The sequence below is a fragment of the Anomaloglossus baeobatrachus genome, chromosome 9 (assembly GCF_048569485.1).
Source record: "Anomaloglossus baeobatrachus isolate aAnoBae1 chromosome 9, aAnoBae1.hap1, whole genome shotgun sequence".
Lineage (NCBI taxonomy): Eukaryota > Metazoa > Chordata > Amphibia > Anura > Aromobatidae > Anomaloglossus > Anomaloglossus baeobatrachus.
Genome location: NC_134361.1, coordinates 27,852,675 through 28,102,436, shown reverse-complemented (window position 1 = coordinate 28,102,436; position 249,762 = coordinate 27,852,675). Strand labels below are relative to the sequence as shown.

General features: G+C 47.5%; 7 protein-coding genes and 1 pseudogene across 16 annotated transcripts; 4 read left to right on the top strand and 4 right to left on the bottom strand.

The window, feature by feature from the left end:
* Positions 1–12,351: 12,351 nt before the first annotated feature.
* On the top strand, positions 12,352–16,711 carry LOC142250354 (uncharacterized). Its single transcript, XM_075322505.1, has 4 exons — positions 12,352–12,446; positions 13,651–14,166; positions 16,096–16,179; positions 16,580–16,711. The coding sequence occupies exons 1-3, from the start codon at positions 12,398–12,400 to the stop codon at positions 16,164–16,166; spliced, it is 636 nt and encodes a 211-aa protein (XP_075178620.1). The 5' UTR covers positions 12,352–12,397; the 3' UTR covers positions 16,167–16,179; positions 16,580–16,711.
* A 5,435-nt stretch (positions 16,712–22,146) lies between these two features.
* On the bottom strand, positions 22,147–109,204 carry VWA7 (von Willebrand factor A domain containing 7). 7 transcript variants are annotated; one of them, XM_075323445.1, is made up of 18 exons: positions 108,335–108,457; positions 105,206–105,369; positions 101,154–101,401; positions 92,155–92,436; positions 91,279–91,375; positions 90,901–91,023; positions 88,574–88,769; positions 88,313–88,482; positions 88,117–88,229; positions 87,913–88,029; positions 87,169–87,357; positions 86,860–86,992; positions 86,650–86,778; positions 84,993–85,085; positions 84,602–84,861; positions 84,391–84,521; positions 82,504–82,681; positions 77,446–81,554 (listed from the first exon to the last, which is right to left on the bottom strand). In XM_075323445.1, the coding sequence occupies exons 3-18, from the start codon at positions 101,361–101,363 to the stop codon at positions 81,117–81,119; spliced, it is 2,859 nt and encodes a 952-aa protein (XP_075179560.1). In that variant the 5' UTR covers positions 101,364–101,401; positions 105,206–105,369; positions 108,335–108,457; the 3' UTR covers positions 77,446–81,116. The 7 variants fall into 7 exon arrangements, with proteins under 7 accessions (XP_075179563.1, XP_075179566.1, XP_075179560.1 ...); XM_075323448.1 differs by lacking the exons at positions 77,446–81,554; positions 105,206–105,369 and adding an exon at positions 22,147–22,512 and having other exon boundaries at positions 108,335–108,458; XM_075323451.1 differs by lacking the exons at positions 77,446–81,554; positions 105,206–105,369 and adding an exon at positions 66,628–66,867.
* LOC142250353 (uncharacterized) lies at positions 68,519–76,473 on the top strand. The gene is made up of 4 exons (XM_075322504.1): positions 68,519–68,613; positions 69,653–70,171; positions 75,209–75,292; positions 76,294–76,473. Exons 1-3 carry the CDS (start codon positions 68,565–68,567, stop codon positions 75,277–75,279), a joined length of 639 nt encoding a protein of 212 aa, XP_075178619.1. The 5' UTR covers positions 68,519–68,564; the 3' UTR covers positions 75,280–75,292; positions 76,294–76,473.
* A 9,833-nt stretch (positions 109,205–119,037) lies between the features above and the next one.
* VARS1 (valyl-tRNA synthetase 1) lies at positions 119,038–160,839 on the bottom strand. Of its 2 annotated transcripts, none has more exons than XM_075323442.1 (30): positions 160,757–160,839; positions 149,452–149,788; positions 149,223–149,366; positions 148,376–148,490; positions 147,247–147,407; positions 146,984–147,169; positions 146,773–146,900; positions 146,393–146,557; positions 146,227–146,308; positions 146,017–146,136; positions 145,468–145,576; positions 145,299–145,387; positions 145,132–145,222; positions 144,921–145,045; positions 144,716–144,819; positions 143,194–143,352; positions 142,923–143,013; positions 142,682–142,787; positions 142,287–142,357; positions 141,088–141,213; positions 140,792–140,896; positions 140,633–140,701; positions 140,429–140,507; positions 139,219–139,346; positions 138,136–138,291; positions 137,845–138,051; positions 131,333–131,444; positions 121,277–121,452; positions 120,970–121,119; positions 119,038–119,267 (listed from the first exon to the last, which is right to left on the bottom strand). In XM_075323442.1, exons 2-30 carry the CDS (start codon positions 149,764–149,766, stop codon positions 119,199–119,201), a joined length of 3,738 nt encoding a protein of 1,245 aa, XP_075179557.1. In that variant the 5' UTR covers positions 149,767–149,788; positions 160,757–160,839; the 3' UTR covers positions 119,038–119,198. The 2 variants fall into 2 exon arrangements, with proteins under 2 accessions (XP_075179557.1, XP_075179558.1); XM_075323443.1 differs by having other exon boundaries at positions 146,984–147,166.
* A 15,596-nt stretch (positions 160,840–176,435) lies between these two features.
* Positions 176,436–201,441, top strand: LOC142250352 (fucolectin-like). Its single transcript, XM_075322503.1, has 7 exons — positions 176,436–176,491; positions 183,070–183,102; positions 188,739–189,024; positions 189,189–189,337; positions 193,424–193,506; positions 193,585–193,648; positions 201,361–201,441. The coding sequence occupies exons 1-7, from the start codon at positions 176,440–176,442 to the stop codon at positions 201,408–201,410; spliced, it is 717 nt and encodes a 238-aa protein (XP_075178618.1). The 5' UTR covers positions 176,436–176,439; the 3' UTR covers positions 201,411–201,441.
* A 290-nt stretch (positions 201,442–201,731) lies between these two features.
* Positions 201,732–206,003, bottom strand: LSM2 (LSM2 homolog, U6 small nuclear RNA and mRNA degradation associated). The gene is made up of 5 exons (XM_075322502.1): positions 205,892–206,003; positions 205,352–205,419; positions 204,013–204,043; positions 203,218–203,277; positions 201,732–202,418 (listed from the first exon to the last, which is right to left on the bottom strand). The coding sequence occupies exons 1-5, from the start codon at positions 205,892–205,894 to the stop codon at positions 202,293–202,295; spliced, it is 288 nt and encodes a 95-aa protein (XP_075178617.1). The 5' UTR covers positions 205,895–206,003; the 3' UTR covers positions 201,732–202,292.
* A 4,604-nt stretch (positions 206,004–210,607) lies between these two features.
* On the bottom strand, positions 210,608–237,208 carry LOC142250983 (uncharacterized). Of its 3 annotated transcripts, none has more exons than XM_075323440.1 (3): positions 237,091–237,208; positions 234,298–234,360; positions 210,608–217,100 (listed from the first exon to the last, which is right to left on the bottom strand). In XM_075323440.1, the coding sequence occupies exon 3, from the start codon at positions 217,083–217,085 to the stop codon at positions 213,462–213,464; it is 3,624 nt and encodes a 1,207-aa protein (XP_075179555.1). In that variant the 5' UTR covers positions 217,086–217,100; positions 234,298–234,360; positions 237,091–237,208; the 3' UTR covers positions 210,608–213,461. The 3 variants fall into 3 exon arrangements, with proteins under 3 accessions (XP_075179555.1, XP_075179554.1, XP_075179556.1); XM_075323439.1 differs by having other exon boundaries at positions 237,105–237,208; XM_075323441.1 differs by lacking the exon at positions 237,091–237,208 and adding an exon at positions 234,580–234,891.
* Positions 237,209–237,411: 203 nt separating this feature from the next.
* On the top strand, positions 237,412–240,701 carry LOC142250350 (heat shock 70 kDa protein-like; annotated as a pseudogene).
* Positions 240,702–249,762: the final 9,061 nt, after the last annotated feature.

Below are 249,762 nucleotides of genomic sequence, written 5' to 3'. Positions count from 1 at the left end.
GACTTCCCCTTAACAGAGCGACATGGCCCCCGGTCTGGAGGCGCTCGTGCCACCAACAACCCGAGCCCGGACCTCGAGTGGCTCGGCCCGAGCAGCGGAGAAGCGGCTGGGCCCCTCTCAGGGCGGTACAGATATATTGTACATCAGAGCTTTATGACACCTGTTAGGCGGAGAACTATTGGTAGATCCCAAGATTCCAGATGCCCGAGATGTGATTCTTTGGCAGTGGACTTCTGGCATATGATATGGGAATGCCCAATTATTGAATCATGTTGGAGGGATATAGTTACTCTTCTAACCACAATTCTAAATGTTAATATTGTAATAAACACTAAGCTATGCCTGTTTGGTTTCTTAGATGAAGAGGAGTCGCCGCTATATTCCAGTATCTTCTTAAAGGAGACACACTTTATTGCGAGAAAGTTGGTTGCCATCAATGGGTGGATAGACGGCCTCTGAGCTGCTCCATGTGAATTACCCTCATGAATACAATACTGTCTTTTGAACGCTTTATTTACAAAAAGAGAAAATGCCCGGCCAAATGTAATAGGATATGGAATCCACGGATTAAATCTCAACAGATAGGGTTCTTATTAGAGCGTCTATAAAAGACATGATTGAAATATGATAAAGTTATTGTAATTGTAATGTAGACCATGTCTTTTTTTCTCCTCAGTGAGGCAATGTTATTGACATGTTTGATAAACTATTGTGAAATTTATGTTTTGTATATTAGATGACTTGCTTTGTATTAATTTTTCAATAAAACGAGTTAAAAAAGAAGAAAAAGAAGAGGGCCCAATACTGATCCCTGTGGTATGACACTGTTAACTGTGACCCAGTCAGAGTGTGTTCCATTAATAATCACCCTGTTTCCTATCACTGAACCAGTTCTGAACCCAGTTATACATATTTTTCCCTATTCCCATTATTTTATTTTATGTATCCACCTTTGTTTGGCACCATATCAAATGCCTTTGAAAAATCCATATAGACAGCATCCACTGCACTTCCCTGGTCCAGTCTGTAACTTATCTCCTCATAGAAGCTGATCAGATTAGTTTGACAAGACCGATCTCTTGTAAAACCATGTTGATACTGGGTCATGAGGATATTCTTCTTTAGATACTCCAGGATAGCATCTCTTAGGAAAACATCCAGGATTTTACCCACAGTAGAGGTGTCACAATTGTCTATCTTTGAAGACTAGTGACAGATTCAGGACTAGAGTCACTCATTATCATCTTATGCTCTATATTTAAAGGTAGTTTCATTTCCTTTGGGACCTAAGGAGTTAATGTCAGTTTTGTTGCCAGCAGCTCATTTCAGCTGCAGCTTGTTTGCATCCATGGTCCTTTAGGTATACGTAGTAGTGTTTTCCCAACAGTCCCTGCTGAAGGTACAAATCCATTCTACTCTGTCCGCCTTGGTGGATGGTCCTGTGAAGAAGTGTTGCAGAAGCCAACTTTATCCTTTCTTGTCGCTGTTTTCCCCTATTTATCTTACCTTTACTTGTGTAATATTAGTGCAGCAGTGGGGCTAGCGTCTCTCACCTGCCAACTCACTAGTCAGGGCATCTATAGGGTTTCTCAGGGTCTCAGGTTCCTGCTCGACGACAGTAGAGGAGACTGTATAGGTCCTGGCTAGGAGAGTAGGGACAGCTGCAGGTGAGGATAGGAGGTGTCCCACCTACCCCTTTCACTAGCGCTAGGGCCCACAGTTGTTACTGTGTCCCCCGTGTTCCCCCTTACTTGTATTGTTTATTTTATTTTTGTCATGTGTCAGACACCCATCACGGCAGCATGACAAGAGGTTAAATTTACCAGTCTATAATTTCCAGCCTCAGATTTTGTCCCCTTTTTGAATATTGGCACCACATTCGCTATGTGCCGGTCCTGGGGTACAGTTCCTGTTATTATGGAGTCTGTTAAGATTAAAAATAATGGTCTGTCTATCAACATACTTAATTCCTGCAGTACTTGGGTATGTATGCGATCCGGGCCGGGGATTTATCTACTTTAGTGATTTTGAGGCGGCGTTGTACGTCCTGCAGGGTTAAGCCGGTGACATTTAATGGAGAATTTCTGGTCTCGTGATCTTGTCATCTGTCATGAGATTTTCTTGTATAAATATTGTAGAGAAAAAGGAGTTTAGTAGATTGGCCTTTCCTTCATCCTCTTCCACCATTTTACCCAGACTATTTTTGACGGCGGGGCCAACTCTATCGTTTTTGAGTTTCTTACTGTTTATGTAGTTGAATAATTTTGGGTTATTTTTTACTTTCTCTGGTTGTCAATGATATAGCTATAGATACAAGTATATCTAATAGCGTTATATTTAATCCCTTTACAAACAAGTTAATGAAGCTCAAGCTATGTTATTCTTGGCAAGACATTTATATGCAAACATTTACTGTAAAGTTAAGGAAATAAATATCACAAAAAACAAAAACTCAATGAAGCTTGAAAGCACACAACGATAGAGCTGATGATTAGTGATCTAATTCAGAATTCAAAATGATTGTGAATAATAAAGTGGCAATAATTACAACAGAATAAATAGAAAATTCAACCAAAAATCTCATATATAAAGCTGAATGTATGTATGGATGAGTGTGTGTGTGTGTGTGTGTGTGTGTGTGTGCGTGTATGGTGTGTCTGTGTATGCATGCATGTGTGTGTGTGTATGTATGTATGTATGGTGTGTCTGTGTATGTATGTACAGTTAGGTCCAGAAATATTTGGACAGTGACACAAGTTTTGTTATTTTAGCTGTTTACAAAAACATGTTCAGAAATACAATTATATATATAAAATGGGCTGAAAGTGCACACTCCCAGCTGCAATATGAGAGTTTTCACATCCAAATCGGAGAAAGGGTTTAGGAATCATAGCTCTGTAATGCATAGCCTCCTCTTTTTCAAGGGACCAAAAGTAATTGGACAAGGGACTCTAAGGGCTGCAATTAACTCTGAAGGCGTCTCCCTCGTTAACCTGTAATCAATGAAGTAGTTAAAAGGTCTTGGGTTGATTACAGGTGTGTGGTTTTGCATTTGGAAGCTGTTGCTGTGACCAGACAACATGCGGTCTAAGGAACTCTCAATTGAGGTGAAGCAGAACATCCTGAGACTGAAAAAAAAATAAAAAATCCATCAGAGAGATAGCAGACATGCTTGGAGTAGCAAAATCAACAGTCGGGTACATTCTGAGAAAAAAGGAATTGACTGGTGAGCTTGGGAACTCAAAAAGGCCTGGGCGTCCACGGATGACAACAGTGGTGGATGATCGCCGCATACTTTCTTTGGTGAAGAAGAACCCGTTCACAACATTAACTGAAGTCCAGAACACTCTCAGTGAAGTAGGTGTATCTGTCTCTAAGTCATCAGTAAAGAGAAGACTCCATGACAGTAAATACAAAGGGTTCACATCTAGATGCAAACCATTCATCAATTCCAAAAATAGACAGGCCAGAGTTAAATTTGCTGAAAAACACCTCATGAAGCCAGCTCAGTTCTGGAAAAGTATTCTATGGACAGATGAGACCAAGATCAACCTGTACCAGAATGATGGGAAGAAAAAAGTTTGGAGAAGAAAGGGAATGGCACATGATCCAAGGCACACCACATCCTCTGTAAAACATGGTGGAGGCAACGTGATGGCATGGGCATGCATGGCTTTCAATAGCACTGGGTCACTTGTGTTTATTGATGACATAACAGCAGACAAGAGTAGCCGGATGAATTCTGAAGTGTACCGGGATATACTTTCAGCCCAGATTCAGCCCAATGCCGCAAAGTTGATCGGACGGCGCTTCATAGTACAGATGGACAATGACCCCAAGCATACGGCCAAAGCTACCCAGGAGTTCATGAGTGCAAAAAAGTGGAACATTCTGCAATGGCCAAGTCAATCACCAGATCTTAACCCAATTGAGCATGCATTTCACTTGCTCAAATCCAGACTTAAGACAGAAAGACCCACAAACAAGCAAGACCTGAAGGCTGCGGCTGTAAAGGCCTGGCAAAGCATTAAGAAGGAGGAAACCCAGTGTTTGTTGATGTCCATGGGTTCCAGACTTAAGGCAGTGATTGCCTCCAAAGGATTCGCAACAAAATATTGAAAATAAAAAATTTTTTTTTGGGTTTGGTTTATTTGTCCAATTACTTTTGACCTCCTAAAATGTGGAGTGTTTGTAAAGAAATGTGTACAATTCCTACAATTTCTATCAGATATTTTTATTCAAACCTTCAAATTAAACGTTACAATCTGCACTTGAATTCTGTTATAGAGGTTTCATTTCAAATCCAATGTGGTGGCATGCAGAGCCCAACTCGCGAAAATTGTGTCACTGTCCAAATATTTCTGGACCTAACTGTATGTATGGTGTGTCTGTGTATGCATGCATGCATGTGTGTGTGTGTGTGTATGTATGTATGGTGTGTCTGTGTATGCATGCATGTGTGTGTGTGTGTATGTATGGTGTGTGTGTGTGTGTGTGTATGTATGTATGGTGTGTGTGTGTGTGTATGATGTGTCTGTGTATGTATGTATGGTGTGTGTGTGTATGTATGGTGTGTGTGTGTGTGTATGTATGGTGTGTGTGTGTGTATGTATGGTGTGTGTGTGTATGTATGTATGGTGTGTGTGTATGTATGGTGTGTATGTATGTATGTATGGTGTGTGTATGTGTGTATGTATGGTGTGTGTGTGTGTGTGTGTGTGTGTATGTTGTGTCTGTGTATGTATGTATGGTGTGTGTGTATGTATGGTGTGTGTGTGTGTGTATGTATGGTGTGTGTGTGTATGTATGTATGTATGGTGTGTCTATGTATGCATGCGTGTGTGTGTGTGTGTGTGTGTGTGTATGGTGTGTGTGTGTGTGTGTGTGTATGTGTGTGTGTGTGTGTGTGTGTATGGTGTGTGTATGTATGGTGTGTGTGTGTGTGTGTGTGTGTGTGTATGGTGTGTGTATGTATGGTGTGTGTGTGTGTGTGTGTATGTATGTATGGTGTGTCTATGTATGCATGCGTGTGTGTGTGTGTGTGTGTGTGTGTATGGTGTGTGTATGTATGGTGTGTGTGTGTGTGTGTGTATGGTGTGTGTATGTATGGTGTGTGTGTGTGTGTGTATGGTGTGTGTATGTATGGTGTGTGTGTGTGTGTATGTATGTATGGTGTGTCTATGTATGCATGCATGTGTGTGTCTGTGTATGCATGCATGTGTGTGTGTGTGTAACATAAAAAAATGTCCATTATATAAAGTAAAAAAAAAACAAAACATAAAGTATGAATCAATATATTCTAAAAAAAAAAAAAAAAAAAAGATTTTTGATTTAAAGCAGTGTTTCCGCTGAATATAAGATGTGTTCTAGGGTATCGTCTATGCCTTTGTTAAAGCCATCGACCCTCTTTGCTGTGACTATTCCACTGATTCACCACCTTTTAGTCTCAAAACAGAGGGAGAGCAGCTTCTCTTTTGAGTGGATTTTTTGCATTTCCCATTTATATTAAAGATTATGATTAGAAAAACATAACATTTTTATTTTATTTTTATCATCTGTTTTTATGTTCAAAGGATGGAGCAAAACTTTTGAGTGGTGTTGGGGAGCGATCGACTCTTGACCGGTTTTGCTCCAATGTGTATAACAGTCCTGATTGAGAACACTGAAGACTCAGGAAATTAGGAAATATCCATATTGTGATCATTTGTAATATAGTTTCTCAAATTTGGAGCATTTTTGATATGACCCTTTCATAACATCCTATCTTGATCCATAAAAGTGGGAAGTGGCCGCCACCGAGGAGGAACCTACAGTGAGGAGGAAGGACTCTGAGCACCAGGTATAAAGGGAAGGACCGAAAACCAAGAAGTCATTGTCACATCCGGACATCGAGGTAATACATTACTAGTCACTGTATATTTCATAGATGCCATCCATCATTGTCATTGTGTAGTGCTTGTGATACTTTCCTCTTTTTCTTTTCTTGCCTTTGTCAATATTTGCTAATATTAATCCAGAATTTGATTATTCAGTTTTAGGTATTGAACCCCTTTAAAGGGAGTTTCCTAAGACAAAGGATCATGTATATCAATAGGTGACGCTACAAAGAACTGATTGCTGGGGCTGTTTCTGTATTCCCCACAGTCTGTAGTATGGAGAGCCAGGGCCACAGCATTAAAGGGACACTGTGAAAGACCATCTTTAATAATGGGCACTAAGAAATTCTGAATGCTTTTTATTTTTCTGCCCGCATATCCAAAAAAAAAAAGATTACACCGCAGAATGAATTATAGGAATGTTTCGGCTATTGTACCCTCCATCAGGCTGAATAGGGTCTCACTGCATTCCTCTGTATCCACTGCATGTTGTACCAATGGGTTTATTTTCCTATGGGAAATAGTGATCTCTAGACTGCCCAGTGATCCCATCCTCCGTATACTGGTACAAGTGGATTTTATGCATTTTTCTTGTCTCACATATTCCACACATACTCTATTCAATCCTGATGAAGGGTACAACACCCGAAACGTTGATATATTTCATTCTCTGATGTAATCTATTTTTGGATATGAGGGTGGAAAAATAAAAAGCATTCATAAAAATATACCAATTTTTAGGCCTATTATTGGTGTGCTATTCCAATATATAATAATTTTCTGATTGTGAGTGATACTGTCTGCTTAGTGGTGTATCTAATCCTATATGTCATGATAGGATGATAGGATTAAGTACACCATGTACAGACAATATCACACAAAACAGGCACAGACCCACAGACAGTATCACATACTGCACTAATGTATTAGATACAACAGCTCAAAGGCTTAGATACACAACCTAACAGACAATATCACAGATGATGGAATTAAGTTCATGGCTCAATTCACAATGACTGACATGATCATATATGGTATTCCATGTTAGGTAGCATCACACATGATAGGCTTAGGTACGTAGCTCAGCTGACAGTATCACATATGATAGGATTACATACACAGTTCAGCAGACTGATACTGTGAAATTATTTAATATCATATACTCACATGTAACGTGCCATGGAATAAATGGCACTATAATAATAATAATAATAATAATAAAAAATAATAATATGTGATACAGTCTGCTGAGCTCTGTACCTAAGCCTATCATGTGTGATACTTATCTAACATGCAATGTATTAAATTTTAACTGTCTAATATGCAATGTACCTAATCCTTTTAGACAAAATACTGTTTGTGGAGCTTTTTTTATTCTTATTATACTTGATATTATCTGAGCTGGGTAAATAGACTTATAATGTATGCGAATGTCTGCCAATAGGTGTATCTAATCCTATTACATCTGATACCATCCATTGAGCTGGGCATCTAAGCCTTTCTTATCTGTGTTTCTGTTCATTTAGTTAAGCTGGGTTTACACGCTGCAACATCGCAAAGGACATCGCTGTAACGTCACCGGTTTGGTGACGCAATAGCGACCTCCCTAAGTCTCTGCTAAGTCGCTGGTGAGCGTTCAACCCGGCAAACCTGGCCAACAACTTACCAGCGATCCGGACCTGCAGAGCGACCTAGCTGGTTGTTGGGGACGTTGATAAGCAGCCTTTTGAAAGGGAAGTTGCTAACAAAGTCGCTGAAAAGGATTCACACACTGAAACTTCATGCTGCACAGCGGGAAACAAAGGACCTAGGAATGGTCCTGAACGACGTGTAGTGATCAACAACTTCCAGCAACTTCACAGCAGGGGCCAGGTCGCTGATAGGATTCACACACTGCAACATCGCAAACAACATCGCTATTGCGTCACAAAACCGGTGACGTTACAGCGATGTCGTTTGAGATGTTGCAGTGTGTAAACCCAGCTTTACTTATATGATCTTATCATTTGTGGCACTGTTTTCTGAGCAGTCATTGTATCTAAGCCCCATAATTGGTACTAAACAGCACCTCCCCCCATCATTTTTGGGTCCATCACTGTTGTTGGTTCCATCAGACATGTGGTTCATTGGGTGATTTCTAGTAATCAGTGACACATTGAGTGCTGTATTATCTGATAGTGACGCCCTATTAACCACAGGAAGCAACCGAACAATCACTGTGGCTGCACTAAACCCTACTCCAACTGTTTCTTAGAAGTGCTGCAGATATTCGAGGAATCTCCTCCGTAGCGTGTCTACACTATGACCAGCTCTTAACTTGCTACAGAAACTCACGATTTCTTCCTCCTACTTACACAAGCCTAGGGTTGGTCACAGAGGTAATCACTCCTCCATAATGTGTCGCCAGGGAATGGGGTACTCGGTCCCAGGCAGTGTATACAATTGGGGATGTCACTGTGGTGGCCGTTGCCCGGTCCCGTGCCCTGGATGCTTCTTATAAAGGGAGTATTTACAGGGGAGATAAGAGTTAATGTTCATGTGACGCCACCTGCGGGTTGCGGTTATAATTGTGGAACCGCCGCTGCTGATGTGGGTACTCCCAGGGCTGGTGGTACTGGTGTTAGTGGCAGCTGTGGTGGTAGGCCATCCGCAGGTAGGGCTGAGCCTGGGAGATGTATGGTGAAGGAATAATGGAGACCACACCGGGGTTGTAGTTAACAGTCTCTACTCACTCCGGACCCTTGGACGGCTGGTTCAGGTCCCTGTATTTCCAGTGCCAGCTTGATGACTCGGTTGCTCTGTCCCCAACACTCCAATTATTGTGAGACTCTGAAGCCTGAAACTTTGGGGGTCCCCCGGCTGTCATACAGCGGTCTGTCCATTCAGCTGGTAGTGTGTACCCTGTGGGGAGGTAAGTGTCCGAACCCTGATCCTTGTTTTACTGCTGAGGCCCCCGGATCTGTAGGTCAGTGAGGCCCATGGAGGTGCCCTCACCGTGCAGGTAATTGCCAGGCCGTCTGAAACTGTCGCCTGACCTAGGGTCTTGTGCCCTGTGTGTGCCCAGGTTCCAGTGGTGCTCTCTCGTACCGTCCCTGGCAACTTCTCTCTTTCTGTTCCAGAGGTACTCATTTGCTGCGACCCTGGCAACCTTGCTCCCATGCCCCCGGGTCACCGTTACACAGACCCAGCTCGAGGCACGTCTGCTCTCTTCACTACATTCTTACAGACTCCTGTTCTGCCTGTGCCCTCCCACCAGGCTGGCTAGTTCCTGGACTGGCTCCACCCTCTAAGTGACCAATCCCTTATCTGACTAACCCATTAGCCCTGGTGTGGAGTGGGGAACTAGGGTTTTGGTGTGTGTTGGTTTTGCTGGCACTGGTGTTCCAGGTCCCAGGGGGTAGGTCCTGCATCCCCGGGAGGATGCAGTTCCTTGTAGTGCGCTGATGGTCTCAGGGGCACTACACACAGCGCAGCTCCATCAACTATATAGTGCCACAGCCGAGTACAGCACATCAGACCCCTATTGATTCAAATAGGGGACAGCTATGCAGATCTTCTGGCAAGAACTGAGAATAGCTGATCGAGGAGGGCGGCGGATGTTGAACCTCCAAAGATCAGCTACTGATGACCTATCCTAAGAATAGTCCATCAATGTACAAGTCCTGGGCAACCCATTTAAACCAGAATATCCTTTGCCCAGTCTCATATAAGACAACAAACACTTAAATCCTAAAGGCCACGTCTCACTAAGCAACATCGCTAACAACATTGCTGCTGAGGCACGACTTTTGTGACGCAACAGCGATCTTGCTAGCGATATCGCTGTGTGTGACATCCAGCAACAACCTGGCCCCTGCTGTGAGGTCGCCGGTTGTTGCTGAATGTCCTGGACCATTTTTTGGTCGTCGCTCTCCCGCTGTGAAGCATACATCGCTGTGTGTGACAGCAAGAGAGCAACAAACTGAATGTGCAGGGAGCTGGCTTCTGTGGACGCTGGTAACCACGGTAAACATCGGGTAACCAAGCGAAGTGCTTTGCTTGGTTACCCAATATTTACCTTGGTTACCAGCGTCCGCCGCTCTCAGGCTGCCAGTGCCGGCTCCCTGCTCCCTGCACACGTAGCCAGAGTACACATCGGGTAAATAAGCAAAGCGGTTTGCTTATTAACCCGATGTGTACTCTGGCTACGGGTGCAGGGAGCCAGCGCTAAGCAGTGTGCGCTGGTAACCAAGGTAACTATCGGGTAACCAAGCGAAGCATTTTGCTTGGTTACCCAATATTTACCTTAGTTACCAAGCGCAGCATCGCTTCCACGCGTCGCTGGTGGCTGGGGGCTGGTCACTGGTTGCTGGTGAGATCTGCCTGCTCCAGCGATCCCTGCCAGGTCAGGTCGCTGGTGGGATCGCTGGAGCGTCGCTTAGTGTGACGGTACCTTAAGTCTCGAGGCTGCTAGAGTGGAGCATGACTACACAACTTTCCCTAGCCTCTTAAGCACCCACAAACACACTGAATTATCTTATCACAATGATACAATGAAAATAGTATGCAGCAGTACTCAATGTCAAGAAGCAGCTGCAAAAGCAATCAATATTTCAGTGTGTATAAAAAGAGAGATAAAATCCTGTAATCCCAACATATTGTTACCCCTCTATAAATCACTTTGAAGGCCACATCTAGAACATGGGATCCAGTTTTGGGCTCCACATTTTAAAAAAGATATTCAGAAGTTAGAGTCAGTTCAAAGGGTACAACTAGATTATTACAAGGAATGGATGCCTTCCATATGATGAGGGGTTGGAAAAGTTGGTCTTGTTTAGCTTAGAAAACAGACATCTCAGAAGAGACTGAACGGATTCACGTTAAAGCATCTAACATTTCTCCTCTCGGCTCAGCCCAGAACCACTTCTTTAGGTCCTGTTCGCACTAGAAAGTGAAATTTTCTTAAGAAAATTCAGGACCCTCTGAAAGATTACCGCAACTACGCAGCAAACCGCTCCCGAAATCCGCATACAGCTTTACCGACGTTTGCTGAGGATTTGCTGCAGTATGTCCCTGCATTATTTTGAGAGCACATGGAGATGCTCACCTGTCCCCGCTCCTGCTGTTCGTGGTGCTGAAGTCTCCCGCGATGCTGTGTCCCATGCGGCTGTCTCCGGCGCTCTGCTACTTACGGGTCGGCTGTGTAGTGCATAACTGCATATGCACGAGCCGGCCAGGAAGCAGGAGACCAGCGTCCGGTGGCAGATCAGCGGTGACTTCAGTCAGCTGATGTGCAGTGACAGCTGGAGTCACCGCTGATCCCGCGCGGCTCACTTCACTTGCGGCCTGACCCTCAAAGTGAGCAGTCGTGGTCTATGGCGCTCGCTGTGAGTGTCAGGTGCAGCAGAGCTGGAAGCGTCGTGAGACCTCATGTGGATTACGCCGGACCTGTAGGGCTATTATTGGTGGGGTTAATAAAGTGGTGAAAGAGGGGGCTTTTTTGTATTTTATTTCAAATAAAGGATTTTTGGGGTCTTTGTGTTTATTTACTTTTACTTACAGTTTAGTGATGAGAGGGTGTCTCATAGATGCTGCCATCACTAATCTAGGACTTAATGGCAGCTATGGGCTGCTGCCATTAACTCCTTATTACTCCGATTGCCACCGCATCAGGGCAACGGGAAGAGCCGGAAAAAGTCCCGGGACTGTCGCATCTAATGGATGTGGCAATTCTGGGTGGCAGCAGGCTGATATTTTTAGGCTGGGGGGCTCCCCAGCCTGAGAATACCAACCCCCAGCTATGAGGCTTTATCCTGGCTGGTTATCAAAATTGGGGGGACCGCACGCTGTTTTTTTTTAAATTATTTATTTCTTTTACTGTACGCTGTGATTGGTTGCAGTGAGACAGCTGTCACTCAGCGTGGGGGTGTGTCTGCCTGCAACCAATCACAGCCACCGGTGAGCAGGGAAGGTGTGAATATGTTATGAGCCTAATGAGCGGTGGCTCTGGAAGGTGAAAGAGCTGCCTCGGGAGCAGTGTGACAGCCGCCCGGTCATCGATGAGTATGAAGCACTTGTTCCTACCCCTTTGCACCAAATTCTGTTCCCCATAAACTTTATATGGGTAGCAGCATCTGGCCAGATACTGGGGATCAATCCTCCGCCGACCCAGAGCCAGCGGGAGATTGATCTGCCAGCCCTCCAAAATGCAGTTACCTGCGGAAATTAAGTGACATGCACATTAATTCCGCAGCAGAAACTCCGCAGCAAAACCCGCAGGGACAAAAAAAACGCAGTGTGCACAGAATTTTTATCCCCATAGGTTTTACTGGAGAAGGACTGCAGAAATGTTATAAACATTTTCTAGAGCATTCCTTCAGCGAAATCCGCGGCAATTCCACGGTAAAATCCGCAGCATGTGCACAGGGCTTTCAGTTGGCTTTCTTGGTCCTCGCCACACTGAGAGTCTGAATACTTCTCCTTTTATTTCAGCAAGAAATTTTGGACCAGATCACGGGATTAACTCAGACGAAGGCTAAAGAATGGACTGTGCAAAGAAAACCTTGATGTTCCTCGCTCTCTGCGCACTTGGTAAGAGAACAGTAAAATAGATGATGAAACAAAAAGCTATCAATGAGAAAGAGGAAGGCCAACAACTACCTCTAGTGATTAGTTGATCACAAAGGGATTTTTTTTATCATTAATGAGAACCACTTTAATGATATGTACAACCTTCCATCAATAGCCTTGACGTTTGCTGCTGGGATCGGAGAAAATTTTGATCTCAGCAGTTAATATCATGAGTGTCTCTCGTGTTAGAGAGACTTGTGTCAACTCTGGGACTAGATATTTACATTGATCTGTGCTTTTAAATGTTTTGCATTCTGTTGGTGCAGCAAGGGTTAATGACATTTTCTTTGCTAGTAGCTCTTGGTTAGTTCACCTGAGGTGCAGCTGGTTTGTGACCACTCCCATCTCCTTTAAATAGTCACATGAGCCATCACCTGATGATGGTAATAGATTCTCATTCTGTTTCTGACCACCATGGAGGAAGGGAGGAAGGGAGGAAGGGAGGGAAGGGAGGGAAGAAAGGGAAGGAAGGGAAGGGAAGGAAGGGAAGGAACGGAAGAAAGGGAAGGAAGGAAGGGAAGGAAGGAAGGGATGGTGAGAGGGGGCGATAGTGAGAGGAAGGGTGGGAGGGAGGAAGGAAGGAAGGTCTTTTGGAGTTGCTTGTGTTTCTATGGAGCTTAGCTGTTGCAGTGATACATTTTGGAGCCTAGTTGGCTGCAGCTTTGGTGTCTGGCTGCAGCAGTGAAGTTTGTTTGTGCATCCTTTATTCTATGTTTCCCTGTTTGTCCTCCTTCCTATATGTTGTTACAGTAGTGGTGATGTCTACCATACTCACCAGCCTTGTCACTATCCAGGGTGAGTGGAGAGGGACAGTAAGGGACTAGGCTTCTGACGGCAACGAGGGGAAGGGCTTGTATTGGGATGTTAGAGGAGCTCAGGGACCAGACACCGGTTAGTGTGAGGACGTCTCCCACTCCCTATTATCAGGGTCCTTCTTTCCTTTAACATTTCTGTTAATACCTGTGTATTTCGCTGTATGCCAGTCGTTGGTCCGTGCGCATCTGTCATGCCAGTTCGAGTGTGATAGTTACCCTGTTTCTATTTATTTCCACATGGAGGTCCATTATTGTTACAGACCTAATGTTGTATGATTGAGGTTCTTCAAGTGAAATCTGTTTTATTTAGTTCTTCTTTCTCAACTCAAATTATTTCTATTCTATCGCAGTTGGAGCTGGAAAATCGGAGCTGGTCGAGAACAATCTAGAAATTGTGATTTCTGTCCCGTCATCACACATCGGAGAAACAGAGATTTTGTCAACACCTTTCACTCTCTCAAGCAGTATAAAAGTCTCCATTGTAGTAGCGAAGAACCAAACCACATGCAGCGGTTCCACTGATCCAAGCTGCATGAATTCAATCATGGAGCCAAGAGTCGATCTGTCTGCAAAGAATGGAAAAGATTTTACCTATTCCATGTCTATTAACAGGCCATATACATTTGACATAAATGTTGCTGAAAAAATTCAAGTCACATCTCAGTTAATGAGTGGAAGTAGTGACAGTGACAGATTCACAGTCGTTCTGAACATTATGCATAATTCAGCCACCACAACAATGGGCTCATTCAGCTCAAGAAGAGAATCGCCAACAACATATAGATTTAGGGGTGTATTTCGGACAACTGTTAGCGACACCAACCCAGGCAATAATAACGGACAAGGAAACGGACAATCCACCCTAAGTGAGTACTTCGTAAAAATAATATATATATATATATATATATATATATATATATATATATATATACAGTGGAACCTTGGATTACGAGCATAATTGGTTCCGGGAGTGAGCTCTTAAACCAAGTTACTCTTACATCAAAGCACATTTTTCCATAGGAAATAATTGAAACACAGACAATTCGTTCCACAACCCAAAAATATTTGCTGTATTTATACAAAATTATTACAGTAATACAAAATAATGTCCTGTATTCATATAAAGTATACAGTATAAGCAGTGCTGTACTGGTTAGCAGAAAGAGAGTACAATACCGTATACACAAATGAAAATTGATAGACATGCTGTATAGTATATACTGTACAGTGGTATACTGTATACAGTACATATGTACAGAAAGTTACTTCTAGTGCGGGTTAGAGCGTGGTGAAAGGACAGAACCGGAAGTGTACACGGTGAGTATTTGCTCTTATAGCAAAGCATTGCTCTTAAACCAAGTTACAAATTTGTAAAAAGCTTTGCTTCTCTTGCAAAACACTCTCAAACCAAGTTACTCTTAAACCAAGGTTCCACTGTGTATATATATATATATATATATATATATATACTGTATATATAGACACACAAATAATCACACGAAATATAACAGTATACAGTATGTAACAAAGGAAAAACGGATGGTTATATTACCTTCGGTCCCTAACCATGTTGTCGAGGGCTTTGATATTGATGAGCTATCCTTAAGCGGGCTTTACAGGCAACGACATCACTAACGAGATGTTGTTGGGGTCACGGAATTCGTGATGCACATCCAGCCTCGTTAGCGACGTCGTTGCGTGTGAAACGCAGGAACAACCTGTTAACGATCAAAATTACTTACCAAATCGTTGATTGTTGTCCAGTCATTCCTGTCCCGATTATCGTTGCTGCTGCAGGTACGATGTTGTTCGTCGTTCCTGTCATCGCTATGTGTGACACCACAGGAACGAGGAACGACATCGTACCTGCGGCCGCCACCAATGAGGAAGGAAGGAGGTGGGCGGGATGTTCCGGCCGCTCATCTCCGCCCCTCCAATTCTATTGGGCGGCCGCTTAGTGACGTCGCTGTGACGCCGAATGAACCGCCCCCTTAGAAAGGAGGCGGTTCGCTGGCCACAGCGACTTCGCTAGGCAGGTAAGTATAGTGTGACGGGTCCTAGCAATGTTGTGCGCCGCAGGCAGCGATTTGCCCGTGACGCACAACCGACGGGGGCGGGTGCTTTCACCAAAGCACCCTTTAGAGCCCGCTTTAGAGTAGGGCATCAATATAAGATAAGGTAGATTGGAAGACCTTACACCATCAGTGCTCAGTGGTTACCAAGTCCCAAGATGACAAGAACAGGAGTATGGAGCAGGAACAGCGCTCTGCAGTGGCCATTCATTGCTACTGCAGCTCAGATACTATTGAAGTGAATAAGAGCTGAGCTGCACATATCAATATTGGCCACTGCACAGTGTATGGAGCTGTGTTTTTCCTGCCATCATGGGATATTGTAAGAATTGATCACTTACGGGTGGTAGGTGATCCTAAGGATAAGCCATCAATATCAAATTCCCAAACAACCCCTTTAAAAGGGTTTTCCTGGATCACAATATGGATGGCTTATCCTTAGAGTAAGCCATCCATCACATATGTTGGGATCTGAAATCCAGTGAGCTTTGCATCCTCTCATTGTTTATCAAGCATGGCTCCTTAAATTTCCTAGTGGCAGTGTGTGGTATTACATCTCAGTCCTATTGACTGTATAGAACTGGGCCTCATTTAACTTGTAATTCCAGGCACAGATATGCTAACGGAATTAATGGGCACCACCCAAAATACAAAAAAGCTCATCATATATATAATGACTACATGAACGACAAGGAACTGAGTATTGTTTTTATTTCCTTCCAGGCTCTGGTCCGATGAGCGCTCTCATAGTCCTGGCTCTGCTTCCAGTTTTACTTCTTAAGGTTCACGAGTGACTTATGGAAATAAGTAAGTTCTAAGAAATAGAAAATTCTAAAATACCTACATGTCCTGTTTCCACCTCTTCTCGATCCTGAGAAGTCCGGAGCTCAGATGTGAGCAGAGTACACATGGCTTATAGGAAGGAGGATTCTCAGGAGCCTAAAGAGACAATGCTGAGATCCATAGAAAACTTTTGAGAAGGTTACATCATTTATTATTTGGCGGCCTTATTTTATTATTTTATTATAGTCATGCTCTCATTAGTGTAAAGATGTCTGCAAACATTTATTATATGAGATTTGGATGTATTTAACTGCTATGTAGAATGTACTAATAAAAGGAAAGTATTTTGCACACAAATCATCAGTAATAAAGTCTAATATTTTTTTTTTGTTTTTGCAACAATAATGTATTTCTCTCTTTGCAGATTTCCTTCAAAAAAATTATTAAAACTCCTATGATGCATGAAACACTTGAAAGAAGTTAACGGCAAAGGATTAGGAGAATCAGTGATTAAATATTTTACGTATAGGATGAAAACTTTATTTTTCTATGTGTGTATATATACCAATATCATTAATAAAGTCAGATCTAGTTTGTGTAAATGTGTAGTTAGTGAATATGTCCAGGTTTCATAGCATTATACAAAAACAACTACATTTATACCCATAACTTAGATATATCCTCTGTCTGATGCTCGTTGTCCTACAAATAACATTTATGACCTATCCATAGGATAGATGATAGAAGCCCAGTGATCCTGAGTATGTAAGGGAAATGGTCAGTCATGAAGGGCTAGTGAGCATGTGCAGACAGTGAATGGAGCACTTGTGACCATGTACAAGACACTCCTGCAGACAGTGAATGGAGCGCTAATGAGCATGTGCGACCACACTCCTGCAGACAGTGAATGGAGTGCTAGTGAGCATGTGCGACCACACTCCTGTAGATAGTGAATGGAGCGCTAGTGAGCATGTGCGACCACACTCCTGTGGACAGTGAAAGGAGCGCTAGTGAGCATGTGCGACCACACTCCTGTAGACAGTGAAAGGAGCACTAGTGAGCATGTGCGACCACACTCCTGTAGACAGTGAAAGGACCACTAGTGAGCATGTGCGACCACACTCCTGTAGACAGTGAAAGGAGCACTAGTGAGCATGTGCGACCACACTCCTGTAGACAGTGAATAGAGCGCTAGTGAGCATGTGCGACCACACTCCTGCAGACAGTGAATAGAGCGCTAGTGAGCATGTGCGACCACATTCCTACAGATAGTGAAAGGAGCATGGGTCACACTTGCTCATTACTGCTCCACTTGCACAGGAGCGTTGTTCTTGTAATTGGGTGAGATTCCAGAGATCGGACCCATAATAATTATATCTTTATTTCCTCTCTTGTGGATAAGTAATATATACGAGGGGCTGCTGATAAGTCTTTGGCTTTAGCCAGAAAGAAACGACATAGGATAATGAAACTTTACACTTATGCCACATACTCTCCACTGATGTCACCACACTTCTTACATCGGTATTCCAAGTTCTGTAAGCCTAGCAAAAAAAGGATTTTGGTTGTACCTTAAACCAGGCATCCGTAGCAACCATGGCAACAGAAATGGTGTGAAATTTGGGACCTTGAGGTGTTTCTTCAGGTTTGGGAACAGATGATAGTCGTAGGGAGCTAGATTTGGTGAATAAAGTGGGTGGTCAACAAGCTGGAAGCCCGGCTCTGCCAGTTTTGCCGTGGTCGCTTGTGCAGTGTGAGTGGAGGCGTTGTCTTGCAGGAACAAGATTCCTTTGGACAGCTTGCTACAGCTTTTGACCTTCAGAGCTGCCTTCAATTGATCTAAAAGTTCAATGTAATATCTTGAATTGATGGTGGAACCCTTTTGAAGGTTGTCCACTAGCAACACGCCTTCCTTATCCCAGAACACAGATGCCATCACTTTAGTGGCTGATTTTTGCACCCTGAACTTTGGATGAGGAGAACCACTGTGCCTCCACTCTTTTGACTGCTCCTTGTTTTCAGGGTCATACAAATAAATCAAGGTCTCATCCATAGTGATCAGTCGATCCAGGAAGATGTTATCAGTCCAGAAACGTTGACAAATGGACCGGGAAGTTTTCACTCGCATGCTTCTCTGTTTTGTTATCAAACATTTAGGGACCCGTTTGTAGATCGCTTCCTCATGCCAAATGTTCATGGATAATGTGGCGCTCCTGAGGGTCCAGTCGCCACAGAGGTTTTGCACCTCAGCCAGAAGTGTGGTATCCCATTCCCGGGTAAGGAGGAGGCCACAGGTCGTTGCCCAGACATACACTCTTACTTTAGCTACATTCCATCAGGCCGTGGCTAGGGCCAGTTGCACCTGAGGGAAAGCACAGTCCCGAAGCCAGTCTGGAGGTGGGGTTAGTTAGTGGGAGCAGACTGTAGAACATGAGAGAGACAGGGAGAAGGAAGTAGACGTGGAGGAGAGCGATCCTGGGGTCCAGAGCTGGAGCAGCTCGTTCTAGGACCAGGAAGGAGAAGTAGAAGGAGTCTTACAGCCGTAGGAAGTGAGCAATCCACCGATGGGATCACATCCACAGCCGGCATACCGGTGTGGGTTTGTGGAGGGACTTGGCCGCAACGGGGAACCACTCCCTAGACTAGTGCAGAACAACCAGGTTCAGCTAACAAACTGGAGGATGAGGTTATTTCAAGTGCCAAAGCCACTACTGCACACGAATCCGCTGGAAGGTGACCACATAGGAGCAAGGGACAAGGCAGGAAAGCTACCCAGAAAAGGGATACGCGGACACCGGCTCAGGGCACTGTGTGTGAGGCGCGGTGGAGGCAGGAGAGGCAGGAAGATGACCAGTGAAGGACTACAGAAGGGTGTATCGGTTTCTGCCTCCGAACTATCCGGGGATCGGCTGGGGACCATCACAGCGGGACTCCGCACACCAAGGGCAGCATCTGACGGGATAACCTGGAACTGCCAACTGTGAGTAAAGAACTTGTGACTGCACCCCGCTGTGTTGGCCAATTATTTCCTGCATCTTCAGCCCTGCACCCCGAGGTTACATCCCAACACCATAGACAATAACCGTTACAGCTGCCCTGGGGCTAAGCTCTACCCGTGGAGAGCTGAACCACCGTTGCTGCATCATCACAGACCCCAGGGAGAACTGAAAGGCAGCAGCGGCCCATATCTTGCCGCACACCACGTGTGGCGTCATGACTTATCCCCTGTAAATATCCCCCATTTAAACAACACCGCCAGGGTCACAGAGTCGGGCCCTGCTGATGTGACCTCCCTACAGAACAGGCTCGGTTCTGAGTGCCCCACAGCCCTGGTAGGCGTGTCAGTAACACACAACACAGACACGTTCACGGGAAATCCCCATGACGTCTGCTATTGTTTTAGCTGAAATTCGTGGATTCTCCAGTATGAGGTTGTGCACAGCATCGACGATCTCCGGAACAACAACCACTCTCGGTCGTCCAGGACGTTCCTCATCATTGGTGCTGAAGGGGCCAGTTTTAAATTTGGCAACCCAGTTCTTAGCTGTGGAATATGAAGGGCATTCATCCCCCAATGTCTGCGACATATCACCATGAATATGACTCGCCCACCACAGGGCCTTAGGTGACTCGGTGTCGGGCCGGACTAGTCCGGGGTAGTCAGCGGTGGCAGGGCCCGATTCCGTGACCCTGGTGGAGTCAATTAATGTGGCGGTAATATTGGGGAGGATGATAGTGTTAAAGTTTATATAAGATTCGTGACGCCACCTGTGGTAATTTGCAGCTATGAAGCCGCAGCTGCTGGAAGGGACCTCCGGGGCTGATATTATGGCAGCTAAGGTGTTTCTTGCTCTCCACAGGTAGAGCAGATACCCCGGGGCGACCTTTGGTGCTTGGTAAAGTCTATGGTGTTTGTGGACGAGGTGCAGAATGAATTAGACGATACAGGGCTTGCAGTTTAGGTCTTTTACTCACTGTTTCAGTCGCTGCAGACAACTGGTTGCCCACGGCATGCTGGGTTCCACTGTCCAGTGCCTCCGCCGATCCCGGGTAATTCAGAGGTCAATCCCGGTGCACCCCTCCTGTGTCTCTTTCCTAACTGAATAGGATAACTGAAGTGAGCACTAATATATATATTCTGAGTGCAAGCCAAAAAAATACATACTATATAAGGATAAGGCTGCACATCAAACTTAGATAATGGTATAATGCCTCAAGCATATGGAAAAATATTGAAAAATACAATGAAAAATGCTACTTGCTAACTTGAACATGTGAATAATGAATTGCATACCTGCCATGAATATTAGGAAAAAGGAGATATTTAGCAATCGCATTGATCAATGTAACTGAGCCCCAAAACCTCGTCAAGGTATATCTCTATATTGGGGTCCCTAGCTCTGTGACCCTAACTGTGTATCATCTCATTGCAATTAAAAACTGCTGTGGGTGGAGAGGGGTAGCCAAGGACTGTCTTATATAGGAGATGGAAAAAACATGGCCGAAAGGGGCGGAGCTGTGTTCACATTCAGAAAAAAAAAAAAACTACATCTTTCCTAACTGTCTTCTCAGCCTCGACTCTATTAGTTGAACTGGTCTCAGCCTCCACCACAGGACCTGGACAAGGGGCTTGCCTCACTGGTTTCTTGCCCTCTTCCCAGGGGGGCTGTGACAGGTTGTGGCCCTGGGCGCTTGCAACCACCCCGGGCCTTCGGTGTTACTTTATGAGGAAATGTCTTTCTTCCCTCTGTCTGGGGACTGTCCCCGAATGCAGCCAGATCCCTCCACCTGATCTTCCTGTGGAACAGGCCACGAGCCAATATGCCCTTCCGTGGCCCTGGAATCCTTTCTTTCCTTTCTTTACGTGTCACCTGGGCCTAACTAGACCCCAGGATCTCCACCAGGAACGTTTTTCTGTCACTTTCTCCTGAGGTAACTACCTCCTCTCACACTCTCCTCTTCACTTCTCTGCTCCTCCTGACAGACTGACTGAACTTGAACTTCCTGGTTCCCTTTCTACTAACACTTTCTGACTCCTCCCACACACCCACTGACTAGGACCCACACTATTTGGACCAGAAATGGTGAAGTACTCACTGGACCGAGCACCGATGGGGTACAGAGCCCTAGTTCAGGAAGATGCTTCAGGCTCACCTGATGACCATCAAGGACCTTACCGACGTTAGTGTCTGGGGCACAGCAGCAGAGAGGGAACCTGGGAACAGGGACAGAGGTCCGACCCAAGAGAGGTTCAAGCTGCCTGCGGTATGGGCCAGTGCGGAGACAACAGAAGGGGATCCCAAAAACGCTCCAAGCCACGGGGACCCACCACTTACAGCCGGGTGCATGGAGGTAAAGCTCATCAGTTCACTACACCGGCACTGGAACAAAGGGAGTACCGGATTGGTAAAGACCAGCACCAGCCAGGTTGCAGCCACTCCAAACCAGTGAGTAAAGCACAAGTTAAACTGCAGCCCCTGTGTTGTCTGAATTCTTCCTACACATCTGCACTTATACACTACAACCTCCATCATCCTCCCCTGGGGTCGAGCTCTACTTGCTGAGAGCCATCACACCTAAGCTGCCCAATACCACCCGTCCCAGCAGTGAGAGACTTTGCAGTGGCGGCTTCCCCCATATAGTCGCATACCGCAAGTGGCGTCACAAGAAACACTTTATTTTTATTTTTCTCTTGTACAAATTCCCCTTTTAAGCAACTCCCAGGGTCATGGAACCGGGCAACGGCCACCCAGTGAACTATCCCAGTATTATACAGCCCGGGACCAAGTACCCCAAAGCCCTGGGGTGCGTCACTTTCCTAGGAACTCCCTATGTTTACCTGATCCTTGCTGAGTAGATTTTAGTTATTGTATTTTACCTTTTGCCGTGATAAAAAAAATTCTCTAATAAAACATTTTCTAGGTTTGGTGTGATTTAATTATTTATGAGTCATGTTTATGGCTCTGACTACTATAAACCCTAAGTTCTCTCATTTTTAAATATTCTATTTTTGGGGTGTAGGCCATATATATAGTTAGTATAGTGCCAGTTTTTGTCCAAGTTTGTTCTATAGTAATACTGGAGATAAGCGTCATACATGCAGCCAGGGCGCCGCTGATCTCCACCGGAACCGTATGGATCAGGTCCTCCAGTAGGCAGCTCTCAGGTAGAGGATGATTGTAGGGTCTTCATCATGATGTATAGGACACCCACACTCGTTTTTCCTCCGATGATCACAGTCTCCTGCCGTTTCTTTTGACGTCACACGATGTTTGCATATATCGTATTAATACTCTTGTATGGTTTTCGAGAAGGATCCCGGATGATCTCCAGCTCCACGTAAGAAACTTCCGTGACCTGGAAAAATTAGGACAAAAAGATTTCATAAATATCAGTATGTGATTCCCTGTGTGTCCAGCAGGGGGCGATACTCACTGTCTCTAGATCAGGATTACTCAGGTTGGGGCCAAGATTCGAAGTGGTCAGATCTGTCTCCATCTCTACAAAGAAAAGTCAGGGTTCACAAGCGAAAAATCCCCAGAGTCTATCTGTTCCAATATTGTGATACTTTGCTCTTGGAAACAGTCAGCAGTTTGGCTCCCAACGTGACATGTGACTGTCACTTGTGCTCCTAACCGGGACCCGTAGAATTCAGAACGTATCCTAACCAGAGACGACAAAGTGTAACGCAAGACATAGGCTGAGGAAGTAAGTCAACCCCTCAGAATTTCATCTGCGGAATATTTCACTCTTACCCTTGCGATGTTCACAGGGAGTGGATTTTTTTCTAAAAAAAAAACCAAAACGTATAAAATGTTTCAATATCAAAAAATATTTTCTATTAACTCCTTTCAGCACCTCTGATTGGTTGCCATAGGCAACGAAGGACATTGTTAGTATAAGAAGCTTATGTGTGAGGTAATATGATTTCAGTGGAGAGATGGATAGAGACAGAGGGAGAGAGATACAGAGACAGAGACAGACACCGTCAGAGAAAGAGACAGGGCTCGGTTCCACTTGCGTTTTGCACGGGCGAGCACACTCTGATAAAACATCAGATTGCTCTCACTGTAGTGCAAAACTAATGGGCTGCATCTGTCATGACCTGGACTAGCCAGGTAGTCACAGGTAGGTAGAAGAAAGAAAAATCCAGCTTCCGGAGTAGTAGTAAAACTGATGCAATTTTATTAGAGGACGTAAAAATTAATGTGATGACAAAAATAGGGAGCCCATATGCGGCGTAAGGCTACGCGTTTCGAACGCTGCCTGCGTTCTTTGTCAAGCCTGAGTGAACATGTCTTGCTCACAAGCATTTAAACTCACTCCTACCAATGGGAGCAGTGTGTTTAATCAGAAAGCACATGTGCCAGCATGGGGTTGATAACATACAAAACAACAATACAAAAATTCAACAATAAGTGAACAGGTTTTTTTATATATATATACAGAAAAGATTTTTGATATTAAAATTCCACATAAAAAAAAGAAAAAAAACAAAACACTATCATCCGAAATGTACATGTGAACATTATCTACCAAGATTTAATAATGAAACATGACTGTTCTGTGCCCACTTAAAGGCAATGGAAGGTGCATAGTTGTGAGAGGTTGTGAGAGTCTTACCTTCGTTTTTCCTATAGGTGGGGCAGACAGGACCAGAGCACTCCAGAGTGAAACATGCACACGCTGAGATGAAACAATGGTGGTTTATTTTCTCCAAAGGTTAGGACATGCAGAGTGCAGTAATCTAAGTACTTGGCATTGTTTCTCCAGCGATGCTTGCCTCTGAAGCTACTACGTGGTCAGAAGACTTTGCTCCTAGTAACTCCAATCCAATATGGGATGTTGTTCTCACAAACTCTGCTTTGGAAATGAACATCCCAGGATGTGATGCAAGAGGGTCATCAGACACTCCCATGGGCTGGACAAAAGAAACAGAGGAGCCGAAAGGTCTGACCAGTAGATGGCAGCAGAGACAAGCATGAAAAACATTAAATAACAGTTTTAACTAAGACAAATAGAAACAGCACACTCCCCGTCTGAAATTCACTTTGGGGATTTCACTATTAAGTCCATAATACAACCTGAAAGGAAAGGCATGTTAAATGCAAAAACAAGCTCAATTGAGTCCAAAACAAGAAGGATGGCTCAAAGTTCAGGTCCGGTAGCGTTCATCCCGTAGGGACGCTCTCTATGGGCAACAGCAGAACAAGTTCGTGGATTGGCCTTGCAAAGGTCTTCGTCTCACCTTTCCTGATGACCTTTAGCTCCACCTTCCGAACATTGCCGTCATGACTAGGCAGTATCCTAGTAATTAGTCCCATAGGCCAGTCAGTCCTTTCTGTGGTCTGATCTTTCATGAGGACTAGGTCTCCTTCCTTGAGGTTCGGCTTGGGATCTCGCCACTTCTTTCTTCCTTGAAGAATGGTGAGGTATTCCTTCCGCCATCGGTTCCAGAAGTAGTCAGCCAAGTATTGAACCCGTTTCCAGTGTTTTTGATAAGTGTTCGCGTGGGTGAATTCTCCGCTGGGCATTACCACGTTGTCAGTTTTTTGGGTAATGAGAATAGTAGGAGTTAATATGGTTGGTGTTTCTGGATCCATGGTCACCGGCACAAGAGGTCTTGAATTGATATTGGCTGAGACTTCAGCTAAAAGAGTGACTAGAGTCTCATGTGTGAGTCTTGAGGAATTGACGTCCATTAGCATGGAGTTCAAGATGCTGCGTGAAATCCCGATCATCCTCTCCCAGGAGCCTCCCATGTGAGAACTGTGAGGGGGATTGAAGATCCAGGTGCAACCTTTCTCTGCCAGCTGATCTTGGATAGGCTTGGTGTCGATGTTCAGTTCTCTACATGCACCGACGAAGTTGCTTCCACGGTCAGACCTCAGCTGTTTCACTGGTCCTCTGATGGCAAGGAACCTTCTCAAGGCGTTGATTAGGCTGGAGGCATCCATGGACTCTAACACCTCAATGTGAACGGCTCGAACACTCATGCAGGTGAATAACACAGCCCACCGCTTGCTGTTTGCTTGGCCTCCGCGAGTTCTGCGTGTGGACACCATCCATGGTCCGAAAGCGTCTAGGCCCACGTAGGTGAAAGGTGGCTCTGTAGAAAGTCTGTCTGTAGGCAAGTCAGCCATTTGCTGGTACAGTTGTTTTCCTCTCGCTTTATGACAGTGCACACAATCGTGTAGTATTTGTGCTACACGTCTCTTCATTCCAACAATCCAGAGGCCTGCAGACCGTAAAGCACCTTCTGTAATTTGCCTGCCTTGGTGTTCAGTCTTTTCATGGTGGTGTCGGATCAGCAAGACTGTAACATGGTGTTTGTTGGGAATGATGAGAGGATTTTGTTCTGCAACTCCAAGATGAGCCTGGTTCAAACGACCGCCAACTCTCAGTAAGCCGAAACTGTCGATGACTGGGTTTAAATTGGCGAGAGGACTTCTTAATGGAATCTGCTGTTTGTTGTATAAACACTTCCATTCTATGGCGAATTCACTCTGTTGGAGGTGGCGTATTATGAGGGACTCGCTATGGGAGATGTCCTCAGCAGAAAGGGCTTTGTGGCAGACATGCCAGCGATGACAGTCTTTGTTTTTAAGGTCAGTACGACAGCATCTGGCGATATGCACTAACCTAGCGACAGTCCTGACGAGCCTCATCCAGCTGGAGAAACGTTCAAAACGTTGGCAACCGAGGTTGGAAGTTTTTTCTGCACTGGTGGCCAGGGTATTGACTTCAGCTCGGACATCCGGATCGTTGTCTGGATCTAGGATGCTGAAGGCTTCCTGGACACCTTCTTCTGACTGTCTCAGCAGGAACTCTGGACCTGTAAGCCAAGAAGAGTTAGCAAAAGAACTTATAGACATAGGTCTAGTTGCGTGATCTGCTGGATTCAGTTCGGTTGGTACAGGTTCTGCTAGGTTGTTGCAGACTTCCTTGTCCATAAAGGCGACGCTGTGTTCTCTCATTTCAGGCTTGCTGTTCATGGAACGCTGAAGAGAGTTAAATCTGGTCTGAGCTTGAGCTCGGTTGTTTGGGAGTCTTACCCTGGTAGATCGGAAGGGTAATGGAGAGACCCAATGGTTGGTTTTGTCTTTAGAAAACTCACAGTCCATTATTCCGATGAATTCTCTGTCCTCTACTGACAAGGCTACTTTATCGTCGTCCTTGGTTGTGAGAAAGACTGATCTTCCCAAGTTGTCGATATGCAGAGAAGAAGCGATGTCAGGTAGCTGTATTGTGTCTGGAGACTTCTCTTTCACTCCATAGTGATGAGGACATGGCTTTAAGCAGGTTGTGTGCCCATCTCCATGCACATAAGTCTTGAAGGAATCAATTTCTGATCGATCAACGCACACATTTCCTATGACTACCCATCCCAAGTCCAGTCTCTGGGCGTATGGTGCATAGTCAGGCCCATTACACTGCTTTCGCACCTTGTGTACCCTTAGATTGTCTCTGCCGAGCAGGAGTAGAATCTCTGCGTTATTGTCCAGAGGTGGGATAACACTAGCGAGGTGTCTTAGGTGTGGTTGATGGAATGCAGCTTCTGGGGTAGGAATTTCATTCCTGTGGCTGGGTATTTGGTCACATTCAACGAGCGTTGGTAGAGGTATTTCAGTCTTCCCATTGATAGGAGAAGCAATGAATCCCTGGGCTCTTCTGCCGCTAGTCTCTATGCGACCCGAGCAGGTGTTCAAGGTGTAGGGTTCTGATGGTCCATTAATTCCGAAGGCTTCAAAGAATTTGGTTCCTGCTAGGGACCGGTTGCTTTGGTCGTCTATGATGGCATACACCTTGATTGCCTTTTCTGGATGTCCCTCGGGATAAACCTTGATGAGGCATATTCGGGCACAACATTGCTGTGTTTGGCCCTCTCCACATACCTCTGAGCATGAGCAGGAGACGGCTGTGGTGGTGTCAGTCTGATTCTTGGGCTCCCCGCCATGACTTGGAGTGGGAGCGGTGGTGACTGCAGCCAGTGTGTCTCTAGCTAGCTGGGTTGGGTGCATGGCTGAAACGTGTTTTTCACTATGACACTCCTCACACTTGACGATGGATTTACAGTCCTTGGCCATGTGCTCAAGTGATGCGCAGCATTTGAAGCAGATCCCAAGCTCTGTGAGGACTTTCTTGCGCTCCTGTAGGGTTTTGGATCTAAACCCTCTGCACTTGTTCAGTGAATGCGTTTTTTTATGGATGGGACATTCTTGATTGAAAGACTTATCTCGTGATGAGATGGTGTTCTGTTTATCTGTGCATGCTGCAGGTGATGGTAGCTCAGTCTTCCTGACACTCACAGTGTTCTTAATGTCTCTGCGTTTGTGTATGGCACCTTCATACCTTGATGATGATGTTGCGGCTGCCGAAGTGTTGAACTCTAGGAAGTCGAGGCTGGGGTCGTTCCTCATCTGGGCCTGCTCATCGATGAACTTGCAGAACTGAATAAATGGGGGAAAGGTGACGTCATGCATTCTTTTGTACCTTGAGACTGACGTTGCCCATTTCTCCTGCAGACTGTATGGCAGCTTCACCACGATTGGGTTCACTCCATGGGCTGTATCCAGGTAGCACAGCCCAGACAGACGAGGATCTCTTTTGGCGAGCTCCAGCTCCATGAGCAGATCACTTAGGTCTTGAAGCTTGTGGACTTCTTTAAGGTTGATCTTTGGGATGTCCTGCAGTCTCTTGAATAGGGCTTTCTCTATTGCTTCTGCGCTGCCAAAGGTGCGTTCCAGTCTCTGCCATGCAGCAGCGAGACCTGCTTCTGCTTGTCCCACATAGACTGTTCTGAGGCTCTTGATACGGTTTGTAGAGCCTGGGCCCAACCACTTGATCAGGAGGTTGAGCTCCTGTTCTGCAGTGAAGTTGAGATTGGCGATGGCTGCCTTGAAAGTTGCTTTCCAGGCCCTGTAGCTCTCTGCACGATCATCGAATTTCGTGAGACTAGTGTTGATTAGCTCTCTGCTCACCATGAACCTGGCAAACTCAGACATATCTGATTTCTCACCACTTGTTGCCACGACGACTCGTGATGCCCCTGGGGCGTATGGGCTGCCTGGCGTGAATGGATGAGATGTTCCCGGGTAAAATGACGTTGCTGCAGGGTTGAGCTGTGGTTTAGCCTCTGTAGATTCTGATGACCGCTGCTTGAGCTGTGGAAGTGGGTCAGGAAACACTTGGTTGCCATCTTGCCGTGGTGACTGTGTTTGAGAGGGCACCTCTTGGTGACTGTTATTAATTTGCTCGGGTGCTTTAGGTAGCACTGGCACTGGTAGAGGTAAGTTGGAGGTTTCGGTGTTGTCGGCTTGGACGGTACTGCAAACCGGGGTTGCTACAGGTAACTGATTCAGTACATAGTCTCTTGTGCGATCAACTGGATTGTCTGCTTCCAGTGGTGGCGAGTCATCTGGATCAGGACCTTGGATCAATGCTTGCTCAAGTAGTCTCACTTTAGCTAGCGCAACTTCCTCTTCCACCTGTGACCGAAGAATCTTTATCCGAGCCTCCGCTTCTGCCCTTTTGGCTTCCGCTTTAGCAGCTTCTGCTTTTGCATGGGCTTCTGCTTTAGCAGCTTCTGCTTTTGCAAGGGCTTCTGCTTCTGCCCTTTTGGCTTCTGCTTTAGCAGCTTCTGCTTTTGCAAGGGCTTCTGCTTCTGTCCTTTTGGCTTCTTCCTCTATTTCTCTTTCTGTGAAGGAACGTCTCACCTTGGATTCCTCTGCTCTTATGCGGGCCTCTAGTATCCTGTCGCTCAGGGCTGAGCTTCTTGAGGATGATGACCCGGATGACCGAAAGGAACGTCTAGATGAGGTTGATCGGTGTGATCTGGTTTCTTGCTGGTGAGAGATACGGTGTTCGGCCTTGTCTATGGCATCTTGCACCTTGGCATCTCTTTCCTTGTCTACCTCTTCTGCCTTGCTCAGGTCTGAAAGAGCTTCATCAATTTTAGAGTCTTTTAGAAAGGTAATGTACCTTGTTGACAGTCTCTTGCATCTTTCATGAGCTGTGTTCAGCCGTTGCAGAGCGGCTTGTAAGCATGTGGCATCACCTGATGAGGATTCAAGTCTTGACATGTAATAGGTGACTCGTTCCCACTGTTCCTCCAGGTGTTCACATAGCTCATCTTTCATAGTGTGATAGTTTTCAGTGGCCTTTATCGTGGGTTTGGAAGAGCGCTTCAAGTTAAAAGAGTATCCCGGCACACTATTACTCCCAAAAGACAAAAATCATGCAACTGTTCATAATGCAAAAAAATTCCTTTATTTTTATTATTATTCGCTGCAAACAATGAATAGATGGTTCGTCCAAATGAGTCGACGTTTCGGCTTTAGGCCTTCGTCAGACTGGACTTTATCTGAACACGAACAAAAACACAAATCAATCTCATATATACATAATTAACAGCATGACGAACAATATCCAACACCATGTTACAATGTTAACATACGAATAACCTCATGGTGGAGTAGAGACAAATTATATCATATTATAGTACAATATTGTGTTCGGGGGATACAGTCACCCTCTATTGAAATAATATAATACATTTAGAACACATACTTCATAGTGGTATAGATATGCTCTGTATACTATGGGAAATCACTAGATTAGTGCTCATGTGAAAGTGGTAAATTATGAATGGAAGACCGACCAAAGAAAGGAAAAGAGGGAAGAAAAGAAGCAAGAGACCGAGGTGGAAGATCAAAAAAGAAAATATATTGAAAACCCTGGAAGGACTATGAGGGAAATAAGGTTAGGAAAGCCCCCAGAAAAAAAAGGGGGGGGGGTTTGTGGTGGTCCGGTTGTGATCGAGGGGGGGTCCCATGTGTCACTCACCAGTATGGATATGTCAATATGCAGTCATATCAGGGCGTTAGCAAAACAATACATAGCAAGGAGACTACGTCAATAGTGACATGAACTGTAACAAAGAAAAATGTATAAGGCAAGAATCATATTAACATGAATTTAATACATGGATGGTAAGTGTCTATTTGGTACCTGTCATCAAAATAGTATGTTCGTGCTGATAATCTACGTTAGCCTTGGATATCCCAAGTACATGTGTCATGTGCTATATACAAGACGTTGTCTCCCCGACGGATGGGTAACTGGATCTTGTACCTCAATGACAAGAGAACCTCATAAACATAGATGCAAGACGTCATGTAAAAAATGAATCAATATTATCTTGTACGGGTATAATGAATTAAAGACAGAGGGATGACACACCTGTAATAACGTAAAGGACGATACTGGTTTTTGCTGAGGTGCAGAACAATATATGGTATGTGTGGATTCTAAGATAAAATGAAACCAAACACATAGTTCCGTATTCAGTATTACAAAGTGTTATAACATAATGTTAGTAGTAAGTAAGGATTATTAGGTATATTACCTATGGTCAGGCCGACTATTATGAAAAATCACCGGAGAAACCGGAAGTGCCAAGGGCCGTAACCTTAGGGTCATATAAAAGAGATGTTAAAGAGGGTGCAGGAGAACATTCCATATAACAACTGAAGGAGAGGGAACCCCATATGGAGAGAATAAACGGAAATTACCTGTTCCTATATCCCAAGCGGTAAACGAGTGTTGCTACTCAAAAGAGAAAGGCAGATGGCATGTGTATAATATCGCCGGTTGAACCGGAATCGCCAGTGGCCGTTACCTTAAGATCATAAAAAGAGGGAATAAGGAAAAAAAACAGGCAGTACATAGGAGTCATAGATAACAGAAGGAGAAGGAGAAGGAGGTCGGCTACCATTACTTACTGCGCTAATGCTAGACGTGCGGTCTGTGAGTGAGCGGTTCTGCACTGGGGATTGTTCCAGCGTGCAGGCATTATAAAGGAAGTGTGGGTGTGTGCTAGTATAGCAACATCCTGTCTGGGGAACACAGGAGATCCGGCCGGTGGAGCGCACGCTGCGCGCATGCGCGCACAGCACGTCTCCCCGGCCCGGCCCTCTGTCAGTGCGTCATATTGGCAAGTCACTTCCTGGTAGTGGAATACAAGAGGTCGGGCCGGTGGAACGCATGCGCGGTGTGCGTTCCACTGGCCCGACCTCTTGTATTCCACTACCAGGAAGTGACTTGCCAATATGACGCACTGACAGAGGGCCGGGCCGGGGAGACGTGCTGTGCGCGCATGCGCGCAGCGTGCGCTCCACCGGCCGGATCTCCTGTGTTCCACAGACAGGATGTTGCTATACTAGCACACACCCACACTTCCTTTATAATGCCTGCACGCTGGAACAATCCCCAGTGCAGAACCGCTCACTCACAGACCGCACGTCTAGCATTAGCGCAGTAAGTAATGGTAGCCGACCTCCTTCTCCTTCTGTTATCTATGACTCCTATGTACTGCCTGTTTTTTTTCCTTATTCCCTCTTTTTATGATCTTAAGGTAACGGCCACTGGCGATTCCGGTTCAACCGGCGATATTATACACATGCCATCTGCCTTTCTCTTTTGAGTAGCAACACTCGTTTACCGCTTGGGATATAGGAACAGGTAATTTCCGTTTATTCTCTCCATATGGGGTTCCCTCTCCTTCAGTTGTTATATGGAATGTTCTCCTGCACCCTCTTTAACATCTCTTTTATATGACCCTAAGGTTACGGCCCTTGGCACTTCCGGTTTCTCCGGTGATTTTTCATAATAGTCGGCCTGACCATAGGTAATATACCTAATAATCCTTACTTACTACTAACATTATGTTATAACACTTTGTAATACTGAATACGGAACTATGTGTTTGGTTTCATTTTATCTTAGAATCCACACATACCATATATTGTTCTGCACCTCAGCAAAAACCAGTATCGTCCTTTACGTTATTACAGGTGTGTCATCCCTCTGTCTTTAATTCATTATACCCGTACAAGATAATATTGATTCATTTTTTACATGACGTCTTGCATCTATGTTTATGAGGTTCTCTTGTCATTGAGGTACAAGATCCAGTTACCCATCCGTCGGGGAGACAACGTCTTGTATATAGCACATGACACATGTACTTGGGATATCCAAGGCTAACGTAGATTATCAGCACGAACATACTATTTTGATGACAGGTACCAAATAGACACTTACCATCCATGTATTAAATTCATGTTAATATGATTCTTGCCTTATACATTTTTCTTTGTTACAGTTCATGTCACTATTGACGTAGTCTCCTTGCTATGTATTGTTTTGCTAACGCCCTGATATGACTGCATATTGACATATCCATACTGGTGAGTGACACATGGGACCCCCCCTCGATCACAACCGGACCACCACAAACCCCCCCTCCTCCCCCCCCCTTTTTTTTCTGGGGGCTTTCCTAACCTTATTTCCCTCATAGTCCTTCCAGGGTTTTCAATATATTTTCTTTTTTGATCTTCCACCTCGGTCTCTTGCTTCTTTTCTTCCCTCTTTTCCTTTCTTTGGTCGGTCTTCCATTCATAATTTACCACTTTCGCATGAGCACTAATCTAGTGATTTCCCATAGTATACAGAGCATATCTATACCACTATGAAGTATGTGTTCTAAATGTATTATATTATTTCAATAGAGGGTGACTGTATCCCCCGAACACAATATTGTACTATAATATGATATAATTTGTCTCTACTCCACCATGAGGTTATTCGTATGTTAACATTGTAACATGGTGTTGGATATTGTTCGTCATGCTGTTAATTATGTATATATGAGATTGATTTGTGTTTTTGTTCGTGTTCAGATAAAGTCCAGTCTGACGAAGGCCTAAAGCCGAAACGTCGACTCATTTGGACGAACCATCTATTCATTGTTTGCAGCGAATAATAATAAAAATAAAGGAATTTTTTTGCATTATGAACAGTTGCATGATTTTTGTCTTTTGGGAGTAATAGTGTGCCGGGATACTCTTTTAACTTGATTACTAATTTTCCCTGAGCACCTATATATCGGTGACGCAGAGCTTCTCTCCAATTGGAAGAGCGCTTCGGTCGGACAACTTGGTCTGCTGATAGCGTGGGCTCTGCCTCCTGGGCTTCATAATGGACAGTATCAGATTGTATTTGCTCTGTTTCAGCAGTGGGGAACTGTCCAAGGTCTTTTTCGGCCATTTTGATTTAAGGTGTACTGTCTCTTTAAGAAATTTGACTTTTGAATAGGGGTCCAAAAATCGTTGTGCAGCTCTGCAAGGACTCCCTGATGAGATTCCCAAGGTGTCTTCAGTAAAACTTGGGGTTCGCAGTGCAGCGATGTGCAGTAATGGGGTATAATGTACTGCAAGTCTATAGAAGTGGTATAGCAGGAGAGAAACAGCAGGTGCATAAACTGTCCCTTTACAATGCAAGCAGAGGTGACACAGGACGTGGCAGATGGGAGAGCTTCCCCTTAGGCTTGTCCAGGCATGCACTGTGCAGGCAGACTAGTGCACAAGGCTTGTTGCTAGGCAGATTACAGGGGAAGTTACAGGGCTCTTAGGGATCTGTAGCCGGGGTATTAAGCTCTTAAGCAGTCTTCTGACTGTTCTGTCCCCACTTAAAGGCGATGGAAGGTGCGTAGTTGTGAGAGGTTGTGAGAATCTTACCTTCGTTTTTCCTATAGGTGGGGCAGACAGGACCTTGAGCGCTCCAGAGTGAAACATGCACATGCTGAGATGAAACAATGGTGGTTTATTTTCTCCAAAGCTTAGGACATGCAGAGTGCAGTAATCCAAGTACTTGGCATTGTAATTCTCAGTGATGCTTGCCTCTGAAGCTACTACATGGTCAGAAGACTTTGCTCCTAGTAGCTCCAATCCAATATGGGATGTTGTTCTCACAAACTCTGCTTTGGAAATGAACACACCAGGATGTGATGCAAGAGGGTCATCAGACACTCCCATGGGCTGGACAAAAGAAACAGAGGAGCCGAAAGGTCTGACCAGTAGATGGCAGCAGAGACAAGCATGAAAAACATTAAATAACAGTTTTAACTAAGACAAATAGAAACAGCACAATGACATCTCGTCTCAGATGAAGACCATTGGGTATTCTAGTTCCCAAATGAAATATCCAAAAAGCCTCACGTGTGAGAACCTGATGTTGGATATCACCACCACGAGGAGAGATTTTAACTTTTTCTAAACCAAAAACACGCAGGGAGTCAGTATTGCAATTGTGATGTGAAATAAAATGTCTGGATGCCGATGAGAGATTTCTGGCTGGAATAACGGTGCCCTTAGAATTATAAATATCCCGGATATGTTCATTAAGGCTCTGTGCGCACTGGGAAGTGGAATTTTCTTGAGAAAATTCCGCATGCCCTCAAAGATTACCGCACCCGCGGTAAAAAACCGCGGGAAACCGCACCCGAAAACCGCATGCGGTTTGCCGCGGTTTGCTGCGGTTTTACCGCGGTATTATTCGCGGTATTGCCGCGGTTTTGCCGCGTGCGGGTTGGGATGTGCTTTATTGCATTCAATGCAATAAAGCACATTGAAGAAAAAAAAAAAAAAAAAAAAAAAGTCATTTAATTCTGAGAGTAGATAGACAGAAGAATAGATAGAGGGATAGATAGATAGACAGAGGGATAGATAGATAGAGAGATAGATGACAGATCGCTGCATTTCCCACGGTCGGCAGTGAGTTCACATTACCGGCCGTGGGAAATGACCGGTAATTACCTCTGCTGCTTTCATTCAGCCTGTGTCTGTGACAGTCGCGGCTGGATGGAAGCAGCGCTGGACGTCGGACCTGGATTACGCCGGAGCTTTGGTGCGGGAGGGGTTAATAAAATGGTGAACGAGGCTTGTTTGTTTTATTTAAAATAAAGGATTTTTCGGTGTCTGTGTTTTTTTCACTTTACTTACGGGTTGATCATGTCAGCTGTCACATAGACGCTGCCATGATCAAGCCTGGGGTTAATGGCGGTGGTCCCCCATCACCATTAACCCCTTGTATTACCTTGCCACCACTGCTACACGGTGGCAAGAAGAGCCGAGGACACGCCGGTATTGTCGCATATTGCATGCGACAGTGCCGGGGCAGCTGCGGCTGATATTCTCGGCTGCCGGAGGGGGAGTGAGGCGGGGGACATTACCCTGCCCCTCTCCCTCCCCAGCCTGAGAATACCGGGCCGCTGCTGTGTGCTTACCTCGGCTGGAAGGTGAATATGCAGCGGAGCCCACGTTCTTTTTTTCCTATATTTCCGTTTTCTTTCTATGTGTGTTCTATGTGTTCTGTGTCTATGTGATCTATGTCTGTGATGTCTGTGTCTGTGATGTGTGTGTGTTTACTCTGCACGGCTTCCTCTTCCTGTAATGACATCACTTCCCTGCAAAACCGCAAGCAAGTGATGCACATTACCGGAGGTAAACCGCAAAATACCGCAGGGAATAACGCAGGAAAACGCAGTGAACCGCACAGAATTTGCTGCCTGCGTTATTCCCTGCGGGATTTCTTGATTAACATTGAGTCAATGGAGTAAAATCCCGCAGCGCTGTGCGGAAAAGAAGTGACATGCACTTGTTTTTGCTGCGGGATTCCCGCAGCAAAACATGCAGCTGTCAAATTCCGCCCAGTGCGCACAGGATTTTTTTTCTCCATAGGATTTGCTGGTGATTCACTGCAGAGATGTTATGAACATTTTCTGCAGCGAAACATGCAGCAAATCCGCGGCAAAATCCGCGAAAAATCCGGTAAGTGCGCACATAGCCTTAAACGCACCTTGAGTTTTCTCACTGTACAACCAATATAAAGTAGGTTGCAGCTGGTGCACTTAATGCAATAAACCACATTGGTGGTATTACAATTAATGTACCTCGAAATGGAATATGTGACAGTCTCACCAGTATTTGAAAATGAGCTACAAGGTAAGGCAAATTCACATGTGCGGCAGCGTGAGGTGCCGCACCTAAAATATCCCTTGTGTTCAAGCCAGGTGGAAACAGGTTTATTTTTTACAAAAAAACTAGGTGAAAGAATGTTGCCCAGTGAAGGTGCTTTTTTAGCAACCACATTGCAACCAGATTGCAGTATGGTTGCAAGAACAGGGTCTTCATTTAAAACGGGTAAATACCGTTTAATAATATTTTTGATGTGATTAAATTGTGTGCTGTATTGTAAAGATAGCACTGTTTTGTTATGCAATTTCATATTATTCTTATTGTTTTTACATTCAGAGTTTTTATTTGAAAAATCTATCAATTGATCACGTTTTTTATTTTCTACTATCTTGCGTGCTCTCTGAAGTGTCCAGGTCTGCCATAGTCTACAACAGGTGTCTGGGTTGGAGCCCAGTCACCTCTGGCTAGGAGGCAGACGGTGGTGGCCGCCTGCAGGAGCTGGGATTACAGCTGGTGGAATCGTAAGGACCGGGGATGGGTGGTGGCCCACCGGTACCGAACCGGGGAACCGATTGGAAACCGGAGCACCAGGAGGGGTACTCAGACCCAGTACGAGGCCCAGAAACAACTGGGCTGAGTCAAATCAACTGATTGCGGACTGGACTTTAGGCCCTTTCCCACCTAAGACCCAACTGAAGACAACAGCCCAACCATAAGGGTAGAAAGCCACCGCCCAGGCATAGAGACCCGACGGGCCAGCGTCTGCGGGCAAAAAGGGCTTTCCCGGCACACACCAGGCTGGGGAGCGGACTACTATTGCTCAGGCATAGGAGTCATCATTTCTACACAAGTGAGGTGCAGGAGAAAGGCGGAAACCTACAACCAACCTACAAAAAGGGAAAAGCGCAGCCGGCTGCGGGCACCGTCCACCATCTTGTTTGGTTTACCAGAGACTCCAGTGTGTTTGTAATAGTGAGTACAACAGTGCCTTCGGGCCGCGCACCGCACCGACACGCCAGCACCATCCATCCCCCCGCCTCAGCACATCCCTCGGGCTCCGGGGACCATCATCCCCCCTACCCACGGAGGGGTCAACACCAAGCTGCGCAACGCTGTCCTCGGGAGCCTAGTTAACGGCAGCAGTGGTGTCCATCCATTCACCACAACCCGTGGGTGGCATCACGAACTCAAATCCCCTACAAACAACTGTGGCTCCGGCCGTGGACCTCCCCACAGAAGTCCCTATGTGTAGCGCCAAACAGCCCCTTTCAGAGCGACGTGACCCCCGGGTCCGTGAGGAGCTCGCGCCACCCACCGATGAGCACGGATCCGAGCGGCTCGGCAGCCGACCGAGCCCCGGGGCGGTACACATCGACTCTTCTGGCGTCACAAACAGGATTGAACCCATCCACTTACCTGTGGAAGTGCGCCTTGAAGTTCTTGTCAGCGGCATCCCGCTGAAAAATTTCAGAATCTGCCATCTTGTCACTATCCTGTGGCGCGAAGTTTCCCGCCCAAGCCGTCTTCTCCAAGCAAAAGGGCGTGAAAGTAAAGCCCCGCCCCCTGAGAACAGAGCAGTGCAGAAAGAAAGCAGACTGCCCCGAAAAGAGCAAGGGGGGCGGGTAAAGATTCTGCCTCATGTGACCGAAGGGATAAAGGGCAGGGACTCCAGGACTCTGCCACCCGTTGTGTTCCTGGACCCTGACAGTGCAGCATGTCCGCCCCGTCAGGCAAGCCAGAATTCCCGGAGCCCGCGCCTGGAACAGCGGCGTGGGTGAAGCCCGGACGGCCCTGATGTGTTGTCGCTTGCAAGCCCAGGTGCGGTTCCTAATAGAACGATGGGTGGCCGAGATGGAGGAGATAGCCGTGGCCGTGCGGGTGCGAGAAGTGGAGGCACATTTTGGAGAGTGGGTAAGCGACCCACGCCCCTATGTCTCCGAGGGACCGGCCGCTGCGGCTGAGGGACCCAGTCTGCCCCTGCCCTCCATGTTGCTTCCCTCACCGCCTGTGCCGGTTGCCGCTGCTCCCCCGCTCGGTCCGCTGCCCCCGACATCGGCAGCGGATTCCGTCCCGTCCACCTGTGAGGACCCACCTGGAGAAGCAGCCCGCGGACGACCGCTTGTTCGGCCCGCACCGATCCCGCTTCCCTGGAAGCTTGATTCCCGGAGGGTGCCCCCTCCTGATGTGATCCCGCTGGTCCCGGAAGTGACTGCGCCCAAGCTGCCCAAGGCCCCGGCAGTCCGCCCTGCCAAGATGGAGGTGGAACCCTGCCAGAAGGAGGCCCGGCGGGCAGCGCTGGCTGTTTCTAGATCCCAGGCCTCGGCTGAGGCGTCGCGGTTTGACGCTGCAAGGCAGCACAGCAGGCCATGACACAGCGAGGTTCCCCAGCTCAGAAGGTGCCGGTCGTAGCCGGCACAGGGGAACTCCGGCTGGGCCCAACACCTGCGCAGAGGGAGCAAGAAGACGCTCCGTACTGGGAGCGGCAGCAAAACCCGTTGGGCTGGGAGATCGCGGCCCGTGAGAGGCAGAAGGCGGAGGTGCTGGCCTGGACCATCAAGGAGCAGGAGAACCTCCGCACCGGCACCTACCGGGTACGGGGCCCGAAGTACGAGGGGCAGGTACGCCAGTTTGACCCCCGCCGTGGATGGGGGTTCATTTTTGAGCCCGGCCTGGAGGCCGAGATCATTGTCTCCAGGAGGGATGTCAGCCCCCACCTCCCAGTAGGTCACTCGGACCGTGACCTGGTGCCCGGTGAGCTGGTCACGTACACCCGGCATTGCGGGGAGAGGGGCTGGTTTGCAGTGTTCCCAGGCGGCCCTAGTCCCCTCCCCCACCGTACAGCTCTGAAGTTACAGTGGAGGAGGCATACGAAGATGAAAGTTAAAGGCAGCGGATCCCGGCTGCCAAGTTGAAAAGTCCCCGTTGGGACCCTACTGCCCGTCCCCGTTGGGACTTTGTTTTTGCCCCTTTTAATACGGACAAGGCCGAGAACTCGGGGTCAACACCAAGCTGCGCAACACCGTCCCCGGGAGCCTAGCCAACGGCAGCAGTGGTGTCCATCCAGTCACCACAACCCGTGGGTGGTGTCATGAACTCAACCACCGTGTCTTTGTAGAAAAGATGAACGGATGGACTCTAGATGGCTGGTTCCCAATGTGAAGCATGGAGGAGGAGGTGTGATGGTGTGGGGGTGCTTTGCTGGTGACACTGTTGGGGATTTATTCAAAATTTAAGGCATACTGAACCAGCATGGCTACCACAGAATCTTGCAGTGGCATGCTATTGCATCTGGTTTGCGTTTAGTTGGACCATCATTTATTTTTCAACAGGACAATGACCCCAAACACACCTCCAGGCTGTGTAAGGGCTATTTGATTAAGAAGGAGAGCGATGGGATGCTACGCCAGATGACCTCGCCTCCACAGTCACCAGACCTGAACCCAATCGAGATGGTTTGGGGTGAGCTGGACCGCAGAGTGAAGGCAAAAGGGCCAACAAGTGCTAAGCATCTCTGGGAACTCCTTCAAGACTGTTGGAAAACCATTTCCGGTGACTACCTCTGGAAGCTCATCAAGAGATGCCAAGAGTGTGCAAAGCAGTAATCAAAGCAAAAGGGGGCTACTTTGAAGAACCTAGAATATAAGACATATTTTCAGTTGTTTCACACTTTTTTTGTATTTCATTCCACATGTTTTATTTCATAGTTTTGATGCCTTCAATGTGAATCTACAATTTTTAGAGTCATAAAGAAAACTTTGAATGAGAAGGTGTGTCCAAACCTTTGGTCTGTACTGTATATATCTATATACACAGGATGGTCCAAAAGTAGGTGGACAGTATGTGTAATAGGGTTATCAAACATGGTGTAAAGTGAAACTGACTCAGTTGCCCTTAGCAACCAATCAGATTCCACCTTTCATTTTCCAAAAAGTCTGTGAAGAATGAAAGGTGGAATCTGATTGGTTGCTAAGGGCAACTGAGTCAGTTTCACTTTACATCCTGTTTGATAACCCTATTACACATACTGTCCACCTACTTTTGGACCACCCCGTATATATCTATATACACACACACTATATTTATGCATTTTACTGTTAATGAAAAATCAGAAGTTTGTAACAAAATAAAGTAAAATTCGCCATTTCTTAAGACTTAAGGGCTTGGTTTTTTGGGAAGGGAAACATTTAAATTTGTATCTAACGTACGGTATAAAAAAAATTAATTATTATTTTCCTTGAAGTTTTTACGGATGCAGTGATACCAAATGTTTGGTTTTTTTTATTTACGTTCTTTATTTTTAACCAAGAAAAATAAGTGATTTAAAATCGTATTTTTTTTTCGTTTTTTTAATTTTACTTTTTTTTTTCTGTCCTTAACCTATAGTTACTTCTCCTGTATACCGCAATATGTAGGTAGAATTGACGTTTCGAAGTCAGGCTTCAAAGGCAGACCAAGATGGCAGCAGCGGAAGCCTCTCACCAGCCATAGGAGACCATCGGCTACCTGTGAGTGTGTACACTGGCAACCAGTGCACTCAAATGCCGCTATTAGTGATTGACAGCAGCGATTAAAGGGTTAAACCGCACTAATTGTGCAAGGCTGTATCTGCCTGGTTTGGAAGTAAGTCAGCTCCTTATACTCCTTACTCCCATCTACAAGATCCTTTCCCAATATATAGTAGGTGTAGTAATAATAATATTAGCAAATACCTCCAATTAGAAATGTAGTATAGTTCTCCTAATATAGCCATGTCACTTACCTCATGTGCAGGACATTGTAGTAGCTTAGGTATCCATGGTTATGACCATGAGCAACTAACTGTCACTATATGAGTGGTTTAAGCATGGATACCTAAGGTCCTGCAATGCCCTGCACATGAGGTAAGAGACATGGCTATATCAGGAGGACTATGAGCAACAACAAATTGTTGTATCCATGGATACCTAAGCTACTACAATGTCCTGCACATGAGGTAAGTGACATAGCTAATCAGGAGAACTATACTACATTTCTAATTGGAGGTATTCGCAATTATTATTATTATTATTATTATTATTATTATTATTATTACACCTACTAGATATAGGGATAGGATCTTGGAGATGGAAATAACCCCTTTAACAAATATGTCAAAGGTCATTAGGAGATTAAAGGGGGACTCCAGCCAATGATACGGTTCCTCATAAAACTGGCTGTGTACATGAAACTGTAATAAGCTGCCCCTAGTGGTGGTTACATTTTCTTTCATTCTTGCAGAGAGCTCATTTACATACTTTTTTTTTCTCCCATAGGGCATTGCACGAAAACTCCATACTCATCTGGTCTCCTTAAGGAGAGACGGTCAGAAAAGGTCAGAAATGGGCTGGAAAACTGTTAAAAAACTGTTTAAGGGGTTGTTCACCTCTTTGAGCATACTTTTTATTATGTTATTTGGAGCTAAAAGATATTTTTGTAGTTTGGTTTCATTAAAATTGTTTGTGTTTTGCTCTTTTTTTTATCCCTGCACATTTAACTTTAGCGGGCTCTGTGATCATAGATTGTCTGAGAGTAAAGAGTCACAATCTCGCTCATTAGACGTCACAGTGAGCTCACTGGCAGATTCTCAGTTAACTCCTTCTGTGCAGTCTGCAATAGACAGTGCAGCACTTTGGCTATAGAAGTCAAGCTGTACTTCAGCCTTATTGAGGACATCCCCTACCTGCCTCGTTTCCTTATACAGATGCCCGATGTGACCGATGTCACGATGATGAGGATGAGCAGTAGGATCGCCGCAGTCGCGATGGTCAGCAGGACTCTGGTGGACACCGCCGAGGGAGGGGACGACGTCTCTTCTTATATGTGAGCAAAGAGAAAAATGTATTAAGAAATGGAATAACTGTATTTAGAGGGGCTATGGGGGGACAGATGAGCACAAGTCTCTTATGTGTCATGTTTTTCCTTTAAAGGGCCAGAGGCACAGTCATATTTCCATACTGTTGTAAACACTTTGCATATTAATTCATTGTAACTTCACTCTTTGCTTTTCCCATTTGATATTGTGCCTTAGCTGTTACATTGAACCGTATTAGCCAAATAAACATCTGTTTAAGTTACCACTGAGTCATCCTTCTCTGTGCTGTTGTATCCTCGTAACCTTCTTATGCATGTGCCCTCCCTTTAATCTGGCCCTGTATAGAGAACATTAATAAGGACCCAATTTTGTTTGCCAGCATTAGAATTAGAAGAGTTTACTGAGGAATCGAGAAAAAAAAATTGTGCAACCAGGAAATCCCGAGCTGATTACAGGACTTGTGGCTGTTAATGTTACTGTATTATCGACGAATGCTTCTGATAACAGATATTATCTCGGTTACTATACACAGTGCAACAAGGAAAAAAAAACTTGTTTTAAATGATTGTTTTATACTGTTTGTTCACTGAAATATTACCAGCTTCTTCGCTTGTTAGCGCACACTGTTTTTTTCCCCAGTTTCCTACTTGGTTCCTGTAGCTTCTGACCCGTGTATTAAAGAATCTTGTAATTATAGAATACAACATTCGACTTCCACCTTGGCACAAGAACAAGGAGTCAACATCCCATATCCCACATGGTGTGAACCAACTGATTATGAATTCTCTCAGTATGTTATGAATACCTCTTTGTTCATTGTTTATTTTGGCTTTATTATCTTGTTAACACACTGCGGAATACACATCTTAAGGGTACTTTACATGCTGCGACATCGCTAGCAATCTCATTAGCGATGTGAAATTCTAGATCGCAAGTGCGATCTTTCGAGGTCGCACATAGGTCATTTTACGCATGTGCAATCTAAAAAGATCGCACTTGCGCTCTAGAATTTCACATCGCTAACGAGATCGCTAGCGATGTCGCAGCATGTAAAGTACCCTTTAGACTCATGTTATGAAGCTTCTTTGCGATTGTCTCTAGGCCTACCCTCACAATGGTATTACTTAAAAAAATATTTTCAACTTCGATCTTCAGGAGCACACTGCACCCTTGCCTCCTGGCTTCCTTCCTCTCAGGGGTGGTGTGCTCCTGATGACTGACAATTTGGAGCAGTGACATGGCAATACCGCCGGTCCAAACTGTATGCTTTTTGACGCACCTAGAAGGGACAGTTTTGCCTCTGCGGCATTGGTGGAGAGCAGTGAAGCTGGACAGATCGCCGAGTCTTGTCAGCGGCAGAGCTGCATTTGTACACTGTGTAGGAAAGAGCTTGTAAGCACTGCTCTCCTTGCCTAGAAGACCGTAGGTAATGAGCAGTAAACTACAAGATTAAAAATCCCTCAGTTCTTGAGAACAGAGAGGATTTTTAATAAGAGGTAAATGGTAAACTTGCTTATTTTTCAAGCACTGTGCAATTTTACCCAATAAAGAGGTTAGGACAAGCTCTTTACTACCTGTATGTTGGTAATCGAATTTCTCTAATGAGCTGGAATGTGCAGGGACTGGGGGACTCAAACAATCACACATCAGGATTAAACTATACCAGGGCATTCGCTCCCTCTATCATAGCTTACAAGAGACACATATCAATAACGAAAGGCTTTCAACACTTAATAAAGCCTGGTTAAGTCATAGTGACCATTCTGTGGGCTTGACTTACTTGCTTCTAAGACAGACAGGAAGGAAGAATAGATGTCTTCATTGCAAACTTTTAAGACCGGAATACATACTCATTGCATTGTATGTTCCACCCCTGTATAAAAGTTCAGTATTGAGGGAAGTTATGTCCTTTGTTAATATTCTACCGGTCTTATTGATTTTAATGATGGGGGACTTAAATAATGTTATTAATTCATCATTGAGTAGATGGGGATCCGAGGCCTTGCCTTGATTGGGAGGGAAAGAATAATTTAGCATTTAAATTTGGGGAACTTCTGAGGGAACTCTCGTTGAATTGTATTGCCCCAGCGCTAGCAGCCATGGCATCAGAAATGGTGTGACATTTGATACCCTTGAGCTGTTTCTTCAGGTTTGGAAACAGTTGGTAGTCGGAGGGAGCTAGATCTGGTGAATATTGTGGGTGGTCACCAGCTGGAAGCCCAGCTCTGCTAGCTTTGCCATGGTCTCTTGTGCAGTGTGAGTGGAGGCATTGTCTCGTAAGAACAAGATTCCTTTGGACAGCTTGCCGCACATTTTAGCCTTCAGAGCTGCCTTCAATTGGTCTAAAAGTTCAATGTAATACCTTGCAATGATGGTGGAACCCTTTTAAAGGTAGTCCACTACCAGCATGCCCTCCTTATCCCAGAACACAGACGCCATCACCCTAGTGGCTGTTTTTTGCGCCCTGAACTTCTTTGGATGAGGAGAACCGCTGTGCCTCCACTCTTTTGACTGTTCCTTGTCATACAAATAAATCCAGGTCTTATCCATAGTGACCAGTCGATCCAGGAAGTTTTTATCAGTCCGGAAACACTGACAAATGGACCTGGAAGTTTTCACTCGCATTCTTCTCTGATCTGTTGTCAAACATTTGGGGACCCACTTTGCAGATCTCTTCCTCATATCCAAATGTTCATGGATAATGACACAAACACATTCACGGGAAATCCCCATGATGTCTGCTATTGATTTAGCTGAAATCCGTGAATTCTCCAGTATGAGGTTGTGCACAGTATCGACGATCTCCGGAACAGCAACCCCTCTCGGACCCTGCACTGTCCCTTATCTCAGAGGTAGGTTTGATGGTATCCAGGTTTGAGCCCTCACTGGGACCCGAACTCCTGTCCGGGCCCTGATCTTTCTCCCCCTCTCCCACATCCTTGGGCCCAGCCAGAAAACACAAAGACAAAACCGCATAAAAAGACACAGACAAGGGAGAATGGAAACTCATACACACAGCACTCAAACACACAGGAGAGATAATATGTGTACAGGGGACTAACAAAAAAGGGGAGGAAGTAATGTGCAACCGGGGAACGCTCACACCACTTAGAAGCATAGCACAAATCACCATATACAGGAGAAACACCTAGATCGGGATCACTAAAGCTATCATTGGCACATACAGGGAGAAAGGTGTGCTCAATATAGAGAGGAGACAGCTGCACAGCGCAATCAGCAACCTGAGCTCTTAGGTCCTGCTCTCCAGTCTGCTGAAGACCAGTGAACCTGAACCAGCCGACACCCGGCTCTGGCTGGACACTCCACAAGCTTCAGGTTGCTTGTCAGACTCTGCAGTGTGAACAGAGTCTGATGCCACCGTGCCAGCAGGTGTGTGCAGAAACCGGACATCACATGACAGCCATAGTCACTATTGACATCAGCATCTAAGGGGTTAAGCGGCCATGGCCGGTGTCAACACAGATCATGTCTGATGAAGCTGGTTGTAAAGTATAGTGTACAGCAGACCGCTGCTGCATTTTCACCCATGGGGGGATGCCATTCAATTATAGCTCAGGCCAATAAAAAGACGTATTGGTGGTCACTAAGGGGTTAAATCAGAAGTTTATTCCAGGAGTATTTATAACAGTATTTAATGAGGTTTTTGGTGCAGATTTATCTCCAAAATCACATAGAATAAACATTAAATTCCATATCCAAAAATTAAAAGTAAAAAATATTATAGCATTTTTAGATGTTGCATCAGAGAGGAAAGAGTTTCACTGCTGAATAATTGAATGTAGATGAGTCGCCTGGCCACAGCGGTCGCCCCAGGGACACCGCTCCACCTCCAGGGACGCTACAGGGACTTCTCCTTTTGATCTTCTGGTGACAGGTCTGTCATGTTGATTACATCTGGGTCGTGACGCCACTCTTGGTTTGCGGTTGGGGTTATGGGTGACCGCCACTGCAGTTCTAACGAGCGTCTGGGGCTGATGGAATCTGCAGTCGGATGGTGTGGCCTCCCGAGAGTGAGGCCGGCCCCAGGGGCTCGGGTGTATGTGTGTAGAACAACAGGTCGCAGAATAACTCAGTCTCAGTCCAAAGTGTCTTGCAACTGGTTTTTACTCACTTTCAGATGCTTCAAGTGGTACCCGGGCGATACTGAGATACACCAAGAGAGAACCAGGTATCCTTCAGGCTGGTCTAAGGGTAACCGTTAGCTCGCCTTCCTAGCACTTCTTGTTTCGGCTAACTCCTGACTTGAAGTACCGTGGGATTCATCCAGGGAAGTCGCTACTGTCTTTTCTCACCTTTTTGGCCCGTTTCCTGGCAGCGTGGACCAAGGAAGATGGCTCCAGGCTTCATTCTCCTTATGGGCCCCCTCGATGCTGCGGATGCTCGGACTCTAGTTGATTGGTGTGGAACGTGTTGTTCCCCTCACCAGCCGGTTTAGCAGACCAAGTAAATGGATATCCACTCTAGGGACCTGTTCCCCGTGCGTGCCTAGCCACCAGAGGTCTCCGTACACGACCAACTGACTTCTTCAGCGTCTTTCTGTCCAACTGGCTGGTGACCGTTCTCCCCCACCAACGGCCACTACACGTGCAGGGTCTGACTGGCGTGTCCGCTCTCCTGCGTCTCCACTTCAGACTGGCTACCTCCAGCTCCTTTTCCTGACTGCCACTGCAACCTAACTTCCAGCCTCTCTACCGCACCCCTTGATTGGATGCCCAATTCTGGTTCTGTCCAGGGGTCCCCTCAAAGGTGTGGGAGACTTGGTTGCTATGTGTCTGTGCGTACACACCTTATTCCAGCCTTCAGGATTACCTGTCTGCGCTCACCCAGCATGGGTGCAGTACTCAGTGGAGCCTGACCAGGTCAGGGGCGCCACATAAGGATAGAAGAAAATCCTCAATTAAAAAAATAACCTTTATAATAATATTAAAAGGGAAGCTACATGATATTTCCTAGAAACACACAACACAAATCAATCTAATCGTAGTAATTCCACAAATATAAGGAGCAGGTCTAGAGGAGGGGTCCCGCAGGTGGGTAAAGCTCCAGCATATGTAGGCCACCAAAGTGGTCTTCGGTTGCATAAAGTGACCAACAATTCAAACTGAATGTCAGAAATCAGTGTAGGACATTGTTTTAAGCTCTCGTTTTCCTGTGGAAACAATACGTTGGCAAACAGAACTTATCGGTTAAACATAAGTGTAATTTGTATTGATAAGACCTGGACCGTCCTTGGTATAAACTTGTGAAGGACCAAGGTTTTTTTTTTACATCAGTTTTGCAGTTAAGACTTTCTTCAAGAAGTAATCCCCAACAAAGGGTGAAAAGATGATATTTAGGCTGGACGCCTTCATGTTACTGGTCCTCTGTGCACTCAGTAAGGAAAGACTGGAGACTGGAGAATGACTGGAGCAAGGGTTTGGACATCAATATGATTGCAGGTTAAATTTAGAGTGATTGAAGTTAGATTAATAGAGCTTTAAAGACTTAGGTTATTATTTGTCCTGCTACAAGTGTGGCGCCCCTGAGGCTTCAGTCGCCACAGGGTACTGCATCTCACTTAAGGTGCAGTACTCATCCCGGGTAAGGAAGGGTTAACCACTAGTGTTTATCAGATCAATAGAGCTTTACAGACTAAGGTTATTATTTGTCTTGCTACAAGTGTGGCGTCCCTGAGGCTTCAGTTGCCGCAGGGTACTGCATCTTACTTAAGGTGCAGTACTCATCCCGAGTAAGGAAGGGTTAACCACTAGTGTTTATCACTTACACAACACACACAGCTCAGGTGCTTTCCCCACTGGAACTGGGCTAGAAGTGGTCACCATTGCAATGGGACTTCCCCGGCACTAGTGAGTCATCAGGAAGGTGGGGGCAGCATGAGGTATGTTAGAGAACACACAAACTTTTACCTGAGAATAGTCTGGGACGCTGAACAACACAGTCACTGAGGAGAGTGCTTTAGAGCTTCCTCAGTTAGGACCGGCCTGACTGGAAGAAGCAGGAGACGACCGGTGGAGTTGGTGAGACACAGGAGCAACATGGTAGCTGGAGGTAGAGCTCAACAGCTCCCTCAGCACCAGCGCAGACAGGGTGCAGAGCCCTAGGGTATCACACACTCCTTGTTACACCATCAGAATCTGCAGGGAAGGGGGATTTCTGGTCCCATTGCCCACCACAAAGGCCCCAGGACACAGCAGCATAAAGAGTCAGGAGTGAAAACCACGGTCGGGCCCACATTTGATTCGTGCTGCCTGCGAACGGGATGGGAACTTAATCACCAAATGCAGGGGTCCCCAAGTAGCTTCACGCCACGGGGATCCACACTAAAGTGCACAAGGAAGTAAGGTCTCACACTCTCACACTCCACAACACCGGTGGTGGCCTCTGAATCATCCGGGATCGGCTGGGGCCCATCACGGCAGAAACCGACACTCCAAGGGTGACAATTGGACTGTGAGTAAAAGATCTATAACTGCACCCACCGTGCCAGCCCATCATTGCCGGCACTGTCGGCAAGCGTTCCAGCGCCAACGGCCACTACTACTGCCGTCATCCTCCTTGGGGCCTAGCTCCACCTGTGGGGAGCCGAACCATTCGAGCTGCGACACCATCCGCCCCAGAGGACCGCACCCGCAGCGACGGCTAATCCCTGGCCGCACACCCCAGGTGGCATCACAAGACAACTACTACTCCCATCATCTTCAACCCCAATATCGCCTACATCCTACATCTTCATTCCTTCTCCTTTTTGTGGACACCTCGGGGCCACGAAACCGGGCAGGGCCAGCTTTGACATCCCAACCCCGACATCACCGGCCCAGCGACGAGCAACCCCATACACCCCGGCCCTGTGGGGTGCTCCACTTACACTAATTACATTTGTGTGTGTAAAAATGGCTTGTCACATCATCAGAGTTCACAGAATTTTGTGATGCCTGACATTGTTGCGTGACAAATATATATACAGATGTGCCTCCATGTGACATGAGCCAAAAGCAGAAAGATGGCCGGTACTTTCCTTAAAAGCTCAAGGAAATAGTTTCTATGTTATTGTATCCCAGGTGAAAGTACTGATAACATAAGTCATTAGAGAGGCTACAAGTTTTTACAAGCTTCCAGCATTTACAATTTATTTATGCGACTAGGTGGCGTCGTGATATATTACTACATGCCATGCATTATTCCCACTGACAGGCTTGAAAAGGAGCCGTCCGAAAAGGGCACTGTTATCGGAAACAGCAGTGTCACGAGGCTAAGGGGTGGCAGCGCTGAGGTCCTGGGTTCAAATCACACCAAGGACAACATCTGCAAGGAGTTTGTATCTTCTCCCCATGTTTGCGTGGGTTTCTTCCGGGTTCTCTAGTTTCCTCCAACACCCCAAAGACCATACTGATAGGGAATGGGGACAGTGTTGCTCATGTATGTAAAGCGCTGTGGAATTAATGGCGCTATGCCATATAAGTGAATAAATATTATTATTATTATATCCCTAGCCTATGGGATACCCCTAAAAGTGGGGATGTGTGAGTCTCCTTCCTGAACAGCGCATATCTGGTACCCTCTCAGTAGGGGGGGGGGGCGAGACAGGAGTGAGATTAAATCCACAAGAATAGACAGACAGGGAAAACCAAAACACTGTCACACACAACTCACAAACAGAGGTATCAGAGAATAAGAGATAAGGAGGAAAGCAAGAGCAGGGAGGAAACAACAAGACAACAGGTAAATTCCACAACTACTCCAGGCAAAAACCAACTCTTTCCAGATAGTCTGGGACACCACAACACTCAAACCAATACAGTATAAAGGAAAAATGTGTCCGTAGTTCCAAATGTGCTGCAAATTTCTTCTTGCAAGAAGAATTTTGCAGCACAGTTGGGACTACGAACAATTTTTTTTCCATTCTACATAATTTTGGCAGTAGCCAACTGCCTGGCCTGGTGTCCCGGTGTATTTTGGTATACGGGTGAGCAAGGACTTTTTTCTATTTTCCTATTCAACACAGTATAACCTATAGCTGGCATGGGTAGAAGATTTCCTCCAGCTTTAATATGAGAGGAGCAGATGTGATTGGCTTCCCCACCACATGTGATCAAAGGAGCCTAACAAGCAGACTAGCAGAGGTTAAACAAGTAAGTCCAAGTAGAAGACAAACCACCATCCGTCAAATAGAAATTCATTAAAACATTACATAGATTTATTCCAATGGTTAAAAATAGAAAAAAAGGTTAATACCAACATGGTAGCAAGTGCCTAGGTCTGCACGTTTCAAGCAACTTGTGTTGCTTGAAAAAAAAATTCAAAAAAATTCAAAATTCAAAAAAAATTCAATAAAATATTTTACCCCAAAACCATATTGACAGGTTCTGTTAATAAAAGTTTGATCTTCACAAAGGTCCCAGCACCGTTATTTTGACGAAGAGCGCCCCAAATCCTCTGCATAGATCTAGATCTTCTAAGATCTAGAAGTTCTAGAAGATCTAGATCTTCTAAGTTGTGTCCTAAGATTGTAGGTTCAGGATAGACGTTGGTGGTAAATGTTGTGACCACCGATAATTGCAAGAGTAAATTGGCAGTGGGGCTCGGAAAAGGGCTGTGGGGCTAGGAGACGGTGCTCTGCTGTGGTGCTGCTCTAGATTCTAGATATTTGCAAGGATCCCAAATTTACGTTATGTTGAAACCGAGTCGGTTAAACCCTGTTATTTCCTCTGAGTTTGGTAACTCGCTACATCCCTTTCCAGAATCCGACACCCTCTTGGCCAATTTCTTGTTTTCAGCTTCTAAACCAGTTTTGCAAGTCTATTCATGTTCAGCTCCACCATATACAGTAGTGTAAAAAAGTGTTTGCCCCCTGCTTGATTTGTTATTCTTCTGCATGTTTGTCACACTGAAATGTGTCAGATCACCAAACAAATGTAAATATTTGATGAAGATAACACAAGAAAGCACAAAATACAGTTTATAAATGAAGGTCTTTATTATAAAGGGAAAAAAAAATACAAACCTACAGGACCCTGTGTGAAAAAGTGATTGACCCCCCCCCCCCCCTTAAAACATAAATTATCCGTGGTTTATCACATCTTAGGGAAGCAGAGTTAAATTTCCCTAGCCACACCCAGGCCTGATTACTGCCACAACTGTTCCCTGTTCTCAATCAAACAATCACTTAAATAGGACCTGCCTGACAAAGTGAGGTAGGCCAAAAGATCCCCAAAAAACTAGACATCATGCTGGGATCCAAAGAAATTCAGAAACAAATGAGACACAAAGTAACTGAGATCTATCAGTCTGGAAAATGTTATAAAGCCATTTCTAAACCTTTGGGAATCCAGCGAACCATAGTGAGAGCCATTATTCACAAATGGTGAAAAATTGGAACAGTGGTGAACTTTCCCAGGCCAACCAAAATTACCCTAAGAGCGCAGCGATGACTCATCAAAGAGGTCACAAAAGACCCCATAACAACATCCAAAGAACTGCAGGCCTCACTTGCCTCAGTTAAGATCAGTGTTCATGACTCGTGGCCCGATTTCTTTCTACATGCGAACTCAGGCTCACCACAGCCAAATTCTACCCATATTTGGGGGATCCTTCTAGTTATCCATACACCAATTACGGGCCACATATTTTCCTGCAGCTACCACAGCTTCTGAAACAAATATGCCATATAGCAGAGAACAATAATATTCACTCACATGCTACCTATTTACTGTGGAGATAGCTTACGCGTCCATTCGACCTAGCCATTGATACATGACCAAGAGACCACCTTCACTTTACCACCCCCTAATGACTTAAGCCCGCTTTACACGCTACAATATATCTTACGATGTGTCGGCGGGGTCACGTCGTAAGTGACGCACATCCGGCATTGTAAGGTACATTGCAGTGTGTGACAGGTACGTGCGATTGTGATTGAACGTTAAAACGTTCATCGCATGCACGTCGTTGAATCCTGACGAATTGCACGTCGGGTTGTTCAATGTTCCCAAGGCAGCACACATCGCAGTGTGTGACACCTCGGGAACATTGAACAGATCTTACCTGCGTCTCGCGGCTCCCGCCGGCAATGTGGAAGGAAAGAGGTGGGCGGGATGTTTACGTCCCGCTCATCTCCGCCCCTCCGCTTCTATTGGCCGGCTGCCGCGTGACGTCGATGTGACGCCGAACGTCCCTCCCACTTCAGGAAGTGGACGTTCGCCGCTCACATCGAGGTCGTATGGACGGATAAGTACGTGTGACGGGGGTTAATCATCTGTGCGGCACATTCAACAAATTGAACGTGCCGCACATACGATGGGGGCGGTTACGATCGCATACAATATCGTATGCAGAATCGTAACGTGTAAAGCAGGCTTTACACTCCATCATCTGTTTTTGGATGGACCATTAAGTTTCTTTGGACTTCGTCCAGCTTCCAACCTCTCTTTATCTATTCCTTAGGTATATATTCAAGGTTTAACATTTACCTCCTGTGGAGAATATAATTGTACACGTACCTCTATAGACCGATTGTCCTTGAGAAAGACCCCTTAAGGGTTGACACGTTGGACATTTTTCTTTGTTATATATACCTGACCAATAATTAACTAGAGTTGCCGATCAGACTATTTTCTTTTTCATTACTGGTGTGCCGAAGCTATTCCATTTTCTAGTGTTCATGACTCCACCATAAGGAAGAGACTGGGCAAAAATGGCCGCATGGCAGAGTTCCAGGACGAACACCACTGTTGAGTAAAAAGAACACAAAGGCTTGTCTCCATTTTTGCCAGAAAACGTTTGGGAGAATACTCTGTGGAGAGACGGGATAAAAGATGAACATTTTGGAAGGTGTATGTCCGATTACATCTGGCGTAGAAGTAACACAGCATTTCAGAAAAAGAATATCATACCAACAGTAAATCATGGTGGTGGTAGTGTGATGGTCTGGAGCTGTTTTACTGCTTCAGAACCTGGAGACATGCTGTGGTAAAAAAATCCGGAAGGAGAATCTCCGGCAATCTGTCACTTGGGTTATGCAGCAGGACAATGATCCAAAACACACTAGCAAGTCCACCTCTGAATGCCTTAAGAAATGCAAAATTATGGCTCTGGAGTGGCCTAGTCAAAGTCCTGACCTTCTATCGATGGAGATGCTGTGGCCGTGACCTTTAAAATGTGTTTTGTGCTCTGAAAACCTCCAACGTGGCTGAATTAAAACAATTATGCAAAGATGAGTGGGCCAAAATTCATCAAGAACGTTGTTGGAGACTCATTGCCAGTTATCGCAAACGCTTGATTGCAGTTGTTGCTGCTAAGGGCGGCCCGACCAGTTATTAGGTTTAGGGGCAATCACTTTTTCTCACAGGGCCCTGTAGGATTGGATTTCTTTTTGCCTTAATAATAAAGACCTTCATTTATAAATAGCATTTTGTGTTAACTTTGTCTAATATTTAAATTTCTTTGATGATCTAAAAAATGTAAATATTACAAATAAGTGATCAGTGGGGGTCTTACCTCTTGGACCCACATCTGCAAAATGTGAATTTTTATCCCCAATAGGGAACTTGTATTTCTGTTACAAAATGGCACGGCAGGTGGGACGCCCGACCACTTCTCCATTCGTTCTCTATGGAGCTGCCGGTTAAAGCCGAGCAGTGGACCCAGCACCATAGGGATGAATGGGGTGGTGGTCTAGCATGAGCCCTGCTCCATTCTAAAACACATAAAAGTGCCCCGTTCTGCCTATTGGTGCAGGTCCCAGCGGTCAGAGCCCCACCGATCAACAAGTTATCACTAATCCAATGGACATGCCCTTTAAATCGTAAATACAATATGCCGGAAGCCAACTAAAACACAAATTATTATAATTATTATACTGGACCTACATGTAAATAACACCTTCCATTTATTAATTATAACCGCCAACAAAAGGTGTGTTCCAGCCATGGTGTGCATTGTACGTGTATAATTGTTATATAGCGCCAATGCACTTACTTTAGATATCGTTTGTCACTTTGGATATTTGGTATTGCATAAAAGTTGGGCAACAAGGAAGTCACGAGAAACAATTACCTAAATTCCTCATTATTAATTAACCCTTATTATCTACCAAGCACTGACTTTCTTATGTTCCATCAAAAACTATTCTGCTGCTCACGTATCTAATCTTAGAATTTGTGAGGCTGAGCTGTGTATCTAAGTCTATCGTGCTTGATTCTGTCTAATTAGCTGGTGTATCTAAAGCCCGCTACACACGCTTCAATATATCTCACAATCCGTCGTTGGGGTCAAGTTGTAAGTGACGCACATCCGGCATCGTTTGTGAGGTATCTGCGTGTGACATCTACTTGCGATCAGGATTGAACGCAAAACCGTTGATCGCAAACACATCGTATCTTTCTCTAGATTTGAGCGTTTTGTTGCACGAACCTAGTGAATTGTAACGTGTGACATCCCTCATACGATTTCGGTGTCTGATGCTATGTGCGCAGGTGTGCGCTCTGCACCGCAGCTTAAAAAAGGTCCGCTTCAGAGCGCAGCTGAAAAGCTGCGTTCTGAAGCGCCTCACAATGTCTGTCATTCACTAATCTCTGTCAGTCGGTCACTATCTCTGTCCCTCACTCTCTGTCCATGTCAGTCTATCCCCCTCTCTCATATACTCACCGATCCTCGATCCCCGGAACTGCACAGCGTTCACACTGCTCCGGCGGCTTTTACTGTTTTGAAAAAGCCGGCCGCCCATTAAACAATCTCGTATTCCCTGCTTTCCCCGCCCACCGGCGCCTATGATTGGTTACAGTGAGACACGCCCCCACGCTGAGTGACAGGTGTCACACTGCACCCAATCACAGCAGCCGGTGGGCGTGTCTATACTGTGTAGTGAAATAAATAATTAAATAATTAAAAAAAACGGCGTGCGGTCCCCCCCAATTTTAAAACCAGCCAGATAAAGCCATACGGCTGAAGGCTGGTATTCTCAGGATGGGGAGCTCCACGTTATGGGGAGCCCCCCAGCCTAACAATATCAGCCAACAGCCGCCCAGAATTGCCGCATACATTATATGCGACAGTTCTGGGACTGTACCCGGCTCTTCCCGATTTGCCCTGGTGCGTTGGCAAATCGGGGTAATAAGGAGTTATTGGCAGCCCATAGCTGCCACTAAATCCTAGATTAATCATGTCAGGCGTCTATGAGACACCCTCCATGATTAATCTGTAAATTACAGTAAATAAACACACACCCGAAAAATCCTTTATTAGAAATAAAAAACACAAACATATACCCTGGTTCACCACTTTAATCAGCCCCAAAAAGCCCTCCATGTCCGGCGTAATCCAGGATGCTCCAGCGTCGCTTCCAGCGCTGCTGCATGGAGGTGACCGGAGCTGCAGAAGACACCGCCACTCCGGTCACCTCCACGCAGGTAATGAAGACAGCCGCGCGATCAGCTGCTGTCACTGAGGTTACCCGCTGTCACTGGATACAGCGGTGGCCGCGGGTAACCTCAGTGACAGCTCAGCTGATCGCGCTACTCACCGCCGCTCTTATCACCTCCACGCAGCAACTGAGGTGAGTAGCGCGATCAGCTGAGCTGTCACTGAGGTTACCCGCGGCCACCGCTGGATCCAGTGACAGCGGGTAACCTCAGTGACAGCAGCTGATCGCGCAGCTGTCTTCATTACCTGCGTGGAGGTGACCGGAGCGGCTGTGTCTTTTGCAGCTCCGGTCACCTCCATGCAGCAGCGCTGGAAGGGACGCTGGAGCATCCTGGATTACGCCGGACATGGAGGGCCTTTTGGGGCTGATTAAAGTGGTGAACCAGGGTATATGTTTGTGTTTTTTATTTCTAATAAAGGATTTTTTCGGGTGTGTGTGTTTATTTACTGTAATTTACAGATTAATCATGGAGGGTGTCTCATAGACGCCTGACATGATTAATCTAGGATTTAGTGGCAGCTATGGGCTGCCAATAACTCCTTATTACCCCGATTTGCCAACGCACCAGGGCAAATCGGGAAGAGCCGGGTACAGTCCCAGAACTGTCGCATATAATGTATGCGGCAATTCTGGGCGGCTGTTGGCTGATATTGTTAGGCTGGGGGGCTCCCCATAATGTGGAGCTCCCCATCCTGAGAATACCAGCCTTCAGCCGTATGGCTTTATCTGGCTGGTTTTAAAATTGGGGGGAACCGCACGCCGTTTTTTTAAATTATTTAATTATTTATTTCACTACACAGTATAGACACGCCCACCGGCTGCTGTGATTGGGTGCAGTGTGACACCTGTCACTCAGAGTGGGGGCGTGTCTCACTGTAACCATTCATAGGCGCCGGTGGGCGGGGAAAGCAGGGAATACGAAAATGTTTAATGGGCGGCCGGCTTTTTCAAAACAGTAAAAGCCGCCGGAGCAGTGTGAACGCTGTGCAGCGCCGGGGATCGGGGGTCGGTGAGTATGAGAGAGAGGGCTGCTAACTTCAGTAATTTAGGAGATTAGCGGTCACCGGTGAGTCCTTCACAGGTGACCGCTAATCAGGACGCGACACAGACAGAGCCGCAGCATGACCGTGAAGTCGGGTGAAGTTCACCCGAGTTCATTCTGACAGTGCGGCTCTGTCTGTGTCTGCTGTCATCTGCCATTCAGCTCTGCTACATGGCTGTCTGTGTCTGCTGTTAGCGACCATGTAGCAGAGCTGAATGGCAGATGACATAGTAAAAACGCATCCCTACACATTACACACGCTTGGCAAGTCAATAAATAAAAAAAAAAAAAAGGTGCCCAATGCATACGTCACAGATCACATGATCTAAAGGATCGCACACAAAATTGACCAATTTAACATAGACTACTAACGCTCGTGTGACAGCAAATGAACGACCAACGTGCAATCTCATAAGATCCCGTATGCAACCTGGGCGTGTCACATCGCAAATGCGATTGTACAACTAATTGCAACGTGTAAAGTGGGCTTAATCCTTTATATGTCATATGTGACACTGCGTCTGCTAGCTCCTGTATCTAATCCTATGATTTGTGATTCTGCTTGCGATAGTGGGTGCATAGAGGTGTATCTAATCCTATAATATGTGATATTATCTGCTGAGATGCATATCTAAGAATAGCATGTATGATTCCGTCAAATAGCTGATGTATCTTAGCCTACATGTTACACTGTCTGCTGAGCTTCCGTATCTAATCCTATGATTTGTGATGCTGTTTCTTTCATCATTTGCAATACTGGTTGCTGAGATGTACATCTAATCCTATCATGTAATATTGGCTTTTGAGCTACTACGGTATATGTATGTAATCCTATCATATGTAATACTGGCTGCTGTAATGTGTGTCTACTAGATGTTGAATGTGTATCTAATCTTTTCATATGTGATATGGTCTGCTGAGCCATGTATCTAATCCCTTCATATGTGATACTCTATGCTGAGCTGTGTATCTTATCCTTTCATATGTGATACTAGCTGCTGGGATGTGTAGCTAAGCTTATCATAAATGATCATCTACCTATAAACCCTGTTATTTCCTGTCACTCAATTGCATGCCTAACGTGCCTAAAAAAGGTATTTTTTGTCGGTGTGGGGTGCTAATCCTTTGCTTATTTTAGGTGAGTATAATTAATAAAAGTGAAGTTAATTGCATGTTGATATACTATAACAATAATTACAAGAACTTAATGTAGTGTGGAAAGTTTTTGTTTTAGTTGCCTGATGGCAAATTGTATTTATAAATCAGGTCTAGGTAGTGGAGAGGCCTGGTTGCCACCCCCATTGCGGTTCCTCTTTGACGCTGGTCAGGAAAAGACTATAATTGAGTCTCACTCATCCACCCCTGAAGGGGGTGATATGGTCTGCTGAGCCATGTATCTAATCCCTTCATATGTGATACTCCATGCTCAGCTGTGTATCTTATCCTGTCAAGGGAGGAATTTGGGTAAAGACTGCTAATGGAGTCTTCATACAGGGATATCAGAGACGGTGCCATATTAGCAGTATATCAGTGCCGATATATCAATGTATCAGACAATGAACACACAGACATGCTCTCTCTTTCAGCCAGCATCATATCATCAACTGACTCGTGTATTCAATAGATCCAGTTATACAGTAAGCATGAATAACCTTGAAGCTAAACAGGGAGTGCTTCACTCCCCAATTTCTCACAGCACATTGCCTGCCTCCCGTACATTCCTTCTGTGTGAACATTACTGATAACACTTTTGCAGCTTCACATTCTGGCTTCATTATCTTTGGTTAACTCCTTCATGGCTATACAACTTTTATAGATCTGTGCAATTGCTATATAGACAGACAGATTATTATGCAACTACATCTAGATTTTGATTATTTACATACACAGATATTCTTATTACGTTTAAACAAACATACTACAGCTCAGACCACCTTCACAATCCTTTCATATGTGATACTAGCTGCTGGGATGTGTAGCTAAGCTCATCATAAATGATTATCTACCTATACACCATGTATTTTCCTGTCACAAAATTGGATGCCTAACTGGTCTAAAAAAGGTATTTTTATCGGTGTGGGGGGCTCATCCTTTGCTTATTTTAGGTGAGTATAATTAATAAAAATGACGTTAATTGCATGTTGATATACTATAACAATCATTACAATAACAATGTAGTGTGGAAACCTTTTGTTTTAGTTGCCTTCTGACAAATTGTATTTATAAATCAGGTCTAGGTAGTGGAGAGACCTGATTGCCACCCCCATTGCGGTTCCTCTTTGACGCTGGTCAGGAAAAGACTATACTTGAGTCTCACTCATCCACCCCTGAAGGGCAGGCAGGTCTTTCTCAGAGCTAAGATTCAGAGCCAAATAAAACATTTACTTAGTGCACGGTTACATAACATAAAAAAAGTTCATTAAGTAAAATAAAAAAACAGATATAAAGTGTGAATCAATCTATTCTAAAAGAAAAAAAGAGTTTTGATTCAATGTAGCGATCTAGCTGAATATGTGTTCTTAAAAATCGTCTATGCCTTTTTTTAAGCCATCGACCCTCTTTGTTGTGACTATTCCACCAATTCAGCAAAAATTTTGCGACTCTTGACCGGTTTTGCACCAATATGTGTAACAGTCCTGATTAAGAACACTGAAGACTCAGGAAATTAGGAAATATCCATATTGTGATCATTTGTAATATAGTTGCTGTAATATTGGTGCCTTTTTGATATGACCCTTTCATAACATCCTATCTTGATCCATAAAACTGGGGAGGGGCAGACACCGAGGAGGAACCTACAGTGAGGAGGAAGGACTCTGAGCACCAGGTATAAAGGGAAGGACCGAAAACCAAGAAGTCATTGTCACATCCGGACATCAAGGTAATACATTACTAGTCACTGTATATTTCATAGATGCCATCCATCATTTTCATTGTCTAGTGCTTGTGATATTTTCCTCTTTTTTTTTTTTTGCCTGTTTCAATATTTGTTAATATTAATTCACAATTTGATTATTTAGTTTTAGGTATTGAACCCCTTTAAAGGGACGCTCCTAAGACAGAGGATCATGTATATTCATAGGTGACTTTATAAAGGACTGATTGCTGGGGCTGTTTCCGTCATCCCCACAGTCTGTAGTATGGAGAGCCAGGGCAACAGCATTAAAGGGATATTATAAAAGACAATTGCTAAAGTAGCTATTCCTATATTCCTAAAATATGACAATATTTTAATAAATGCTGCATAGATAAGAGTGATATACAATATATCTTACGCTTCCAGCCTTTATATATATATATATATATATATATATATATATATAAATAGATCTATATCTATATATATATATATATATATATATATATATATATATATATATATATATATAGATATAGATATATATATATATATATATATATATAGTATATTCAGTATATTCTCTTTTGCTCTGTGGTTATTTTAGTAATTTTATCAAATATTAACCCTAGAACGCATACCTGGGGCCTCGCAGGCCTGCTAGGTCATTTGTTTTCTATGGTAGATTGAATTGCTTGCGCGTTCTAGGGTTAATATTATGCAATTTAGTGTAACATAATGTGCTAAACCAATGTATCTAAGCCAGCGAGGTGTGATACTGTCTACTGAGCTGTGTGTGTATGTATGTATGTGTGTGTGTGTGTGTGTGTGTGTTCGCTAAAGGAATCCGCACCGTTGCGTCACGAAATTTTGCACAGACGCCTCATGTACCTCAGGGAACGTCGTAGGCTATGTTTTGATGGGAAAATTTAGCCTCGCGCTTTACAGTTACTCTAAAAAAAACTGCCTCCATTAAAGTCTATGGAACTGGGAGCTACAGGTCATTAATAGGAGCTGTGATTGGTTGCTATAGGCAATGAAGGACATTGTTAGTATAAGAAGCTTATGTGTGAGGTAATATGATTTCTGTGGATAGATGGATAGAGAGACACACTGAGACAGACAGGAAAAGAGACAGACAGGGAAAGAGACAGAAAAACACAGACAGAGACAGACAAAGAGACAGACAGAGGCATAAAGGGAAAGAGACAGACAGGGAAAGACAGATAGAGAGAGATAAACAGGACAGACAGAGAGATAGAGAAACAGACAGACAGGGAAAGAGACAGACAGACACAGAGACAGACAGACAGAGATAGAGACAGAGAGACTTATACAGAGACAGACAGACAAAGAGATAGACAGACAGAGACAGACACATAGATAGACAGACAGACAGGGAAAGAGACAGACAGAGAAAGAGAGACAGATAGACAAAGAGATACAGAGACAGACAGGGAAAGAGACAGACAGAGAGAGACAGACAGACAGGGAAAGAGACAGACAGATAGAGACAGACAGATACTATCCCGGGCAAAGCCGGGTACTACAGCTAGTATATATATATATATATATATATATATGTACTGTGTATATATAACACAGCTCTCTATCTATCTATATATATATATATATATATATATATATATATATACTGTATGTGTTAAAAGAAATAAAAAAAATAAATATATATATATATATATACATACAAAAAATAGCAGAATTAAATATAACAACGTTTCGATTATTGTACCCTTCATCAGGCATTCATAAAAATATCCAATTTGTTGTGCCCATTATTGGTGTGCTATTCCATTATGTAATAAGTTTACGATTCTGTGTGATATTGTCTGCTTAGTGATCTATCTAGTCCTATAATATGTCATGATAAGATAGGATGATAGGATTAGATACACCATGTAGTAGACAATATCACACAAGACAGGCATAGCTCCACAGAAATGATCAAATATTGCACTACTGTATTAGATACAACAGCTCAGAAGCTTATATCAAAGCTGAAAGAATTAGATACACAACTTAGCAAACAGTATCACATATGATAGTATTGAGTTCACAGCCCAGTACACAGTATCTTACATGATCAGGTTAGATATATTCCATGTTAGGTAGTATCGCACATGATAGGCTTAGGTAAGTAGCGTAGCAGACAGTATCCCATATGATTGCATTAGATACACAGTTCAGCAGACTGATACTGTGGAATTATTTAATATTATCATATGTGATAGGCTTAGGTACAGAGCTCAGCAGACTATCATAATAAGTGCTATTATCTAACATGCAATTTATCTAATTTTAACTGTCTAATATGCAACGTACCTAATCCTATTACACAAGATATTGTTTGCAGAGCCTTTTTTATTCTTCTTATACATAATGTGTTCCACTCAGAGGGGTAAATAGACTTATAAAGTGTGCAAATATCTGCTGAGCTGTGTATCTAATCCTATTACATCTGATAATATCCCTTGAGCTGGGTATCTAAGCCTTTCATATCTTCTTTTCTGATACAATCTGCTTAAGACCTCCTTCACACGTCCGTGTCTCCGGTACGTGTTTGGTCCGTTTCCTCACGTACCGGAGACACGGGCACACGTAGACCCATTAAAATCAATGGGTCTGCGCTCACGTGCGTATTATGCCATGGACCGTGCGTATGTGTGGAGCATACGTGTGCACGTGTGCTCCACACGTAGACATGTCCGTTTTTCTCCGGCATCACGGGTGTCACACAGAACCCAAATGGGTCACACGGAACGCAAAAGGACCACACGGATGTGTTCCGTGTGACACGCACCGGAGAAAACACATGTGTCTGCGAGAAAAAAAAAAAACTTTCCTCACCTTCTCCAGCCCTGCTGTCTCAGCCGCTGCTGTCAATTGCTTCTGACCGCCACTCATTATGCTCATTACATATTCACTTCACTGCGGCCGGAAGCAGCAGCAGCGGGGAGTCGGCAGGACCGAAAACCGAAGATCACCACCACGGACAGCGACGCCAGGAACAGGTGAGTAGAAAGTTCTCATTCTTCGCAGATAACACACGGAGAACACACGTGTGCCATAAACACGGCTCACGGAGGGCAAAACGCAACTTTAACACGTCGGTGAAAAACGTGCGTGATTTTCACGGACGTGTGAAAGAGGCCTAATGGTGTATCTAATCCTATCATTTGTGGTACCGTCAGCTGAGCAAACATTGCATCAATTTTTCGATCCATCACTGTTGTTGGCTCCATCAGACGTGGTTAGTTTCTAGGTTGGGTGCTTTCTAGTAATCACTGACACATTGAGTGCTGTATTATCTGATAGTGACGCCCTATTAACCACAGGAAGGAAGAAAGCAACCGAACAATCACTGTGGATGCACTAAACCCTACTCCAACTGTTTCTTAGAAGTGCTGCAGATATTCGAGGAATCTCCTGCGTGAGGCACAGGACACTAGGGTGACCCTTCTCTCTGATGCGATGTCCGGTGGTTAAAACTTTGGAACCAAAAAAGATAATTGCTCAAAGAGAAGTACAAGGCCCAGCAGGTTCTTACATAAAATGGGCTCAATCTCACAGAATGGTAGACGGCCTCTAAGGCCTCGTACACACGTTGAGTATTTGGTGATTTTTTTACCTCAGTATTTGTATGCCAAAACCAGGAGTGAGGGAAAATTTTCTGAAATGGTGACCGGGTTTCTATTATAATTTTTGTCTTAAAAATTCTGAGGTAAAAACCTCACCAAATACTCTTTAACATTGATGGTCTATCCTTAGGCAGGCTTTGCACGTTGCGACATCGCAAGCCGATGCTGCGATGTCGCACGCGATAGTCCCCGCCCCCGTCGCAGGTACAATATCTTGTGAAAGCTGGCGTAGCGAAAATTATCGCTACGGCAGCTTCACATGCACTCACCTGTCCTGCGAATGTCGCTCTGGCCGGCGACCCGCCTCCTTATTAAGGGGGCGGGTCGTGCAGCGTCACTGCGACGTCACACGGCAGGCGGCCAATAGGAGCGGAGGGGCGGAGATGAGCAGGATGTAAACATCCCGCCCACCTCCTTCCTTCCGCATAACTTACGGAAGCCGCGGTGACGCCGGTAGGAGATGTTCCTCGCTCCTGCGACTTCACACACAGCGATGTGTGCTGCCGCAGGAGCGAGGAACAACATCGGACCGTCGCATCAGCGTAATTATGGATTACGCCGACGCTGCACCGATGATACGATTACGACGCTTTTGCGCTCGTTCATCGTATCACCTAGGCTTTACACACTGCGATGTCGCATGCGATGCCGGATGTGCTTCACTTTCAATTTGACCCCACCGACATCGCACCTGCGATGTCGTAGTGTGCAAAGCCCGCCTTAGGGCGGCTTTGCACACTACGACATCGCAGGTACGATGTCGGTGGGGTCAAATCGAAAGTGACGCACATCCGGCGTCACTTGCGATGTCGTAGTGTGTAAATCCTAGGTGATACGATGAACGAGCGCAAAAGCGTCGTTATCGTATCATCGGTGCAGGCTCCGACATTTCCATAATGCCGGTGCCGCAACAGGTACGATGTAGTTCCTCGTTCCTGCGGCAGCACACATCGCTGTGTGTGAAGCCGCAGGAGCGAGGAACATCTCCTACCTGCCGCCGCCGGCTATATGGAAGGAAGGAGGTGGGCGAGATGTTTACATCCTGCTCATCTCCGCCCCTCCGCCGCTATTGGCCGCCTGCCGTGTGACGTCGCTATGACGCCGCACGACCCGCCCCCTTAGGAAGGAGGCGGGTCGCCGGCCAGAGCGACGATCGCAGGGCAGGTGAGTGCATGTGAAGCTGGCGTAGCGATAATGTTCGCTACGCCAGCTATCACAAGATATCGTACCTGCGACGGGGGCGGGGACTATCGCGTGCGACATCGCAGTATCGGCTTGCGATGTTGCAACGTGCAAAGCCCGCCTTAGGATAGGTCATCAATGTCTGATCGGCCAAGGGGCCGACACCCAGCTGTTTCCGGTGATGGTAGTGGCATTGTTCTGTCTAAATGTGATTTAACAAAGCAGCAAAGCATTTGCAGGAATATGAAATGGTCTCTACTAATCCCACTGGTTACGCACCGGTTGTGGGACTGGTTGTTAGCGGTGTGTTTGGTCGATGGGCTGTTGGTTGTTTCATGGGGATTTCCATTTCCAATCATACTGGAGCAAAGGGGCACCTTGCTGTTATGTCGTAGCAGACGTCCCGCACAACCAGTTTCTCTTTGGCACAACTTTTCAACTTTCTTAGGCTACTTTCACACATCCGGTTTGAGCACTGCGGCTCAATCCGGCTGTGAAAACTATGCAACGGATGCGGCGAAAACACCGCATCCTTTGCATAAGTTTTTACATGCGGCCCGTCCGTTTTTTTCCGGTTGCGGCATGCTACTGAGCATGCGCAGTGGAAAAAAACGCATGCGGCGAGCGGATGCGTTTTTTTCCGCATCGCGCCGCATCCGGCCTCCATAGGTATGCATTGAAAAATGCGCCGCAGCGGCCGGATGCGGCGCGATGCGGTGTTTTTTGCCGGAGCAAAAAACATTGCAGGGAACGTTCGATCCGGCCGTGGCATCGGCTAAATCTGCCGCATCATGCGGCAAAAACCGGACCGAACGCAAGCCCCTGCGGCACAATACGGCACTAATGTAAGTCTATGCAAAAAAACCCGCAACCGGCGTTACAAAAGCCGGTTGCGGTTTTTCTGCAGAACGCCGTCTTGTGCCGCAGAGCAAAAATCCGGATGTGTGAAAGTAGCCTTATCCACACATTTAGGAGGGGCTCCAGAATCTGAGTTTTAGGCCATAACTTCGGTATATCTTACAGGACGGCTTTGGCTAAGGAATCCCTTATTAGGGCAGCTCGGAAACAAAGGAGATAGAGTGTTAGGACACAGGTAACTTTACAGTTTCAGACATAATAATTTGTGGAGGTTTACTCTTCATTAACAGTATGATCACTCCTGGTTACAACTCTCCTCGCCTGGACCTTTGCTTTTCAGTTACTTCAGGTTGCAGACACGCGCCATTCTCCTGGCCACTGAGCCTCTCATGGTCTCTGCGGGGGTCAGTTTCTCCTCACCCTTCCTCACTTCTCCATCTATCCATATCACACCATGGAAACTCTCTACACTATATGCCTAGCTCTTATCTTGCTACAGGAACTGGTAATTTCTTCCTCCTCTACTTACACACAGCTAGGGTTGGTAGCAGAGGTGATCTCTCCTCTGTAACACACCATATTCAAAAGTGTCCTTTACCTATTTACACGTTGTGACCTATATCAGGTAGGTAGCTCCTACCTGCCCTGCTTGTCCCCTGTAAGTGACACTGAAAGGCGTGAAACCATCCCCCAAATAACTTTAAGGGCCCTGTCACACGTAGCGACGCACTAACGATCCCACCAGCGATCCGACCTGGCAGGGATTGTTGGTGCGTCGCTACATGGTCGCTGGTGAGCTGCCAATCAGGCAGATCTCACCAGCGACCAGCCACCAGCGACTCGTGTAATGATGCTGCGCTTGGTAACCAGGGTAAATATCGGGTAACTAAGCAAAGCGCTTTGATTGGTTACCCTATATTTACCCTGGTTACCAGCGTACACCGCTTACAGGCTGCCAGCGCTGGCTACGTGTGGAGGGAGCTAGCGCTTGCAGCCTGTAAGTGGTGTACGCTGGTAACCAGGGTAAATATCGGGTAACCAAGCAATGCGCTTTGCTTAGTTACCCGATATTTACCCTGGCTACTAGCGTACGCTGCTTACACAGAGTCGGTGCTTGTTGGTCTCCCGCAGTCAAACACACCGATACGTGCTGCCCTGCGGGAGCCCGACAACCAAAAAATGAACCAGAACATTGTGTAACGATCAGCGATTTCACAGCAGGGGCCAGGTCGCTGCTTAGTGTCACACACAGCGAGATCGCTGATGAGGTCACTGGTATGTCACAAAACCTGTGACTTAGCAGCGATCTCGCTATGTGAGAAGTACCCCTAAGAGTTTGTTTGGGACCTTTACATTGATAGTCTATGCTTAGGATACATCATCCATATCTTAGGGGTGGAACAGCTGGCACTCCAATTGATTAGTTGTTTTTGGAGCCAGTGTAAGCCGGAAAGTGCTCAGTTGGGGAGGTGCACAGCCCAGCACTATCAACAGTATAGTGCCACAGCCAGGTACATCACATATGCCCTCTGTTGTTTCAAATAGGGGACAGCTATGCAAAACTTTCGGCCAGGACCAGGAATAGCTGATCGAAGAGGGCACCAGGTGTTGAACGGTGGGGGTGAACACTAGCTGTGTCCCCAAGTTGCCTGCTCCTGACCTAATGTATATGGATGAAGTGCATGCGTGAAAGAATTGACACCAGACAAAGAGTCGGATGTGAATCTCTCCTTGATCAGAGAATGGCACGGCTTCAACTCCCTTTATTTTAACAAAGCACCAACTTATATAGACAAGGAAAACGGGCGTGCTTAGCTCTACAGTGGGCATACTCGGATGTGTTCATTGGTGGTGGGTTGCTCAGTGGGTCGGTCCATGGGTTGATCTGTGGGTCAGTCAGTGGGTTGGTCCATGGGTCGGTCAGTGGGTTGGTCCTTTTCTCCCATCTGGACATTCCTTGAAGGGAGTGATGAAACAGGAAGCGGCAGCCATCTTAGATCTGTGTCACGTGGTGATGTATCTGAACAGACTTATGTAAGGAGAAACAATTTTATCAGACATTTTCCCACAATCCCCTACACTTCTCAAGGTTAATTAAGTCTTTGATCCAATGGTAGTTCTTAACAGAACCTCCACCGATCAGCTACTGATGACCTATCCTAAGAATAGGTCATCAATGTCCAAATCCTGGACAACCCGTTTAAACCAGAATAACCTCTGTCCAGTCTCATACAAGAGACACTTAACCCCTAAGTTCGAGGCTGCTAGGGTGTGTCATGAATACACAACTTTTTCTAGCCTCTTAATTACCCACAGACACATTGAATACACTTCAGACAATGATACAATGAAAATAGTATGCAACAGTACTCAATGTCAAGCAGCAGCTGCAAAAGCAAACAACATTTTAGGGTGTATAAAAAGAGAGATAAAATCCTGTAATCCCAACATATTGGTACTCCTCTATAAATCACTTTGAAGGCCACAACTAAAACATGGGATCCACTTTTGGGCTCCACATTTTAAAAAAGATATTCAGAAGTTAGAGTCAGTTCAAAGACGGGCAACTAAATGATTACAAGGAATGGAGGCCTCCTCGTATGATGAGGGATTGGAAAAGTTGGTCTTGTTTAGGTTAGAAAAAAAGGTATCTCAGAAGAGACTGAATGGACACACATTAAAGGACCTAACATTTTTCCTCTTGGATCAGCCCTGAAACACTTCTTTCATTTGGCTTTCTTGGTCTTTTCGTCAACTACCGGCATACTGTATATCCAACCACTTTTGACTCTGGCCTAACCTTACTTATAAGGTCACTTTGGACCCTTCCAGTGCATGTTAAAGGGACCCTGTCACCAAATATGGCCCCTATAAGCTGCGGCCACCATCAGTGGGCTCTTGTATGCAGCATTCTAACATCTTTGTCCTCCTTCTTCTGAAGCTAGTGTGGATGACGCGTTCTACGTCATCCACAGTAGCAGGCATTGTGATCCTGCGCAGGCGCACTCTCCTGAGCAGGGCAGATCAAAGTATTGTAGTGTCCCTGCGCAGGACCTCAATGCTGGCTACTGTGGATGACGAAGAATACGTCATCCACACTAGCTTCAGAAGAAGGAGAACAAAGATGTCCGAAAGAGGAGGCGCAGGACCCGGAGAACGGAGACGCCTATTCGACCCGTCTGCTCTGCACCGACCGTTTAGGTAAGTATTATAAAGTGATTTTTACGTTCTACACAGCGGCCTGGGCTCTTATATTCAGCATGTTAGAATACTGTATATAAGAGCCCACTGGTGGTGGCCACAGTTTATGAAGGCCAAATTTGGTGACAGGTTCCCTTTTCCTGCAAAATAGATGATGGGACCTCAGTACCCGCAGATTATTTGGCATCTACTGTATATTAAGGAGTTTGAGCCTGAAATTTTAGCCTGGTCTACCCGCGATAAGCAAAACAAATGTCAACACCTCTCTACTGAGCTGTAACTACACACGACCTGCGGAGAGCTGGGGAAAGCTTTCTCAAAAAAAGCAGAAATTGTTTTCATGTTCCGGACACCCCCTTTAGAAAATAAAAAAGGAAAAGCTAGAATAGTTTTAACCTTCTTTAAGACTTTTTTAGGACATCATTTTAAAAAATGGGCCAAATGTAGAGTCTGAATGCTTCTCCTTTCATTTCAGCAAGAAACTTTGAACTAGATCACGGGATTAACTCAAACAAAGGCTAAAGAATGGACTGTGCAAAGAAAACCTTGATGTTCCTCGCTCTTTGTGCACTTGGTAAGAGAACAATGTAATGGATGATAAAACAATGAGATAAAGGAATATCAACAACTACCCATGATGATCAGTTGATCACAGAGGTATCTTTTTTATCATTAATGAGAACCACTTTAATGATATGTACAACCTTCGTGGCACTTTGAAGTAATGCTACATCAATAGCCTTGACGATTACTGCGGGGATCAGAGAAAATTCCGATCACAACATGTCTCGTGCTTGAGACTTATGACAACTCTTGGTCCGGAGCTTCACATTGATCTGTAATTTTAAATGTTTTGATTTCTGTTAGTGCAGTAAGGGTTATTGACATTTGACTTGCTAGTAGCTCATGGTTAGTTCACCTCAGGTGCAGCCCATTTGTGACTACTCACATCTCCTTTAAATAGTCACATGAGCCATCACCTGAGACCGGTAATAGAATCTCATTCTGTTTCTAATCATTATGGAGTGAGGAAGTTCTCTTAGAGCTGCTGGTGTTATGCTACTAGAGCTTAGCTGTTGCAGTGTTACATTTTGGAGCCTAGTTGGCTGCAGCCTTGGTGTCTGGCTGCAGCAGTGAAGTTTGTTTGTATACCCTTTGGTGCTCTTTCTCCTGTGTGTTGATCCGTAGTGGTAACGTCTAGCGTACTCACCGGTCCTGTCACTACCCAGGGAAAGTGGAGGGACAGTAAGGGACTAGGCACGTGATGGCAATGAGGGAAAGGAGTCATTTAGGGCCGTTAGAAGAGCTCAGGTACTCAGGATAGTGTGAGGAGGTTGCCCATCCCCGACCCCCTATCATCATGGTTCACTTTTCCTTTAACATCCCCATAGATACCAGTGTATTTCACCCTACACCGAACCATGCGCATCTGTCACGCCATGTGTCGGACTTTCCCCAGTTCAAGTGTGACAGTTACCCTGTTTTTATTTATTCCCACATACAGGTCCATTATTAATATAGAGACCTAATGTTGTATGATTGAGGTTCTTCAAGTGAAATTTGTTTTATATAGTTCTTCTTTCTCAACTTAAATTATTTCTATTCTATCACAGTTGGAGCTGGAAAATCAGAGCTGGTTCAGAACAATCTAGAAATTTTGATTTCTGTCCCGTCATCACACATCGGAGAAACAGAGATTTTGACAGGGTCTACAGCTATCTCAAGCAGTATAAGGTGTACCATTGTAGTAGCGAAGAACCAAACCACATGCATCAATTCCACCGATCCAAGCTGCATCAACTCAATCATGGAGCCAAGTGTCGATTTTTCTGCAAATGATGGAAAAAACTTTACCTATTTCATGAATATTAATAGGGCATATCAATTTGACATAAATGTTGCCGCAAAAGTTGGCGTCACACCCCGGTTAATAACCAGCGGAGGTGGTGACAGTGACAGATTCACAGTCGTTCTTAACATTATGTATAATTCGGCCACCACAACAATGGGCTCATTGAACTCAGGAAAAGTATCACCAACATTATTTAGATTTCGGGCTTTATTTCGGACAACTGTTAGCGACACCAACACAGGCAATAATAACGGACAAGGAAATGGACAATCCACCTTAAGTGAGTACTTGGTAAAAAAGAAATATATATATATATATACTAGAAGGTGGCCCGATTCTACGCATCGGGTATTCTAGAATTTACATATTGTGTAGTTCATGTATGATTTTTGTTTTATATATATATATATATGTGTATATATATATATATATATATATATATATATATATATATATGTTGTTGTGTGTAGTTACCAAGTGTTTGTGTAGGGGCTGTACATGTTCTGGGTGTTGTCTGGGTGTGACGGGGGGTGAGAGCGGTGTTGTATGTGTGTTGCGTGTGTTGCGTTGTTTGTGGAGCGCTGTGTGTCTGTAGCGTTGTGTGTGTGTTGCGCGGTTTGTGTGTGTGTGGTGTGTTTTGGGGGGAGGTATGTTTTGTGCAATGTGTGTGTTGTGCGGTATGTGCGTATATTTGTGTGTGCCGCGGTGTTTGTGTGTTGGGTGCTGTGTGTGCGCAGCGTTGTCTGTGTGTGTGGGTGTCTGTGTAGGGCAGTTGTTTGTGGTTCCCAGTGTGTGTGTGATGTGTGGTGTGTGGTGTGTTGTGCAGTGCGCGCGCGCGTGTGTGTGTGTGTGTGTGTGTGTGTGTTTTGGGGGGAGGTGCGCACTCCCAAACGTGCTCCATCCCCCATGCAGCGCACTCCCCATCGTGCTCCATCCCCAATGCAGCGCACTCCCCATCGTGCTCCATCCCCTATGCTGCGCACCCCCCATCGTGCTCCATCTCCCATGCTGCGCACTCCCAAACGTGCTCCATCCGCCATGCTGCGCACTCCCAAACGTGCTCCATCCGCCATGCTGCGCACTCCCAAACGTGCTCCATCCGCCATACTCCGCACTCCCCATCGTGCTCCATCCCCCATGCAGCGCACTCCCCATCGTGCTCCATCCCCTATGCTGCGCACCCCCTATCGTGCTCCATCTCCCATGCTGCGCACTCCCAAACGTGCTCCACCCGCCATGCTGCGCACTCCCAAACGTGCTCCATCCCCCCATGCTGTGAACTCCCCATCGTGCTCCATCCCCGATGCTGCGCACCCCCCCATCATGCTCCATCCCCGATGCTGCGCACCCCCCATCGTGCTCCATCCCCCATGCTGCACCAGCATCAGCCTCTCTGCCCCCAGCATCAGCTTCTCTGCCCCCAGCATCAGCCTCTCTCCTCCCAGCATCAGCCTCTCTCCTCCCAGCATCAGCCTCTCTCATCCTAGCATGAGCCTCTCTCCTCCCAGCATCAGCCTCTCCTCTCTGTCCCCAGCATCAGCCTCTCTCCTCCCAGCCTTCCCCAGCATCAGCCTCTCTCCTCCCAGCCTCCCTCCTCCCACCCTCCCCCAGCATCAGCCTCCCTCTACCAGCCTCCCCCAGCATCAGCTTCTCTTCTCTCAGCCTACCTCTCCCAGCCTCCCTCCTCCCAGCCTCCCTCAGCATCAGCCTCCCTCTCCCAGCCTCCCCAAGCATCAGCCTCCACCAGCATCAGACTCTCTCCTTCCAGCCTCCCCCAGCATCAGCCTCCGCCAGCATCAGCCTCTTTCCTTCCAGCCTCCTCCAGCATCAGCCTCCCTCTCCCAGCCTTCCCCAGGTTCAGCCTCTCTCCTCCCAGCCTCCGTCCTCCCAGCCTTCCCTAGCATTAGCTTTCCCCTCCCAGCCTCCCTCAGCATCAGCCTTCCCCAGCATCAGCCTCTCTCCTCCCAGCCTCAGCCTCTCTCCTTCCAGCCTCCCCCAGCATCAGCCTCTCTCCTTCCAGCTTCCCTCAGCATCAGCCTCCCCTTCCCAGCCTTCCCGAGGATCAGCCTCTCTCCTCCCAGCCTCCTTCCTCCCAGCCTCCCTCAGCATCAGCCTTCCGCTCCCAGTCTCCCCCAGCATCAGCCTCCCCAAGCATCAGCCTCCACCAGCATCAGCCTCTCTCCTTCCAGCCTCCCCCAGCATCAGCCTCCCCTTCCCAGCCTTCCCTAGGTTCAGCCTCTCTCCTCCCAGCCTCCTTCCTCCCAGCCTCCTTCCTCCCAGCCTCCCCCTCCCAGCCTCCCTCAGCATCAGCCTTCCGCTCCCAGTCTCCCCCAGCATCAGCCTCCCCAAGCATCAGCCTCCACCAGCATCAGCCTCTTTCCTTCCAGCCTCCCCCAGCATCAGCCTCACTCCTTCCAGCCTCCATCAGCATCAGCCTCCCGTTCCCAGCCTTCCCCAGGATCAGCCTCTCTCCTCCCAGCCTCCTTCCTCCCAGCCTCCCTCAGCATCAGCCTTCCCCTCCCAGTCTCCCCCAGCATCAGCCTCCCCAAGCATCAGCCTCCACCAGCATTAGCCTCTCTCCTTCCAGCCTCCCCCAGCATCAGCCTCCCCAAGCATCAGCCTCCACCAGCATCAGCCTCCCTCGTCCCAGCCTCCCCCAGCATCAGCCTCCCCCTCCCAGCCTCCCCCATCATCAGCCTCTCTCCTCCCAGCCTTCCCCATGATCAGCCTCTCTGCTCCCAGCCTCCTCCAGCACGCCGTGCTCCTCTGCCGACACTCACACATCCGATCGCATCCACTCACACACACCCGATCGCATCCACTCACACACACCCGATCGCATCCACTCACACACACCCGATCGCATCCACTCACACACACCCGATCGCATCCACTCACACACACAGACACTGACGATATCGCACATACGCGCTGATACTCACAACATCCGGACATACCACATGCCTCTGGCCATGTGATCCTCCGTCAGGTCCTGGAAGATCACAACAGCACAGTATCGAGGCCGAGAAGCAAGGGATATCGCCGGATGCTGTGAGTGTGTGGATGCGATGTGTGTGCGAGGTGTGTGTGAGGTGTGTGAGGTGTTTGTGAGAGTGAGTGCGATCTGATGTGTGTGTGTATGCGTGTGTGTGTGCTGTTATGTTTGTGCGTGTGGAAGTCCCGCCGCTGCAGGACCTTTATTTACTGGTAACTATGCAAGCATGGTTACCAGCGCAACACGTCCCCCGCTCGCACGGGAGCCAACACCAGCATACGGCGGCGGCGTACGCTGATGTGGGCTCCCGTTGGTGAGGGGGGAAAGGGGGGGGGGAGGAGTACAGTACTCACCTGGGATTCGTGGCTCCGTGACCGTGTCAGTTCAGCAATGCGGGGGGGGGGGGGGCGAGAGCTAACGTCTATTGCGTGAGGGGGCGGGGCGTGGCGTGGGTGAGTTGCCAATGCCTGCAGGGTGCCGGGGCGAGAGGCCAATCTGTGGGGGGGGGCAGAGCCTGGGCGAGCGGCTGGCCAATCCGTGTGGGGGCGCAGCCGGGGCGAGAGGCCAATCCGTGTGGGGGGGCGGGGCCATGGCGAACCCAGCGGCCAATCAGCTTTGTGTCACCGTAAGGACATGTCACGGTGACACAATTTTGGAGCATGACAGACAGACAGACAGAATAAGGCAATTATATATATAGATATATATATATATACACAAATAATCATACAAATATGACAATATACAGTATGTACTAAAGGAAGAAGAACAGACGATTATATTACTTGTAGAACCTAAACGTGTTGTTGAGGGCTTTATAATTGATGACCTATCCTTAGGGGTACTTTGCACGCTGCGACATCACTAGCCGATGCTAGCAATGCCGAGCGCGATGGTTCCCGCCCCCGTCGCAGATGCGATATCCTGTGATAGCTGCCGTAGCGAACATTATCGCTACGGCAGCTTCACACGCACATACCTGCCCTGCGACGTCGCTCTGGCCGGCGATCTGCCTACTTCCTAAGGGGGCAGGTCGTGCGGTGTCACAGCGACGTCACACGGCAAGCGGCCAATAGAAGCGGAGGGGCGGAGATGAGCGGGACGTAAACATCCCGCCCACCTCCTTTCTTCCGCATAGCCGGTGGAGGCAGGTAAGGAGATGTTCCTCGCTTCTGCGGCTTCACACACAGCGATGTGTGCTGCCGCAGGAACGAGGAACAACATCGTAACGCATATTGGTGCGATATTATGAAAATGACCGACGCTACACAGATCACCGATTTACGACGCTTTTGCGATCGTTATCGGTGCATCTAGGCTTTACACGTTGCGACATCGTTACCGGCGCCAGATGTGCGTCACTTTCGATTTGACCCCGACGATATAGCAGGTGTGATGTCGCAACGTGCAAAGTACCCCTTAGAGTAGGACATCAATATCAGATAAGGTAGAGTAGAAGACCTGACACCATCAGCGACCGGTGTTTACCAAGCCCCACGATGGCCAGAAGGACAGAAGTATGGAGCTGGAACAGCACAGTGTAGTGGCCATTCATTGCTACTGCAGCTCAGTTACTGTTGAAGTGAATTAGAGCTGAGCTGCAAATATCGAGAACAGTCACTACACAGTGTATGGAGCTGTGTTTTTCCTGCTATCCTGGGACATTATAACCATTGATTATATACGGGTAGTAGCCCGAGCAATCCTAAGCATAGGCTATCAATATCAAATTCCCAAACAATCCCTTTAAAGGGGTTTTCCTGGATCACAATATGGCTTATCCTTAGAGTAAGCTATCCATTACATATGTTGGGATCTGAAATCCAGTGGGCTTTGCATCCTCTCATTGCTTACCAAGCACAACTCCTTAAATTTCCTAGTGGCAGTGTCTGGTATTACATCTCAGTCCTATTGACTGTATAGAACTGGGCCCCATTTAAGGCCGGTGTCCCACTTACGATTACCGCGCGTATATCTCGCACGAGTTTCACGGTGCATCACCTGTCACGGACTCACACGCTGCTCACAGGAGCGGGTCGGCTGCATAGAGATGCAAGCAACCGACCCGCTCCTGTGAGCAGAGTGTGAGTCCGTGACAGGTGATGCTCCTTGAAACTCGCGCGAGATATACGCGCGGTAATCGCAAGTGGGACACCGGCCTACCTTGCAATACCAGGCACAGATATTTTAATAGAATTAATGGGCACCACCCAAAATACAAAAAAGCCCATCATATACTGTATATATTGACCATATCAACGTCAAGGAACTGAAACCGAGTGTAACTTCCATTGTAAGGAGTATTGTTTTATTTCCTTCCAGGCTCTGGTCCGATGATCGCTCTCATAGTCCTGGCTCTGCTTCCAGTTTTACTTCTTAAGGTTCACGAGTGACTTATGGAAATAAGTAAGTTCTAAGAAATAAAAATTCAAAAATACCCACGTGTCCTGTTTCCACCTCTTCTCAAAGTCTGGAGCTCAGATGTGAACAGAGTATACCCAGTCTATAGGAAGGGGAATTCTCAGGAGCCTAAAGAGACAATGCTCAGAACCATAGAAACCTTTTGAGAAGGTTGAGAAGGTGACACCACTTTTAATTTGGGGGCCTTACTTCTTATAGTCATTTTCTCTTTAGTGAATGTTCTTTAGGTCATAAATAACTTTTTTGAAGAGATTGTCCAATAAAGACAGTGGGGGACAGTGACGATCACATCTGTAAAGCCCTGTGGAATTAATAGCGCTGTATAAGTGAGTAAAATAAATAATATAAACAGCAGCCTTCAGTATACGCAAAGATGTCTGCAAACATTTAGGCTATGTTCACACTAGAAAAATGATTTTTCTTAAGAAATTTCTTAAGAAATTTCTTAAGAGTGCACCTGTGTTAAAAAACGCACCAAAAACGCACCTGCGTTTTTGCCGCGTTTTCGGTGCGTTTTCGGTGCGTTTTTGGTGCGTTTTTACCGCTGGTTGCTCCCTGCGTTATTGTGCCAATTATATATGGCAAAAAACGCAGTTAGCTGCAGAAAAGAAGTGACATGCTCATTCTTTTTCTTAAGAAAATCTACTGAAAGAATTTTCTTAAGAAAAAAACGCAGTGTGCGCACAGCTAATTTTTTTTGCCATAGGTTTTGCTGGGGAATGTCTGCAGAAAGGTTACAAGAATTTCTCAAGAAATTTCTGCAGCAAAAACGGACCAAAAACGGACCAAAAACGCAGGTGAAAAACGCAGTGTGTGAACATAGCCTAAATATGAAATTTGAATGTATTACTGCTGTATAGAATGTACTTATAAAATGAAAGTATTTTGCGCACAAATTGGCAACAATAAAGTCTATTTTTTCATATTTTTTTCTTCTTGATTTTTTGTTTTGATTTTACAACAATAATGTATTTCTCTTTTTGCAGATTATTTTCAAGCAAATTTCTAAACCTCCTATGATGCGTGAAACATTTGAAAGAAGCGAACAGCAAAAGATTAGGAGAGTGATTAAATATTTTATGTATAGGATGAAAACTTATTTTTCTACATCTGTGTGTGTGTGTATATATTGGTATATTAATAAAGTCAGATCTGGTTTGTCTAAATGTGTAGTTAGTGATTATGTCCAGGTTTCATCGCATTATAGAAAAATAACTACATTTATACCCATAATTTAGATATATCACTTGTCTGATGCTAGTTGTCCTACAAATAACATTTATGACTTATCCATAGGATGGATGATAGATATATAATTGCTGGGGGATTCGGCTCCTGAAACCCAGTGATCCTGAGTATGTCAGGGAAATGGCCGAAGTCATGGAGCGCTAGTGAGCATGTGAGACCACACTCCTGCAGACAGTGAATGGAGCGCTAGTGAGCATGTGCGACCACACTCCTGCAGACAGTGAATGGAGCGCTAGTGAGCATGTGCGACCACACTCCTGCAGACAGTGAATGGAGCAGTGGTCACACATGCTCATTACTACTCCATTCACACAGGAGAGCTGCTCTTGTAATTGGGTGAAATCCCAGAAAACTGACTAATAACAGTTATATATTTATCACTCATCCTGTGGATAAGTAATATATATTCCTTATGGAAGAACTAATTTAATATCCATCATTGAGCACCATCTTAAAGTTTCTATACAGATATAATTTACAGAAAATCTAGTACTGCCACTAGTTACATTCTGTATTATACGCCAGAGCTGCACTCACTATTCTGCTGGTGGAGTCACTATATTCATAAATTACATTACTTATCCTGTATTAAACTCCAGAGCTGCACTCACTATTCTGCTGATGCAGTTACTGTACATACATTATATTACTGATCCTGAGTCACATGCTGTATTATACTTCAGAGCTGCATTCACAATTCTGCAGATAGTTTTGAAAAGTGGTGTAAAAAGAAGTTTTAGGAAGAATAAGAAAGAAAGAAAGAAAGAAGAGAGAAAGAAAGAAGCTGTATGAGAGCAGCTCCATTCACTCCAAACTGTGCACAAATCTGAATGCTACTGATGGCGGGTACTGATGCAAAAAACGGAGAGAGAGGCTGATAATATTTGGGTTTCTTAACATTTTTATTACAAATACTGCTGCTGTGAAAAATGCAGTGACAATTACATATATAACAGAATAGCTGCAGGTTATGTCCCAATAAATAGAATATGTTCACCTGAAGACAAACCCACGGACTACCGCAAACCACGAAATATCACGTAGAAGCTACAAAAACATTCAAAAAGTCACAACAGAAATGATCATAGGTTATCACAGGTTTCCATTTGAGTTGGTGGATATTAATTAGCAGGATCCGGCCACTAGACGGGAATCATGAGAACCAAATCCTGCGTCATCGATGAGGAGTGTCACACAGGCCGGCTAACCAAAAAATGAGCCACAGGAGCCATCGGGTGGGAGACGGTTCACAGGGCTCCTCCTGTCCAGCTACAGATAACTGACGCGGCTGATGAACCGGTTTTGGGGAATTGATTCGCGTCCACTCTAGTTTCCATCCTTGAACATTGTGGGTCATTAAAAATATGGTCTCATGGTGGCCTTGTGGGGGGGGGCATGTACCTTAGGTGCTACGTGCCGGGAGAGGTGGGCTCTAAGTAGTAGGGTATTTAGGTAAAAGGCTAGGGAGGCCAATTGAATCTTTGCCTCAATTTCTCGTGCTTCTTATCTCCGACCCTTAGCGTGAAAAGCCATCTTGGGTTTTGTGAAACAAGGCCTACGCAACGCACTAGTTAAAAACTTTAGTGGTCATCCAGATAATTAAAGTCCTGCCTGGGAACATCTTCGAGGAATAATGCCCACTTTTACCCAAATCCCAACTGTTTTAACCAAGAATAGCCCCAAATATGCCAGGATTATATGCGAAAAATCAGGACATTTCCAGCAAATTCTGTACTGTTAGTAGCTATGCAAGAATTCAAGGTTGTCAAATAATTGGCACCTCAGATAGGTTTTAGAGCCTATCTCCTGGTGGTCTAGTGGTGTTTGTAGTGGCTGGTGGGCCAGGGGCCATTGTATTATCCGACAGCCCAACGGACAGTGATCTCCAATGCTGCAGGGGCCACTATTTGTCATTATAGTAGCTGTACTTTATCAGTTTTTTAACTTCTCGGTTTTGTAATATTTCTATCTTGGCAAGTGAAATCTAATAAGGGCCCGATATTATGTACAACTTGAATTACTGTATATATTAAGAACTTAAAAATGGAGGTCCTTGACTCATGTCAGCACATAACTAAAGGGGTTTTCTAGTTTTATGTATATAAATCTTTCTAATTTCCCCATATACTTGAAGGCCAGATTTAAGAAACCTGTCTAAATGAGAATCTGTATGTGTTGCCCCTAGCAACCAATCATGGCGCAGCTCTCATTTTACCAGGACTCTTTATAAAATGAAAGCTGAGCTCTCATTGGTGCTATGGGCAAAAGTGAAAGTTTCCTGTCTAAATGAGAATCTGTATGTGTTGCCTCTAGCAACCAATCATGGCGCAGCTCTCATTTTACCAGGACTCTTTATAAAATGAAAGCTGAGCTCTCATTGGTGCTATGGGCAAAAGTGAAAGTTTCCTGTCTAAATGAGAATCTGTATGTGTTGCCTCTAGCAACCAATCATGGCGCAGCTCTCATTTTACCAGGACTCTTTATAAAATGAAAGCTGAGCTCTCATTGGTGCTATGGGCAAAGCTGAAAGTTTCCTGAATAAATGAGAATTTGTATGTGTTGCCCCTAGCAACCAAACATAGCGCAGCTCTTATTTTACCAGGATTCTTTATAAAATGAAAGCTGAGCTCTGATTGGTGTTATGGGCAAAACTGAAAGTTTATCATTCAGACAGTATTGCTCAATCTGCCCTGAGTAATTCAATTCATTCCCAGTTTCGAGAACTTGTTTTCTGCCAGAGAATGAAAACATACCTGTATTTCTTACAGTTTCTGCTTCTTAAAAATGGCCATGAATTGAAACACCAATTAATTTAAAGGTGTTTCCCCACGAACAAAGATAATTTTAATCAATAGATCTTGGAATGATAATAATTTCCACAATTGGAGGGGTTTTAAAAAAATTGTTCCTGTGCTGAGATTGTCTGTATACTCTCTTTTATGTCCTCTCCTGCCCAGTAGCTGTGGTATGATCAGACCATGTCCCTGTACGGTCAGACACGGCCATTACACAGTACACAGCAGGGACACATATATAAGATTATCTCAGCACAGCAACATTTTTTTAATCACATCCAATTGTGGAATTTATTATTTTTACAAGATCTATTGATTAAAATCAACTTTGTGAAAAAAAGTCTTTTAAGGAATATTACAAAACTAAATTTCATGGTTCAAACATAAAAATATCACAATATCCATAAAAAATCTGTGCCAATGACATCTACCTCACTGTCCACACACAGAAATCCTAAACATCTGACATCTCCTAATGACTTGTACACATTTCACGTTTTCTTTTATTTGCCGAGCAATGAAACATAGCCGAACTCCTAACTGTACAAAACAGGAGGTGCTGTTGTCACCCATCGGGATTTGAGTCGTCCTCCTCTGCCTCTGGGAAACAAGGGTGATGACCAATATGGCTGCTGGTACAGCTCTTTAAGGGGTTGTCAACCCTCAAAATAAAGCCAGCAACGCAGCTATGTATGTATGTATGTGTATATTATAATAATTATATATATATATATATATATATATATATATATATATATATTTATATATATTAATTAATATATTAATACATATTAATTAACATATTAATATATATTAATTATATATATATATATATATATATATATATATATCAGTGATTCAGGGCTGTCCACTTCTTTGACTACCTATCACACTCCTCACAAGTGCTGATGTCATCGATGTTTGTCCATTCTAGACAAGGGTGGGCTCAGACTACCAATAAATACTCTAAACAGTTGGCGGCCATTTTAAGACCACCATAAAGGAGTTATCTTTTTTTTTATTTACTTAAATAAATGTTTTTTGGGCTAAAAATCATTTTTGCAATTGGGTTTCGTAACAATTTTTGCCTTCAATTGCCTGTGTGTTGCACTGTCTATTGCCGACTGCAGAAGGAGTTAACTGAGAATCACATAGGGAGTTTGTAACTTTTCATGTCTTTTTCGGAGCTCCTCTCTGATGATTTAGGACCACAGACCACATCAAGATTGAACGTGCAGAGAGACAAAAGAGCATTTAAAAGACAAACGGTGCAAAATTTTTGGACTACCCCCTAACTATGGATTCATCATGGCAAAGGGGGGACAAGAGAAAGACCCCTGATCTTATCCATCACATGTAAAATTTTATCCCTGTACTGGAGAGTCACCGTCACCTTATTTTTTTACCATTTTGACTAACTTCATATTATATTATATTTTTTTCGGCGTTTGAGCTTCATTTTTGTAGAATCTCCTGCACAAATATGAAAATGTGAAAATTCTTCCTACTTGGATCCACCACCAGAGGGCAGTGTATACACAGTAAGCGGTGAGCTCCCCCTAGTGGTGGCTGCAGTCAACAAGAAGTTTATATATAAACACTCTACGCAGGGGATTTGGACTTGTGCATCATGAGACATAGAAGGAAATTAATCCGTAGAGAATTTTGGCCGAATTTAGCCCAAAATTCCTGTGCTCTCTTCCTATCATTTGTGCCTTTCATACCAAGTGGCAAGAATTTTTTTTCTGCCTTCATTTTCCAGTTTGTTAACATGATTCCTTTTTGCAGTCCTCTGGGCTGTTGTAATTGGCATTTCTTTTCTTTTGAAAGTAACATATCCCCAATCCTACGGCAAGAATCAGCAGGAGCGGTATGAACAGTAAATAATGGGCTTTATGTCCGGCCTGCACGGAGGTGACCGGGGCAGAAAGCGAGCAGCTCCACACCGCCCCCTTGTGATTGGTAAGCAATAGTTCAGCGTGGAAGTGGCAGCAGTCCGACGTGTATTCGACACCATCATTTCCTGCATCCGAATAAAGGGCGGCGGTACCGGAACCATTCACAACGTGGACGGAATGAATCCCATTAATGTCTGTGACTAGAAGAATGGCGATCCAGTGATGATCCTTGCAGTGACTGGGAGCCAAGGGGCAAGACTGGAGATATGACGGCTGAGGGAGAACAGGAGGAGGCGCTGTAGAGGTCTGCAGGGAAGAAAACACAAAATAGGAGCACACATATACAATATGGCAGTAAAGTTCTGCCACCGGGAGCAGCTAAGCACCATAAACAGTTCATACGCCGACTATCCTGCAAGCTGATGTGTAAAAAAAAAAAAATATATATATATATATATATATATATATATATATATATATATATATATATATATTGCTCCCATAGCACCACCTATGGGCCAAATCAAGAATCTGCACCTTTAGTTTTCATTATCTCAGTCTGCCATTTTCCTGAAGTTCTTAGATTACGTATCTCGCCGCCAGTAGACAATACATATATAGATGAAAGAGGTAAGAGTCCCGGTGCACCACCTACTCCGCGTGTTACTACACGTTCAGCTACTTGAGCCCTGCTGAGCCATGGAGGGGATCATGGTGCAGACTTGCGGTGAAGACCAAGATAAATCCAAAGGAGAAAGAAAGTCGCACTCCAGATGATCACCATATCACTCCGTCTTTATTGCAGGGGAAACATGAGGGTACAAGCGGTGGGGAGGGTGAGACAAGCCATACAACGCCGGACGACGACGTGCCGTTTCGCTAGAACTTAGCTTCCACGGGTCCAGTGCCAACATATATAGATGATATCACAAGGTCGAAACATAACCACAATTAGGGTTCATAATAAAACTCCAGGGTTCGGCTGAACTGAACCTAGATTACCAGGGCAGAGTGATCGCCGCACATGTCTGGTACTTTAAATCAACTCCATTGGAATAAATGAGGATGAGCTGCAGTACCATCCAAAACCTGAGAGCAGGGGTGGAGCTGTTTTAGGAAAAAGGTAGACATGTTTTTCGAATCCTTTAAGAGCCCCGTTCAGGACAAACTAAAAATATGTATTTGTATGAACCTTGTATTGGACTGAGAAGGCTTCTTAGTATACGCCACATCTGGTAGAGCAGGAATCACCTACCTCATTGTCCCCAATGACTATCAATGAGAGGTGGGAGAAGCAGGGAGGTTGGAGGAGGCCACCACCGCCGCACACGTCAGCCTTCATCATCACTGTTATTACGGTATTCTGCTTTGTGTTGTCCGGAGTTCTGATCTCCATCATCCTTACTTCTGTTTTTCCAGACCCCATCTGTACCCTGTCAGGAGAGGTGCAGAGGTTAGCGGCCACGTAGAACAGTCACAAACGGGTGTTTGAGGGGTCAAAGACTTAAAAAACGTAAGAAAATTTAATACAGAGCCGGACTAAATTTAAAGTTGATCTGTCATTACGTTTCACAATACAAACTGCATACATTGTTAAATAGACCGGATCAGGCTAGTGTACTTACTGAGAAAATCAATGTCAGAAAGGCTGCTAAATCCTTTATGAAAGTTTAAACTCAATCTCCATCTACCTGACTAACATCTCCTCAGTGTCCCCCCTCTCTACTTCCAAATCTCTTCCGACCTAACCTAAATAAAAACTTCTGTGTCCTTCCTCTCTGCTGCTAAATCCCCTCCCACCAAACGCGAATAACTCCTCAGTGTCCCTCCTCTCTGCTGCTCCAACTCCTCAGTGTCCCTCCTCTCTGCTGCTCTATCTCCTCAGTGTCCCTCCTCTCTGCTGCTCTAACTCCTCAGTGTCCCTCCTCTCTGCTGCTCTCACTCCTCAGTGTCCCTCCTCTCTGCTGCTCTAACTTCTCAGTGTCCCTCCTCTCTGCTGCTCTAACTTCTCAGTGTCCCTCCTCTCTGCTGCTCTAACTTCTCAGTGTCCCTCCTCTCTGCTGCTCCAACTCCTCAGTGTCCCTCCTCTCTGCTGCTCCAACTCCTCAGTGTCCCTCCTCTCTGCTGCTCTGTCTCCTCAGTGTCCCTCATCTCTGCTGCTCTAACTCCTCAGTGTCCCTCCTCTCTGCTGCTCCAACTCCTCAGTGTCCCTCCTCTCTGCTGCTCTATCTCCTCAGTGTCCCTCCTCTCTGCTGCTCTAACTCCTCAGTGTCCCTCCTCTCTGCTGCTCTCACTCCTCAGTGTCCCTCCTCTCTGCTGCTCTAACTCCTCAGTGTCCCTCCTCTCTGCTGCTCCAACTCCTCAGTGTCCCTCCTCTCTGCTGCTCCAACTCCTCAGTGTCCCTCCTCTCTGCTGCTCTAACTCCTCAGTGTCCCTCCTCTCTGCTGCTCCAACTCCTCAGTGTCCCTCCTCTCTGCTGCTCTAACTCCTCAGTGTCCCTCCTCTCTGCTGCTCTATCTCCTCAGTGTCCCTCCTCTCTGCTGCTCTAACTCCTCAGTGTCCCTCCTCTCTGCTGCTCTAACTCCTCAGTGTCCCTCCTCTCTGCTGCTCCAACTCCTCAGTGTCCCTCCTCTCTGCTGCTCTATCTCCTCAGTGTCCCTCCTCTCTGCTGCTCTAACTCCTCAGTGTCCCTCCTCTCTGCTGCTCTCACTCCTCAGTGTCCCTCCTCTCTGCTGCTAAATCTCCACCCACCTCACCTGAATGACAACTTCTCAGTGTCCCTCCTCTCTGTGGCTTCATCTCCAACAAACTAACCTGAATGACAACTCCTCAGTGTCCCTCCTCCTTGATGCTATTGAAATTCTCACATTCCTCAGTACAAGCTGCAGAAAAATGAAAGAATACAACAGATTGTTTGAGGGAGGGCCCTGTGTGGTACAGGGAGCCACTTTCTATTCAGTTTATTATTGAAGGTTCCTTCTAAATGTAGGGCCTGTGCAGAGCAGAGAATCACATTAACAAGTTTGTTGCTGTTCTCATGATGTTTGGTGCAAAAATACTGTGTTAATCGAAGAGAGGTCATGGACTGCCATATACAGGATGTCCGGACTAGGGTATTATTCGGAACGCTCCACCCGCTCACCTGAATGTAGGAGAGTCCTTGTTGACATCATTACTCATGGTGATGGAATAGCAGTGAGCTTCTCCAAAATTGGTGATCTTCATTGAAATCGGATGAGAGGTTCCTGGTGTCACAAGTGAATTACTGGACACCTGGAAGACACGAGACAGCTCCGTTAAGAATGACCTTTTGGTGTCTGTATTCAAGAGTAACACGAAATCAACCAATGTACCTCAACAATGCACTCGGCTGCACTCAGTTGCTGTGGTGCCTCCCGTTTCAGCTCGAGTCCTCTTCCATCCTGACCTCTCACACCAACACTAAATTCCCCGACGGGGATCTCATTAATTTTGGCTATGAAGAGTCCGCCCTGATTGGCCATCTCTAGCTCGGCTGTCTGCGTCTTCCCATTGCGTGCTGTCAAGCTGACGAGGCTCAGGTTGGCCGACTCTGGAAGGCCAACAGCATCAACCACCAGGATGGCGGGGACACCTGAGGAAAGTAGAGGGAAATCATAGAGGCCTTCCTCGTCCAATATCCCGTTGTGGAGCCATGGCTTCATGTATGAACACAAAGAGGTTCTAGGAGACGACACCTGGTTAGCACCCTGCGCCATCACCTACCTGCCACCGGCTGGTTGTTGAGTTGGTAGAGACCAGGATGAGACCCATTTACAGGAACCCCAAAGTAATAGAGGAAATCAACAGAGCTCCGACCTAACGAATAAAGAAGAAAAAAAATATGTGTGGTTTTCAGTAGCTACTGGTTTTATTAACCCCTTCCTGACCTGCCGATTTTCCTTTTTTTGTATCTTAATTTCTTCTCTTCCCTTCTCCCAAGAGTCATAACTTTTTCTTATTACTCTGTCCACATATCCATATGAGGGTTTTTCTTTTGTGATGAGTTTTAGCTGAGAATGATTCCAGTATTCTACCACTGCTGGAAAATGGGGAAAAAAATCCAATATGGTGAAATTGCACAAAAAAAAGCAATTCCAGTTTTTTATTTGTTTTTACAGCGTTCATCGTGCTATAAAAATGAGCTAGGAACTTGATTCTACAAGTTGGTACGATCATGGCGATACCAAACCTACAGTATATAGTATAAACTATTGAGGGGCAGATATGATGTTTTGATCGCCTCTTATAACATTTTTTGTGGTCTTGCAGGAACGAAAAAAAACACGATTCTGGCTATTTGATTTTTTTTCTGATTGGGTTTAAAAAAAAAATAAAATAAATAAATAAAAAGTTATAAGAGATATATATATATATATATATGATCCACAATGAAGAGATGAAAGGTCGCACTCCAAAGGTCGAATAAAATATTTTTCTTTTTATTCCACGATCACATCAGGGGTACAGGTAGTGAGGGAGGATGAGGGTGTGCCACGTCGGACACGTCCGACGTGGCACACCCTCATCCTCCCTCACTACCTGTACCCCTGATGTGATCGTGGAATAAAAAGAAAAATATTTTATTCGACCTTTGGAGTGCGACCTTTCATCTCTTCATTGTGGATCTTGTATCGCCTTTGCTTTGGGACACGCACCCAGGTCTCCACCTGCCTGAAAGCACAGCTTTGTCAGCCATACAGGGATCAGCGGTGCCCGGTATCCTCCACTCAGCTTTATATATATATATATATATATATATATATATATATATATATATATATATATATATATCTCATAACTTTTTATTTATTTATTTTATTTTTTTTAAACCCAATCAGAAATAAAAATATATATATTTTATTTTTTTGTTTTGTTTAATTTTTAATGAGGGCTATTCAAATTTGTAATTTTTTTTTTTCATTTTTATTCTATTCTTTAGTTTTCTTCTGAAGTTTAAACTCTCGATCATCCTTAAGCCAATACTACGGTAAGTACTGCAATACCACAATACCGTAGTATATAGTGAGAAAGACATTCTCCTATGAACTCTATCCATAGGCTGGGCATCACTGGAGGACCAACATAATGGCACCGGGTCCAAAACAACCCATTGGTTCCCCGCAATTGTGATGCGAGGAGTCCAGTGGAAGTCGGCGCTGCAGTCACAGGCAGATGCTGGCTATATATTACAGTGAGCATCTTCCTAGCATGATGCAGGCTCAGCTCCTGAGCCAGCTCCATACACGTATTATTTTGTCTTGTGTTAGGAAGGGGTTAAAGAGATCCAGCTGGTTAGGGAGACTTACTTATAGGCAATGCTTCAAAGGGGAACTCAGCTCTCCTCCAGAAGGCTTACTTATATACTATATAGGTTGCTCACCTTGTACGTGAACACTGTAGGGTTCGACAGTTTTCATATAAATTGTCCAGTTCCCCACCAGCAGAGGATCAGACAGGAGCACTCGGGTAAATCTGCCATAAGTCTGGCGGCGGCCATTTTGCTTTCGGCCTAGTTAGGAGTGAGATAGAAATGTCAACACTTGACATATCGATAATTGTCTGACATCACAGCACCAGGACGCTCCATTACCTGTCGGATCGTGGACGCGGAATTCCCTGACGTCGCCGTTTATGTAAATCGTGACGTTGTGCAGAAACTCATCCACCAAAAACACATGGTGAGCTATGCCTCCCTCCGAGGTCTGCACATGTAGTAGAGTGACCTGCAGTGGAAAAGACTCACCATTACACGCAAGCTCACAAATTTCCAAGGACAATCCGAAATCTATTTAAAGGGGTTGTCCAACTTTTGTTGCATTCAAAATTTTGCACCTTTTCCCTTCTATAACCTGAGCACCGATCCTACAGCGATGTGGAACAAATCTCAGTCTTTACTCACCACATCAAAATACGCCGAATCAGTTATAACTTTTGCAACTTCCGAAATGTCTTGGTTGTTGGTGAAGATGATCTGACCTCCAGAAACGGAGGCCAGATCGGCGTAGAGGTCAAATCTGTTTGGATGCAAAACCTCCCGCCGACTCCTTGAACTCAAGCGGGAAGGATCCTCTGTTATCAGGAAAGACACCTAGAGACAGTGGATAGCGCATTATTATTGGTCAAGATATGGTAAAACATGGCGGCTTTCTTCCAAAAACAGCACCACGTGCCCACCGGTTGTAAGAAGAATGGGGGTTTAGGGTTAGCCGATCCATAAGACATTTCCGGTGGATAGATTATAAGTCTCATTCATATGAAAATCCCTTTAAACCAGTCGTTCAGGGGTTGGATTCTGTAAAAAGAAAGTCATACTCGCCTACAGGAAGCCGTTCTGTGGTCTGTTGTGGCACCAGAAAGGATGACAACCAATCAACCAGCCTGCTGCGGCTTGTGATGGGCTGCAGCGGGTCAGGTCTGGTGACTTAAACCATACATCATCCAAAAAACATCCAATGATGTATGGTTCAAGTCAGCTGACCACTGCAGCCGATCACAAACTGCAGCGGTCCTATGACTGGTTGAACGGTGCAGTCGTTGCTTCCAGTTATTTTAGCCCCCAGGTAAAAAGCACCTTTGGACGAGACAATCTCTTTCAGGCGCAAAGTAAAGAAGTTTTCCAACTGTCTCAACATCTAACACTCACCTTCATCTTCCTCTCTTGGATTAAGGCCTCCACAGTACTTTGGAGATGTGCATCCTTGGAGGAAGCGTCGGTGAAGACAAAGATTTCGGACAGTGGAGGAGTGTTGATCAGAGCTAGCTGAAGAGAAGGGGAGAACAGTGATGAAAAATGGCCAAAAATGATAGACAGATGTTGAGAGATGGGGTGAAGGTCACGTACACCTACCTGCAGAGCCGATAAACACATCTCTGGTTCATCTCCACCACCGAGAGCATGGAGACTATCGAGGACCTTCAAAAATTCATCAGGGTCACTTGTCTTATAGACGGGACCGAAGCCTAAGGAGAAAAATGGCCATGATTGTCTAGATAACACTGCCCATGACATGAACGGATGAGATTGGAAGGAGTGAGGAACGTACTTGGGTCATTGAAGGGCACCAAGATGTAGTAGTCTGGTGCCAATAGAGTCCTGTGCTGCCTCTGGATAATGCTCCGTGACTGCAGACGGGCTGATGTGATCTCCTCTCCCATACTGCCGGTGGTGTCCAGGACAAAGCTCAGAGCCGGGAAGGCAGACACGCCCAGAAGTCTAAAGCAGAGAGACGTGTATATATGGATGACTGTAGGATCACATAATCCTTTATCTCTAAGAACATAAGTGCGGTTCACGCGCCGCTCACCTCAGCACGTCTCGATCGGACACATCTGTTCGCAACTCGCTCAAAAATTTAATTGTCGCCTTTAGAGCCAATATAGCTGCTTTTTCATGCAGAAAATGGTGGGGGGAAAATATGGCCGTAGCCGTGTCCTTGTTGATCCCTCCTCGGGCACTACGTTCTCTACTGTCATCAAATGGACCTCCGTGACTGCACTTTCCTAATGTACAGAGATAAGGGATGGATGAATGACAGTCAAAAAATCAAATATTACATATATTTAACCCTCATATAAATCCAAGGCTTTTTTAACCCCTTTTCTTGCCTTACAATTTGCTAAGTTCTCATTATACATACACAAGAGGGACGTTTAAGCCACTGACAGCGCCCAGGCTTACTTTTAGGCGGAATTTACAGAAACACCATCATTTCTCTGGCTAGGGACGGACCAAATTTGCAGGATTACATAGCAAAACGTTTGACAGTTCTGACAAATTTTGGACTATGCATGTGCATGAGTCTCAATGTATTCCTATAGACCGCTACAAAAAGTCTGTGTGCCGAGGCTTTGTGTACATCATTGGTATGGATCACTTACATGTGGACATAGCTTGCTATGGGCAAATACTGTAGTTTCCATGCTCTAATATTGTTACTATTACAAAAACTGACTAGTATCTCCAACAGGAACAAAACAAGTGTGAACAGTTGCAAGCTGCTTTGACTACACAAAATACACCAAAAGAATACAGCAGCACTCTGTACGCGCTAAGATACATGGAAATGAAGAGTATATGAAATTTAAACAGCATTAATGTTATATGGAATATACTTATAAAAATGAAAGGTACTTGGCACATCAATTAGCAAATTCATGTGAGCCCATTACCGCGGCAAGGTGACCTTTTCTTTTAGTATATTGTTGGAGGTATTGACTGCCACATTCTCTGTCTGTGTTTTCCTCCCATCAGCCTCATGGTGTTTTTAATTAGTACTGGATCTTATCTGTTCATAAATTTGTGGACTAGTTAGGGTCTCATCAAAGTAAAGTCACCTTGCCATGGTTGATGGGCTCAAATGAATTGGCCAATTTATGCACTAAGTACCTTCATTTTTCCAATTATATTCCATATACGTAGCATTAATGCTGTTTAATGTTCATATATTCTGTGTTTGCATGTATCTTAGCCCTTACAGAGTGCTGCTGTATTCTTTTGTTGTATTATTATTATTTTAGACTTCCATTGATTCCATGGTGCTGTACATGAGAAGGTGGTTATATACAAGATACAGATATAAATGACAGTACACTAACAATGACAGACTGGTGTTGAGGGTCCTGCCCTTGCAGGCTTAGAGTGTACAGGCTTTTACATTCTCTATTAAATGTGAAACTACAAATACAGTATATACACAGGGGCGGACCATGTGGCTGTTATGGCGCGCTCAGACCTTCACTCGTACTTGCCAACTTTTGGAAAAGGTGTGCTACAGTAAATTATTTGCACAGCACACTTAAAAGGTCAAATCCTTTCCCCGTATCTCTTCATCTGAATGTACGTCTGGAAGTCGGGACTCCATCTGAAGTTTCCTGGTATAACCTGGAGGTTTTGCAAGGTATGTAATGGCACCCGGGACATTTGTTAACTCTTCCAGGTCTCCGTTTTTGTTTTTTTCCGGGAACCTCCTGGATGTCCCGAGAGAATTGTCCAATATAACTTTGCTAATGTTTTGATAGGCGGAAACAAAAAGCGCAAAATAGGGTCTTATCTGTGAGGTACGGTAAACTTACAATTTAGGTTTTGCTCACTTGTGAGGAGGGGTTGTGTCAGACACAACCACTGGGAAAAACCTCGGATAATCAGCTGCTGGAGCCCCCGTTTTGAGGATACTTTGTGATGGCCGGTAGGAGTGGAAAGGTTTAATTGGTACGCTGCTGTGCAATAAAGATGAGGGCGTTTCGGAGTTACCCTCCTTCATCAGGATCATCACCTGGTGATGACCCTGATGAAGGAGGGCAACTCCGAAACGCATAGAATAAAGTCACATATTGAAGATAAAGCACTCATCTTTTTTGCACAGCAGGGCGGCAATTAACCCTTTCCACTTCTATTTGCTAATGGTTGGCAAGATCTCTTTTGGTCTTAATTGTAAAATCTGCTCCTGCCGTGGCCCATTTTTGTCTTTACTACGTAGCCCATTTTTTCTGTCCTCTGGAAGCTTTTCTTCTTCTTACAGGAAAATACGGTGACTCAAAGTCAGCATATGGCAGCACTCATGTGCTACTATGGGCAGCTGACAAAGAGAATGTATTACATAGATATCAATACTCCTCATTTCATGCTACGCACCTCGAGGCTTCACGGGTGACACCCCATAGTATCCAGACGTCAGGAGATGTCGCTTTTGAATGGCAGCTGCAATGTTATTCTGACAAGAGGCATCAGCGCAGTCTGTACAGGTCTGTTCAGAGACTGAGGGTTGGAGAGAAGAGGGAAGAGTCACAGGTTAGTGGGAGTGAAGACCGGGATCATATTCTTAAAAACAAGGAATTGGCAATGGTCAATATAAAGTAGGCTCAGAATAGATTGACAGTCACAAATATATAAACAGAAGAGGAGATACTTTTTAGAGATGGAAACCTCAGAGGAATAAATGAGTCTTACCAAAGCAGAGATATAGGAAGAGACAGAGACAGCATTGCAGAGACTGCAGAAGTCTAACATTACCTTCAGCTATGGAGTCAATGTCTTTTCCAGGCACGCCGAGATTAGGATGGACGTTGGTGTTCCCCAGTTCTACCCAGTTAGTATGGCTGTAAAAATCCTACGGGGACAAGTGCGAAAAGATCAGTCCATGCCGCTTCTAGGTCCATACCAATCCCACGCATGTGTGACCACCACTCCTTTCAGAACGGACTAGGCAGAGGCCCCGTTCTCAAGATCGTGGAGGAAGGGGGGGGGGCACAGGTGATCAGACCCTCGGAGAACATTAATTTATCCCCTATCCTATTGGTAGGCGATAACGTTTCATATTGCTCCAAGCGCTTTAAGCTTCTGGACTCTAAGGTAAGCCATTGGCTGTTAACGCTTTAGATGCTGCAACTGCTAGAGGCATCTAAGGGCTGAATCATCCAAGATCTGCAGGATATCAACTGTAGGCTGCAACATGTAATAAATATAGTTTTTTTGCCCATTTGTGCTCATAGTAAATTTATGCCGACAATGGACCAGTGTGGAATTGAACTTTACTACAGAGTTATGTAAAAACTAAACAAAGATAAAAAAAATTTGGCAATACACACATGTACCAAAACTATTTTCTAACCTGTTTTTCTTTTCTTTTTTTGCTTTTCTTTTTTTTATATTTTTTTTTTGTTCATATCAGGTCACAGGATATGAAGATTAGGCCTAGTGACCATGGCCCTGCCCACCCCAGAACTTTGGGGTACGGTTTACATAATCCCGGCCCCCTTTTGACCAGTGACACCTCAAATTTGCCAGGACTGTAACTCGGAAATTAGGACAGATGGCAAGTATCATAAATATAATAAATGACATGAAAAATAAATGAAAAAAAAAAATCCTCATCTGACTGGGCCTCACCTGCAGTGAATGTAATATCTGACCGAGTATCTCTCGTGCGCCTTCATATTCTTTGGCCCTCATGTTCCTCAGCAGGTCCTCACGGGCTCGTAGCAGAAGGCTATTTCCTTGCCTCACCCTCTCAGAATCAAAGTGCATGATGGGATCATTGCGGGTGCCATTAAGAAAGTCCATATTGGCATTGGCACTAACGATCTGCTTCAAGGCGGCTCGAAAGGGACGCAAGGACATTTCCTCTCCATAATACGCTCCCAATATGGCATCCGCTGTCAGTGTCTTGTCCTGTCCAAGCAAAATAAACATTAAAAGTGTAGAAACATTATAGAAACAGTGTATGGAAGTATTATTTAAAAGCACTATATGGCGACATGTGGTCACTGTAGGGTAAGATTATCCAAGGATTGCATGTCGGTATTGTTTTTAGACAGTATGGTCTTATTATTTCATCAATATACAATAGCATTCTTTAGATCATGATTGTATTATTTAGGCACTGTATAGCAGTATTATTGCTTAATTTTTTTTATTAATTTTGACACTGACTTTATTACTTGGTACACTTTGGTATTATTTATGGCAGTATTATTGGGCATATTGCTTGGCGGTATGATTTACAAGCTATATGGCAGTGTTATTCGGGCACTGCATGGAAGTATTATTTAAGATCTATATAGCTATATTATTTGATAACTGTTTGGCAGTATTTATCACCAGCATTGCAAAATTATTCAGACACTGTATGGCAATATTATTTGTGACCTGTATGGCAGTAATATTTGGACACTGTTTGATAGTACTGTTTATGTGCCGTATGGCAGTAATGTTTCTGCACTGTATTGCAGTTTTATTTGAACACTGCCAATATTATTTATGCTCTGTGTGCATTACTATTTTGACACTGTATAGCAGTATTACTTGGATACTTTTTGGCAGTATTATTCGGCCACTGTTTATTAGTTATTATTTACAAGCTGTACTGTATGTATTATTTGGGCACTGTATGGAAAGATTACGTAGGGGCTGTTTAGCTTTGTTTTGGGGCACTGTTTAATAGTATTATTCAGTCACAGTATGGCATTATTATTTATAAGCTGTATAGCAGCATTATTTGGGCACTCTATGGACTCTTTACATACTGTATATGTGTAATAAGTTGGTATATTTTTTACACTATATACAAGGCTAGTATTTGGTCACTGGTGGTATTATTTATGAGCTGATAGTATGAAGGCTACTTTACACACTGCGATATCGGTCCCGATATCGCTAGTGTGGGTACCCGCCCCCATCTGTTGCGCGACACGGGCATATCGCTGCCTGTGCCGCACAACATTGCCCAGAGCCGTCACACATACTTACCTGTCCGGCGACGTCGCTGTGACCGGCGAACCGCCTCCTTTCTAAGGGGGCGGTCCGTGCGGCGTCACAGCGACGTCACTGAAACGTCACTGAACCGCTGCCCAATAGCAGCGGAGGGGAGGAGATGAGCGGGACGTAACATCCCGCCCACCTCCTTCCTTCCTCATAGCGGCCGGGAGGCAGGTAGGGAGAGCTTCCTCGCTCCTGCGGCGTCACACGCAGCGATGTGTGCTGCCGCAGGAACGAGGAACAACTTCGTTACTGCTGCAGTAACGATAATTGAGAATGGACCCCCATGTCGCCGATTAGCGATTTTGCACGGTTTTGCAACGATGCAAAATCGCTTATCGGTGTCACACGCAACGGCATCGCTAATGCGGCCGGATGTGCGTCACAAAATCCGTGACCTCAACGACTCCGCATTAGCGATGTCGCAGCGTGTAAAGCCCGCTTTATTCAGGCACTATTTGGCAGTATGTCAGTATTAATTGGGCGCTGTTTGGGGGAATTATTTAGCCACATGATGCAGGAGACCATAATGTAACTCTGCGATATTTTCACAGTATTATAACGAATATAAACTCATTCTGGAACTATTATGCTGTTCCTGGCATCTGCACAATACAGGACCATGGATAACGGCAGATCTAATAGGGCTTGTCAGGGGGGTAGTTTGCAGTGAGTCAGCACCGATGTTCCTTGGCCCCAGTCACAAAGAAGAGTCAGTGTCCTGAAGCAGAACATGACATCAATGGTGGCCTCAGCAGGAGGTAAGGATGTGACTAGGTCATCTCCTCATTATTTCTTCATGCACCTGCTCCCTTCATCGTCTGTCAATCCCCCTTCAATCCCCGATGACCATTTTCCTATTATTAATGAGCTGAATAGTCCAGAACTAATAGGGCAAGTAAAAGACGGCGGCAATGTGATCTCATTTAGGGCCACAGAGATGTTTTGAAAGCGAAGCTGCTGTTCTGCACAGATATTAGATGTAGCAGAGCTGAACTTGTCATTTCATGCTGTGGGAGTTGATTGGCAACTCTCTGAGGATTATTACATCTATTATAAGGGAGTATATGCTGTATATATCATAAATATCATAAAAAGTTCTACAACTTTCTAATATACTTTTCTTATTTGTTTAATTTTTTCAAGCAATCTGCTTGCGATTAATGAATAGAAACATAATTATCATCATCATTATGTACATCTAGAAGCTGGAAAAAGTGTTTGATCATGGGTAGACCTAAAAGATCATGACGGCCTCAGGGCAATTAAGCAGAGGATTTGGAGCTTTGTATCAGAAAGATTGAACAATATGCAGAGATATGTAGCACTGTGGAGTTATAGTCCCCTTGAAATTCTGGTCCCAATGGCCCAGACATGTAACTATAGAAGCAGGGTTGGTGTCAGTACCTGCCGAACCCAGGTTAGTGCCGGGACCCATGGCGCATGGGGGCTTCAATTTGCAACATCTACCTTATGTTCAGAGGGTGGCGCACACTACATGTATGGAGCCAGCTCAGGGGCTGTCCTATGCCTCCAGCACCTAAATCTAACCCCTGTGACCGAGCTTGGAGTTTAACTTCTTGGATGCCGCTGTAGGGGGGTCAAGACTACGCCACCCCCTGTAGAAGTAGCCAAAACACCCAAGGTTTATTGCAATGTACTAATGTACTCTATTGTGTGTGTATTTTGTAAATGGCCACCAGCTGGCAATGTGGTTCAGTGACGGCTGCCCTGACCTGGTTAGGTAGAATAAGGGTTTAGAGGAGGAGATATACATATATATATATAGATAGATAGATAGATAGATAGATAGATATAGGACAGGATATAGAAGGAGGCTAGGGGAGTCCCCAGGAGGAGATAGCAAGAGGAGGCCAAACTATTATACCGATTAACGATCCTAAGGGTCAGCCCTTTGATCCCGGACACGCGGGGTCCTGCTCTTTAGAGGACTGTATAACTGCGTCCCCAGAAGCGAGGTTTAGTTCGGTCAGTCGGGGTGGCGTCCGTTCTTTCCTGGATAAAGAAAACCCAAAGAAATTCCCTGCGGGACCGAAGGTCAGTGGGCTTGTAACTGAGAAGGGTAGGTCCTGACTAAAGCACGAACAGAGGAGTTCTGTCGTACGTAGCCTTTCCAAAGCGCAAGCTAATCCCTGTGGGTGGGACGGATAGGTTTAAGGACTATTTGAATCGGTTTGTGCAGTGTGATATCAGACAGGAGAATCAGGGGCCTATTGGTGTCCAATGGAGCCCAGGTGCCAGGAAAGCAGTCGGCCGTTAAATATTTTGTGGAAGTAGAATCTGGAGGGAACCCCGTCGGGACCAGAAGCGGTGTCCATGTCATGCGAATAGAAGATGTCTCTGTGTTGAAGTTCAGTAAAGATCCACTGTTAAAGGAACTATACCAGTGTCTGCTTTATTGATTCAGAGAACGTATGGACTGTGGCAAATGCATCCTTGCACTGGGGTGGCGACCTGGAGGCAAGGGTTTACCGAGCGGCTGCGCTGCGTTTGGGTATCCCCTGCACACAACTACCACTGCCTACCCCGTCCCCCTCACACCGCTGTCAATCTTGGCAGCGGCATTTAAGAGGCTAGAAATGGGGGAAGGTGCCTCTTCCCACACCCATTGCCCATGGCATCTGGGGAGCCTAATAAAGGTCATATTTGTACATCAATGTCTGGGATTTATATATCAGTAATTTATAAAATACAATAGTACAGTATTACAGCGTATTGTACAAGTGACCAAAGGTTTAAATCCGATAAGGGGAAATAAAAATATATAACAAAAAAGGAAAAAAAATATATATATATTTTTTTAATATAAAAGTTTATATCATTGCACTTTTCCCAGAAAGGAAAAAAAGAAAAAAAAAAAAGAAAATGTAGTAGTACCACAACTGTCCAAACTAACAACAAATTATAATATTTTATGCAGAAACATTAAAAAAAAAAAAAAGTATAGAGATTGCAAAGTCACTCCCCTCAAAAAATAAAATCTTATAAGAAGAGATCAGAAAATTATATGGATCTCAAAATTGCAATGGTAATGTATGATAACAAAATGACCCTGACGCGGCTCTATCGACCGAAAAAAAAAAAAAAAAATTCTAGCTCATGGAGGATAATGAGGAAAAAACAAAAGGGAAGAGGGGCCCCAATGGGACTCGGTCACCTAGGGGCCCCATACACCTGCAACCGGCCCTGTATAGGGGGAGTAGAGGAGAAGTTGCACCCAGACACTAGTGAATTCGGGGTACTCTAGCGCCCCTATGAAACTTTGGAAGACCCCAGTATTACAAACACCCCATAGGGGCTTCTGTTACAGATGTTGTATTTGTGCACAAGAACCAAGGGTCTCAAGTTACGTCTAAGTCTGCCCCACTGAAAAATGTCACTATTACTGGTGACAATATCAGAAACACGAAGGAACAACTGTCTTTATTGCCCATACCAACCAATCACAGCGCAGCTTTCATTTTGTATTCTACGGCTCAAACATGAAAACTATGCTCTGATTGGTTGCTATGGGCAACAGACAGTTTCTCCTTTATGAAAACCAGAGCTAGGCCTTATGGCCGCTGCCTCTATGGAAAAGTCACACTATATCGGAGCGTTGCTATTTAAGCAATTCCCCAGTGTATTGTAAAGTGTATACACAGCAGACGCAGCGGCCGCACAGCTCAGCATTATGCAATAACATGTAATGATGGCAGCCACGCTCTGCATGTAGGACACATGACAGGATGCGGAGAGGACACAGCTCAGCCCGCGGTCACATGAGCCTGACATACAAAACCTCATGGACCACAGAGGTCCTCTTCTTAGAAAGACAGGGAGGAAGAGTACATGACCCTCAGCAAATATAGAAATTCGAAGACTCACAGAAAATGGCGCTGTCTGATCTATGGAAGGACAATATACACTAATATGCATAGGAAATATACACAATATGGACAACGCAATGTCATGTCCAGTACAAACCTGTACTAGGGCCTGTCACTTATCTGGATCCCTTCTACAGGATGGAAGAACTTTTGCGGTCTTCCATACTCCAGGGCATGCAAGGGTGACCTATTGTGAAGGCTCATCTTGCTCATTGCCCCCATATTCTTCTCCCCAATCATATTAACAGATAAACCCCAGTAAATTAGAGAACATAAAGTTTGCACCTAATGAAACCGGGAAACATCCACCAAGTTTCAAAGGTGCACCGACGGGGCCGAAAAGGTGCCCCGACGGGGCCGAAAAAGGTGCCCCGACGGGGCCGAAAAAGGTGCCCCGACGGGGCCGAAAAAGGTGCCCCGACGGGGCCGAAAAAGGTGCACCGACGGGGCCGAAATGAGCCGTATGCACAAGATTTCCAGAAGCTGGTAATGAGGCCGGCTTAGGGAAATCATGTTATCATGCCCACAGGGCTGTAATAACATGGAAAGACGGCCAACTACTCTCGGAAAACACCGCCCGTGCGACTAGTCAAGGCCCTAATTAGCATAAGAATAGCAAAGTTTATAAGTCGTTTTTAAAAAAATTCATATTAGTGAATAGCCTTATACAGGGCTGGTTAGGGAGGGAATTTGGGCATACAGAGATCAATGCTGTTGGGTTGGAGGCAGGGCCGCTGTCAGGGCATGGTAACCATGATTGGTGTATGGGGCCCGGTGAAGAGGGGGCCCGGTCAGGCCAGAGTAATTGCTTAGCTTTATGAAGCTCCGGGCCCCAGTCGCAGCCGCAGGAGAGGGATCTATCAGTGTTGCTTCAGCCACTGCACACGATTAAGGTGCATGCAAAGCATTTTCTAGGGCATAGCATGTAAATTAGCCATGGTCAAGGTGAAGTGGAGCAGTCATCCCACAGCCCAGCATGATGAGGTGGTGAGGACGCAGCATCCAGCAGGGAAAGGTAAGCGCTCCGTGAGCTGAAGATAGGTGGGGGGACCACTGACCCCAGCCCCTGCCTTGATTCACCTAGATGTGCGTTGGAGGGCGCACATCCAGCTGAAATGCATTGCGGCTCAGAGAGGACACTGAACGACGTGAGGGCCAGGGAGGGTGAGTAAAATGTTTGTTTTTTTTATTTTTGGAGCAGACAAATATACAAGGAGAGGCCCAGGGAAGGTACATATATACAAGTAGTGGGGCATATAGAGCAGGAAAGAGATAAAACCAGAATGGGGACATATATACCAGAGTGGGCCAAGGAGGGAGATATAGATACACACCAGGAGGGGCCCAGGATGGGGACATATGTGCTGGAAAGGGGACATATAAACCAGGATGGGAACATATATACCAGGAAGAGGACATATATTCCAGAAAGGGGACATATGTACCAGAATGTGCCCAGGAGGGGGATAGACATACCAGGAGGTGCCCAGGATGGGACATATATACCAGGATAGGGATAAATAAACCAGGATGGGGACCTATATACCATAGGAGGGTTCGAGGATGGGGACATAAATACCAGGAGGAGGACATATGCTAGGAAGGGGACAATAAACAAGGATGGGGACATCCTGCAGCGGTCACCCCAGGGACTTCACTCCACCTTCGGGGACGTCACAGGGTCTCCAATTCTTGGTACTTCTGGCAACAGGTATGTCAGGTTTATTTATATGGGAGTCGTGACGCCACTCACGGTTTGTGGTCAGGGTTATGGATGACCACCGCTGCTGGTTTAACAAGCTTCTGGGGCTGATGGGGTCAGCAGCTGGATGTTGTGGCCTCCCGTGAGTGAGGCAGGCCCCAGGGGCTCGGGTTTGTGGAACAACAGGTCCCAGAATAACTCAGTCTCAGTCCAAGATGTCTTTCAGCTGTTCTTTACTCACTTTTAGATGTTTCTGTGAGGTAACCCGGGCAATGCTGAGATAAACCAGGTGAAACCAGATATCCTTAAGGCTGGTCTAAGGGTAACCATTAACTCGCCTTCCTAGCACTTCTTGTTTCGGATAACCCCTGACTCGGAGTACCGTGGGATTCATCCAGGGAAGTCGCTACTGCCTTTTCTCCCCTTTTTGGCCCATTTGCCAGCAGCATGGACCAAGGTGGATAGCTCAGGCTCGATCCCCCTCATGGGCCCCCTCGTTGCTGCTGAGGCTCGGACTCTAGTTGGTTGGTGAGGGACTTGTGGTTCCCCTCATCGGCATGTTTAGCAGATCAGTAAATGGACGTCTACTCTAGGGACCTGTTCCTCGTGCGTGCCTAGTTACCTGGAGTCCCCGTACTCGACCAGCTGACTTCCTCAGCATCTTTCTGACTGACTTGCTGGTAACTGTTCTCCCCCGCTAACGGCTACTTCACATGCAGGGTCTGACTAGCGCACGTCCTTCTCTCTTGCCACCTTTTGCGCTTCTCTCCCGCTACCAGACTGGCTAGCTCCTCCTACTTTCCTGACCTAGCTTCCAGTCCCTCCCCTACACCTCTAGACGAGATGTGGAGGAACGCCCCCTCTTGGGTCTGCCCAAGGGTCCCCTCTAAGGTGTGGGAGACCTGGTTGCTATGTGTCTGTGCGTACACACCCTATTCCAGCCTTTGGATTACCTGAATGTACTGACCCAGGAGGGGTGCAGTACTCAGTTGCGCCACACATACATACCAGGAAGGGCCCAGAATGGGGACATATATACCAGGATGGGGACATGTATACCAGGAGGATATTATACAGAGGGGCATTGTGTGGAGGTATATTATACTGAGGGACAGTGTGTGTGGGAGGATATTATACATAGAGGAAAAGTGAGATATTATGGAGAGGGTCGGTGTAGAGGGTGTATTATGGACAGGGGCGGTGTAGGGGGTGTATTGTTAATTTTCTGAGGGAAATATTTCATTATAAATATATATATGAGATACACAAGTTTTAAGCTCTTCCAAGAATGGTGATGAGACTGTGGAAGGAGGGATGGAGGCGGAGCTGGGGTTGAGGCTCAAGGGGGCCCAAAGATTTTGCCAGTATGGGGTCCTGAATTTCCATGGTGGCCGCCCTGGTTTGGAGGGCATGGGGGACCTGAGAGGTTCCCTTTGAAGGATATGTAAGGTACTTTGGCTATACCTGTATGTCTGCCGGGGTTACGGCTATAACTCTCAGCATGCTCTTACAGCGGTAGAGATCTGGACAAGGGGAAGAGACAGCGCAGCCAAGAGCTACTGCCAATTACAAAGTGCTTTATATCAGCTCCTAAAATGCACTGCTTAGTCATGGACCTTGGAAAGACGCCTGTGCCTCCATCTTGTCTGATTTGGGATCTGTGTATAGGAAACCAATATCCCCTCTGTAGCTGCCAAACCTATAATGAACTACAACAAGCCGTATTGTGATTCATTGGAGTTTATCCAGGGGCGGACATTCTATATGCACAGGGTCCCAACACTAATAAAGTATGGGGCCCTCTAGGGTTTATATCCTCTAATACCTAAAAATCAGGTAAAAAAGAAATTCCTATTCAGGCATATATTTTTGTCCATAGGGGGCAGTATAATAGTAGTTGCGATATTTTGAGCTGTATTCAACAATGTACCGCTATGCACTACAACTCCCAGCATGACATGAGCTACAACTTTACAAGAGCCGAGCCGCAATCCGCACTTCATGTAAAATCTACATAGGCCAATCTGAAGCCTCCTCACCTCAAAGTCTTCCCAGCGAAGAGGGGGTCTGGTGGGATGCTTGTTGTCCAGTAGAATTTGTAGGGTGATATTGAGCACGGCTTCTTCCGTCAGATCCTGATGAGTGAAAGATCCCCAAGTGAAGGACAGGAACTTAGACCAGAAATTTGGGAAGAAGGCAAGGCCACCTGGTATGGCCAGGCTCCAGAGGAACAGAAAGGGGAGGAGCATGGGGAAGGAGATGGTTATGGTTCCTTCATTGAGAGCACCTGCATGGATTAAGATGGTCTATATATTAGTATACACTTATATAATAATCCAGGAAAGAGAATCTGTCAGTAAGATCAAATCCATCCCTCCCTTTCCTCAAATCAAACACATGGACATGCAATTCCTTGATATTTAAATCCATTGACACCTTTAAATCTTCTATCTGTTGCTGCATTTTCAAAACATCAGTATTTTAATTCATATCTGAATGAAATGTTAAGTGCTTTGGCTGTGATGGAGCACTGAAGGAGCCACTCCCTCCTGAGGCCATTTCCACAACCAGAGACATCAGGAACCTGACAAAGAACTTAAACAGTGGGCTGCAAATCAAGCTAAAGAGACTGGCGTGGGTGGGAATACAATCTTGGCAGGCAGAGGCTCGTTACGTGCTCTGTTGAACCCATAGCACTGAGGCTATGTCCGCACGTTGCGTCGGTGTACCTGCAGTTTATTCTGCACGTTTTCCTTCCCTTGGTTTTTGACCAAATGGCTTTTGACCATTTTTTAGCGCTAAAAACGCATGCGTTTTTACCGCGTTTTTGGTGCGTTTTTAGCGCTTTTTACCTGCGTTTTCACCTGCGTTTCTGCAGATGCGTTTTTGAGATCAAGACACTGAGAAATAAAGTTGAATTAGTCAAAAAGAATGAAAAAAGAGAAAAAAAGTATAAAATTAACTTTTAATAAAATTATATGGTAAATTATCAATTTTAATGTAATAATAGTGGTTATGCACATTTTAACAGAAAAATAGCTAAAGTTTATTATTTTTTTACATTTAAATTTTCGGTTATTGTGTGTGTGTAAAGGAACATTAGAACCCATTACTTTTTGGCCAGAAAAGCATGCGTTTTTGGAGCCAAAAACGCAGTTGAAAAGCAGGTAAAAAGCATGTAAAACGCAGGAATTGTGATTTTGGTTGCTTTTTGCCATTTCTCATTGACTCCAATGTTAAGGAAACGCTGCAGAAATGGCAAAAACAACTGACATGCTGCTTCTTTTTCAGCATGGTTTTTGACCACAAATATGCAAATTAAACGCTGCAGAAAAAAAAGCAAAGTGCAGACAGGATTTCTGCTTTTCCCATAGACTTTGCTGGAAAACAAAAATGCATGCCTTTTTGCCCAAAAACGCTGCTGCCAAAAACGCTGCAGAAACGCGGTAAAAAACGCAACGTGTGAACATAGCCTTAGGCTAGTTTCACATATCCGGCTTTTCGCCGGTTTGACGGATGCGGCGCATGTCAGTACAGTGTGATACAGTACAATGACAGCGCCGCAACTTCCGGGTCACATGCTCCGGTCACATGACAGCATGTAACCGGCGATTGTTGCGCTGCCAGTGTACTGTAAACACTGTACGGGAGCGCGCCGGATCCTTCAAAACGGCGAAAAGCCGGATATGTGAAACCGGCCTAAGTGCACACATCAGTTTTTTGCCATCAGACACAATCCGGCGAAAAATCTGATCAGTTGCATCAGCTTTTCCCATCAGTTCCTTCAGTTTTTTGACAGATGCGTTGTGATACTGAGCATGTGCAGTTAAAAAAAACGGATCCGGCGGCCGTAATCCGGTTTTTGCCGTATTACGCCGCATCCGGCGTCCATAGGCTTGCATTATAAAACACGCTGTACGCTTTTGTCTCGCCGGAGACAAAAAACGTTCACTTCGACAATCCATCCGGCCGCCGGATAAGCACATTTTGCCGGATCCGGCGAAATCCAGAGGGAACGCAATGCCATCCGGCGCTAATAGAAGTCTATGTGGAAAAAAACGTATCCAGCGTCAACAGACACCGGATGCGTTTTTTCATGTTTCTGCCGGATTGCGCCTGATGGCCAAAAACTGATGTGTGTACGCAGCCTTAAAGGGAATCTGCCACCAGGTTTTTACCATCTAATATGAGAGCAACATACTGTAGGGGCAAAGACCCCGATTCCAGTGGTGTGTCACTTACTGGGCTGCTTAGTGTAGTTTTCATAAAATCACTACTTAATCAGCAGTAGATTATCATTACAGGACTACTTGGCATGCTGCATGTAGTCCAGCATATGCATGAACTCTCTACAAAGGTGCAGTCACACTTGTGCATATCTTGCACGAGTCTTGCATTACATCACCCATCATGGCCTGATGCTCTCCGGACAGGAGCGTCTTGGCTGCATAGAAATACATGCAGATGACCCGCTCTTGTAAGCAGAGTCTGCGGCATGGCGGGTGATGCAATCTGATACTTGCGCAACATATGCACAAGTGTGACTGCACCCTAACTGCTAGATCTGCAGCAGAGAAAACATTGATTTGATCAAAATGACAGCACACAGCTCAGTAAGTGACACATCTCTGGAATCAGGGTCTCTGTCTCTACATTATGCTGCTCTCAGATGGGAGAGCATAAACCTTGTGACAGAGTCCCTTCAACCTTCGTCAGGCTGCATAATTTTGCCAAAATTTCTCGACCCCTTATCTCTGAAGGGGGTGGAGATATTTTATTGAAATTTGGCCAATATATTCTGGACCAAAACTGCTGAGATTTCACGAAATTTCAGCCCTCTACGGCTTTTCGAGAAAAAAAAAATTATTGCAATTTTAAAATGGAATAGTTACAATTGTACCTATTCAGCCGGACGAAGGCTAAGAACGCAATTGCATATGTATTTAAAAAAGCTAATTTCTTGGGAATGCAGCAACAGATAGCAGATTTAAAGGTGTCGATGGATCTAGTTATCCAACCATATATACGGTATGTAGTTTGGGGTGATTTATTTTACTGATATATTTTCTTTACATTGTTAATGTTCTTTATGTTTTATCATCCCACCATTTTTGAGATCTCCGCTTGCTGCCAGTAATTGGACACGTTTCGGTTTACACTTGGTCTGAATACACTACTTTAAGGTTCTCATACATTTTGGGGGAATGTGCGGATCACATGGATCCCAAGCGATCTGTGGGCGCTCTAGAAGCAAATGTTCAATTTCTCTGCAGCGCCTCCACAGGTGAAATAAAGCGTTACACAGATGTCATTGAAATCAATGGGATATCTGTGTAAAGTACAAACATACCTGGTCCTGGATGGGAATATCCCATTTAATATCCCAGTACAGGAATTGAATATGGCTTTATGTATAATATGTCGATATTATAGGACACGTGGTGGCAAGATGAACCTTTTCTCCAGTGTCTCCATGTTTCTCAATGTGCCTCCATATTAACGGCATTTTGTTGAATTTGGAGCTAACGTGGCACTTTCACATCTCATTAGGAATGCCAAGCATCTTTTGTCACCTATCTACCTCCCCCCTCCTCAAACTGCTAATATATACCCTACACCCTTCCCCGCCACTGAATAACTGCTCCTCCATCACAAACAAAGCCTCCTGTCACATAATTACTGCCTCCGACCCCGTTATTACAGACGTGGAGCTCACACTCTATTATTAATGCGATGATGGCGGAGGAAGGGGGGGACAATGAGATTACAATATTCACATACACTATTATCTTACACTGGAAATGCAATTGTTTAATTTGATTTTCAGGATTAAACTTTCAATCATTAAATATATTGACGATCTCTGGACCCCACTGACATCCAGTAAATCAGATCAATCCGGATCTATATAGTGGATCCCCAATAATCTATGGTGGGATGAGGAGTCAGATTACACAATGGCGCATATCGCTCTCCCACTTATCACTCCACCGCTCCCCGATTGTTTCTCCCATAATCATTTTTTCCCCAGTGTAACACGATCCTCGAGTGTGCGGATACCGGCAGGAGGTGTGAAGTCACCGCTACGCACCTTGTAGGAGCAGGTGCGAGAAGAAGACTCCTATTTATAGAGGAAGGTAGTACACACAGAGTCAAGTGCACACGCACTCCTCAGCACTGGAACTGCAGCGCCAAGAAGGGAAAGGCCTGGAATTACGGATCCTAGGATTTTCAGAATTCCACAACTTTTCTTTCCTGGAGGTGAAATTTCAATGTTGAGGACTGTATATGTAGATAAGGGCACACTCCTATGTATAGAGCCATACTGTATACAGGTAGTAGAGTGCACACTCCTATGTATAGAGCCATATTGTATACAGGTAGTAGAGTGCACACTCCTATGTATAGAGCCATATTGTACACAGGTAGTAGAGTGCACACTCCAATGTATAGAGCCAGACTGTATACAGGTAGTAGAGTGCACACTCCTATGTATAGAGCCATATTGTATACAGGTAGTAGAGTGCACACTCCTATGTATAGAATTATATTGTATACAGGTAGTAGAGTGCACACTCCTATGTATAGAGCCATATTGTATACAGGTAGTAGAGTGCACACTCCTATGTATAGAGCCAGACTGTATACAGGTAGTAGAGTGCACACTCCTATGTACAGAGTTATATTGTATACAGATTATAGTGTGCACATTTGTATGTATAGACATATACTGTATACAGGTAGAAGAGTATACAACTGAATGCATAGCGCCTTAATGTATGTAAGTAGTAGAGTGCACACTATCATGTACAGAGCCAGACTGTATACCAGTAGTAGAGTTCACACTACTATGTATAAAGCGTACACTAAAATTATATATATATATATATATATATATATATATATATAATGCATTTCCCTAATATATATATATATATATATATAAATAGGGAAATGCATAATATATATATATATATATATATATATATATATATATAATTTTAGTGTACGCTTTATACATAGTAGTGTGAACTCTACTACTGGTATACAGTCTGGCTCTGTACATGATAGTGTGCACTCTACTACTTACATACATTAAGGCGCTATGCATTCAGTTGTATACTCTTCTACCTGTATACAGTATATGTCTATACATACAAATGTGCACACTATAATCTGTATACAATATAACTCTGTACATAGGAGTGTGCACTCTACTACCTGTATACAGTCTGGCTCTATATATATACATATATATATATATATATATATATATATATATATACACACATGTATATATATGGAGCCAGACTGTATACAGGTGGTAGGTTGCACACGCCTATGTATGGAGCCATAGTGTACACAGATTGTAGTGTCCGCACATTTGTATGTATAGACGTATACTGTATACAGGTAGTAGAGTGCACAATACAATGCCTGGATCCTTAATGTACATAAGTAGTAGAGTGCACGCTCAAATGTATAGCGCAATATTGTACACAGGTAATAGAGTGCACACTACTATGTAGAGAGCCAGACTATATACCAGTAGTAGAGTTCACACTACTATGTATAGAGCGTACACTATATATAGAGTCAGACTATACAGGTGGTAGCATGCACACTTCTATGTATAGAGGCATACAGCATACAGGTAGTAGACTGCACATTCATACGTAGAGCCAGATAGTTTACAGGTAGTAGGAGTGCACACTCCTATGTATAGAGCCATACTGTATACAGGTAGTAGAGTGCACACTCCTATGTATAGAGCCATATTGTATACAGGTAGTAGAGTGCACACTCCTATGTATAGAGCCAGACTGTATACAGGTAGTAGAGTGCACACTCCTATGTATAGAGCCATACTGTATACAGGTAGTAGAGTGCACACTCCTATGTATAGAGCCATATTGTATACAGGTAGTAGAGTGCACACACCTATGTATAGAGCCATACTGTATACAGGTAGTAGAGTGCACACACCTATGTATAGAGCCATACTGTATACAGGTAGTAGAGTGCACACACCTATGTATAGAGCCATACTGTATACAGGTAGTAGAGTGCACACACCTATGTATAGAGCCATATTGTATACAGGTAGTAGAGTGCACACACCTATGTATAGAGCCATACTGTATACAGGTAGTAGAGTGCACACTCCTATGTATAGAGCCATACTGTATACAGGTAGTAGAGTGCACACTCCTATGTATAGAGCCATACTGTATACAGGTAGTAGAGTGCACACTCCTATGTATAGAGCCAGACTGTATACAGGTAGTAGAGTGCACACTCCTATGTATAGAGCCATACTGTATACAGGTAGTAGAGTGCACACTCCTATGTATAGAGCCAGACTGTATACAGGTAGTAGAGTGCACACTCCTATGTATAGAGCCATACTGTATACAGGTAGTAGAGTGCACACTCCTATGTATAGAGCCATACTGTATACAGGTAGTAGAGTGCACACTCCTATGTATAGAGCCATACTGTATACAGGTAGTAGAGTGCACACTCCTATGTATAGAGCCAGACTGTATACAGGTAGTAGAGTGTACACTCCTATGTATAGAGCCAGACTGTATACAGGTAGTAGAGTGCACACTCCTATGTATAGAGCCAGACTGTATACAGGTAGTAGAGTGCACACTCCTATGTATAGAGCCATACTGTATACAGGTAGTAGAGTGCACACTCCTATGTATAGAGCCAGACTGTATACAGGTAGTAGAGTGCACACTCCTATGTATAGAGCCAGACTGTATACAGGTAGTAGAGTGCACACTCCTATGTATAGAGCCAGACTGTATACAGGTAGTAGAGTGCACACTCCTATGTATAGAGCCAGACTGTATACAGGTAGTAGAGTGCACACTCCTATGTACAGAGCCACACATATAGTAGAGTGCACACTGCTGTATACAGATCTATACATGGACACACACAGGCACTCTCTCCCTGTATGTATATTTCTACATTTAGTACATTTCTATATCTACATTGTGCACAAGTACCGAAACATGCTCTCCTATATAAATCCATACTGTGCACATGTGGATGAGTGCACGCTGCCAGGTATGTATCTATACAATGCACACAAAAAGCTCACACTGCTATACTTTGTGTAACTTATACACCTCTATTAACCCTTAGTGCACACCTCAGCTTGCATTGCACTACCTACATATGAATGTAAATCTCTTTGGCAAACCTTATAATTGCTGTGTCACTAGTCGCAGCGCCCATCATCCTCCGCACCTGCCGTCCTCGCTGCCTCCTCTCCAGCCACCTCACACCGATCTCTAATCTCCAAGTTTACAGTGGCCACTTCTGAGTGTTTATCAGCCCAATATATGACAGCAGGTCCCGCCTTCTGCCTTAAAGGGACAGCAGCAAAATATTTCATTTGAAGTGTCACTTTTTTTTTTTTTTGGGGTATGTGGGGAGACGAGCAGTCATAGACAGGAATAGAGAAAGAAAGAAAAAAAGGAAGCAATCATTTAAAAAGTAATACAGCCACAATGACACGGCACGGTTCTGCAGACCTAAGCGTCGGTAAATAACAAATAACAGGATTTATTCTTTATTTACAAAAATAAAAAAATAAATTCTGGATGTAAAAGAGCTAAATCCAGAATTTCGCTGCAGTGTGCCCCCTTTTATCCAGCTTCTTTGTGTGTGCCTCTCTTTTGTGTGTGTGTGCCTCTCTTTTGTGTGTGTGCGTCTCTCTTTTGTGTGTGTGCAAGTAACAGGTCACAAATCCTTTGTGCCCCCACAAAAACCCGAGGCGGGGGGGGAGCGTGAGAAAAAGCCCAAACACCAAGGCTTCAGGAATAGCAAAGCGTGAACCTCCCTACTTGATGAATAAAGGCTCCGCACCATGACTGGGCAGACAGGGCGGTATAAGCCGAAGTGCAGGGACCACAAGAGCTGACACTCTATGCGCCCACCACGCTCCATATTACTGGAAAGCCTATGGACCGCAAAGCTCAGAGGAGACTCTCTCCCCATTATTGTATATGTTAGATTATTTATACCGCCTGTATTTCCATATTACCGTACAATCGTGCACTTGTCAGTTCCCCCAGTGCTTGATATTTGCCGGGATTGCAGCATGAACAGGATTAGGTTTTGTAGCAGTGTCATGGGACCGAGCCCCGCAGAGAGGACGGCTGCTCACAGCAAACAATTAACTCTTATGTGTTCACTCAAAAAAAAACCACACACACAAAAAAAATCCTTTTTATTGTTGCCGTCTTCCACATTGACCCTTTCTTTTCATATTATAGAGTTTTCTTTGTCACCATTATATAGACGACATTACAGTAAACTCATCAGGCCACATTTATTAAAAAGACATTCCCTTAACACCATTGTGAACACACAAAAAATAAATAAATCTGTCCTTGTTGTCCACAGCAACCAATCAGAGCTTAGCTTATATTTCTTAAAGTGCTCTGGTGAAATCAAATCTGCTCTGGGATTGGTTGCTATAGGCAACCAATGTATCATCAGAAAATGGCCTATAATCTATGAAATTTAAGATTATATATATATATTTGTACGTACGTGTGTGTGTGTGTGTGTGTGTGTGATATCTATCAATAATCACACACACACACACACAGGGTGGTCCAAAAGTAGGTGAACAATATGTGTAATAGGGTTATGAAGGGGGAGATTTATCAAGCATGGTGTAAAGTGAAACTGACTCAGTTGCCCTTAGCAACCAATCAGATTCCAGCTTTCATTTTCCAAAGAGTCTGTGAAGAATGAAAGCTGGAATCTGATTGGTTGCTAAGGGCAACTGAGTCAGTTTCACTTTACACCGTGTTTGATAAATCTCCCCCTTCATAACCCTATTACACATACTGTCCACCTACTTTTGGACCACCCTGTATATACATACACACACAAACACGTGCACTCTTAAACTTCATTATCTAGGTTTTGGAAAATACAGAAATATTGCTGTTTTTAACTTTAAACGCTGAGGACCAACACATTCATGGTCTGTAGAAGAAGGGAATTTTGTTTACTTACCGTAAATTCCTTTTCTTCTAGCTCCAATTGGGAGACCCAGACAATTGGGTGTATAGCTATTGCCTCTGGAGGCCACACAAAGTATTACACTTAAAAGTGTAAGGCCCCTCCCCTTCTGGCTATACACCCCCAGTGGGATCACTGGCTCACCAGTTTTAGTGCCAAAGCAAGAAGGAGGAAAGCCAATAACTGGTTTAAAGACCAATTCAATCCGAGGAAACATCGGAGAACTGAACCATACCACATGAACAACATGTGTACCCGAAAAAACAGAAAAACCCCGAGAAAACAGGGCGGGTGCTGGGTCTCCCAATTGGAGCTAGAAGAAAAGGAATTTACGGTAAGTAAACAAAATTCCCTTCTTCTTTGTCGCTCCATTGGGAGACCCAGACAATTGGGATGTCCAAAAGCAATCCCTGGGTGGGTAAAAGAATACCTCATGATAGGGCCGTCAAACGGCCCTCTCCTACAGGTGGCCAACCGCCGCCTGAATGACTTATCTACCTAGGCTGGCGTCTGCCGAAGCGTAGGTATGCATCTGATAATGCTTGGTAAAAGTAAGTAGACTCGACCAGGTGGGTGCCTGACACACCTGCTGAGCCGTAGCCTGGTGCCGTAATGCCCAGGATGCACCCACGGCTCTGGTAGAATGGGCCTTCGGCCTTGAGAGAACCAGAAGCCCAGTAGAACTGTAGGTTTCAAGAATTGGTTCCTCGAGCCCCCGAGCAAGGGTGGATCTGGAAGCTTGCGACTGTTTACGCCGACCAGCGACAAGGACAAAGAGTGCATCCGGGTGGCGCAGGAGCGCCATGCGGGAAGTAGAACTTGAGTGCTCTCACCAGAACCAACAGATGCAAATCTTTCTGAAATTGATGGACTGGACGAGGACACAAAGAAGGTGAGGTGATATCCTGATTGATATGAAAATGGGATACCACCTTAGGGAGAAATTCCGGAACCGGACGCAGAACTACCCTGTCCTGGTGAAGGACCAGGAAGGGAGTTTGTATGAAAGCGTTGCTAGCTCGGAAACTCTCCTAAGAGACGAGACCGTTACTAGAAGGCCACTTCCCGTGAAAAACGGGAAGGGAGACATCCTTCAAAGGCTCGAAAGGCGGCATCTGGAGAGCAATTAGAACCTTGTTCAGATCTCAGGGCTCTAACGGCCGCTTGTACGGAGTGCTGAGAAGACAAACTCCCCGTAGGAACGTGCGTACCTGAGGAAGTCGTCGTTTCTGAAAAAATACAGATAGCGCTGAGACTTGTCCCTAAAGGGAACTGAGCGACAACCCATTTTCCTACCTAGATTGCAGGAAGGAAGGAAACATAGACGATGCAACCGGCCAGGGAGAAACACCCTGCGCCGAGCACCGAGATAAGAACATCTTCCACGTCCTGTGGTCAATCTTGGCGGACGTTGGTATGCTAGCCCGTCTCATGGTGGCAACCACGTCCTGAGGTAATCCTGACGACACTAGGTTCCAGGACTCAATGCCACACCATCCGGTTGAGGGCCGTAGAATTCAAATGGAAGAATGGCCCTTGAGACAGCCAGTCTGATTGGTCTGGTAGTGCCCCCGGTTAGCCTACCGTGAGGCACCACAGAACCGAGTACCACAACATCCTCGGCCAATTTGTAGCGACGAGGATGGCGCGGCCGCAGTCGGTCTTGATCTAGCGCAGTACTCTGGGCAACAATGCCAGAGGTGGCACCTAAGGTAGCTGGAACTGCGACCAATGCTGAACTAAGGCGTTTGCCGCCAGAGCTCGATGATTGTGAAACCGTGCCATGAAGCTGGCACATTGTTGTTGTGCCGTGACGCCATTAGATCGACGTCCGGCCTCTGTCAGCGGCGCCAGATCTCCTGAAACCCGTCCGGGTGAGGAGACCATACTCTTTCGGCCACACCTCAGCGACTTAGGAAGTCAGCTTCCTAGTTTCCACACTTGGGATGTGAATTGTGGATATGGTGGATGCCGTGTCTTCCACCCACATCAGAACCTGCCGGACTTCCTGGAAGGCTTGCCGGTTGCGCGTTCTTCCTTGGTGGTTGATGTATGCCACCGCTGTGGAGCTGTCCGACTGAAGTCGGATATGCTTGCTTTCCAGCCGCTGTTGGAAGGATTGTAGGGCAAGATACACTGCTCTGTGTTCAAGAACATTGATCTGAAGAGTGGACTCTTGCTGAGTCCACGTACCCTGAGCGCTGTAGTGGAGAAAAACTGCTCCCCACCCTGATAGACTCGCGTCTGTCGTAACTATCGCCCAGGACGGGGATAGGAAGGACCTTCTTTTTGACCAAGAGGTGAGAAGAAGCCACCCCCGTAGAGATTCCTTGGCCGCCTGAGAAAGAACGACGACTCTGTTGAGGGACGTCGAGTCCTCGTCCCATTGGCGGAGAATGTCCCATTGTAGTGGACGCAGTAAAACTGCGCGAAAGGAACTGCCTCTATTGCTACCATCTTACGTAGGAAGTGCATGAGGCGTCTCAATGTGTGCGACTGGTTCTTAAAGAAGAGCTTGCAGCCCGTAGTGAATGCTGTTTGTCTAGCGGCAGCTTCACTATCGCTGAGAGAGTAAGAAACTCTATGCCTAGATATGTTATCGATAGGGTCGGGGTCGGATCTGACTTTAAAAAGTTGATGATCCACCCAAAACTCTAGAGAGTCTCCAGCGCAACGTTCGGGCAGTGTTGGCATGTTTCCTAAGAGAGTGCCTTGACAAGTAGATCGTCTAAATACGGGACCACAGAGTGACCCTGAGAGTGCAGGACTGTGACTACTGCTGCCCTGACCTTGGCGAAGACCAGTTGGACTGTCGCTAGCCGGAAGGTAGAGCTACGAACAGAGGGTGTTCGTCTCCTATAACGAAGCGTAGAAACGCTAGTGCTCTGGATCAATCGGCACGTGTGGATAAGCATCCTTGATGCCTAATGATGCTAGGAAATATCCTTGGGACCTTGAGGCGATGACATGGCGGAGGGATTCCATCCGGAACCGCCTGGTGTCCACGAGCTTGCTGAGCATTTTTAGATCCAGAACGGGACGGAACGGCCCGTTGTTATAGGTACCGCAAAGAATTTGGGGTAAAAACCGTGACCTTGTTCCTGAAGAGGAACGGGGGTCATCACTCTTTCTGCCTATAGAGTGCACCCTGTTTGCAGAAGAGCAGCGGCCCGGCCGGGAGGTGGAGAAATTCTGAAGAATCGAGTTGGAGGACGAGAAGTGAGCTCTATCCTGTACCCGTGAGACAGAATGTCTCACACTCAATGGTCATTGACCTATGGCAGCTAAATATCGCCAAGGCGGGAGAGCCTGCTACCGACCGAGGCCGCAAGTCATGAGGAAGCCGCCTTGGAAGCGGGTTTTCAGACTGTCGCTTTTTTGGGCGAGACTGAGCCCGCTAAGAATCTTAGCTCCTCTGATCCTTTTGAGTCCACATTGGACGAGGAAAAATGGGACCTGCCCGAGCCTCGAAAAGGCCGAAAACCCCGACTGCCTCTTGCTCTGTTGGGGTTTGTTGTGTCCGGGCTGAGGAAAGGATGAATCCTTACCCCTGGACTGTTTGATGGTTACATCCAACGCTCACCAAACAGTCGGTCAGCAGAAAAAGGCAACTGGTTAGGCAACCTTTTTTGGAAGCAGAATCTGCCTTCCATTCACTTAACGAGCAGACCAGGCTCTGCTTAAAAACACGGAGTAGCGGAGGCTACCGCCGCACGGTTCGCAGAGTCCAGGACAACCTGAATCGCGTAAGAAACAAATGCAGACATTTGAGAGGTTAAGGATGCCACCTGCGGCACAGATGTACGTGTAACCGTGTCAATCTGTGTAAGACAAGCTGAAATAGCTTGGAGTGCCCCAAGGGAGAGAATGCCGGAGCCAACGGTGCGCCGACAGCCTCATAGATGGCTTTCGACCAGAGATCCATCTGTCTGTCAGTGGCATCTTTGAGTTTGCAGTTCCATCTCCCACTGCACTATGGATCTAGCTACAAGCCTGGAGATTGGAGGATGCCGCTCGGGACATTGGGTCCAGACCTTGGCCAAGTCAGGGGACAGGGATAACGTGTATCCTAAGCCGTTTGGAGAAGCGCATATCTGGATAAGCGTGGTGTTCCTGGACTGCCTCTCTGAAGGCAGAGTGGTCCAGAAAAATACGTGAAGCTGACTCCTCCACTGGAGGAGCTGTGAGAAATAACCCACATTCTATAGATGGACGCTATAAGATTATGTACTATGGCGTCACAATCAGGTGTATCCAGATTGAGAGCGGTCTCAGGATCAGAATCCTGAGCCGCTACTTCCGCCTCATTACACAGCGAGTCCTTCTGTTAGGACCCTGATGAAACCGAGGCCGCTCATAGCGAGCCCACTTAGGCTGTCTGGGACTGACGTCTGTGCAGAGCCGTGACTCTGGGATGCGTGTGACATTCCCGGAGCTGTTAGTTATTCACACTGAGGGGGGCCATGGATCAATGATTCAACAGTGCCCATATTGTGAGAGACATGTCCGGACTGCTAGGCTTCTAGTATCATAGCCATAGTCTCAGAAAAACTGTCAGTAAATACTGCAGACACCGTCCTCATCCCCTGGCCATTAGTGCATATAATGGGAGTCTATGTAACCTGCCGGCCGTATAGCCGTACATGCTGTACCAGCTGTATAGAAAAACATGTGGTTCTGCACCTTTGTTTTACACAGAGAATATGCTGATAACTCCTCCGCATAATCCAGGAGGGTATATACAACGTGCGACCAAACAGTGCAATGTATATAGTACAAGCATATCTATAAGTGCACTTCTGCACTAGTGGGGTTAGCACCACAGGTGCTGCTTAACGCCTGTTGCAGCGATTGTGTGACTATCAGAATGCCAGGGTCTTCCACACTTGTCTCTGTATCGTACAGAAACTGACACTAATGGCTGCCGGTGTCCTTGTAGAGAAGGAAGCCGTGGGCGTGCCTGAGAAAGTGCGGGAATCCGGATTCACAGTGCACACAGTGAGAGGGGTGGAGTATGCAAAACATACTCCAGCTCTCAGCTCTGCTCTATGCAGCGTCACGCCCCTACCCTGACTGTCAGGGCTGTGGGCGGTAACGAAGGGAGACTAGGCCCAGAAGCCGGGGACTCGAGTTAACAGCGCGGCCGCCGTAAAAGCGCGGGCCGCGCTGAAGTCCCCGGCGCACCACAAGTGCCAGCCGCGCCGCAGTTCCAGCGGCCGGCGCGACCGATTCATAGAAGTGGCCAGCGTCCCGCCCCTCTCCTGACTGGCAGGTCTGGGGGCGGGAACGAACGGAAGCAGGCCGCAAAAGCCGGGGACTCTAGTTATCAGCGCGGCCGCCGTAAAAGCGCGGGCCGCGCTGAAGTCCCCGGCGCACCACAAGTGCCAGCCGCGCCGCTGCCAGCGGCCGGCGCGACCGATTCCTGGAAGTGGCCAGCGTCCCGCCCCTCTCCTGACTGGCAGGTCTGGGGGCGGGAACGAACGGAAGCAGGCCGCAAAAACCGGGGACTCTAGTTATCAGCGCGGCCGCCGTAAAAGCGCAGGCCGCGCTGAAGTCCCCGGCGCACTACAAGTGCCAGCCGCGCCGCAGTCCCAGCGGCCGGCGCGACCAATTCCCATAAGTGAGCCTGCTTCAGCAAAGCTGAATGAGGCCATGGCACAGGCGCCGCAGCGCTGATGTCCCCCGGCGCACTACAACACCCAGCATGCTGCGGTGTGAGCGCCAAATGCACGGGGACACAGAGTACCTTGAGGAAGCAGGGCCATGTCCCTGATGTACTCCGCTCCATCCAGCATCTTCTCCAGGGGCTGTAGATGGAGCACGGTCTCAGTGCCTGGAGACCGGTAAATCCCACTTCACCCAGAGCCCTGTAAAAAGGGATGGGGAAGGAATCAGCATGTGGGCTCCTGCCGCCGTACCCGCAATGGGTACCTCAACCTTACAAACACCTCCGACATACAGTGGGGTGAGAAGGGAGCATGCTGGGGACACTATATGTGTCCTCTTTTCTTCCATCCGACATAGTCAGCAGCTGCTGCTGACTAAAAAGTGGAGCTATGCGTGGATGTGTTGCCTCCTTCGCACAAAGCACAAAACTGGTGAGCCAGTGATCCCACTGGGGGTGTATAGCCAGAAGGGGAGGGGCCTTACACTTTTAAGTGTAATACTTTGTGTGGCCTCCAGAGGCAATAGCTATACACCCAATTGTCTGGGTCTCCCAATGGAGCGACAAAAATTAATTTTTTGCAATAATTTCAATATAATCACAGCCAGTATAACAATCACAAGTATCACCTTAACACAGGATCCACCATTCACAATAGGTGCTGTCACAGCTCACCTCCTCCTCTTGTACAATGACTGATAACACCTCTATATAGAGTAGAAAACACAGGATGTAGCATTCACAATAAGTAATGTCACAGCTCACCACCTCCTCCTAACACCTCTACATAACACAGGATCCACTATTCACAATAGATGTCATAGCTCACCTCCTCCTTCTGTACAATGACTGATATCTACTGTATATAGAGAGGTTATCAGTCATTGTACAGGAGGAGGTGATCTGTGATATCACCTATTAATATGGTTGATCCTGTGTTATCTACTGTATATAGAGGTTAACAAAGGATCCACCATACATAATAGGTGATGTCACAGATCACCTACTCTTGTACAATGACTGATAACACAGGATCCACCATTCACAATAGATGTCACAGCTCACCTCCTCCCCATCCTGTACAATGAGTGATAACACTTCTATACAGTAGACAGGATTAACCATTCACAATAGGTGATGTGACAGCTCACCTCCTCCCCCCTGCACAATAGTTGCTAACACCTCTATACACAGTAAAGAACAAAGGATCTATCATACATAATAGGTAATATCTCAGCTCACCTCCTCCTTTTCTTGCACAAATGACTGATAACACTTCTATACATTGTAGATAACGCAGGATCCACCATTCACAATAGGTGACAGCACAGCTCACCTCCTCCTTCTTGCATAATGACCTCTAATCACAGAACAGGCCCACAGCACTTTCCCATAGAAGTTATGACGTCTCCAGGCCTTATGTCTCAAAGGGTCTGCTGCTGTAAAGCATATCTACACCCCTATGATCATATACAGTATATACAATACGGCGGCTCTCAAAATGGTAGAGCCCATGGGTCACAGCTACGTATATAGACATGATACAGGAATATAAACCTCCGGTGTGACGCAGACCCCAGCCATTGCTCACTTTTCAGAGCGCCTCTCGAGGACCCTGCTGGCCCTCGATTACACAGGGAGCCCGTTGCTTCAAATGGGAACCGTTCAATGCTTTATTTCTCCTGTAGGGGCGCCGCAGGGTTCCCACATATATCACAGCTGATGTGTAATGATGCGATCATTTGGTCATATGGGCACCTGAATTACCAAAAATGGAGAGATCAGAGCAGACAACCCCTCACACATATCGGTGGCTTATTTCAGCCCATGTTTAGGGACCGTCCTCCAGAACGCAGGCGGTTTTTATTTTTCACCGCTGTTATATTCTTGCTTCCTCTGCCTCCAGACTGACATTGCTAACACAAACCAATACTTCCTTACCGTGAAGAGGAAGACGACATGTTTATTTTTAATTGGTACTTCCCCAACTACCAGAGCTGATACGGACACTACAAGGCGGCCATATACTCTGACATGATTCATATGATTGGAGATAACTTGCCAATCGATTGGGGTCTGACCGCAGACGGGGGGACTCCCATACGGGGCACTCATGTGCCATTGTAAATGGACCAACGGTGGGATATGTGACTCTCCGCTACATTCATTGTCTATGGGACTGCTGCAACAGCCGAATACAGACCTGCAGATAATGGATGGAGCGGAGGTGCGCATGCTCGGCTACTGGTTATTTCAGATGGGAACCAGCAGTACCTATTTCTCAGGATTGATGGGGGTCCAAGTGCTCAGCAAGTTATCCATCCTGTAGATAGGTTATTACTTCTAAAGAATGGAATAATCCATTAAAATGTATCCAAATTTTGGGCTGATTGATCAATTTGCCACATTTTCACAATTTTGCATTATTTCTTCTTTCTATTTGGCTAAATTTGGACTTTAAGCCACGCCTTCTTTCTTTTGACCACACTAATTTCAGCTAAACCCCGCCCTCCGGACTAGCAAGGCACAAAAAAAGTAAAATATATGATCTATTTTGGCATGAAATTCAGTTTTGTGATGAAAACTACTTTTTTTTTTCTTTTTAGATCCAGGAATGTATCAGTCTCAAAACCAACGCAGTCGTGAAGTATTAATAATGGAAGAAATGGATGTAATGTGGATAGAGTAACTATTATTTTTACCATATTTTTTATATTTCTGTCTTCAATTAGCAAAGGAGAACATTTCTGTTTATAACCAGTTGCTTAATATAATTTGGTCTGAGCTAAAAGTCAAACTATTTTCCAAGTCTAGATAAGGCTGTAGCAACTAAACCTCAGCAAAACCTCAGCTGCAAAAAGTACAGCAGAGCCGCCTACAAATGTGCAACCTTGAAAAAGCTTCAATAAAATTAAAAAAATAAATAAATGACAAATATATGTCGGAGAGTAAGACAATGAAGGGGAATGGGGGGGGTGCCGTTATGATCAATTAAATTATATAATTATTTTTTATATAAAATTGAATTACAATCTGATTGTTGCATGTTGTTTGTGACGATGGGCAGACCCTTTATATAAAGATGGGATGGGAGATGATCTGAAGAATCCAAACGGTTGCCCTTTAAGACGTTTTTCGCGATCAGTCCCCCATTTATATTCTCTCCTCGGACCCTCAGGAAACCACACACTGAGCCTTCCTTGGTTCTACAGGATTTATTACTTCCAATCCACCCTGCGTGACAACTCGCACACAAACACATTTTTTTTTTTCCATCTTCTCTAAAAAATATAAAGTTCAGGAGCAGCATCAGGGCCAGTGCGACCGTTCTCGGGCAAGCGGAAAATAATTTACTACGGTACTAAGCCATCCTCTGGAAACTGGTCATGGCTTCCTCCACCTTCTGGTATTCGGTTTCAAACTGCTTCATCTAAGGGGGCAGAAAGAAATGGGGGATAAATAAGGCGTGATGTCGCACGCAGTACAATGAAGGTATAACAGAAGGTAAAAGGCACAGAGTAATGTCAGGGCGCAAAGATAAAGCACACGGTGATGTCACGGCGCGGGGATAAGGCATAGAGTGATGCAGCAGTGTAAGGGTAAGGCACACAGTGGTGTTATGGCACAGGGTTAAGTCCCTTAGAGATGGGATAGTGCTGTATATATGCACACAGTAACGTCAAGGTGCAAAGAGTGCACACAGTGATGTCGCAGCGCAAAGGTAGTATTTATCTCACAATGCTGTAGAAACAGTGAGGTCATCACTGCGCAGGAGTAAGGCACACAGTGATGTCACAGCGCAGGAGTAAGGCACACAGTGATGTCACAGCGCAGGAGTAAGGCACACAGTGATGTCACAGCGCAGGAGTAAGGCACACAGTGATGTCACAGCGCAGGAGTAAGGCACACAGTGATGTCAAAGCGCAGGAGTAAGGCACACAGTGATGTCACAGCGCAGGAGTAAGGCACACAGTGAGGTCACAGCGCAGGAGTAAGGCACACAGTGATGTCACAGCGCAGGAGTAAGGCACACAGTGATGTCACAGCGCAGGAGTAAGGCACACAGTGAGGTCACAGCGCAGGAGTAAGGCACACAGTGAGGTCACAGCGCAGGAGTAAGGCACACAGTGAGGTCACAGCGCAGGGGTAAGGCACACAGTGATGTCACAGTGCAGGAGTAAGGCACACTGAGGTCACAGCGCAGGGGTAATGTACACAGTGAGGTCACAGCGCAGGAGTAAGGCACACAGTGAGGTCACAGCGCAGGGGTAATGCACACAGTGATGTCACAGCGCAGGAGTAAGGCACACAGTGATGTCACAGCGCAGGAGTAAGGCACACAGTGATGTCAAAGCGCAGGAGTAAGGCACACAGTGATGTCACAGCGCAGGAGTAAGGCACACAGTGAGGTCACAGCGCAGGAGTAAGGCACACAGTGATGTCACAGCGCAGGGCAAATGCACATGGTTATGTCAAGGAGTAAAGGTAGTGCACACACAGATGTCACGGTACAGGGGTAATCGTGATGTCACAATGCTGTACAAATGCAAACAGTAATGTACCAGGGAGAAACGCACACAGCAATGAGTAGTGTCAGGGTGCCAGGGTATTGCACAAATATCATTTGTAACAGAAAAGTGATGTCACAGCACAATGGATGTAACAGTTGAAGCAAATAGCACACAGTGATGTCACAGCGCACGGGAAAGGGATATGAGGGGAAAGGGGGCTACACAATGACATCACAGCGCAGGGGAAAGGGCACACCGGGATGTCACGACGACGGGGGAAAGGCCACACAGCGACGTCACAGCGCGGGGGAAAGGCCACACAGCGACGTCACGGACAGGGGACAGAAACAGCGACGTCACTGACAGGGGACAGAAACACAGCGACGTCACGGACAGGGGACAGAAACACAGCGATGTCACGGCGCAGGGGACAGAAACACAGCAACGTCACGGCGAAGGGGACAGGAACACAGGGACGTCACGGCGCAGGGGACAGGAACACAGGGACGTCACAGCGCAGGGGAAGGCACACAGCGACGTTGCAGCGCAGTAGTGTATGGGTAATATAGACTGCACTACATCGCCACCTGTAGGCAGATGAGGGAACAGGTTTGCTCTCACCTTCTCAGAGTCTTGCTGCTGCACTGTCGCGGGCACCTTGCTGCTGTAATCTGCGCCTCCCACCCGCTCACGTAGCTTTTCCAGCTGCCGGCTCAGCTCCGTCTTCTTCACCTGCAGCTTCGCGATCTCTTTCTCCAGATCAATAAGTCCCTGCGGATAAATACAGGCACTTACAGGACGCACACTGGGGTTTCCAGAATTTGACTACATACTGGCATCTTGCACCACAGATTGGACAGCGTGGACTGGAGAGGTCGCTCCATCTGTGGCCGCCTTAGCACTTTTATTTTTTGGCATTTCTTATTACCTTGAGAACCAAGAAAACAGTGGCCTTGTCAGACGCGGTGTTGATGGCACTCCCCTCTGGCGCGGGGTCCGTAGGCTCCAGAATGATCAAGGCAAGCGATGAGGAGAGGACGGTGATATACGGGGTGTGCGCGACCACCACAGATTTGGTTTCGGCATCCTGACATCTCACGTAACCTGTCAACGCAGGAGAACATGTAGTAGTCAACGCCCTCCATAGTATTTATAGACCTAGCTGATCAGTGTCAGATAAAGCCTGGGCAACGCTATCTTTTTAAGACTATAAAGGGTTAATATGCAACTAACCATTATAGTGATAACAATGGAGAACGGGGCGGCATATACCACAAGCGAGAGCAAAGTTCACGCTCGTGCAAGGTCCGATGTGGATTGACGTTATGCGACGTGCCATACATCAGTCAGCGGATTCCACAATATCTGTATACATTACTGAATAGATCTCTAACCTGATGAAGCTGATATACTTACTATGAAAATCCAGGTCAAAGTGGCTATTTAAATCTTTTTTTTCCCCGTCAAATGTTAAAGAGCAAGAAGCCATCAGGACATTCATTGGAGGTATAATGTATACAATATGTGGCGAAATCTGACGGCACCGCTGTTGGCGACACGTGCGCATCGCTATTGTGATGTTGTCTTCTATAAAACGGCGCCAGAGTCAACACATGCTCGTAACGTGATCTCCGGCGCCATTTTACCAAGGACAATGGAGATGACTGAGTGGCGGCGCAAGCGCTGATTGTGAGGTAAATCCGGAGATATGACGATAAATCATGACATTCAAGTCATGTCAGGAAGCCCTCTCCTGGTGTCACTACCCCCTTCCCTTCACACAACTGGTTTAGCAACAAATCCATGGCCATGTCCTGTGATATGGAAATTAGGTGGCTTTAGGACAATGGATACAGGATGACTCCCTGCCGTCACCCTGTAGTAGGAGCTGCTAGCTAGTTAGCAAGGCTATGGAAATAGCCAGACAGAACGACTCCAGTAAAAAATGGTTCATATCTCGCAAGCCATATCTCCGATAAATATGGCAACCATAACAATGGTGTCCCCGCATGTGGACGATGCTGGCACACCCTTTTTATGGAAGTAGGACATTGGGAAACACACCAAACGTGATATCAGCCATATGGGAACTCGTAGACAGGTCATGAGTCCCCTCGTTCTGCAGCTAAATTCATAACTGTCACAATGAGAGCATTGGCGTCCGCCTACGACGCTCCCAGGCAAAGTTATGGCCAAAATCCCCTTTTCTGGATAATTCTGATCCATGCAGGGGGAGTGGCAGTGCTTCCCTGTGAGGTCACTAAGGTAGGAGGAGACCTGGATTTGCCCAGGTTGATAACCCTACTTCGGCCATTCTCCAGCGTTCTTCTGCTCGGGGGCCTGGTTGGGACAGACCTGTGAGAGAGTTCCTGGAAACCTGGTCTACAGCGCCCCCCTGTGGCCAGACGCACAAGGTAACTGATTGAATTGCATACCTGTTGTAAACCATGCTTTATCTGTAACTGTACTCTGACATAACTGTATATTCTGTAGATTCCCTATTGTATATATTGTAGTTTCTAGTGTGCTTTAGGCGATTAAATTATATAATTAATCTTGGGCTGTTCTGTTATCTCGATCTTGAATCCCACGTCTGTGTGTTCGGCTAATAGTTACCGTAAATCGGTTGGTGGCAGCGAGTTGTGCCAAGGATTATTGTGGGGAGGCCAGTGAGATCCGGGAAGATATTATATATTCCGCCCGCGGAGGTCGGGGGAATATATACCCTACTCTCACCGGGGACCCTTCAATAATCGGCATAAGTAGTATAGCGGCCTCCTTGCTTATTGTCGGGCAATTCCATAATTGGCCTGACTATAAGAGGGGCGCTAGAGAGCGCGTCACGTGCTCTGTCTGTCGGTCGGGAGGTATAAAGGAGGGTTGACTCCTGCTTGTTACCCCCCGATTGTGACGTACTGGTAGCCAGCGCGGGGGATTTCTGAGTGACCCCCCCGGTGGGTTGTGACATATTGGTGGCAAGCGGTGGGATCGAGATAATAGTGTGTGTGAGTGTGAGACCCATACTCCCAGACACTAAAGACTGCCTGCAGCAGCTGTGGCTGCTGGGGTCTTCAGACCAGCTCAACACTAGAGTGTCAGAGTGCAGATACTGTAAGGTGTGTGGAGGCATCAGGTGTCAGTTCTGTGTCAGTGACCAAAGTCTGCAACAATGGCTGATAGCACCAGGAGCAAAGCCAAAGGAATGGCCGATGCTCAGGCCAGAGACGATGAGGAGGTTGTCCATGAGCCCTCCAGGAGCCCGACGCCAGAGAACAGCTCTGCAGAGGACATCGCACAACCTGGGACTGCTGGACAAGATGAGGAGGAGCTCGCCCAAGGTTCCTCAACGAGCCAGATGCCAGCCCTCCGCTCTGCAATGGACAGTGAAGCACCAGGCTCCGCAGCGGGCCGCAGATCACCACGTGCCATTCCACCGAGCCTGGGAGGCTCGGATAGCCTTCTTCAAATGGCTATGGCCCTTCTCCAGGCTGGAGACCGGGATACCTACGAGATACTCATGGCAGAGCGCAGGGCAGAGCGGCAGGCAGCGCGTGAAGAGCGCCAGGCAGAGCGTGACTACCAGCTGCAGCTAGCTCAGCTCCGGCCCTCATCAGCCACACGTGACCTTCAAGACACCAAACTTCCAAAGGTCCGTGTTGAGGACTTCCCAGTGCTGGAGAAGGATGGAGACTTGGACTCTTTCTTGACTGCTTTTGAGCGGACTTGCTTGCAGCACCATCTGAACAAGGACCAGTGGGCCAAATACCTGACCCCCCGTTTAAGGGGTAAGGCCCTGGATATCCTTGGGGACTTGCCTGCTGAGGCAGATCAGGGCTACGACACCATCAAGCGGGCCCTGATCCAACAGTACAACCTCACCCCGGAGTCCTACCGCAAGAAGTTCCGGAGCCTACAGAAGGGACCAAAGGACTCCTGGGCTGACCACCGGCGGGCACTTGCCCGAGCTGCCGACCACTGGACCCAAGGCCTGCAGCTTTCCACCGGACCGGAGATCCTGGACTTGTTCATCACGGAGCAACTCTTGTGGAACTGCCCTGAGGATCTCCGCCAGTTCATCCGAGACCAGAAGCCAAAGGGATCCACGGCTACAGCTGCCCTTGCCGATGACTACACCAACAACCGGGCCCCTGAGGCCAGGAGAGCGGCCACCAGCAGCACCTGGAGAGGGGGTAAGATGAATTCTGCGACTGCCCCACCTGCCCCTAGACTGCAGGGGGTGTCCCCCTCAACTCCCCTCTCCAGGCCCGTGGCGGAACCAAGACGGTGCCACCAGTGCAACCTACCTGGACACTTCAAGGCCATGTGCCCTCAGCGTCCCAAGGCCCCGGCTCCGTCCCCGTCCCAAGGGCCGCCCAAGGTGTATTGTGTGGGTGGGGGTGGTGGTAGGTCCCTGGACAGCTTCCAACCTGTCACCGTCGGCCAGTCTGTGACCATAGGACTGCGAGACAGCGCCTCGGAAGTGACTCTGGTGCGGCCTGAGATGGTGTCCCCCCAAGACTTGATCCCTGGAAAAACCCTCGCTGTCTCCGGGATTGGAGGCATTGACCCGGCGCTGCCTGTTGCTGACATTTATGTGGACTGGGGCGCAGGGCGAGGGGTGAGGGAGGTGGGGGTAACTGATCGGATCCCTGCAAACGTGCTACTTGGGACAGATTTGTGGCAAATAACCTCCCAGTTTGGCCCCGCCCCAAAGGCTGAACCTTCAGCCAGTACTGACATGACTCCTGACAATGTTAATGTGTTATCTATGAATGATGTAAGGGAGGAGGGAGTGAACTCTGATATTTCTGCTTGCACAGACACCATAGACACACACGCAGCTGCAGCTGTGACAGGGGAGGGGGTCAGAGACAGGTGTGACAATGCCTCTACAAGTAACCAGCCTGTGAGCTGGGATCTGTTGCCCTCTGCAGGGATAAGCAGAGAGCAGGGTGCTGCAGGGGGAGGACCAGTGTGTGGGGTGGGGGCTACCACAGCAAATGTGGGGTCCCCAGAGATTTCACAGCGGGGTTCTGTTGCTGCAGGAGGGGAACAGGCAGGTGAGATTGGGGCCGGTCCAGGAGCGGAAGTGCTCCCAGGTAAGATCTCGGTGCATGGTTCCCCCACAACCGGGGTGTCAGGAAGCCAGGTAGGTCTGCCTGAACCGGCGACTTGGTCAGGAACGGAGGAGGAGCAGGCACGACCCACGGTCGCAGCGGCTGTGGCCGCTGTCACCCGCAGTGGGAGTGCTGGAAGCCAAGGGGCCTCCCGGAGGTCCGATAGCTCTTCCCCTTCTGACCAAGTGGCAGCCGAGTCAGGTGGAGGCCAGGACACAGGTCCCGGGGTACTGACTGAAGATGTGACAGTCTCGTCGATTCTGGCCACATCTAGTCAGGGGTTTCAGGCAGCGTTAGAAGCTGACGACAGCCTGAAAGCTCTTAAGGAGCAGGCGGCACAGCCTCCCTCGGACTCGGACCCGGAGCGAGTGGTCTGGGACCAAGGACGGCTGTACCGGGCCACGGTCCAGCAGGGTTCACCGGAGGCGTGGCCCAGGGACCGACAGTTGGTGGTACCCTATCCGTTCCGGACGGAGTTGTTGCGGATCGCACATGAGATTCCGATGGCCGGACACCTAGGGATCGCTAAGACCAAGGCCAGGTTAAACCAGCATTTCTACTGGCCAAAAATGGGGGCCGATGTGGCTGCCTACTGCCGTTCGTGTGAAACCTGTCAGAGAGTGGGGAAGGCGGGGCCACGCCCCAAAGCCCCACTGGTATCTCTGCCAATCATCGATGAGCCTTTCAGGAGGGTGGCTGTGGATCTGGTCGGCCCGCTGGCCATCCCCAGCAGCTCCGGGAAACGCTTCATACTGACGGTAGTGGACTATGCCACCCGGTACCCAGAAGCAGTGGCCTTGTCGTCCATTCGGGCTGACAAGGTGGCCACCGCATTGCTGGAGATTTTCTCCCGAGTGGGTTGTCCCCAGGAAATGCTCACTGACCGGGGGACCCAATTCATGTCCCAGCTGATGGAGACCCTCTGTAAGCAAGTCCAGGTGCGACATCTGGTGGCCAGCCCGTACCATCCACAGACTAATGGCCTGTGCGAGCGGTTCAATGGCACCTTAAAGCAGATGCTTAAGATGTTGGTCGACTCCCATGGGCGTGACTGGGAGCGGTATCTCCCACACCTGTTATTTGCTTACCGGGAGGTTCCACAGGCCTCAACAGGATTCTCACCGTTTGAGCTCCTGTACGGGCGACGTGTGCGGGGCCCCCTGGCTCTGGTGAAAGAGGCTTGGGAAGGGGATTTGGCCACCCCTGGAGTGTCGGTTATCGAGTATGTCATGCGCTTCCGGGACAAAATGCAGGCCTTGACGCAACTGGTACACGACAATATGGCTCAAGCCCAGGCCGATCAGAAGCGTTGGTACGACCAGAACGCTTGTGAGAGGACCTACCAAGTGGGTCAAGAGGTGTGGGTACTGGTCCCCGTACCACAGGACAAGCTTCAGGCAGCCTGGGAAGGCCCATACCTCGTGTACCAGCAGCTCAACCCTGTGACGTACCTGGTCACCCTGGACCCTGCCCGTGGAAGGCGGAAGCCCTTCCATGTGAACATGATGAAGGCACATCATGAGCGGGAGGCATGTGCGCTCCCCGTGTGCAACCTGCCCGAGGAGGGAGAAGCGGAAACCCTCTTGGATATGCTAGCCCAGGTTAGGGCAGGCGGATCCATTGAGGATGTGGAGGTTGGCCACCAGCTCTTGGAGGACCAACGGTCCCAGCTGTGGGCCACCCTACACCCCTTCCGGGGGTTGTTTACCAACCAGCCCGGAAGGACTGACTTGGCTGTCCATCACGTGGACACTGGGGATCATCCCCCGATCCGGCGTTCAGCATATCGGGTCTCCCTGGAGGTGCAGCAACACATGCGCCAGGAGATTGACGAGATGCTGGAGCTGGGGGTGATCCAGGCATCCAACAGCGCTTGGGCCTCGCCTGTAGTCCTCGTCCCTAAGAAGGACCGAACCACTCGGTTCTGCGTGGACTACAGGGGGCTCAATGCGGTCACGGTCGCCGATGCGTACCCAATGCCACGCATCGATGACCTGCTCGATCAGTTGGCCGGGGCTCAGTACCTGACCATCATGGACCTGAGCCGGGGATATTGGCAGATCCCCCTGACTCGCAAGGCCAGGGAACGCTCTGCCTTTATTACCCCATTTGGACTGTACGAGTCCACGGTGATGCCATTCGGGATGAGGAATGCCCCTGCCACTTTCCAGCGGATGGTCAACACCCTGCTCAAGGGACTTGAAGGGTACGCGGCCGCGTACCTGGATGACATTGCCGTCTTCAGTCCCACCTGGGAAGATCACCTAGAGCATCTAGCACAGGTGCTCAGGCGGATCCACCGGGCAGGTTTGACCATCAAGCCGGGAAAGTGTCAGCTGGCCATGAGCGAGGTCCAGTACCTCGGTCACCGGGTAGGTGGGGGAACGCTGAAGCCCGAGCCTGAGAAAGTGGAGGCCATCGCATCCTGGCCCACCCCCAGGACCAAGAAGCAGGTGATGTCCTTCTTGGGGACCGCTGGGTACTATAGGAGGTTTGTTCCATGCTATAGTAGCCTGGCAAAGCCCTTGACGGACCTCACCAAGAAGAAGCTGCCCTCTGCAGTCGATTGGACAATGGACTGCGAGACAGCCTTCCGGGCCCTAAAGGACGCCCTGTCCAGCCCGCCCGTGCTACAGGCAGCCGACTTCACGCGGCCGTTTGTAGTACAGACCGACGCCAGTGACTTCGGCCTCGGTGCGGTGCTCAGCCAGGTGGACTCTGCGAGCCAAGAGCACCCAGTCTTGTACCTGAGCAGGAAGCTGTTACCAAGGGAAGTTGCCTATTCCACGATGGAGAAGGAGTGCCTGGCCATAGTGTGGGCCCTGCAGCGTCTGCAACCCTATCTATACGGGCGCCACTTCATCGTGGAGACGGACCACAATCCCCTCAGCTGGTTGCACACCGTCTCTGGGACGAATGGGCGATTGTTGCGATGGAGCCTTGCGCTCCAGCAATACAACTTCACCATTCGCCACAAAAGGGGCCGTGACCACGGTAACGCAGACGGGCTGTCCCGACAAGGAGAGGTCGCGGACGGGCGCACGGGGGAACACCGGAGTGTGCTGCCCCCTAGCGCCCTCAAAAGGGGGGAGGTGTGAGGTAAATCCGGAGATATGACGATAAATCATGACATTCAAGTCATGTCAGGAAGCCCTCTCCTGGTGTCACTACCCCCTTCCCTTCACACAACTGGTTTAGCAACAAATCCATGGCCATGTCCTGTGATATGGAAATTAGGTGGCTTTAGGACAATGGATACAGGATGACTCCCTGCCGTCACCCTGTAGTAGGAGCTGCTAGCTAGTTAGCAAGGCTATGGAAATAGCCAGACAGAACGACTCCAGTAAAAAATGGTTCATATCTCGCAAGCCATATCTCCGATAAATATGGCAACCATAACAATGGTGTCTCCGCATGTGGACGATGCTGGCACACCCTTTTTATGGAAGTAGGACATTGGGAAACACACCAAACGTGATATCAGCCATATGGGAACTCGTAGACAGGTCATGAGTCCCCTCGTTCTGCAGCTAAATTCATAACTGTCACAATGAGAGCATTGGCGTCCGCCTACGACGCTCCCAGGCAAAGTTATGGCCAAAATCCCCTTTTCTGGATAATTCTGATCCATGCAGGGGGAGTGGCAGTGCTTCCCTGTGAGGTCACTAAGGTAGGAGGAGACCTGGATTTGCCCAGGTTGATAACCCTACTTCGGCCATTTTCCAGCGTTCTTCTGCTCGGGGGCCTGGTTGGGACAGACCTGTGAGAGAGTTCCTGGAAACCTGGTCTACAGCGCCCCCCTGTGGCCAGACGCACAAGGTAACTGATTGAATTGCATACCTGTTGTAAACCATGCTTTATCTGTAACTGTACTCTGACATAACTGTATATTCTGTAGATTCCCTATTGTATATATTGTAGTTTCTAGTGTGCTTTAGGCGATTAAATTATATAATTAATCTTGGGCTGTTCTGTTATCTCGATCTTGAATCCCACGTCTGTGTGTTCGGCTAATAGTTACCGTAAATCGGTTGGTGGCAGCGAGTTGTGCCAAGGATTATTGTGGGGAGGCCAGTGAGATCCGGGAAGATATTATATATTCCGCCCGCGGAGGTCGGGGGAATATATACCCTACTCTCACCGGGGACCCTTCAATAATCGGCATAAGTAGTATAGCGGCCTCCTTGCTTATTGTCGGGCAATTCCATAATTGGCCTGACTATAAGAGGGGCGCTAGAGAGCGCGTCACGTGCTCTGTCTGTCGGTCGGGAGGTATAAAGGAGGGTTGACTCCTGCTTGTTACCCCCCGATTGTGACGTACTGGTAGCCAGCGCGGGGGATTTCTGAGTGACCCCCCCGGTGGTTTGTGACACTGATTAAATAGAAATTCAATCTGCGCATGCGCCGCTGCTGCTCATATTAGTCTCCACAGTGTCTTCAATAAAATGGCGCCGGAAATTGCGTTACGATCATGCGACGAATCCGACACCATTTTATTGAAGACTTACAATAGTAAAAGCAGTCATGGCGGCGCAAAATGTAAATAAAGAAAAAGGAGGAAAGACAAGAGGAGGAATTATTAGGACCCGAGCCACAACGTCCCTCCCCGATGCTCAAGCCTGTGCACAAATTATCGGATTTTTCATTTTATAAGACGCACCCCAAATTTAGAGAAGGAAAATAGGAAAAAAAATAATTTTTGATGTTAAAATGAGCGTCCGTCTTAATCCTAATGCACACCGGGGGGAAAGTGTCGGTGGTGGAGCGGCTCAAAAAGGTCACAGAAGGCAGGGAGATGTTGCAGGATTAGAGGAGGGGGTGCTGCGGCTCAAGAGGGTCAGCAATACTGCAGACTCAAGGGTGTCGCGGCGGCGCCATTGATCTGACAGTGGGCTGCGGGGCTGATACTACAGTGGAACGAATCAGGAGGGTCACAGGACGGGGTGTCTCGGCGGCAGCTGCCATCGATCCGACTACGGGCTCCGTTAAATCCCCTGGATATGGCTTACTGGGGCAGCAATGGTTGAACAGGGTCACAGGATGCACTCGGGGGTATCACCATTGATCTGCGGGTGGGCTGCGGGGGTGTCACAGGACGCTGTCTCTCGGCCTTGGGTGCATTGATCTGACTGCAGGCTCCATTGAATTGCCCGTGGTTGACTAGATGGATTTCAAGAAAATTGCCACAGAGGCGGTGCGTGAGCAGGTAGGACTCCGCGGCCATTTTCTTGAAGTCCATTGCATCAATCAGCGAACGTGCTGCGTCCACAGCCATTTTCTTGAAGTTCATTGTGTCAACCGCGGGCAATTCAATGGAACCCGCAATCAGCTCAATGCACCCACCGCCGAGACACTCCGTCCTGTGACACCCCCGAGCGCGTCCTATGACCCCATCTCCTATGATCCCGCTCCACCATGGTAAGCCATATCTGTTTTGTAAGACGCACCACCATTTTATCCCCGTTTTTTTGTGGGGGGGTGGGTGGGGTGGAGTGTTTCTTACAATCTGGAAAATAAGGTACGTCATTTTGGAAAGACTGCCCTGCAATAAAGCCTCGGATTTCCCAACTAAAGGCATCATCTTAATCAGCATCCTAGTGCCATTATAGCACTGCCTCTAGTTTACAGGGCAAAAACCTGGTGGTTGGTTCCCTTTAAAGTGGCAGCCTGTATGGTGTTGACGAGAGCACAAATCAGGCATGTTGGCTGTCAACATGTGCAATCATATTCTCCTTTGACAGTTGCTTATACCCTCATCCTATGGCAGTAAACGTGCACATTTGGACGATCAGCAAATGTAAAGATTATATAAGATCATGGTCCAATGTCTACCAGAGCCGGTGTGCGGACCTCCGGGATGTACTCACAGTCCGCCTTTGTCTTGGTGAGATTGTAGTCCGCCCGCAAAGACCGGATAGACTTCACAATGAGCAGAGCCAGATCCATATTTCTGTCAATCTCTTCATCCCGCCAATGGAACTACGGAGGCAAAAACAAAATGACGGCCATGCTGCGATTTCCATAATTACACTTTCCCTTCTTCAGCTTTTCCCATCCCGGCCTCATCCCTTTATTACATAAAGTCTAGAATAACCAAACTCAAACTTAAAGGGGTTGTCCATTAGTAGAAAAGAAGGGAATTTTGTTACTTACCGTAAATTCCTTTTCTTCTAGCTCCTATTGGGAGACCCAGACGATTGGGTGTATAGTACTGCCTCCGGAGGCCACACAAAGCAATTACACTAAAAAGTGTAAGGCCCCTCCCCTTCTGGCTATACACCCCCAGTGGGATCACTGGCTCACCAGTTTTAGTGCAAAAGCAAGAAGGAGGAAAGCCAATAACTGGTTTAAACAAATTCTCTCCGAGTAACATCGGAGAACTGAAAACCGTTCAACATGAACAACATGTGTACCCGCAAACAAACCAACAATCCCGAAGGACAACAGGGCGGGTGCTGGGTCTCCCAATAGGAGCTAGAAGAAAAGGAATTTACGGTAAGTAACAAAATTCCCTTCTTCTTCGGCGCTCTATTGGGAGACCCAGACGATTGGGACGTCCAAAAGCTGTCCCTGGGTGGGTAAAGAAATACCTCATGTTAGAGCTGCAAGACAGCCCTCCCCTACGGGGAGGCAACTGCCGCCTGCAGGACTCTTCTACCTAGGCTGGCGTCCGCCGAAGCATAGGTATGCACCTGATAATGCTTGGTGAAAGTGTGCAGACTCGACCAGGTAGCTGCCTGGCACACCTGTTGAGCCGTAGCCTGGTGTCGTAATGCCCAGGACGCACCCACGGCTCTGGTAGAATGGGCCTTCAGCCCTGATGGAACTGGAAGCCCAGCAGAACGGTAGGCTTCAAGAATTGGTTCTTTGATCCATCGAGCCAGGGTGGCTTTAGAAGCCTGCGACCCTTTGCGCTTACCAGCGACAAGGACAAAGAGTGCATCCGAACGGCGCAAGGGCGCCGTGCGGGAAATGTAGATTCTGAGTGCTCTCACCAGATCTAACAAATGTAAATCCTTCTCATACCGATGAACTGCATGCGGATAAAAGGAAGGCAAGGAGATATCCTGATTAAGATGAAAAGAGGATACCACCTTCGGGAGAAACTCCTGAATAGGACGCAGCACAACCTTGTCCTGGTGGAAGACCAGGAAGGGAGCCTTGGATGATAGTGCTGCCAGCTCAGACACTCTCCGAAGAGATGTGATCGCTACCAGAAAAGCCACTTTCTGTGATAGTCTAGAAAGTGAAACCTCCTTCAGAGGCTCGAAGGGCGGCTTCTGGAGGGCAACTAGTACCCTGTTCAGATCCCATGGATCTAACGGCCGCTTGTACGGGGGTACGATATGGCAAACCCCCTGTAGGAACGTGCGCACCTTAGGAAGGCGTGCCAAACGCCTCTGAAAAAAAACGGATAGCGCCGAGACCTGACCTTTAAGGGAGCCGAGCGACAAACCTTTTTCTAACCCAGATTGCAGGAAAGAAAGAAAGGTAGGCAATGCAAATGGCCAGGGAGACACTCCCTGAGCAGAGCACCAGGATAAAAATATCCTCCACGTTCTGTGGTAGATCTTAGCGGACGTGGGCTTCCTAGCCTGTCTCATGGTGGCAACGACACCTTGGGACAATCCTGAAGACGTTAGGATCCAGGACTCAATGGCCACACAGTCAGGTTCAGGGCCGCAGAATTCCGATGGAAAAACGGCCCTTGGGACAGTAAGTCTGGTCGGTGTGGGAGTGCCCACGGTTGGCCGACCGTGAGCTGCCACAGATCCGGATACCACGCCCTCCTCGGCCAGTCTGGGGCGACAAGTATGACGCGGCTGCAATCGGATCTGATCTTGCGTAGCACTCTGGGCAAGAGTGCCAGAGGTGGAAACACATAAGGGAGCCGGAACTGCGACCAATCTTGCACTAGGGCGTCTGCCGCCAGCGCTCTTTGATCGCGAGACCGTGCCATGAAGGTTGGGACCTTGTTGTTGTGCCGTGACGCCATTAGGTCGACGTCCGGCACCCCCCAGCGGCGACAGATTTCCTGAAACACGTCTGGGTGAAGGGACCATTCCCCTGCGTCCATGCCCTGGCGACTGAGGAAGTCTGCTTCCCAGTTTTCTACGCCGGGGATGTGAACCGCGGATATGGTGGAGGCCGTGGCTTCCACCCACATCAGAATCCGCCGGACTTCCTGGAAGGCTTGCCGACTGCGTGTCCCCCCTTGGTGGTTGATGTATGCCACCGCTGTGGAGTTGTCCGACTGAATTCGGATCTGCCTTCCTTCCAGCCACTGCTGGAAGGCTAGTAGGGCAAGATACACTGCTCTGATTTCCAGAACATTGATCTGAAGGGTGGACTCCTGCTGAGACCACGTACCCTGAGCCCTGTGGTGGAGAAAGACTGCTCCCCACCCTGACAGACTCGCATCTGTCGTGACCACCGCCCAAGACGGTGGCAGGAAGGATCTTCCCTGTGATAATGAGGTGGGAAGAAGCCACCACTGCAGAGAGTCTTTGGCCGTCTGGGAAAGGGAGACTTTCCTGTTCAGGGATGTTGACTTCCCGTCCCATTGGCGGAGAATGTCCCATTGAAGTGGACGCAGATGAAACTGCGCAAACGGAACCGCCTCTATTGCCGCCACCATCTTCCCGAGGAAGTGCATGAGGCGTCTTAAGGAGTGCGGCTGACTTTGAAGGAGAGCCTGCACCCCAGTCTGTAGAGACCGCTGCTTGTCCAGCGGAAGCTTCACTATCGCTGAGAGAGTATGAAACTCCATGCCAAGATACGTTAGTGATTGGGTCGGTGACAGATTTGACTTTGGGAAGTTGATGATCCACCCGAACGCCTGGAGAGTCTCCAGTGCAACATTCAGGCTGAGTTGGCATGCCTCTTGAGAGGGTGCCTTGACCAGTAGATCGTCCAAGTAAGGGATCACAGAGTGTCCGTGAGAGTGCAAGACTGCTACCACTGCCGCCATGATCTTGGTGAACACCCGAGGGGCTGTCGCCAGACCAAATGGCAGAGCTACGAACTGAAGATGGTCGTCTCCTATCACGAAGCGTAGAAAGCATTGGTGCTCTGTAGCAATCGGCACGTGGAGATAGGCATCTTTGATGTCTATTGATGCTAGGAAATCTCCTTGAGACATTGAGGCAATGACTGAGCGGAGGGATTCCATCCGGAACCGCCTGGCGTTCACATGCTTGTTGAGCAGTTTTAGGTCCAGAACAGGACGGAAGGAGCCGTCCTTTTTTGGAACCACAAAGAGATTGGAGTAAAATCCTCGCCCCCGTTCGTGAGGGGGGACAGGGATCACGACTCCTTCTGCTCTTAGAGAGTCCACCGCCTGCAGCAGGGCATCTGCTCGGTTGGGGTGTGGGGAGGTTCTGAAGAACCGAAGTGGAGGTGGAGAACTGAACTCGATTCTGTACCCGCGAGACAAAATGTCTGTTACCCACCGGTCTTTGACCTGTGACAGCCAAATGTCGCAAAAGCGGGAGAGCCTGCCACCGACCGAGGATGCGGAGGGAGGCGGCCGAAAGTCATGAGGCAGCCGCCTTGGAAGCGGTACCTCCATTTGTTTTCCTGGGGCGTGAGTGAGCCCGCCAGGAATCTGAGCTCCCTTGTTCTTTCTGAGTCCTTTTGGACGAGGAGAATTGGGCCTTGCCCGAGCCTCGAAAGGACCGAAACCTCGACTGCCACTTTTTCTGTTGAGGTTTACTTGCTCTGGGCTGTGGTAAGGAAGAGTCCTTACCCTTGGACTGTTTTATGATTTCAGCCAATGGCTCACCAAACAGTCTGTCTCTAGATAATGGCAAGCTGGTTAAGCATTTTTTGGAACCAGCATCTGCTTTCCAGTCCTTTAACCACAAGGCTCTGCGCAAAACCACAGAATTGGCGGACGCCATAGCGGTACGGCTCGTAGATTCTAGGACAGCATTGATAGCATAGGTCGCTAACGCAGACATTTGCGAAGTTAGGGACGCCACTTGCGGCACTGCTGGATGTATGAAAGCATCCACCTGTGCTAAACCAGCTGAAATAGCTTGGAGTGCCCACACGGCCGCGAATGCTGGAGCAAACGACGCGCCGATAGATTCATAGACAGATTTCAACCAAAGGTCCATCTGTCTGTCGTTGGCATCTTTAAGTGAAGCGCCATCCTCTACTGCGACTATGGATCTAGCCGCAAGCTTGGAAATTGGGGGATCCACCTTTGGACACTGGGTCCAGCGTTTGGCCACCTCAGAGGGAAAAGGATAACGGGTATCCTTAGAACGTTTAGAGAAACGCTTGTCTGGATGAGCGTCGTGTTTCTGGATCGATTCTCTGAAGTCAGAGTGGTCCAAAAAAGCACTTAATTTACGCTTGGGATATAGGAAATGGAACTTCTCCTGCTGTGCAGCTGCCTCCTCTGCAGAAGGGGCTGGGGGAGAAATATCCAACAGTCTATTAATTGCCGATATAAGGTCATTAACCATAGCGTCACCATCAGGGGCATCCAGATTGAGAGGGGCCTCAGGATTAGACTCCTGGTCACCGTCCTCAGTCTCATCACAGAGAGACTCTTGTCGCTGAGACCCTGAACAGTGTGAAGATGTGGAGGGTCTTTCCCAGCGAGCTCGCTTAGGCTGCCTGGGACTGTCATCTGAGTCAGAGACTTCAGCCTGTGATGCTTGAGACCCCCTTGAAGTACGGATTAGTTCCAACTGAGGGGGACCGGAGAGCATAGACACAGCAGTGTCCATGGTCTGAGTAACTGGCCTGGACTGCAAGGTCTCCAGGATTTTTAACATAGTCACAGACATTTTGTCAGCAAAAACTGCAAAGTCTGTCCCCGTCACCGGGGCAGGGTTCACAGGCGTCTCTGCCTGGGCTACCACCACATTAGGCTCTGGCTGACGGAGTGCCACTGGGACTGAACATTGCATACAATGTGAGTCTTTGGAGCCTGCCGGTAGATCAGCCCCACATGCAGTACAAACAGTGTACACAGCCTGTGCCTTGGCACCCTTGCGTTTTGCGGATGACATGTTGCTGCCTCCTCAGAGCAGTACAGGGTGTCCAGCCAAGAAGCGACCTTACAGTGCACTATATAAATATATATATATATATATGGTACCAAGAAAAAAGTACACTAATATAACACTGAGGCACTAGAGGGGCCAGCACTACTGTGCTGCTTACCACCCGCTTAGGAGCGGTGTGTGGACGCCAGAAATCCCTCTAGTCTGGGTCTCCCAGAGCCTGCTGCCTTTCCCCAGCCAGCCGCATGTGTAATGGCTGCCGGCGTCCTTGTGGAGAGGGGGGGCGGGCCCTGGGCGTATACAGACGAAGAGCGGGAAGCCTGCTTCCCACTGTGCCTAGTGAGAGGGCTGGAGCATGTAAATAAAGCTCCAGCCCTCGGCGCTGTTAATTGAGCAGCGTCTCTCCCCTACCCTGATTGACAGGGTGGGGGCGGGAACGAAGCGGCACTAGGCCGCAGAAGCCGGGGGCTAAAGTTAGAAGCGCCGCCGCCGTAAAAGCGCGGTCGGCGCAAAGTCCCCGGCGCACTACAAGTCGCAGCTACGCCGCCGCTCCAGGAGCGGTCGGCGCAGTAGTTCCCAACATGAAACGTCACTCAGCAAAGCTGCAGTGACCTAACCCCGGCGCACAGCGCTACTGTCCCCGGCGCACTATAACGCTCAGCAAGCCTGAGAGTGTCCGTGCCTGCCGGGGACACAGAGTACCTGAAAGTTGCAGGGCCTTGTCCCTGAACGGCACTCCCGCTCCAAATCCAGCAGGTTCTATGGGTCTGTGGATGGAGCCCGGCCTCAGAGTCTGGAGGCCGGCAAGATCCCACTTCCACAGAGCCCTCCAGGGGATGTGGAAGGAAAACAGCATGTGGGCTCCAGCCTCTGTACCAGCAATAGGTACCTCAACCTTACAAGCACCACCGCGGGTGAGAAGGGAGCATGCTGGGGGCCCCATATGGGCCCTCTTTTCTTCCATCCGATATAGCCAGCAGCTACTGCTGACTACAAACAGTGGAGCTATGCGTGGATGTCTGACCTCCTTCGCACAAAGCAGAAAACTGGTGAGCCAGTGATCCCACTGGGGGTGTATAGCCAGAAGGGGAGGGGCCTTACACTTTTTAGTGTAATTGCTTTGTGTGGCCTCCGGAGGCAGTGCTATACACCCAATCGTCTGGGTCTCCCAATAGAGCGACGAAGAAAAAATGTTTCTACCATAAACAGCGCCACATGTGACCAAAGGTTCTGTGCGGTATTACAGCTCAGTCCTACTGACTGCAGTACCAGACACAGCCTGTATGCACCCTGTGGCGCTCTTTCTACCAGGACTTTCTCATCCAGTATAACCATTGTGTGTGTATATTGGTGGTCACCTTAGTAGCCTCAGGATAAGGAGTGACGGATATACTGGGGAACGTCTCTGACTGAAGACGGGGGAGTCTCTGGTAAAGCTCTTCTGTGAGGAACGGCATGATGGGCGAGAGGAGTCGGAGGCCGGCGTCCAGGCAGGTGTACAGCGTGTTCCTCGCTACGGCTATAGCCAATTCATCTGTGCCAGAGAACAAGGGCTTCAAACACTCCTGAGGAAGGAGACGAGGAGGATGATGGGAGGAAGTAAACAGACAAAGATGGAGGGAAATTCACGCCAAGGTAGGTGTCCTTACCAGGTAGACGTCACATAGATCATACAACCAGAAGTTGTACACGGCTGTGGTGATCCCTGGGAAGTCGTAATTCTGGAAACCGGTGCTGCAGAGATCCACCGCCAAGCTGAGACGACTCAAAATCCAAAGATCGGCGAGACTCTCCTGTCCTGAGGGCTGAGACACAAGACGACACTGATTAGCAGCACGCCGCTCACTGGAGAAGAAGCCAACCTGTGAAGACTAAAGGCCGCTTCACACGCTGCGATCTCGCTAGCGAGTGTATCCGCCCTCGTCGGTTGTGTGTCACGGGTAAATCGCTGCCCGTGGAGCACAACATCGCTCGGACCCGTGACACTACTTACCTGCCTAGCGACGTCGCTGTGACCGGCGAACCGCCTCCTTTCTAAGGGGGCGGTTTGTGCGGCGTCACAGCGACGTCACACAGCGGCCGCCCAATTGAAGCGGAGGGACGGAGATGAGCGGGACGTAACATGCCGCCCACCTCCTTCCTCCCTCATTGCTGGCGGCCGCAGGTAAGGAGAGGTTTCTCGTTCCTGGGGTGTCTCACATAGCGATGTGTGCTGCCCTGGGAACGACGAACAACCTGTGTCCTGCAAAAGCAACAATATTTGGGAACTGGACAGAATGTCACCGATCAACGATAAGGTGAGTATTTTCGATCGTTAGCGGTCGCTCGTACGTGTCACACGCAACAACGTCGCTAACGAGGCTGGATGTGCATCACGAATTCTGTGACCCCGACATCTCATTAGCGATGTCGTTGCGTGTAAAGCGGCCTTAAAGATGGGATGTGTTACCAGCTCCCAGCTATACAGACTGAATAAATCAAGAGATTTACCAGTGGACCGGTCTCTGCACACTGCCTGCGGCACGCGCATGCTGCTGCAGAGGACAGAGCACACAGCCTCGCACAGCAGGGACTAACCTGGAGTCTCTGGATCAGGACCCCAGGGGCTGAGCGTTACTGTTGACCCACACCCACCCGTATCGTGGGGCTTCAATGTGTTAAATATTAGGCATATACCCAACATTAGTGAATCCAGTGCGATCTCGGAATACCCCACCACCACCCCCGCTCACCAGAGACGACGGAGGAGGGGTATAATTATCCCCCAGGCCTCGCATGGCGAACTTGGTTGCATTCCAGAGCTTGTTGCAGAAATGACGGTAACCGAGGATCCTATTCACATCCAAGTTAATATCTCGGCCTTAAAGGAAATATTTGGTGAAATAGAAACCATCAACATGAATGCAATACATACAGTTATTGTTCACCATAATAGGATTATTTTTCTCATAAAAATTCTGCATGACTTAATTTCCTAACATATCTTATTAGCGTTCAAAATTCCCTACAAAAAATGCAGAAGAGATAATGTGCTGCCTACAGCCACCACTAGGGGGAGCTCTCAGTATACAGAGATGTACAAGATCCTATCTGCAGCCACCACTAGGGGGACCTCCTTGTATACAAATACACATAAGTGACTGTAGCCACCACTAGGGGGAGCTCTCTGTATAGAGATATATGATACTGTCTGCAGTCCCCACTAGGGGGGAGCTCCCTGTGTACAGCGATATATCCAGATCCTGTCTGCAGCCACCACTAGGGGGAGCTCTCTGTATACAGATATATAAGATCCTGTCTGCAGCCACCACTAGGGGGAGCTCCCTGTATACAGAGATACATGATAAGATCCTGTCTGCAGCCACCACTAGGGGGAGCTCCCTGTATACAGAGATACATGATAAGATCCTGTCTGCAGCCACCACTAGGGGGAGCTCTCTGTATACAAGGATATACAAATTCTGTCTGCAGCCTCCACTAGGGGGAGCTTCCTAAATACACATATTCATGAAAAGATGTTGATTGCAGCCACATAAGAGACCTTTGGAGAGCATTCAACAGTTAAATACATTTTTGTTATTGCTGATTTTACCTGTTACTGGGAAAAATTAGCCCCAGTTACCAGGCAAAGCTGATCCGAGTCTGCTAGGACCCAGAAATCACATGATCACTAGGATCCATCAGAGCAAGCGCTGACGGGCTCTCCCTAAACTGTATTTACAGCGCTTGTCCCGAATAGCGTGATCAGGAAGGCAGAGGTGGTAATAAACCATCTCTGCCTGCTCTATGGAAATTCCAGCAGTCTCTGGCAGCCGGATCACCATGCGGCTTCTGACTCTGCATAGTCCTAAAACATCTTTGCGGTCACCAGCCTGACATTTTAGGACGTTAGGTGATCAGTAATTAGGGTTAACCATAGGACTTTGATAACTGTGCACTTACCCTGACTGGTGTATGCGCACAAAGCAAACCTCAGAGCATCTGTCCCGCACTCGGGGATCCCCATGGGGTAATCCGCTTTCTGAGGAGGAAATAGGAAAACATTTTACTTTAAAAACACTATATGCACAGTTTTTTGGTCCATCGCTGTACATTATGTTCAGCCCTGTTCACTACAATGGGCCCACATCCTAGATCCGCACTCACCTGTCCTTCCTTGGCCCTTTCCAGCTCGGCAGGATCAAGGTTACTGTCAAGTAATTGGGTATGCAGACCCTGGGGGAGAGAAAGAGTTAATGATGCAGACAATCCGAGGTTATGTGCGACATCTCAATACCTTCCCGTCAATAGGATTTCCATACGTACCTGTAGAGTGATGCCCTTAATCACATCCAGAGGGTCAATGACATTGCCCAAGGATTTACTCATCTTACGGCCATGGGCATCACGCACGATGGCATGGAGGTACACCTGAGAGGATAAGAGGATGGAGACAGTCACTTTATGACTATATTATATTATACGAAACTGAACCCGAGTTTTAGTCTGTATTGCAATCAGAGCTGCGTTCACTATTTTGTATGCTCCAGAGCTGAACTCCCTTAATCTCAGATCTATAGATTATTTAAAGGCACAGCATATGGCGTCAGTACGGCACCCACCTCTTTGAAGGGAAGCGTCCCGGTTAGGGTAAGCCCCAGCATCACCATTCGGGCCACCCAGAAGAACAAGATGTCATGCCCGGTCTCCAGGAGCGTGCCGGGGTAGAAAACCTTTAAGTCCTCCGTCTACAAGATACGAGTATGTTATGTGTTACGCAATATAGCGAGGACGCAAACATCCAATAAATAGGACGTCAGGTCTGTACTGACACCTACAAACGCCTGCCGACCGCCACTAGATGGCCAAAGTCATGAGAATGTGTCAACAGAAAATTACCGGTTATTTCATAAAGGTTTTATATTTAAAGGTGTTTTTTTTGGGGGGGGGGGGTGTTGCATTTTGCTTTTTTTCAGGTTTCACACATCATTATTTATATTAAACAAAACGTTACATCGTCTTATTTCCACTCTCATCACTAAGCACATTTCAAGATTAATGCTTCCTGTTCTGGACAGATGAGTTTTCATCAGACTCATTATCATCACAGGTAAAATTACACCTCTATATACTGTAGATAACACAGGATTCACCATTCACAATAGGTGATGTCACAGCTCACCTCCTCCTCCTGTACAATGACTGATAACACCTCTATATATGTTATTATTACGTCTACTACTACTACTACTTTTATATACAGTAGTTAACACAGGATCCACCATTCACAATAGGTGATGTCACAGCTCACCCTCGCCTCCTCCTGTACAATGACTGATAGCCCCTCTATTTTATTATTACTACTACTATATACATTAGGTAACACAGGATCCACCATTCACAATAGGTGATATCACAGCTCACCTACTCCCCCTGCTGTTCAATGATTGATACCACCTCTATATACAGTAGATAACAGAATCCACCATTCACAACAGGCGATGTCACAGCTCACCCTCTCCTCTTCCTCCTGTACAATAACTGATAGCACCTCTATATATTTTATTATTATTATTACTACTATTATTATTACTACATACAGTAGGTAACACCGAATCCACCATTCACAACAGACGATGTCACAGCTCCCCTCCTCCTGTACGTTGACTGACAACACCTCCATATACAGTAGATAACATAGGATCCACCATTCACACTTAGGCAATATCACAGCTCACCTCCTCCTCCTTTACAACGACTGATAACAGTATCAGGAGAATCCCTATTAAAATACAGTATTGCAATATTTATAGCTTCTTACCTCATTGGGCCAGCCAAAGATGGAGAATGGGAAAATTCCAGAGGAAAACCAGGTGTCGAGTACGTCTTCATCTACAGCACAAATATACACGTGTGAAGACTTAAGAGTGGCGACAGCATATTATGAGCGTCCATTTGTTAAGTATTAAAAATAAATAGATAGAGCGATAAAAGGGTGGAGGCAGAGCGATAAAAGGGTGGAGGCAGAGCGATAAAAGGGTGGAGGCAGAGCGATAAAAGGGTGGAGGCAGAGCGATAAAAGGGTGGAGGCAGAGCGATAAAAGGGTGGAGGCAGAGCGATAAAAGGGTGGAGGCAGAGCGATAAAAGGGTGGAGGCAGAGCGATAAAAGGGTGGAAGCAGAGCGATGTACTGACTGTTGGTCTATCAGGACTTACCCTGCCTAAGTGACACCTTTGCGGGAGCGACATTGAAGTGTTTGGCGGCCTTGGCTCTCGCCTCCTCCTCTGATCGGCCGCTGATCCAGTACTTGCCATCCGTATCCTGCACAGAGGAGCGGCTGGGTCAGTATATAGCTTACATCCACACCAAGTGCGGCGATGGATTAACCCCCTCTGTACAGCTGCTACTACTGTGTCCCAATCTCAAAGCATATGGCATCTGTCCCAACCAGCTCACCTCTCCGGGTGGCACCGACGGGTCATTAATAGTGACAAAATAGGCCGGGATGCGGTGACCCCACCAGAGCTGCCGGGAAATACACCAATCCCTGCAAATAAGAAATTCAATGTCAGGAGGAGAAACTGGAAACGTAAGGAGGGTGTGATGACATAGCGACGCTGGGGGTCTGTGAGGTGAGGAGAAGGCTTTACTAGTGACAGTAGATCACCCCATGTACAGGTCTAGTGCAAAACCGCTTCCCCAACCATCAGCCGCAACAGACACCAACCTGATATTATCCATCCAACTAAACCACGTCTTATTGTGGAACTCGGGCTTGATTGACAGGTGTCCGTCACGGACGGCGTCGGCCGCTTTCTTTCCCATCACGTCACATCGCACGTACCACTGAGGCTTTAGAAGTGGTTCCACAATGTCCTTAGAGCGACTATAAACAAAAAAAGATAGAAAGAAGCCCTGGTGACAGAGGTAGCAGAGTGTTTAATTTAGGGTTTCTGCGCAGGATTAGACCCGGGCCGCGAACAAATGTGCCACGTTACCCGAACCCTCAGCTGGAAGAATAGGCAATTTTAGCACCGCACTTGTCCATAGTTGTGGGTGGTATTACAGCTTAGACAAATTTACATGAACCGCAGACATGGCCCATGGGAACGTGTGGCGCCAATTTGGAACTTTTTTGTATATGTCCCTAGCGGACGCAATACAACCCAACACATTCCCCGTCACTAAGGTAGAAGAACGGATACGAAATCTATCAAAGTAGAATGTTTTAGTATCGTAAACCTGGTATAATGAAAACCAAGCATGGACTTAAAAGGGTGCTTTACTCGCTGCGACATCGCTAATGATATATCGTCGGGGTCACGTCGTTAGTGACGCACATCCAACGTAGTTAGGGACATCGCAACGTGCGACACCTAGGAGCGACGATCAACGATCGCAAAAACGGCAAAAATCGTTGATCGGTGACACGTCGCTCCTTTTCATCATATCGTTGGTGGTGCATGCCGCTGGTTGTTTGTCGTTCCTGCAGCATCACATCGCTGTGTGTGACACCGCAGGAGCGACGAACATCTCCTTACCTGCGTCCACCGGCAATGAGGAAGAAAGGAGGTGGGCGGTATGTTCCGGCCACTCATCTCCGCCCCTCCTCTGCTATTGGACGGCCGTTTTGTGACGCCGAACGCACTTCCCCTTGAAGGAGGGATTGTTCGGCAGCAACAGTGCCGTCGCAGAACAGGTATGTGCGTGTGACGCTGCTGTAGCGATGATGCTCGCTACGGCAGCGATCACCACATAATCGCACCAATGACGGGGGCGTGTGCTATCGCTAGCGATGTCGCAGCGTATAAAGCACCCTTAAGACCGGTGGGAAACAGACAGCAGTAACGAGGAGCAGCAGGGGTCCGGTAGGTGAGTGTATGTATACACACATACGTATGCACTCTCCTACTGGACCCCTGCTGCTCCTCGTTACCGTGGTCTGTGTTCCCCACCGGTCTTCGTACATATATTAAGACTGGATGGTCCAAACCCATTAGAGAACCGTTGGTTGAATCCTCCATTTTCAGCAGGACCAGTTCTTTTTTGGGAATGATAGCCTCACGATTCTCTGCATCCCCTTCCCCATATCTTAAGGATGAGGTCCAGGGAGCGAATGATCAGCGCTGAGTTTTCCCGCTTGATCCCCACGTTCTCAGAGGGGTCCTCTCATCATTGACAAGACAGGCACGCTGAGCCGAATTGTAAAATCCGCTGGCCAAATGAGCATCTTTAAAAGGGCTCGTTACCTGCAGATAGGGACCACCATCGGGTTGTCCTTTATCTCCTTGAATAATCCCTTATCTTTCAAAGCTTGCAATACGGCTTTCCTGGCCTCAAAACGCTTCAATCCCTAATTTAGGAAACAAAATTTTACAATCAGATCAAGAAAAAAAAAAAAAAAATCTGAAGAAGATACACAAAAAACAAACGCTCATCTGCTCAACTCCTCACCAAGAATGGCTCCGGCACGTTCACCAGCAGCCCATTGTCATCCATGATGTTAATAAACCCTAAGGAGTGTCTCATCCCGACCTCGTAATCGGTCTGGTCATGAGCGGGGGTGATCTTCACAGCGCCTGAAATGGAGGAAAAAGAAAGAAAACGGGATGAGGAGACGAGAGCGACTTCATGACGGAAGTGTCCGGAGTTGTTCCCAACCTACCAGTCCCGAAGCTCATGTCCACAAACTCATCGAACACAATGGGCAGGAGGCGAGAGGAGAACGGGTGCACCACGGACTTTCCTCGCAAGTGCTGGAATCAGAAAAGGGATAAGGGTCAATATCCACGGACAAAATGTAAGTAACCTAATTAGGTAACGCTCGTTTACCTGGTACCGCTGATCCTGAGGATGTACGGCCACCGCCGTGTCCCCCAACATGGTCTCCACACGAGTTGTGGCCACCACAACCTCCTCATCTAGAAGCGCGGACAGAGAAGAAAGAAGTCGGCAACGGATAATTAAAGAAAACAAGAAACCGTAAGACACAAAATCTCACCTGTATCTTGTACTTTGTAAGCAAAGGAGACCAACACCCCAAATTCCACGCCCTCCTTGTATCCCGGCACGGGCAACACTGTGCGAGCCGTCAGCTCCTTCTTGTCCACCTACAATGCAGAATCCGGGCCTGTCAGTCAGGTAATAGCAGGTAAGGGCGGGGGCTACACTGCAACTTTGACCACAACCCAATGGTACTGCAGTATGCAGAGAAATTACCACCTTTTATGAACTCGCTACCGCCCCCAAAATCGTATTGTGCGCACACGGATAAGAACCATTTAGATTCCGCCGTCAAACAGCAGCAATAGGAGCGCAGTGCCGGTCGCTTCCGTTAGAGGTAGGTGCGGGTTGAATCTTGCCGGCGGTGGTGACGGCACACTGGTCTTATGTCAGAAACTATGTTTCTATAGTTTTGGTGGAGGAACTGGAGTCAGATCCCCTCCAATCAGATATTGATGACCCACCCCAAGGATAAACCATCGATATCTAACTCTCGGAATACCCCTTTAAGTTTCGCCTCACATTTGCTCCTCTGTCCATTCCTCACCTCTATGTCTGATATGGCAGAGTTGAGGGTGCACGACCAGTTGACAAGTCGTTTACTGCGGTAGATGATCCCAGATTCATGCAGGCGAATGAACGCCTCCTGGACGGCTTGTGATAGTTTCTGCATTAGGAAATGACCAAAAATTTAGTGAATGGGGGAAGGGAAATATAATGAGCTGATGAGAGCTAAAAGCAGCACAAGGCTTCTTACTGGTTCCATAGTAAAACACGCTCGGTCCCAGTCCAGCGAGCTGCCGAGAATCCTCAACTGGTGATAGATGCGGTCGCCCTTCCTGAGAAGGAGAACAAGGAAAATGGTGTGAAGCCCGAGTCCTATGCGAGGAGTGGACATGAGGATGTGTAACCGCGAGACTCACTCTCCCTTCCACTTCCAGACCTCCTCTATGAACCGCTCTCTGCCCAGGTCGTGTCGGGTCTTCTGGTGTTCCCTCCACAGCTTCTTCTCCACCACCACCTGAGTGGCGATCCCAGCGTGGTCACATCCTGGGTTCCACAAGGTCAGCTCACCGCGCATACGATGCCTTAGGGTAAAAGTAACGGACGTTAGAATATACAATGATCCTCAGAAGAGGTGTATACAGCAGGCTCAGAACTTCAGCCTGCTCCATACACAGAGGGCACCAGCTGTTTTATACAGCCAGCACCTGTCTTATTGTCCGGTATTTCTCTCATTATAGAAAATGCAATGCTGTTCTTCAATCTTTCTTGCTTCATCCTCATCTGGATGGGAACTCACCAGCGGGTCAGGCTGTCCTGGATGGCGTTGGTCAGGGCATGTCCAAGATGCAGGGATCCTGTCACATTTGGCGGGGGGATGCACATCATAAACATACCCTTGGGGTTCGGCTCTGAGATACTTTCTCTCTGTAACACAAAAATCGGAGGAAAGGAATAATGTCTGGGCTCTATGACGTCCACCAACTGAACGTGGACAACATGGCACTCACCCCGTACTCAGGCTTGAAGAATCCTTCCTTCTCCCACCAGGCATACCAAGCCGCCTCCACGTACTGGGGACTGTAGGAATCCGGCATAGGACCAGAGATGTCCTTCTTTTCCCCAGGAGTGGTGGGAATATCATAGGCGATCACACCAAGATCCTTCTTGTCTTTCTTCTCCACTTTTGGTTTCTTCTGTGGTTGAGAAGAGACAATGGTAAAGAACAAAGTGGAAGGATGAAGTAACCCCTGAAGAAGTGTGGCCTCCTCACCTCGCTCTGCTGGCCTTTCAGCTTGTCCTGTTTCTGTTGGAAGCGCTCCAGCTTCTCTTTCTTCTTGGACTCTTTCTTCAGCTGGGCGGCCGTCTTCGGAGGTCCGTTCACCTCAGGAGGGTTTGATGTGACAACTGGATAGTTCACGTCACTCTTGAGATCTGGGATGAGGAGAGAGTACGATATTCCCAGTGTGCAGATTATTAGATCTGCCTGTCTGAAATGTTTACCTCTCAGCGCTACATAGTGGGATTGCTCTTAAGAATTCTTAGATTTCTTTGATTATAAAACTGATCCCCAGCAATAAGTTACAACTGGTGGTAAACAAGAGGTGGCCGAAGAGTGAGGTGGATGGCCGCAAGAGTGAGTGCAAGCAACAAAAAAAAAAAAAAAAAGAGGGAGGCCACAAGCACAAAAAAAAAAAGAGGAGAGGCCACAAGCACAAAAAAAAGAGGGAGGCCACAAGCACAAAAAAAAAAAAGAAGAGGGGAGGCCACAAGCACAAAAAAAAAAAAGAGGGAGGCCACAAGCACAAAAAAAAAAAAAAAGAGGGAGGCCACAAGCACAAAAAAAAAAAAGAGGGGAGGCCACAAGCACAAAAAAAAAAAAGAGGGAGGCCACAAGCACAAAAAAAAAAAAAGAGGGAGGCCACAAGCACAAAAAAAAAAAAAGAGGGGAGGCCACAAGCACAAAAAAAAGGGGAGGCCACAAGCACAAAAAAAAAGGGGAGGCCACAAGCACAAAAAAAAAAAGAGGGGAGGCCACAAGCACAAAAAAAAAGGGGAGGCCACAAGCACAAAAAAAATAAAAAAAAAAAAAGAAGAAGAGGGGAGGCCACAAGCAGAGAAAAAGAGAGGGGGCCACAAGTACAAAAAAAAAAAGTGGTGGGCCATGAGCATGACAAAAAGAAAAGAGGTCGGTCACAAGTGTAAAAAGAAGGGGCTACAAGTATGGAGGGAAAAAAAAAAAGTGTGCAAGAGAAAAGGGGCAGGGGGTTGCGAAAGTGCAAAACAGAGAGGTGTGGCTAAAGAGAGGAAAAAGGAGGCACAAGAGAAAAAAGGGGGGCAAGAGCACAAGAGAGAAGGCAGGTGAGACCCTCCCACGTATTCCCAGTTATTGGAATCATTACCTCCACTTAGTGGCATCACCTCTCCCAGAATCTCCTTGAATTGCGGCTGGTTTACACACGTCAGGAACCAGCGAGTGACGTTAGGAATGGACTGTCTGAGGGAAGAAGAGAGGACCTGGACCGGGCAGAGAGAAAGAGCAGAGGTTACCAACCAAATCCTAGCAAAGGAGACCCACGGGTCAGCTATTTCTCTATGTGCTGGTGATGTAGAGGCGGCTACACCTGAACCTTCAAAGGCCGTGATGGGAATCAGAGGCCGAGGTGACGTGCATTAAAATTATTCCCTGCTCCCCTCACCGCTTCTATGGATCCAAGAAACAGCGTCCATACTGAAACGATGACATCCCTCTCTTCTGTCATCTGACTGCTGAGACCAGTGATTGGCTGCAGTGGTCGGGTGACTGCGTCCTCGGAAGAGGAGCCATTCCAACCACTAAACTCCAGAGCCAGAGCCAGAGGCCTCGGTGGACAGGTGACCTACTAATGAGATGTCTTCATACCATCGGGGCGGGGGTTGAGTTGGGGGGGGGGGGGGGGGGTTAGTGGGGTAGGGGGCAGTATGCTACAGCCGGGGGCCGCAGGCCACTGGAAGTGGTACAGTGCCGTTCATGGTGTAGTGGCCGTTAGTGGCACTACAAGTTGTCACCGATGTGTGGGCGGGAAACCTGCAGGACGTCACTACACAATGTATGGAGCCGCTGCCGCCGAGGCTTGGACCTTTACCCACCTGCCATTCACAGGCTAGGACATCATAACTGAAGTCCTCGTGCACCGGTTTATTGGGCACCTTGTGGCCCATGGAGGTCTCTAGATCCCCGGTGCGGTCAGGTAGGCATCAGTTTCTCACCTTGCTGAATGGATGGATGATACAACAGGACACCGCGATGTCAGCGAGGCTCAGACGTTCCCCTACTAAGTACGTGCGCACTTTGAGGTGACCCTCCAACACCTCCAGCATCTTCTGGAACTCCACACGAGAGCGATCCTTCATCTGTGACATCGACAAAAGGAGGAAAATTCAAGGACTCAACAAATACTAAGACTCCCCTCCATTACAGAACTCCACCGGGCCTCACCTGTTTATGGTCCGCACCGTAGGCAGCCGGCAACACATCAGACTCCGCATAGTTCACCCACTGCTTAATGAGGGAGAACGCTCTGGGGTCCCCTCCCCCCGAGAGGGTCTCCGGTGCCAGCATATAAGACACGGCCCAGGCTCCCCACACTGAACCGGTGGCTGGAGACAGCAGGCAAGGAAGTGGCAGCCCGCGGGGGCCGGTCTCCACCTCCTGCACCTCCGGCCGAGGGTGCGGGGCGTACTGTCCACAGATGCGCACCCACAGGCATCGGGGGTCTGAGGTAGAAGACAGAGGAAGGTAGAGAGTCGACATGGTGGAAGGGGGGAGCCAATACCTGCGGAGGAAGCAGAGGCCGAGTTATGTGCAGCAGGTGGAGAGTAATGGGGTGCAGCGTGAATAACCAAATAGTCACCCCTGGGACCCCAAAAATAATATGTAAAACAGGTCTCTTTCCTGGGAATCTGTGAGCTAAACTTCCTGGATTCCAGAACAGAGGACTGCACGCAACTGTCACAAACAGGACTGGAGTCAGGAAGCCAAACCTCCGACCCAAACGCCTCAATTTCCCTGATTCAGACTCATACAGTTGAAGCCAGAAGTTTCCCTCCACTCTCTATACAGACACATCTGCAGGTTTTTCCCCTCCACTCTCTACACAGACACATCTGCAGGTTTTTCCCTCCGCTCTCTATACAGACACATCTGAAGGTTTTTCCCCTCCGCTCTCTATACAGACACATCTGCAGGTTTCCCCCCTCCGCTCTCTATACAGACACATCTGCAGGTTTCCCCCCTCCGCTCTCTATACAGACACATCTGCAGGTTTTTCCCTCCGCTCTCTATACAGACGCATCTGCAGGTTTTTCCCCTCCGCTCTCTATACAGACGCATCTGCAGGTTTTTCCCCTCCGCTCTCTATACAGACGCATCTGCAGGTTTTTCCCCTCCGCTCTCTATACAGACACATCTGCAGGTTTTTCCCCTCCGCTCTCTATACAGACACATCTGCAGGTTTTTCCCCTCCGCTCTCTATACAGACACATCTGCAGGTTTTTCCCCTCCGCTCTCTATACAGACACATCTGCAGGTTTTTCCCCTCCGCTCTCTATACAGACACATCTGCAGGTTTTTCCCCTCCGCTCTCTATACAGACACATCTGCAGGTTTTTCCCCTCCGCTCTCTATACAGACACATCTGCAGGTTTTTCCCCTCCGCTCTCTATACAGACACATCTGCAGGGTTTCCCCTCTGCTCTCTATACAGACACATCTGCAGGTTTTTCCCCTCCGCTCTCTATACAGACACATCTGCAGGTTTTTCCCCTCCGCTCTCTATTTAGTTATTTTGATTTCATGTCAAATATTGAGGAAAAATCTGCAGATGTGTCTGTATAGAGAGCGGAGGGAAAAACCTGCAGATGTGTCTGTAGAGAGAGCGGAGGGAAAAACCTGCAGATGTGTCTGTAGAGAGAGCGGACGGAAACTTCTGGTTTCAACTGTACATGACTGATGTTTGTGATAAATTTCCTGCAGTAAAATGGTGATATCACTACTTATATCTTGGAGCTGAAGTGCAGCACAGATTCATCTCAACTAAAAGCCAAAATCCTCTGATCAGGAACAGAGCAGACATTTATAGGACAGTTAATAACTTTCCCAAATTCTTATGAAACAATATTCATTACATACTGACTTGAAGCGCTGTGCCCAATTCTTTCAGGTTTTTTTCGCTATTGAAGGCAATGAGAAGAAGGGAATTTTGTTTACTTACCGTAAATTCCTTTTCTTCTAGCTCCAATTGGGAGACCCAGACGATTGGGTGTATAGCTACTGCCTCCGGAGGCCGCACAAAGTACTACACTTAAAAGTGTAAGGCCCCTCCCCTTCTGGCTATACACCCTCCCGTGGGATCACGGGCTCCTCAGTTTTAGTGCAAAAGCAAGAAGGAGGAAAGCCAATAACAGTTTTAAAGACAAATTCAATCCGAAGAACATCGGAGAACTGAAACCGTTCAACATGAACAACATGTGTACCCGAAAAAACCAAAAATCCCTAAGAAAACAGGGCGGGTGCTGGGTCTCCCAATTGGAGCTAGAAGAAAAGGAATTTACGGTAAGTAAACAAAATTCCCTTCTTCTTTGTCGCTCCATTGGGAGACCCAGACAATTGGGACATCCAAAAGCAGTCCCTGGGTGGGTAAAAGAATACCTCGTGATAGGGCCGTCAAACAGCCCTGTCCTACAGGTGGGCAATCGCCGCCTGAAGGACTTGTCTACCTAGGCTGGCGTCCGCCGAAGCGTAGGTATGCACCTGATAATGCTTGGTAAAGGTGTGCAGACTCGACCAGGTAGCCGCCTGGCACACCTGCTGAGCCGTAGCCTGGTGCCGTAATGCCCAGGACGCACCCACGGCTCTGGTAGAATGGGCCTTCAGCCCTGAAGGAACCGGAAGCCCCGCAGAACGGTAGGTTTCAAGAATTGGTTCCTTGATCCACCGAGCTAGAGTGGATTTGGAAGCTTGCGTCCCTTTACGCTGACCAGCGACAAGGACAAAGAGTGCATCCGAGCGGCGAAAGGGCGCCGTGCGGGAAATGTAGATCCTGAGTGCTCTGACCAGATCCAACAAATGCAAACCTTTCTCAAATTGATGAACTGGATGAGGACACAAGGAAGGTAAAGTGACATCCTGATTGAGATGAAAGGGGGATACCACCTTAGGGAGAAACTCAGGAATCGGACGTAGAACCACCTTGTCCTGGTGAAACACCAGGAAGGGGGATTTGCATGACAGCGCTGCTAGCTCGGACACTCTCCGAAGAGACGTGATCGCTACTAGAAAGGCCACTTTCTGTGAAAGACGGGAAAGTGAAACATCCTTCATAGGCTCGAAAGGCGGCTTCTGGAGAGCAATTAGAACCTTGTTCAGATCCCAGGGCTCTAACGGCCGCTTGTAAGGAGGGACGATATGACAAACTCCTTGCAGGAACGTGCGTACCTGAGCAAGTCGTGCTAGGCGTTTCTGAAAAAATACAGATAGCGCTGAGACTTGTCCTTTAAGGGAGCTGAGCGACAAACCTTTTTCCAATCCGGATTGCAGAAAGGAAAGAAAAGTAGGCAATGCAAAAGGCCAGGGAGAAACTCCCTGAGCAGCGCACCAAGATAAGAATATCTTCCACGTCCTGTGGTAGATCTTGGCGGAGGATGGTTTTCTAGCCTGTCTCATGGTGGTAATAACCCCTCGAGATAATCCTGAAGATGCTAGGATCCAGGACTCAATGGCCACACAGTCAGGTTCAGGGCCGCAGAATTCAGGTGGAAAAACGGCCCTTGAGATAGCAAGTCTGGTCGTTCTGGTAGTGCCCATGGTTGGCCTACCGTGAGGTGCCACAGATCTGGGTACCACGATCTCCTCGGCCAGTCTGGAGCGACGAGGATGGCGCGACGGCAGTCGGCCCTGATCTTGCGCAGCACTCTGGGCAACAATGCCAGAGGCGGGAACACGTAAGGTAGCCGGAATTGCGACCAATCTTGAACTAAGGCGTCTGCCGCCAAAGCTCGGTGATCGTGAGACCGTGCCATGAAAGCCGGGACCTTGTTGTTGTGCCGTGACGCCATCAGGTCGACGTCCGGCATCCCCCAGCGGCGACAGATCTCCTGAAACACGTCCGGGTGAAGGGACCATTCCCCTGCGTCCATACCCTGGCGACTGAGGAAGTCTGCTTCCCAGTTTTCCACGCCTGGGATGTGAACTGCGGATATGGTGGAAGCCGTGTCTTCCACCCACGTCAGAATCCGTCGGACTTCCTGGAAGGCTTGCCGACTGCGTGTTCCACCTTGGTGGTTGATGTATGCTACCGCTGTGGAGTTGTCCGACTGAATTCGGATCTGCTTGCCTTCCAGCCACTGCTGGAAGGCTTGTAGGGCAAGATACACTGCTCTGATTTCTAGAACATTGATCTGAAGGGTGGACTCTTCCTGAGTCCACGTCCCTTGAGCCCTGTGGTGGCGAAACACTGCTCCCCACCCTGAGAGACTCGCGTCTGTCGTGACTACCTCCCAGGATGGGGGTAGAAAGGACTTTCCTTTCGACAAAGCGGTGGGAAGAAGCCACCACCGAAGAGAATCCTTGGCCGCCTGAGAAAGGGAGACGTTCCTGTCGAGGGACGTCGACTTCCCGTCCCATTGGCGGAGAATGTCCCATTGTAGTGGACGGAGATGAAACTGCGCGAAAGGGACTGCCTCCATTGCAGCTACCATCTTCCCCAAGAAGTGCATGAGGCGTCTCAAGGGGTGCGACTGGCCCTGAAGGAGAGATTGCACCCCTGTCTGTAGTGAACGCTGTTTGTCCAGCGGAAGCTTCACTATCGCTGAGAGAGTATGAAACTCCATGCCAAGATATGTTAGCGATTGGGTCGGAGTTAGATTTGACTTTGAAAAGTTGATGATCCACCCGAAACTCTGGAGAGTCTCCAGCGCAACGTTCAGGCTGTGTTGGCATGCCTCTTGAGAGGGTGCCTTGACCAGTAGATCGTCCAAATACGGGATCACAGAGTGACCTTGAGAGTGCAGGACTGCTACTACTGCCGCCATGACCTTGGTGAAGACACGTGGTGCTGTCGCCAGCCCGAAAGGCAGAGCTACGAACTGAAGGTGTTCGTCTCCTATAACAAAGCGTAGGAAACGCTGGTGCTCTGGAGCAATCGGCACGTGGAGATAAGCATCCTTGATGTCTATTGATGCTAGAAAATCTCCTTGAGACATTGAGGCGATGACGGAGCGAAGGGATTCCATTCGGAACCGCCTGGTTTTTACGTGCTTGTTGAGCAGTTTTAGATCCAGAACGGGACGGAATGACCCGTCCTTTTTTGGCACCACAAACAAGTTGGAGTAAAAACCGTGACCTTGTTCCTGAAGAGGAACGGGGGTCACCACTCTTTCCGCTTTTAGAGTGGACACCGCTAGCCGCAGAGCATCGGCTCGGTCGGGAGATGGAGAAGTTCTGAAGAAGCGAGTTGGAGGACGAGAGCTGAACTCTATCCTGTACCCGTGAGACAGAATGTCTCTCACCCAACGGTCTGTGACCTGTGGCAGCCAAATGTCGCCAAAGCGGGAGAGCCTGCCACCGACCGAGGATGCGGAGAGAGGAGGCCGAAAGTCATGAGGAAGCCGCCTTGGTAGCGGGTCTTCCGGCTGTCTTTTTTGGGCGTGACTGAGTCCGCCAAGAATCTGCGCTCCTCTGATCCTTTTGAGTCCTTTTGGACGAGGAGAATTGGGACCTGCCTGAGCCTCGAAAGGACCGAAACCCCGACTGTCCTCTCCTCTGTTGGGGTTTGTTTTGTCTGGGCTGAGGTAAGGAAGAATCTTTACCCTTGGAGTGCTTAATGATTTCATCTAAGCGCTCTCCAAACAGTCGGTCACGAGAAAATGGCAAACTGGTTAAACACTTCTTGGAAGCAGAATCTGCCTTCCATTCTCTTAACCACAAGGCTCTGCGTAAAACTACGGAGTTGGCGGACGCCACTGCCGTACGGCTCGTAGAGTCTAAGACAGCATTAATCGCGTAAGACGCAAATGCAGACATTTGAGATGTCAATGGTGCCACCTGCGGGGCAGATGTACGTGTGACCGTGTCAATCTGTGCAAGACCAGCTGAAATAGCTTGGAGTGCCCATACGGCTGCGAATGCTGGAGCAAACGACGCGCCAATAGCCTCATAGATGGATTTCAACCAGAGCTCCATCTGCCTGTCAGTGGCATCTTTAAGTGCCGCCCCATCTTCCACTGCAACTATGGATCTAGCCGCAAGCCTGGAGATTGGAGGATCCACCTTGGGACACTGGGTCCAGCCCTTGACCACGTCCGGGGGAAAAGGATAACGTGTATCCTTAAGCCGTTTGGAAAAACGCTTATCCGGATAAGCGTGGTGTTTCTGGACTGCCTCTCTGAAGTCAGAGTGGTCCAGAAAAACACTTAATTTACGTTTGGGATACCTGAAATGGAATTTCTCCTGCTGTGAAGCTGCCTCCTCCACAGGAAGAGCAGGTGGAGAAATGTCCAGCATTTTATTGATGGACGCTATAAGATCATTCACTATGGCGTCACCATCAGGAGTATCCAAATTGAGAGCGGTCTCAGGATCAGAATCCTGATCAGCCATCTCCGCCTCATCATACAGAGAGTCCTCCTGCTGGGACCCTGACCAGTGTGATGAAGTCGAGGGCCGCTCATAGCGAGCTCGCTTAGGCTGTCTGGGACTGTCGTCCGTGTCAGAGCCATCACCCTGGGATGCAAGAGACGCCCCCGGATCCCGGAGCTGTTCCAACTGAGGGGCACCAGGGAGCAATGAGTTAACAGTGTCCATGGTCTGAGATACTGGTCTGGACTGCAATGTTTCAAGAATTTTAGTCATAGTCACAGACAATCTGTCGGCAAAGACTGCAAACTCCGTCCCTGTCACCTGGACAGTATTCACAGGAGGTTCTGCCTGGGTCACCTCCAGCAGAGGCCCCGGCCGAGCAAGTGCCACAGGGGCCGAGCACTGCACACAGTGGGGGTCAGTGGAACCTGCCGGTAGAACAGCCCCACATGCGGTACAAGCAGCATAGAAAGCCTGTGCCTTGTCACCTTTGCTTTTTGCGGTCGACATGCTGTTGTGTCCTCTGTTAGTAATCTATTGGAGGATATATAGCAGAGAATCACTAGTGATCGTACAGTGCAATGTATAGCTGCAAGCATAAAATACAATATACACTTCGGCACCAGTGGGGTCAGCCCTTGAGGGCAGCTTACCGCCCGCTGAAAAGCGGGTGTGTGGGCACCAGAATCCCGTGTCTGGGTCTCCCAGCCTCCTCTCTCCAGCTCAGACTGCACACAGGAATGGCTGCCGGCGTCCTGTGAAGAGGGGTGGATCGTGGGCGTCCTCAGAAAAAGTGCGGGAAACTGGTGTCCCACTGTGCCCAGTGTGAGGGCTGGAGTATGTAAAGCAGACTCCAGCCCTCTGTGCTGACATTCTGCACAGCGTCCCGCCCTTCCCCTGACTGGCAGGCCTGGGGGCGGGAACGAAGCGAAACTAGGCCGCAAAAGCCGGGGACTCGAGTAATAAGCGCGGCCGTCATATATGCACGGCCAGCGCGGAAGTCCCCGGCGCACCACAAATCCCAGCCGCGCCGCAGCGCTAAAAACTGACCACCGTGGCCACGCAGCAGTTTCAAACACATGTCCCCTCTCAGCAGAGCTGTAGCTAGTAATGGCACAAGCGCGCAGCGCTGTTGTCCCCGGCGCACTAACACACCCAGCAATGCTGCGGTGTGCGCGCGATATGCACGGGGACACAGAGTACCTTGATGTAGCAGGGCCTGTCCCTGACGATACTCAGCTCCATGTCCAGCAGATTCCCAGGGGCTGTGGATGGAGCCCGGTCTCAGTGCCTGGAGACCGGTAAAATCCCACTTCACCCAGAGCCCTAAGGGGGATGGGGAAGGAAAACAGCATGTGGGCTCCAGCCTCCGTACCCGCAATGGGTACCTCAACCTTACAAGCACCACCGACAAATAGTGGGGTGAGAAGGGAGCATGCTGGGGGCCCTAGTATGGGCCCTCTTTTCTTCCATCCGACATAGTCAGCAGCTGCTGCTGACTAAACAGTGGAGCTATGCGTGGATGTCTGACCTCCTTCGCACAAAGCAAGAAAACTGAGGAGCCCGTGATCCCACGGGGGGTGTATAGCCAGAAGGGGAGGGGCCTTACACTTTTAAGTGTAGTACTTTGTGTGGCCTCCGGAGGCATAGCTATACACCCAATTGTCTGGGTCTCCCAATGGAGCGACAAAGAAAGTGAAAAATGTTACGTGTGAACATGGCCTGAGGCAAAAAGTTGATATTGGTTTTCTAGGGTCTTTTTCACACTGCGTTATAACCTACATTTACTGGTCCAGTTGGAGCTTCCGTCCCACCCCCACAAAACGGTTGTCGGACGCATGCGCCGACAGGGCCATTGACTATGATGATGCAGATTGAGTTACACTCTGCCCTGTCTTGCACCATTTTCGGGCGTATACGCTTACTGGAGGCAAACACCCAGTCGTAGTCTGCTACATCTGGGTATCCGCCTGCATAAAAGCGTATACGCCCGAAAATGGTGCATGACAGAGCGCACAGTGAAGCCTTCTGCAACATTATAGTCAATGGCCCCGTCGGCGCATGCGTCAGAAACCCATTTTGCAGGGGGGATGAGATGGAAGCGCCAACAGGACCATTGAACATAGGCTTCTTTTACACTGCATAATAACCTAAGAAATGTGGTGCAGCAGATGAGTGGAGCTGTAATACCAGACATGACCTACGTGCAGGAGAGGCGCTGTCCACATCCTGATTCTGCTCTGTGCAGCGCGGTGAGCGGCTGCGCAAATGGCAGACACCAGAGAGTTTACCGCTACGTTCCAAGATAGCTCCAAATGCAACAGTTTAACCCAATCACTTCCCTTTCCTTAAAAAGGAACCCTCCACTCCCCCCCATAGAAAAAATAATTACAAAAAATGTGATGTTGTTAACATTTACTTACTACTTTGGAAAATAGTAATAAAAATGATTGGAAAACAAAAAGATTCAATACGGCGGCCGTCTGTTCTGACTACAGTGGTGGGGTGCTGATGGGTTGGGGGGGGGGTGTTATTTAGGGACCCCCTGCTAAACTGGGCTTCATAGGGGATCATCAATTTCACACAGCACCAAGATATTACAGTATAGTGTATAGGAAAGACACGAGATCACAGGATCAAGAAAAAAAAAAAAAAATATTAACAAATATTTAAGAAAAAAAAAAAACTTTAAATCACTCCGAAATATTTAATATTTGGCACTGCTTTGTCTGTAATTACTCAAATTAATAAAATGTTAATTTTTTTTAACCCATAAAAGACCAAAACAGAAAAAAAGCCACAATTAGTTTTTTCTAGGTGTTGTACTTTTATTTAAAAAAAAAAATAAAATGCAAAAATAAAAAGCAATGAAAATGAAATCGGCACCAAAAAAATTGAATGAATAAAAACAATAGGAGCCACAATAAAAAAAAAAAAAAAATCTCTCCTTCAGCGCCATCGACAGAAGAATAAACAGCAACAAGGCGCAGAAAATAATTAAACATTTTTTTCACATTTTTTCCTAATTAAGGCATCTAAAGAAGTTTTTTTTATTATCATCGCACCGTCCTGTGGAATCAGGAGCCTTTTACTGCACTGACACACTGTAACAAAGCATCAGCACAGGAGAGGTTTGAGCAGATGATGTGCTTAGCTAGATGCTACTGTACCAAACCCTCAGCTGTGAACTGCATCACATCACTGCCTGCTCCGCAGCTCTGATAGTGACTAATCAGTGGTCCATTTACTGCACCGACACACTGTAACAAAGCATCAGCACAGGAGAGGTTGGAGTAGATGATGTGCTTAGCTAGATGCTACTGTACCAAACCCTCAGCTGTGAACTGCATCACATCACTGCCTGCTCCGCAGCTCTGATAGTGACTAATCAGTGGTCCATTTACTGCACCGACACATTGTAACAAAGCATCAGCACAGGAGAGGTTGGAGTAGATGATGTGCTTAGCTAGATGCTACTGTACCAAACCCTCAGCTGTGAACTGCATCACATCACTGCCTGCTCCGCAGCTCTGATAGTGACTAATCAGTGGTCCATTTACTGCACCGACACATTGTAACAAAGCATCAGCACAGGAGAGGTTGGAGTAGATGATGTGCTTAGCTAGATGCTACTGTACCAAACCCTCAGCTGTGAGCAGCCGCCCGTCACTGCCTGCTCCGCAGCTCTGATAGTGACTAATCAGTGGTCCATTTACTGCACCGACACATTGTAACAAAGCATCAGCACAGGAGAGGTTGGAGTAGATGATGTGCTTAGCTAGATGCTACTGTACCAAACCCTCAGCTGTGAGCAGCCGCACATCACTGTCTAATCCGCAGCTCTGATAGTGACTAATCAGTGGTCCATTCACTGCACCGACACATTGTAACAAAGCATCAGCACAGTAGAGGTTTGAGCAGATGATGTGCTTAGCTAGATGCTACTGTACCAAACCCTCAGCTGTGAGCAGCCGCACATCACTGTCTAATCCGCAGCTCTGATAGTGACTAATCAGTGGTCCATTCACTGCACCGACACATTGTAACAAAGCATCAGCACAGCAGAGGTTTGAGCAGATGATGTGCTTCGCTAGATGCTACTGTACCAAACCCTCAGCTGTGAGCAGCCGCACATCACTGTCTAATCCGCAGCTCTGATAGTGACTAATCAGTGGTCCATTCACTGCACTGACACATTGTAACAAAGCATCAGCACAGCAGAGGTTTGAGCAGATGATGTGCTTAGCTAGATGCTACTGTACCAAACCCTCAGCTGTGAGCAGCCGCACATCACTGCCTGCTCCGCAGCTCTGATAGTGACTAATCAGTGGTCCATTCACTGCACCAACACATTGTAACAAAGCATCAGCACAGCAGAGGTTTGAGCAGATGATGTGCTTAGCTAGATGCTACTGTACCAAACCCTCAGCTGTGAGCAGCCGCACATCACTGCCTGCTCCGCAGCTCTGATAGTGACTAATCAATGGTCCATTTACTGCACCGACACATTGTAACAAAGCATCAGCACAGGAGAGGTTTTAGCAGATGATGCGCTTAGATGCTACTGTACCAAACCCTCAGCTGTGAGCAGCCGCCCGTCACTGTCTGCTCCGCAGCTCTGATAGTGACTAATCAGTGGTCCATTCACTGCACCAACACATTGTAACAAAGCATCAGCACAGGAGAGGTTTGAGCAGATGATGTGCTTAGCTAGATGCTACTGTACCAAACCCTCAGCTGTGAGCAGCCGCCTGTCACTGTCTGCTCCGCAGCTCTGATAGTGACTAATTAGAGGTCCATTTACTGCACTGACACACTGTGACAAAGCATCAGCACAGGAGAGGTTTGAGCAGATGATGTGCTTAGCTAGATGCTACTGTACCAAACCCTCAGCTGTGAGCAGCCGCACATCACTGCCTGCTCCGCAGCTCTGATAGTGACTAATCAGTGGTCTATTCACTGATTGCAAGCAGAGGGGTCAATAAGGGGGAGAAAGTGCAACAAAGTCAGTTATAGAGCTGTGACAGCTGCTGCGGGGCCAGCACAGGCAGCAGAGGTACTGAAAGGAAGGAGGACCAGCATCCAGTGAGAAGTGCTCCTGAGACTTGTAGTCCCCCTATACACCCTCACAGCCCCCCACTCATTTCTGCCCCGTTACCCCACTCACTTCTCCTCAGCTCCTCGCCGGTGATGTCACTCACAATCCCCCCCACGTGTATTTTCTTTCACCTTCCACTTCCTACTTCCGCCCTTACCGCACAGCGTCAAAGGCCCCCATTTGCCCATTATGAGCTGCCCTTACTATTCGCCTGTGGCTAATATCACCTATTAATGACGTTTCTTCATCGTCTATTATCATATATCATTGAGTAGTTGGACAGCAGCCATTGCTATGTTGTCTGTGAAGCAGAGACGTTGGGGTTTATTTACACTAAGCAGCGGCTATTATTATTGTATTCAGGCAATAGTGAGGGCAGCCCGAAAAGCGACCTCTGGTGGTGGAGAGTGGTCAGTGCAGCCTGATGCAATAGATGGACATGCTGGGTGCAGGCAGCTGCCAGGTTTTCCTGTCTGCCTGATATTATGACGCAAAGCTGATCTTGCAGGAGGGTGAACACTGGGGCTGGGTCATGGGGTCACACAGAATATGCATTTATGGCTGTGCTTGCAAAGTTACATCTAGAAATGGAGATTTGCATCATGTACCTGAACCAGATAAAGAGAAGACCTCCCAAAAGCTTTGGTGACTCAGCCACTCGCTTTCTGTGTGTGGGGCAGAGGGGCCGGCATGTTGGTGAACACTTTGTCCGGCTCCTTTAAGGCATCGTTCACACTGCGTTATGCGGCACGTTCATGGCTTCCATCGTTATCGCACAAAAAGCGGGATTCAGAAGTGTCTGAGACAGAGCCGTCGACTTCAATGGGGCACACAGAGTCCAAAATCTGCACCTTTGGCCTGTGCAAACTGCGTGGAAGACAGCGCTATTGTATCCAGCTATAATAAAGCCGACGCTGCCGGGACGTGGCCAAAAGCGCATGTATAGCACCCACAGGGCAAGGAGTTAAACTTGTTACTCGTCGCCAGGCCGGTGGTGACGGGTCTAGGGATGTTACGGGTGGCCCTGCCCAGCTTCGTGGCCCCGAGGTGTACAATAAAGGAGGTTGAATGGAGAGGTTGGGGGTAGTAGTGGATTTGTCTCGTGACGCCACCTTTGGTATGTGGCCAGGGAATTAGCCGCCGCTGCTGTCGCTGTCCTCCGGGGAGGATGGTTGTAGCATCCTAGATGGTTCTGCTCCCCATAGGTGGAGCGGGCCCCGGGGAGGATGATGAGGGGAGTAGTAATGGCCGATGGTGCCGAAGCGTGGGGCGACGGCAATGACAAGCGGACACAGTCTCTGCGGTTCCAGGTGTTTTTACAGTTCTTTAGATAACCCGGTTGCCGCTCCCGGAGTACCGGTCACTGCCGTGCTAGGCCCCAGCCGATCCCGAGCAAATTGAGGTCACCACCGGTGTTCTCACTGTGAGTCCTTTCTGGTCGGGGTCCCTCCAATCCTGGTGGGTGGAATATGGAACGGGTCGCGGGTGTTTCCTGCACTCTCCGCAGACCCTGGAATCCCGTGTAGCTGTAGAGAACCCGGGCTGAGCTATCTGCTCCAAGCCACGGGTCTTTTGGCGCTCCCAGAAGTGTGAGGTAAAGAAAAATGGACCGAAGTCCCGATTATGCCCCTCACAGCTGTGCTCAGGGGAATCTGACTATGTGTGAAGAAGATCCTTCCCTTTTCCCAAAGTGGTGCCCGCCCCCCATGTGGTTGTCCTAGTGACCGGCAAAGTCCCATGCCTCATGATGGTCACCCCCTGTCTACCGTAGTCCAGTTCCCGGTGGGAAAGCACCTAAGTGTGTGTGGTTTGTGAATGTGAGAAACACCAGCGATTAACCTCTTCCTTACCCGGGATAAGTACTGCACCTTAAATGAGATGCAGTACCCTGTGGCGACTGAAGCCTCAGGGACGCTACACATGTTTGGGACCCAGTTTGTGTATTGAAGTCAATACACACCTCTGAATCCCTTTCTTCTGTGGGTTCAGCTCCGGACCTAGCCGTGAACATTCAATGTGAGCGCTAACTTAAAAGATAACGCAACGCTTACAAAAAAAAAGAAAAATTGGCCCTTTAATTCTGATCCAGATTCTGAGACTCTTCAGTTTGATGGAATACACGCCATGTTGTTAAACTAATCTGGAGGCCTGCAAATTCTTCCTCACATGCATCATGCATGCTCAGCCTGGCCGAGCGTGCACGTGTCTCTTACTGTTTTTTTTTTTATTGGTTCCCACTAGCATTACTATTGCCTTAGTAAACGGGGATCTGTTCAGAGCAGGAAGGCCTTACACTTTAGTTTTCCTATCTCCGGCCCATCATCAGCCCACACCCAACGGTGATTAGGTAGGTTGAAATTAATCAGATCCAAGTCTCAATAGATAGAGGAGATAAGCAGATGAGAGCAACCTCTGGCAGCCGCTTATCTTCCCTGAGAATAAAAGCCGTGGACAATGAATTTCAACCCAATCCTTTTTAGGAAAGAGTTCTTTACAGTTAGAGCAGTCAGACTGTGGAATGCGACCACAAGAGGTAGTAATGGCAGATACTATAACAGCTTTTATATCAGGGCTGATGATTTCCTCACTACACACAACATTGTCGGTTATAAATGACTTAATGACAAAATATATAATTGGTGTAAGAAGGTGAACTAGATGGACCGGGGGCTTTTTTCAAGCTATGTAACTAAACATCAGGAGACCCCCATACACATAAGGTAGTCAGAAATCAGACTGTCAAACTCACTGACGGACACAGACAGAAGAGGCCCATGGGCACAATATTTGGGCCCTTTGTCGCCCAAGAGCTACACCTGTTTTGGTGGTAGACATGGGCCCCTTCACCTCTTGAGCTCCTGGTGGCCACACAGGTTGCACTAATGATATGTCCACCCCTGATCCTACTAGCCCGGTAGGCTTGACCACCTATCCTAATGTATATATGAGGACAGGGACGTGATGGACCATACATGTATCACAAAAAGCAAATGTGACCAGATCTGCAAATCACAGGATCAGCTAAGGCACCGATAACTCCCATAATAAGACCATGGCCTACCTGTCGCCCTTCCACTGGCCCGGTACAGGAATCCAAAGCTGCCGTCAAAGCAATCTGCGGAGCAGTGACAGCTCAGACTCCGCTTCCTTGGGATGTCAGAAATCAACATCAAAGGCGAGGAGTGAACCGGCTATTCTTACACGTTGCAGCAGTTACTCATAGAGTCCCATATTCTGTCCTCTGTGTAATCACTCCTAATACACTCCTCTGATCTGCACTATTAGCTGCTACTCATGTGCTTGGTTGTCACACTCATCTGTACCTTAAAGGGGTGGTCTAGTCTGGAGCATCCATTTTCCATATCTCATAGCTATATCTATGTTCCTCAGCCTGTTCCATACTCCACTACAAGGCCCAATTACTTATTACCACTCGTTTCAGACACCATTTGTGTCTTAGAGCTTTTAGGCTTAATAGGGGGGTTTCACATAAAGCTTTTTTTTCTGTGTGCGAAAAAAGGTGTGCTTTGATATTGGCTGAGAAGCATTTTAAAGCTTTTTGTGTTTATTTTTTTATTAGTACACTTTAGGTACATTTTTAGGTGTTTGGGGTTTTTCATCCATTTTCCTATAGCCTTGAATTAAAATTTTTTTTTTAAAAAATTATTAAATTTAAAAAAAAATTGAAATTAAAAAAACTAAAAAAGAAAATAGTATCTGAATAAGAAAATGCCACCAGAAGAAAAATAAAAAAACAAAAACAAAGCAAAAGAACTAAGTATAAATATAATATATAAATATATATATATATATATATATATATATATATATATATACATATATATATATATATACATATATATATATATATATATATATAAAATAGTCATAAATAATATATATATATAATATATAATATAAAATAAATATAGATATATATATAAATATAAAAAATAGTATATATATAGTATAGTGTGTGTGTGTATATATATATATATATATATATATAGTATATATATAAACAGTATATATTTATATATATATATATATATAAATATAAAAAATTGTAATAAATAATATATATAATATATAATATAAAATATATATAAATATATATAAAATAGTATAAACCTAAGGCGATGTTCACACAGAATTTTCGGCAGAGTTTTTGGAGCGAATCCTCTCAAAATTTGCTTCAAAAATACTTGGAGAAATCTACCTATTTGTTTTCTTATGGGAAATCCACTTTGATGTTCATATGATCTGTTTATTTCAGCGTTTTTATTATTTGTGCTGTTTTCATTAGTTTTTTTCTTACTGATTTTTCAAAGGATTTGCTTTAAGAAATTGACATACATTTTTTTTTCACCAGGAGTTTTTCAAAACCTCTTAAGAAAAAAAAAACAACTTCTCATATGAGCAGCAAAGTAGTTTTCACATATGTAAAATGAGTAGAAATAGTTTTCCATGCAATTTTGAAGAGTATTTTGGAGCGAAAATGTGTTATCAATTGTGATACGTATGATAACATCAGATTTTATTGATGCTATTATAAGGGGGGGATGTAAACATTTATTTGCAAAAAATAGTGAAAAAAATATATACAGTAATATGCATGCGCAACCAGCTCTGTCCTCACCTATTGTACCATCACCCATTCCCTGTAGACTGTGAGCCCTCGCGGGCAGGTTCCTCTCTCCTCCTATACCAGTCTGTCTTGTACTGTTAATGATTGTTGTACGTATACCCTCTCTCACTTGTAAAGCGCCATGGAATAAATGGCGCTATAATAATAATAAATAATAATAATAATAATAATATGCATGAAAATCCTAGCTGCAGTACCATTTATGACCACCAGGAGACTTTCTAAATAAACTGCATATTATACCACTGTAGTATATTATGTGACGCTTACAGAGCCTCTTCATAAACATTAGTCCCTGCCGGAATAAAGTTTATAATTTGGCTGTTTAGGAAGCTAATTAATCTTGTATAAAAGTTTTGTGTACAATTAATATTTATGTTAGCGGCAGATGCTACCCAGCTTTACCAGAATCCTGAATGTTAAAACTGTCTAAATACGCAGGGCTTTCTCCACTCTACTGCATGAGTACTGTGTTCTATATTACCGTATGCTGCCATATAGTGTACCATACTCAATAATGTCTTTGTGCGTTTATAGGAAATCAAAGCTCATATACAGTGCCTTTGAAGGTGAATCTCTGTCCCAGTCTCAAATCAGTGACAGACTGAAAACAGGTTTTGCTCAAGAATATTCCTGTATTTCTCACCATCTCGGCTCAGACCATTTTCCTTGTCTCTGCTGCAGAAAAACATCCCCCCAGCCTGATAATGCCACCACTATGTTTCACAGTGGGGATGGTGTTCTTGGGTTGATCAACTGTGTTGTAGATCGCCAGCCATAGCGTTTACCTTGGTGGACAAAAAGCTCAATTCTGGTCTCATTTGAGCACAGCACCTTCCTCCATTCATTTGGGAAGTCTCCCACATGTCTTTTGATAAAAATCAAAATGATTTTTAGCTGTAAGTAAAGGCCTTTTTCTGTCTACTCTTCCATAAAAGCCACCTCTATGTATTGTATGGCTTATTGTACAGTAGGTGTATGGACAGATTCTCCAGTCTCTTCTGGGGAACTCTGCAGCTCCTTCAGGGTTACCTTTGGTCTCTGTGCTACCGCTCTGATTACGTTGGGCTGCTGATAAGTCTTTGGCTTTGTGATTTTTTTGTTTCTATGGTAACGAATGTTACAGCACATGAAAGCCTTATGTATCTAATATATGTTTTCAAAATGTTTTGTTTGTTGCTTATGGCAACAGTGCTCTACGCAATCAAGAAAGCAAAATGGCAGACTCTAATACGATATTCACAGCAACTGAGAGCAGAGGAGGGATACAATCCTTGTTTCTGGAAGGAAAGTCCGCGTAGGATATTCATGGTGATATGTCGCAGACATTGGGGGATCAATGCCCTTCATATTCCACAGTTAAGAACTGGATTACCAAGTTTAAAACAGGCCACTTCAGCATCAATGATGAGGAACGTCCTGGACACCCGAGAGTGGTTGTTGTTCTGGAGATCGTCGATGCTGTGCACAACCTCATACTGGAGAATCGATGAATTTCAGCTAAAGCAATAGCAGACATCATGGGGATTTTCCGTGAACGTGTTTGTGTCACTATCTATGAACATTTGGACATGAAGAAGCGATCTGCAAAGTGGATCCCCAAATGTTTGACAACAGATCAGAGAAGCATGCAAGTAAAAACGTCCTGGTCCATTTGTCAGCGTTTCCGGACTGATAAGAACTTCCAGTATCGACTGGTCACTATGGATGAGACCTGGATTTATTTGTATGACCCTGAAATCAAGGAGCAGTCAATAGAGTGGAGGTACAGTGGTTCTCCTTGTCCAAAGAAGTTCAGGGTGCAAAAAACAGCCACTAAGGTGATGGCGTCTGTGTTCTGGGATAAGGAGGGGACTACCTTCAAAAGGGTTCCACCATCAATGCAAGGTAGTACAATGATCTTTTGGACCAATTGAAGGCAGCTCTGAAGGCCAAAAGGCGCGGCAAGCTGTCCAAAGGAATCTTGTTCCTGCAAGAGAACGCCTCCGCTCACACTGCACAAGCGATCACGGCAAAACTGGCAGAGCTGGGCTACCAGCCGTTTGACCACCCACCTTATTCACCAGATCTAGCTCCCTCCGACTATCATCTGTTTCCACACCTGAAGAAACACCTCAAAGGTACCAAATTTCACACCATTTCTGATGCCATGGCTGCTACGGATGCCTGGTTTGAGGCACAACCGAAATCCTTCTTTACATCATCCTATCTCGTTTCTTTCTGGGTAAAGCCAAAGACTTATCAGCAGCCCCTCATAAAGCCCTCCTTTCCTGGGCTGAGAGTTTTGGTAGGTGTCGGTCTCTTGGCAGGTTTGTTGAGGTACTATGTTCTTTCCATTTGATGATAATGGACTTGTTGGTGCTCTGAGGGACCATCAGAGATTGAGATAATTTCTTTTAAACCCAACCCTGACTTTTACTTCTCACCACTGTGCCTCTGACTTGTTTGGAGATCCCTTTGATCTTCATGGTATCGTTTGGAGATCTCCTTGGTCTTCATGGTGTCGTTTGGAGATCTCCCTGGTCTTCATGGTGTGGTTTGGAGATCTCCCTGGTCTTCATGGTGTGGTTTGGAGATCTCCTTGGTCTTCATGGTATTGTTTGGACATCTCCTTGGGCTTCATAGTGTTGTTTGGACATCTCCTTGGTCTTCATGGTCTTGTTTGGATATCTCTTTGGTTTTCATGGTGTTGTTTGAAGATCTCCTTGGCCTTCGTGGCGTTTGGTTAGTCGAGCCTCTTGCTTAATGGTATTGCAGCTTTTGTGGCCTTTCAGATAATGTATGTATATACTGATAGACCCCAGGACACTTTGATTGCACACAGGTGGACTTCCTTTCACTAGTTATGTGACTTATGAGCGTAATTGCTTGCACCAGAAATTTTTAGAGGCTTCATAGCAAAAGGGTTAAATGCATATTTATTTTATCTCATAATTTTAATTTTTGCCTATATTTTTCTAACTTCACTTCCCCAGACTATTAGGGGGGGGGGGGGGGTGAATACTTTCACAAGGCACTGTAGATATAGTTTAGGTACAGCTATGGGTATCATATAACAGATTAGTACAGCACATATCTGTAATATGGCCTTAGGCAGGCGGAAAACTACACCCAAAGTGACACATCCGGACTGAGGTTTAAATTTCAGAGCAAAAAAGTGTTAACACCTTCTGCAATATCCTCAGTAATTATTGAAAACCATTAAGAGAAGCCTAGAATATGCGTGGATACATTATAAGATTAACTGCATTGATAATGCCCCTTGTAATTACACAGCTATACGTCGCCACCTTGTGGTTCTAAAAATGGGAAGCCTAAATGATGAAGATGAATTGCTATGACATTGAAGATCTGGTCCAGTCAGTAACCATAGACACCTTAGTTATAAAATATTACAAATGGCAGCACGGTGGACTCAGTGGTCATGTTTTCCTAGCGAGGACAATATTTGCATCTAGTTTGGATTCTCTCACGTTTGCTTTCTCGTACTTCTCTGGTTTTCTCCGACATTCCATAAACATATGAAAACAGGATCCAGCACCTATCTCCAGAACAGGGGTCCTCCAATCAGCACCACATGCACTTCTTCCTCCATTGAATGCTGTGGTAATTTTGAGTACAGCTCAGCAAACGTGCTTGGCGGTTTTTGTAACAAGAGACTTGGGCACGTGAAGCCTCCGCTTCTGCCATCAAAGCCATAGGACCAGTCAGAACAAGTTATTGGTGGACCCCTATTGTAGACACAAGTGCAGACCCCAGATGCAAGATCCCATCTGTTATACAATTATGGCGTATTATAGGATATTGTGGGGGGTCTCTGTTATCCAAAGCCCCATTAAGGACAAATTCAGGCGTCCATGATTATAAATGCACGGTCAACGGTTCTCTTGACTCGAATTCGACTGCCACTTAGGCATTTACGTGGCTGGCAAGTTCTGGTCAGGAAACCCGCGGCCCATTCAGGCATTGCGGTCCATACTCGGACCATGGTACATGGATGTCTCAATTCGACCTCATGCGCACTTGCTTTCCAAACGCCCATAGAATATAGAAAATATATTGTCACTTTCTGATCTTCTGCCGTTATGTACTGTGCATGTCGAGTGCAGATGTATGGATCAAGCTCAGGAGCTGTAGGCGCAAGTTGTGTTGAAGAGAAGTTCAGAAATGAAAATTGGACAATCAAAAAGCAAAATGTAAATTCAGACTTACTCAGTTATGTCCACCCGGCACAGAGCAGATCCATTTCACCATCTGCGCATATCTGTGATCATTAGTGTTAGCGAGTTATGTCTATGGGCAGACAGATATACCACCACCTAACCATTGCCTGCCATGCTGAAACTCTATGTAATCCCCAGATTATTGCACTATGAGCTTCTTAATACCTACACTTTTGAAAATCCCCGAAAAATATCCACGTACTAATCTCAACAAATCTGTAACATCTCTGAACATGGCGAGCCAGAGGAGTGATCTATGTGGCGGCCATCTTGATACATTCCTGAGCGAATCTGTCATCGAATCGTTTACGACACCAGACACAGTAATGGGCTCGTCATCCCTTATACAAGAGGATCTGACTGTTTCCTAATGCCTAACGAGACTATAATTAATGTTCTGTGCCGCCGTAATGCACTGTTTACAGATCATAAAGACCACTATGAATCCTCCCATAGATTTACAAGCATGTGCGCGGCTGACGTGTCCATCGCAGCTATGATCCAGGCCTTTCTCCAGCTCAATCACGACTTTCAGTATCACATTCAGCTATCTTGGAAGCCTTTTTGTCACATTGACAATTAATGTAATGGAGGTGCAAATGCTCAACCGTGCCCCCCAATCAATTCAGACCATCCCTTTCTCCGGATCGGTACTGGTGCCAGCAGTCGGGCCATCATTGACTAGTAACTTATTACCTATCCTATAGATAGGTTGCAACTAGCCAACTTGGTACAAACCAATTTAATTTTGAAAAATTGAACATTTGCAAATACCAACCAATCAGATTTCAGCTCTCAATTTATGGCGTGTTGGAAAATATTAGTTTCAGCATTTTAGTTAGATTTTCTTTATGGAGTGTGTTGATACCAAGTTTTTTTCGGAAAGGAATTAGAGTATTTCTCCCTTCATTGACTTTATATACCATTATGGTATTATTATTGCCCATGGTGACAGGAAATTAAAAGCTAATTGGTTGCCAATAGCAACACTCAGTTTACAGCATGTTGCAAAATCTTTGAGTCCTTGCAGAAACAACAATATTTAGTAAGTCTTTTTCATCATGGTGATGGGATGTGTTGGTTCGTTGTGACACAAACTGTTTAGTTTAGGTTATTAGTATTTTTGTTGTATTTTTGCCCAATTTACCGTATATCCCTTCAAATCAAAATGTGACCTGCATGAGGACATTTTCCAAAGTATAGATTGTAAAAGCTTATTCTAGCACTAAAGGGGCTGTCTGATCTTTAATAAAATGGGACCATAGACTGAAAATATCTAGTATTAATATTAACTTTGTGTTAGGAATTTGGTTCTCTAAATTGGGAAGAAAAAAAAATTAACTTTGATCCAAGATGACTGAAATACGCAGAACATAATGTTGGACCACATATAATCCTGCCTCAAGGATATACATTAAATATAAGAGCGTCCCTGAATTCAGATTTAAGCTTAGTTAGGCTTCATGGATCAAATAGGCCTCGTTGTCCATAGCAACCAATCAGAGTTCTGCTTTCATCTCTGAAACTAGTCTGGAGAAATGTGACCTGAGCTGTGATTGGTTGCTAGGTGAAACAAGAACAGATTTGCTGATAGGTTTCATTTATCTACGATGTTCCACCGACAATGTATTTACTCTACCCTAGATGATACATTTCAACTATTAAAATAAATGCACACACCCTGATATTAAAGCCCTATAGTGAGATTTGGGTTTTCCAAGGAAAATAATATAAGAAGAACAGCAGAGGCGTAGCTAGGAGGCATACAGAGATGGGGTTATTGCTACTACTTGAGGCACTAAGGCCTCCGTGCCACATTAAGAGATACCATTATTGTTACAGATTTTGACTTGGGGCAAGGAGCTTCTTAGGTTGCGTAAAGCCATGACACCCTCACAAAGGGTTTTTTCCCCCAAAAAATCTATTAATATCATTCTAGGTGCTAAGGGGTCTCCAACAAGCCACTCTGCCACGGTCAGGGTATTTATATAGTCGAGTTTAGGACTATGAAACCAATTATAGGATGCCCCATATATAGTGTAGAAGAAATATAACATAACAGATGATGGTAACATATCAGACAATGCCCCAAAACCTGACGAAGAGCGAGGCGTCTGTTTAATTCCATTATATTAACATTGAGGCTCCTCGTCTACAAAACTCCTCATCACCCACAATAATTACCCCCAACAATGCTGTCCCCACAGTTAATTATCTCACAAACTTTTCCCAGGACTTGAGATATTTCATTTTTCCGTCTCAGCAGAGGACGAATCCGAGAAACATAAACAACAGAAATGGTGAATCAGATGTCCAGGTCCGCCGCGATTCTCACATGATGTGTCTGTCAGGACGTAGACTCTTCTAAGAAGTGATGGATGTGAAGATCCTTCCTTAAATCCGTCACCCACCTCCCCTATAAAATCTGTCAGTAACCATTCCGTCATGTCATAAAACTGCCAAGGTTTACATAGATCCACCCAACACACATTATGTAATATACCTCACGCTAACTACATGTCTTACTAAGTCAGTGACTATGCATCTATCTACGCTCCTCAACATTGAAATTGCAAAACCAAGAAGGAAAAAGAAAATCCCTGGATGGATAGAGATGTTAATGACATGCAAATGATGAAAAAATTGAATTTTTTTTTTAAAAAAAAACCAACATCCTGATATATGATATATGCACATGATGGGAAATGTTTTTATCATTTCTGGAGTATGAGGGCCACGTGCTTAAATCGCCACACTAAGGGGTACTTTGTACGCTGCGTCATCGCTAGCCGATGCTAGCGATGCCGAGCGCTATAGTACCCGCCCCCATCGCACATGCGATATCTTGTGATAGCTGCCGTAGCGAACATTATCGCACGCACTTACCTGCCCTGCGATGTCGCTCTGGCCAGCGAACCGCCTCCTTCCTAAGGGGGCAGGTCGTGCGGCGTCATAGCGACGTCACACGGCAGGCGGCCAATAGAAGCGGAGGGGCGGAGATGAGCGGGACGTAAACATCCCGCCCACCTCCTTCCTTCCGCATAGCCGGTGGAGGCAGGTAAGGAGATGTTCCTCGCTCCTGCGGCTTCACACACAGCGATGTGTGCTGCCGCAGGAACGAGGAACAACATCGTAACAGCGGTCGACCAGACATTATGGAAATGACCGACACTACACAGATCGCCGATTTACGACGCTTTTGCAATTGTTTATCGACGCATCTAGGCTTTACACGTTGCGACGTCTTTACTGGCGCCGGATGTGCGTCACCTTTGATTTGACCCCGATGATATCGCAGTAGTGATGTCGCAACGTGCAAAGTACCCCTAAGGGGTACTTTACACATTACGACATAGCTACTGAAATATCGTCGGGGTCATGGTTGTTCTGATGCACATCCATCGTCAGTAGCGACATCGCAATGGGTAAATCCTAGGAGCGACGATGAACGAGCGTAAAACAGTCAAAAATCGTTGATCTGTGTAGCATCGGTCATTTCCATAATGTCACTCCTGTTGCTGATTCGATGTTGTTTGTCGCTCTTGCGGCGTCACACATACCGCTGTGTGTGACGCCGCAGGACCGACATACATCTCCCTACCTGCGTCCCGCCGCCAATGCGGAAGGAAGTGGGCTGGATGTTATGTCCTGCTCATCTCCGCTCCTCCGCTTCTATTGGCCGACCGCTTAGTGACATCGCGGTGACGCCGAACGCACCTCCCCCTTGAAGGAGGGATTGTTCGGCAGTCACCGCGACGTCGCCGACCAGGTAAGTGCGTGTGAAGCTGCCGTAGCGATAATGTTCGCTACGGCAGCAATCACAAGATATCGCATGTGCGACGGGGGCGGGTACTATCGCGCTGGACATCGCTAGCCGATGCTAGCGATGTCGCAGCGTGTAAAGTACCACTTAGAGCCTTGGCAGCTATCAATAAAGTTATCAATAGTTGTCTGAGAAATATTCTGCAGCGCTGAATGCACTTGGGCAAATCATAAAGATCCGCTGCTGGCAGCACCCTTTGAAATTGCCAACAAATTATGTCCCACAAGTGCTCAATGGGAGACAAGTCTGGAGATGCTGCAGCCATATTTAGGCCACGCCGGCTGCCCAAAGTAGCAAGACCAACATATGGCCTAGTGTGGGACTCTGGAGAATTGCCTGTACCACTGGTTCCATCACCAAATCAATGTAATACCGAGCTGACAGTGCACCTAGAATGAAGACTAGAGGCGTCCATCTACTGTAATTATGTCACTCCACACCATAATCCTGGGAGTAGGACTGTTGCGATGTTCTCTTTTGAAGGCCTTTTCATTGACCTCATTCCACGGCTTTCAAAGGCGATCATGGTGCAGAGCAAGATTGCAATGTAGGCTCGAGTGGAGATCTATCGGCTTTAGCAATGAGCCCCACACTTGTCTTGGACAAAATGATAGCCGGAGAATAGTCCGGAGACAACATGGGCTAAGCCATGAACAAGGCTTCGCACTGCGCCATTCCCAGGATTTTGTGTGGGGCATAATGTATGGTAGCCGGATCCCTCTAGTCTTCATTCCAGCTCGGTGTTAGACTGATTTGGTCATAGAATGAGGGGTGCAGACATTTCTCCAGAGTGCAAGGAGACGTTTTTCATCTCATGTTGCTCGTACTACTGTGAACAGCATGTTTTGCCCAAATGTGCTACCATGGCCTGCAATATCTCTGGACTGGTCTCCCATCAATGTGGCGTCAATTGTAGCTGCCAGCAGCAAGCCTTGTTGATTTGTCCAAGTGCCTTCAGTGGCAGAACATTCCTCAATCAACCATTAGTGATCTCAGTGATAGCAGCCAAGGCTGTAAGTGCCGGGATGTCAGTGCGTTGTGCTCTTACTCGATACTGAATAAATTTGAGGTGTTTTGAAAATTACATTTACGCTTCAGTTGAGTACGGAATAACGTCATGAGTTTCTCTAATTGCCTTTAATAGCTGTATCAGTTTTATCACTCATTTTTTATTATCGCCTTTTCTTCCTCTTCAGAGCATTCCTCTTATTCAGCTCTTGACCTCAGTACTACCTATAATACTATATATACACATTTTATTGCATCTTTACACAGTGACTTCATGTTATAGAAAGCGGTGACACTGCTATCATCCTCTTCCAACCTTCAAATGAATGGATGATGACTACTTAATATTACTAGATGATAATATACAGAATAGATTAAAGAGAACTAACACTGATGAAGAACCGCAGAAGACATAGCTTAGCTGCTGCAGATCTTCTTAATACGCACCCCAGCTACTGCAGAAGTTTTTAATACTCACCTCAGCTGCTGCAGAATTACTTAACACGAACCTCAGCTGCTGCAGAATTTCTTAATACGCACCTCAGCTGCTGAAAAATTTCTTAATACGCACCTCAGCTGCTGCAGAATTTCTTAATACGCACCTCAGCTGCTGCAGAATTTCTTAATATGCACCTCAGCTGATGCAGAATTTCTTAATACGCACCTCAGCTGCTGCAGAATTTCTTAATATGCACCTCAGCTGCTGCAGAATTTCTTAATATGCACCTCAGCTGATGCAGAATTTCTTAATACGCACCTCAGCTGCTGCAGAATTTCTTAATACGCACCTCAGCGGCTGCAGAATTTCTTAATACGCACCTCAGCGGCTGCAGAATTATTTCTTAATAAGCACCTCAGCTGCTGCAGAATTTCTTAATACGCACCTCAGCTGCTGCAGAATTTCTTAATACGCACCTCAGCGGCTGCAGAATTTCTTAATACACACCTCAGCGGCTGCAGAATTATTTCTTAATAAGCACCTCAGCTGCTGCAGTTTTTTAATATGCACCTCAGCTGCTGCAGAATTTCTTAATACACACCTCAACTGCTGCAGAATTTCTTAATACGCACCTCAGCTGCTGCAGAATTTCTTAATACACACCTCAACTGCTGCAGAATTTCTTAATACGCACCTCAACTGCTGCAGAATTTCTTAATACGCACCTCAACTGCTGCAGAATTTCTTAATACGCACCTCAACTGCTGCAGAATTTCTTAATACACACCTCAACTGCTGCAGAATTTCTTAATACACACCTCAACTGCTGCAGAATTTCTTAATACGCACCTCAGCTGCTGAAGAATTTCTTAATACGCACCTCAGCGGCTGCAGAATTTCTTAATACGCACCTCAGCGGCTGCAGAATTATTTCTTAATAAGCACCTCAGCTGCTGCAGAATTTCATAATACGCACCTCAGCTGCTGCAGTTTATTAATACGCACCTCAGCTGCTGCAGAATTTCTTAATACGCACCTCAGCGGCTGCAAAATTATTTCTTAATAAGCACCTCAGCTGCTGCAGAATTTCATAATACGCACCTCAGCTGCTGCAGTTTTTTAATACTCACCTCAGCTGCTGCAGAGTTTCTTAATACTCACCTCAGCTGCTGCAGTTTTTTAATACTCACCTCAGCTGCTGCAGAGTTTCTTAATACTCACCTCAGCTGCTGCAGTTTTTTAATACACACCTCAGCTGCTGCAGAATTTCTTAATATGCACCTCAGCTGCTGCAAAACCTCATAATAAACACCTCAGCTGCTACAGAACATTATAAACGGTATATTATGACACAATTTTTTTTCATGGTGAGAGAATGACTCCAGGGTCCACCTCCGGTTGTCGACGCTGATCTGTCCCCATTGCTCCAGATATATTAACATAGATGTTAGTGGTGTCCGCAGCTCTATGGATGAGCTGTTGACTCTGAGTTTAGTTGCCATTGATCTATATACACTAACACAGTGCTGATTTGCTATGCAAAACATCTGAGCACGGTGGAGCAACACGGAGAGTAATGAATGTATTTTACTATCTGGTTATCTGGAAGAGATGAAGACTTTCTCGACTTTTACGGCAATTCTCATATTTATTGTGCTTGGAGGTAAGTGATGGAAGATATATCACTCAGGGCTTACTCAATATTCTTTGTGATGGTTTGGTTTAACTTTTTTTACCATTATTGTCCAAGAGAGCAGAAAAATTGGAAGACCACGGCTGTGGCTCGCACCGTCTGACATATGAGGTGCAGGGAAATCAGGCAGGCACTGGAAATCTATGGGCTGCTAAAACCATCAGATCTTCAGTTTTCTATTACACAGTCAATGTGTTGACCAGCTTGATTATGCATCCACAATTAGAGATTAGGTGACCACAATATACGGTATACAATAGATACAGAATGACTGGTTTAGGATATATAAACTTCTATTGTTACAGGGCAGTTGGCCAGTCACATGGAATTTGAGAAATCCTGTCTAGTATCTAATACTGTTGAGAATTCTTTACTGTAATGATGGTTCTCTCTAAAGATCATATCAGCACTTTACAACCTCCTTTTGCCATTATGTATTTCCTATCAGAGATCCCTCATTAAGGCCCCGTCACACTAAAGGCTACTTTACACGCTGCGATATCGGTCCCGATATCGCTAGTGTGGGTACCCGCCCCCATCTGTTGTGCGACACGGGCAAATCGCTGCCCGTGCCGCACAACATCGCGCAGACGCGTCACACATACTTACCTGCCCGGCGACGTCGCTGTGACCGGCGAACCGCCTCCTTTCTAAAGGGGCGGTCCGTGCGGAGTCACAGCGACGTCACTGAGCGGCCGCCCAATAGAAGCGGAGGGGCGGAGATGAGCGGCCGGAACATCCCGCCCACCTCCTTCCTTCCTCATAGCGGCCGGGGGGCAGGTAAGGAGAGGTTCCTCGTTCCTGCGGCGTCACACATAGCGATGTGTGCTGCCGCAGGAGCGACGAATTACATCGTTACTGCTGCAGTAACGATAATCAAGAATGGACCCCCACGTCACCGATGAGCGATTTTGCACGTTTTTGCAACGATGCAAAATCGCTCATCGGTGTCACACGCAGCAACATTGCTAATGCGGCCGGATGTGCGTCACAAATTCCGTGACCCCAACGACTCCGCATTAGCGATGTCGCAGCGTGTAAAGTCCCCTTTAGCAACATCGCTAGCAACATCACTGCTAACGAACAACTTTTGTGACGTTGCTAGCGATGTTGCTTAGTGTGACATCCAGCAACAACCTGGCCCCTGCTGTGAGGTCGTTGGTTGTTGCTGAATGGGCCATTTTTTAGTTGTTGCTGTCCCGCTGTGAAGCACAGATCGCTGTGTGTGACAGCGAGACAGCAACAACTAAATGTGCAGGCAGCAGGAGCCGGCTTCTGCGGACTCTGGTAACCACGGTAAACATCGGGTAACCAAGACGCCCTGTCCTTGGTTACCCGATATTTACCTTCGTTACCAGCCTACTCCGCTCTCACTGTCAGTGCCGGCTCCTGCTCCTTGCACATGTAGCAGAGTACACATCTGGTAATTAACCCGATGTGTGCTGTAACTAGGAGAGCAGGGAGCCAGCGCTAAGCGGTGTGCTTGTCGCGGGCGGAGGAGGGGACGCCGCGCTCTCCCTACTGCTCGGGTCCGGCTGGCACTGCGGCCTGCTGCCTCTACTCGGTGGCTCGAGCGATGGGCCGGATCCCGGGGACTCGAGCGGCGCTCCTCGCCCGTGAGTGAAAGGGGGTTTTTGGGTGTGGGGATTGTTTATTGTCCGTGACGCCACCCACGGTGGTGGTGATTTGTTGACACCACCGCTGCTCTGTATGGGGATCCCGGGAAGGATGGTATGGAGCAGCCAGTTGTTGTGTTGCCCCTCCGTGGGTAGGGGTTGGTGATCCCGGGGCCCAGTGATGAGGTGGGAGATGCAGGGCCTGGTGGGCGCAGGGACGCGGGGGCAGCGCTGTGCCTTGCGGCACTGTGGTACTCACTCAGCCTGAGACGATGACACAGTTCTCGGTAAAACACACGGCTGGAAAGATGGTTCCCACGGACGGCTGCACTTGCTTTCCCCAGTAGGTGACGGTGACGGTCCCTCTGTCCTGCACCTATGATGATAATGGTTGCGATGGGTTCCCACCAGTAACCCGCTCCCCGGCTTGGATATGGGCCGGAGGTGCCCTACTTTGCCCGCAGGCGCTGGCCCTGAGAAACTGGTGCCCTGGCGGTGGCGGTGTCTCTCCGTTACGGTTGGACTGTTGCCTTCAATCGGGACTTGGTTGTTAGGAGACAGACGTCCCCTTCACTGACGGATTTGGCAAATTATGGCGACTCCTAGCCTTGCCGGGATCCGAAAGGCCCCTGCCCTGGTGCTGACTGTTCTTCGTATACTGCTCCAGACCGCCGGGTCACCACCCGTCCGCGGTCCTTCCAGCAACCTCCGAGCAGTCCCCCTGCAGACTATCACCGCTGTCTGCTGACCTTGCTGTCACTGTCCGGGGCACACACCCGGACCAACTTCAGGCTTTCTTAACTGTTTTGTTTCTGTCGCCACTCTTACTTTCCTCCTTTACCACTTCACTGTTTACTCCTTCACTACCCTAGCTGTTCTCTGTTCTTCACTCAAGCTCTGCCTGAGCTCAACTCCTCTACTCAACTGCCTGGTTCTTCCCGCCTCCAGGGCTGTGAACTCCTCGGTGGGCGGAGCCAACCGCCTGGCCCACCCCCTGGTGTGAACATCAGCCCCTGGAGGAAGGCAACAAGGATTTTAGGTTAGCCTTGGTGTTCCTAACTGGGGTGTAGGGTGTGGTGGTGTTGTGACCTGTGACCCCTGGCTTGCCCAGGGCGTCACATTCCCCCTTAGCAAAATGCAGACCGTCCGCGGGCTGCCCGTCCAACACCGGTTTTATTTTCTGAAAAATATATAAGGTAAAACGGTAAACATAACAACTTATGACATCATCCCACATCGGGAGGTTCAGTACTTAAACGTTGCTAACGGTTTTACGGGTACGGTCTCCGCTCTCTCCCACCCAAGCAACCTGGCCCTGATGCTGCCCCTAAAGCCCAGGCAGCACCCCTTTACCCCAGTCCTGCACCAAGTTACCCGAGCGGGATCTGTCCTTCCCCTCCAGAGGGTAGCCACCGGTTCCTGTGGTGGCTGGGCCCCAGCCTGCTCTGCTGAGGGCCCTCCCGCCAACCTGCCTCTCCGGAGGCGGCAACTGCGGAAACGGTACGGTAAAACAACTTATTTACATGCCACTAATGTTTGTGGTTGCCCTGCAAGTTCACGGGCTTGTCCATGAGCAGTTTCTCATGCAACTTTTTAAACGGTCCCCACGGGGACAACGGTGCCGGCACGGCCGGTTGCAAATCACGGTTTCAGATCAGGTGACTTTCTCGGTAATCATTTTTCATCATTTTTCAAACTTTCAATAAACTTTTAAACACAAAACTCAGTGGTGGTCCCAACGGGGACTGGACAACGGTGCTCCGCTGCCATTACTCCGGATATTCAGCTTCATTCGAGGGAGGGGGTGCAGAACTCACTCGGCTCTCCTGGCTGCCCCTCAGTTTGGCATCCAGGGCGAACCACATCCCCCTCTCTCCGCAGTGCCGGGTATACTGTACGATGTCACCCGGCATCAGGTTACGGCCGGGGTGCTCCTCGGGCAGGCGGGCATTCACATCCCGCCGGGCTACAAACACTTCGGCCTCCAGGCCCGGTTCATAGATAAACCCATAGCCCCGGCGGACATCAAACCGCCTCACCTGTCCTTCATACAGCGGTCCCCGGACACGGAACGTCGCCTGGCGGAGGTTCTCCTTTTCCCGGATTGCACGGGCCACCAATTCCGCCTTCTTTTTCTCTCTTTCACCGATCTCCGGACCCAGCGGTACCAGCTCCCTGTCCCAATACGGTGCTGCTGCGAGCTCCGGCGCACGGATCGGGCCCCGTGGGACATTCTGGACGTTGCCCACTGTCAGGGATCTGGGCAGCAGGTCCCGCGGTGTCTTGGCCTTGGGCGCCGCCTTGCAGTGACAACCCGGCGCCACCTCAGCCGAGGTGTGGGGGATGGGCACAGGGGCTTTCTGCGGCTGGGCCTTCGGCTCGGAACAGGTCATCAGCTCCGGCTCGGGGAACTTCTCAGGGGCTGCTTCCGGTGCAGACTTCGGGGCCTTCCATGGCAACACCTCCGGTCGACTACGGGCTCCGGCTACAGGTCGGCCCGCCGGGGCGGGCATGCTGGGTATCGCTACCGGTTGCGGTGGTAGCGGGCCTAATGGCGGGGTCACGGCTTCCGAGACGGGTGGCGAGGGAGGCAGCGGGGGGAGAGGGCTTGAACCGGGTCCCGCAGCCGCGATGACCGGCCCTTCAAGGGCATCGAGGCGTGGGTCACTCACCCTCCTTTCCTCCGCTTCCTCCTCGCGTCTCCGCACGGTTGCTATAACGTCCGCCATGTCGGTCTCCCACTCCTCCATGAGGAGCTGCATTTTGACCTGCAGCCTTTGATAGAACTGCGCGGTCCGGATCTCCACCCACGCCGCGGTTCCCGGCGCGGGGGCTACGGTGCTTCGGGACGGCATCCACATTCTGCTGGCAACTCCTTCCAGGAACAGGGTGACTGCAGAGTCCTGGCGTCCCTGCTTTTATAGCTGCGCTCACATGCAGCCAGCCGCCATCTCGTCCCCCTTAGCTTCTTTCCGGCCCCTCCTCTATTGGGGCGGGGTTTTGACCTTCGCGCCTTTGATACTCGAGAAGACGCTCGAGCGGGGACTTTTCGCGCCAAAGATGGCGGCTTCTGAAATTTTTCAGCCGGATACCTCCGGCGGTCACAAGGCGCACCTCTACCCAACGGCAGAGCGGTAAGATCCTGTTCGTGACGCCAAGTTGTCGCGGGCGGAGGAGGGGACGCCGCCCTCTCCCTACTGCTCGGGTCCGGCTGGCACTGCGGCCTGCTGCCGCTACTCGGTGGCTCAAGCGATGGGCCGGATCCCGGGGACTCGAGCGGCGCTCCTCGCCCGTGAGTGAAAGGGGGTTTTTGGGTGTGGGGATTGTTTATTGTCCGTGACGCCACCCACGGTGGTGGTGATTTGTTGACACCACCGCTGCTCTGTATGGGGATCCCGGGAAGGATGGTATGGAGCAGCCAGTTGTTGTGTTGCCCCTCCGTGGGTAGGGGTTGGTGATCCCGGGGCCCAGTGATGAGGTGGGTGATGCAGGGCTTGGTGGGCGCAGGGACGCGGGGGCAGCGCTGTGCCTTGCGGCACTGTGGTACTCACTCAGCCTGAGACGATGACACAGTTCTCGGTAAAACACACGGCTGGAAAGACGGTTCCCACGGACGGCTGCACTTGCTTTCCCCAGTAGGTGACGGTGACAGTCCCTCTGTCCTGCACCTATGATGATAATGGTTGCGATGGGTTCCCACCGGTAACCCGCTCCCCGGCTTGGATATGGGCTTGAGGAGCCCTACTTTGCCCGCAGGCGCTGGCCCTGAGAAACTGGTGCCCTGGCGGTGGCGGTGTCTCTCCGTTACGGTTGGACTGTTGCCTTCAATCGGGACTTGGTTGTTAGGAGACAGACGTCCCCTTCACTGACGAATTTGGCAAATTATGGCGACTCCTAGCCTTGCCGGGATCCGAAAGGCCCCTGCCCTGGTGCTGACTGTTCTTCGTATACTGCTCCAGACCGCCGGGTCACCACCCGTCCGCGGTCCTTCCAGCAACCTCCGAGCAGTCCCCCTGCAGACTATCACCGCCGTCTGCTGACCTTGCTGTCACTGTCCGGGGCACACACCCGGACCAACTTCAGGCTTTCTTAACTGTTTTGTTTCTGTCGCCACTCTTACTTTCCTCCTTTACCACTTCACTGTTTACTCCTTCACTACCCTAGCTGTTCTCTGTTCTTCACTCAAGCTCTGCCTGAGCTCAACTCCTCTACTCAACTGCCTGGTTCTTCCCGCCTCCAGGGCTGTGAACTCCTCGGTGGGCGGAGCCAACCGCCTGGTCCACCCCCTGGTGTGAACATCAGCCCCTGGAGGAAGGCAACAAGGATTTTAGGTTAGCCTTGGTGTTCCTAACTGGGGTGTAGGGTGTGGTGGTGTTGTGACCTGTGACCCCTGGCTTGCCCAGGGCGTCACATGCGCTGCTCCTTGCTCTCTGCACATGTAGCTGCGTGCGCTGGTAACCAAGGTAAATATCGGGTTGGTTACCCGATATTTACCTTAGTTACCAAGCGCAGCATCTTCCACGTGGCGCTGCTGGCTGGGGGCTGGTCACTGGTCGCTGGTGAGCTCACCAGCAACTCGTGTAGCGATGCTCCAGCGATCCCTGCCAGGTCAGGTTGCTGGTGGGATCGCTGGAGCGTCGCAGTGTGACATCTCACCAGCAACCTCCTAGCAACTTACCAGTGATCCCTATCAGGTTGGATCGTTGTTGGGATCGCTGGTAAGTTGTTTAGTGTGACTGGGCCTTTAGGACCCCATAGCGGTACCACTTTTTCTTAACACTCCAGTTTAACACATCCTGGCATATATTGTGGGTTTAGTGAGTTATTACCATTAATAATATTCCTGAAATAATTCTGGCTTTTTTTAATTTTGGCTTTTGATTGTATACAATATGTTTATTAGTAACTGATGGCGTGTTGTTGTGTTCATAGGCTTAAAGTATGAAACAAAAGTGGAATCTGCGGGTAAGTTATTTTGTTTTGCATTAATAAAGTATATTACATTATGACTTTTTTTAATTATTATGTAATAATTATTTTTTTATTTATTTTTTTATAGCAAACTTAAAGGGTATGCTCACACTAGCGTATACCACGGTTGAGTGCTAACCAATATTTGATCAGATAACACTCAGTTTATACTATGGGGCAGTGCAGATCTGCTATTTTTTTTCAATCGGTTCTGATATTAGGATCACACATACAAGTCTATGAGTGCCTGTGAGACATCGGATAGCACTCGGCAATGTATATCTTAGTATGAGCGTCCTCAGGCTAATTTACACATGCTACAGATTTTTTCTGTGCATTTGTGCTGGTATACATAGTTTGCTGTAGATCATCTGCAGACCTGCTGCCATGTCACACAGGCGTATCCAAGTCTGCACCAAATCGGATTCATTGCAGATTTACTGCTTGAATTAACCCAGGAAATCCAACACATGTGAACTTGTACTTAAATCACACAGGGCAGATTTGTTGCAGTATTTTTCCCACTGGAAATCACTTTGAATTAAAGCACCACTCCACCATTTTATTTTTAACAGTGGTGTGGTGCTTTAAATCTAGGTCCCCTGTATTATACTCGCCCTCCGCCGCCTTCATCCTTTTTAATCTCTGCTCCGGACCCGCAGTACAATCTTGTGACTGTATCTTCTGACTGGTCAGAAGTCAGGAGGTACGTCACAAGGTCCCAATGCATCTCTATGAGAGCCAGGACGAGGCCAGAATGAGGCTCCCATAGAGTAGCATTTATTTTCGACATTCAACACGCTCCATGAAACACTGGAGCTGACGTCAGATCACAAATTGCTGGCTGGAGCGGCACTGGAAAAAGATGAAGATGGTAGCAGTGGGGTAAGGCAGAGGTTGGTATTTAAAGCACCAATCAAGCTGTGAATTTAAAAAAAAAACCCTATAGGGGTGCATTAATTGTAATGGATGTTGTTTTGCCGGCGGCGCATGGATTTTTGCCAGGTCTGCACAGATGAATGGGACAGACACAAAGCTCTGCAACATAAACTGGCGCATATATATATATATATATATATATATATATATATATATATATATATGCCTTATTCTGTCTTGCTCCAAAATGACATCATTACAGTGAAAACCGTCGCCATACCGCACGCGCTAAAGAGCTTGCGACCAACGGCTCAGCTAACTGAACAGCCCGAACTACGGGCCGACAGGACGCCGCCCGACACTTTTCCCTGCAACCACACGGAGCCCCGACTCCCCGGTGAGTGTTGCACCCCCGGGAGCCCACACTGGCAACCCAGCCGACACATACCCCCCGCTTGCCTCCGCCCCCCGCACACATCACCCCACTCGGCTCCACCCCCGCACTCCGCATGTATACACTGAACACACACACGAATAGTCACCTGTCCCCAGCCATGCAGACCCCAGTACTGACATCCTCAGCGCCATGGCCCCGCTCAGCTCCACCCCCTCCGCACTCCGCCCCCCGCACACATTACCCCGCCCGGACCATCCCCCCCGCATGTATACACTGAACACACACACCTGGATAGTCACCTGTCCCCAGCCATGCAGTCCCCAGCACTGACATCCTCAGCGCCATGGCCCCGCTTGGCTCCACGCCCTCTGCACTCCGCCCCCCGCACACATTACCCTGCTCGGCCCCACACCCCCGCACCCCCGCACTCCGCATGTATACACTGAACACACACACACCTTTATAGTCACCCGTCCCCAGCCATGCAGTCCCCGGCACTGACGTCCTCAGCGCCATGGCCCCGCTCGGCTCTACCCCCCCCCGCACTCCGCCCCCCGCACATGTCAGGATGGTGGCTGCACCACGATGGGGGCACATACCAGCATTGGGCCACATCACAGCATCAGCATATTTTTACTTACCTTTACACTATTCATGGCCTTCTTTCATTACAAGCCATGGACATCATTAAACATTAGACTCATCTATTAAAACTGTTCCTTCTGTTGTTTGTCATTTTAAAACCAATAAACAATTATAAGAATACTAAATTAACCCTAACACATCCAGTCCATTAATTACCTTATTATTCAATCTGCTAACCTACATACACATTCTAGACTACCCGATACGTTAGAATCCGGTCACCTTCTAGTATATACAGTGGCGTAACTACCGCGGTCGCAGCGGTCGCGATCGCGACCGGGCCCGGGCGGTTTGGGGCCCGCGGGGACCCGGCAGATCAGCAGCCAGCTCCTCTCAGTGAGAGAGAAGCTGCGCTGATCTATCACAGTGCACGCGCCCACTATATGACCCGCTGCCGCCCCCGACACCGGGCCCTCCTGCCCGATGTCAGCGGCGGCACCGGGGCCCCCCTCCCCCGTCACCGCGCACAGTAATAATGAAGCAAAGAGCGGCCGGCGCCGCTCTGCATCATCATTCTGCCCCTGTGCCTGTGCGGTGACGTCACTCCTGTGCGACTGCTGTGCTGAGTGCACAGAGCGCAGGGAGGGAGGACGCCGCCGACCGCAGCACCGGGAGGACGAGCAGCAGTGGAAGGAGGAGAGCAGGGACTCGGGAGTACAGCATCAGTGGAACAAGGAGACGTCAGGACAGAGCAGCAGTGGAAGGAGGAGAGCGGTGAGTACTTGGTTTTTTTTTTTATATATATATGAGTACACGGTGGTCAGAGGCCTGGAGTGGGGAGGCTGCATTATACTGTGCATGGAGGCCTGGGGTGGGGAGGCTGCATCTGTACATGGAGGCCTGGGGTGGGGAGGCTGCCTGATACTGTACAAGGAGGCCTGGGGTGGGGAGGCTGCCTGATACTGTACAAGGAGGCCTGGGGTGGGGAGGCTGCATGATACTGTACAAGGAGGCCTGGGGTGGGGAGGCTGCATGATACTGTACATGGAGGCCTGGGGTGGGGAGGCTGCCTGATACTGTACATGGAGGCCTGGGGTGGGGAGGCTGCATGATACTGTACATGGAGGCCTGGGGTGGGGAGGCTGCCTGATACTGTACAAGGAGGCCTGGGGTGGGGAGGCTGCCTGATACTGTACATGGAGGCCTGGGGTGGGGAGGCTGCCTGATACTGTACATGGAGGCCTGGGGTGGGGAGGCTGCATGATACTGTACATGGAGGCCTGGGGTGGGGAGGCTGCCTGATACTGTACAAGGAGGCCTGGGGTGGGGAGGCTGCATGATACTGTGCATGGAGGCCTGGGGAGGCTGCATTATACTGTACATGGAGGCCTGGGGAGACTCCATTATACTGTACATGGAGGCCTGGGGAGGCTGGCTGCATTATTATACATGGAGGCCTGGGGAGGCTGGCTGCATTATTATACATGGAGGTCTGGGGAGGCTGGCTGCATTATTATACATGGAGGCCTGGGGAGGCTGGCTGCATTATTATACTTGGAGGCCTGGGGAGGCTGGCTGCATTATTATACATGGAGGCCTGGGGAGGCTGGCTGCATTATTATACATGGAGGCCTGGGGAGGCTGGCTGCATTATTATACATGGAGGCCTGGGGAGGCTGGCTGCTATATTATACATGGAGGCCTGGGAGGCTGGCTGCTATATTATACATGGAGGCCTGGGAGGCTGGCTGCTATATTATACATGGAGGCCTGGAGAGGTTGGCTGCATTATTATATATGGAGGCCTAGTGAGGCTGCATAATAAACATGAAGGACACCTTATACATTGAATATAGAGGTGTAATATACATAGAGGTCTATGAGGCTGCATTATACTGGAGGTCTATAGGGCTGCATTAAAATGGAGGTCGGGGGGGGGGCTGTATAATACAAAATGAAGGGACACCTTATACATGGAATATAGGGGTGAATTATACATGGAGGAGTATGGGGCTGCATAATACCATCTGAAGTTTTATGGGGTTGTGTTATAATACATATAGGACTATGGGGGCTGCATTATAATATATGGAGGACTATGGAGGCTACCTTATACATGGACTATGGAAGTGCATTATAAAACATGGAGGACTAAGAGGTGCAGTATAATATATGGAGAACTATGGGGTGAATTTTAATACATGGAGAACTATGGGAAATGCATTATAATTGAAGGGCTACTTTATACATGGAGGATTATGGGGGTGCATTATAATATATGGAGGGCTATGTATCTGCATTCTAATATATGAAGGGTTATGTGAGACCCTTTATACAATTATTTGGAAGGCTATGTGGGGGCTGTTATAGTATTTTGAGAACTTTATACAGGGGGGACAAAGATACAAGTATGGGATGGAAATGTTTTGTGCTGAGGGAAAAAGGCTCTTTCCCATGCTCTGCTATACATCTCTCAGCACCCAGCTTTCCCATGTTCTGATATACATCTCTCAGCACCCAGCTTTCCCATGTTCTGCTATACATCTCTCAGCACCCAGCTTTCCCATGTTCTGATATACATCTCTCAGCACCCAGCTTTCCCATGCTCTGCTATACATCTCTCAGCACCCAGCTTTCCCATGTTCTGATATACATCTCTCAGCACCCAGCTTTCCCATGCTCTGCTGTACATCTCTCAGCACCCAGCTTTCCCATGCTCTGCTATACATCTCTCAGCACCCAGCTTTCCCATGCTCTGCTGTACATCTCTCAGTACCCAGCTTTCCCATGCTCTGCTATACATCTCTCAGCACCCAGCTTTCCCATGTTCTGATATACATCTCTCAGCACCCAGCTTTCCCATGTTCTGATATACATCTCTCAGCACCCAGCTTTCTCATGCTCTGATATGGGAAAGCTGGGTGCTGAGGACAAGATAAATATCAGAACATAGGAAAGCTGGGTGCTGATAGAGGGATTTCAGGGTGCTGTGGGTGAGAGCCAAGTGTCAGCGTCATTATCCTGTACCCCGAGTGTCAGTGTCATTATCCCTTACCCCATACCTCCCAACCGTCCCGGATACAGCGGGACTTTCACGCTTTACGTTGTTTGTCCCGTTGCCACGATCGGGACGGCCGGCTCCCGGGCTCCGCCCACCCACTCTCTCTCCGCATCCCTGCTTTTCCCTCCTACCATCCCAGTAGACGTGGCATAACAGAGAGGAGCGCTGCCTGTGCTGCTGCTGGTACAGTAAAATCTCCCCAGCGCTGATTTCCCTCCCTCCCCCCCCCCTCACCCCCGGCCGGAGCCTCTCTGTGCGGTCGGCCGGCCGCCTGTCTGTGCGGTCGGCCGGCCGCCTGTCTGTGCGGGCGCCCCCCTGCCGCCTGTCTGTGCGGGCGCCCCCCTGCCGCCTGTCTGTGCGGGCGCCCCCCTGCCGCCTGTCTGTGAAGGCGACCGGCCACCTCACTGTGTGGGCGACCGGCCGCCTCACTGTGGCTCCCTGCGTGTCCATGCTGGAGGCCCGCCGGCTGCCTGCGTGTCCATGCTGGAGGCCCGCCGGCTGCCTGCGTGTCCATGCTGGAGGCCCGCCGGCTGCCTGCGTGTCCATGCTGGAGGCCCGCCGGCTGCCTGCGTGTCCATGCTGAATGGGTGTGGATGGGGAGTGGATATGGGCGTGACTTTGAAATGGGTGTGGTTAGGGGCGTGGCCTAAAAATTTGCCGCGATCAGAAGCCCTTAGTGATAATAGTGATATCCGTCCTCTCTTCTAGCAGTGAACGTGGCTCTGCAGGGTCTCGCCTTTCAGTCCAGCTCCATCCCAGGACAGGGAGAAGCCCACCGTGCAATAGACGGCAACACAAACACTGACTATCGGAGTGGGTCCTGCAGTCAGACGGGCAGCGAGTACCAGCCCTGGTGGACCGTGGACCTGAGACGGGGCTATCTAATCAACACGGTCACCATTACCAGCCAGCTGACCACTGTGAGCAGTCAGGTGCCCTGGGCGGAGATCCACGTGGGCGAGAGTCTGGAAGGCTATGGAGTGTATAACCCAAGGTGAGGAAGGCGATGAAGACTCCGATTTGTGGTTTCAGGACTTGCCGAGATTATTACATCTTTTTGGCAAAACTTTCCCTTAATATTTGTTCGTAGGAATACCAAAAGATGTATGGTTGTGCATTGTCCCTGTAACAGGCAGCCATACTTTTTTCTTCTTCCAGCTGCTCGGTCATCACCTCCATGCCTGCAGGAGCTACAAGCATCGTTCCATGTTTTGGGATTATTGGACGATATATCACTGTGGTCATACCGAACCGCGTGGATACACTGACGCTGTGCGAGGTTCAGGTCGCGGTCCTTAATGTACCAGGTAAGAGTCTGCAGCGAGTCCTGGAATAGTAGGGGGCACACAACCTGTCACCACTACATTGTGGATATGTAAAGTGCCAGGGAGGGGCAGTCGTGGGCGAGGGTTGTAGTCCTCAACCCACCCTGGCACAGTACAGACACGGGGGGCAGAGTGGTGTATGAGGCGGTTGTGGAGGTGGTACCTGGGATTGCACCTCACTGCTGAGGAGCTCACACTCCACTGCATTCTTTTTTACTCCTTCTAGGCCTGACACCTCACACCACCCGACTCCACTCTGCTTCATCCGACCCTGCAGGTCCTTTCCTCTCTTGATCCTACTCCCCATCACCCCTGTACCCAGAAACTTCTGCTGTATATCTCCTCCTGTGCTGGGAGCCATCCTCCCCCAGTTAACCCCTGCCATCCTGTCACTCTCTCTGCATTCCCTCATCCTAAGGGACCAGAGCCCCAGTGACACCTAGTGGCGGACGGCCAAATTACCCAGGGGAAACGCGTAAGAAAAATACATTACATTAACACACGTGCATAAAGAACATCTTTCACTAAAAATACACTGACTCGCCATACATATTTTCGGGGCGGCAGGGCACGGGACACTCTCTTACAAAAGACTGACAGACTAGGAGAGATTTTTTTTTTTCCCTTGAATGTTGGTAGAACAAAAACTAATATTAAATACTAATATCATATAATTCTTAATGGCTTCTTCCAATGCACCTCACTTCTTCAGCAGATTTGCTGATACGCTGGAGCACAATGGAGTAAACTCTCCAGCTCCCTCTAACATGTTACCTTCAAATCAGAAGACGAAGCTCAGACCTTTAAAAGAATAACAATCTATTTTTTTTTCCTTAATATAAATCAATAGTATAAATGAAAGTAAGGAACTTTGTAATTGAACTTATCAGAGAAATCTGCTTCTTTCATCTCATAGTCTGATTCATTCACAAAATTCTCCACGGACAGGTAAAATCTGTCCTCGGTGAAGGCTGAGTTTCCCATTACTGAGAATGACGACAGTAGGGGCTGCAAGTTCCATAGAGAACTTGCAGCAGAATGTCTGCCGGCCTCTGGCTCCTCCCCCTCTGCCTATAGCTCCTCCCCGCCATAGAATTTTAAAAACACCAACTGTCTTCTCCTTTCTTAGTAATGGATAAATCTTTCTTCCCTGGTTATACAGTGTGTCCACCCATATCCTGTCCACCGCCATTAACTTGAGAACGGCGGCAGCTATAGGCATAGAAGTGGTGTCTAAGTATAGTAAAGTATCCATGAGCTACACAATGAAATAAACTACAGCGCCATCTGGTGGAAAACAGCGGAGTTAGCATTTTTATCTCGAAAACGGAACGAGATAGAGAAAAAAAGTGAATTAAAAAATTGTAGAGCATCATCAATTCAATACGAATCGACACCTTGCATACAGAAATGCTATGATATGAAACCCATGACCCCCCCTTCAAAATATTGAATGCTGGTCACGCATATGGCGCACATGTAACTTTGATGCTCAGTGTCCCCCGTCAGCTGCAATGCACATCTGGGCTCTGCACAGCATACTGTATCTTGCTGCACGTTGTGCAATATGGTAGGTGACACGTTTGCACAAGCATCTGTGATACGTCGTCGTAGGTCCTGCAATGTTGGTGGAGGGGTCGCATACACCTGCTGTGTGATGTGACCTCACAGAAAGAAGTCCAATGGGGTCAGGTCAGGTGAGCGTGGAGGCCACTCCACACAGCCACCATACCCAATGACTTGTAGGAAGGTCTCCATGAGGTATCGCTTCACGTCCGCAGCCTTGTGAGTTTTACATGTTCTAATCATAGCATTTCTGTATGCAAAGTGTCGATTCGTATTGAATTGATGATGCCCTACAACTTTGTAATTCACTTTTTTTCCTCTATCTCGTTCCGTTTTTGAGATAAAAATGTTAACTCCGTTGTTTTCCACCAGGTGGTGCTATAGGTGGTTTCATTGTGTAGCGCATGGCTACTTTACTATACCTAGACACCACTTCTATGCCTATAGCTGCCGCCGTTCTCAGGTTAATGGCGGTGGACAGGATACGGGTGGACACACTGTGTATTGATCATATGTAATGACAGCGAGAGATGAATCCAGGAGAAATAAGCTGTGAAGTTGCTTGTTTTTGCATGCAGTATAGATTTCCGAAATTAAAACAACGGTGGCTCCTTAAGGGAAACTATTACCACAAAACGACCTATTGTTGGAGTCAGGATTATGTGTTACATGTATTTTTTTTCCGTATCAATCTTTATTAAAAATAAAAAAAAAAAATGTAATCTTTCAATTTTCACAGCAGCCATTGAGGCTTTGTTGGGCTCTGTTCACACATTACATTTGTACAGACTTTTTTATGCAAATTAAAAGGCTGCTTTTTAACAGTACCAGCAAAAGCGATGAGACTGCAGAAATCTCATGTGCCTGTTTTTTTTTTTCCCCTGACTGAATTGGAAAACTGCAGCATGTCAGTTCTTTCACCCATAGAAAGTAATGAGAACGTGCAATAAAGCAACAAAAACTGTTTTAACTGCGAGGAGAGATTCTGGCTGCAGATAAAAAAAAAATGTTGGGTGTGAACATAGGCCTAGACTCATACTACTGCAGAGAAAGAATTATAATAACTGATAAACACCTCTATATACAGTAGATCCACTATTCATAATAGGTGATGTCACAGCTCACCTCCTCCTCCTGTACAATGACTGATATCTTCTGTATATAGAGGAGTTATCACCTATTGTGAATAATGGAGCCTGTGTTATCTACTGTATATAGAGGTGTTATCAGTCATTGTACAAGAGGAGGTGGAGGTGAGCTGTGATATCACCAATTGTGAATGATGGATCCTGTGTTATCACAGCTCACCTCCTGTACAATGACTGAGAACATCTCTATATACAGTAGGTAATACAGGATTCACCATTCACAATAGGTGATTGTACAGGGGGAGGAGGTGAGCTGTTATATCACCGATTGTGAATGCTGGATCCTGTATTACCTACTGTATATAGAGATGTTCTCAGTCATTGTACAGGAGGTGAGCTGGGATAACACAGGATACATCATTCACAATAGGTGATATCACAGCTCACTTCCTCTGCCTCTTGTACAATGACTGATAACACCTCTATATACAGAAGATATCACCTATTGTGAATAATGGAGCCTGTGTTATCTACTGTATATAGAGGTGTTATTAGTCATTGCATAAGAGGAGGAGGAGGTGAGCTGTGATATCACCTATTGTGAATGATGGATCCTGTGTTATCACAGCTCACCTCCTGTACAATGACTGATAACATCTCTATATACAGTAGGTAATACAGGATCCACCATTCACAATAGGTGATATCACAGCTCACCTCCTCCCCCTGTACAATGATTAATAACACCTATGTACAGTATAAAACAGGAGCCACCGATCACAATAGGTGATGTCACAGCTCACCTCCTCCTCCCTTTACAATGGAATTTGCACACTTATTAGATGCTTAATTACCATCTTATAATTTTATTTCTTGAAACAACAGGGAGTTAAAAGTTTAAAATGTCTCTAGTCGCTGGTGTGAAAATTGCAAGATCACAATATGTATAAATAAATAGCAATTAGTGATGAGCGAGCACTACCATGCTCGGTACTCAAAACAAGCAGGTCTGACGAGTAACGATTATACTGGAAGTCAATGAGAAAGTCAAGCATCTTTCAGGAAGATCTTCTGGAAAAATGTTTGTTTCCCATTGACTTCCATTATACTCGTTACTCGAGTCGTGCCCATCCGACCTGCTTGTTTCGAGTGCATGGTAGTGCTCACTCATTGCCAATTGTGATAAATGGGGTGGTTTTAGTGGAGGTCAAAGCAGAGACACATTGGATATGTAGCGGATTAAACGTTTGTTTAGCGGATTCCTATCCACCCCCCCAGCCCCAGCCTGCAAAATCCTACCCCCCCCAGCCCCAATGCACTGTATAATGTGTGACTCAACACCCGTAAGATAAATCGGCATAGGATTCTGAGATATCACTTCTGACCGGAATTGTTGCCTATCCACCCTTCACAGATCGGCAGCTCGGACTCACGATAACAAGCGCGTCCACCCTCGGATCAAACCTCTTACAAAACACGGAAATGATGATGCAGATGGTGAGTCGTCCGTCCCCCCGCCATATTGTGCTGTATCACTGGTGACGTATCATCACATATTATATCATTACCCACCAGCTGAAGGACATAGCGAAGAAAAAGATCAGGATGCTGACCCGGGGGATCGACAACGTCATACGAGGTGAGTCATGTCCAAAAAAAAACCCAAAAACAACACGATATTGAAGGAGCTGACTGGTAACAACAAGTAATGACCCATCAGCGGGGCAGGTAATCAGTTATAGAGCAGAGAAGGCCGACTGCTGGGACCGCTTGTTATTGAGCCTGAGAAAAGGCGTCTGAACAGAAGGGGGGGGGGCAACTGAGCGCACCACCACCTACATTCAGGTTAAGATTTAATCAGCATGGGCCGGTGAGGGGGGTCTAAGGCTGGAGTTCCACTTTTACATATCACTCGCTGAGTTTCGCATCACATCACCCGGCACGGCTGCACACTCTCCTGCCAGGAGCTGGTCGGCTGCATGTATTTCCATGCAGCTGAGGCGCTCGTGTCAGGCCGTGCCAGGTGATGCGATGCGAGACTCGCATGAGTCATACGCAAGGGGAACTGGACCCTTAGGTTATGTGCGCACTGAGCGTTTGTCGGGTGCGTTTTTTAGGCTTAAAACTACATGACTTTGCTTCCCCAGCAAAGTCTATGACTTTTCATTTTTGCTGTACGCACACAACCTTTTTTTTTTTTTTTTAGGGTTTGTAACTAATAAGTCAGATCGGAGAGTCCCCTCTCTGGCTTGCCAAAGCTCGTTACTTGATCAAGCATCAGTGTGAAATGCTCGAGGTCATCGATTTCCATTATACTTTTTACTCGCGTAACGTTGGAGCACCAGGTGCTCATTTGAGTACCAAGCAGTGATGAGCATGCTCGCTCCTGACTAGTCCCCAGTAATCGGCTGCGATCAGTCCCCACTGATCTGATACTGGTGATCAAGACTAAGGGCGGCTTTGCACGTTGCGACATCGCAAGCTGATGCTGCGATGTCGCACGCGATAGTCCCTGCCCCCGTCGCAGATACGATATCGTGTGATAGCTGGCGTAGCGAAAATTATCACTACGCCAGCTTCACATGCACTCACCTGCCCTGCGACCGTCGTTCTGGCCGGCGACCCGCCTCCTTCCTAAGGGGGCGGGTCGTGCGGCGTCATAGCGACGTCACACGGCAGGTGGCCAATAGAAGCGGAGATGAGCAGGATGTAAACATCCCGCCCACCTCCTTCCTTCCGCATATCGTACGGAAGCCGCGGTGACGCCGGTAGGAGATGTTCCTCGCTCCTGCGACTTCACACACAGCGATGTGTGCTGCCGCAGGAGCGAGGAACAACATCGGACCGTCGCGTCAGCATAATTATGGATTACGCCGACGCTGCACCGATGATACGATTAAGACGATTTTGCGCTCGTTAATCGTATCATCTAGGCTTTACACAGTACGATGTCGCATGCGATGCCGGATGTGCGTCACTTTCAATTTGACCCCACCGACATCGCACCTGCGATGTCATAGTGTGCAAAGCCCGCCTAAGGGTGGTCCTCAATATCACAAGGCCAGAAACCCTCTATTTCAGTCACAATACACAACTGAAGAACAGATTCTTCATCCTAATCAGCATCAGATGAAAACTCCTAAACCTGTTCATGCCGGGGCGGTGTTGAGGTTTATGTTTATTAGTAGTTGCAGAAAATTTTCATGCTTAAAAAAAAACCAAAAAAAAACAAAACACAGAATGATGGCCGCACAAATTGCATAAAATTAATAAGAAAAAAAATTATTTTAATAGAAAAATAAAAAGATGCAAAAACCCTAGAATTGATATGCTGCAGATTTGACAAAATGCTTTGGAGCGTCAAATCTGCAGGGAAAAAAAAAAACAAAACAAAAAATAAAACTTCTCTGCAGCATAAAAAAAGAGAATTTTGTTACTTACCGTAAATTCTTTTTCTTATAGTTCCGTATTGGAAGACCCAGACCTTGGGTGTTTAGCTTCTGCCTCCGGAGGACACACAAAGTACTACACCTAAAAGTGTAGCTCCTCCCTCCGAGCATATACACCCCCTGGAGAACCAGATCTAGCCAGTTTAGTGCAAAAGCTGAAGGAGAATAGCCACCCACAAGTAAAACAGAGCAAGAACCGGAACAACCGGAGACTCTGTCTACGACAACAGCCGGTGATAACACGCGGAACAAGAAATTGCCAACAGGCAACAGGGAGGGAGCTGGGTCTCCCAATACGGAACTATAAGAAAAAGAATTTACGGTAAGTAAACAAAATTCTCTTTTTCTTTATCGTTCCTATGGGAGACCCAGACCATGGGACGTCTCAAAGCAGTCCATGGGTGGGAAATAAACAGAAAAACTAAGAAGTAGGCAGAGCCTAACTTCACAAATGGGCGACAGCCGCCTGAAGGATGCGTCTGCCCAAGCTCGCATCTGCCGAAGCATGAGCATGCACTTGGTAGTGCTTCGAAAAGGTATGCAGGCTAGTCCAAGTGGCAGCCTGACAAACCTGCTGAGCCGTAGCCTGGTGCCTGAAAGCCCAAGAGGCACCGACAGCTCTGGTCGAATGTGCCTTGATCCCCGGCAGGGGAGGCACCTTAGTGCACTGGTAGGCGTCCGAACTGGTCGACCTAATTCAACGGGCTAAGGTCGGCTAAGAAGCAGAGAGGCCCTTGCGCCGGCCTGTGGTTAGCACAAAAAGAGAAGTGCACCGCCTAAGAGCAGCGGTGCGAGACACATAGATACGGAGAGCACGCACCAGATCCAGAGTATGCAACACTTTTTCAAAGCGATGAACAGGAGCCGGACAAAAGGAAGGTAGGGTAATGTCCTGGTTAAGGTGGAAGGGAGAGACCACCTTAGGAAGAAAGTCCGGAGTTGGACGGAGAACCACCTTGTCTTGATGAAAAACCAAAAAAGGTGACTCCGAGGAGAGCGCAGCCAAATCAGAGACTCTCCTGAGGGAAGTTATGGCCACCAGAAAGGCCACTTTCTGTGAAAGACGAAACAAAGAAACCTCCCTAAGGGGCTCAAAGGGGAGTTTCTGCAACACCGTGAGAACCAAATTAAGGTCCCAGGGATTTAAGGGCCGCCGGTAAGGCGGAATGATGTGAGACGCGCCTTGCATGAAGGTGCGGACCTGAGCCAGCTGGGCGATACGCCGCTGGAACAGCACTGATAGAGCTGAGACTTGTCCCTTGAGAGAGTTGAGGGACAGTCCTAGCTGCAGACCGGACTGTAGAAAGGACAGAAGGGTCGGCAAGGAGAATGGCCAAGGAGGATGGCCGGAAGAGTGACACCAGGACAGGAAAATTTTCCAAGTCCTGTGATAGATCTTGGCGGAGGAAGACTTACGGGCCCGAGTCATAGTGGAGATGACTTCAGGAGGAATACCAGAAGCCGTCAAGATCCAGGACTCAAGAGCCACGCCGTCAATTTGAGAGCCGCAGAATTCAGGCGGAAAAACGGACCTTGCGAGAGAAGGTCTGAACGGTCCGGGAGATGCCACGGCACCTCTACGGACAGATGGAGCAGGTCTGGGTACCAAGCTCGCCTGGGCAAGTCCGGTGCAATGAGGATGACCCGACGACCCTCCATTCTGATCTTGCGCAGGACTCTGGGCAAGAGAGCTAGAGGGGGAAACACGTAGGACAGACGAAACTGGGACCAGTCTTGAACCAGAGCGTCCGCGGCGAATGCCTGAGGATCGTGGGAGCGAGCCACGTAAACCGGAACTTTGTTGTTGTGACGGGATGCCATTAGATCCACGTCCGGCGTGCCCCACTTGCGGCAGATTGACTGAAACACTGCCGGGTGCAGGGACCACTCGCCACCGTCCACGGATTGACGGCTGAGATAATCTGCCTCCCAGTTTTCTACGCCTGGGATGTGGACTGCGGATATGGTGGACTTGGAGTCCTCCGCCCATTGAAGAATGCGTTGGACCTCCAACATTGCCAGGCGGCTGCGTGTCCCGCCTTGGTGATTGATGTAGACAACCGCTGTCGCGTTGTCTGACTGGACTCGAATGTGCCTGCCCGCCAACAGGTGGTGAAAGGCTAGGAGAGCTAGAAGCACAGCTCTGGTTTCCAGCACATTGATTGAAAGGGCTGACTCGGACGGAGTTCAAGTGCCCTGTGCTCTGTGGTGGAGATATACCGCTCCCCAGCCGGAAAGGCTGGCATCCGTGGTGAGAATCACCCAGGACGGGGCCAGGAAGGAGTGCCCCTGGGACAGAGAGAGGGGCCGAAGCCACCACTGAAGAGAGCTCCTGGTCTGTGGCGACAGAGCCACCAACCTGTGCAAGGAGGAAGGCTGCTTGTCCCAACAGCGGAGAATGTCCAGCTGCAGGGGTCGCAGATGGAACTGGGCAAAGGGAACAGCCTCCATTGACGCCACCATTTGACCCAGCACCTGCGTCAAGCGCCTGAGGGAATAACGGCAGGGTCTCAGCAGAGAGCGCACCGCCAGTTGGAGGGACTGCTGTTTGACTAAGGGCAACTTCACAAGTGCTGGCAAAGTCTCGAACTGCATCCCTAGGTACGTGAGACTCTGGGTCGGAGTCAGAGTGGACTTGGGAAGATTGACAAGCCACCCGAACTGGGCTAGAGTGGCGAGAGTGAGCGAGACACTCCGCTGACAGTCCACGCTGGATGACGCCTTGACTAGAAGGTCGTCCAGGTAAGGAATCACTGCCAACCCCTGTAGGTGCAGGACCGCAATCACTGCTGCCATGACCTTGGTGAATACCCGAGGAGCTGTGGCCAACCCGAAAGGAAGAGCCACAAATTGGAAATGATCTTCTCCGATTGCAAAACGTAGCCAACGCTGGTGAGAAACTGCAATTGGCACATGCAGATAGGCATCTCTGATGTCGATGGACGCCAGGAAATCTCCTTGGGTCATTGAGGCAATGACTGACCGCAGAGACTCCATGCGAAAATGCCGCACCTGAACATGCTTGTTGAGAAGCTTGAGATCCAGGATGGGCCGGAAGGACCCGTCCTTTTTGGGGACTAGGAAGAGATTTGAGTAGAAACCTCTGAACCGTTCCAGAGTGGGAACTGGTACAATCACTCCGCTTGCCTGCAGGGATGCCACGGCCTGCGAGAAGGCGGCGGCCTTGGAGCAGGGAGGAGTTGAGAGAAAAAAATCTGTTTGGCGGACTGGAAGAGAATTCTATCCTGTAGCCGTGGGAGATGATATCCCTTACCCACTGATCGGAGACGTGTTGAAACCACGCGTCGCCAAAGTGGGAGAGCCTGCCACCGACTAAGGACGTTGCTGGCGCGGACAGATAGTCACGAGGAGACTGCCTTAGCGGCAGCACCTCCTGCGGTCTTCTGTGGACGCGCTTTTGGGCGCCAGTTGGATTTCTGGTCCTTGGCTGAGCTAGTGGACGAGGCCGAGGGCTTAGAGGACGACCAGCTGGAGGAACGAAAGGAACGAAACCTCGACTGATTCTTACCCTGGACAGGTTTCCTGGTTTTGGTTTGTGGCATGGAAGTACTCTTCCCGCCAGTAGCTTCCTTAATAATTTCATCCAGCTGTTCTCCGAACAGCCGGGACCCAGCAAATGGGAGCCCCGCAAGGTACTTCTTTGAAGAAGCATCTGCCTTCCACTCTCGAAGCCACAAGATCCTGCGGATAGCGAGGGAATTAGCCGAAGCCACCGCAGTGCGGTGAGAAGCCTCCAGCATGGCAGACATGGCATAGGATGAAAAAGATGAAGCTTGGGAAGTTAAGGGAACCATCTCAGGCATAGATTCTTTGGTGAGGGAATGCATCTCCTCTAGAGAAGCAGAGATGGCTTTCAGAGCCCACACTGCTGCAAAAGTCGGGGAAAACGAGGCCCCCGCCGCTTCATATACGGATTTGGCCAGAAGGTCAATCTGGCGGTCTGTGGAATCCTTAAGGGAGGTGCCATCAGCCACCGACACAACGGTCCGGGCTGAGAGCCTAGACACCGGGGGGTCTACCTTTGGGGAATGAGCCCACTCCTTGACCACCTCAGGTGGAAAGGGGAAGCGGTCATCAGAACCACGCTTTGGGAAGCGTTTGTCAGGACAGGCCCTGGGCTTGGTCACAGCGGCCTGAAAACTGGAGTGGTTAAAGAACACACTCTTTGCTCTCTTAGGCGAGGTAAACTGGTGCTTTTCTGCCAGAGAGGGTTGCTCCTCTGATACTGGCGGATTGAGATCCAGTACAGAATTAATGGAGGCAATCAAGTCACTAACACCTGAGTCACTTTCGGACAGATCAATGGGGTACATGGAGGTAGCCTCCGAGCCCCCTGTAAAGGCATCCTCCTCATCCTGCGAGTCAGCTACTGAATCAGAGCCGCGGGACGAGGAAGGAGGGAACCCTACGTCTCTTCTTAGGAGGACGGGGTCTGGGACCAGATGAATCCTCTGTGAGCTCCGGTCCTGAGAGAGCCCTAGCAGCAGAGGCACCCTGTGAAGGGAGCTGATGCATGTTCAGCAAAGTCCTCGACAGAAGTCCCATGGAGTCAGCAAAAGACTGTGAGATAGACCTAGAAAAGGATTCTACCCAAGCCGGGGGTTCAGCCACAGGAGCAGGAGCAGCCTGAGAGACCACTGGGGGTGAGACTCCAGGCTGAGGCACCGTCAGGTTAGAGCAGGCATCACAAATGTGGGAATATGCTCGGTTCAGGAAGCAGGAGCTTACATGCAGTGCATATTGAATAAAGCTTTGGAGCCTTGCTCCTCGTGTGAGACATGCTGCTGGAGTGGGGGCTCTGCAAGAGAATGAACCCCAGAGAGTATAAACAGAGGTCCACAACCGGAGACCGGTTGTGGCTTACCGGACCGCTGGAGCGGTGTTGTGTGCCCTCCAGATCCCGAAGCCCGGACCCCCAAGCACAGCACCTCAGCAGAGATGCTGCAGACCAGCGCTGCAATGTGACTGATCGCAGAGAGAACGCTGATAAAATGGCCGCCGGAGCGAAGGGAGGGGGCGGGACTTGCTTGAGGAGCGGGATCTGGAGGGCCATAGAGACCTACAGGGGAGTGGACACACACTGCAGTGGGGAGTGTCCCTCCCCTGTGCAGAACGGCCGCCGGGCGGAGCCGAGCCTGTCCCTCTGCATGAGTGACATGCAAGGGCAGTGAAACCGAAACTAGGCCTCCGGCGAAGCCGGGGCCTAAATTTGAGAGGCGCGGCTGGCGCGCAGGCACCATCGGCGCGGTTCTCAGGCGACAGCTAGAGAACCCGCCGGAAATGTCAAAAAACACAATAAGCACACTCTCCAAAAACAATAATGTACAGGGACCCCGAAAAGTAAACGTCTCAGGTACTTAGCTTGCTGAGACGCAGGGCCAAGTCCCTGGGGATGAGTGCTCCAGTCCAGCAGGGTCCTGAAGGGCTGCGGATGGAGACCGGTCTCCTGCCAAGCATGGAGACTGTGCTGGCTCCCACTTCAAGCCAGAGCCCAGGAGGGATGGTGAAGGAGCACGGCATGTAAGGCTCCAGCCTAGGAATCAACCTTACAACACCGCCGACACAGTGGGGTGAGAAGGGACATGCCGGGAGTCCAGACATGGACCCGCTTTTCTTCAAACTCTTTCCAAAAATCAAAGAAATCAGATGAGAATGCATGTGTGGATGTATGCCTCCTGAACACAAAGCGCTAAACTGGCTAGATCTGGTTCTCCAGGGGGTGTATAAGCTCAGAGGGAGGAGCTACACTTTTAAGTGTAGTACTTTGTGTGTCCTCCGGAGGCAGAAGCTAAACACCCATGGTCTGGGTCTCCCATAGGAACGATAAAGAAAATGCAATGTGTGAACAAGTCCTAACCTACCTTTCTCTCTCTCTCGGCAGATAACCAGACCTGTATCCCTTTGCAGATAGCGAGTAGCACGGTCCTGTGAGGTCTCCAGGATTTGCCGTACTGGTGTGGAGCATCGATGTTGCAGAATGTGTAATAAAATATAAATGTATTATATATAATAAAGCACTGGAGTCTATTGTGCCAAATTTATTACAAGTGGACTGTCCTAAAGTAAAGAAACCAAATACACACCAGCCCACTATGTGCAGGGGCAGATTTGCCCTAAGGTTGGTAGTTTTCTTCCTTCATGGTACTCTGCCCCTTCGATTCGTACACTTTATCAATATGACGGCACCTGCTCTATTATATACTCCCAAACACAGATTCAACATTTTTGACAACCTTAATAAAAAAAAACACCTCATTTTGGAAATATACAAGTCCACTCCAGGTACATTGGGGGGTGTATGAAACCCCCTTAGAGAAAATTTTATTTATAAACATAAAAATAAGAATCAAAATTCACTCTGCCCCTTGAACCTTTCATTGACGGTCCTCTCACAACTGGAGTAAAAAAAAAAAAAAAAGTTTTAAATAATGGGGTTCCCTTCAGAGGGGGGGGGGGGAAAAAGTCGCCTTCTGGTTTTATAAGCAGGACCTTCTAATGCATGATCATCGATCCCCGCTCCACCGTACAGACCTATTTTGCAGTTCAGGAAAGGAGACTAAACAGGAATTTCCCCTTATTAGCATCATCCAGATTGAGAGAGAATATATTGACTGTAGGTGCAGGAAACCGCTCAGGGAGCTTAAAAAAAAAAAAAAAAAAAAAAAAATATATATTTAAAAAAAAAAAAAACCCAAAAAACTATACTGTGATCAGCAGGAAGGATGGTTCTCCCTGCAATAGTCCGAGTGCGATGCCTCAATCTAGACACCCGGGATGTTGATCTCTGGACTCCGGTGCGCTCGCGCGGTCACATCACTGTTTCTGCTGCACGGCCTCCTTTCTTGCCGCATCTTGGAGTAGTTGCGTGTCCACCTCATCCGCAGGAAGCTGCACGTAGCGGACGACAGAACCGCGGATGAAGCAATTCTTTACAGAGAGCTGTCAGGAGAAAAGCCGGTAAATACAATGTTAGGGCTCATGCGCACGTAACTGCAAAATATTCTGCAGAGATTTGACATCACATGTGCGCTTCAAATCGCTGCAGAAACAATGCATAATGGATGCTGTATTTTTGTTTAAAAAAAAAAAAAAAAAAAAAAAAAAAAAGCAGATTTCATACGCTGCGCTATGGCTGCTGCCCCCACCATAGACCGAGCGGGAGCTGCATCAAGAACGCACAAATAATTGACATGCTCATTTTATTCGGATTTGGCTCAAAATTTTAGCACCAAAATCGCTGCGTTCAAAAAAACATTGTGCGCACGTGTCATGCACAATCTACATAGGCTGTGCAGGGGATGCAGGTCGCATGCATTTACACTGCAGTGCAATACACAGCATGAATGCATGTCAGTACGCAACGTGTGCATGAGCCCTTAAAATGCCATACAAAACAACACTAACCACACAACCACCACATCCTGCTCCATCTAGAAAAATCCACGTAGAAGAATTGCCGCACAAACCACCCCCACATGCATCATTGATGGACCTGAGGAAGTGTATTTATACGCAAAACGGCCGTCGTCCGTGAGGGGGCTCGCTGTCTGCTCTGCTCATGCCGCTTGTAATGCACCTCTTCTAAATAACAGAAATTTGCTGGATCTTGGCGAGTGCCGTCCCTTTCCTATCTTGGACCCTGTCCTGCTCCATCTAACTACAACTCTAAGCATGTACAGACTGCAACTCCCAAGCAACCGCGCAGCAGCCATTTGTGGCCCCATAAATTAAGACTCACCATGTGAGGATATTTCTCCGGATCTGTAACACTGATGTCTGTGAGTTTGATATTCAAATACTGTAAAATAGAAAAAAAAATTGATATATTTTAATAAAATACACACACACTATATCCCACACATACTGTATCAAAAATTAGTACACCCCTCACATTTTTGTAAATATTTTATTATATCTTTTCATGGGACAACACTGAGGATCTGACCCTGTGATACAATGTACAGTGTCCGTGCGCAGCTTGTGCACAATGTACAGTGTCCGTGCGCAGCTTGTGCACAATGTACAGTGTCCGTGCGCAGCTTGTGCACAATGTACAGTGTCCGTGCGCAGCTTGTGCACAATGTACAGTGTCCGTGCGCAGCTTGTGCACAATGTACAGTGTCCGTGCGCAGCTTGTGCACAATGTACAGTGTCCGTGCGCAGCTTGTGCACAATGTACAGTGTCCGTGCGCAGCTTGTGCACAATGTACAGTGTAAATAACTCACCACACAGCCATTAATGTCTAAAGCACTGGTAACAAAAGTGAGTACACCCCTAAGTGAAAAATCACTAAATTGTGCCCAATTAGCCATGTTCCCTACCTGCTGTCATGTGACTCAGGGATACAAGGTGTCAGGTGTGAATGTGGGGAAGGGGTGTTACATTTGGTGTTCTCTCTCACACACTCTCTCATACTGGTCACTGGAAGATCAATATGGCTCCTGATGGCAAAGAATTGTCTGAGGAGCTGTGCAGAGGTCACCAGACGGCCACTGCTCGGCTCACGTGTGACCCCAGCACATATTCTCTTACCTGATCTACGGAGTGCAGAGTCCCACAGATGCTGTAAGAGATAAAAAATGATTAGTATTGTAATAAGATAGTGGGGGACGTTATATACGAGCATCGGAGGGGAACAGCTCCAAAAAACAGGCTGCAGAACCTGGAGCCGTCGCTGCCAACCTCAGTTGGTGCAAATGATCCACAGAACCCGGTCATTGGCCACATACTAAAACACAGACGCTGGAGCAGAGCGGGAGAACCGCCTCTTACCGAAGGAAATCCGCGGCTCTGCTTCACAACAAGGCGCCAGGTCAGATAATCTAAAGAAAAGCCACGGGCACCGCCAGGAGAGAGGCGATCCTCAGAGATCACGTCAGTAGCCACACATTACAGTTGAGGCTGAGTGATCAAGTGATGGAAATCAATATCCACCAACTTTAGTGTCAAAAGGATCTTATGTGATCCACCAGCATTACTATGGAAACAGCTCAATCCCAGGGGGTCTACAATCTGTATATACAGTGAACATGGGGGTCTTTTAACAAACTTAAAGGGGTTGTCCAGGCTGAGGACAGAAGTCGGCACGCCGATGCGACGTGGCAGTCACGTGAAGGGTCAGATTTGCAGACTGGGTATATCCGGCTTCTCCCCATAGAAGTGAATTAGAGGAAGCCAGACAAGAGCCATCAGAACTATATAAACCGCACGCGGTCACATGAGCGCTCGTGTACTGTGCCAGCCTGCACACGGTGTCTGCAGACTCCACCACCCCCCCTCTTTCAGGTCAGGAGTTGGCGGTCAGTCTGTCCACTGCGGTCAATCCATCATGCCCCCCCTTCGGGTCAAGAGACGGCGGCCGTCCATCATGAATCTTCCTCCCACTACTCCTATATGGGTCAGGAGAAAACATCAGGTCCATCCATCCTGGCATCTCTACCCCCCACCTTGTTTGGGTCAAGACACGGCGGCCGTTCATTCCGTACAATGACTCGCCCCCCCTTCGGGTCAGAGACGGCAGCCGGTCCATCCAGCTTGACTCTCCTCTCCCCCCCCGCTCCCATTTGGGTCAGGAGACTGCGGCCAATCCATCCATCATGGCTCCCACCCCCTCCTCTTTAGGTCAGCAGACAGTGGCTGGTCCAAACCCCGTGGTCCGTCCATTATGGCTCCCCCCACCCAATTTTGGCAAGGAGACGGCAGCAGGTCCGTCCATCATGGCCCCACATTTGAGTAAGGAGACAGCGGCAGGTCCATCCCCCCGCGGTCCATCCATTATGGCTCCCCCCCACCCAGTTTGGGTAAGGAGACGGCGGCCGGTCCATCCCCCGCGGTCCGTCCATCATAGCTCCATCAGCAGCACGGTGCTTACCTCAAGTCATTCTTCAGCTCCACCACAACGTCCTTCCCCACCAGAGACTTGAAAAACGAATAGAAAAGCTGCAGAGAAGAAAAGACAGATTCAAGATGACAGAAAACACAAAGGCCAATGACCGTGCATGGCTGTCAAGTGATTTCCAATACCCCTGCTTGCGGTCAGTGAATGAGGACAGGCACGGATACTTCCAGTGGGAGGTAAACTGGACACATCATCCCCTGCACTGACACACTGCAACGAACTGTCAGGACAGGAGACATTTATGTCACATCAGATCAGCGCTAGTCACAGACAGCAAGCAGAGGTGTGGAACAATGCAGGAAAGTAGATGGGGAGCAGAGTAACTTCCACAACAGAAAATCTATTAAGCATGGATTATGCTTATTAAGATGCTGCAGAACTACAAGTCCCACAATTCATAGGGCAGAATTGACATTAGGATATATGGTTGGGGTGATGCTGGAACTTGTAGTTCCCCATGATCACGTGCTCCAGGGCGTCAGACGGACACGCGGGGCTCCGGGCGCCTCTTACCATGGTGGTCGGGATTTTCTGATCTTCGATTTCCCTGTAATTCGCGTTCTAGGAAACAGAAACCGCTGCAGGACGAGCGCCTCACGTTTTTATTCAATGCCGTGCACGAAATCTCGCGAGAACTCGGCAACCAATCACGGAGTTTGGTTCGGGGCGGGGAAAAATCATAGAGGTGATAGCACGTGATACTCCCCCCGCCATGACAGAAGCGTGCGGGGCGGCCATGTTTTTGAAGACCAAAAAGATCAAATCCGCATCTGGATCCGGCGCTGATAACAAACACTGTGCGGTTATTACACAGTGTGATTGGATATGTCTGTGACTGCACAATGCCAGGCAGCGATAATGATGGAAACACTAACCACATGCTCCACTTTATAGAGGATTCCTATGAGATCGGACAGGGGCACCGCACATACAAACCATGGGGCCACTTAGCAGACGTTTTATTTCCCCTTCATCCTTGAAGAAAAAAATAAAATATTTGTCTGGGCGACATAAACACATCTCACAACTTTACAGCCCCTACAAGTAATTCGCCTATTGAAGCCCCGAGATTCCCCTTTCATTGCAGCCCTACAGTATGATGCGGACAAAAGTGTACCCCAAACACTGCATGATCCCCCCCACAGTGAGATCCTCCACACGGTATGATGACCCTACAATACCCCCCAACTACCCCAACTGTGCCCCCCACACTGCCCTACATGAAGGATAATGGGCCTACGTACAGTATAATGACCCCCAAAACAGCCCTCCACATGGTATAATGGACCCCACTCAGCCCTCCAAACAGTATAATTACCCCCACATATTTCTTCACACTGTATAACTGCAAATATTAAGTATAATGGCCCTCAGATAGACCTCCCTAAAATATTAAGGCTCCCCATAGCCCTTCAAATATTCTAAAGACCTCCATGTAGCCATCCCTATAGTTTAATAGGGCCTACATAGTTCTCGATACATTATATACCCCCAGTCCTTCAAATAGTATAATGCACCCCATAGTCCTCCCAAAAGTATAATGCACCAAAAATATTATAATGGACCCCCATAGTCCTCAATATAGTATAAAGCACCCCCATAGTCCTCCATATAGTATAATCTATCCTCACAGTCGTCCATATAGTATAATCTATCCTCACAGTCGTCCATATAGTATAATGCACCATCATAATCCTCCCAAAAGTATAATACACTCAAATATATTATAATGCACCCACATAGTATTCAATAATAATAATAATTGTATTCATTTATATAGCGCTATTAATTCCACAGCGCTTTACATACACCGGCAACACTGTCCCCATTGGGGCTCACAATTTAGAGTCCCTATCAGTATGTCTTTCAAGTGTAGGAGGAAACCGGAGTACCCAGAGGAAACCCACGCAAACACGGGGAGAACATACAAACTCCTTGCAGATGGTGCTCTTGGTGGGATTTGAACTCAGGACCCCAGCGCTGCAAGACTGCAGTGCTAACCACTGAGCCACCGTGCCGCCCAGTATAAAGCACCCCCATAGTCCTCCATATAGTATAATGCAGCCCTCAGTCTTCCATATATAATGATACACACTCATGGTCCCCTCAAAAGTATAATGCACACCCATAGTCCACCATATAATATAAAGCACCCTACAGTCTTCCATATAGCATAATGCAGCCCCCATAGTTCTCCATATATTATCATACACCCCCCCCCCCCACAGTCAACCGTATAGGATTATGCAGCCCCCATCGTTCTCCATATTTATAATGCAGTCCACATAGTCATCCAATGACTTAAAACAAATACTCGCCTCTCCCTTTTTCGCCGCTGCTCGAGTCTCCTTGGCGAGAGGTCTGCAACTCTGCACATCTCAGCTCAGCGGGCGCGCAGTAGTGACATCATCGCGCCCGCTGCACTGAGATGACAGAGCACAGACACAGTGAGAGAATGATGGAGGATCGAGAGTCAGCGGAGGGCTGCCTTTCACCATTGCTCTCAAGTGTATCGGCATCACAGTTGAATGTGGGGGTGCATGCATGCCGAGCCCCCCAACTTACGGGCCCCATAGTTTGCCACCATTGGGGATTCGATACTCGGATCGGATGCTGCTGCTCTTTATGACTTGTGCAACAGAGAGACCGCAATACAGTGTCACATTTAGTTTTATTGTTTTAATATGATCATATCGCAGTACACAACCATAATGCGACTCACCAAAAACCTAAACCTGACTATAGAGTTCTATTCACCCAACGTTATGGCTTCCACATGTTACATTCTGCATTATGGCTGAACTTCCCAACCGCGAGTCTCCTGCACTGACCTAACAGATTCAGATTTGTATATAAGTGGGTCAGATTAGTAATTGGACATTTTTTGGTTAAATGCATGTATTTTAGGCTAAAATAAAATTCATGTTTTTGCTATTGTTACATAAAAATTTTCCTTTGGTTACCGGCCCTGGCCTATTTTGCACTTACTGCGTGCTATAGAATGAGCTAACCGAGAATCCGTCAGGGAGCTCCTTCTGTCAGGAATGCTTGTAAATCCTGAGTTTTTCTCAGCGCCTCTCAGCTGATTTTACAACTCCCAACCACATTAAAGTTAAATGTAGATGTAAAACAAAAAGTCTGTAAAATCCAAACGGTGCAAACATTTTGATGAAACCAAATTACAAAAATGTTTAGTCCCCAAATAAATATTTAATAAAAATAAATGAAAAAAAAAATTAAACTATGACCACTAGGATTCAGCGAGTGAGCTCTAAATGGCGGAAGTGTCAATGTTGAGATGGCTGTGGGATCAAAGTGGAGTACGGGAATTAGGGCGGTGTCACGCTTGCGAGTGCCTCGCGTATATCTCTCGCAAGTCTCGCGTTGCATCACCCGTCATGGCCGCACACTCTCCAGACAGGAGCGTCTCAGCTGCATAGAGATGCACGCAACCGACCCACTCCTGTGAGGAGAGTGTGAGTCCGTGCCGGGTGATGCAACGTGAGACTTGCGAGCGATACACGAGAGGCACTCGCAAGTGTGACACCGGCCTTAGGCCTCTTTTACACGTCCGTGAAAATCACGCACATTTTTCACGGACATGTCAAAGGTGCGTAATAACACACAGAGAATGGGAACTTTCTGCTCACCTGTCCCTGGCGTCGCTGTCCGTGGTGCTGATCTTCGGTCTCCGGTCCTGCCGACTCCCCGCTGCTGCAGCTTCCGGCCGCAGTGAAGTGAATATGCAATGAGCGTAATGAGCGGCGGTCGACAGCAAGTGACAGCAGCGGCAGAGACAGCAGGGCAGGAGAAGGTGAGGAAAGGTTTTTTTTCTCACAGACACGTCTTTTCTCTGGTGCATGTCACACGGAACACATCCGTGTGGTCAGTTTGCATTACGTGTGACACGTTTGCGTTCCATGACACCCGTGATGCCAGAGAGAAGACGGACATGTTGCCGTGAGAAACACACGGACACACGCAAGTACGGAAAGGAAACACGTTCCATGCAAAAAAACGTACGTGTCCAAAACCATAGGAATACATAGGTCTACGTGTGTACGTGTCTCCGGTACGTGAGAAAACTGCCAAACACGTACCGGAGGCACGAACGTGTGAAAGAGGCCTTAGAGGAACAGTCGAGCACAACTCCGAGTCTCAAGACAAGGCCATATTCAGACTGCTTGCTGAAAATCCCACCATCTCATCTATCTTCATAGGCTTGTAGAAATCCGTGTGCAGCCGCCGAAACATTCACCACTATGGAAATGATCTTCAGTAACGTAGCTTTTTGCTACAAATGTTACATGTTAGGCTAGGGTCACATTTCCGTCAATTTGTATCAGTCACAATCCGCAGCTCTGGTAAACAACGGAATCCGTTTGGCGGATTCCGTTGTACCCATAGACTTGTATGAGCGGCGGATTGTGACTGATGACGCTGCGTTGCATCCGCCGCCCGACTTATCAGTCGTGGAATGACTGACCCTTGGGGGCGGCAGGAGCGCAGCATGTAGCGTTTTTTGAGCAGCGGAATCCTTTTGATTCCGCTGCGCATGCTCTCTCGGCGGCCGAATGATCAGCTGATCGCTCGGCGGCCGCCTGCTGTGAGCGATCAGCTGATCACCCGGCGGCCGCCTTCTGTGAGCAATCAGCTGATCACCCGGCTAATGAGAGTGATCAGCTGATCACCCGGCTAATGAGAGCGATCAGCTGATCACCCGGCGGCCGGCTAATGAGAGCGATCAGCTGATCACCCGGCGGCCGCCTTCTGTGAGCAATCAGCTGATCACCCGCCGGCCGGCTAATGAGAGCGATCAGCTGATCACCCGGCGGCCGGCTAATGAGAGCAATCAGCTGATCACCCGGCTAATGAGAGCGATCAGCTGATCACCCGCCGGCCGGCTAATGAGAGCGATCAGCTAATCACCCGCCGGCCGGCTAATGAGAGCGATCAGTTGATCGTTCTCTCTCTCGTTTTAGAACGAAATCCACTTTCTCTTCCAATACTTGTCATCCGTTGTACAACGCATCAGTCACAAGCGTCAAGCAACGCATGTGACTGATGCAAAACAATGGAAATGTGAACCTAGCCTTCATGGTACATCCTGTAGATCGGTCACATCTGCCCATAGTGGTAATACTCATGCAGGTGTAATTCCCGTCGCGTTCCCCACAGGAAGCAAATCCTTCAGGATCTCAGATCAACTCCCCAAAAAAATACACAGAATTAATTTTGTGATCAATTATTTAATAATTACAATATAAATCACAGGAAAGTAAAACATTTAAACAAACTGTCCGGGCGCGTCCTGAACGCGAAAGGGGACGTTTTCACAATTAGTTTTTCTGTTCTTAAATCCGAGACGGACCCTTGAGTCTCTGCAGTTATTCGCATCTTGCACTGACAGCAATTCAATGAATTAGTTGCGGCTTCCGAGCAACATCTGGGTCAAAATTTTTTTTTTATTTTTCACCAGTTGCTGAAAAATCTGTGCAGTTTATTTTGAACGAATGGGTGACAGAATAAATAGGAATTATGTGAAATCCACATCAGAACCTGTGTGAAATTACCAGGACATGCTCACAGCGGAATTTTCAATCGCTTGCTCTTAGGGGGCTTCCTTTTGGGGACTCTGATTCGCTCTCGTGTAGTGTTCGGCCTCCTTTGACCCTGTGTGTCGATGCTACTTTTATTGTTATCTCTTGTCAGGTGGTGATGCTTCTTACTTAAAGGAAACCTGTTACCAGATATGAGCCTTCTAAACTAAAACTAGCACCTTAAGCAGCGCCTGTGCTGCATTCCATGATGGTGCATGTTACCCCTTCCCTGTAGCCCCCAAGAATACCTTTATAAAATCTCCCGCCCGGTATGTAAATTGTCCGGTCCGATGGGTGTCCTCATCTGCGCCTCCTGTCCAACCTTTCGCCTTCCTCCTGAGCTGATGTGGATGACGCCATCCACGTAGACGGACAAAATCTCCATATTCCCATCTTGTGCAGGCGCACTTCGCTCCGCCTGTTGTGGGTAGCACCGAAAACATACAGTGCGAACCGGCAAGTTTACTGCGCAGGCACGAGGTTTTGCCCATCGATGTAGATGAAGCGGGTGACATTGCCGGGCAAAATCACGCGCTTGCAGAGAGAACTCGCCAGTTCGCACAGGCACACCTATGTTTTCAGCATTTGCCCGCAATAGGGCAGAGCAAAGTGCGCCTACCTGAGCCGGGAATATGTTTGCGCAGTCGAGAGATTTTGCCCGCCTACATGGATAGCATCCGAGGCGTCATCCACATCAATCAGCTCAAGAGGACGGTGAAAGGAGGGACAGGAGGCGCAGATTAGGACGCCCATTGGACTGGTCAATTTACATTTTGGGCTGTAGACTTTATAAATATATTTTTGAAGGTCAGAGGATAACGTGCAGGCGCTGGTTAAGGTGCTAGTTTTAGTTTTGAAGGCCCAAATCTGGTGACAGATTCCCTTTAATAATGTCACAGCTGCAATTCATCTTCATCTTCCCTTCATATTACAGTCGACAACACACTTGGGCATAGTGAAAAGGTAGAAACAGCTGAGGGCATGTGCACCATTGATGCGAGGTGCCGTGGAGTAAACGGTAGGGCACTGATATTCTGAACCCGATAATGCTAGTGTATTGAGGGGGCAAAACTACTGCAGCCCCTGTGAAGGCAGTCTGATTTTCTAAATATTTTTTTAACTTGTGAAACCATTCATGTGAGATTTTCACCTCTGGAGCCCAACTACCTCTATGCTACAATGTTACTCGTCAAATATGCGGAGTTTAATCCTGACAAACAGTCAGGTGATTAATAGTCCTTGTACAAGTAGGAAAAAAGTTGCTCAGAAGTTAAGATTCAATGGTAAAAGTGGAAATAAAACAGTTAAAATGCAACAAACAATGCAAAGTTTAAAATGGAAAAAAAAGTCTTAAAAACGTATCCTAAAAAAAAACAACTAGATAATCTCAGTTGGTATTCAATTATGCTTTTGGCACAAGATATCCAGTATCTGTCCATACAAGCGATGACAGTTTCAAAAAACCATAAAAAGAGTCTTTATACTACAGCAGGAAAACAAGGACCTTCTGGACAAACTCTAGACCATGCAACCAGAAAGTGACAAAAAGTTCAGTAAAGTTGTGCCGCCGTGAATCGCAACGAGGAAGATAAACGGTCTCCCGGTTCCATAAATTCGCAAGAGTTTCTAGGCGGCAATAAAAAACCCCTCAAACTGTGCCCATATCGTGGAAACAGACCAAAACGGAAGAAAAAATTGTTTGGGCCTTTACTTCTGAAGCATTTTGTAGGATTCCAGATTCTGGAGAACTTTTAATTCCCTCTTCTTGTGACTGGATTTTCAAGCTGTGCAAATCGGTATGTGCAATTGTGTAACGTTTTGCTCCTCCGGATCGTGCGCCCACAATCGTTTTCAACTTCGGAAGGTGACCAGTGAAGAGTTATGGGCGGGTGGGTACAGGGTGATGGGATATTTTATACTGTTAACTTCTTAAATAAAAAAAAAAAAAATGAATGTGGTTGAATAACCCCTCCTTTGCTTTCACTATACTTCTAAACCATGTACATTAAGGAATAAAAAGAAAAAAAAAAAAAAATTGACCTGAAAAACCTGTTTATGTTTACATGCATGCTTTGTGTAAAAATAAGAAAGTTAGCCTTATTTACCCCTTTGCCGCTCCTGTAATGTCCCTCCACCGTCGCCCCAGTCTTTGTTAGCATGGTGGCAGCAGTGACCTCATGACTACGGCTCGTCAACAAAAAAAACCCTGGGGTACGGAGCAGAGGCAGTGCCGGAGCAGCCACCGGTAAGAAAGGCAAATTTTCGCATCTTGACATAGACAGCATGGTTTGTAGACTAAAAAAAACAAAAAACTGTGAAACTAAAAAGTCTTGAAACACAATGTAATAGCCTCTATAGCTCTAAATCTAACACGGGGTGAAACATGATGTCCACTACCAAAGATAACGCTGTTCAAAATATCTATTCCTTGCTCCATTCTTGTCTTGGATGTTTGAGCTGAAGATACTGTCGTTTCTTTTAAGTTACTCCTTTATTTGCTCACTGTCATCTTTACTGTCGACGTTGCAGTTCTTACTTATTTCGCTAGGATTATTCATTGGGAGCTTTCCATCTAAAGGAAAAGGTAATCTGTAAAGTTTAACGACGCACTGCTTGAGGTTTACTTTTTCTTGAAGGCTCGGTTGACTTGTCGGTGTAGATGAAGCATCCGGAGTCTTCACCGCATCATCACATGTTGGTAAAGCTGCCATTTCTACTGGTTTCATTTCTGCAGACGGAGCGTTCTGCTCGGATTGTGCAGATTTGCTCCTTTTTCCAGAGCCGCTTTCTGATCCAGGGATATTTGCTTTTCTCTTCCTTTCGTGTAGATTACCTATATGATCTAACTTGTCTTTGTTTCCTAATTTCTCATCATCATCACTGCATTTAGTTTCTTGCGTGGCAGGCGTGATCTCATCATTACTGTATTTAACTATAGAGTCGTCAAGTTTTTCGGTTTCTAGTCGGGAATCTAAGTGACCAATGTGAGAAACTATCTTTGTCTGTAGATCTGCGTTAGACTTTTCCGAATGTGTCTTTTTAGGAGAAATTTCAGAACTTTCTTCGTAAAAAAGTATGTTTTGTGAAGATTTTACGACTTCATCTTCGTTTTCTTTAGGAGTCTTTACATTGTGTTTATTTTTTGCCTCCTGGCATTCTCCTGGTTTACTGTTGTCACTAATAAAGCAGCATTTTGGTCTGCACTGTGGCGATGGAGGTAGTTCAGAGCTTTCCGCAGAAGAAATATTCTGCTCATCTAGTCCAAGATTGTGTGACTCTTTGCTCGATGTGGTCGGCGTTTTGGTCGTCTCACTAGGATTGCTCCTAGTTTTTTTCTTGAACCTGCCGAATGAATCACGTTTACATTGAGAGACAATCTTTGGTGGCATTTCCCCCGTTAATTCTTGTACTTGTGGTAGCACACTAAAGTCGTTAATGTTTTGTTCTACCACAATGGGTGAACTAATCTGGTTTCCTAAGGTGCATTCAGTTTTTGAGAGTCCTTGAACAGCATCTAACTTTCTCAATTGGGAATTTTTGTTTTCAGTTTGTACATCCGAGAATGTTTCTCTAGTATCAAAAGTAGCACCTGACGTACTGGTCAACATGTGCGGAATTGTGATATCTTTCTGCGTAGTTTGGCAAGTACTGATTAGTTTAGCTCCTTTTGCTTCTTGGATGTGAACATCCAAATTACAAATACCTTGTGCAACAAAGTCATTGTCTAATAGTAATGGATCCTTCGTAACGTCCTGTGGAGACGAAATTATTTCTGGTGCTTTCTCAGATGAAATGTTTTCAGAAGTATCAGAACAATTGGATTTGGCTGGAAGAACCTGAGTGGATATATGCCCAGAAACAATTGATCTTTTTTCACTGGTAGGTGTGCAAATTGTTGACTTTTCTGAAGACAGTATTTGGTCTTCCTTGCCAGGGAGAACCTGTAAACTATCCATGAACGATGAATCCAATGTTTTATTTCTTCTACAATGTTGGTTATTGTCAACTTCTAACGTTTCGTCAGATAGCTCTGCTTTCGGCGATCTATCTTTACTCTCTCGAAACTGTGGTGTTCTGTCCAAAGACTTCTTGGGCACATTTTGCTCATCATGTGTAGGTGAATTCTTCAAATCTAACGCCAATTCACAGTTTCCTTCTGTATTATTTGTCTGGGATTTACTTTTCCCTACTGCTGATCTGTCTCCAGTAATGCACTCTTTCGATTTCCAATTTGTTTCTATGTGCTCCACAGAGTTTTCACAAATGTTACCCTCAGATTTTGCTGGTGGACTTGATGACTGATCGGCCGATCTTGTACCACCAGTCTTGGTATCATCAATTAAGGGCAACTTGTCTTTTATTTCAAATGTTGCACACGAGCATTTTGGGGGTTCTCCAGAAATTTGAGCTGACCACCCTAACATGCAACAAAATTCTGTGCTGCGTGTATTACTTTGTATTTTTTCTGTCGCTTTGTCATTTGTCTCATCATCTGAGGGTATTGCACTGTTAGTCCTATAGCTTCTCTCATAGTTGTAGAGAAAACTCTTGTACTCCTGATCAAACTGTTTCATCAGATTCTCTATATTGTTAAGAGGCTTGTCACCACCTTCATTACTACAGCCCTGATTTATTACTGCATTACCTTCTGAAGAAGGATCTGGATTTATATCGCGCTTGTCTAATGCTAAATGCGTTAACGTTTCTGACTCTCGGTCTGTCCAGTTTGACAGATCTTCTCGATTAAAGGGCAAGCTTTGTGGTTCAGTGTTGGCTTCTGGTCCTGTATTTTGGTAATGGATGGAAGAGCTACTTTTTGAATGTACATAAGGACTTCCTCCCTCGTTCCTCGCGCACACACTTTGTTCGGACTGAACTGATTTTTTCTTATTGTCATTTAGGGTCTTTTGGCCCTGTTTAAAATCCGACATATTTCTTGTTGTATGAGCTAGCGCTGCTTTTTCTTCCCTGTCCGGCAATTTATGTCTACCTTCACCAGATGTTTGTATAAATGAATTACTATTTTCTCCTTCGGATAACTCAAGAGTCTGTGATTTTCTTTGTCCTACTGCAGATAGTTTCCTCAAAGAGTAAGTTTGTCTTGTCTCTTTGTTTTGGTTATGCGCCTGAGATTTACCATTTGACTCTTGTCTTTTTTTGTGAGGTAGCTTATGCTGACCTTGTGTGCTGAGCTGTGGGGGCGAGGTTTCTTTTTGGACAGTACTAGTGTTATCAAGATCTCTTATTAAGACGTAATCTCTGCAAGATTCTACATGTAGACCGAGTTGTTTTACTGAAGTAGAAGACTGTGTTACGCCACCCTGATTTTTTTCTGATGCACATGAGCATTCGAGGGGTTGTCCATAAATACTGGCTGTCCAGCTGAGAACACAACAGAACTTTTTGTCAAATGACTTCTTTTCTCTATTTTCTTCTGAGTTGGGCCTTGATTTGTTGTCAGATGGTTCAATACTGTGACCGACTGAAGACTTAGACCCCCTCTGTGCATCAGAATTTCTGGTACGTGTTTCTATTCCTGTCTGTTTGGAATTTGCAGTAGATCTGGTCTTGATGGATGAAAATTTGGACACTGGAGAAGAAACCTTTGGAGTGACAGATCGTTTCGGTTCATTAGATATGCCACCTTCTTCTGTCAAGTCGGTAACTATTGATTCTTTCAGATTGTTGTCTTTATGATTAACCGTGCTTACGTTTTCAGACCGCCATGCTCCCACTTCCCTAATGTTGCAATCAGGTTTATTTGAGAGTTCAGATTCAGAATGAGACTCCAAATGTATGTAATTCACATCTGATTCACTTAATTTTAAGTCATTTGGACATGATGCAGGGTCCAAATCACCCTCCTTGACAGCGGATGCCACAGACGAATTATCGTGGAAGCTAACTTTAGACAAGGAGCAAACGTTTGATATCTTGATATTTTGTAAAGCACACTTGTGATCTTGAGGATAATGTTGAATTTCACAATGAAGGCATTTTTCAGCACACTGCTCCCCTTTCTTTAATTCATCCGCTTTTTTTGGCTTGTGCACTGCTGGCTCAGCAACAGAATGGCTTGCAACCTTCCTTCTTGAATAACCAGACATTGGTGATAATGACTTCTGTAAGACACAAGCATTTTGTTTTCAGTACTATAAAAAGGTAATAAATTCACTTTCTCATAGTTTTATTTGGGGAACAGAGGAAACCAAGGGTGTATTGCTGCTGACACTAGGACACACGGCATGAAAATCGGAGCGAGTGGAATGTGATAAAATATCACATTCCACTCAGACCAATATTAGCCTATGTGTAAGCACCCACGAGCAATTATTTTCTCAGCCCTAATCGGACCGAGAAAACAGTCGCAGCATGCTGCGAGTGCAATGCGATCCTGTTGCTCTCGCACCCATGCAAGTCTACGGGGCGAGAGAAAAATCGCACTGCGCTCACATTACACCGGTGTAATGCGAGTGCAGAGCGAGAATGGCGATAGCCATAAATGGAGGAGGGAGATAAATCCCTGCTTCCCCCCTCCCCTTCTCAGCGCCGGCCCGCCCCTCCTCCATGCCAGCCCGCCCCCCACAGCTGTGGTCCGATTGCACAATCGGACCTCAGTCGCAATGACACCCAGCTCCAGCTGTGCTGCCAGCATGAGCCAAGTGTAATGCGAGGATCTCAGTAGTCCCCGTGTGGCCCCGGCCTAAGAAATACACTCAAAGAAAAACAGTCGGCTACTCCTCAGCAGTCTACACCCACCTACTGTTACTCACTGAGAAACCAATAGTAGAAGCAAAAGAAGGTAAAGAAACCCCAACAGAGAATAACCACAAACATGTGCCCAACAAGACAAAAAAAGCGTGTGGGTTCTGTGTCTCCAGACAGCTGCAAGAAAGCCATTTTACAATAAGTACCAAAATTCCTCCTTCTTGGGCATTTCTTTGGGGAACACGGGAAACCATGTCCCAAAGCAGTTCAAATGAGTTGTAAAAACACATATGGTGGGAAAAAAAAAAAAAAGAAAAAAAAAAAAAAAAAAAAGGTAAAAGGATGGTAAGGCAATTCCTTCAAGGCGTCACCTGAGCAACTGCTCAACTTGCAGCACCTTTCTACCTATAACTGACGCAAAGGTATGAATTCTGTAAAATTTGGGGAAGGTGTGGATGGATGACCAGGTAACAGCTGAAGAACAGAAGCCTGATGGCAAATGGCCCATGAAGTCCCAATTTCTCAAGTAGAGTGAGTCATATCCCCAACTAGGAGCAGTATTTCATTTGCCAATATACTTCCAGAATAGCAGAACAAATCCAACGGGCAATAGTAGCATCAGCAGTGATGATACCTCTATGATGTCGTTATGGAATAACATACAAGGATTTATAAGTCACTAAACAGGACCTCTGTAAACTACACAATGGAAAACCACCCATCTATACATGAAACGCTGCGAAATCAGTGGTACTAATACAATATTTACTTAAAATAAACATTTTATTTTCTCATAGACACATGGAAAAAACACACATAATAAATACATAAAAATCAATCAAGCAAGAAGTACACAGTATATGGGTTCGCATGAGGACAGGACCCAAAGTAACCTGGTTACATGCAAGGTTTATACACATATAGTGGAGGTGCAATATCAGCTAGTATGGACTAATTGTTCTTTAAATACTTCCATGCACTAATATCAGCAGTGAGTTTATCCAGAAAAAGTGTGCACATTCCTATATTAATGAATGCCCTTGTAAATTGCAACCATCAACATGAGTGTATAATTATACATAATGAAACTTAAGTGCTATCTATACATTTGCATGTAGTACTAACCAGTGTTAACTGTCCGTCTATGCGACTCCAAACGTCCCGAGGGAACGTGATGAAGAGGTGAAACGTGCGTCGGACACTTTTTCTGGATCAACTCACTGCTGATATTAGTGCATGGAAGTATATAAAGAACAATTAGTCCATACTAGCTGATATTGCACCTCCACTATATGTGTATAAACCTTGCATGTAACCAGGTTACTTTGGGTCCTGTCCTCATGCGAACCCATATAATATACTGTGTACTTCTTGCTTGATTGATTTTTATGTATTTATTATGTGTGTTTTTTACATGTGTCTATGAGAAAATAAAATAAAATGTTTATGTTAAGTAAATATTGGATTAGTACCACTGATTTCGCAGAGTTTCAAATAACATACAGGGAGTCTGAATATTTAAAAAAATAGGATGTCATCGATAAGTAGTGACACACGACTCTGATCAAGTCCAAATTCTTTAAGGATCGCTGGATAGGATGAGAGGGAGAAAGACAGAATTAATGCAGAACAATTTTCTCAATAAAGGTGGAAGGAGGAAGTCACCCTAGGAAGAAAAGAGGTTACTCGAAGACTTGACTGATGGAAGTGATCTCTACTAGGAAGGCCACTTTTCAGGAGAGTCGAGGCGGGGAGATGTCTCATATAGGCTCAAAAGGAGAGCCCTATCATTTTAGCAGGTTGATATCCCATGAGTTCAAAGGGAGGCTGGTACAGAGGTATCAAGTATGCTGCATCCTGAAGGAAAGTCCTTATTTCAGGCCAGCAAGCCAGGTCCTTCTGAAAATGCTAAAGAAGGCAGAAACCTGGCTCTTATGGGACTAAAAAATTAGACTGCAAGAAGAGGCGAGCCGAGGGAGAGAGAGAGAGAGAGAGATGAACATAAGAGCAACATAGTTGTATTCACACACCAACAAAAAAAGGCTTCCAAGTAAGATGATAGATACCTGACAAGGAGGGCTACCGTGACTTAATCACGGTCTGAACGACCTTAACGTAGAAGTCTTAAGCTTTCAAAACTGCAGCTTCTACAGCCATTCTGTTAAAGAGAACGACCATTAATTCGGATGGAAGAAGGGACCCTGGAAAGCAGATGCGAAAGATCAGGAAGCCTCTATGGGAGGTCTACAAAGAGGTTGACTACCTGTACGTACCAGGATCTTCTGGGCCACTCAAGAACCATGACGATAATAGGAACCCCTTTCAATTTAATCTTCTTGAGCCACTTAAGTAGCCGCAGTAGACCATGGAATTGGCAGAATGTTGGAGTCAATCAATACATGGTCGTGAAACCTGGACACAAAATGAGGGACTTTGTGGTATTCCATCAGATTGACGTCTGGAATGCCCCAATGTAGGCAGATTTGGTCAAAGATCAACATGTGAAAGGAACGCTTTGACGCGTTGAGTCTTTTGCGCCTTAGGAAGTCAGAGGCCCAGCTGACCACTCCAGGAATGTGGACTGCTGAGATTGATAGAAATCTTCCTTCTGCCCAAGCAAGATTCCTTGAAATGTCTGCCTTGGCTAGCCAACTTCGGGTTTTGTCCTGATAGTTGATATATGCCATGGTATAGCGTTGTCAAACTGTACATGGACAGGGAAACCCGACATCTGGCCCTGTCAATGGAGAAGTGACAGACGAATGGCTTTAAGCCAGGGGTGGGGAACCTTTTTTCTGTCGGGGGCCATTTGGAAATTTCTACCAACCTTCGGGGGCCGCACAAAATTATCAATGTTTAAATGACCCTGCTATATTGGGTGAAGCAATTAATTAACTGGGGGCATGGGGCTGGGGGCACAGACACCACACGCGGGGCTGGGGGCACAGACACCACACGCGGGGCTGGGGGCACAGACACCACACGCGGGGCTGGGGGCACAGACACCACACGCGGGGCTGGGGGCACAGACACCACTGGAGGGGCTGGGGGCACAGACACCACTGGAGGGGCTGGAGGCACAGACACCACTGGAGGGGCTGGAGGCACAGACACCACTGGAGGGGCTGGAGGCACAGACACCACTGGAGGGGCTGGAGGCACAGACACCACTGGAGGGGCTGGAGGCACAGACACCACTGGAGGGGAGGCACAGAAATCACTGGAGGGGAGGCACAGACATCACTGGAGGGGAGGCACAGACATCACTGGGGGGGGAGGCACAGACATCACTGGGGGGGGAGGCACAGACATCACTGGGGGGGGAGGCACAGACATCACTGGGGGGGAGGCACAGACATCACTGGGGGGGGAGGCACAGACATCACTGGGGGGGGCTGCACACAGGACTGGGGGGGGCTGCACACAGGACTGGGGGGGGCTGCACACAGGACTGGGGGGGGCTGCACACAGGACTGGGGGGGGCTGCACACAGGACTGGGGGGGGCTGCACACAGGACTGGGGGGGGCTGCACACAGGACTGGGGGGGGCTGCACACAGGACTGGGGGGGGCTGCACACAGGACTGGGGGGGGCTGCACACAGGACTGGGGGGGGCTGCACACAGGACTGGGGGGGGCTGCACACAGGACTGGGGGGGGCTGCACACAGGACTGGGGGGGGCTGCACACAGGACTGGGGGGGGCTGCACACAGGACTGGGGGGGGCTGCACACAGGACTGGGGGGGGCTGCACACAGGACTGGGGGGGTGCACACAGGACTGGGGGGGTGCACACAGGACTGGGGGGGTGCACACAGGACTGGGGGGGTGCACACAGGACTGGGGGGGTGCACACAGGACTGGGGGGGTGCACACAGGACTGGGGGGGTGCACACAGGACTGGGGGGGTGCACACAGGACTGGGGGGTGCACACAGGACTGGGGGGTGCACACAGGACTGGGGGGGTGCACACAGGACTGGGGGGGTGCACACAGGACTGGGGGGGTGCACACAGGACTGGGGGGGTGCACACAGGACTGGGGGGGTGCACACAGGACTGAGGGGGTGCACACAGGACTGGGGGGGTGCACACAGGACTGGGGGGGTGCACACAGGACTGGGGGGTGCACACAGGACTGGGGGGGTGCACACAGGACTGGGGGGGTGCACACAGGACTGGGGGGGTGCACACAGGACTGGGGGGGTGCACACAGGACTGGGGGGGTGCACACAGGACTGGGGGGGTGCACACAGGACTGGGGGGGTGCACACAGGACTGGGGGGTGCACACAGGACTGGGGGGTGCACACAGGACTGGGTGATGGGCTGCACATAGGATTGTGTGGGGGTGCACACAGGACATTGGGGGGCTGCACACAGGACTGGTGGAGGGGTGCACACAGGATTGGCGGGGTGCAAACAGGACTACTGGGTGATGGGCTGCACACAGGACTGGGGGAGGGGTGCACACACGACATTGGGGGCCACACTGCGCTGAGAGTTTCATGCAACTCTGGGGGAGAGGGTTTACAGAACTGGTGTGGGGAGGCACAAAGCATTGGGCAGGGCACATAGCAGCAGAGGGTCGGCGCTGGACTCACAGCAGCATTGCACTCACATCACCGGAGTGCAGGAGCCGGACACTGCATCAGAAGGAGAAGGCAGGCACTGATCTCCGGAGGGCAGGGGGCGGATACACAAGGCTAGAAGTTGTGAGGCTGCTGTGGACCCGCCCACAATTGGCACTGGCCGACGGGAGAACACATTGCAGCACAAACAGCAATGTGTGGATTTAAAGGGCCGGCGGCAGCAAACCGCAGTGACAGCACCAGCACTGCCTCCCCCGGGAATCTGCCCGGGGGCCACATAAAAGGTCATGGCGGGCCGCATGCGGCCCGCGGGCCGGAGGTTCCCCACCCCTGCTTTAAGCTCTAGGACATTGGTGGAAAGTAGGGTTTAGCGATTCTTCCAGAGATTTACCATCCAGTGTCAGTGGAAGACCTCCCTCCAAGCAAGACAGCTGGAACCGTCGCCACAATCTGATAATGGACTGTAAGAAGAGAGCGGCGGAGGCAAATACTGGAAGATTCCAGTTATCAAACCAGTGACCGCTTGACAATGGAGCGGGGAGGAGGGGGGGGGGGGGGCTTTCATGAACACCCTTGGTGGGCATGGTACACCAGAAAGGGAGAGTTAAAGAACTGGAAAGGAGACTGATGGACTGAGAAGTTCGCTTTGGCGGTTTCAGCCTGACTTTAGATAAAGTTCGGTTTGGGACTTGTACTTTACCTGAGCCCCAATGGAAGTCACTAATTGGTCAATTCGGGTCTACGTCAACTTGCAGCCAACCATAAACAGTTCACTTCCGGGGGCAGGGTTTACCTTTTTTTCTGGTGCATACTACATCCGATAACACTGTTGTTACCCACAGTGCGAGCCATTCAAACACTGTGAGCTCACACTACGCTGAGCACCAAGTGTGCATGCACACAACTATGGTCACTCGAGTGGTCAGAAAACCTAAACTACCCAAATTCGAACACTGTTGTTTTAGTAAAATCCGTGTTTGGTACGAACACCAAACTTAACTTTTCAGGTTTGCTCATCTCTACTGCTGACACAACCTGCTATGTTGGTACAGCTAAGCTGGTGGGTCTGATGCAATCTGGGTAGTAGTCAGAATACATGGGGCACTAGAGGACATAAGCAGACACTCTAGTACGGTGACCAAAATCTGGGACCCCTTGGCCAGTACAGCAACTGATTGGGACAGAGTAAAAGGCCACGCAAGGGGCTCCAATGCCAAAGGAAGAGACAGGCAAATGCAAGCAGCGCTGGTCGTAACTGGTTGCCCCAGAAGGGAATTTGCGCTTACATGAAGCAGCAGCAAACAAGGGAATTTTGTTTACTTACCGTAAATTCCTTTTCTTCTAGCTCCTATTGGGAGACCCAGACAATTGGGTGTATAGCTTCTGCCTCCGGAGGCCACACAAAGTATTACACTTTAAAAAGTGTAACCCCTCCCCTCTGCCTATACACCCTCCCGTGAATCACGGGCTCCTCAGTTTTGGTGCAAAAGCAGGAAGGAGAAAACTTATAAATTGGTCTAGGGTAAATTCAATCCGAAGGATGTTCGGAGAACTGAAAACCATGAACCAAAAGAACAATTCAACATGAACAACATGTGTACACAAAAGAACAACCAGCCCGAAGGGAACAGGGGCGGGTGCTGGGTCTCCCAATAGGAGGTAGAAGAAAAGGAATTTACGGTAAGTAAACAAAATTCCCTTCTTCTTTGTCGCTCCATTGGGAGACCCAGACAATTGGGACGTCCAAGAGCAGTCCCTGGGTGGGTAAAAAAATACCTCAATAAAAAGAGCCGAAAACGGCCCCCTCTTACAGGTGGGCAACCGCTGCCTGAAGGACTCGCCTACCTAGACTGGCATCTGCCGAAGCATAGGTATGCACTTGATAGTGTTTTGTGAAAGTGTGCAGACTAGACCACGTAGCTGCCTGACACACCTGCTGAGCCGTAGCCTGGTGCCGCAAAGCCCAGGACGCACCCATGGCTCTGGTAGAATGGGCTTTCAGCCCTGAAGGAAGCGGAAGCCCAGAAGAACGGTAGGCTTCGAGAATCGGTTCCTTGATCCACCGAGCCAAGGTTGACTTGGAAGCCTGCGAACCCTTACGCTGGCCAGCGACAAGGACAAAGAGCGCATCTGAACGACGCAGGGGCGCCGTGCGAGACACGTAGAACCGGAGTGCTCTCACCAGATCCAAAGAGTGCAAATCCTTTTCACATTGGTGAATTGGATTAGGGCAAAATGAAGGCAAGGAGATATCCTGATTGAGATGAAAAGGGGATACCACCTTAGGGAGAAATTCCGGGACCGGACGCAGAACCACCTTATCCTGGTGAAACACCAGGAAGGGGGCTTTGCATGACAGCGCTGCAAGCTCAGACACTCTCCGGAGTGATGTAACTGCCACTAGAAAGGCCACCTTCTGCGAAAGACGTGATAGAGAGACATCCCGCAGCGGCTCGAAAGGTGGTTTCTGAAGAGCCGATAGCACCCTGTTAAGATCCCAGGGTTCCAGCGGGCGCTTGTAAGGTGGGACTATGTGGCAAACTCCCTGCAGGAACGTGTGGACCTGCGGAAGCCTGGCTAGGCGCTTTTGAAAAAATACGGAGAGCGCCGATACTTGGCCCTTGAGAGAGCCGAGTGACAAACCCTTGTCCATTCGGATTGAAGGAATGAAAGAAAAGTGGGTAAGGCAAACGGCCATGGAGGAAAACAGTTATCAGAGCACCAGGATAAGAAGATTCGCCAAGACCTGTAATAGATCTTGGCGGACGTTGGCTTCCTGGCCTGTCTCATGGTGGCAATGACATCCTGAGATAACCCCGAAGACGCTAGGAGCCTGGACTCAATGGCCACACAGTCAGGTTGAGGGCGACAGAATTCAGATGGAAAAACGGGCCTTGTGACAGCAAGTCTGGGCGGTCTGGAAGTGCCCACGGTTGACCCACCGTGAGATGCCACAGATCCGGGTACCACGACCGCCTCGGCCAGTCTGGAGCGATGAGAATGGCGCGACGGCAGTCGGACCTGATCTTGCGTAACACTCTGGGCAGCATCACCAGAGGAGGAAACACATAAGGCAGTCGAAACTGCGACCAATCCTGAACTAACACGTCCGCCGCCAGAGCTCTGTGATCCTGAGACCGTGCCATGAATGCCGGGACTTTGTTGTTGTGCCGTGACGCCATGAGATCGACGTTCGGCGTTCCCCAGCGGCGACAGATCTCTCAAAACACTTCTGGGTGCAGAGACCATTCTCCCGCATCCATGTCCTGGCGACTGAGAAAATCTGCTTCCCAGTTTTCTACGCCCGGGATGTGAACTGCGGAGATGGTGGAGGCTGTGGCTTCCACCCACTGCAGAATCCGCCGGACTTCGTGGAAGGCTTGACGACTGCGAGTGCCGCCTTGGTGGTTGATGTATGCGACGGCAGTGGCGTTGTCCGACTGGATACGGATCTGCCTGCCCTCCAGCCACCGATGGAAAGCCAATAGGGCTAGATACACTGCCCTTATCTCCAGAATATTGATCTGAAGGGATGACTCTGTCGGAGTCCAGGTTCCCTGAGCCCTGTGGTGGAGAAAAACCGCTCCCCACCCTGACAGGCTCGCGTCCGTGGTGACCACAGCCCAGGTTGGGGGTAGGAAGGATTTTCCCTGCGATAGAGAATTGGGAAGGAGCCACCACTGAAGTGACGTCTTGGTTGCAAGGGAAAGAGAGACGTTCCTGTCGAGGGAAGCCGACCTCCTGTCCCATTTGCGGAGAATGTCCCATTGGAGTGGCCGTAGATGGAATTGCGCGAACGGCACTGCCTCCATGGCTGCCACCATCTTCCCCAGGAAGTGCATGAGGCGCCTTAAGGGGTGTGACTGACACCGAAGAAGTGATTGCACCCCTGCCTGAAGAGAAAGCTGTTTGTCCCGCGGTAGCTTGACTACCGCTGGCTGTGTATGAAACTCCATCCCGAGGTAAGTCAGTGATTGGGTCGGTGTCAACTTGGATTTCGGGAAGTTGATGATCCACCCGAACTGCTGGAGAGTCGCCAGAGCGACGGTAAGGCTTTGTTGACACGCCACCCGGGAAGGGGCCCTGACTAGGAGATCGTCTAAGTAGGGGATCACCGAGTGGCCCTGAGAGTGCAGGACCGCCACGACGGATGCCATGACTTTGGTGAAAACCCGTGGGGCTGTCGCCAGGCCGAAAAGGCAATGCCACGAACTGAAGGTGTTCGTCCCCGATGGCGAAACGCAAGAAACGTTGATGTTCGGGTGCGATCGGCACGTGGAGATAAGCATCCTTGATGTCGATCGATGCTAGAAAGTCTCCTTGTGACATCGAGGCGATGACCGAGCGGAGAGATTCCATCCAAAACCGTCTGGTTCTCACATGTCTGTTGAGTAGCTTGAGGTCCAGAACGGGACGGAATGATCCGTCCTTTTTTGGCACCACGAACAAGTTGGAGTAAAAGCCGCGACCACGTTCCTGAAGGGGAACGGGGATCACAACTCCTTCTGTCTTCAGAGTGTCCACTGCCTGAAAAAGTGCGTCGGCCTGAGCGGGGGGCGGAGAGGTTCTGAAGAAACGAGCCGCAGGACGAGAGCTGAACTCTATCCTGTAACCGTGAGACAGAATGTCTCTTACCCATCGGTCTTGAACATGTGGCCACCAGGCGTCTCCAAAGCGGGAGAGCCTGCCACCGACCGAGGATGTGGCTAGATGAGGCCGAGAGTCATGAGGAGGCCGTCTTGGAGGCAGTGCCTCCTGCAGCCTTTTGGGGGCGTGACTTGGACCGCCACGCATAGGAGTTCCTCTGGCCTTTCTCCGGCCTGCTGGACGAAGAAGATTGGGGCTTGGCGGAGGGACGAAAGGACCGAAACCTCGATTGTATTTTTCGTTGCTGAGGTCTCTTAGGTTTGGACTGGGGTAAGGAGGAATCCTTTCCCTTGGATTCCTTAATAATCTCATCCAATCGTTCGCCAAACAAACGGTCGCCAGAAAACGGCAAACCGGTTAAGAACCTCTTGGAGGCCGAGTCTGCCTTCCATTCGCGCAGCCACATGGCCCTGCGGACTGCCACAGAGTTAGCGGATGCTACAGCTGTACGGCTAGCAGAGTCCAGGACTGCGTTCATGGCGTAGGATGAAAAGGCTGACGCCTGAGAGGTCAAAGACGCAGCTTGCATAGCAGAATTACATGTGACAGCATTAATCTCAGCCAGACAAGCCGAGATAGCTTGGAGTGCCCACACGGCTGCAAAGGCCGGGGCAAAAGACGCGCCCGTGGCCTCATAGATGGACTTCACCAGGAGCTCTATCTGCCTGTCAGTGGCATCCTTTAGCGATGAGCCATCTGCAACCGATACCACGGATCTAGCCGCCAATCTTGAGACTGGAGGATCCACCTTGGGACAGTGAGCCCAACCCTTAACGACTTCAGATGGGAAGGGGTAACGCGTGTCAGTGAGGCGCTTAGTAAAGCGCTTGTCCGGGACCGCTCTGGGCTTCTGGACAGCGTCTCTGAAGTTAGAGTGATCGAAAAACACACTGCGTGTACGTTTGGGGAACCGAAACTGGTGTTTCTCCTGCTGAGACGCCGACTCCTCTACAGTAGGAGGCGGGGGAGAGAGATCCAACACCTGGTTGATGGACGAGATGAGATCATTCACTAAGGCGTCCCCTTCAGGTGTATCAAGGTTAAGGGCGACGTCAGGGTCAGAACCCTGAGCTACGACGTCCGCCTCGTCCTCCAGAGAGTCCTCAAGCTGGGAACCCGAGCAGCGTGAAGAAGTCGGGGAAGATTCCCAGCGAGCCCGCTTAGCCGGCCTAGGACTGTGGTCCGGGCAGGAGTCCTCCACCTGAGACCTAGGGGCCAACCTGGGAGCGCGCTGCGGCGCGGACCGAGAGGGGCCTGGAGGCGACGAGCCAACAGGGGCCGGGGCCTGGGAAGGGACCGGTCTGGACTGCAAGGCTTCTAGCAGCTTGGCAGACCATTTGTCCATAGACTGAGCCATGGATTGTGAAAGTGACTCAGAGAGTTTCTCAGCAAAAGAGGTGAACTCTGTCCCTGCCGCCTGGACAGGGGGAGCAGGGGGGTCTACATGAGCCGAGGGGCCCACTAGTGACCGAGGCTCCGGCTGAGCAAGCGAAACAGGGGTCGAGCATTGCTCACAGTGAGGGTAGGTGGAACCCGCAGGTAACATAGCCCCACAAGAGGTACAGGCCGCAAAAAAACCCTGTGCCTTAACAGCTTTGCTCCTTGTGGACGACATGCTGTTGTCTCCTAGGAGAGTGATCACTGAGGGTATATGGGAAAAAAGGGGTATACAGCCCGACCGAACAGATTATATATATATATATATATATATATATATATATATATATATATATACACGTATCTATTCCGGCACCCTAGGGGGACCAGCACCGGGTGACCGGTGTGGCTTACCGACCACTAACAAGCGGAGTGTGTCCTCCAGATTCCCTGCCTTAGGTCCCCCGGAGCTGCAGAGCTGTTCACTGAGAATCCTCCACCGGCAGAATGCCAAAAAAAAAAAAAAAGGCTGCCGAAGCTCTCAGGAGAGGAGTGGAGCCGTGGGCGGCGCCAGGAAAGTGCGGGAATCTGGGGTCCCCACAGTGATCAGTGAGGGGGGAGGAAACATGCAGGATGCTCCAGCCCTCACATCCGACGTCAGGTCGGTAATCCCGCCCTTACCCCTGACAAGCTGGCCCGCGGGCGGGATTTTTGCGACTAGGCCGCGATGAAGCCGGGAACTAAATTTGAGACCGCGCCCGACAAGCAGGCACGGTCGGCGCGGAGGTCCACCGGCTTTCTCAATTCAGCAGCTGCCGCGGTTTCCGGGAAGAAGGTGCGCTCCCTGCACAGTCCCCAATGGGGACACAGAGTACCTCTGAGTTGCAGGGCCCGGTCCCTGAGGTTGAATAGGCTCCGGTCCGGCAGGTTCCCACAGGGGCTGCGGAGGGAGCACGGTCCCAGTAAATGGATGACCGCTTAGGATCCCACTTCTCCCAGAGCCGCTAAGGGATGGTGAAGGAGACGGCATGTGGCTCCAGCCTTTGTACCCGCAATGGGTACTTCAACCTTAACAACACCGCTGACGTAGTGGGGTGAGAAGGGAACATGCCGGGGGCCCCGTGGGGGCCCTCTTTTCTTCCAACCGACATAACTAATATGAGAATGCATGAGTGGATGTGTGCCTCCTTCCACACAAAGCATAAAACTGAGGAGCCCGTGATTCTCGGGGGGGGGGGTGTATAGGCAGAGGGGAGGGGTTACACTTTTTAAAGTGTAATACTTTGTGTGGCCTCCGGAGGCAGAAGCTATACACCCAATTGTCTGGGTCTCCCAATGGAGCGACAAAGAAATGGGTGATCAGCAGGGCTGGACCGGCATGTGTTTCTCTCTGGGTACAAATAAAGTAGAGAGGGAAGGTCAGCTGGACAGAAAAAGGCTGAGGCCTAAATTAGAATCCCGCATCCAGGAAGGACAACAGAAATGCCATGGTTTGCACTAATGGTACTGGAAGCAGAGGAACAGGAGTTACGGGAGACCCTAGCGAAGGACATGCAGAAAATGTAACCAAACTACAAGAGCAATAGTGAAAATACCGCGGCATGGAGAGTGTCAAGTTCAAACAGGACAGAGGCGTGTGAGCCAGCAGAATGCATAGGGATGTAAGGGGGGGGGACAAGAGGTAGGGAGTGGTTTAGTCTTTCCTGTCTTGGAGTAACTTGGTCGTGGTTTCAGTATTCATCTTCATGCAACACACTAAACTTTAGTAGGGAGGATAGGAGACAAAATGCAAGAAACATCTACCCAAGTTCATGATTGCCAGCTGCATCAAGAAAAGGTCCTGCCATCCAGACAAGAGACAGGGTAAGGTCTGACTACTGACAAAATGTTCTCTCTGACTTATGTCAGGATTACCGAGTGGACACACCACTCTATTTCCCTATCTAGAAGGCAAAAAGATTAGTAAAATGAAGAAAATACCATAGGAAAAGACAGATCTGGGCCTCAAACTTGTGAATGCTTTCTATGTGACACTAAGCTAAACGGAGTAGCTTAGTTCCAGTAGGTGGGTGTAGGAGGAGCTGAATTTTTCTTTAAAGGGATATTCTCATCTCCAAGATCCTATCCGATAAGTAGTAGTAATAATAATAATAATAAGATTAATAATAATAATCAAATACCTCCAATTACAAATGTGCTTATCTGTCGCTTATTTCATGTGCAGGGCATTGCAGGACCTTTGGTATCCATGGTTATGATCACATATATAGTGAGATATTTTGTTGCCAGTGGATACTTAAGGTCCTGCAATGACTGCACATGAGATAAGCGACAGCGAATCAGGAGAACTATACTACATTTCTAATTGGAGGTATTTGATATTATTATAACATCTACTTACATATTGAGATAGGATCATCCCTTTAAGTGTATTTTTTAAGTTTCAAGCATACTGATGGCTGCAGCAAACACATATGGTTTCCTGCTTCCTTCACTGAAGCGCCTTAGAAAAATTATTTTCCATGGAAAACAAAATCGACCCAAATACAGCCATAGCGAGCTGTTTTTTTGTTTTTAAATAGCCCAGCATAGTGTAAACAATAAAAACAATATGCAATCACTTACTGCTGTCCTGCTATTCCTTTTCTACAACTGCCTAGATTTCCAGCCACCACTGTGCTTCATCTCCTGGCTGGGACAGCTTCCATACATATTGTTCCAGTTGTATTGTGAGGGTAGGCCTGCTGGGCTATGGGCCGTTTGTCCCGATGTAATAAGATTATCTGTGTGTGTATGAAATCAAAGTATAGATGTCGCTGCATAATTAGCTGTATGTCTGTATGACAATCGCATAGACGCCATTATAACTTTAAAATGTGTGATCAGGAATGTGTTAAGTATCGGCCTAAAGGACACTGTGCTCTCCTGGTTGTCTTCCTATCTTTCTGGCCGCTCATTCAGTGTATCATTTGCTGGCTCCACATCTTCTCCTCTTCCTCTCACTGTTGGGGTCCCTCAAGGTTCAGTCCTCGGCCCTCTTCTTTTCTCCCTCTACACTGCCGCAATTGGACAGACCATCAGCAGATTTGGCTTTCAGTACCATCTTTATGCTGATGACACACAGCTATACACCTCATCCCCTGAGCTCACCCCCGCTGTACTACAGAACACCAGTGACTGCCTGACTGCAGTTTGCAATGTCATGTCTGCTCTCTATCTGAAACTTAACCTTTCCAAAACTGAACTTCTTTTTCCTCCGTCTTCCAACCTTCCTAAACCTGACATCTCCCTCTCTGTGTGTGGCACAACGATAAGTCCTAGGCCGCAGGCCCGCTGTCTGGGTGTTATACTTGACACTGATCTCTCCTTCACCTCCCACATACAGTCTCTTGCCTGCTCCTGCCGCTTGCACCTCAAGAACACCTCTTGCCGCCCCTTTCTCACAATGGAAACGACAAAAACCCTCACCGTGACCCTGATCCACTCTCGCATTGACTACTGTAACTCTCGATTAATTGGTCTCCTCCTAACTAGACTCTCTCCTCTACAGTCCATCCTTAATGCAGCAGCCAGGGTCACCTATCTGGCTAACCGCTACTCGGATGCCTCTGCTCTGTGCCAGTCATTGCACTGGCTGCCCATATATCATAGGATACAATTCAAACTGCTTGTTCTCACCCACAAAGCTCTCCACAGTGCAGCACCTTCCTACATCTCCATCCTCCTCTCTGTCTATCATCCACAAAGCTCTCCACAGTGCGGCACCCCCTACATCTCCACCCTCCTCTCTATCACCACAAAGCTCTCCACAGTGCGGCACCCCCCTACATGTCCACCCTCCTCTCTGTCTATCATCCACAAAGCTCTCCACAGTGCGGCACCCCCCTACATCTCCATCCTCCTCTCTGTCTATCATCCACAAAGCTCTCCACAGTGCGGCACCCCCCTACATCTCCATCCTCCTCTCTGTCTATCACCCACAAAGCTCTCCACAGTACAGCACCTTCCTACATCTCCATCCTCCTCTCTGTCTATCATCCACAAAGCTCTCCACAGTGCGGCACCCCCTACATCTCCACCCTCCTCTCTATCACCACAAAGCTCTCCACAGTGCGGCACCCCCCTACATGTCCACCCTCCTCTCTGTCTATCATCCACAAAGCTCTCCACAGTGCGGCACCCCCCTACATCTCCTCCCTCCTCTCTGTCTATAACCACAAAGCTCTCCACAGTGCGGCATCCCCCTACATCTCCTCCCTCCTCTCTGTCACCCCACCCGTTCTCTACGCTCTGCAAACGACTTTCGACTAACATCCACACTAATTCGAACCTCCCACTCCCGGATCCAAGTCTTCTTCCGAGCTGCACCAACCCTCTGGAACGCTCTACCCCAAGAAGATAGGACAAATCACAAGGTACTCAGCTTCAGACGCACCCTAAAGACGCATCTTTTTAAGGCGGCCTATCACACTCCCTAATCAGATTCAATTCACACAGTCCCTCTACAACTTCTCACAACATACCTCCATGTCAAACTCCATGGCACCCAAATGCATCACAAGGTTCTGGCCAACTGGTCCAGGAAACCATTATCTATCCCCCATTTCCTTGAGATGGCTGGATTGTCATTGTAAATAAGCACTGGTACCTTGCCCACCCATCTCATTGTAGATTGTAAGCTTTCACGAACAGGGTTGTCTTTTTATCCCCACTCTAAATATTGCATTTTCTATAACTGTTACTTGTTTGTATATGATCCTCCTGAATTGTAAAGCGCTGCGGAATATGTTGGCGCTATAGAAATAAAGATTATTATTATTAACTAGATAATCAAGCTAAAATGAACAATGAACAAAGAGGTATTTAGAATATACTAAGAGAATCTGTAATCAGTTAGTTCTCACCATGTGAGATATGGGATGTGAGATGTGGGAGGATAAGGCTATGTGCCCACGGGCGCTCGTACCTGCGGATGTATCCGCAGGTATGAACGCATGTTTCCCGCAGCTGCTCACCGGCGTCCGCAGCTATTTTTAGTTGCGAGAGTCCAGCGGAATAGCTGCGGGAAACATGCGGACATTCATGCGAATTACCTGCGGACGTCCCGGCCTCTATCTCCATAGCGGAGGGCCGGGACATCCGCAGGTAATTCCGCATGAATAATTGACATGCAATTATACGTGCGGATGCGGACATCCGCAGCATGTTCGGCAGCCGCACTTTCCGCAGCGTGGACACAGTACTCCCCATGTCCCATAGGATAACACGGGGAGTGACAGTACATGCTAAAACCTGCGGATTTATCTGGAAAATCCAGAAAAATCCACAGGTTTTCCGCGGCAAAATCCGCAGAAACAAGCTCCCGTGGGCACATAGCCTAACTCCTCGTTCTTGCTCAGCAACGTGTTAACAAAGAAGTATTCAGTAGCTGGTTCAAACTGGTATTAGGAAGCCAGAAACAGGCTGATGATGTACTATATGAACATTGCTGGTTATCTCTAACCAATCAGGGACAATGTTGAACTGAATAACTGTGTGTATTTTATAATATACGGATCAGAAGACCATTGAGCTTCTACCAAATAGAGACACGTCTCTGTGTGGTTATTGTTCCTCATACATACATCTGCGCAGATCGATTTGAACTCAGTCTCTGTGACCCTGAAAAACCCAATTTGCGGTTTTCCCTAAATTCCCAACCTTGACAGTATGATCATGTGACGACTACAGCCAATTACTGTCCACAGGAATATCACATCTCTGCTGGAAAACGAAGCTTGGAGACTGGTGTGCTATCCAGTCAGTGCATCAGTAGGTGAGCATGCTTTTTAGTTTACACCATGTTGGACAAATTTTTCTTTTTAAATAGGTGAAGACAACTCCTTTAAGCACAATATGATAAATAAAATATAATGAAATAAAATAAACATGCCAGAAACCAAATCATAATCAGATTATGTTTAGTTTGGAAACACTCCTATTCCCTTTAATATAATACCTGAAGAAAGAAGACGCTCTGAATTCTCCAACCTCACGTCCCACAGATACAGACTCTGGCGCCCTGAAAAAGCAATCCAAAAAATGTGTTGTGATATTTTGCTGTCATGAAATCAGATTTCCATAACAATGTCTTACATTACTGTCTGGTCAGGAACACCAGTACACACATACATATATATGGCATAACTGTAGAAAAGAAAAAAATTCAATAAAATGGACCGCACATCCAAAAATATACATACATCTATATCGTACGCGTCACACCACATTTCCAACGTACCGTCCACACTCCGCTCTTCGCAGTTTAATTTCTGATTGGCAGCTCCCTCCCGTTCAAGCTAATGATTGGCCTATTCATTATGTAAGTGTCTGTATTCAAGGCTCACAGTGGTACGTCTGACCCAAACGTGACAGTCTCATAGTCAGAAATGAGGTCAACGAGTTCAGGTCAATAGACCCTTGGCCGGTCCGACATTCAAATATGCTGTTATATAAGAGTTCATGCACCCTTTTGCAACTATATAATGTAAATATACATCATATGGGCACAGGGTGTGCATGGATGCCTGCCAATCCCCGCCTAACTTTCTGACATTTGACTTCCCAGCAAAGTCTATGAGAAGTCAGATTTGCTATGTGCACCTTGCAGTTTGTCAGCGTTTTCTTTGACAAAACTTTGTGAGAAAAAAAGAAACAGCATGTTCATTCTTCTAGTGTTTTTGTCAACATTTGTCACAAAAAACGCATCAAAAACGCATGCTGTCAATTTGGTGCATTTTTGGCACAAAAAAAATGCATCGAAAATGCATCAAAACACACCTCCATGACAAGCGGGGTTTTTATTTTTTTTTTTTACAATTCCAGGCTCTCTCTTACAAGGTGCAGTTTTGGTTGCAGTTTGTGTGCAGAAAAAACTGCAGCGTGCGCATGTAGCCTAAGGTTGGGTGCGCACGCGGAGTTTTTTGTTGCACAAAGTTTCTGCACCAAAAACTGCAGACAAATGCACCAAAAACCGCATGTGTTTTTGAGCCATGCATTTTTTTAGTGAAATCATTGGATGGAAGGGCTAAAAAAAAAAAAACGCAGGAAAAAAAAAAAAACGTGCCAACAATTCACCAATTGACATGCTTCTTAAAAGCAATGTGTGCACAGCACTTCTTAAATTTGGCTTTGCTGGCATAAGAATAGACAGACAGATATGGGCAACAAACTGTACCAAAAACGCAGTGTGCGCACAAGGCTTAATATCGGAGAGTGGCGCTAGCTTTGTAGTTTCTGCCGTCAGTCGCTGACAGCAGAATTATCACCAACCCGGGGGCTGCCCTTTTTAAGGCTAACACTTTAAGGCTAAGTTCACACTTCAGTTGTTTTAAATCCGTCAGGTCCGTCAGCAACGGATCAGTCGTTTTCAAGATGTCAACTGATGCAACGGATGTGTTTTTTACAGGATTCCTTTCACAGGAATCCTGTGAAAAAACTGATCCGTCGTGTCCGTTACATCCGCTGTGCGTCCGTTTTTTGACGGATCAGTCATGATCAGTTTGTGTTTGGGACAGCCCAGTGGGTGTGACAAACATGCTGGGCATGCTCAGTAGAGCATGACGGAATCCAGCGCTGGATTCAGTCGTAAGACGGATTACGACGGAATCCAGCACCTTAGACATCCATTGCAAGCTTGATGGATTGCAACGGATTCCTGCGCGGTGCGTCAATTTTGACGGCCAGAAAAACATTACATTCTGCGTTGCTCCCGCCCAGCGGTCAGCCAAAAAACGTCAGACCGCGACGCAGCAGACGCAACGCAAGGTCATCAGTCGCAATCCACCACTAATACAAGTCTATGGGACACAACGGAATCCGCTTAACGGATTCCGCTGTTTACCAGAGCAGCGGATCGTGACTGATACATTTTAACGGAAATGTGAACCTAGCCTAAGAAAACAATGAGCAGCCCCAGATTGGTGACCATTAACATCAATTAAGGTCATTGCTCGTAAGCGCCCATAATACCTCCAACCTATCCCACAAAGAACCCAACTTTCTAGCAAAAAGTTAGGTCCGCATTTCCGGGAATTCGCTCGGTAAAGGACGTATCAAAGCTTTAGTTGGAAGCACGAGATCTTGCGATCACGTGCGGGATTTTACACTTTTACATCAAAAGGGACCTGAGTCATATCTAACTTTTGATGGAAAGTCGGGTCCTTTTAGGGGGGCATTACGGACCCCTGCTGATATTTAGAAAATTGACTAGTCTGAGGCGGCCCGATCTTTTATTATAGGGTAATTTGACCTTCGCAATGTTTTTTTTTCATATTTCATTGCCCTGGGTGATTGTCTGGGTCCCGAGACCCCCCATCACAATCGCACCGCGGGTACGGATTCAGTAATATAAGTTTTATTGCTGTGCGCCTCTCTCAGAAGAGGGGGTTTCAGTGATTTTTGGGGTCTCAGGACCCGGACCCCCCATCGGTCTGATGAACTCTCTAATAAAAGGAGCGGCCACAGACCAGTACTAGCGGTTTGACGCAACTCTGGGGGCTCAAAATGGGGCAAAGCTTCCCTATCAATGTACTCTAGAGGGGACACGGTGATAAGACCCATTTTAACCCTCTCATGACCACAGCTCATCCTCCCATTAACCCTTACATCGCCCAAAACCACAATATTCAACTGAACTGAATAGAAAGGGAAAAAAAAACCAAAACAAATAAACAAAAACCCGTCGCATTCTCCATCTTTTTCCTCGATACACACTTTCCCTGATTGATAACGCTGCAGAGCCGTCCCATACCTCGGCGCCCTCACCTCACACACGAGCGGAGGACACGACGGTTACTAGTCCTGACTAAATTGCGTCAGAGGCTCCGCCGCGCGCATTTTCCAGACTCTTCCCGCACTGTATCGCGACATCCGCAAAGCTCCTCGCTCTGATTGGCTGAAGAACGCAGCCCTGTGATTGGGCAACTGGGCCTTGCGCTACAGGAAGCGAGTCGTCCCAGATATGTGACGTCACACACAGCCGAAGACTCTGATTGGATGAGCGTTGGACACGCTTGTAACGCACGCGAATAGTCTCCGTCGTCTATGAGGAAAGCTGCTCCGTGATTGGCTGGTAAGGCTCGGGAAACTTCGGGAGAGTCGCTTAGCGACGCCTGCAGCGTTTGAGGACTGAGTTGTGATTGGTTAGAAGAGTTGTGACGTGTCTTCTGTGCACATATATAAAGCGCTGAGGTAGTACAGATTTAGTTAGATAGATAGTACTGTGGTATCCTGACGCAAGAGCTGTAAAGCGGAAACCTATACCAAGACTCTGCTCTGCCTTCTGACTTGATTTTCCTGACTCATCCTGAGAGGAGATGGCATCTAAAGGGGTGTCGATCGGCATTGACCTGGGCACCACCTATACCTGTGTGGGGGGCTTCCAGCATGGCAAGGTGGAGATCAGCGGCCGCCAACGACCAGGGAAACTGCTCCACCCCCAGCTATGTGGCCTTCACCGACACCGAGAGACTGATCGGAGACTCCGCCAAGAACCAGGTGGTGCTCGGCCCACAGAACACGGTGTTTGATGCCAAGTGGGTGACATGAAGCACTGGCCCTTCCGGGTGGTGAGTGATAGTGGAAAGCTCAAGATGAGAGTGGAGTATAAAAGGAGAGCAGAAGACGTTCTACCTGGAGGAGACGGCAGAGGCTTACCTGGGTCATCAAGTCACCAACGCCGTCATCACCGTGCCACCCTACTTCAATGTCACCAACGCCGTCATCACCGTGCCACCCTACTTCAATGTCACCAACGCCGTCATCACCGTGCCACCCTACTTCAATGTCACCAACGCCGTCATCACAGTGCCACCCTACTTCAATGTCACCAACGCCGTCATCACCGTGCCACCCTACTTCAATGTCACCAACGCCGTCATCACCGTGCCACCCTACTTCAATGTCACCAACGCCGTCATCACAGTGCCACCCTACTTCAATGTCACCAACGCCGTCATCACAGTGCCACCCTACTTCAATGTCACCAACGCCATCATCACAGTGCCACCCTACTTCAATGTCACCAACGCCGTCATCACAGTGCCACCCTACTTCAACGACTGCCAGCGCCAGGCCACCAAAGACGCCGGTGTCATTGTCAGGGTCAACATGCTGAGAATCATCAATGAGCCCACAGCAGCTGCCATTGCCTACAGCCTGGATAAAGGAACCCGCGGGGAGCGCAATGTCCTCATCTTTGACCTGGGCGGTGGCACCTTTGATGTTTCCACTATCGCCATCGATAAGGGGTGAAGGCCACAGCAGGTGACACTCATCTGGGTGGAGAGGACTTTGATAATAGAATGGTTAACCACTTTGTTGATGAATTCAAATACAAACATAAGTGCATTACCCAAAACAAGACGGCCCTAAGGAGACCGAAGACAGCCTGCGAGAGAGCCAAGCGCACCCTGTCCTCCAGCACCCAGGCGAGCATAGCGATTGACTCCTTTTATACATAGTTACATAGGTTGAAAAAAGACTTAGGTCCATCTAGTTCAACCTTCCTGCACCAATTATACATTTTGTCATTAAGTCATTTATAACCAACAATGTTGTGTGTACTCAGGAAATCATCCAGCCCTTTTTTAAAAGCTGTTATAGTATCTGCCATTACTACCTCTTCTGGTAGAGCATTCCACTGTCTGACTGCTCTAACTGTAAAGAACCATTTCTTGTTTAGCTGCTGGAATCGCTTTTCTTCCACTCGCAGTGAATACCCTCTGGTGTTTGAGGGCATTGATTTATATACCTCCATCACCAGAGCCCACTTTGAGGAGCTGTGTTTTGACCTCTTTCGTGGTATTTTAGAACCTGCTGAGAAAGCCCTACGAGAGGCCATGTTGGACAAATCCCAGATCCATGAGACTGTCCTCGTGGGGAGCTCCACACGTAACCCCAAGGTGTAGAAGCTGCTGCAGGACTTCTTCAATGGATGAGAGCTGAACAAGAGCATTAATCCAGATGTAGCGGTGGCCCATGGGGCTGCTGTCCAGGCCACCATCCTCATTGGAGACAAGTCCTTAGATTGAGGATCTCCTTCTAGATGTGGCTCCTTTATCTTTGGGTCTAGAGACGGCTGGAGGGGTTATGACCATCCTCATCAAACACAACACTACCATCCCCACCAAGCAGACTCTTATTCTTATTAATATACATTTTTATTCAGGTGTAGGAGGGTGAGAAAGCCATGACCAAGGACAATAACTTCCTAGGTAAATTTGATCTGAATAGACTTTCCTCAGCTCCCTAAGATGTACCCCGAAATTGAGGTGACTTTTGACATAGACCCTAATGGTTTTTTTCAATGTGTCCACTCCGTCCAAGAGCTCATAGAAACAAAGAAAGTAGAGAAAAAAAGTATTCAGCTCACCCATGTAAGGTCCTCCAGTCTGCAGTTGATGCACGTAGTCCTGCGGACAGGCAGGTCCAGCTTCAGAGTAAACGGTAATCGAAAATGAGTGGGACTCAGCACCAATATCGATGAATAAAAATCTTCATGCTTTATTTGAAAAGTTTAAAAATAAAGAAAAGGGTCACAAATCATCCAAAATCGCCATGCGACTTGCCGATTGCATGGCGATTTTGGATGATTTGTGACCCTTTTCTTTATTTTTAAACTTTTCAAATAAAGCATGAAGATTTTTATTCATCCATATTGGTGCTGAGTCCCACTCATTTTCTATTACCTCATAGAAACAAAGCAAGATACTAATTACTAACGTCAAAGGCCAACTTAGCAAAGAGATCGAGAAAATGGTGCAAGAAGCTGAGAAATACAAAGCTGACGATGATGATGCTAAATGATAATAAACGATAACATTTCTGCCAAAAACTCCCTTGAGTCCTACACCTTCAACATAAAGAATATGGTTGAAGATGAGAACAAGAAGGGGAAGATCAGTGAGGATGAGAAGATGATCATCTCAGACAAGTGTAAGGAAACAATCACCTGGCTGGAGAACAACCAAATTGTTGAGAAAGAAGAATATAACCATAAGCAGAAAGAAGCGAAGGTGTGCCAACCCAATATTACCAAGAGGTGCCAGGGAGGTATGCCAGGAGGAACGCCCAGTTCCAGCTGCGGTTCACAGGCCAGGCAGGGTAGCGGCTCTGGGCCAATTATTGAGGAGGTGTATTAAGAAATGTAATCTAAAAGTCCAGATTTAAAGCAAATGGTAGTCTTGCTGCTGAGTGGTGCCTCTTATTGACCGATGTTTAACTTAAAAATTTCAATTCTTGATTTTTGGCAGAATAAGACTTTCAGAAATTCATACTGTGATGTAAGTTTACACTGCTGGTTAGTGTCGATACTACACATTGTAAGAAATTAATTGTAAAACTAATTTTATTAATAAATTTTATTTTTTTAGCCTTAAGACTGCTTTACACGCTGCGATATCGCTCGTGAACGCACCTGCCCCCGTCGTTTGTGCGTCACGGGCAAATTGCTGCCCGTGGCGCACAATATCGCTAACACTCGTCACACGTATTTACTTTCCTAGCGACGTCGCTGTGGGCGGCGAACAACGTCTTCGTTAAGGGGGAGGTTCGTGCGACGTCACACAGCGGCCGACCAATAGAAGCGGAGGGGCGGAGACCAGCCTTATTAACGACACGCCCACCTCGTTGCCGAAGGACGCAGGTAAACTGTTGTTCGTCGTTCCCGGGGTGTAACACGTAGTGATGTGTGCTGCCTCAGGAACGATGAATAACCTGCGTCCACAACGACCAACGAGATTTTGAAAATGAATGACGTGTCAACGATTAGGTGAGTATTTTTGATCGTTAACACTCGCTCGGAGCTGTTACACGCAACAACGTCGCTAACGACGGCGGATGTGCGTCACGGATTCCGTGACCCCGACGACATATCGTTAGATATGTCGCTGCATGTAAAGCCCCCTTTAGTGTTATATAGACACAAAGTCTGAGTTCACATGTCCTGTTATCATCTGTTAGAACGAGATCCTGCAACAATCAATCGTTGTCAAGTTAAATAAAGAATTATAAAAAAAAAGAACGGATCCTGCAGAGATCCGTTGGCAAAATGTCTGTCAGATCTATTTCTTTTTTTAACATGGGAGTCTACGGAGGATGGATCAGTTAACGGATTGCTATTTATCTTCCATTTGTATTGGATCCTGTAAGGTAAAAATTGATCCGTTATAAATGCAAGTTAAACGGATGGCTAAATAGCTATCTGTTAACGGACCCATTCTCCACAGATTTCAATGTTACCACAATGTTACCAAACTCTCCCCTCTCCAATCCATTTTTTAAGAGGGAAACAGATTGGTAGAGAGTTGCAATAGTCCATATGAGCAAGAGTTTTTGCCTAGTCAAAGGTAAGAAAAGGTCAAATTCTAGAGATGTTTTGAGGTGTAGGTGACATGAACAAGCGGTTGATTGAATTTAGGCAGTGAAGGAAGATCTGAGTCAAATAGAACGCTAAGAAAGCGTGCATGCTGCTTACCCATATATATATATATATATATATATATATATATATATATATATATATATATATATATATATGTTTCTTTCAGGTTTCACTTTTGAATAGTTTATATAATCGTTGGATTAATCAAGGAATTGCAGTTGTAGTAATTACTAATTTTTGTTTGCGGTCTCCTAAAGTTCCATGGTCATTCGTGTGCAGTCTTCCTTTTCCCTTTTACTATCTCACTGTTCTTTGTTCTTTTGAGCACATTGGTTCTAGTTATCGATGCTCTGTTGCGTTCACCACTCATGGACATACTCTGCCGCTTTGTGGAAGCCATGTTCCATGCTACTTACCGTCCCTGACGTGCACATCATCTCCGGTCCATGGAGCGCTTGATCTATTCTGATCCATGCTGAGGAACTCCTGTGAGGCGTATGACCAGATCCAGTCTGCCCTTCAACGTATGCATACAACCCGAACTGCAGCCTCCGACTGTGCTGGGTAGCAAAGCCTTTTGAGGCAATCACTGCAATCAAACGATTCCTGTAACTCTCAATGAGACATCTGCACTTCTCGACATGTATTTTGGTCGCTCCTCAAGAGCAAACTGCTCCAGTTGTCTCGTGTTTGAAGATTGCCTGTTGCAGACTGCATGTTTCAGCTCTTTCCAAAGATGCTACATAGGATTTATGTAAGGGCTCATAGAAGCCACTTCAGAATAGTCCAATGTTTTTCTCTTAGCCATTCTTGGGTGTTTTTAGCTGTGTGTTTTGTCATTATCCTGTTGCAAGACCCATGACCTGCGACGATTTATGCCTCTTTCACACGTTAGTATTTTGCATCAGTTTATCACCAGTATTTGAATGCCATAACCAGGAGTGTCTCCAAAACACAGAACAGGTGTCAGTCTTTCAATTTTAGTTCTTGTCTGTAAGTTCCACTCCTGGTTTTGGCATCTAAATACTGATGAAACACTGATGCAAAACACCAGTGCTTTTTTTGTAAAAAAATATTTGCTGGTAAGCAACTCTGAGGCGAGGAGCAGGAGCAGGAGAAGGGGGGGAGGGGGTTCTGTCAGGCACGCCGCCAGCCAACATTGAGTGGCGGGGTGTGCCGGTGCCGGTGCCAGTGGAGAGAGTGGACGATCATGTGAGCACAAGTATGAGATTTGTACACTTCTGGCCACATTCTGGTTTGATGTGTCCGGCCTCAGTCAGTTCATTTTCATTGAGCATGTCTGTTCAGCACGTGACCACATCTATGTAAATCGCATACTTGCAGCTTCATAACCTCCCACTCTCACTGCCGGCACCAGAGAATCTCAACAGCGGGCAGTGTGCACACTGTGAGAATTCAGAAGGCTGCAGTCACAGAGTGACACACAGAGTGACTGCAGACTCATCACAAATTTGGACAACCCCTTTAATGCTGCTAACAACATAAATAAAAACATAGTAATCCTTGTCAGAGGGCACAAGACTTTATTAAAGAGATTGTCCACTACTTTAACATTAATGACCTTTCGTTAGGATAGGTCACAAATGTGACTGGTTGGGGTCCGGCACCTGGCAACCCCGCCAATTCCCTACTCTAGGTGCCGGTGGTGGCCGGAAGTGCTCAGTTCTGGATCTGCTCAGTCTTCTGATAGTGGCAGCAGTCTCCTATTAAAATCAATGAGGTGGATGTGCAGTACCTGGCCGCAGACACCATCAGAGGACTGAGCAGATCCAGAAATAAACATTTCCGGCCACCTGCACCATAATCAGCTGATCAGTGGGGGTCCCATTGCGCTCACATCAGAAGCAATGCGCAAGTGGGACCCAGGCCTAATGATGGGACACAGTCAGTATCACAAATAAACATTTACATTCAGGTACCTTATTGATGATGTTGTCTCTGAGTCATTTCTTTCTATTCTTCATCTTGTCCTGACGCATGACTTTTCACATTCACAGCTCGTCTCTGCAGATTTCCATCTTCTCCGGTCTTCTGCAGCACATCCCGACACGATGCCCCTAAAATAGGAGAATGATTATAATACTTCTACTTAAAAATATCTGCCCTACACTGTGCCCCAGAATAAATAATGGCCCCTCACAGTATTCTCTGCACAAAATATGACCCACACTGTCCCTCTTATGGTACATGCCCTCCATATTCCCTCTTTCCAAACTGAGCCTACTGTTTCCAGTGTCCTTTACACTGTGTCCCTTTATACTGCCCAGTCTTTATACTGTGCCCTCATCACACTCCCCCTCCTTGCTATAACCTCACACTGTCCTCCCATTCTGCCCCCTCTCCATACCACCCCCTCAACTACCCAGTCTTTATTCTGTGCCCCTCACATTCTTCTCATCACTTCCTGTCTCCTCACTACCTCCTGTGTGTCCATATACATTTCCCCCTCACTCTCCATCCTGCCCACTTGCTCCTCATACCATGTCACTCTTTATTCTGTGTCCTCAAAATTTCTTCCAAGTTCGCTCCACATCCTCTCTGTCCCCATGCATGAAACCTCATCCTCTCTGTCCCCATGCATCACCCCTCATCCTCTCTGTCCCCATGCATGTAACCTCATCCTCTCTCTCCCCATTCATCACCCCTCATCCTCTCTCTCCCCATTCATCACCCCTCATCCTCTCTCCCCATGCATGAAACCTCATCCTCTCTCTCCCCATACATCACCCCTCATCATTTCTCTCCCTATGCATGAAACCTCATCCTCTCTGTCCCCATGCATCACCCCTCATCGTCTGTCCCCATGCATGAAACCTCATCCTCTCTCTCCCCATACATTACCCCTCATCCTCTCTCCCCATGCATGAAACCTCATCCTCTCTCTCCCCATGCATCACCCCTCATCCTCTCTCTCCCCATACATTACCCCTCATCCTCTCTCTCCCCATACATTACCCCTCATCCTCTCTCCCCATGTATGAAACCTCATCTTCTCTTCCCATGCATGAAACCTCATCCTCTCTCTCCCCATACATTACCCCTCATCCTCTCTCCCCATGCATGAAACCTCATCCTCTCTCTCCCCATGCATCACCCCTCATCCTCTGTCCCCATGCATGAAACCTCATCTTCTCTCTCCCCATACTCTGTCCACAGATAGTTCCCTCCCCCATCCATACTGTGTGTATATACATATTGCCCCTCCCCACCCTCTGTCCCCACGATAGTGTGTCCACAAATAGTTCCCTCCCTCCCTCTCTCCCCCATACTGTTAAATAAATACTCCCCTCTTACCCCATAATGTTCCTCCGTCCGTGTCTTCATCTCCACAGTGGAGCAGTTATCAGCGTTTCTCTGCCGCCTCCGCGCTGCGGTGCTGGCTTCCGGGTCAGCAGTCTGATCAGCTGACCTGATCACATGACAGCCGTCGCGCTGACCCGGAAGTCAGCGCCGGCGTCACCGCTTCAATTGTCCTCGCGTCTGACAGATACTAGGACAATTGAGCAGTGGGACCTGCGCGCTGCAGCATCTATGAGTGCGGCTGTCAGCGTGACAGCTGCGCTCAGAGAATAATGGCTCCCACCCGGCAAACTTCCACACCGCCGCATCAGGCAGCCCGACAGCGCCCCCTGGAGAAGCCTCTGACTTGTGCCTCCGCTCCACATGGCTAATTTGTATAGTTTACAAATTAGCCATGTGGACAGAGCCAGAGGCGCTCTTCATATTTTCCGGTACACCGTACCGGCGCGTACCACCGCAAAATAAGCACTGCAAAACGGAGCCTCATCATGTTTCACAGTAGGAACAGTGTTCTTTTCTTGATCTGCTTTATTTTCCCATCTGTGAACATAGAGCTGATGTGCCTTGCCCAAAGGTTCCATTTTTGTCTCATCTGTCTATAGGACATTCTCCCAGAAGCTTTGTGGCTTGTCATCATGTAGTTGGCAAATTTCATTCATGTTTTTTTAGGATTTTTTTTTTCAACAATGATATCCTCCTTGGTCGTCTCCCATGAACTCCACTTTGGCTCAAACTACGACGGATGGTGCGATCTTACACTGTTGTTCCTTGACCGTGAAGTTCACCTTTAATCTCTTTAGAAGTTTTTCTGGGCTCTTTTGTTACCACTCGTATTATCTGTCTCTTTGATTTGTCATCAAGTTTCTTCTTGCGGCCACGTCCAGGGAGGTTGGCTACAGTCCCATGGACCTTACATTTCTGAATATCTGCAACTGTAGTCACAGGAACATCAAGCTGCTTTGAGATGGTCTTATAACCCTTACCATGCCTGTCTATATTTTTCATTCTAATCTCCTGAGACAACTCTTTCCTTTGCTTCCATTGGTCCATGTTGAGTGTGGTACACACCATCTCACCAAACATCACACTGAGTATCGGTAGCCCTATATCCAGGCGCACTGACTGATTACAAGATTGTAGACACCTGTGATGCTAATTAGTGGACACACCTTGATTTAACAGGTCACATTATAAGGGATACCATCATTTCTGTCCAGGCTTATTTCTTGAGTTTAATTTTTTTTTTATTCTATGGCAGGAGAAAGGCAGCAATGTCTGACTGTCATGTGTTCATTTTCATTTTTTATTACTTTTGTCAGATTCAAGTTATTTCTGTGACCATTGTAGGTTTTTCCTTTCATTAAATGAGGGGACCAACAATTTTGACGTGTGTATAATCCTTGTTTTGTAATATTTAATTAATTTGGTGTCTGTTTATGCATATTGGTATTTCTCTACCTTGGGACATTAATTTTTTCATAGTTATTATTATTAGATATTTAATATTGATCACGATGGAATTATATATCTTCCTTCTAAGGCTCATGTTTTTAATTGTTTTTAACTTATTGCTTGTTGTGTCACTCAAATAAATAATCATCATCACATATTTATTTAGTGGATTGAGCACTTTGTTATACCCTGCAGCGTTTTTTTCTCCTTTCTCATTCATACGACTGCACCAACTAGAGCATAAATAAATACTTAAGGGGAAAACATTTTGCAGTACAAATGAACTAGGAACACATTTGTTTGATGTGTTACAGGGATCACCTGTCTCCTGCCCTGGCACTTTGAAAAATATGGCACTTAGATCAAATCTGCACAAGTGTCCCAATGCACAAAGTGCCTTATCCTTTGTAATTTTTTACTGACGTGTGAAACAGACCTAACGTTTTCACTGACGTGTTAAAAACTCATATGTCCCTCCGTGTGCCGGAATTCACGTGATCAGTCATCCGTGATTGCACATGGTGATAAACTCACCTGTCCCTGCTCATGCTGTCGGTGGTGCTGAACTTTTCAGTTCTGCTGTGTTTCCTGTCGCCGCTGACCTCCGCTGCAGCTACTTCTGGGTCAGCTGTGGCTGCAACATGAATATGCATGCTAGTAATTAGCCGGCTCTGAAGCAACAGCCAGCAGAGGCCGCAGACAGTGTCACTAGAGAAGGGGAGTTAAAAATGCCTTTTATTTTCAATGTCTGTATTTTTCTGGTACATGTTTCACGGACCACACCATAGTATGGTCCATGTGATATCAGTGATGCCAGAAAAAAAAAAATGAACATGTTTTTCGTGCGGCAATCACGGACATGTGTGTACGCTGCACGGAGACAGGGTCAGTGAAAAAAAAAAATCAGTGATGTGTGCGCAGACCCTTTGATTATAATGGGTCTGCGTATGTCCGTGATTCTGGTACGTATAAAAACTAGCACATACATACCAGAATCACTGACATAAGAAAGAGGCGTTAGATCTATCTAAATATCCTTTCTGGAGTGCCCCACAAGCAGACCACCACTTCGGGGTACTTTGCACACTACGACATCGCAAGCCGATGCTTGCGATGCCGAGCGCGATAGTCCCCGCCCCGTCGCAGATGCGATCTCTTGTGATAGCTGCCGTAGTGAACATTATCGCTACGCCAGCTTCACATGCACTCACCAGCCCTGCGACATCGTTCTGGGCGGCGACCCGCCTCCTTCCTAAGGGGGCGGGTCATGTGGCGTCACAGCGACGTAACACGGCAGGTGGCCAATAGAAGCAGAGGGGCGGAGATGAGCGGGACGTTAACATCCCGCCCACCTCCGTCCTTCCTCATTGCAGCCGGGACGCAGGTAAGGAGATGTTCCTCGCTCCTGCGGCTTCATACACAGCGATGTGTGCTGCTGCAGGAACGAGGAACAACATCGTACCTGTCGCTGCAGTGACATTATGGAAATGCCCGACACTACACAGATCATACAATTTCGACACTTTTACGCTTGTTAATCGTAGTAAAAACGATTCACATACTCTGATGTCGACAACGACGCCGGATGTGCGTCACTTTCGATTTGACCCCACCGACATTGCAGCTGCGATGTCGTAGTGTGCAAAGTACCCCTTAGGAAACATAAGGTGTTCTAAGAGATAAACACCTGATGCACCATGAGTAAGTACTTCACTTCTCACGCCCAATGTGCCACTCTTCTCAATGGGTTGTAAAATACAGGTCAGCAATTACCAGACACAAACATGCCTGAATGGTTGACGGCGGCGGCGTACAACGTCATCGTGGTATTGGAGGGGGCACGACTCCTGGATGATTAGCTGTTAGCGGAACAAGGCCTGCCCACTTCTGCAACGGGAAGTGAGCGGTGCCATCTACAGATATCTGCAGGCTCACGTGTAATGTAAAAATGTGAGACCGCCGGTCCTACTCACCTCTTAATTCAAAAGGTTATTGTGACTGATGAGGACACTGCGTCAGCATAAACCTGCAAGCCCTGAATGTACCTAGTCTAACTAATAGGATATATTATCAATGTTATAAGGCCTAGAAAGCCCCTCCAATGAACATTTATCCTAATAGTAATACAACGCTGCACATATTCTTCAACGAAAAGGTTCCGCTTTAGGTCACAATAAGGCTAGGGCTACATGTGTCGCATGACAACAATTCTCTGAAAAGTCGTGCAACAAAAAAGAATTTTGTTTACTTACCGTAAATTCTTTTTCTTTGTCGCTCCATTGGGAGACCCAGACAATTGGGGTGTATAGCTTCTGCCTCCGGAGGCCACACAAAGTATTACACTTTAAAAAGTGTAACCCCTCCCCTCTGCCGATACACCCCCCCGTGCATCACGGGCTCCTCAGTTTTATGCTTTGTGTTGAAGGAGGCACACATTCACTCATGCTCCCATTTTTAGTCAGCAGCAGCTGCTGATTATATCGGATGGAAGAAAAGAGGGCCCCAACAGGGCCCCCGGCATGCTCCCTTCTCACCCCACTAAGTCGGCGGTGTTGTTAAGGTTGAGGTACCCATTGCGGGTACACAGGCTGGAGCCACATGCCGTTTTCCTTCCCCATCCCTTAGGGGCTCTGGGAGAAGTGGGATCCTATCCGGTCATCCAGGCACTGGGACCGGGCTCCCTCCGCAGCCCCTTTGGGATTCTGACGGACAGGAGACTGAGTATCATCAGGGACAGGGCCCTGCATCTACAGGTACTCTGTGTCCCCTTGGGGACGGTGCATGGAGCACCTTGGCCTCAGACGCTGCAGCGACTGCGGTGTTGGTATGAGACCGGGACTACCGCGCCGACCGCGCCTGCTTGCCGGCCGCGGTTTTAACTTTAGTCCCCGGCTTTTGCGGCCTAGTGCCTTAAACTCCCGCCCCCGGGCCTGCCAGTCAGGGGAAAGGGCGGGACGGTCGGTCTGACGCCGACAGTGAGGGCTGGAGCACACTTAGCTGTCTTCCTCCCCCCTCACTAATCACTCTGGGGCACCAGATTCCCGCACTTTTGTAGTTACGCCCACAGCTCCCTCCTCCCCTGTGAACGCCGACAGCCATGTTTCTCTAGTCCCTTCCACGACAGCATAGGAGGTTGTCTCTCCACGCCCTAATTGGGACAGGAAGTTCAAGAGGTTTAAAAGGACCCTCCCACCTCCCACAGCCAGTGTCTTTCCTGTCCCCATGGGGCATGGAGAGGTTTTTATTTTTCTCCTATGCTGTGGTGGC

Excerpts from the sequence above, each read along its gene's own strand:
- LOC142250353 (XM_075322504.1), top strand. The coding sequence starts at position 68,565 with ATGGACTGTGCAAAGAAAACCTTGATGTTCCTCGCTCTTTGTGCACTT. Across the intron at positions 68,614-69,652 it reads CCTCGCTCTTTGTGCACTTG|TTGGAGCTGGAAAATCAGAG; the intron begins GTAAGAGAACAA and ends ATTCTATCACAG. Across the intron at positions 70,172-75,208 it reads AAATGGACAATCCACCTTAA|GCTCTGGTCCGATGATCGCT; the intron begins GTGAGTACTTGG and ends ATTTCCTTCCAG.
- LOC142250983 (XM_075323440.1), bottom strand. The coding sequence starts at position 217,085 with ATGTCTGGTTATTCAAGAAGGAAGGTTGCAAGCCATTCTGTTGCTGAG.
- VARS1 (XM_075323442.1), bottom strand. The coding sequence starts at position 149,766 with ATGTCGACTCTCTACCTTCCTCTGTCTTCTACCTCAGACCCCCGATGC. Across the intron at positions 147,408-148,375 it reads GGTGATGCCACTAAGTGGAG|ATCTCAAGAGTGACGTGAAC; the intron begins GTAATGATTCCA and ends TCCTCATCCCAG. Across the intron at positions 140,508-140,632 it reads AAAGGGCCAAGGAAGGACAG|AAAGCGGATTACCCCATGGG; the intron begins GTGAGTGCGGAT and ends TTTCCTCCTCAG.
- VWA7 (XM_075323446.1), bottom strand. The coding sequence starts at position 101,363 with ATGCTCCTCCCCTTTCTGTTCCTCTGGAGCCTGGCCATACCAGGTGGC. Across the intron at positions 92,437-101,153 it reads TTCGCTGGGAAGACTTTGAG|GACAAGACACTGACAGCGGA; the intron begins GTGAGGAGGCTT and ends TTGCTTGGACAG. Across the intron at positions 84,862-84,992 it reads CAACAACCAGCCGGTGGCAG|GTGTCCCCGCCATCCTGGTG; the intron begins GTAGGTGATGGC and ends TACTTTCCTCAG.
- LSM2 (XM_075322502.1), bottom strand. Across the intron at positions 203,278-204,012 it reads CTCTGCACTCCGTAGATCAG|TATTTGAATATCAAACTCAC; the intron begins GTAAGAGAATAT and ends TCTATTTTACAG. Across the intron at positions 202,419-203,217 it reads CGGAGAAATATCCTCACATG|CTCTCTGTAAAGAATTGCTT; the intron begins GTGAGTCTTAAT and ends TTCTCCTGACAG.
- LOC142250354 (XM_075322505.1), top strand. The coding sequence starts at position 12,398 with ATGGACTGTGCAAAGAAAACCTTGATGTTCCTCGCTCTCTGCGCACTT. Across the intron at positions 12,447-13,650 it reads CCTCGCTCTCTGCGCACTTG|TTGGAGCTGGAAAATCGGAG; the intron begins GTAAGAGAACAG and ends ATTCTATCGCAG. Across the intron at positions 14,167-16,095 it reads AAACGGACAATCCACCCTAA|GCTCTGGTCCGATGAGCGCT; the intron begins GTGAGTACTTCG and ends ATTTCCTTCCAG.
- LOC142250352 (XM_075322503.1), top strand. The coding sequence starts at position 176,440 with ATGAAGACTTTCTCGACTTTTACGGCAATTCTCATATTTATTGTGCTT. Across the intron at positions 176,492-183,069 it reads CATATTTATTGTGCTTGGAG|GCTTAAAGTATGAAACAAAA; the intron begins GTAAGTGATGGA and ends TTGTGTTCATAG. Across the intron at positions 189,338-193,423 it reads CGCGGTCCTTAATGTACCAG|ATCGGCAGCTCGGACTCACG; the intron begins GTAAGAGTCTGC and ends CACCCTTCACAG.